The sequence below is a fragment of the Calypte anna genome, chromosome 2 (genome assembly GCF_003957555.1).
Source record: "Calypte anna isolate BGI_N300 chromosome 2, bCalAnn1_v1.p, whole genome shotgun sequence".
Taxonomy (NCBI): Eukaryota; Metazoa; Chordata; class Aves; order Apodiformes; family Trochilidae; genus Calypte; species Calypte anna.
Genome location: NC_044245.1, coordinates 80,633,960 through 80,903,867, shown reverse-complemented (window position 1 = coordinate 80,903,867; position 269,908 = coordinate 80,633,960). Strand labels below are relative to the sequence as shown.

General features: G+C 40.7%; 5 protein-coding genes across 6 annotated transcripts; 3 read left to right on the top strand and 2 right to left on the bottom strand.

Annotated features, from left to right (window-relative positions):
* Positions 1–88,886: 88,886 nt before the first annotated feature.
* MED10 (mediator complex subunit 10) lies at positions 88,887–92,620 on the bottom strand. Its single transcript, XM_008491332.2, has 4 exons — positions 92,458–92,620; positions 92,100–92,183; positions 90,825–90,927; positions 88,887–89,685 (listed from the first exon to the last, which is right to left on the bottom strand). Exons 1-4 carry the CDS (start codon positions 92,577–92,579, stop codon positions 89,590–89,592), a joined length of 405 nt encoding a protein of 134 aa, XP_008489554.1. The 5' UTR covers positions 92,580–92,620; the 3' UTR covers positions 88,887–89,589.
* Positions 92,621–110,962: 18,342 nt separating this feature from the next.
* Positions 110,963–128,770, top strand: UBE2QL1 (ubiquitin conjugating enzyme E2 Q family like 1). Its single transcript, XM_030445374.1, has 2 exons — positions 110,963–112,328; positions 127,447–128,770. The coding sequence occupies exons 1-2, from the start codon at positions 111,516–111,518 to the stop codon at positions 127,576–127,578; spliced, it is 945 nt and encodes a 314-aa protein (XP_030301234.1). The 5' UTR covers positions 110,963–111,515; the 3' UTR covers positions 127,579–128,770.
* Positions 128,771–152,638: 23,868 nt separating this feature from the next.
* Positions 152,639–170,618, bottom strand: NSUN2 (NOP2/Sun RNA methyltransferase 2). Its single transcript, XM_030446209.1, has 19 exons — positions 170,527–170,618; positions 170,276–170,433; positions 169,877–169,981; positions 169,667–169,772; positions 169,122–169,193; positions 167,766–167,850; positions 166,804–166,996; positions 166,328–166,402; positions 165,095–165,225; positions 162,649–162,722; positions 159,559–159,689; positions 158,900–158,996; positions 157,656–157,831; positions 157,029–157,121; positions 156,517–156,652; positions 155,166–155,246; positions 154,813–154,951; positions 153,869–153,908; positions 152,639–153,206 (listed from the first exon to the last, which is right to left on the bottom strand). Exons 1-19 carry the CDS (start codon positions 170,605–170,607, stop codon positions 152,804–152,806), a joined length of 2,376 nt encoding a protein of 791 aa, XP_030302069.1. The 5' UTR covers positions 170,608–170,618; the 3' UTR covers positions 152,639–152,803.
* Positions 170,619–170,987: 369 nt separating this feature from the next.
* Positions 170,988–185,996, top strand: SRD5A1 (steroid 5 alpha-reductase 1). Its single transcript, XM_030445329.1, has 5 exons — positions 170,988–171,414; positions 173,545–173,711; positions 178,092–178,193; positions 180,332–180,482; positions 185,080–185,996. Exons 1-5 carry the CDS (start codon positions 170,990–170,992, stop codon positions 185,144–185,146), a joined length of 912 nt encoding a protein of 303 aa, XP_030301189.1. The 5' UTR covers positions 170,988–170,989; the 3' UTR covers positions 185,147–185,996.
* Positions 185,997–210,103: 24,107 nt separating this feature from the next.
* On the top strand, positions 210,104–267,468 carry TENT4A (terminal nucleotidyltransferase 4A). Of its 2 annotated transcripts, XM_030445961.1 has the most exons (12): positions 210,104–210,986; positions 222,607–222,730; positions 224,218–224,264; positions 225,101–225,221; positions 227,266–227,373; positions 228,072–228,200; positions 229,240–229,453; positions 236,406–236,532; positions 241,919–242,019; positions 242,262–242,437; positions 253,653–253,811; positions 265,245–267,468. In XM_030445961.1, the coding sequence occupies exons 1-12, from the start codon at positions 210,169–210,171 to the stop codon at positions 265,422–265,424; spliced, it is 2,304 nt and encodes a 767-aa protein (XP_030301821.1). In that variant the 5' UTR covers positions 210,104–210,168; the 3' UTR covers positions 265,425–267,468. The 2 variants fall into 2 exon arrangements, with proteins under 2 accessions (XP_030301821.1, XP_030301820.1); XM_030445960.1 differs by lacking the exon at positions 253,653–253,811.
* The last annotated feature ends 2,440 nt before the right edge of the window (positions 267,469–269,908 follow it).

Sequence of the window (269,908 nt, the reverse complement as noted above, 5' to 3'; positions counted from 1 at the left end):
AAGGAAAATGAAACAGTTTATTTCAGTTCAGGGACAAAACCTCCAGTACAGGTGCAACACAGGACTATGCTAAGCTCTTGCAATAATTTCGACAAGATGTATTTGGGAAACTGCTTGGGACTCCCTCTGTGCAATCCAAAATGGACTTGTTCCTCATTTTGCAGAGACAAAAGGCTTTCTATGCCTAGTCCTGGCGTTCCTTAAGAGATTCAAGAGACTGCTGCTGCATCCAGATGCAATGCTGAGGCTGCCCTCATGTTCTTCCCCTGCCAACCCTCCATCCACACCAGCATAAGTTTTACCATGTTTTGGTTTTGATTACTGCAGTCTGGTGATACCACGTGTAAGAGAAGGCCACAGAAGTCAGTGACCATGCATAGCCCACTTCCTTCAACTTCCTCCCTTAGACTTTTTCTTTTAAGACCTACTGAAGCACTACACTCCTGTGACAAGTACTTTCCAGCAGCATATGCAGTGCTTGACTTGCACTTCTCCAGTCCCCCAGTGATCAATAAGTCACAAGTCTGCTGAGATCCTGCATAACTGCTTGTGTTCTCTCTTGTGTTTCAGAGTACTTTTCTACTAAAGTGCAAACAAGTGTTAAGTCTTTGTCTGAGGGAGCTATATTTCTTCTCTACTGGATTATATGATTCACAAAGAGTTTAAGGCTGAGGACCATCATGCTAATACCTACAGGACAAAAAGAGGGCCTTTTTATTTTGGTACAAAAAGTGTTCAGTAGTCACATGCTGAGGACAAAGAAAATGTGAAGAAAAAGAACTGATGGAGAGGCACTCTGTGAGTGCACTGTATGAGGCATATATGTAAGCATGAATAAAAGCCAGCAGTGAAGTGTTTGTGTTCTTAGGGTTTGTTTTTCCTGCAGTTCACTCGTGGTGAACAGACTTCTTGCTCAGTGGTCCCAGCCTGTCCATGGGAGGCAGGCAATAGGTACATGTGGGTGCTGGTGTGGGTAACCTGCTGGGTTGTGTCCTTACACTCAGTTCTGGGCTTCCTATGGCTTAGGGAGCATATAGCCATCTGGACAGGGTATAATGGGCTTCATTTTCAGGTGTATGAAGAGAGTTAATGGATATAGCACAGACCCTGTAGAGTTTTACAAAATCCGTGTCATATGCACTTAAATCAAAAGGAAGACTGAAAATAACAAGTGAGATGCAAATTGAAGAAGAAAAATAGGGCAACCAGTTCTGTGAAGTACCTTCTATGACAGGTGCTGTTTTTCAGGGTGATCTTGGGTTGGCAAGGAGCCCTGGACAGGGTTCATGAGGTCTTAAGACGAGGAAGGTGATGCCAGCTGGCACCAAAGGTTATCAGTGGGGTAGCTTGGATACTGAGAGCCGGGAGATGAGGACAGGACCCTCCTGAGCAGCAGGGAAGGAGGAGGTGGATAAGGACAGGGGCTTGCAGGGGAAATAGATCCTGACTCTCTTGTATGATGTGATTTGCAGATCCTTTGCCCCTTCCAGAGGAGACATGGTGCTGCTCCTTTTGTGAGGGGCTGGAGAGTGCCCAGCAGGGAGAGCAAGGATGGAAAAGCAGAAAAAAAGATGGGCAATTAAAGGGGTCCTTGGCAACAGGCTGCTGGTCTCTGTGATTACCATGCTGTGCCTGGTGATTTCAGTCCATTCTATAAACTCCAATTATAACCATTTTTTTTGTGTCTGTGATCTAGAAAACTAAGTTGGATTGGCTGGTGAGTAGGTCAACAGGCTGGTACTGGAGATACCAAGGGTTTGGGTAGCAGCTACAAGAGAGGCCTGGGAAAGTAAGTAGGCAGATGTGTGTGATCCTCTGGTGAGGTTTCAGCCCAAGGCAGTGCTGAGTAGGTGTATTACTGGGTCATTTCTGTATTTGTGGTCATGTGAGCACTGGTGTCCCAAGCCAATAAGCTTGTTTACCAGTCCAAATTGCAAAACATGGGAAAAAATACTACTATAATCTTCTTGTCTCTTCACTATATTTAGGGAAGCTAGCAATTAAAAAGGTGAAATCAGCAATGAAGGGTATGAATTCCGTGACGAACAAGGGACTTTCAATGTACTTCTACCAGGAGCCCATTGACTGTTGTATGAATTTCACAGCTACCTGAAGGGGTTGCTTCTTGCAAACCAACCCCATCCCCCAAAAAAAAGAAAGAAAAAAAAGACAACAAACACTTCTAACAGGTGGTTAAAGTCCTTTATACAATGCACATGCCTGAAAGATAGGACTTCAAACATGGAGTTGTATTCTTAGTTGTGTATTAGAAGTATGTTGTCCAAAAAACTGGAAAGATTAAAGTCACCACAGGAGGTCACTGTTGTGCAGTGTATACGTGATGAGCACACTGGACTTAAAAAGGTGCTGCTAGCAGCTTACAAAGGGCTAGGGTATATTTACACTGCCAGTACATTGGCAAGTGTCTATCAGATATGTAACTTCCAGGGGTGGAATTTTGTTATGACCACAGTTGAAGCAGTGAATGGTTTGGATAATATTTACCTTGCACACATTGTGTTGAGGTTGCAAGCTGAAGCATGATTAAATCAAGAGTTTGCTGCACAAACAAAACACAAAACAGCCAGTGCTGCAAGAGACACAGACAGATAGCGTGCCTGTCACATTTTAAAAATAAATTAGCATTGGAATGATGTCCTGGGCATAGAATTAAATGGACCTTTCACTGACTCGGTTGACCTCAGAGTAATGGTAGCGGAGAAAGATTAAGCAGGATGCTTTAAAAAATGAAATTACACAATGGTGGCACTAACTGGGGAAGAAACTTATGGGAGTCCTTGCAATTCTTAAAATCCTGACAGACAAAGACTGGTATTCCACTGTATAAAAGTTTTGAACGATATCTTCTGCTGAAGATATCTGAACAAGCAGTATCCTTTGAACACCTGGTGTGGCATCTGGGAGATAGGTGATAGCTCAACACCCATCACTCAGAAAACTGAGTTACTTTGCAGTCCTTTTGAAAGAAAGGAACAGAGGAAATTGTATTGGAGTGAAATTTAGCACTACTAAGGCTTGGATATAGTCCAAGGCCTAAGTCTTCTTTCTCACTCACTAGAAGTATCAAGGCTAGGACAGTTATGCAAAGAATCTATAATTGGTCGGGCCATGGATATGATAAGTGAAAAGGATGCAACTACTGATACCTTTAATATTAGCCTAAGCCCTCAGGGAAAATCCCAAGAAGATTTTTATGGAAATGTATGCTGGTGCTCACAAGTTTGTTTCTAGTACCAGTGTTTGGAAACTGTCTGGAAGAAAACAGACATGTGAGCAATCCTGACTATTTAGCTTTAGCTAGAGTAAGCTAAATGCCTTGAGGCCCAGTTGCAAGGTTACAGAAAGATGAGCTATGGGAGAAAGATAAGGGAGCTGGCAGCAGAAAAGAAGAATAACGGGATAATTATGTAGCCAGCAGAAGTTCTGTGAGAACAGGATTTGTGGCCAAGATATAGCCACCTGCAAGATATCATTATATAAACAAGGGCTCTATATAAAGCGAGTGTGAATTGTTAATGGACGACTTCATTTAACCATACTGGTGACTACGTGTTGTCCTTAAGCCTCCGCGGCTTTTCTACGTACCAGCAGTGCCATTGCTTGTGTTGCCATGCACACATTAATTATAAATTAATATGAACTACAAGCCAATGGCATCTGTAGTGGGAACCCTGCTATTTTAGGGACCCTATTATTTGATTGGTTCCAGTATTGTAAGCACTGTTTCATCAAATCATAGGTGTAGCAAGCGAAAATAGTCTGTTTAGTGGATCTGTTTATTACTGCACCATAAAGAAGGAAAGAAGAACCCATTTACCAATACACCACACTCTCCTTTTTTGTTTGGCTACTAGATTATGGCTGCCAGTTCAAGGGAGCAAATGCATGGATACCAAAGGTAACCTAACCAATACTCAGATTTAAAATGGGGAAACCATGAACAGTACTACCTTGAACATTTTGTAATACAAGATCCTTGTACAAAAAATATGACCTCAGGTACCTGCTATTTAAGCTAAGTGTATACTCTATGGCTGTACTTTGTTTTGCTTTGTGATGTTCTGTTTAATGAAAGAATGACTTTATAGAAACAAAAAACTAATTCACATTGATGCTGGTGGAATATTGACCTACAACATGGACAGCACCCTTAGTACTAATATGGGACATGGTACATTCCCAAACTAAAGAATTTTAATCACCAAATATAAAAAAAGCAATTGCTTATCAAAAGCAGATGACTATTTCTACCAGGTACAATAGTGACCAGATTGCCAAGATCTCAACAGGAATTGAACAAGCTGCTAGACATCATTGGTATGAGATTTTTATGGGTTATGCACCATATGCTACTGATACAGCATCTTATGTTGCATCTTATGGTCATTATGTTGTTGTTCTGTACTTTGTTTTCTATTAGTATGTTTATATATCTAGATTTATTGCTAATATGACCATGTTGAAAGTACACTACCTAATAACAAACTGTACTGCTAGACTTCTGTGGAAGTGCTCAAATCTTTCCCCACATTCTCAGTGAGGCCAGAAGAGTAACAGTACCTTCTCTACAGAGGCATGGGATTTACCAGACTTCAGGCCTACACCAGGTGGTGGACTGTGCATGTTTGCTTGATTTCAGCACAGATTTTGGCCCAACACAAAGCTCATGCTAAAGCCTGATGTATGGTGGGACCAGTGCCACTGGGCTAAGGTGATGTACACTGGATGAGAGAATGAATTTGTGCTGGTAGTGTCTTTATGAGGTAATGAATTTAGTAATTAATGAAGGTATGAATTAGGGAATTACCAGTTTAGACCAGCCCATTGAAAGGGTGTTGAGCCCTTGTTTGATTTTTACCTAATGAAGTAATGAAATAAAGATTGGTACACAAAGTACCTTGTCCTTTAAATTGGAGAGATCCAAATGAATTGTGCTGTGTGTGCCCTGCAGGACCTGCTTACATGACATTGCTGGCACTACAGTCACTGCTGGTTTAACAAAGGATAGATTTCCATTCAGTTGGTTCTGTCCCTTTAGTATTGCTGACTAGGACAGAAGTTTTTATAGTGAGCTGACATGTGTAATAGTACTATGAAAATTGTCATTGTATGTTGACAGTAAAAGAGAACATATTTCTACTTTTTTCAGCTCTGATGACAAGCTATGGTTTGGTTTCTTCTCTGTATTCTCCCACAACATTAAACATAATAATTTATTAGTGCAGGGAGAAAAGAGGACAGGAATGAAAGACCCTGGCATTTCTTATAACTTCATTTCCTATTTTGCTGCTGGGTGGTTTATGGAGGTATCAGCTTTCACTGAGCAAAAAAAATTCCTTCCCCTGAGAGGCTGGAGTCGTGCCATCATACTGCTTCTTGCTTGACAAGTGTGTATTAACTAAAATGGTTTGTTTCATCTGCTATTTCTGGTCCCTTTGTATTAACACCAAGCAATGATTAAGAAAGGTCTTTTCTATTTTCTTCCAGCTTTAGAAGTCACGATCACAGACATAATGTGTGATAATAAGATATATAATTTCTACACAATGTTTTTTTCCTATCAAAAGAATAAGAGAACTAGTCATATGCTAACCTGCATACTTAATGGAAGCACTACAGAAAAACATCGTCAAACTCTTCATTTCCCATACATTCATATCTCTCTCTCTCTCTTTTTTTCTTTTTTTTTTTTCTTTTTTTTTCTCTTGGTATTTTAAGTCATTCATAATTCATGGTTCTCTTTTTTTGTAAATTGTATTTTTTATACAGTCAGGTGAATGAAACCATGCCACTTCTCTGTGCGGCATGGTTTTCCCAAGATTAATTATATATCTGACCAAATTATTTGGACCAAGATTTTTTTTCTTAGAATTAAGTCTATGGTGTCATTGGGGTTTATGCCAGAGCCAGTCACTGTGCACCAGTTTTTCTTCTGAGTCAGGAATAAGGATTGCTGGTCACAAAAGTCCATAACAGTTTTAAAAGAGGTTGGGAAATAATTTAACCCCACATCATAAGCACCTCTCACACTGCAAAAAAGGTAGTCTCAACACATTTTCTAGATCATCCTGGGCAAGCTGGAAACACTAAGAAGGCAGAAGGAGTGTGTCTGATCTTTATTCAAAGAAAAGGCTTTAATGGGAATAAACACTTCACCTTCCCAGAGGTAAGGCCTGCCCCAGCTCACTGAAAGAAAAATGAAGTATAGCACAGGACAGCAGCCTGGTCAGGACAAGAAGAGAAAAAGAGCAACAAGCTGTGCCAAGCAGTGCAAAAGAAATGGGAAACCCAGAAAAAAGTCACCTGTTCAGTTCCTCACCCCAGGTAGTATTTTCACCATAATGAAAACCAAAAGACATAGTCAAAGAGGAGGTAAAGTGGGAAAGAAGGGTTGATTCTCACAGTGATGGCAACCATTTTCCATGAGAAATTGCCATCATAAGAGTGTCAGTGTTTGCAGGTGCGAGGCCCTGGCCACAGCAGCATGAGAGCAGTAGAATTTAACCTATTTTTAGCTGTTACGATTTTACTTCAACTCCACTAGCATTAAGCATTTCTACTTCAGTTTTTCCTTTTAAAGGAAGGTCCTCAATCACTCCTTTGTTTCAGCTGCTGCAAATTTTAACTGGTACAACAGGTAAACATCTGAAAGACGTCTACTGTTCTTCTGGTTAAGTGAAATTCAGACAGAAAAGCTCCAACTCTAATGGCTTTCATTTTCGGTTTGTACAAGAGGAGGAACTCAACTTCCTGTTCAGCTTTAGAATTTTTTTTCTTCCCAGTAGCCAAAGACAAATTTCTGTATATTAAAATTTTTCTGGGTTTTTTTCTGTGTCAATTAGTCAAATAAAAATCATAGTATCTTCTCTTAGTTCTTCTCAAGAGTTTTTCAGATCTTTGACTAACACGCTACCAAAATCTCTAGGAACTGTGTTTGGGTTGAATTTCAAAACACATACAGTTTTTATGTGCCAGTTCTAAAAACTTGGGGGAAATTAACATAAATCCAAAATTGCTTGAGATTATCTCATGGAAAGGTAGAAATCTGGGAAACTACAAGACTTGTTTGAAGCTGCTGCTGCCGGCTTTTATTTTGGGTGAAACTGAGTCTGCCCACACTGGAAGATTTGATCCACAGAATTCTCTCCAATAAACTCATTTATAAAAGCTTTAGTGATGACTGCTCTAAGAGTTCTGAAATATTTGTAATGAATCATTCATTGCTGCATATTGGCCTCCTCTTCTCCCACTGAGTCATAATTTTCAGTAGGAGTAAGCATAGGCAAAATGAAATCTTATTGAGTCTCCTTTGCTTTTCCCTGATGATTGCTTTACTGAACATCAGAGTTAATTAAAAGGCTGCTAACAGGAATTGAATTTGGCGATAAGAAAAGGGCACCTATCATTAACTTCAGTGGTAATTGGAATAATGAGAACATACAGGAAAGGCCCTGAGTACCAGATACAATATATAGATAAATCACAGGTGTCAAGCTTCAAGATTACCAATGAGAAAACCATCTGCTCAGTTGCTAACTGAACTTAAAAGCATTTGAAATTCAGTAGTCATCTCCAGGATAAGCTCGCAGGTTCTATAAATGCTGAAAATGAAGTTCTGCATCTGTTAAAATATCCCAACTCACAAGAGGGAAGGTTTTAGAAATTTTTCAGAACTTTTCCACACAGTTCTGCATCCTTGATTAAGAACAGACTCTGATCTATCAGCACAGTTTAGAGGAATGAACAGGAGGTAAGGAAATGGCTGTGCTGAGATATTGAGTAAACATGTAGAATTTGTTGCTCTTATGAAGATCATGCGATTTCTGCCTTGACTTGGAAGAGTAAGGATGATATAGATGACAACATCTGACAGATTGGACATTAGATTTTATGATATTTTCATTCATTTTTAGCACTGTACAAGTGTTTTGCAAAAAACAAGAATTCTACAAACGTAGATATTATGCAGAGTAGAGAGACTACATGGAGTCTCCCTGTGGCTCTGGTCTGCCTGGGTCAGCCTTATCAAACATGCATTGAAACACGTTGCCTAAAAGCAGTGTGGATTTTCCATGCCTGTAAATACACAAAACATAACTGGACAAGGTCCTGAGCAACCTGGAATATGTTCATGCAGCCTGGAGAGTCTGGCAATGGAGGAATATACAGCTACAGAGGTGCCTCCTGACGTGTTACTTTATGGTCCTCTCAGTCAATGTAAACAACCTGGTGGAACAGGAGAGCAACAGGCAAGAGACTGTACAAGTGTGAGCAAAGCTCCTGAGCTCTTTCTAGATCCTTTTAAAACTATATAACATGATACTTCTAAGTGGGAAGTAGTTTGTCAAGGCAGGTAGGTGGGCAAGGGCAAGATAAGATGTCTGCCTGCTCCTGCTGGATAAATTGATAAATTTGATAAATTGATAATTTTGATAAATTTAATCACCATGGCTTTGAGCATCACATTGAGAATGACTTTTTCCACTTATATAAACAATGTAGCAAGACATTTGGAGGGGATCCCTGAAATTCAGCTTGTCCCAAGCCCTGTACTTTAAGAAGAACAATTTCAAAGTTAATTTTCATCTAACTTCAATGTGTTTTATATGAGGGAGATCCTCGAGTCACAAGGCAGAAAAACATGAGTTGGTAGTCGTCTTTTTATCTGGCAAGAAAATTTAGAATTAAATCAAGCATTTTGCTACTATCCTAGCACACTGAAATGGAAAAATAAAACCAAATACTGAGTAACAGACTAGAAATCACTTGCTGTAACTAAAGAGATAATAGATCATATATAAGTTATTGGTTTTGATAGGTGTCATTTTCATTTTGATCAGTGGAACGTGGATATATTATGAATTATAAATTTTAATGGAAATATGGGCTTATTAAGGAACTGGAATAATTCCACGAGTCTAAACATCAGAGACATTATTGAATTAAGAATTGTGGGGAAATCACAGAAAACTGGCAAGGAGGCTTGTAAACACTCTCAAGTGTCTGTCAGCCGAGGTGCAGGAAAACACATATACTACACTAAACCCCCTGTGCTTAGATATCATAGGCCTGTGACGGATACCCTGTGGAACATGCTCAAGATTCCTACCCTGCTGTGGGGAAGATCAAAGCACAGTGATAAACTACGCCTGCGTGAATCCTTGAAAGCAGCAGGTTAGGCAGTCCTCTAGCAAGGACCAAGCTCCACAGAGCCTGTGTTCCTCCTCCTTGTGTGCCCTTGCCCCAGTGCTGCTTCAGGGATCCTGCGGTTGGCAAGGTAACAGAAATGAATTTACTCTTTGAATTTTATCTGTGGTTCTCTGGCTGTTCCTGTGTCCTGCCTTTGCCAGCTCACACAAGAGTATTTACAATTAACAACCCAGGTCTGCGGGGAAAAATCAAGCTAAATATGAAATGCAGAAAAAGTGGAGAAACCGTTGGCATTTTGTGATAAAAATCAAATATATTATTTGAATAGGCTTGTGTCTTAATTAATATAAAAAATATTTTTTCTGCTTCTGCATTTGAGAACAAACCAGACTCCAATTCTGGGCAAGTTAAATCCTCTGTGAGTCCTGTTTCTATTTCACAGCTGTTGAATAATTTATAGCATGACATCTTCTTTGTTTACATCTGAAAACAGTAGTAATTTAATAGCAAGTACAACTCTTTTTACTCAAAATATCCTGTCTTGCTAAGGAATCTTATCTGTCTGTGTACTCAAACAGTAAAAAATCTCTAGAGGGTGTATTTGGATGTAGAAGTCAGGGAAAGAGTCCTTCAGATGGACTACGGGGAGCCAAGAGACTAACTACAATTCACAGTCCTGTGTTGAATTTCCATTAGCAAGAGAAACTGATGATAGAATCACTTCTGTCAAGTACTCTTACTCATCAATAAAGACAGTTCAAAACATCTACTCTCCCTGAATATACTGGAAATTGACTGCTAAGAGTTTCCTTGTTTATTATGGAAAATCTTTTGCATCAGTGCTGCTGACAGGACTCTTCCCTCACAGTTCTAGGAGTTTTTTGGTTGTTGACTCATCTTTGTCTTCGGTGTACATGTGATAACAAATGCTTATGGCTGTTTGCTACTGTAGGAGGCACTGGGACTTTTTTTGGGAATATGCCTCTGCTGACCATGCTGAGGGAAGATGGTGAGATTTCTCTGCAAGCTGCTGGGTCAAAAGAAATTTTAATTGAGTAGGTTTTCAAGAACCCAAGGAATGGAAAGAATAATTTTAAGTACTATAATACTTCAAGGAAACTTACTTCTGTCATTCATTTTTTGCATTTTTGCTAATACGACTCCTCTTTTTATTGCTATTTTCTTGATGAATACCCTCTTCCTCCATAACAGATGAAACTGGAGACTTTTAAATATAAAATTCAATGAAATTTCCTGAAAGCCAATTTTTATTGGCCTAGAATAATATTGCTACGGGACATGTTTTTTATTTTTTTCTGTGACTCAGAAGCTCATGTGAGTTACCCATGATTTCAAAGGCAGTCCCAAGAGCTCAGTCAAGGAAATATTTTGGCACCATTTAGCACTGCTCTGTCCTTTGAGCCTAGATGAGACAAAAACAGTAAAAATGAACACAGCAAATGAGTGCCCTTGGAATGAATAAAATGGCATGCATTTATGTCTTTTCTTTAATATCTTGAATTTTAATGATACTACTGAGAATGAGATTCCCTTTACATTTGTAATTATAAAGGAGAGCAGATGGTAACAGCTTAGCTTTAAGTGTTCATTAAAATAGCTTCTTAGACAGGCAAGCTTCTGCTTGAATAAAGTACATCAGGAAGATATAAGATATGAGTGACTGCCCTGTTCTAGTGATTTATTCTTAAAGAAAGCTATCTTGGAGCAAACTCATCAGAGATAATATCATGTCAGTGTTATCTCTTCCTCTTGAGTTCATGAAACAAGCCCTAGGTTACATGTTCTAAATGTATGCTTCTGAAAGTGAAGACAAGTCTAGAGTCAGTAGGAGGATTTGTATACGAGATCTTCCATAGTCCTTGCTCTCTCTATACATTTGTTGGTGGCCACGTGCAGGATCACTTCTGTGTGGGCTGTGCAGAACTGAAGGAATGCCAACACACCTTTGGGATACATCTTGTTAATATGGGTGACTCAACACAAGAGACTTGCTTCAGAGATAGAGCCTAAGCCTCCCATCTTTGTAAAAAACAATCTGAGGGTGGTGACTGTCAGTCTGCTTTACTCAGCTATTGGAGGAACTCAGCTTGGTTACAGAAGACCCAGTTTGAGATGCTTTTATTTGCTTTATTTGGGATAGAGCTCCTTAAGTCTTCATAGCAACCAATTTTGTAGTCAAATACGAAGTTTTTTACAGAAGCAAAGATGTATATCCTTCAAAGTGATCATCAGAATAGCCATACATACAAACTCTTTCCTCAGTTCATTCTATGAGCCACTACATTTTTAACTGAGCTATGAAAAAATGGAAGGCAGTCAAAGATCGGAATACATCCTCCTAATTATATTGGGAAGAAAGAAACATTTAAAAAAAAAAAAAAAAAAAAAAAGAAAAGAAAAGAAAAGAAAAGAAAAGAAAAGAAAAGAAAAGAAAAGAAAAATAGAATTCTGCCAAAAGAATAAATTAGTGTGAACAGGACACAAGTAATTTTGCACCAAACCTTCAACGTAAGCCCCAACAAAATTTAGTCTCCATGAGACTATGTGGTGGGTACATCCTTTAGGACTGTGTGTTGAGAAAAACCTTTGTTAACCAGGAGAGGAGTGGGTATAAGATACATAGCACAAGAGAATCCTGCTTTTAACTATAGAGGAAATACAGGACTTGAATTCACCAAATAGGTGTGCTTCTAGAATAAGATTGCTACTGCTAACATTAAAAAAAAAGAGGTACCTTATATGATGGTGAGTAGGTGCTTTTTTTCCATTAGAAGATGTGCTATAGGCAAGTATCATATTCTTTTCTCATTTGTATGAAAATCATGCCACCTCTTTATGATCTTTGTGTTATTATTAGCAGGGAGTGTCATCACTTCATGGTCTTTGATAGGCCAATATGAGCTAATGCCTACATCAATGCTTTGCAATAAAATTAGGCTGGCCTGTACAGAATTTCATTACATTTTCTGATTAACTTTCATTACACTAATTTTCTAACACCAACATAAGGTGTTGCACAGTTTGATAGGTCTTCCTTCCTTTAATGATAATTGTACCAGAGAAAGTTCTGAGGACTTACACAGCCACACTTCTCAAGGGATTGTAATGATTGTTTTGCTTTCTCTGATCTCAGAAAATCCTTGACAAAAACAGTAAAGGTGTAGTTAGAGTTAGATAACTAACTACTTTTTTTCTCTTCTACATCACTAATTTCAGTTTAATACCATTCTAGAAAACTTATACTTTTGAAACTCGTAGCTGCAATATGTAGAGTCATTGGAAAACTTTTTTTCCCATATGTTAATTACTTCCAATAAGTCACAAAAGGCTTGCTTACTGAGATAATTTAACACCTGCCAATAGCTCAGACAAGAACACGAGTAGATTTTATTTTTTAAACTTCTGAGTTCTAAATTTCCCCTCTGTGTTCTTGACAATATATTTCAGTACAACTTTTTAGCAGAATATGTTGACTGTAGTGTACACATTTAAATACATGGGCTTCTGATTCTTCTGCAGTGAAGACTTCCTCATTCTCTAGCTCTCAACCTGCCTGGTACCTGAATTCTCCAGGGCACACTTACAACCCCTTAATGTGTAATTTTTGGATGGCAAATTCATTCACCAAAGCAGCAGTCTATAGAACTTACAGGCAGCAAGTTAAGCTCAGATTCAGATATCCATGTAGCTGAACTCATGGATCTGTAGTTTATGTGTAAAATATGGTGAATATTGAGAGGTCTTTCCCTCTTTGACATACTTTTTTGTGTCTGTGCCCAACAGCTCTATGGAGAGGGGGTTTAAGTGGACATCTCTACTGGGAAGCTTTCTTTCAAGGGGCCAGAAATCTGTCAGAAACATCTCAATTTCAAAGCATTTATTTAAAAATTTTGTGATTGCTTCCACTAGGTAACTGCAGAATTTTAGTCAGCTAGGCATAAACTTTGGATTATCCATCTGTACCCATGATTCTGATATCTGTTTTGTTTTCCATTGTCCTTTATTTGTATTTATACCCCGGACTGAGTCTATAGCATAATGGTTCAGGACAGAGTTAAAAAAGGAGAAATCTGAGTTTCCATTCAGTAGTAAACCACACTGGGGCTGGAGGAGTACCTAGGTCTCTGCCCTCACTGGCCAGGAGGGAGAATTCCCTAGCATTCCCTACTTTTCCCTGTTTTCTTTTCTGGTTCCTTTAGCAAACACACCCAGATGCAATGAGCATGCAATAAAATACATTGACTGTGGGCATTCAGTTGTATTTTTAAGTGTGAATGATGCAGGCAGTAATCTGTTCTGCAGTTGATTTCATGTCCACTGGGGACTGCACAGGTGCAAAAACTATTAGCAGAAGCAAAACCTGAGGTATAAGACAGTCTGATCAGAAGGAGATACCGCTAAATGATGTGATGTTTTTTTGTGAAACATTTGCCAGTTACTACTCAAGGGGTTTCAGGCAATGAGAAAAGGTCTGAGATGTTTTCAAAATGCACAGCACGCTAATGTATTCAGATGTGTTTTAACTCACTACAGGATGACAGTTACCATGGTGTTCTGGATGTGAATAACTTGCCAGAGAGAGAAATTTCTGGCTAGACACCAGGTGGTCACAGCCCTCTTGATGGTTTCTGTTTCGTTTATTTGAGTGCAGTATGCGCAGACAACTTTGGGTGAGTGGTCTTTGAATTTGCCTGATTGTAGTATATGTATTCAAAAAAAGCACTTAAACATGGACATAGCTGTGTGCAGAGTGCCAATTTGTAACTTTGTGTGCTAGTGCTGCTCTTGCATGGGCACATGCAAGAATCACAGAGGCGAAAGAAAGCAATGTAATGAATGTTATTTTCTGCTCTTTGGCATGAATATTCACTTGTGTGTCAGTCTCCAAATTGCAGACCTGGAAGACTCAAGAAAATAACTTTTGTAAGGATTCTGAATGAATGTTTGAGACAGGAAGGCATATAACAAAATAAAATTCTGGGATGAACCTGGAGCTGGAGAAACCTTTAGATTTTAGAGATGAAAGAAAAGGCTCTGTTAAGGGACCTATAGGTACAAAAACTAGAGACGCAGGAAACATTTCCACAGAAATATTTTCAAAAGTTGTAAGGACTATTTTATAACAAGGAGCTGCTGAAGGAAAAGGCTAATGTGGTCACTCAGGATCTGATGTACATAAAAGTGAAGTTTCTAGATTAACAGTCTCTTCCAATTTTGTTTTGTATAATATTTAACAAACTCCACCAGGCATTAAAGAGCAGTTCCTTTCCCCACCCATTTTTATTTATAATTTGACCTTTACAGAAGACTATGATGGAATGAAGTCCAGCAACAAGATGGAGTTTTATTAAAAAATCACCAGAACGCAGCTAAGTTTTTTTACACTTCGGAAGACTTGTTTAACCTGGTGAGATGCTAAAATTTTAAGGTCAGCCTGCAAGATCTATGAAAAGGAGATGACCAAGCATGCCACAAAGAGGGATTAGAACTGAGAAAGCAAAATAATGCACAGCTCTTTCCCAGTTTGTAACCCCCAGCTGCATGGCTATATACAAGTTTGTGTTATTAAGGCACCAAATATCATGTTTCTACCTCCAGACAGCTGTTAAAGTCAAAAAGAATCCAGTCACACTGCTATAGTGGTGGACATATATTTTGCAAAAGAACCCTTGAGTTTTGTCATAGATCAAGGAAGTGCAATTAGAAGAGGACTTTTAGTCTTATGAAGTTAGAGTTACTGACAGGACACCTTTGAATATAATGACTTTTTTCCAAGATTTTTTGCTCTAGTTATTATGAAACACAGTGGAATGCCTAATAAGAAGACAAGACACTATTTTCTTTATTAGCAGATATAGGAGAAAATAGAATATCTTAATTAGATAGAAGTTCACGGAAGGACCAATTGGGATATGGCAGGAAGGCCATGCTGGACCTGGTTATTTTTTGTTAATTGTATCTCAGCTCTTACTTCTATTTCCCTCTGTGCTTCTTGAACAATGAAAGCTGGCAGGAGGAGATTTACAGACACACGGACTGGAGAGGCTTAGTATTTTGGGAAACAGATCATGCTGGGTATGTACCAAGCCTGGTGTGTTTCTATGGATGAAGATTCTGGAGCAGAAATGGCAGCCACATCTCTTTTTCTTAGCCTTAGTATTAGATCATGAGCCATCTCTACACCCAGACCAGTATGGTTTAGATTCTGTTTAACCTAAAAGACATTACTCAAACTTTCTGTCTTGTGGCTCCACAAGATCACATTTTTGCTCCTCAGTTTTTATATAAACATTCTTTGGGGGAGAGACTCTCTCAGATAAAAGATGTCATGGTGATTTTTTTCCCATTTATTCCCCATTTCAGTCCTTCAGTCCATCAGCTCTTAAGTTATACTCATGCTCTGTCACCCCTTCAGATTTTTAATGCTTTCTCTTGCTCATCTCTTGACTTATCTCTAATTTTTCTCCTTTGTCATAATGATGAACTGTTTCATATTGGAAGCTTTATTGTATTTCTCTCTGCTATTGGTCCATTGCTGTCCAAATGAAAAGAGATAGAAGATGTTTTGTGACTCTTGAAAAGAGATTTGATTTCCTTCCCATCCTTCGTTTAAGTGCTTCCATTTTAAATATATAGAATTTTTAGTGCGTTGTGGTGACTGATATGTGCAACCTGCATTTATCAGTGTAGTATTCAGTTACTACCCTAGTTCTTATTTTCTAGATCCTGAAATATCAGTGATTTCTGCAGTTCCTCATGACACCTTTTTTTTTTCACTTCTTTTCTGTTGTATAAGGCTTCTGACATACATTAGAATGAGGAGACTTCCCTGATCTTTGTGTGTCTTCAAATCAGGCTACCACTAAATTAATAAGACACTCTTCCTTAAGGATGTGAGTACTATATTTGTTCTCATGCTGATTAAAAGTAGGTATAAGAATTAAGAAGTTACCTGGAAGGGCAAAATATGACACAAGAAGTCAGTGGAAGTCCGTGTCCTACCCAGTTTCTTCACATAAGCAACGTGCTGGGAGGTCTGAAGCTAAAGAGGAGAGGAAGAGATGAGAAATGGAGTGTGGATAGAGGAACTATCAAATTAAAAATGAGGCAACAAATTAAAATAAGATTATAGACAGACAATAAACACAGTTGTAAAAAATTACTATAAACTTTAACATTAATCAATATTATTTGTCCTACCTCTTCGCCAGTGTTTCTCTTGAGGACATGAAGAAGATAGTATTAGTGACTAAAAGATTCAAGCTTTTCATCTGAAAAAATCTCATGCTACAGCATAAAGAGGTTGATGTTTTATGATAATAGGATCAATAAAGACTATGTGCAGTTATAAGGGAGGAAATGCTATGGAATAAATAACTTCTAAGGTAGGAACAAATGACAATTTTGTACCAGTTTTGTAAGTTATATCACTGCGTTCCATGAGAATGGCCACATAAAATTTTAATAGCTGAAGATTAAAAAGAGCAAAAGCTTTCCTTTTCATTGTCTGATATATTAATTTACGTTATAATTTAACTGTGGATTCAAAATTCTACAGTCATAGTCAGCAAGGACTCAGTGCTTATATGCAGCAGTGATCCATCAGATTATACAGCATCATAGTAGCTGTAGATGTTTTCCGAATTCTGTCATTACAAATCAAATGGTGAACACCCAGCCAAATATTCTACAAAATCCTACAGCCATGACACTAATGAAAGCACTATTTCTGCTGGTGTCTTCTCCTTCAGTGGTTCAGTGCTTTTTTCCATTTTTTGAACTTTTTTCAGAGTTATAACAATATATACCCATATCATTTTGATCCAATATTAATATGTCAAGGTTAGGAATACTCTGGTGATCCCATCCCCATAAACAATAGAATAATTTTAGTTCCTGACTGAGTTATCTGTGCTCAAATTACATGGAATAAAGCACTCTCTGAATTCTGTTTCTGTTCTCTGCACTAAACACTTTGTCTTCTGTCTACAAGGCCTTTTTTCCCATTCTTAGCTTCTTTATAAGTAGTACCACAAACTAATCTACAATACTGTACCTCCTGTTTTGTACCCTCTTCTATCAGACATGGATAATTTTCCCACCATTAAGTCCACACAGGAAAATCTGCACAAGACAGAGGGGTATAAGACACCAACAACAGACCCCAAAGACATACAGAAAATAAATCTTAGAGACTAGGGAGTTAAAAACAGACAAGATTATATTGAAGACCCCTGTAGTTATGTCAGCCACCAGACTTTATTATAAACAGGTAGGATTCGCTCACACTTGTGACTCATTAGGCACAATTTCTGATCTAACGATGAAATTATTGCAGAAAGTCAAAGTTTTACGTAAGCAGATATCAGGAAACATAGTTCACTTCATTTGACTGTATCTGCATAAAAGAACAGTATAGATACGTGGAGTGAAAGATGCTGAGAAACCAATCTCCAAACTAGGTATATAATCTTTATATATTGATCAAGCCTTGGCCTGGTCTCACGGGTTGGATGGTCATGTGCAGTTGGAGCACATTAGGTGTGCTGCTGAAACACACCTTTTAGTTTAGCTTCATCTCAAAGGAGTCTGGTCCTCATAACGTGACTCCACAATATGTCCCACAGCAGGGAAATGGGAATGATCAGGAGACTTGCTTGAGAAGTACCCCCCTGCCCTAAGCTAAAACACTCTGCAACACAACATTTATTGATAATATCAAAGCAGTACCCTGCCTCCTTCTTCTTGACTTATCCCAGTGGAAGCAGAGGACTGTGATTTCTGGAAACACTGTATTAGGAAAAGACAGAAAGAGCTACATCTTTGTTTTACTCGAGCCCTTAGTTAATACATTCAGTAAAATTAGTTAACTGAATGATTTTCATTAAGCCCACATTAGCACTTATTATTTTATTACTATGGTTACATTATAATTATAACTTAGCCTGCACATCATTGCCAGCCAGAAAGAACAACCCCTTCTATTAAAAAGTAATAAAAATATAAAATATCTTCTTTTTCTTTAATAAAGAAGGTCACTGTGACCTTTCCATCTATACAAGCAGTCTGTTTATTAACCTACCTGCACTAAAACTCAGTTCCAAATATTCTCCACTCACATTTTTGTAAATCTAAGATACTTTATCTCGGAAAACAGCTCCCACTGTTCCACTGTGGGTTGATGCACATTTAACATTCCAGTGATTCTGGACCCAGGAGTCTTCGTAGCTCATTACTTCCTACACTCAAGATGAACCCATAAAATGGGAGTTACACCTCAGTAATTAGGGGTCTGTTTACAGCTTAGACTCAAGGGTTACTCATCTCTACTGAAAGAGGAACTGAAATTCTGTTACCACAGTTCAAATAAAGACAAAATTCTACCAACATGTTCTTTTTATGATGGAAACAATCTATTCTTATAATTCTCTTTTGTCAACAAAATTGTGAATATATATGCTTATATATACATGCACACTCTTACATGTTACTCTAGCCCTATATATATTTAGAGGGTGGAATACAGGAGAATATGACGCTTAAAAAGCTAATTGGAATTTTGTAGAAACCTCTGAAAAAAAAAAAGCTATATGTCTTTATTAGTTTTGGCAATTCTTCTCGAAAAAGAAGATCACTTACTGTGTACTGAACCCACTTCACTTTGTTACCACTGATAAGTGACAGAAGGGTTGCATACAATGTGGATCAAAACAAAACTAAATGGAAGAGGTGGGTCTAACTCCTGGAATGCTCTTGACATATGTAGATTTTTATGAACCATAGGTTTTCATGGTCATTCTTCATAATATTTCTTCATCACTTTGAACAAGAGCAAAGGGCTTTAGAAACTGGGAACCCAAATACATTTTCACTGGGAAAGGTGAGGGAAGACAGACATCTTAGAGGTTACAAATATGAGTGACTAATAGGCAAAAAATTTCAGTATCAGTGGGTTGTGGCCAGATTGCAAAACAGATTGCCAGTCAAGTGTAGTATGTAATCTATAACTTAATTCTGCTTTACTATCAGAGAAGTAGAAGTAGTGGTAAATGCCACGCAAAATTTTGAAAAGTGCTTCTCTGTGCTATAAACCAGGAATTGTGTCCTTCATGGAAGGAAAATTAAGTGAAAGTGGAAAGAAAGAAAATAGATCTATGATGAATGATTAAACAAGCAAACAAACATTAACACTTTATGCATAGAAAAGTTGTGCTTCTATAATTAATGATCTTTTTTTTTCAGGCAGAGAGGAAGGAATTGGATAAATATAGTTAGATGTTTTTTTTAAATATCCACTCAAAGTGTCTCATCATACTCTCATAAAAAAATTAAATTGCTCATTAAAAGAGAGAAAAGACAGGATGAGGCTAAATGGCTAGTTCTGACAACAGCTCTCCTGTGTTAACTGAAATATACCCTGAGGTGTATGCTCAATATATTCATAAATTATCGAGAGAAGTTGTTGAATAGTGAGAAATCACATTTATTCAAAGTAGACAAAACTAAAACTACGCAGAAAGATTTCACAGAATCACAGAATCATCTGGATTGGAAAGGACCTCTGAGATCATCAAGTCCAACCCTTGATCCACTGCCACTGTAGTTACCAGACCATGGCACTGAGTGCCATCCAAGCTCTTCTTAAAAACCTTCAGGGATGGAGAATCCACCACCTCCCTGGGCAGCCCAGTCCAATGTCTGATCACCCTCTCTGTAAAGAATTTTTTCCTAATATCCAACCTAAACCTCCCCAGGCAGAGCTTAAGTCCATGCCTTCTTGTCTTACTGATAGCTGCCTGGGAGAAGATACCAACCCCCTCCCAGCTACACCCTCCTTTCAGGGAGTTGTAGAGAGTGATGAGGTCTCCTCTGAGCCTCCTCTTCTCCAGGCTGAACACCCCCAGCTCCCTCAGCCTCTCCTCATAGGATCTGTGCTCAAGTCCTTTCACCAGCCTGGTTGCCCTCCTTTGGACCCACTCCAGGACCTCGATATCCTTCCTGAACTGAGGGGCCCAGAACTGGACACAGGACTCAAGCTGTGGCCTCACCAGCACTGAGTACAGGGGCAGAATCACTTCCTTGGACCTGCTGGCCACACTGTTCCTGATACAGGCCAGGATGCCATTGGCCTTCTTGGCCACCTGGGCACACTGCTGGCTCATGTTCAGCTTCCTGTCAATCCAGACTCCCAGGTCCCTTTCTGTCTGGCTGCTCTCAACCACTCTGTCCCCAGCCTGGAGCTCTCCATGGGGTTGTTGTGGCCAAAGTGCAGGACTCGGCACTTGGCCGTGTTGAACCTCATCCCATTGGAATCAGGCCAACTCTCCAGTCTGTCCAGGTCCCTCTGCAGAGCCCTCCTGCCTTCCAGCTGATTCACACTTCCCCCCCAGCTTAGTGTCATCTGCGAATTTGCTGATGATGGACTCAATCCCCTCATCTAAATCATCAATGAAGATATTGAACAGAACTGGGCCCAACACTGATCCCTGGGGGACACCACTAGTGACCGGCTGCCAACTGGATGCAGCCCCGTTCAGCACCACTCTCTGGGGGCCTCCAGCCAGTTCCTAACACAGCACAGGGTGCTCCTGTCCAAGCTGTGGGCTGACAGCTTTTTCAGGAGGATGCTGTGGGAGACGGTGTCAAAGGCCTTGCTGAAGTCCAGGTAGACCACATCCACAGCCTTCCCCTCATCCACCAGACGGGTCCCCTGATCATAAAAGGAGATCAGGTTCGTCAGACAGGACCTACCCTTCCTAAACCTGTGCTGGCTGGGTCTGATCCCTTATCCATCCTGCAGGTGCTGTGTGATTGCACTGAGGATGATCTGTTCCATGACCCTGCCAGGCACTGAGGTCAGGCTGATGGGCCTGTAGTTCCCTGGTCCTCCTTTTGTCCCTTTTCGTGGATTGGCGTGACATTCACCAACTTCCAATCATCTGGGATGTCCCCAGTGATCCAGGACTGTTGGTAGATGATGGCAAGAGGCTTGGTGAGCTCTTCCCCAGCTCCCTCACCACCCTGGGGTGCATCCCCTTTGGTCCCATAGACTTGTGAGGATCCAAGTGGTTCAGCAGGTCACAAACTGTTCCCTCCAGGATTACACAGCAGCTACTCAGCTACCTATTTCTTTCTACAAGCCCCAGAAGCAGCTGTCCTCCCCTGTCTTACTGTTGAGAACTGAGGTAAAGAATGTGTTAAATACCTCAGCCTTTTCCTCATCTTTAGTAACTATGTTTCCCTCCATGTCCAACAAAGAATGGAGGTTTTCCCTGCCCCTCCTTTTGCCCTTGATCTATATGTAGAAAAACATCTTGTTATCCTTAAGAGAAGTGGCAAGATTGAGTTCAAATCATGCTTTTGTCTCTCTAATTTCCTTTTTTGTGACCTAACTATATTCCTAAACTCTTCCTAAGTAGCCAGCCTTTTTTTCCATAGTCTGTCAGCTCTCTTTTTAACCCAAATTTCCTTCAATATCTTCCTGTTCAGTCAGACTGGTGCTCTTCCCCTCCAGCTTGCCTTTCAGCACACAGGCACAGCTGCTCTTGTGCATTCAGGACTTGCTCCTTGAAGTACGTCCATCCCTCCTGGACCCCTTTGTTTTCAAGGGCTGTTTCCCAGAGTACACTCTGAATCAGTCTTCTGAAAAGGCCAAAATCTACCCTCTGGAAGTCCAGGGTAGAGGTTTTATTGTTGGCCCTCTTTCCATCCCTGAGTATTGAAAGCTCTAGTATTTCATGGTCACTGTGCCCCAGACAGCCTCCAACCACCACATCTCCCACCAGCTCCTCTCTGTTTGTGAACAGAAGGTCTAGCAGGGCCCCATCTCTGGTGGGCTCATTTACCAGCTGGAGAAGGAAATTTTCCTCTATATGCTCTAAGAATCTCCTAAACTGCCTCTTCTCTGCTGTGTGGAGTTCCCAGCAGACACCTGGCAAGTTACAGTCACCCAGGAGAACAAGGGCTGGTGATTTTGAGACACCAGCCAGCTGCTTGTAGAACAATTCATCACTCTCATCATCTCATCATCCTGGCTGGGTGGTCTGTAACAGACTCCCACCAGGATATCAGCCTTGTTGGCCTTCCCCCTGATTTTGACCCACAGGCACACAACCTTATTGTTACTGACCTCAAGTTCTACAGAGTCAAGAGGGTCTCTAACATATAGAGCCACCCCTCCACCTCTCCTACCTTATCTGTCCCTTCTGAAGAGCTTGTAGCCATCCGCAGCAGCACTCCAGTCATGGGAGTCATCCCACCACGTGGCTGTGATAGTGACTACATCACAGCTTTCCTGCTACACCAGGGCTTCCAGCTCCCCTTGTTTGTTTCCCATGCTGCCTGCATTGGTGCACATGCACTTCAGCTGGGCTGCTGATTTTACTCTTAACTCAGGCTTTCCACCCTTGGGCTCATCATTGAAGAACCTGGTTTCAATCCCCTCCCCCTTCAAACCTAGTTTAAAGATCTTAGAAATTTAAATGACTGTGAAATAAAACAGCAGAGGAAGTTCAATGTTTATAATCACAAAGGTGCAGGAAAAGCAGCAGGAAAGAACCCTGTCTGCCTGCAGATAATCATGAGCTATTGCTATTGCTGAAAGGGATCTTGGAGCTACCAATAATTGTTCTTGGTGAATGCTAATACTGAAGAAAGACCCAAAAAAAAAAAATAGAAAAAAAAAAGAAAATATAATAATAATAAAGAAAAAATAAATTAGGAATTACAGAACAAAACAAAAAGCATTATTCTACTGCGAAACCACAGTCCATACCAGAATGCTTTATAAGGTTTTGACTGCAGTCTTAAAAAGATGAGTCATAACTTCTAGGTAGAGAGGAATAAACAGGAGTGCTGATAATATATTGGCTTCTACTGCGCAGAAATTATGTGGAATTTTTCAGCCTGAAAAAAAAATACGGAACAGAAAGGGATGATGCAGAAATAAGACATCTTAAGTGGCCTTGGAAAAGTGAAAAATTATTCTGTTTTTCTGTGATCTGTTCTCAGGCTTGGTAAGAAAGCAATCACTACCTGGCTGGGTAGCACCACACAGCCCTAAGACTCAACTTGGATGATAGCAAAATTGAGGATGAGGATGTCCCAGAATGAACTTCACTTTCAGCCCATGATAGCTCAAGATTTGTTACACACATGCTCTGGAGGCTTTTGCAAGAGCTCAGGTGGGTGAGGGAGAGTTCTAAATGCTCCCACAACTCATAATGTGTCCCCCTTCTGAAATGCAGAATGCTAAGTCATTCTGGTGGGCAGGCACTTTTCTGAATAGGAGATCCTATCATCTTTTTGTCATATGCATTTACTGGCTAGTGTCCTACAGGAAAAAAAACCCTCTTTTTCTGCTAGATAACCAAATCTCAAAAAACACCCAGCATACTGTCCTGCCTTCTATATCCTGTGTTGGGAATTTTCTGAGCTGGATGTGGTTTGATACTTAAAAGCCAAGGCAGTTTACAAGCATAAACACAAGCCATGCCAGCTGGCCTCAGTGCCTGGAAATGTTACCAGGCACATTTAATTCACTGGTAGAAACACTTGTTAGGGTTCAATGTAATATTCCTTTCCCATACTACCTTTTGACCAGTCTCAAGAACTCTTGTCGCAGTTTCTTCTGTAAATCTCTGTCCTCTTTTTGAAGTCCTAACTGTGGGTGACTGTGCAGACTGTAGTTTCTGCTTGCTCTCTGCTTCTGCAGTTGCTGTCTAGGCACAATTTTCCATGTCTTTGTTCTCGGAGTAGTAAGGCCCTAACCCCAGACCTCCACCCGATCACCCTGCAGCAAGACCCAGGGGCTCTGTTTAAGATGAGCCCTGGATGTTCAGTCCCTGCCTAAACTAAATCATTGGCATGTTGGTCTCTAGTGCAGCCATAGACCCCACTGATCCAGACCCTGTCCTGCAGAATAACCTCCTGGCTTGACCTGGGACCTGCCTCATCACCATGAACTTGCCTGAGGATCTGGACCCTTGACTGAACTCAGCCACGGTCAGGCTTGCCTTGAGGTGGGACTGGGCTCTGGCTGGTGACACACTGAGCCTGTCAGCTGTGCCGTTGCTCTTGAATCTTGTCTCTGTCTGTTAGGGACATCAAGTGCTGCTTTTTGACATGCCCTCCTCCACCTCCTTTTCCAAAAAAAATAATTGTTTCTTGCAATTGGAATTATTGTGACCAAAACCAGGACACTGCTGCTATATGGGTTTGTTTTAACGATGCAAACATTTTTATACCATTTATGAAGTAACTCAATTATTATTATTATATGTATATAATTGCATAGCATTTTTATTCTGTCTCTGCATGAAAATTTGTTTAGCAGAACCACTGTACCATTTTAATCTTCAGTCCAGAGTGTTAGCATTCCCATGGGCTCTAGGGTTATGTGTATTGACCCGACGTGAATTAAACAGTGCCAAGCATATAATCTAATAGTGCTACAGGATTCTCCAGGCTGATTAACATTTAATAAGCTCCTGCAGCAGAGTTTAGCTTCTCCAACTGGCACACTCATCAATGATGGACATGGTAGGCAGTATGGACAGTGCCATGCCACTCTGTCATCTCAATTCTGGCAATGTTTCAGCCCTATCCCGGCTGATCTTAACACAGCATCCTCTCTTCCATGTTTATATTTCACCTAGAGCCAGGTCAAACAAAGCCCCAGTACTGTAGTAGAAAAACGGATCTTTTTTTTCCTTCCTGGCCAGTCAGATCAAAGAGGAGAGCTCCTTATTTCTCATAGTCAAAGGACAATAGAGGGCTATGTGTCATACCAAGGAGATGGCAACCATTGTGAAGAAGTCCCATTGGAATGGAGGTTTGGATAAAGATTTGGTTTCCAGCTATTTTATCTCTTGCCACCTAAAGAGAGCTAGCTCAGCAGAGGGGAGAGATAATGGTTGGGGAACCATGAAAAAATTATAAATATTTAAGATAGGCATATGCAGGATGAAGATTGCATCCTGTGAAGATTGCAGCTGAGGTGTACCTCAGCATGGATCCCCAAGTCTTCTAAACTACAACAGATACATGGACTGGATGATAATACAGAGCCTTTGGTCTCTGCCAAACCAATCTGGAATCCAGTGTCTCCTTTTTAGGGCTCCTTTTCTCAGCCAGGCCTTTTCTTGGCCCAATGTGCTGGAAGGAGAAAAAGAGGCTGAGGATGCCACAGAGGGATGTGACCTCTCAGTCACCTCTCACACAGAGTGCATGTAAGGAAGGGAGTTACACTTGTCACTTGAATGCCAATAAGTGCACGCAAGGCCACAAAACTTCTTTATTCTTGACAAGGCAGATGGAGTACCCTCATTTCAGCCAGGAAAATCAGTTGTGTGCACGTGTCTGCAACTCTGAAAAAGTTTCAGCTCAACAGATTGTTCTATGAGTTGGCAACTACCATCCTTGCAGACTCCATGCCAACCAATGGACCAAACAGGAGATATATATGTGGTGCAACTCAACATTTGGGTATTTAAAAAACAAACATTGCCTTGAAAACTTCATGCAGTGTAATGTGTCTGAATAGTCTTAGTCCACATATTACTCCCTGACTCCCCGATGCCTGGGCATGCCTGGTGTGATGACAGTAAGTATATAGAAACAAGTAAAATATCAAAGAATACTCTTAATTGGTACCTCAAATTACAATTCTAGTGTAGTCAGGTTGAATCTGTAATTAAATAAAACCTTAACTCTTTCCTATATACTGTGTTGTGAGAGTGTTCCCGGCAAAGAACAGAATTAGCTCAGTAGGGCTGACAAGGGCCTTGTCTCTGGGATACCCTTATATTCTTTGTCCATGGCAGAATTAGTCAGCTTGGTTTCCATGGTTTCTAGCAGGGAAGAAGCAAGTAAGCAGGGACAGGGTTTTGCTAGGATCAGATGCTTGATATGCACTCTACACAAAGCCGTGCAATATCCCATGGTGAATGAGGGGAGAAATCTTTCATCACATCATCTGATAGTCTCCTATAGCAACTGCAGCAGTAAAAGCAATAGCTGCAGAGGCATACAGCTGCATAGCAACCAGCTATTTCATACAAAAGGGTCCCACACCCCTCCTAGTGAATGCATGTCACTAGTAAGGAACAATTTGATTAGGTGTGTGCATCTCCTAAGTAATAAGCAGCTTGGCAGGCACAGCATCCAAATTATTATACTTCCCTGCTGTCACGACCCACAAGGTGGGTACAATACTGTCACATCTCACAAAGTGATCACAGCTCCCCAGAGGTGGGGTCCAAACCAAACCACACGTCCCACAGAGGGGGTACAGTGTTACATCCCACAGAGTGGGCGTGGGTAGAATTCCCTAGAGTGGGGGTCAACCCAGGGAGAGTCAGACTGGACCCCCTCACTTTCTAAACTCCTTCAGAGAGAAGTGTAAGTGTGGCTGGGCCAAAGCCTTCTCCTTTCATTAGTTTCTTTTAACAACCCATTCAGCAAGATTAAGTTTGGGAATCCTCTATGTGGTACTCTAGGATTAGGATTATTACCCAGGAGGTTTGTACAAAACACAATTTTACTTAAAAGGGAGTAAGATTATAAAGCATAACAGATTACAACTACCAGAACTAGAAATTATGGTACTTTCAGAGCAACGGATTACAAATAGCAGAATTTAGCAAAATTTAAAGATATTGTCAGAACAACAGGTTACAAGTAACAAAGTTTAACAAAGCAATGGGGCTGTAAAACTCAAAGTTAGAAAAAACTATGTTACCCTTATGTGCTCAGATAAGGTTAGAAACAGAGAGAGAGAAAGAGAGACAGAGATGAAGAAGAAAGAAAAAAAGAAAAAAAAAGGAAAAGGGGAAATAGGAAAGATACCAGCACCCTTGGATCCAGCAATGATCTTGGTAAGAAGACGTGGTCCTTGGATGGCAGGTGTGGACCTAGAGTTTCACCTGTGCCTCTTTTATGCCACCTGACCCCACCTTTTCAGGGGGGCTTTGGCATATCTTGCAAGGCCAGGTGTTCACTTGGGCCTCTCCAGATGGGGTGACACAGCAATAACCCTTATTTCTGCTCATGTACCCTCTCCAGTGGCTTTACCTGGGGCACACACGAGATGTCCCTCTGCCTCTGCAGGGTGCAGCCTGCCTGCCCCTGTCCCTTATGGAATAAGGACAGTGTCCTGCCTGTCAGGGTGGCATCAGACAGAGCTCCCCTTGCAGGGACAGTGTTCAGCTGATCGAGATGGCCACTGAAGGAGGAGCTGCTCTTGCAAGAAAGTGTGTCTTATAATTGAGGGAGGATTGTACTCATTTGATGGGGACATGCTTGTGCATTGCTGCTGTCTGACCAGACTTGGAAATGGATCAGCAAAGGTTGCCATGATCACCACAGGCTGTTCTTCCTTGGTCACCAACACCAGAGTTCCTCTTGCAGGAGAAGTATATCTCATCCTGGTGGAGAGTTTGGATACAATAGCATGCTCCAAAAGAAGCTCAGAATCCAGGGGAATTATTTTTTGATCTTAGTCATTGTTGAAAGAGGTTTCTTCTTCCTTCCCTTTAAGGCCATTTCTCCTTTTTCCTTTACCAGTAGACAGGAGGTGTCACCAAACCTGTCAGGCATGAACCCTGTACTTACACCTCCCTTGCATGTCAGGGGCCTATTGCACTCTGCTTGAATCGGACTGGACCAACTATTACGGATGGCTGGAGACACAGGACTGCCATATTCAGAACAGGAGGAGGAGCTGGGAGTTGTGAACACCAGATGAACGTTTTGTCAAAGCTGATCTTTGTCAGGAGACCTGTGGGCCCTGCTGTATTAGCTGCAGACGTGTTCCTTTTACTTGAAAGGCAGCAGTCCATCTGACATGGATGCTGGCCATGCAAACCTACTCTCCAGCTACTGATGCTTTATTTTGCTTTTGTGGCAGGCTGTCAGCTGAAGAGATGGCAGATGGTCCACACTTCAAACTTCTGTGTTTGCTGCCCAGTATCATGAAGTATCTGATTCCAGAACTGATCCCAGTTTTTCTCTACTTCCCTCCCTTATCAGCAAGAGGGAAAATTATAATTCTCATACCTGCCTATGTTCTCAAGGCAGATGCCACTAGTGATGGTGGTGGAGCAAGAGAGAGAGCTGTGACTCCTTTTGCATCAAAAGCAGATCACCCAGGAACAGCCTCAAAAGTGGCAGCCTTATATGAGCTGCACCAGGATTCTTGCCATGGACAATGGTGACTGAGGAGGGCAGAGGTTTTTGTAGACCCTTAGAACCCAAAGACAGAAAACAATATCACAAACAAATATTTGGCAAGATTAGCAGAGTAGGGTCATCAAGTTATGCCAGGTCTGCAATTTAAGTGTCTAGTCTGCCTGAAGCCTGTTATAGACTTTTTAAATTTACCCCAGCACTGCTTCACAGTCTGTAGTCTTCATGTTGTTGAAACCTGTCCCTTCAGGCAGTGAAGGAGATGCACACAGGCAAACTTTTTGCTTCTCTTGTGCTTTATATTCACAGGTAACTGCCAGAAGTGGAGGGAATGAGTGAATCTCCATGATATTAGAATGCAACATTTTAATTCCCCAGAACGGGGATTTATGCTACCCTGGGGATCAGAATCCTTAAGCATGAAAATGAAAATTGTTAATACTGTTTTCCCAGCTATCTTGTTAAATAACCTTCTGTTTCAGTTATACATGGGCTGAAATGATCAGCTTTTCTCTCCTTTCTGGAGCAGAAACATTTGTAGGGCTCCTTGGAGGTAAAGCAAAGTACAAGGGGAAAATCAAACATCTGCTGCAGAATTCTGCAACAAGAGAGTACTGAGAATGATGAAAGAACAAACTGAAGAGGCAAATCATACATATAAATGAGACGGAAAAATCTTGGACATCTGGAGGTAGTGATGTCTGAACACAAAGAGGAAAAAGTTAGCTGAAAGGGATCAGCAAATTGACCTAGGACATAAGTGTAGGAGGGCCAAAGTCTGGTGCTAAGCAGAACAGCAGGTGCAGTGTATATTATGCCATGACAAGGTTAATTCATCAAAAAATCTTTGCTAATTGGATTTGGCACACAGATTTTATAATATAACTGAGTGTTGTACCTTGTGGGATATGCCATTCTTAATGCAATAGTAAGAAGTCTTAAAGCTGAATACTGAGCTATGGTCAATTAAACACAAATAAGTGAGAGTGAAAAATGCAGCTTTTATTAATGTCAATTCAATGAAAATGAAACTATAAGCATATCTTATAGCAAGCACATGAATGAAAATTAGCTGACAGTTTTAATAATGCAGCCAGAACACTTGTCTGTGACAAAGATAATTTATCTTAGTCTTCTTGAAGATTATATCTAATTAGTGTGTCCCAAGAGTGATAGCATCTCAAGACTGCTGAAGATGTAAAAACATAATTTTACAATAATCACAAAACACCTTAATCCTTTCCTTCTATATTGGCTATTTGCACCATCGTTTAAGTCTCTCTCTTCCACAGGAGGAGTAGCCTGAATCTGTCAGGTCTCTGAAAGCTCCACACTTTTTTTGTGGGTTTGAAGATCAGGGACAGCCTCAGCTGCCATGACCAGGAGATGGTGTAGTTCAGGATCCTGAGAGCAGGGAACAAGATAAATTGTGGTATCACAACCCTGGGATTCAAGATAAAGAACATTTCATCCTGACACGCAGGAATTCAAGGAAAACTAGAAAGTAGCTTGCATGGACCTTCTGACTAAAACAAGGAGACGGTAATAAGAGTTCCTGACTAAAATCAGATAGAAGAAGGTAGGGTGCAAGAGGTGGAAGCAGGAACAGGTCATCCAGGAGGAATACAGACACTGCCTGATCCTGCAAGGGTGGGATTAGGAAAGCCCATCTCTAGTTGAAATTGGCAAGGGACATGAAGGGCAACAAGAAGGGTTTCTCTGATGTAGCATCAACAAACACATGACTGGGGAAAATAGCACCCAGTGCTGCGTGGGGCAAGTCAGAGGACACAGAAAGGAACAAAGTACTCACTGCCTTTTGCCTCAGATTTTACTGATAAGGCTAGCCTATCAGGCCCCCAAGAGCAGTGGGAAAGTCTAGAGCAAGAAAGACTTAAACAAAATTTTGATTATCAGGTTAGGGAATGCTTAAACCAACTGGACAGCCACAAGTCCATGTGGTTTAATGGTGCTGAGTTAGGTGGTTGGTGTCTTTGTAAGGTAAGGATATTCTTTGCTTATGGTTAAGACCACCAGAGAATGCTAAGATTTATTTGCAAGAAAAACTAAAGAAAAAAAATCAGGTGCTATGGTTCTCAGTCCAAAATCCAAAACATCAGGTAGAAACTCAGTCTTTTGAAGAAAATCAATTTATTGATTTGCTTGGGTCTTTTGTGAGACAAAGACAAGGAGAGCAGGAGAAGAGATAAAGTTAAAGCAAACGTCCAAGGAAGAAGTTAGCTTTTTGATTTGGAGCCATGTTGGGGAAAGTCTATTTTTCAAATAGACTTCAAATAAAAAAATATTAATTTTCTTAAGCCATCCCTAAATCTCTGCCATTTGGCTAAGCCCTCTTCTTTAGCTCTACTAAGATGCAAAGTGCATTGACAATGACAAGCTCAAAGGACAGCATCCTGTCAGCTGGGCAGTATTCTGAATTAATGTTTAGTTTCGAAGACTTTTGACTGAACATCCTGCTCAGTGTAAGTCTGAGTTACCTGAGTTACCTAAGTCTGAATAATCCTGGTATGAGCCCCATTACACTCAACTGCCACAAGCTGCAATGAAATATGTTGCAAATACCATTGACATGCAAAAAAAAAGACAGCAAATTATGGGTGCTGTTCAGCCTTGCTAAAGAACCTAATGAAATTAATAACTCTGCCTGTCTTGAAGACCAAATTCACAGACATCTATTAAGAATTCTTTAAATACCTTATTAAAGGTCCAAGTTATATAAAGGACAGCAGAAGCACTGATAGAAAAAAAAGCATCAGCCTTTTCAGCAGGCATATAAGAAGATTCAATTTAATTGAAGACTTTAATTTCTCTTCCATGCTGGTGGTGATGGCTTGATCAAAATAAATAAATGCAATTGGTGTTGCATAGGGTGATGGCATTTTACATTTCCACATAGCTGTTCAGATAGATGCTCATTTGTTCATTTGTTGCCACTTTCTTTAGCCATTCATTTGTACATCTGGTCATCAATCTTTAAAAAGATTTAACACAACATAGAATATTTCCCACATTTCAATTTTCATCCTCTCTGTAAAAATAAAAGCTTATTGTTAATGAAAAATAAAAAAAAACCCACAACTAAACCTATAAACCTCCCAACCAACCAAAACAAACCAAACAAACAAACAAAAACCCCAACATCCTCAGACTCAAATTACTTGACAGTGATTCCAGCAATTCCTCAAGGCTGTTTCATGTTGAGGAATAATATTTTATATCTCACAGTAATGAACATGTACATATATATGATGTCTGAAACATGTAGTGTTAATTTATTACTATATTCATTTATTACATTAATTTATTACTATGTCAAACAGGAGCCTTTGACTCTTTGGTTCACTTCTAGAAAGGAATGAAAATAGGACTTTTAAAGAACATAAACACTTGAGAATATAACATTTTGTTTAAGACTAACAAAAATGTATTTTTTTAAGCAATTTTAAAAATACATCTGTGCATTCTCTCAGCATCAGTAGAGAAGGTTAGAGGCAGGAAAAGAAGAAATGAAGAACTCACTGCAATTCCTTGTGTTTGCCATACCATATACAAGGTCAAGTCATGTGAGACTTGCTATAAATGAAAAAGACAGTAAATAAGCACATGAGATGAAAGACCTGACTACAAAAAAAAAGAGGTGGAAATGGATAATAGGGCCTACATATAATGATACATATTTCGTGATGCAAAAGGGAACACAAAAATATGACATTTAAAACCATCAGGTGAGCAAAAAAATTGATGTCTCTTATGAGTGGCATATTGAGAAAATTTGTCCCTTATCCCAGGGATACTCAGGATATTATAATGCCAATATCAATGCTTCTGTACAACTAGAATTGTTTCTTTCTCTGTAAAATCCACCTTTGAGCAATCAATACATTCTAGAACTTGTAAATTATATAAAAATGTTCCCCTTTTAAGAAGTAGGCAAGAAAGATCTATAAAAACACATTGAAAAACAGTTATTTTTAAAATTTAACTTGCTCTGTGCATTTAGGAAGAAATATAGTGATGACAGGCTTTAGCTTCCACTGTCATAAACCTAAGTCAATAGGATTTCCATTTGAACTGGGACTCATTTATGTAATAACACCTCTGCAGGCTTATTTAAGCCATCTGTAATGTGTGTTTAGCCCTATGGATTTCAGCCAGTCTCTATTGATAGGGTTATTTGAAAGAAATAAATAATGGTGTTGCTCAGAATGCAGAATGAATTTGCAGTGCTGATCAGATTACTGAAATATTTAATTCACATAGGAGTTTTGCAGAATCAGAGGTATAATCTTAACACCACAAGTCCTGTAAGAGCAAGATGGGTAAAAGCAGTCAATACTTACTTTGGTTAAAAATGATAGTTTTTCTTTTGAGATGGTTGACATAATAATAGAAATACATTTCTTTACTAAATTTCATTTTACCTCTCTCTTTTATTTGCCCATACTTTATGTTCTAATGGTTCAAAAGATAGAGTGCATCTTTATATCTCTTCAGCATAACCAAAGTGTAGTCAGAATCATATATATAACATCACAAGAAAAGCCAAGAAAATAATAATTTAACTATAACACAAAACAGCCTCTAAGCAAGGCTGAGATAGAGAAAAAGAATTGAATATACAAATCTTTCTGGAATGGGTTAGAAGTTAAATGCTTTAATCTTTTGTCTTAAGATTGGTTTTTTAGAGGGCTAGAACTTTAAAAAAATTATAGTAACTATGTCATTAGAATAATAGAAATGCATGAGAGTCTTAGATAAGTAACTACAGAAAGATTGTCACTACAGAATCAATGTACTTCTATATGTAGACACTGATTCATTTTAATAATTTAATTATTAATACTGATGTTTAATATTATTTATTAGTAACATTTCATATACCAATTCATACACAAATGCATACATTAGTCCTGCTATACCATTGCTTAGAGTTGATATATATGAAACAGCTAAACAAAGGAACAATGTCAAATACCAAGAACTTCACTCTGAGAACTGTTGTAGGGCAACTTCTTGCTCCCCTGAATCTCTGGGGTTTGTCTGATTCTCCATTTTGGTATTAGTTGAAAATAAGCTCGTATTCTTCTTTGACATGTCATGTAAATGTTTCAGATTTAACCCTCAAATGCACATCAATCAAGTCTCTTGTGGCATTACTGACAGCTGTAGCCACAGGCTTAAGAGCTGAGGGTGTAGGACTGCATTGCCTCTCACCTGCTCCCCCTGAGGCACTGGTCCTTCCCTCTGCTAAAGGTTGTGCCTGGTCTTTGCTAGGATGAACTGTGATGTCTTGGTTCCTGGATGTTCTGGTGCAATAGAATTTTCTGTTCTGAATCTTCAAGGCCTTGCTAATTGTGCCAATTGAAATATATATGAGTCTATCTATTACGTGGTTGTTAGATATTAGCATTCCTTAACCCCAACAATGACCGAGTCCCATCCTACATCAGGGTGACTGGTTTTTTTCCTTTCTTGGTTGTTTTTATAAACATCCTACAAGTACATTTTGTAAACATAATCTTCAAAGATGTGTCACCTCCAGATAGCATATTGATCCCATCAAATCTAAATTTTTGTTTGCTTTCATATTCAGGACTTCAGTGAATACAAACAGACGATGTAATAAACTCTCTTTTGAAAAAATGAAAAAGAAGAGCTGCAAGTGCTGAATTATAATTATAGAGCCTCTAACTTAAAAGAAGATAATTATCAAAGAAACCAAATTTCCGAATTGCAAGGCTTTTAATACAAGCTTCTTAGTGAGCCAAAAGGTTCAGGAAATTGTCTGTAAAACAGACTGCAGACCATATTATTAGATGTTACTACACAGGCAATCTTAATAAAATCCAGCCTACCTCAAGATCTATCTGGCAACAGCACTAGAGGTGAGGGAAGGAGTCTGGAAAATGCAGAACTTCTGCCACCCAGACTCTGGCCGATAGCACACTTCCTCTGATGTATTATTTCTGCTCTGATGAGATTTGGCTATGTCTGTAAGGACATATACGGTGAAGGTGAACTTGTGCAGAAGTAGTGGAAGCAGTGTCATTTGATCTATGAAAGAAGAAAAGATTTGGATTTGCATTAGCTGGTCAACCTGGCAAATCTTGAGAGGTTTTTATTTATTATAATAGACTTCATTTTCTTGTAAACAAGATGTTCAGTATCTTTTTTTACTCAAATGCAGGGTGGTCACCAAGAGCAGTACACATTCGAGCCAACACCAGTCACACCCTGCTTTGGGCCCAGGTGCCCCAGTGCTGGCCACAGGGGTCTGCAGGGGAGGAGTGGCAGGGACTGCCCTGTTGTCCTGGTTTGAGCCAGGGTAGAACTAATTTTTTGTCTTGTAATTTTGCTTTCAGCTAAGACTCCTGTAAATAGCTGTACTTGCTGAAATTAACAGCAAGTTTCTCAGTCAGTATCTGCTTCTAGGACTGATAACACTCGATGTTTATAGTTATGGCAAGAGAATGGTCTGCAGAGCCAAGGACACTGCTCAGTTCTGGGGAACATCTTATGCTTTGGAAAGAGAAAGGGAGTAAAGGGGTCACACCTGCAACCCTCCTTTAGGGAGGAACAGACAAGACAGGTGACCAAAATTGACCACAGTATTCCATCCCCTATATGCCATATTTAGTATAAATTTGAGGAACCACGAGAGTCAAGTTCCTTTGCCCTTCTTCACCTGTCCCTATTTGCTTTGGCATCCTGGGATGATTCCATCCGTTCCTCTGCTTGTGGTCCTGATCCGTGCCAGCCCATATCTGTGTGTTCCTGCCTCCAGCTCCCGGCTGCTGCCAACTCCAGGAGTCCAGCCTGGACTTTCCCAGGGCTGCCCTGCAGCCTCGGTGGTGACGTGAGAGTTACTGGGGGGAAGGAGGGATGAACATGGTATCATTTTTCTGTATATTTGTATGTATTTAATAATTTTTTCTTTTTTATCATTACTGTTTCATTAAAGATTTGTAGTTTAGTTTCCAACCCATAAGTGTCTGTCTTTTATTCTCTCTCCTTTCTTTATCAGGGAAGGGGATTAATAGAGAGCATCTGTCATTTGGTTAATTGCCAGCCCAGTGTTAAACCCTGACACCTGTACCAGACACAGCCGGTTCCAGATGGCTTCAGCAGCTTCACCACAGGGCACCACACAGCCCCTCAGCAGTGCTGGTGGTACCCCTGGCACAAACTGCTTAAGCAACAGTAAAATCATGGTGCAGCAGCTCCAAGAGATAGGAGGAAGGCAACAAATGTGTGTGAATCAGCCCTGCAGACACACAGGGGGAAACAGAAATAGGGGCTCCAGACACCCCAGCAAAAAGTCCTCTGCAGCCCCTGGAGAGACTCTGGTGGAGCAGGTATCTCCTGCAGCCCCAGGGAAGAAAGACACTGGAGCACATGCTGCAGCCCATGGTAAGGACCCACACTGGAGCAGGGGGAAGTGTGAGGAGAAAGGACTATCAGAGAGTAATGGTTATGAACTGATCCATGAACCCCCATTCACCCGCCCCTTGCACCACTCAGGGGGAGAGGAGCTGGGATTGAAGGAGCGATGTTGAGCCTGGGAAAGAAGGGAGGAAAGGTGTTGCTTTCACATTTGCCCTTTTGTTTCATGCTACCAAACTGGTAATTAAATATGTATTTTAGTTGGCCAGAAATTAAGATATTTTTTCCCAAATCAAGTCTAGTCTGCCCACCAACATTTTTGTTGAATGATCTCCTTGTCTTTATCTCCACTTATGAACTCATTCTGTTCTTCCCATTTTATCCCCTTGTCCCATTGTGGGGGGAGTGAGTAGCTGAGTGGGATCTTGGCTGCTAGCCCTGGATAGCCCACCACACTATCCTTTACACTCCTTTATATGAACCATCAAGAAAAAAAGGCATTTCTTCAAGAAAAAAAAAATTAAAAATATCAAAAAAGTAATTAATATAAGGAATATTACCAAGTAAAAGAGCAGCCAAAAATTATTAGTAATTTTTAAAGCTGTAAAATGTTAATACATCTGAAAGGGACCTCCTATAGCTTTAAATTAATCTGATAAGATCTTCTCTGTCTCATAGAAATTTATGCTAATGCTGTTTTATTGTTGGATTAAACAAGAACTATCTTTAAGAGCTAGTTTCATGCTAGTCAGTTTCATGAAATTCAATCACAAATGTTCTTCATAGCTCTGAGCTAAAAAAAAAAAAAAAACCCAGAAAATATTTAGAAAATGATTGAAAGAGTAGCTCTTCATGCATCTCTTAACAATTTATTTTTCACCAAGCTTAGAAAGGCTTCTTTTGTGCCACATCCAAAATTTTATATTTTTTCCATGGAAAGAATAAACCAAATTTATTGCATGTAGGCCATAAGGCCTTGATGCCTTATGGAAATCAAGGAACGTTTTGCACACATACAAAGAGAGCAACAGTTCAAAGATCACATGCTTGCTTCAGCTTTACAGATAATCCAATAAATTGAATAAGATACTATTTCTTCTTTTTATTCAGATACACAAGAATATGGGGCTAGGGTCTGTATTTAAAAGTGTTTCATTTTTAGAATTGTGAAAAATTAGGCTTTCTTCACCAATGTGACAGGAAAAAATTGTCTTCTTTTTTCTGATGTTGTCTCAAGAACAAGACATATGTAATTGTTTGTGCAGAAGTTTTTTGCTTTCTCCAGCAATAATTCCCATTCAAATGCATCCCAGCTCCCCTGACTGGAAGCACAGAAATCCAGAAGAATTTGCTGGGAGATGAACTCTGTCCTAACTGCACGATTTTCGTATTTAATAAGATGGTCTCTGCTGCGTGCTGTAAATATAAAGTAGCTTATTGACTACTACTGTGAAACAATGCTCTTGGGTGTAAGGGCACAGGGAAAGGCTGTATGATTTTATTGAAGGAAAGAGAAAATAAAAAGGGACTTTTCAGTTTTACTAGTTTTTTAGGTTCATGTTAGTCCCAAGGAACACATGCTAAGAAAAGGAGAAATTCCTGAGTATCCTTTCTATCAAAACCATTATGTTTCTTTCATCTATAATACTGAAAACATTCTTTCTATATCACAAAGGGAGATTAAAGGATATTTTAATAAAAGGATGACCCTTCCAATAAAAATGTCTGTTTCCCCCAGTGTGGCACATAACACCTGCTGTACCGCTATAAAACAAATGATTAATTCTGAATCACTTTGTATGGGAGAGTTACCCTGGGAACACAACCATGTACCAACTGTGTCACAGCTGTCAGTCAACAATTAGCTGAACTCATCCTCAAGCAGAAACATCAGTTTATCCTGCAGGTCAGAGATTTTAGGTCAAAAGAACATAGCTCTGTATTTAATTCTGGAATTCCAAGTCACTCCACAAAAAGTTGCAGAAGGATTTATGGGAAGAATTATGAGGAAATCTTATTCTGTGGCATACATGTTTAATAAAATGAAACTTACAAACATTAAATATTGTGCTTCTTCAATGGAAAGCATGTTCTACTTCTAATATGAATTAAACTTACCTTCCTGTGAAATGTTACCCATGGTGAATAATGTAAAAAAGTACAGGCTCATTCTTAAAACATGATAAGATAAAGACAAGTGGCTTACTTAGCTCCTGAGTATTCTGTATTTTGGAAGTTAAACTTTAATTAATTCAAATTCTTATTACATACTCTGAGGATTTTTAATTATTGAAACTGGTATCGCTAAGACAGCTCAAATGGTGCCTTTCAAATGACATTTGCTGCACTGACCTCACACTTTCAAAAGCCCTGTGGTTGTGCTAAATTTACTCATAAAAAGAGACAGAATGGTGAGGCCTCAGTTCACTAGTATGGACTTCAGTTTTTCTGAAGGTCTACAGGTCTGTGATAAGTCTTTGAGATTACCCCTTCCCTTATGAACCTGTAGCCATGACTACAGAATAAGGGTGCAGGGAGTGCAGTTGCACTCACTTATTCCCAAGCCAGCCATTACTTCTCACTCTTCTACACAACAGGACAGCAGCGAGAGCAGCAACCACTTGAATTTTCCAACAGTAAGGGAAAAAGAAAAGAAAAAAGAAAAGAAAAAGGGAAAGGGAAAGGGAAAGGGAAAGGGAAAGGGAAAGGGAAAGGGAAAGGGGAAGGGGAAGGGGAAGGGGAAGGGGAAGGGGAAGGGAAGGGGAAGGGGAAGGGGAAGGGGAAGGGGAAGGGGAAGGGGAAGGGAAAGGGGAAGGGGAAGGGGAAGGGAAAGGAAGGAAAGAAAGGAAAGGAAAGGAAAGGAAAGGAAAGGAAAGGAAAGGAAAGGAAAGGAAAGGAAAGGAAAGGAAAGGAAAGGAAAGGAAAGGAGAGGAGAAGGAGAAGGAGAAGGAGAAGGAGAAGGAGAAGGAGAAGGAGAAGGAGAAGGAGAAGGAGAAGGAGAAGGAGAAGGAGAAGGAGAAGGAGAAGGAGAAGGAGAAGGAGAAGGAGAAGGAGAAGGAGAAGGAGAAGGAGAAGGAGAAGGAGAAGGAGAAGGAGAAGGAGAGAAGGAGAAGGAGAAGGAAAAGAAACGAGAAGAAAAGAGAAAAAGACAGTATCATGACAGCTTTAATTGTAATATCACCCATCAAATTATAAGTAAGGAACTGAAGCAAGTTCAGTCTAGAATCCTGGCCTAATCTTATCCTTTGAAATAGTTTTCTCCATTTTCATAAAACTGTAAGAAGTGTTATTCTAGAAGGGACATCTGGAGGTCTTATACAGTGTCCTGACCCAAACAGACCCCAGTGGCTACCTCGTTCTCAACCACTTATGCAACACATCTCCCCAACAACTATGTTGTTTTGGGGTTTTTTTGCAAAAGACAAAATGGATCAATACAAGTGATGCAGCATGAAGTGGAGATGGGTACAAAATCCAAGAAGGATAGTTTTAATTATTCAACAACCTTGATGACAGAAGAGTGGAACATGTGAAAACCATCTGATCAGCTGACCTTAGGGCAATCTTCTAGTAGATGCATGACAGATATCCATGGGTAGCAGAACTTGTTTCCTATCTAGTTCCAGATTTCCATGATTTTGTATGAAATTGTATATTATCTCAAATGAGACTAGTCACCTGCCATATTTTATACCATCCTAGATTTCTGGAGGGGTAGGAAATATAAAAAATACTTTTCCATGTGGAAAAAGAATCATTTGTTGTTTCTTTAAAATGAGGATATTAAGGAAAAAGGTGATAATGTGTTCAATAGTGAGCTGCAGAGCAGAATTCAGTTATCTTTATCAGATCTAATTGTTAATACTATCCTCTTGTCTTTCTGTATAACTCTGGATTTGTATGTTTGGGTTCTTAAGAAACATTCATGTGTAAGATGGCATCCACCAGTCTTATGACTGGTACAAATATTTCTAAGTATTTATTATTATTTTAGATGAAGGAAGGAAATCATTAGTTACTAAAGAGTTAACTTGCTACTAAAAGCTACAACAAAGCTAAGTACTAGTCAAGGCTACAAAGGGTGGGTTAGAAAAGGATTGTGACTCCCAATAGCAAATGTTAGAGTGAATCCTTCTGCTTATTGAAGTCTTTTTCTCTTCTTCCTGTGAATGAAGACTCCAGTTAAGATAAGGATTGTGTGTTATTTTAACCTGAAAGAGTTAATATTGCTTTAAAAATCCTGGACATTTTGAAATATCTGACAGAGATTAAAGAAGTAACACATAGAGGTAAATTTTTATCTTTGATGACCTGTCATGAAGTGTATTGAGTACCAGCTGCTGTGAATTTAATTTCAAAGTCATTTTTGACAGCGTGTTCCAATTATATCCTTATTGAAAGGGTAGATTTTTGGTAGATTGACAAGTTTGCTTTTTATTTTTACCTTCTAATGAGCAAAACAATCTGTTACAGTATATTGATCCAGCTTATTTATTTCTGGATATTTAAAATATGGTCTACTGTCTGTCCCTTCAAACAGTTTTACCACCTGCAATACAGAAATAAATATACCTGCATTTGCAAAAACAGGGGAGAAGAAAGGCTGCTTCTAAGGAAGTTTCCTTCCACTTTTTCTGTGGAAGGAAACTGTTTTACAAAAGAACTATGGGCTTATAAGGGAAGGATTGTTGTGTTAGAATACATATTTACCAGACTCTTTACCTAGGCACACTAAGGGTCATCAATACCATCAGGAAATACCATCAGAAAAAACAATAGACAATACAGTCTACTTAAATGTATCTACTTAATAATGAGATACCATCAACATCTGTTGGCCTGGTTCTGAGCAGGGCTCAAGGAACTGTGTCAAAATATTACTTGTCAAGAATCATCCTGCAACAATGATATGAAGCGTGTGGGAGGAAAAAAGAAATCCACTGCATCCATTCAGTTTCAAGAAGGGTGCCACCAACAGAAGTTCTCAGAATGAAGCAAAAGGGAGAAAGATGACAGACACAACTAGTAGCAGGGGAAATTTTGATTTGACATGAGGAAAGAAATTTTTACTAAAAGCAGGTTTAAGCACTGCCTAGAGAGGTGATAGAAACACTGTCCTTGGAAGTTTCTAAAACCATCAGGGACAAGGCATTGGCCAATCTGGTCTGTGTAGTTAGCTATGCTTGGAGCAGGTGACTTTACCTGATGAGCTTCTAACTTTAATCCTTTTCTGATTTTTTTTTTTAAATATGCTATTCATGAAACAAACTATCCTCTCAGGCAGCATGGAGAGCCTTTGAAACATAACATTGGAAACACAAAACTGATTCTTTCCACTTAAAGGAAAGAAATTGAGAAAGTTGAGGAAGGAGCTAGAATAGCTGAACAGTGGTGTAAAAGAGACAAGTAAAAGAGAGGAGCACCATGATCCTACAGAAATGAGGGAAAGAGGAAGAATGATCAATACTGGTAGATTAAATGTAAAAGCATCCTAAGACTGTCCACATGGTGTACGGGTATTAATTTTTAAAAGGCATCAAAAGTAAAAATAAATCCATTTTGAATGGTTCAGGAGATGGAAAGCAGAGAAAATCAGAAGAAACAAGAAGTGGAGACAGAATAGGAATAGCACAACTTTAGGAAAACCAGTTATAAATTTGTTGTTTCTGTAACATGTCCATCTTAGCACAGGAAGTATCAGGAAACTGTACTACAAATACAACACAGGGTTATAAAATTGTTCCAAAATTTAAGATAGGAAAGCTGCAACTGAACCAGCAGAAAAATTCCTGGAATTAAAAGAAGGCTATAGTCCTGAGATAACAAAATAAAGAAGTGCCAGACTGTGATTAATACTTATAATGATGGAGTACAGCTGATCTGGATAATTCAACAGTGGGGGTTGAGTCTCAACTGTGTTGATGTTAGTTACATTATATTTTCATTTAGCTTGCTTTTTGTGTTAATTTAATAGTGGCACGGGATATTAATCCTATTACAGCTAAAGCAGTATCCTAATCAGCTGAATTACATTATGGCCATAACATGAATTTACACCCACGTGAGCATTTGAATTTCCATTGTGTGACACTCTCAAAAGCAGATTTTAAAAATGCACCTGTGGCTTTTCATATCATGCATTATTATGTGCACATGGAGCATCATTAATACTCCAAGACTGCATTACTTAACATTCTTGTCAGGAAATATTTCTACAGCAATTGTGTCCTTGCTTGGTTATAGTGTAGTCTGTATGTTAAAAAAGGACACTCTACAGACAGATAGGAGCAGCTTCACAATTCTTGGTACCCATGGGGAACTTCAGCCACCCTGTTATCTGTTGGAGGGACAATTCTGCAAAACACAAAAAACCCAGAGAGTTCCTAGAGTGTGTAGATGACAACTTCCTTTTCCAAGTAATCAGGAAACCAACTAGGAATGGTGCTGTGTTGGACCTTGTTCTCAACAACAAGGAAGGGCTGGTGAGGGATGCTAAGCTCAAGGGCAGCCTTGCTTGTAGTGACCATGAAATGGTAGAGCTCAGGATCCTTAGGTCAGCTAGGAGGGCTCACAGTAAGTTTATTGTCCTTCACTTTAGGAGGGCAGATTTCAGTCTCTTCATGAGAGTGTCATGAGATAAAATCTTGGAGGGAAGAGGGACATGTTAAAGCTGTCGGATATTTAAGGATCACCTCCAGGCCAAAGAGTGATGCATCCCAACTAAGACAAAGCCAGGTAAAAACTCCAGGAAGCCAGCATGGATAAGCAAGCAGCTTCTTGGCAGTGTGGGCAGAGCCAGCTCTGAGGGTGGTAGTTTCAAATGGGCTGTAACCATTACCAAGGGTGAACGCTCACAGAGGTGAAGAGTGCTGGTGCAGGAGCTCCTAAAACCCCTCATACTTAATAAGAGAGCATACAGAGGGTGGAAGCTAGGGCAGGTACCCTGGGAAGATTACAGAGAGATTGTCTGAGCAGGTTAGGAGAGCCAAGTCCCAGTTAGAGTTGAATCTCACCAGACACAAATACAGGCTGGGGAAAGAATAGATGGAGAGCAGCCCTGAGGAAAAGGACTTGGGGGGAGCAGTAAATGAGAAGCACAACATAAGCCACCAGTGTGGACTCGCAGCCCAGAAGGCCAACCCCATCCTGGGCTTCATCAAAAGACACAGCAGTGAGAGAGAGAGAGGGGATTCTGCCCCTCTACTCTGCTCTTGTGAGACCACATCTGGGATACTGTGTACAGCTTTGGAGCCCCCAGCACAGGAAATATAGAGACCTGTTGGAGAGGGTCCAGAGAAGGGACACAAGGGACTGAAGGGTTAGAGCACCTCTGCTATGAGGACAGTCTGAGATAGTTTGGGCAATTCATCCTGGAGAAGAAAATGTTGTGGGGAGACCTTATAGCAGCCTTCTGGTACCTGAAGGGACCTACAGGAAAGAAATTATTTGCTATGAGGGTATAGAGACACTGGAATAGGTTAACTGGGGACATTGTAGATCCCCCATCCCTGGAAGTGTTTAAAGTCAGGTTGGATGAAGCCTTCTGAAACCTGGTCTAGTGGGAGGTGTCCCTGCCCTTGTTGGGGGGCTGGATCTTGATGATCTTTAAGGTCTCTTCCAACCCTAACCATTCAAAAAATAATAATAATTACAAAAACCAAAATTGGCAAGAGCAATTTATAGGATACAGTGGTTCATATGGATGTATTTCAACTGACATGGTAGCAGAGGAGAGGCAGGATAGATAAAATCATACCATTTTTTTAACATGCTTCACTCCTTTATGGATTTAATCAGACAAGTCCTTACCTCCTTAGCACCACATCTGGTGGTGCTCAGGGGAAAATAACCATAGGCAGGGGGAACTTGGAAAGGGCTCCCAGGGTCAAAATGTGAACAGCAGTTCTTTGTGTACAGCCCCAGTGCCTCATTACAATTTTTATCCATTTAGTCAGGTAACATTCTTTAGAAGTTTTTGTTTTAACAGGCAACTCTCATTTGGGCACAGATTATAAGAGTATTCTCTAAGCATCTGCTATCTGTCACTGTCCTTATTTCTCTTATTTATAACACCAACTCAAAAGGAAAGGAAAAAGAGCCTGAGGAGAAAAAGAAAAAAAAATAAAAATAGGATGAGGTACAGAAAATAAAAGCAAAGGTTAGGAACAGAGTCGAAAAAGTGAAGCTGGAGAAATGGAAGGGAAGTGGAACATCCTTGTCCTAAAAATCATGCATTGAGTTGGCTTTAATGCTAATTATTGAGCTTGCCATCTGTTCATAGATACCAGTGAGGGCTTCTGCCAGTTCTAGGGCAACACTAATAAACATGTTTCTTCCTTATTCCAAATTGTTGACTTAACGAATTCAAAGCACTGCATAAATTCAAATTAATGCATTTACAAAACATCCATGTGAATCACATGCTTGCTAACTGTGCCATCTTCTGAAATGCAAAGTGTTATTATTTTCCTAGGCAAAAGCTTCATTGTTCCCTATAGGTGTTCTTGAGGTTCAGATCTCTACCAGTGACACTCCACATGCACTCTGTGTCCTGTCCCAGGGTCAGTCCCCATTCATTATCTTGCTTTCAGTGGTTTCAATGCCTTGCCCATGCAGCCATTTCTCTGGTCCTCTCAATTTCTTTCCAAATTACCCCATTCTCTTTAATGTTGATTTGTTGTGACAGCTTTGGGGATGGATAGTAGCAACAGAGGGTAGGGAGAGTGACCATTCTGATTCACTGAGCTGCCACTGCATGAGAAAAGCATTTACCTAGTTCTCTTGTGCTACAGATAGGAACATGTTTCAGAGAAGTGATTTCAGTAATTAAATTGACCTTCTTATCTCTCTGAAAACAATACCCAAAGGGTTTCCCTATGAGAAACCTGGTAATGGTTTTACTACTTTCCTTCTGGCAACAGCTTACTGTGTGCCAGCAATTTCCTTCTCTACAGTGTACTACAAAACATGGGACTTCACCAGATGCACTGGAATGATGCAGTATTGTCCCATAGATGTAATGAGTGTCTTGGATCTTGGCAGTGCTTTGGACAACTAAGGAGTGCATTCAGCTGAGCTCTGAGGCAGTGTTTCTTTTGGGAGAAACTCTATCTGCATCCAGAGTCCTCATTTTACCTAATATAGAATACCTCTGTGGACCTCTCAAGTGGTAGAATTTAATTACACTGAGGTGAACTGCAATTATGAAGTTCTATAGTGGGGAGCAGGCACCAAATACTGTATAATTTAGGTAAATCTATGCACTCAGGCAGAGTCTGAACTTGTTTGCCCACCTCTTCTGCCAACACCTGCTAAAATAGTCCAAGGTATTCCCTTCCTTGATATTAGCAACATTGAATTTGTTCATGTATGTGTTCAAGTCTTATTAAAAATTTTGATTGGCTGGCTGCTCCTTTTCACCAAGGCTTCTATGACAGAAAGTGGACTTTTTGTCAAGACAAAAAGTATTTATGAAAAATATCTAGTTGAAAATTATAAGCTTTGTTGCTTTGGTTGTTTTATCTTGCAATGTGCAGTTCATTTTGTAACAGTAAAGTCCAATAAAAGTTGATGAAATAGTTTCATTCTCCAACATAAAACACTTAGAAAGTTAGGGCTTTTCTCTCTGATGGGAAATACAAAATTTTCTGCTTCTCATCTGTATTAATTTTGTCTGCTGGATAGTGCTCCTGGACTTGTTTCATAGTTAAGGGAAGGAGATATTCAATAAAGGCCCATTTCAATGGTAATAAAAATAGCATCTAATATAGAACAACATATTACAAGTTGAGACATCTGTTCACATTATACGAGTGTCTCAGTCCAATTACATTCCCTATAAATAATGGAAGAACAATTGCAATAAAAATGTGCACATTATTGTTTCTGAGCTTGAGGCAAAATTGAAGATTAGGGTTTTGTCCATTTTGAATTCTGAATTTTCTGAGATATCACAATCCAGACTCACTAAGATAATATACATAAGAAATTTTATTTAAAAGAAGGTTAAACACAATTTTGCCAATATATTTAAACCTTGATTGGCAAAACAAACAAGCAACAAAGAAAAAACAAACAATTCCCCCCCCAAAAAAAATAATTAAAAAATAAATAATAAAAAACCCCACACATAGTAAATACATTTAGGATTTAAACACTATCTTTAAGCAAGGATTTGTGCTACATCACACTGTCCCAGGCAGATATTTTTCCAATATAGTATTAATCCAGTTACAAAATTGGTGCTATCTACTGATCTACACAGAATTCAGGAACAGTCAGTGCAATTCCATTTTTTAAATGGAACTATATAACTCAACAATTAAGTCTACTGCTTTAAAAATTTGTTATCTAAATAGTCTGTCCTCACCAAGGTAAGGAAAGATTATCTTTTTCTGCAGGTGTCAGCAGTATTGTAGAATAATTGAAATTTATAAGTTGCAAGAGACCCATGAAGATCATTTGGTGAAAGCTCCATCTCAAAGCAAGGCCAGCTTAGAGCACATTTTTCAGGGCCTTGACCAGTTAAGTTTTAAATATTTTTGAAGCTTGCTATTCAAGGAAGTTTCTCAGCATTCTCATTAATTGCATTTTTCCCCTAATAATTTACCAGAATTTCACACATTGTAACTTCTGTCCATTGTCTCTCATCCTATCATTTTTACCCCTAAGAAGCACTTGTCTCAATTTTTTCTTCCCTTTTACTTCCCTTTAAGTAGTAGAAGAAAGCAACAAGTTCCTTCTCTTATCCTTCCTCTCTAAAGACAGCACAAATAGTTTGCTCCTCTGTCTCTTGCCTGTGATGTGCTGAAGTCACAGTCTTGGTGACTCACTCTGGAATTGCTCCAATATGCCAATGTCTCTCTTGTTGTGGAGTCACAAAACTAGACACAGTGATCTTGATACAATTCCAGCAATTCTGAATGGAGGGGGTGGTGGGAACCACTTCTACTTACCTGCTGGCTTCACTGTTGTTCATGTAGTTCCAACATCCTTTGGCCTTCCTCACCACACGGGAGCACTGCTGATTCAACATGTTGTCTGTGATGATCCCCGGGTCCTTCCTGACAGAAAATGATATCAATAAATGGGAACTGGTTGGTGCTGGCATTATCCCAAAGAAAAAGATATAGTAAACAAGAGGAGTATGAGATGGGGCCACTGTTAAACACACTCAAGCAAATAACATTGAGCTTATCAAAACCAGACTTCTGTTGATTTACTTCCTCTTATTGCCACAATAACTTGAATGTGTCACAAACTATTATCTCAGAGCTTCATTTTACCTCTGTAATAATTTCTGGAAATTAACCACCATTTTCCTCTTGCTTTCAATATTAATTGTTCAAGCATAAGAACCTGAAATTTCGCCCATATTATCCCTGGAAATTAGGCTTGTATTTGTTGAGAGCCTTCAGTGACTCTCTTTAGTTGAGCTATCAAATTGCTGTAATACTTTAATGTGTGAGAGCCTTTCCTTTACCTTCCCTGACAAGGTTTATAGATAGCTTGCACCTGTGCTGCAATCTAGCAGATGAAGTTCATGGACAGGAATGCTGTTATCAGTTTTTCCTAACTTCTGAGAGTATTCCATATCTCACATGCTCTTTCTTGGTTGTAGACAGGAAGCCACAAGCAGGAAAGGAAAGATAATTGGTTTGCACCTTGACTTACAGCTGAAGTAAAGTGGCTGATACACACCAGCACTTAAAGTTTCTGAGAATCAAACAAAATCAGAGTGGAGTCATTAGGTTGGACTGCAGGGTAGGACACAGATGAGAAACTGCAGCTCAGACTTTGGTTGCCCCTAAGCCTCCATAATAGACAGTACCTGGATTTCAGTACTTTTTAAGGATGGGCCTACTTGTTTTAGTGAACTGAGTCTAAAAATTTTGGTTTACAGGAAGACTACAGAGATCTCAGGCTTTCTGCAAAAGTGATAGGAACTACAGACTTGGGTGTATCAGGGCAGGTTAATTAGTATCAAGATTTTTTTTTCTATCTCCAATGTTTTATCAGCTTGGAATTATTATTTCCTTAATTCAGGATGGTAGGTACAGTGACTCTTTTGCTTTTCATGCTCTAAGGGAAAACTAAACTGATAAAACATATCCACCTAGCTGGTGCAAGACAAAATGGTATAGTAGTTTGTAATTCTGAGATTAAAACAAACAAAATAAAATGCTATCGCTACCTTCAGCTTTGGTTTCATCTACATGGGTTTGGCCTTCCAAATTAATCTTATTTTCCTCTCCCCTATAAAACTATGTTGGTGATGAGCTGTTGCACAGACAGAAAAATAAGAAGCTGGGACCAGAAATATTTTATAAATATATTGATGGCATAGAGTTGTTAACCATAATGATTATCCTCAGCTATGCTGTCTACTTGACCTTACTTTCTTACATTTTTATCTTGCTAAGTTTTTCCAGTTTTTCCTTTTCCATATGGAAAAACAAGCAATTTTACTTCACCTTTCAATTGCTTAGATCTATGCAGTAACCACTGCTTGTCTTTCACAATGTTTTGGTTTGAGGTGGGTTTTTTTTGCCTTCCTTGTTTTGGCTGGCCCTCTCTGTGTGTTATTCTCACCAAAGCACTGACATTATTATCTCAGAACTCATTAGCTTTCTCCTTGTCTGCAGGTCTAGTCTGGTTTTCTTCACATGACCTGGTCTCCGGGCTCCTGTTACAATATATTTGCCTTGTTGATGGGGGCATCACATTGGCCAGAAACTTGGGGTAGATCTGTGTGCACTTTTCCTAAAATAAAGCTACCAAAATTATCCAAATGCTTTTCTATCTCAAAAGTTAGATCTCGTGAGAATACAAACTTGAATAAAAGAATTTTGCTGACAGTGAAAATTCCACTCTTTTAGATGAGATAATGCAGAAGAGCTGTAAACAAGTTCTGTAAACAACTTCCCCCCTTCTGAATGTGCAGGCAAAGTTATGCCAGAAACCATAGCTATGGCAAACACTGCACTGTGCCTCTGGATCCCTAAGCAAACCTGACCTGCCAGACTGCTCCCATGACCTCCTGGATCTCTTCCCCCTGCCTTGAGCCCCAAGATGTTTCTCCATCTTCAGATGGCTCAGAGAAGGTGCTGGCAGCCCTTTCCCAACAGGGCTCCCTACACCTGAGTGATGGCTGCCAGGACCAAGCAGCTCCCCAGTCAGTCTGCCTGTCTGCTATCCTGCTTCAGCCTTCCCAACACAAGAGAAGGACACAGAAGTGCTGCAGAGTGTCCAGAGAAGGGCAACAAAGCTCATGAAGGGCCTGGAGCACAAGTCCTTTGAGGAAGGGCTGAGGGAGCTGGGGGTGTTCAGTCTGGAGAAGAGGAGGCTGAGAGGAGACCTCATCACTCTCTTCAGCCACCTCAAGGGAGGTTGAAGTGAGGAAGGAAACAACCTCTTCTCCTTAGTGTTGTGTGACAAAACCAGAAGAAATGGATGTAAGCTACACCAGGGGAGGTTTAGGCTGGATATTAGGAAATCTTTTTTACTAAAAGGGTTTTCAAACATTGGAATAGTCTGACCAGGGCAGCGGTGGAGTCGTCATCCCTGGTGGCATTTAAATGGCATGTGGACACGGTCAGAAAGGACATGGCTTAGGGGTGAGCTTACAGTGCTGGTCAAAGGTTGGACTGGATGAGCTTGAAGGTCTCTTCCAACCAAAGACATTCTGTGATTCTGTGAGAAGTACCCACAGAGAGAACAGGGAGCCAGAAGGAAAGGACACTGACCACCAGCCTGCTTTCCCTGACATTAAACTCTCTGGTGGGCAAGGATGGTGTTCTAATGTATGCTTCATGAAGGGCCTCGGGATGTGATTTTACACCAGAACAGACCCCTTAGGCAAGAGGGCTGGCCAGCTGCTTCCAGGCTCCAGCCTCAAGGGAACAGTGAAATTTGTCTGCTGCCCCTGAGCCATGCCAGGGGTAGTGCTGATGTTTGAGAGGTACAAACGACTATAGGCAAGTGCTTGAGTGTGTGAATGGGCTCTGCTCTGGTTTATCTGCAGATACAGAGGTAGCAACAGACTCCTGCAGGCAATAACAGTATAAAAATATATAATAGTCCCTTTAATTTATGGCTTTGCCTGTGCCAGGAAATTAAACAGCAGGGGAGCGCAGGCCTGAGCAAAAGGAAATGGCGGCAAAGCTCACAATGGATGCGTGCCTTGTGGGGAGTAACAAGCCTCTGGGGGAAAAAAGAAGGATATTATAGTTGTCTATCTCTATAGACCTCAAAAAATTTCCTTTGGAAGCTGTCTTTAATGATGTACACCACAGATGGGTTATGGGTAAGCAAATCATTGGGAAATCTGTGCTGCCTGCTCCAGGCCAGGAGCGTTCATCAAGCATGGGAGGAGGGCTGCAGTTTTTTGTCGTGTCTTCCAGGGTTTCACCACAAAGCCAAGACACAATGTACGAGGGATCTGAAACTGCTGACATCCCTGGACCATGGTAGTGGCCAGGAGAGAGACTGAACTGGTGTGCTGGAGATGTGTGCAATGGCTAATGCAATACTCACTACTTCTTGCATCAGGAGAAAAAAAAAACTAAATCAAAAATAAAACAAAACAAATTCCACAAAACCAAAACAACAACAACAACAAAAATGCCACTAAACCACAAAGGTTACAGAAGTCTTAAGAAAGAGAGACCATTCTGAGCAATTCTGACAGGTTTTTTTTTGGCTCATGAAATAAATGATATGCATGTCTGAATTATCCCTCTTGGGAAGGTATGGCAGAAATATCTAGATTTTTAGATACCTAATATCTAGATATTTAGTTTTTTAGTTTGGTTTTTGACTATGATCTTAAAAAATAAGTGAAGGCAGCTTCTAGTAGGAACAGGAGACTGTTTCTTCCCTGGGGATGAACTGAGTTTTCTCAAGGTGTGTCAACCAAAAGAAATAAGTCACATCATGGAGGCAGAAATCTATAGCCAAAGGGAAGGCTGAAAGACTTAAGAGTCAGTTTGTTATTTTCTTAATAGATTTGAGGAATACTGTGCTTGACTTTGATGCAAAGCATAGTCTGAGGTTTTCTTTCTCATTTCTTATAAAGAGGGTCTGAATTCTCATGTGCATTTAAACATTTAGGCTGCTGTTGGCAATTACTTCACTGGGATGAATGAGCTATCCCTTCTTACAGAGAAGGGATCAGAGTAACTTAGCTCTGTCATCAGAATTACCAGTGACATTTGTGGTGTTTCAGGGACTATTTTTTGTTCCTGGATCTGAGTCTCTGATTCAGTGTGTGTTGAATCATGACTCTGTAGATAATCCAAAAATTTTCAGGAATAATCTGCCCAATCAAATAATTTAAGGATATTCTCTGTGCCAATTCCCCTGTGGTTCAAAAGGCAAACACACATGCAGACTCGTTTGTTTCTAAGCACTGTCTTAGAATAAACCCAACTGGTTGTCCTTGAGCAAAATGCAAAGGCAGTTCCCACAACCACTTGAAACTGGAAATTTGGGAAAGAAAGTGGCAGCTCTGGCTCTCTCTGCCAAACTCAAACACCTTAACACAAGGACCCATGGTATAAAGCACTCCCATACCCTGTAGCAACATTATAGAAAACAACATTCTGATATATAAGCTATGACCAGGCAGATAGGTGAAATTAATATGGAGAGACAATGTTGTGGATGACAGGGAAATTATTCAAGCATTCAGCTTATCAGAATGACCAAGTATTTCATATAAAGACTAAAGATTGACCTAAATCAATTTAAGACTATTTGAAAATTTTTCAGAACCTGACTATGATCCACAGAAATGCTTGGACACAATGCCAGTGCCCATAATTCTCAGTGACACTGGTGAGAACATGATTTGCATAGCAAGAGGTTTTTACACATTTTAATTACTGATGGTAGTGTTTCCTCTTCCTTAAGCATTTTCAGTTTTGCTTCTTCTTCAGCTGGTTTTAAACACAGCTTGCCAAACATGAGTACAGCCTTGCAGCCTGTACTCTTAGGCTGCACCTGCACTGGTTTCAAAGGCACCCTCTGAACTCCTGTGACAAAGATCATGCCAGAGCATTGTCCAAAAAGCAGAGCACTCAACCCTTCTTGGGGCTCAGGACCACATCTCTCCTCCACTTCAGTGGGAATGCATTGCCTCATACTGGTGTACTGTCCATCCATGTTCTTCTGAGTTGCCCAGCAGTCCCAAGACCACCAGTTTCATGCAAACCCATGACCACAGAGATTCCTGTGAGGCATCATTACTGCCTGCAGCTACTGATGGAGGGTTCTGTCCAGCCCATTCTGATGGAGGGTTCTGTCAAGCCCGTTATCAGGAGGTGTGTCTCAGGAAGAACCATGCTGTATGAGAAGTGCCTGCATGCACTGGAAAGTGGGTGCTGAATATGCTCTTTTTTATTGACTTATAGAGTCATTCAACTATTGAGGCTGGATGGAACCATAGGAGGTCACCTCATCCATTACCACTCAAAGCAGGGTAAAGTGGAGCACGTTGCTTGGATCCTTGTCCAGCCAGGTTTCAAACATTTCCAAGGACAGAAACTCTACAGACTCTCTGGACAACCTGCTTGAGTGCATCTCACCATAGAATCATAGAATCATAGAACTGGCTGGATTGGAAGGGACCTCAGAGATCATCAAGTCCAACCCTTGATCCACTACCACTGCAGTTACCAGACCATGGCACTGAGTGCCACATCCAGTCTCTTTTTAAATATCTCCAGGGATGGAGAATCCACTACTTCCCTGGGCAGCCCATTCCAATGCTTGATCACCCTCTCAGTAAAGAAATTCTTTCTAATCTCCAACCTAAACCTCCCCTGGCAAAACTTGAATCCATGCCCTCTTGTCTTGCTGAGAGTTGCCTGGGAAAAGAGACCAACCCCCTCCCAGCTACACCCTCCTTTCAGGGAGTTGTAGAGAGTGATGAGGTCTCCTCTGAGCCTCCTCTTCTCCAGGCTGAACACCCCCAGCTCCCTCAGCCTCTCCTCATAGGATCTGTGCTCAAGTCCTTTCACCAGCCTGGTTGCCCTCCTTTGGACCCACTCCAGGACCTTGATATCCTTCCTGAACTGAGGGGCCCAGAACTGGACACAGTACTCGAGGTGTGGCCTCACCAGGGCTGAGTACAGAGGCAGAATCACTTCCTTGGACCTGCTGGCCACACTGTTCCTGATACAGGCCAGGATGCCATTGGCCTTCTTGGCCACCTGGGCACACTGCTGGCTCATGTTCAGCTTCCTGTCAATCCAGACTCCCAGGTCCCTCTCTGCCTGGCTGCTCTCAGCCACTCTGTGCCCAGCCTGGAGCTCCCAATGGGGTTGTTGTGGCCAAAGTGCAGGACTCGGCACTTGGCCGTGTTGAACCTCATCCCGTTTGAATCAGCCCAACTCTCCAGTCTGTCCAGGTCCCTCTGCAGAGCCCTCCTGCCTTCCATCTGATTCACACTTCCCCCCCAGCTTAGTGTCATCTGCAAATTTGCTGATGGTGGACTCAATCCCCTCATCTAAATCATCAATGAAGATATTGAACAGAACCGGGCCCAACACTGATCCCTGGGGGACACCACTGGTGACCGGCTGCTAACTGGATGCAGCCCCGTTCAGCACCACTCTCTGGGCCCAGCCCTCCAGCCAGTTCCTAACCCAGCACAGGGTGCTCCTGTCCAAGCTGTGGGCTGACAGCTTTTTCAGGAGGATGCTGTGGGAGACGGTGTAACAATACAATTTAGATGTGTGCACTTCAGCCACTGATTTTTTTAATATGAAATTTTGTTACAATGAGGAGTAGAATCGCAACAATTTTTTGGAGAGACATTGCTATCCTCATTGAAAACACAGTGGAATGAATGCAAGAAATGACTGGTTAACACAGGAGCATCTTGACCTGCAAAACTTTCTGTGCACATTCCATTTCTGAGTTACAGAAACAATTTTTAGAATGTACAAGAGACAAAAACAAAGTAAAGTGAAAACTGTAGAAAATCTGAAGATATCAGGAAGGAAAACCATTTATATATTATTTCACTTTTTTTCTTATTCTACCTAGATGTCATCTGTTTAAGGTAGTTAGAGCTTCCTGCAGTAATCTGAACAACCTGTGCTTGAAGGTGGACTCAAATGACTTTGTCCTTTTGGGTATGCCAAGAAATACATATACATTCTCACTGTAAACAAGGCAACTCAGCTATAAAGTCAAGTCAGATAGCTGGATAAGAAAAGCTGTACAAGAAAACTCTTGAACCTGCTGGAGGGATTTGATGCTGACACCTGATTCAACTTCTATATATCTGCATTTGGCCTGAGTGCAGTCAAGAGCTGGGAGAACGGGGCACTTGTCTATATGGGGTAATAAAAGTAAGAAGCATTTGGAGAGATCAGACATGGTTCTGACTCAGAGCATCCTTCTATAGAAAAAGTCATATTTCTCACTCTTGTTCTGGGATCAAAAATATGTATTGCACTCTTGTTCAGAGAGCTGGCTTCAGGATAGGAAAACCCCTATACATGACACCTCTTCATGGGGCTCAGCGCTGCTCGTTGTAGGTTGTTGTGGGTTTGGGGTTTTTTTTATTTGGTTTGATGGTTATTTGTTTTGGTTTTGGTTGGTTTGGTTTCTTTTTTCTGCATTCTACTTTGGCTAGAGATCCACTTGGCTAGAGAGCAGCCTTGTGGAAAGGGCTCTCAGTGTCTTGGTGGACAAGAGGCTCAACATTAGGGATCAGTGTGCTGAAGCAACAAAGAAAGCCAACAGGATGCTGGGCTGCGTCAACAAGGGCATCACCAGCAGAGACAAAGAAATCATCATTCTGCTTTACTCGGGGCTTGTCAGAACACACCTGGAGTATTGCATCCAGTTTTGGTCCCTATTCTACAAAAAGGATGCAGACAGGCTGGAGAGGGTCCAGAGAAGAGCCACGAGGATGATCAGAGGACTGGAGTACTGCCATATGAGCAGAGGCTGAGAAAACTGAGTTTGTTCAGCTTTGAGAAGAGAAGGCTTAGGAAAGACCTTATTACAATGTTCCAGTGCTTACAGAGCAGCTACAAAGAAGATGGAGACTCTCTACTTAACAAGGAGTCACATGGACAAGACAAGGGGCAATGGGCACAAGTTGCTCCTGGGAACATTCCATTTGAATACAAGAGGAAAATTTTTCACTACAAGGACAGTCAGACATTGGAATGGTCTGCCAGGGGAAGTGGTGGATTCCCCCACTTTGGAAAGTTTTAAGTTTCAGCTCAATGAGGTGCTGAGACATCTCACATAAACAATAATATTAGAAGATGATCCTTGAGGTCCCTTCCAACCCAACATTCTATGATACTTTAAAACTCATGTTCATTATTTTATTTTTTTAGGATGTCAGAAGTGGTGACCTTAGTTCTTTTTCCTGGCTACGGTATAGTGTAGATTTGTTTTGGCACTATCTAGTGCTAGCACAGTCTTCAGGTTTCATTTTTAATTTATCACTAGATGGTAGTCTGATCTGACCAGCAGATCAGTTTATGAGAACATCTGTAGTGTTAAGTTTAGTGAGATTCTTTCATACTGAAAACATCTTTGCAGTTTGTGAGATTAATTTTTTTTTTTTTTTTAATGTGCTGTGCTTCTGCGTAAATATAACTGGGTCCCTTTTGTGAAAAAGAAAGAGGCATTTTATACAGTTGCAGCCTTAGGTGAATAACTCCAGGTTTGCTATAAAAGCCTGAAATCACAGAACTGGCACAGTTGGAAAAGACCTCTAAGCTCACCACATGGAAATCACACAGATTATTAATGAAGATGCTGGCTCATCCCAGCAATAAGAACAGGGTGCAATACTGTGCCCTTTTCTGATTTTGATCTAGCACACTGAGGCACTTTATTTCATGTAGATTGATCAAAATCAGTGTCTAGCTCACAAAGATTCTTCATTTCACTGTGTTGTTTCAGAATACCTGTCCTCAGCTGCATTGTTATGCAAGATGATATATGAAAAAGAAATAAATGAATTGGGATCTTTTCTTCAAGTGGCAAAATCTATGTTATTCTCTTTGTCTGAAGAAACTCACTGTGTATTGGTTGATTACCTTTTTCCTTGTGCTTCAGTTAGCTGCTTAATTAAGGTTCTGTTTTACAATGCTGAATAATGCATATTGATTAATAGCTTTTACAAAAAAAATGCTAGAGTAAGATTGGCATCTGGTGGACTTGACAGATGCACGAGCCACTCACAATGCTTTTCTGCCAGGCAATTCAGTCCCAGCAAAGAAGACTGCATGACTAATGAGTTTTGCACCTCCTCTTCATGTGCTCATCTGCTTTTCCATTGATTTAATTTATCTGGCACTTCTGTGAGTCATGGTTTGCATGCTGAAGTGAGAGTTGTTGGTGGCAGCCATTAAAATAGCCATTAAAAAAAAAAAAAAGCCTATCATATATCAGAAATGTGGGAAATGGTGTCTAAGGAGCAGAGAACACCCATTTTCCATTTATGCCTGCATTAAATACTTGCAATTAATTAAATAGGTACAGAGTTTGATAATGTATTTATACTCAACTATTTTTACAAAAAAGCATTCTTGCATTATTTCTGGACTTCTAGAGAGCAAGACTTGTGGATCTCCAAATTAAGACTTTCATAATGGTTCACTATGATGGACTGGGTAGTTTATATGACATCTTCACTTTACTACAACCTTTGACACTCACGTGACCATTTAAGAAACAGAACAGAGAAACTATTTCTAGGTTGTCATAAGGAGCCACTTCTATGGCCTCTATGGACACACTTAACCAAGTAGCAGATGGGCATCAAAATAAAGTTATTGTGTTTGAAATGCAGTTGAGCCACAAACAGATGCTTTTAACTGAGTACAGAAAGTCTTGGGGAACCACCAGAAAACTGTCAATAGGAAGCTGTTTAGTTGGTTCTTCAGAAGTGCATCAGTACAGGTGCAGTACATTGCAGTTTTTTCTGCTTTGTTCATTGGTACCTGAGATGAACAGAAACACAGTGTTTCATGTGAATAAAATAAAGTAGCAAAGAGACACTCTGGTAGATTTGAGCTAGCTCAAAGCAAATAGGAGTAATGTAACATGCACAGGATTTATCCTGACAGAATATAGAACTAAGGCTGTCTAGAGTTTTTTAGGTGGGGGACAGCAGGACAAGACACAAATTTCTAATAGCATCCCAACAGCTTTATCACTAGAAACCAAGAAAGCTGAAGAATGCTTGTGTGCACATCACAGAAGAGGGCATAACAAAGTGAATGTGCTCAGCAAGTTGTTAGATATTTTTATAAAAGGGGATTTTTGCTGACTGTGGCAAACGTCTAGTACTTTTACAATCATTAGGAAGAACAGAAACATGAAGTTTATGTTAGGAGAAGAGCAATAAGGAGAAGAGCAAAATACTGAATCAGCGTTGGACAGCAGCCCTGCTGAAGAGGTAACAGGGAATAGCAGGTTGAATATAAACCCACGGAATGGTGTCATTGTAAATAAGGCAGATTATGTACTGTGTCACATTAAGATCATGGTGAGCCAAGTTGTTAGCTTGTTCTCCTTGATATTATTGATGAAGCCCCATCTGTGTGCAGATATGGGGATATTAAAGAGCAGAGAGAAACTGGAGAGGTTTCAGCAAAGAACAGTTAAGAGTCTGGAACCCAAAACATATGTGAGGAGCTGGACTTTGTTAGTCTTGTGAAGATGTGATGTATCATCAGCATAGAACATTATAAATGGCAGTTGAAAATTGGTGGGTCATGCTCTTCTTTGCAGAAGGTGGTGATAAAAGAAGTGATCATAGAATCATAGAATCCTAGGGGTTGGAAGGGACCTCGAAAGATCATCTAGTGATGATAGACTTGAATTGTAGCTTGGGAGGGTCAAGGTGGGAAGTAGAAAAAAGTAGATTCACCAGGAGGACAGTAGAGCACCAAAATAGATTATTCATAGAGAGGCTGGAATCTCTGATTTTGGAGACTGGAGCAGGGACCCCAAGAGTCCCTTCCAAACAATTTTTTACAATTTTAGGATGGTTTCCTATCTAAGCTGCCCAATATAATCTAATTGTGTTACAGGTTGTAAGGCCAGCCAGCCTCACCTCCATCTCTAGAAAGATGATGGAACAGCTCATTCTGGATGTCACCTCTAAGTATATGAAGGAAAAGGTTATCAGGAGTAGTCAATATGGATTCACCAAATGGAAATCATGCTTGACCAATTTGACATCCTTCTGTGATGGGATGAGTGGCTGGGTAGGTGATGGGAGAGATGTGGATGTTGTCTACCTCAACTTCAGCAAGGTTTTGTACACTATCTCCCACAATAACCTCATAAGTAAGCTTCAGAAGTGTAGGTTAGATGAGTGGACAGTGAGGTGGATTGAGAACTGGTTGAATGGCAGAACTCAAGAGGTTCGTAATCAGTGGTACAGAGTCTAGTTGGAGGCCTGCACCTAATGATGTTCCCCTGGGGTCAGCACCAGGTCCAGTCTTGAATATATTGAATATCCATTATCTGGATGAAGCAACAGTGTACCCTCAGTGAGTTTGCTGATGATAAAAATCTGGGAGGAGTGGCTGATACACCATTAGGCTGTGCTACCATCCAGCAAGATCAGGCTGGAAGATTAGGTGGGGACAAACATAATGAAGTTCAGTAAAGGCAAGAGTAGAGTCCTGCATCCAGAAAGAAATAACCCAGTGCATAATTTAAGGTGCGGGGCTGACCTGCTAGAAAGAAGCTTTAAGGAGAGGGACCTGGGAGTCCTGGTGAACAATTTAAACATAAGCTTGTGGGCCAAGAAGACCAATAGCATCCTGGGGTGCCTTAAGAGTGCTCACTCTGCTCTGGTGAGGCCATATTTGGAGCACTGTGTCCAGTTCTAGGCTTCCTATTACAAGAAAGACAAGACAAGGCACTACTGGAGAGAGTCCAAAGATGGTCAGGGGACTGGACCACTTCTGTTATGAGGAAAGGCTGAGGGAGCTGAGTCTGTTTAGGCTGGAGAAGACTGAGAGGGGATGTTATCAATGCTTATAAGTATCTAAAGGTTGGGTACCAATAGGATGGGACCAAACTCTTTTAATTCATGTCTAGTGACAGGATGAGGGGCAATAGGAATAAACTAGAACACAGAAAGCTCCATCTGAACATGAGGAAAAGCTTCTTTACTTTGAGGGTAACAACGAACTGGAACAAGCTACGCTGAGAGGTTGTGGAGCCTCCTTCTCTGGATATACTCAAAACTCACCTGGACTTGATCCTGTGCAACCTGCTCCAGGTGAATTTGCTTCAGTAGATGGGAGTTGGACTTGATAATCTTCAGAGGTCCCTTCCCACCCCTACTATTCTCCTGTTCTGTGATTCTGAAAGCAGGTAGGAAAACTGAAACCATATCAGCAGCACACAACTTAAAAGGCTGTCTTGGAACTCAAACTTGTCTTGGAACTGAAACTTGTGGAGATTGCTTACAAAGGTCGCAAAAGAGTGCATGGAAGATAATTTAAAGCTCTGAGACAAGACAATCTGATACAAACAGAGCACAAGCTGAAAAGAAGTGTTGAGAGATAAGAGGAATCTAAGATCCTTTTTGAAGGCTAAGGTGGTGAGCTGGTGTACAGTAGTACAAAAGGAAAAAATTACATTTCTAACACCATTTGCACAGAGATATCACTATGGCATGAAAATGAAAAATGGCACCCAGAAAAGAAACAAAGATCCTGCAGAAGAAAAATAGCTCACTTACTCTTCCTATAAAGACCTATAAAGCCTCAAGCTTTTCCTTGTTTGTGAAAGTCTGGCAAAGACAGATGAGGTGAAGGACTTGAGTTATTGGAGACGCTCACTTCAACAACCAGAAGCTCAACAAAGCAAATCACATTGTTTCTCTTACAAGCTGTGGTGAAGTACTTTCCAGTTGTTGAAGGTAATAAATTAAAAGTAGAGGAATGGCATAGAATTTATCTGTTTTCTAAAGGTAAATTTGGTGCTTAAAAAGTCAAGGTAGCCATTGATTCAGAAGCAATTTTGTTTGAAAGCTGTTTTAGTAGATTATGCCTACATTATGTATGCAGAAAATGTCTGCAGACCCTTATACCAACATTATGGGTGCAGAAACTAATCATTTATTGAAGGCAAGTTCTGAAATCCTATTGCTAGCAAGATTTCAGAAGTGGAGAAAAGTGAGCCAAACACTTCTGGCAGTAGCACAGCTATTTACTGATATAAATCAACCAAGACACAGTGTCTAGGTACTGAAGGAAATCTATCTGCAGCTACCCAAGGCAAGACTGGCACAATGCAGTCTCTGTGCTTCACCAGTTGAGTCAATTGTTTGCTGTATTTGTATGGTGTTTATTTGGCTGAAACTGCTGCCTTACAAGTTATATTTTTCACCTGAATTTGGCATAGTAGAAGCATAGTAAAAGAAACATAGAAATTCATACTAACTGAGCTTAGTGTATGCTCAGTTAAGTAAATACTGATCTGTTCAATATAGTTGTATGGAATGAACATTGAGACCTTAAGTAACCTTACACAAGAAATTTGCAAGTTTGTTGTCTCTCTGCAGGTTGATTTCCTCTCAGCAGCAATTCAAGAGAACTAATCCACTGCAGAATTAGCTCTTTCCAGAAATGCAAATCTTCTTCAGCAGAACAGCATTATTGAGCAGAATAAGCAGTTTTATTCATCAGGCAATTGGGGGTGACTTCTTGGAAGAGATACAGAATTTTTAAAAGTGTGAAAGTTATAGCAACTTGCAACCACAGTACAGAAAGAGATGCAAAAAACCAGGAACATGAACTATATGGGAAGAAGCCAATTTTATACTTTTTGATTTTTATTGCTATGACTTTCTGTAGAACCTTCTCAGCTACTGTCTCTGTTCCACTTCTTTTATTACAAATTTGAAGTAATTCTTTGCATTTACATTTTCTCCATATTTCTGAATCATGACATTCTCTTGAAATACAAGGTTAGTGATACAGGATTTTGTAGTCCAACATCCTGAAAATCTTATGTCATAACTTCCTGAAAATTCAGTTACCACTGTTTAAAAATAAAAAATTAAAAAATTGTATTGCCTTGCAATGTAGAAAGATGTAAATTGTAAAGACAAGGATTTTTCTGAAGAAGCAGCAATAGAGATTCTTCACCAACTACATATATATCACAAAACAACACTAAACTGTTTTCAACACAGCCATGTATAGATTTGTTCCATTCTCATCCTTCAAGATTAGAGAACAAATGCAATTAGAAGCTGAAATATTTTCAGTGTGGGACAGGGGAATGAGGAAATAAGGAAAGAGGAAAAGAAAGAGAAATTACTACTATAGCATGATAAGACATTTTTCTACTTGGTAGCCAACAATTACTTGAATTTTACAGGCCAGAGAATGATCCCCTGATTCTCTAGTTTGCTAATCAGAACATTAATATAACATTTGGGTTCCTCATAGCCTTGAATACTTCCACATATTCAGTATTCACAAAGAATGCACAAGTATTGACAGTCTACTTTCAGAAAATAAGGCATGGGCAAACTCCCCAAAGTAGTTTTGCAAGTCTAATAAAAGTATTTCCAATGTGGAGCCCAGGTGCATATTTTGAGCTGTCTGGGCTTCCTACAGGGAACATGAGGACAGCTAAGGTGCATCCAAACACAACTCTGAGGAGCCAGCTCAGACAGGTAGCCTGTTGTGAATATTTGCTCCAAACTAACATGAATCAATCTCTCTGCTAGTTAGAAATCGAGCCTGGAGTGGTTAGCTCAGATGTAAATACGTAAATTCTAAACATCTTCTTTTAGTCAAATTAATCCTACCTGGAATAAACAAAGTCTGCCTAGAGTAAACTGGCAGAGAATATTCAGTACACATATGACTTTTCAGACTCAGTCTACGCAGAGACTTCCCTGCAGACTTCCAAGGGAGTTCTCCATCTACATAAGATCCTCGGGGTGGATCTCTGTTGAAAATGTTTCTAAATCCTTCCTTTCAAAAGCGCAGAGTTCACTCTTAAAATAAAAAATAAAAGCCAGGGAAAAGCACTCCATCACTCTTCTGTAGAACAGTGGGTAGAAATTTTCGCTAGTACATCAGTCAGGCTCATTCCTCCTTCTGCCTGAAAGAGCAAGAATCACAACTGTATCTTCTTGTCTTCTCTGAAAGTTTCCTAATCGTCAGGCCACAGGCTGTTTTAGACAGGGCAGCTGAAAGATGGGGACGAGGAGGGAAGGTTTGGATTAGAAGTGCCACTTCCCAATTTGTCTTTTAGAAACACAGTGGGATTGCAGACTGCTTGGGAGGCAGCTGGTAGATAGAATGCCAGCACATGCTCTCACTTGTTGTGGTTTCTGCACCACAGACACAGGGGCACAGTGACCCATGGCTGTATCCCAGCTGCTGCTGCACAGAGACACCCAAGAAAAGAGTTAGAAATGGAGTTAAACAAGAAGGCAGAACAGACTGTGCTGGTCAGGGACCAGGCAGGGCTTATCACAGAACCCAATGCACTGTAAACATTGTGTGCTATCTGAGGTCTCTTCCAAAAACATAATTACAATGCCAGTCACTGCATCTGTAGGCTGCCAGTGTACAGACAGTAATAGAAGTGGATGTGGCTGCTGACCACGGGAGCATGACTGCACTAGCCCTGTTTCCACAATAAAAAATTGCATCTGGTCTAGTGGGGGAATTGCATCTGGTCTGGCTGTTGGGGGTTTTGTACACGTTGTTTTCACTATCAAGCATTAATTATGTTTAGGGAGCATACATCTGGTCTTGTGGTTTTAAAGATAATGAAACACTCCTAGAAGATCTGCAGCATTTTTTGTTGTTGTTGTTGTTCATGAGGTACTAAAAAATGGGAAGACAAGCCTTCTGTAACAAGGCAGGAAATTTAAAGAACAAATCTACTTACTGTTTCTCCCATGTTTATCCAGAGTCAAAAGATGTTCTTACAAGACAGCACTGGGATCCAAATTAAAGTTCCTGTCTTACTCATTTAGCAAACAACACAAATGTGGGAAAAGCCTCTAAAAGCAGGTGTAACACATAAAATGAATACAATAGTCTACAAATATTTCATTGTGAAGAATTTCTTACAGTTAGTTTATAGCAGTTAAATTGGAAGCAAGTAACCAATAAAAATAGCCCTTGAAATTCACAAACTGATTTTAATGGAAAGGTCCAGCTAAGTTGCTAATGCAACAAGTTTTGAAGCATGCTATGAAGCATCCTTAGTATTTTTTGTTTACTAGCCTTTCAGGTGATTTATGACTCTGACAAGTTTTCAGAGCCTTCTTACTGCAGAAGAGAACAAACCATCAGGTTTAAACCCCGTATTTTCTTGAATAATCTTGCTTCTCCTCCACAATCCTAATGCTGAAGATGGCAAAATATTCATCTATTCTAGGACTTGCAGTGTCTTTGGAAACTGTAGACTGACTTTCCTGTCATTTCCTGACTGCAGAATCAAGACCGGCCACAAGGAGCAGTGTGGCATAAAAGCATGAGTTTGTAACATGAAACATCAAAGGGAAAGACAATTAAGAAAGAATCTTTACTGAATTAAATATAATTGAGTCACCTAACCTGACTTCTGGCACATGGAAAATGGCTCCTTCTCCACTTACAGATCTACAATTGCAGAACAGGTTTGACAACCTGGTAGCAGATGAGAAGCTGAATATCATAGCTGGGTAAGCATCAGAGTTGTCCAAGAATATACCACATATTATCAACAGAAGGAAATGGCAAGGGACAGTGGTGTAGGTATCCATTTGTGGAGGACAGAAGTCCCCATCTGCCTCCTTGGCTTGCTATCTAGAACAATTTCTTGCTTGCCATGGGCTCAGATCCAAGATGTTGCAGAGAAACCACCAAGGCTCTCCAGCTGTCTCCCTGCTGCTCATCCACATGGGCACCAGTGACACTGCCAGGGCAGACCAGAGGGGTCAACACTGACTACAAGGATCTGGGAGTGAGGCTCAGGACCTACAGACTGACCAGCCTCACAGTTTCCTCTACAAAAATCATGGACCAAGGACTCTTGGAGCATATTTCTGGGTCCACGCAGGAGATGGTGGTGGTTAGGAAAAGTCATCAGGAGTTTACCAAGGGTCAGTTATGCCTGAAAAATCAGATTGTTCTCTATAATAAAATGACTGGATTTGTGTACAAAGGGAGAGCAGGGGCCAGCTTTGAGCTTGCCTTTAGCATTTGTCAGTCCTTTTCAAAATATTTTCTTCTCTTAAATAATAAAAATTACATGTGATAAATTTCTGTAATATTTCTACTGGTTAGCACCTGGTTCTCAGCAGTTTGTGAACACAATGACTTGAAGTCAAAAAAGAATTTACTCAGATAGTTAGATGTGTCAACCTACATGCTGCATATATAGAAAAGATATTCTCATATTTACTTCCATAAAAAACACAGATTTTTCATTGTATTGGCAGATTTTAATCCTGCAGAGAAGCAATGGTACACACTCAGATCTCTTGGTGGAGGTCTGCAGTCTAGCAAGAGAAATTTCTCTGCAGTACAAAAGCAGGTTCTGAGTGGATGTTGGCACCTGGAGTAACACCACAAATGAGGAGAGGCAAAACGCAATGTCAAGAACAGGTCAAGAAACTGAAGATATCAGAGCTGTAGCTGCAGAAGAAACTTCCCGAAACTCTGTTCACCCTAAAAATAACTGAACACATCTTTAAACACACCAACATCATCACACCTGCAGGCTTGATGCATGACTGGTGACTGGAGTCTGTCCTTACTCTTTGGCTGACTGGTAGTTCCCTTTCCTTTTGTCGTTCCTGGACTATCCACATCTGGATGCCTCAAGGCAGTGCATGGAGATGTGCTGGCATCTTGAGCACCTGCTTGGACAGGTGCCATCAATACTTACAGTTCTTCTTCTTGACCTTCTCCACCATTGCATTTAGGGTCTTCACTTTCCAAGTAAACTTATTTGAAGATTTCCACTACAGATCTCTATAGGTGAAAATGCACATTCATCCCTGAAGGGCACCCTACTCTGCCCACATACACACACACGAGCTGAACAGACCATTCCTGTTTCAGTAGAGTAGAGTCCCCCAGAAACAGCCACTGACTTCAGGGCTTCTTTTTTTGTTGGTTTTTTTTTTTTTGGCAGCAAATGTGGGCATAGAGCACAAATGCTTGTTTTCTGCATCACAAGACCTACACTCATCAGAATATGGAAACCATTCCCCCTTCTGGGGCAAAAGCTCCCCAGCTGTCTAACTCCTGAAAGCAGCAGGAAACACAAACACTGAACAGCTTTCTCCCCTAGATTCAAACCTGTCAGCTTTCCAAGCTGCTTTCCCTCTCCTGGTCTCACTATGCAGCACTTATGAGGTAACTTGCACCTAGCAGAGCTCTGCAGAGCTACAGTGCTTTTCTCTTCTCCTTTAGGCAGCCTTTTATCAACAAAACTGTGCCACAGACACTTATACTCACCACGAGTATGCCTCTTCTTGTCCTCATTCCTTCACAAACTTCTCCTTATCCACTTATAAATTTTTCAGAGGAGGCTCACCTTGGTTGGCATAGGCACTTTTCCTCTCACTTGGAGTACTTTCAACACTCCTTGCCTTAGTGAGGAGCCCCACCTCTCGCTTCCAGAGCTATGCAAGATCTACAACTACTCCTCAGTCTTTGCTCTAGGCCCCTTTGAAAGAGGCTTTAAACATGATGGGCTGTCAGAGGGCACAAGAAAACATACTCCTCTCTCCTCTGGCTATTTCCCTTGTCAGGGGCCCCAGGGATGTTAATAGTCTTGAATCAATCTTATCAGCCTCACCTGGGATCTCTGTCAATGCAGCCTCCATTCATTTGTCTGGAGCTCCACGTAAGCTCTGACCTTGGCCAGAAGTTCTTGCTTAAGTTGTAGGTGTGTCTGCTTCTACTCTGCTCTCTGGACTTATTTTCTGACTAAACTGCAGACCTATGTTTCAAGTAGTTGGTCTCCACTTCTGTCTCTGGGCCTCTTGTATGGACAACAGATCTAACTTGCAGCTTTCCCTCTGACCCTCATCTCCTGCTGCTTCAGGCTCAGCTTTCTTGTTGTGCCCTCGACCTGATTTGTCACCTTACCATTCCTGGGAATGCCAAGAGAGCCTTTTGCCAACACTATACCCTACCTACAGTGTCTGGATGCTGCAGATCTGCATCTTGATCAAAGAGGGCACTGTCCCTGCCTGTGTTGTGGTTACCCTCAGCTGCTGGGTCATTTCTGTTGTGGAGAAGCCTTGTTCAAGCAACTCCCTTGGACCTCTAGCCCCTCTGTAGCACATGGCACTCCTCCTGCCATCAAGAGGCCTTTGCCTGAAGCTGTCATAACTGTGCTGGGAGGTGATGCAAAGGGTTAAAACCTGCTAACACAGGAATGATGAAATGGCCAGACAGGATGTTGCCAGGCAGAATGTGGCCAGGCAGGGTATCATTAGGCAGGATACCTCTGATTTCTGGCAAGGGCAAAGAGGAGGTGCTGCTGATAAGCTTAGAGAAGAGACAGACTTGAGTGGTTCTGGTTCACTGCATCAGCATTTCTCAGCTAAGCGCAAAAATTCAAGGCCAGGGGTTAAAAGTACACTGTGAAGAAGACTTTGAGCCTTCCTCCCAATGACCCTCACCCATGACCACCTGGAGACAGTGCGCATGCAGAGCTGGGTGGAATCTTATGTTAATAACTTCTGGGAGATGATATGAATAACCCCACTTCTTGTATGGAAATGTAATGCATGTCTATGATCTGCAAGGACAAAAGGGTAACCAAATAATCAAGTGGTGTGCATGTTTGGAGGAGTGATCTCCCATGTACCCCATGCTGCAAAAGAATACCTTGCTTAATAGTCTCAGTCTCTGTGGCTATTGAGTTATTCCGACTTTCTTGGTTTCAGAGGCCAGGTAATGCCTTTGCATTGTTTTTGCCTAATCACCTTTTTTCTTGGCAGTCTAACTGCAGGCCTTTAATAAGATATTTTCTCTACTAGTAACGTGCCATAAGCCTTGTGCTGAATTTGCAAGGGCTCAGGACTGAGGTTTGTCAGGTCCTTTCTGTCTTAGTTTCTTTTGATCTGTCTGCAGCTTTATTTTATTTGGTTTGGATGTGGCAACATTTTTTCTAATTGCTCTGTTATCTGTATCTGATTTGTTTTGTTTGTCTTGTGATACAAGAACAGTTTGTTACAGATAGCAGTAACAAGCAGTTGTTCCAGGTAGACCGAGGCTTATACAATGATATTTAATAGAGAAGCACAGATAGGCAATGATAGATATGTGATGAGAAGAGATGGGTCACATAGTTGGCCCTGGAAACTCCATGCTATAAACAATTCAGTAACTATTAATTAAACTGCAGACCTGGAGCTGGACAAAACTGGGTTTAGGGATAGGAAGAAGAGCAAAGAAATGGTATATAACATACAGAAATACAAAACCAAATATTTGGTGCAATGTAACATGGAGCTGCAGACCAAGAAAGAAAGACAAAGGTGTAAGGCATACTAAGGAACATACAGCATATATATATACAGTATTATGTATATTACACATACATATTTGTGTGTATAAAAAAAGAAAAAGATAGGAGAAAGGATAGAAGAAAGAAAGAAAGGAAGAAGATACAAGTCTGCCTCACAGATACGGCTATACAGATCCGCCCTACAGAAGATACCACCCTGCCCCATAGATTCCACCCTGTAGAGGCATCTCCTATGACATCATCACTCAGTGCCTGATGACATCACCACCCCTTCCCAGGTTTAGGCTGACACCTGAGGCCATGAAAAGAAATGTTAGCATAAACTTCGTATTTCATCTGTTAAAGGAGTTGTGTGCTTGTTTCCCACTTGCTGTAATATTCCCTCCCCTGCCAACACCATTGTTATTCTTTTTCTGTAATAATTAGATCTAGGTTAATGGTGAGTCCTAAATTAGACTATTAATATTTCACTTTTACTAGTGGTAATCTTGTGGCCTTCATAAACAACGTGTGCTTCGTCTTTGCACATAGACAAGATCCTGAGCCATAACGCCATGCAAGGCGGCCTAAAATCCTCCTGCTGGCACTCCAACATCTCTCCTTGAAAGGCCCAACACAGGATACTCATATGTCCCTTCTCATTAGTTTAGAGAAGGAAAATTCTGAGCAGTTCTGCTCCTGGCATTCAAGATAACCTTATGGCTTGAAGAAGAAATTGTGCTTCTTACTATCAACAGCATTAGGTAGGCATCAAAAAACAAGAGGACTTCCACAAGGGGCGAGGTATTCTCCTAAATTAGGAGATAACGCTTTAGAACAAAGAGAGCAGCCTCTGGCACATATGTGGCTCTACAGGGCACTGGATAAGATCCTATTTAAGAGGGCTATCACAGTATGATGCTTTCTAGAAATTCGATGCCTTCTGGGCATGTACTCAGGGAAGAAATTCCCAACCTGAGGTCTGCTAAAGCTTGCATCTCTTGAGGGAAATGGATAAACCCAGAGGATTAAGTCCTCTCAAGACCTTTCTAGAGCTAACAGTGAGGAATATCTATCCCTCAGCACTCTCTCTCTGAAGACCAACTCCAGGCACACAGCAGATAAAACTGAGGCATACCAACCCTAAACAGCAGGTATTTTTTCCCCCTGTGCTCACTAAGAGCATGAAAGCCATAAATCCTTCATTTGAATCTTGTTTCCCCTGGTCAAGAAATGGTAGGAAGGTGCAGACTAAGAGCAGCCATAACCAGCTAGCCATATTCCAGATGTCAGTCTTGGAGTTTACCCAGGACAGATAATAAAACTCTTAACCATCTTATTAAACAGAGGACATTGTCTGTGTAAGCAGAGATTAGAATCTCCATGGACAGCTTTTGAACTGATCTACCCAGTAGAATCATTGATATTTTTCTGTTTTGCTTATTACATGTTTGTTTTGTGGTTTTTTTTGTTTTTATTTTTTGGATTTTTACTTACATATTTGCTTGTCCATAGCCAATATCACTCACTTGGATTGGTTTACTGTTTCTGTACACATTGATTTAAAATGCTTATGAGTACAATCCACACTTAGATTATGTGCTCCCAGCAAATTACTCTTTACAACAAAACTAGTGACTGTTGCAAAGGTGAGTTAGGCATTCATAAAATTATAAATATTTAGCAGTGGAATAAGTCAAGTGTGTTGCACTCATTGATTTCTATAGCTACAGCCTGTGGTGTTCCCTTTGCATGTTTACTTACACAGTGAAAGTATAATGAAAAGCTAACCATTGAAGTCAGAGTTGCTAATTAAAATTCTATGTGTTCAAGTAAGAATTACTTATTTTATTAGAGGCATGAAATTAAATAATTTTGATCTGTATTATGAATTACAAAGTTAGTAGTACTGCATTTGTGTTAAGCACGGCTATATATATCACCTTGGCTTCTCATTTCATAAGTAGAATGTGATCTAGGAATAACCAGATAACCTTCTGAAAGGGTCAAAGTGCAGGAAGAAATGAGTGGTATTGATACTTTATAAGGACAAGATTTATAGGTGCCTAAGTTCGAATTTTTAGATTCTTAAAAGTCTGATGCTTAGACCCTAAAAATTTTGGCTAAAAGAGCTAAAATTTATATGCTAACATTTCACATTCTGTAAACACCTGTAGAGGACCATCTCACCTAGGACAGAGACAGGAGCTGAGAAAGAAGGAGAACACAGTGCACAGAGAAAGCACTGCTGTCATCTCTTATAGAAGAACCCTGAGACTGACATCAGAGAAAACACTGTCGTGCTCTGCCTGTGGAAATGTGGATCTAAAGCTCTGTTTGAACATTCTCACTGTGAAACTATAAGGCAGCTTCTCAACTGGCAGCTTATGACCTAATTTGGACTGCAAGCCACCAGCAAGTATCTTGATGAAAGCAGAAGCCTTTCTCTGCACCAAGCCCTTCACAGGACATGACAAATGCATGTGAATGAGGGAAAGGCCAGAGATAATTTTAGACTTCCAGCAGGAGTTGAGGTATTAGAACTGGAGTACCAATGCTCATTCTTGCTGTCTCAAACCAACCCCTTGAACATCATATTCACCTTCCTTCAGTATGCCAGGTCTTATGCTCCCTGAAAAAAAATCAGTGGAACAGTCTTGATTTAAGGTATTCTGGGGTGAAAAGCCCTCAGAATCATAACCTGTGCAACACTGAATGGAATAATTATTGGTTGTTGGATCAGAGATTTACAACAGCTACATCTTCATTTTTAGAGCACTTGCCTAGAAGCTGCTGAATACCTAACATGACAGTGATATATTCACAAAAGAAGGACTGGAAACATCTCAGATTAAGATAATGAAAATAAATACAAGAACTTATAAGAAGGGAAAGTGATACTAATTTTAAACAAAACTTACTCTCCACCTATCCAGTCATTCTTTCCTCAGTTTTACTCATATAAACATCAAGGCATAAGCGTTTTAGTAGTTTGGGATGGGTCACTTGTACAATGGCTCGAGGATGAGCAGTGCCAGCCATTGAGTCCTCACCATGCTTTCTGAATCTCTTTGCTGGTAACAATTAACTGCTTGGTGTCAGTTACTTTGTGCTCTTCAGGAGTCTCCAGTTATTGAAGCATAATCTTTTGCCTCAGGAGATTGCCTACAGTGGCCTCCAAAAAATGTTTGGTGAGATGGCTGCTCATTTTCATTCCTTGTTTTAGGTGTTTTGTGGCTGCAATTTGTCTTCCTGTTGGAATGCAAGGGTGAGGAAAGGCACAACTCATGTGCTGTAACTGTGTTGCCATCCTCCTGCTGTCACAGTTCAGGTCTTCTACTGCTGGGTCGATTGTACTGTTGTCTTGGTGCAAGCAGCACCTTTCTTTGTTGCTACTGATTTTGTTGCCTTCTGCCAACCTGTGCTCTAATATTTCTTATGGTGTTTTCATGGAAAACCGTTTCTGTTTGTGCCATCATCTCCATCTGTTTATTTCTGTCACAAATCCCTGCATGCCTTTTATTACAGGAGGGTGCTGTAATTGCAACATTGGACAAATTCTGTGTCTTTCTCAGTTGATGAAAGCTCAGTTCCCTGGTTCATCAGCATCTGCTTCAGTGCAAATTGGAGCACTGCTATCAGAGGGGACTTCAAACTTTGCCCTGCTCTCAGAGTAGGTGGTATCCTGATACTATAATGTTGGTTTGGCAGAGTGTTAAGATTTTTTCCAGATATAGGAAGATAGAGTAGGTTCCAGGCACCCCAGTGGTAGTTTTGTATTCCATAAGCAAAACTGGCCAGAGATGATTCAAAGGTAAGAATCTTGAATGCAGGTCAGATGTCTTTCTTCAGCCTGGGAGAAGCTGTGCCAGACTTTGAGGGCAAGGCTTAGAGCATGTGCCTCTCCCCAAATTTTTTTAAGAGCTGGAGAGGCACTCAAGGCCCTGGACTTTCTGCACTCCCATCTGCAGGGAATAGAGTACATGTAAAGAACAAGGGGGTCTGACTTTATGAAGCCATGCTAGGTTCAGTCTCCAAAAAGAGTATATTCCTATTGCACCTTTTGGAGGTACTAATTGAAACAAGAACTGAAGTCTAGACATGCAGATATACTCCTCCCAGCTATGGAACCAGACCAGAGATGTTAAGTGTAGATACCTTCCTTCTGAAAGAGTTGCCAACAGGAAGAAAAATCAAGTGTCAAATAAAGGCTTATTAATTTGCCACTACCTCCCCTTTTTTCTCAGATACTTAAGCCTTTTTGAAATAGAAGAAAATAACAAAACCCACAGAATAAACCAAATTATTAGAGCAACTTGCAGACAAGATTCCTGTTTTCCAAGTTTCATTTCAAAACCTCATGTTGTGGCAAGACAGCCTTTGGTCTCAGGTCTTCTGCTTTTTGAAGTTTTCTTTTTCTCTTGAAGGGCAATAGTTTGCAGATATGAGATTCAGAATTCTTATATTCAATCTCTCCTAAAATATTTTCATTTTAAAGCTTAATAGATTTACACAGTGCTATAGAATCATAGAATCTGCTGAGTTGGAAGGGACCCACCAGGATCATCAAGTCCAACTCCTGTTCTTGTGTGGGGCACCCCCAGAATCACACCATGTGCCTGAGAGCATCATCCAAATGCTTCTTGAACTCAGGCAGGTTGGTGCTGTGACCACTTCCCTGGGGAGCCTGTTCCACTGCTTAGCTGCACTCTGGGTGAAAAACCTTTTCCTGATATCTAACCTAAACCTGCCCTGATTCAGCTTCCTGCCATTTCCCTGAGTCCTGTCTTTGGTAACAGGAGTGAAGAAATCAGTAACAGTCCCATCTCTTCCCCCTATAGTATGGTGTGGGGGGGAATAACAGTAGTTCCTCTTAGTATCCATGCTGTATGTATCTTCGTAGCAGCTAAACAAATTAGAAAAGAATAAGCAAACAACTTATTGCTGCTTATTTATCTCTCTCAGCCCTCTTTTTGTTTTTCTGTTGTTTGCTACTTATTTGTACTATGATGTGTGGATCAGAAAATGTGAAGGTTGAAATGCTACCTCACATGCTATCTGGGAATGCAAACCACTTCACCTCCAGCCCTTGAAAGTTGTGTTTCTGCTGAAGCTGTAGTTATTCAGCCTGATCCAGTCTGATCTGGGATGAGGAGGGACTAAGGTGGTAACTATGGTAACCACCCCAGGTATCAGCTGACAGCTCTCCCCAGAAGCAGGGCTGCCAAGTCTTCCACTTCTCAGTTTCAGTCCACAGTCCCTGGCCGTGATCTCGTTTCCTTCATCACAGAATGAGTGACTGGTGTTTCCTACACTGGACCGGGCTTCCCTCCAAAACCTGCCGGATGAACCAACTGAGCCTAAATATGCCTGCATCAGAGAGGCAGGCACCATCAGAGGGGAAAGATGTGTGCCTCTAAAGCCACAACACTCACGTTTACCTTAATCAGTGGGTATTACATGACCCTAAATAGGGACAATTAAGGGAGCTGAGGAAACCAGTAGCCTCTGGGAGGCAGATTCCCCTCCGTGCCAGAGCCCAGGTGGTTTCTCCTGTCCCAGTGTAATGGCTGTGGCTGATTCTCTTCAGTTTGCCTGTCTGGCCAGAAGTGAGCCTGACCACGTGCTCCAGACACCCAGGCATACATGCGGGGTGCACATCACTGACACAGCCCAAACGATGCCATTACTGACACCCACATGAACAGAGCAGCTCTTGCACTAGCATACACACAGGTAGCTGGGCCCTATTCCTCCTCTCCAGCTTATTGTGCTTAAACTTCATCATCACAAACCCCCACACACCTTCACTCTCTCAGTGCACAAATGCCTCAGATCCTTGCACAAGCTCTAAGCCTGCCTGATACCTGTGGGGGCCCCTTACCCAGTCATCAGCTCAGGCCATAAGTCACCCAGAATGTGGGTGTTAGCCCAGCCTGAAGTGAATTACACAGATGTACACACAGGGCTGAAATTAACTGGGCAATGCCTGCTTACCATGCTGTCCCCATGTTAGCACAGTGGGCACTTATGGCCTCAGCCCCTTCTCCAGCTGCTGACACTGAGACCTCTCCACACAGGCTAGGGAGTGAGATTACAGAGGAAAGAATTGTTTAGAATAGGATTTAGCAAGAAGGTAAGAAAGGCTGCAGTCAGACAATTGCATCGACCAGCAGCTTGCTTATACATGACTGCCCTCTTTTATCCCCATTTCTCCCCAGTTTCCCATTCTTACGATTCCCCCCACCCATCTTGATTCCTCTCTTTTTCCACACTTGTCTCCTCAGAAATAAACAACCCACTGTTTATTTTTACCCATTGATCTCAGTTTTACTACACCTGTAACCCCATTTGGTATTTCTGATACTGTTACCTACATCTCAGCATCTTACCTACAACACCTCAGTCTCAGATATTATTGATGTAACATGGACATTCTTTTCCTTTCAGGACTGCACTCCCCAAAAGGTCCCAAATATTCCTCTCCAGTTACCTGTGAAGCTTGTCCTTCTCTCACGGAGTTCCCCATAGAAAACTGTGAAATCCAGCTGTTTTCATAGTGTTATATTGTAAAGTTTGTCAGCTGCTCACTCTACTATTTGTTATGTTTAGCGATTTCTTCTGTTATGTTTAGTATTTTCTCATGATGTGTTTAGTTATCCAAGCATCAGCACAAAGTGTAGTCATGTCCCTAGGCAACTCAGTGGGGGATGTAACCCATAATATGTCCAAGTGCCAAAACCACAGAAAAGTACAAATAATGTGTTCCTTGCATGGAATTGCAGAAAACCCAGGGACTTCTGGAGGTCATCCAGGTAAGTCCTGATAATTTCCAAGGAAGGAAATTCTCTTTGGCAATCTTGTTTCATTGCTTAACTACTCTCACCTTGGAATAATTGCTTCCTTACATATCACTGGCATTTCTCTCATTGCATCTTGTTGCTGGAAAAGCTTCCTCTTGTCATTTCACTGTGCATATCTGTAGAGTCTGGTGCAATAGCCTCTATAACCTAGTTTTAGTTACTCTAAGACAGCAGTTAGATTCCTTCCTAGCCTTTTCTTCACCAGGGTAAGGTAGATCCATCCCTCTGGCCATCCCCAGCCACATGACCATCTTGGTGGCCCTCCACCAGACTCATTCCAAGTGACTTCACATCTTCCTGGAATACAGCATGAAAGGGAAGTTTGCTCACCTATCATATAAACTCCCTCTTCTTGTGGCCAAGAAAGCCAATAGCATCCTGGGGTGCATTGGAAGGGATGTGGCTGGTAGGTCAAGAAAGGTTCTCCTCCCCCTCTACTCTGCCCTGGTGAGGCCACATCTGGAATATTGTGTCCAGTTCTGGGCCCCTCAGTTCCAGATGGACCGGGAACTGCTCGAAAGAGCCCAGCACAGAGCCTCCAAGATGATTAAGGGAGTGAAATATCTCCCATATGAGGAAAAGCTGAGGGAGCTGGGGCTCTTCAGCTTGGAGGAGACTGAGGGGTGACCCCATCAATGTTTATAAATATGTAAGGGGTGTCAGGAAGACAGACTCAAGCTCTTCTCAGGGGTGACCAACAATAGGGCAAGGGGCAATGGTTGTAAACTGGAGCACAGGGGGTTCTATGTAAATATAAGGAAGAATGTTTTCACTGTGAGGCTGACAGAGCACTGAACAGGCTGCCCAGGGAGGTTGTGGAGTCTCCTTCCCTGGAAACATTCAAAGCCCACCTGGACATGTTCCTGTGTGACCTCCTGTAGGTGACCCTGCTCTGGCAGAGGGGTTGGACTCCATGATCTTTCAAGGTTGCTCCAAACCCCTAACCTGCTATGATTCTAAGATTGTCTGAGTTGCTAAGCAACTATAGAAACATTATTAATTTCAAGATAAAGTACATTTTGTCATTTAAAGAATTAATTACAGTCTACTCCATATTATTTAGAGGAAACCAAGATTTACTTTGTAGTGATTTAGTAATTCTCACTCTTTACAGTAGCCTGCCACTAACATTTTCTATAATGGTTAAGACACATAAAAACCTTAATCCAAATTCATATACCTTTCTTGCCTCAAGTTTTTCCCCTGTCATTGAGATGTTTTCATGTCACAAAACCTGAAGCTGCTCTCTGCCACTCCAATCCTTTTTTTTTTTGTATCTGCATCTCTGTCAGCATATGACAGAAAGACAGATTATACTAATCAATGTCCTGCTGAAGGCACAGCATCTTGTTTGATGCTTATGAGATTTACGAGCTAAAATAAGTCCTGGTCAGCATAGATGCTACACTATTTCAAAAAATGCCATTGAAAATCATCCCAGAGTACTATTTTTCAAATTATGACAAATTATTTACAATCCCCATTTTGTGGTAGTGGAACAGATGATAAAGTGTGTTCAGACATTTTGAAGGTTGTTCTGTCACCTCAGGATAAACAAAAGAATTTAGTGACATGAAGAAAGAGGTCATAGAAAAAGCCATGCAGGACAAGAGGAGAAATTATTTAAAAGAAGATTAATATCTTAATACACTTTCAGTTGTAAGTTTCTATTTACGTCCTTTTGTGATTTGCATCCTATAATAAATCTGTACTGTATACTTACCAGTAATACATAAACCATTATGTAACTTCTCATCAGTTTATTCTGCTTTTGATTGTACCATCAACACAATGGGCCAAATGGTAATTGTCAACTAGTAAAAACTGGAGAAGTTTTACAGATCTCGACAGATCGATTTACAATGGTCAAGCACCTGCTTAGTTTTTCTTTGTACATCAATCTCCTCACTTGATACCTCCAAACAGCTCTTGGGGAGAGGAAGGTGATTTAACACTTGCAGTCTACTTGTGGGGATTTGTTTATTTTTTTTCTTAAGCAAAATCTTATTATTATTATTTGAGGAGGAACAATAGCCCTAGAACTTACTCAAAGAGCAGCTCTCAAGCACACAGTTGCACATGAATATTTATCTGGCCGCATCTGAAAGCTCTGAGCATCTTGGCTATGCTTTTCTCCTTCAGCAAGATCTCCTCCTTTGTTGGGAGAGTGCTGCCATGGCAACGAAGGGCAGCAGAAGGCAAGGGGGCTGACAGGCATGTATATAAAGCAGGTTGGATTTTCAGGCTAATTAAAAGGTTTTGTCTTCTGGGTCACCTTGTAAACGAGATACAATGCTTAGAAAGCTGCGACCAAAGCTGCTCAGCAGAAAGTGGAGCAAATGCACAAAGGTTCTTCTGCTGTTTACCCTTTCTCGAACACAACCTGTAATTTGCATGGTAAGCAACAGAAATGGATTGACAAGATTGGTTGCGGGTCGTCTTGCTAAATGGAAAAATGTTGTTTCTATGAACAAGACTGTAAACCTTTTCTGGGTCTGGTGAGTGCCTTGTATCCATGGACTTCTCAGAATTCTTTTGGCATACCTGCTAAAATACATTAAAATCAATTTTAACACAGCCTGAATTAAGTGGATTTGAGCAGCTCTGCAAGATAATGCTGCTTCAAAATATCTTCTCATCTTGATCAGTTCAGTTCTCAGTTTAAGATTGGCATCTTTTTTGACACATGTTGTACATATAAGGCATTTCTGTTTACCTGAGGAACATGTATGGAGGCAGCTGAAGCCCCGTCCCTACATTTCTTCCACCTGTGGCCTATGTTTATGCTTTTATTCCCTTTATAAATCTGCAACATGAGCCATGCTCGCTGGCAGGAATATTGTGAAAATTCACATTTGCTCTGCTCTTTGGAGGTGCTTCACCTTCACTCCTGTAATTGGTGCTTTTGGGCTGGTAGTGGTAGTTTTATTGGGCTGGCAGTTTATATAGGCAGCAGGATTCAGTTTTGAAGTGCTATTTCACATAAATGAGCACCAAAAAGACTTTGACTCTTCCACGCTGTACAGTGTGGATAGATGGTAGACTCAGACCACACTGGAGCCTTTTCATGATGTGGGTAGGAGTGCTGTGGGAACACATACCTGCAAACAAGACCCTAAGAGCACTACAGGTCCCCTCTCTAAACTTGCAGCCTGACAAACCTGCAGACAGCACCCTGCACTTACACGTGAGTACCTGCAAGCAGAATATTTTGCAGCTGATAGTGTTTACCCAGGATGTTGACAAGGACATCAGGACAGACTTCTGTCCCTCACAGGCTATTCCCAGCATGCCATTAACAAGACTTGCTCTGTTGTGGTTTTGGCTTTGTTCCTGTCCTCCTTTAGCAATGTGGATCAGCTGCCTGCAGAGAGAAAACACTGGATACAGTGAATCACTGCTTTGGTAACTCAGCTCAGGTACATGACTGATACAGCTTGTTCATAAATTTAGGGGTTATGAGGTTTAGTTTCCAGGTTACATCAGAACCACTGTGTCTAACATCTACCCTTGGACTGTCTAATTTATAGTGAAATGTTTTAACCCATCTCAAGTTCTGTAACTTAGTCTAAGAATGCCTGAGTGAAATTTTATGCTCTCCAATGCTAAGAATTTAACTCAAATGTAATCAGGCTGGTAAAATGATCTAGTGTCTTCTACCATTATGTATTTCTTTCTAATTTTTTTTTTTTTTTAATGTTTGTGGTCACTCTGGTTTTGTATTTTTTTACCCTACTTGCAACAAAACTAAATGCTGGTGTTGTAAGAGCCACAACATATAAAAAACTATACACAACTCAGGCAATATACAAAAAAATCCAGTCAGTTTGCATATTCTCTCCGCAGTTATGGGGCAGCATCTTCCTTTAAGACACACTGGTCCTTTGAAATTAGCAAGCAATTTGCTGATCTTGTATCTAAAGGAGAAGCAGGCAGTAAATCAATGCCTCCACTCAGATCCCTGGGCTCTACAGTTATTGCAAAAACCTGCAAAATTAAGCAAGATTTTTATCCTACCACATAAAGTCAATTCAGACCAATGGGAGAATACTGTCAGTTCTTTAGGCAAATCTCAGTCTTTCACGCTGCACCTTCTGGTGCTGCCTCAGAACTGTAGCAAAGATAACTATAAAAATTAATCAGAGCAACCTTTTTCCTTGTCCTTCAAATTAATATCACCTCTACCAAAATACTGCTGCTTGTGCAATACTTTTTTCTTTTGCTATGCCCAGAAGATAAATAGTAATTTGAAGCAATTTGTAATTATCGATGAGTCTTGAGGATGCCTTTTTTGAAGAGAATATATATCTGATTAACCATGTATTTGATTGTTAGGACTGCCTTTAGCCAAACCCTTCTTGTTCTGCTGATAACTGGACAAAATTCTATGGGAAGTGTTGTACAGTCTTCTAGCTCTTCAGTTTTCACTTGCAAAAAAATGGACTAGAAAGATTGTTATCATTCACTGCAATTTTTAATATCTCTCTTGTGCTGCAGCTTTAATCTGTATGAATTTACTGAAGCACTGAGTAAAGAAAGCAGCTGTTATAGCTACTGGAGTTACAACATGACCAGAGCTTTCTGTTGAATGTGCAGAATTATAGTTCAATAAAAAGCTCCCAGGTTCTTATGTGAGAAAATTTCAGTACTGTATGGTATGCACAGGACAGTATGGTGGTTAATTCATCAGTCTGAATACTGCACAGCTCTGGTTCTGTGCAGTTGGATGACTGCATACCTGTATATTTAAATAGCATTTTATATGTATTTACATTTAATTGTTAACATGCATCTGAAGTTATTCAAAAGATTGTTTGTAAAACTGCAGGGTGTGCCTGTTTGAACTTTTACATATTCATTTAAAAGTGTCTGTGTTCACTTTAACAGCACCAGAGTGAAGTATAGATAAGAAAAGGAAATGCCACAGCTGTGAGGCAGACATTCCTTTTTCTGTTCCTTTCAAAATGAATTTGATCTAGTTCCCAGGTGGTTTACAAGGGTGAGTTAACATAATACAATATTAAAACCTACTCTATCAAGCTGTTTTCAAAGTAAGCTTAATTTTATACCAGTGGTAAGAGGACTTACACAAAACAATGTGATTTTATGCAGGAGGATCCCTGGGCAGAGGAAGATGTTGTCATCATTCAGTCCAGTATTTACTCTTAAAAAGCAGAGGTACCTGTGCTATTTAAGATGCTTCTTGTTGTCCATTAACACCATGTATTGTAAAACGTCCTATTGATGTTTAGAGAAGATAATTTCATCTTCTAAAAAAATATTGGACTGTTTTATATATGAAATCTAAACTGGCATATACTTTATGCAAATGTTTGTTTAAAAGCTGTGTGCACTGTCCTTTCCAGAAATGGCATGGTTCGGGAGAAATGAAATGTGTGCAGAAATATTTGTAGGACAAGAATCTCACTTGCCCAACAACATTTTTAATCCTGAAATAATAAAGAATAACTTTTCAGTCATCCAGGAACAGCAAAAGCATGGTTATATATCAGGGGTAGTACATATTAGAGAAAAGCTAACAGATTTTGGTACAGGGAAGGTTTTACATACATAAAAGAAAAGCTCTTGGACTTCTCTAAATCTGCATGTGAGTTTCTGCACATCAGTGACACACAGGTGAACCCATTCCCTTATGGCCTTCAACAAGATCCCTTCTTAAAGTATCTCAGGTTCTAGAAAGACAAATGAAAACTGGAAACAGCTCAGAGAAGAGTGGCAAGTCTGATCTGAAGTACAAACCAGCTTCTGAATGAGGAGCAGCTACACATAGTAGCCTTCAGCATGGAAAAAAAAAAAAAAAAAGATGATTGGGAAGGAAATATTACAGTAATCTAGATAATCACAGATGACATGAATAAGAGAGAAAGGAGATGCCTGCTCTCTATGTCTTCTGCTACAAGAACTAAAAATTAAATTAGTGGATGGCAGATTCAAAACAAATGGAAGCAGACATTTCTTCACATAATGCAAATAGGAGCTATGAAACTCCTTGTCATGAGATTTTATTTATAGATGTCAGCTTAAAGTGGTACAAAGTGCTGCCCAACAAATTTATGGAGAAAAAAATATCCATTGAGACTTATAAAGCTCAAAGGTAATATACATCCAGATGAGGATGTCCCTGCATGCTAAATCAGTGAAGGAGAGGGGAGCACACACAGAGTCACCTGTGTAAACTGGTACATGGTTCTGAGATCTCTGCCTGAGAATCCTCTCTTCACGTCTACCATGTTTCTTCAGGATGGTTGTATTCCTTGGCTAATGGTAAAGGTAACAAACCCAGCAATATTTCAGTGAGAAGCTCTGTAGCAGAAAGAAGGTAGATTTAGACTACACACTTGGAAGAAGAATTTTAGTGTGAGGGTGGTGAGACACAGGTTGCCCAGGGAAGCTGTGGCTGCCCTCTCCCTGGAAGTGTTCAAGTGTTCAAGTGTTCAAGTGGGGCTTTGAGGAACCTGGTCTGGTGGGAGGTGTCCCTGCCCATGCAGGAAGGTTGGAACTAGATTTTTAAGGTCCCTTCCAACCCAAACCATTCTATGATTCCATAATTCTATGATTCTAAAACATTTCCCTACAAAAATGGCACCTACCAGTGATTCCAGTGACAACTATAAATGTCTTTTTATTTACTGATGAGGACTGAAAATTCCCATGACAGTCCAGAAGTGGCTTGGTATATATCACTACATCTATATAATAACAGGGATTTTGAATCCTTAGCAACATTCCAAATAAAAGTTTATGAACATCAACAATTAAAATGCTATTTTTGCAGCAGAATTGGTACCAGTATGACCCAGATTCCCATAATGCACTAAAACAATAATTTCAAATTGCCTTTTCCCAGTTTATGATAACAGTAGCTTCATCTTCCTTTGAGGATTATTTGGAGAACTTCGTTTAATATAATGACCAAATTGCAAATACCAAGTAAATTAGACTCAAGTCAGATCTTTGGAAAAGGGAATATTATGTGCTATTTCTTAGCATATAAAGGGGGTTCTCTTTCATGAGAAGAGAAAGAATTGGTTTGCATGGTTTCATACTATGTAGAAAGATATTTCTTTTTTACTGTCTGCATTACATCTTGTTGAGACTAAATACAATGTAGTTCTCAGTAAGAAATATGTCACAATATAGAAAACACAGATTTATGACTTCAATTAAGAGTATTAAAAGAGCTGTTACAGAAGTATCTTGCAATGTTTGCTCCTCCATTATTTTAATTAGGAAAATATACAGAAAGATCTTAAGCATATGGAAGTAATTGAAGTGCATGCAGCAAATGCAGTGTTCTCAGAGCAGGGCAGATTCTCATGTCACCTTGACTCTGTGCTCTGCAGAGCTGGAAGAACATCTGGCAACTGCCCAGAAAGGCTACAGCTATTAATCATAGTAAAGTATGAAATGACTTTGTGTTGAAACATAAGAATCCAGAAATATTCTTGGCAGCAATATTTCTCTTTTATTAACTTGCTGTTGAGCTCAGTATTTGGAACACTTATTACACTTTTTTCCAAGTCTTTGTTTATATAATTCATCTTTTAAAACAGTGATTTAGAGAGCTTTCAGTAAAACTGTGAGTTCAGTTATCAGTTTCTAACTGATCTAGTTAAAATCTTAAAGATCAGTCAGGACAAAAAGAAATAGACTGGATGGTTTATCTTCTCTGTTTCTATGATCACAGGAGAGTAAGAAATGAGATTACAGAACCTGGGATAACCTTATTGGAGTCATACAATAAGCACTTTCAGTCACTTAGGAACGGTGTTCAGTAAAGAAAGCCATTTATAAAAACATCACAAAATACCTGGGAAACCATCAAACTATTACCACTACTTACCAGTACTTTATCAATCAACTGAATTGGAAAGATGAATAAATGAAAAACAAACTGCTCTACCTAGAATGTTTTGGGGATCAAGCATCAAGAGACTCTCTCCTGAATGGTATGCAAGTAACAGATTGCTTCAGGTGCACTGGTGCTTCATCTTATTCTGAAAACTGGCTAACAACCAAAGTGCCTGGATCTGCAGGAAAAAAATTAGCAAGATTTATGGGATAGAGATACAAACAACTGATCAGCTTCTGTAATTACCTGTAATTACATTCTTTTCAAAATTATTATTATTTTCAAAAGTTTACTAAAATTTAGGGATACATTTGATATTCTGTATACTTACAGGCTTTCATACCTTTCTTTTAGGTAAATGTGTGTTGCCCCTCTAATTGTTTTATACACTTTGTAGCCTGTCTAATGCTACAGAGTCAGAATCACAAAATGGCCTATGTTGGAGGGACCTTAGAGATCAACTACTCCAATCAATGCATTATTCTGGCTATCTTTTCTTCCCTAAGTCATGCATAAATTACAAGTTACCTCTCTTCCACATTGTGCTCAATATAGACTCTTTGAGACAGCTGCAATAATAGCAATATTTTGCATGGCTAGCCTAGAAATAGTAAGGGAAGCAGCATAAAATAATGCATTAAGACAGCATCAAAAATGTAGAACTGGAGCTAAGCAGAGCAGAGCATGAAACTTTATGGTTTAGTGAGGGGTTTTTTTCCGTTTGTGGGGGTTTTTTTGCCATTATTATTATTCCTGATGTATCATAAAATCATAGAATGCCAGTTTGGATGGGATCTCAAGGATCATCTACTCATCCAACCTTTCTAGGTAAAAATATAGTTTGAATGAGGTGGCCTGGCACCATGTCAAGGTGAGTCCAATGTGGGATAATACACCACTTCCCCTGGGAGATTATTGCTTAAAATGCTCAAAAAATTTTCTTCTGGAGTCTAGGAGCTGTACATATCCCCCAAGCCAAAAAAAAAAAAAAATGCTGTCTTATACAGACCCCCACAAAGCAGACACTGCTGAGCTCCCATTATGATGTCACCTATAAGGAATGCTGTTCCCTAATCTCCACTAACTATCCCAGTCACCTCGTTTACCATGACCACCTAGCTACCCCAGGGGAAGTGTTTGGTCCATGAGCTGTCTGTAAATCAACTCTCAGTGAGCTAGGGAAGGCTGGGACCTCCCTCCCATCAGCAAGCATGGATGTCAGTGTTACAGGGGTAACCATCCTCACTGTAGCCAGTGCTGAAGTACTTACTTCATTAACTAACAACACCAACTTATACACTTATATCACACACATTCCACACACTTTTAGGGCGCTGTGGATTTTTCCCTCATGGTTTCCCACTGCTCCAGACTGATCTCTAAATCCTACAGGAAGCTGTGGCCAGCATGCAGAGGCAGACTGCAGACCTTCAGCCTTCTTAACAGCTCCCACACCTGGAGTGATACCAGCTCCCCAAAACCTTTCAGTAGGGATCTAGTGATTTATCAGCCAGATGCAGCTAATTGTCACTGCCTACTCAGGGACTTACCCAGCAAGACATTCGCTGATCAGCAGTTATAATACCCTTGCTCTCACTGACAGCTTCTCACTGTGTCACTCCCCTGTACGAAACACCATGACCACAACCCTGTCCCAGCACCTTTATGGTTTATTCGTCACTTTTGAGCTGGTTTGGGGAGGGAGAGCTGCACCATTGCTCAGCTGTGGGTAAGGCTGCTGCTGGAGCCCTGGTAGAAGCTCAGTTGGCTGCTGACAGCTCCAGTCAGCAGCAGTTTCAGCTGCTGAAACTCCAAGGGAAAAACAAACACTTATCATCCACCAAAGGTTAGGGCTGACCGAGGCCATCAAAGAGGAACTGACCAGGGATGCAGCCTGTCACACCTGGGTCACATTGAGGTGAGGCCACAACAGTGTGACACAGACAGCATTCCCACAGCTTGCAGGAGCTCAGCTGCATTTTGCACCATTTCCCTCACTCATCCTCCCTTGTAGAAGAGGATCTTGTAGAAATATGTCTCATAACCCATAGAGAAGCCAGGAGCACATACACTTCTACAGATAAAAGCGGTATAAAAAGATTCACTGTCCAAAAGGACAATTTTTTTCTGAAAAGGTCGACTCATTGTTCTCAAAATATGGAATGAAAATAATATTTTATTGTTTTGGGAAAATATTCTTCATTAATGCCCACTAAGCATGACTGGGTAACAATTCTTACAGAGAGGAAATGCACAGCCTGAGGAAAATATTACTTTAATATAAAATATATATATTTATCACCCTATCATGTTGTTTAATGCTTGAATTCAGAAGAGAAGAATCTTTGTTAATTGGAATAACAGTAGAATAAAATTTTAAAAGAAAAATTCCCTTGTGTTTTTATGGAATAGACCCTAGAGGCTACTGTGATTTTGGTTTGGATGTGTGAGAGTTGTTATTTGTTAGAATCCTTTGTTAGAGAATGTGCTCCTGTTTATTCTGCAAAAAAAACAACTTACTCAACTACTTTAATAATGTTGCAGTCACAGCATTAAGAACGGTGAGAAGAGAGAATGCACAGGGCCTTGCTGGGATGTTACATAGCTGGCACCATCAAATCCATTACATGGTGCCAATATCAGCAAAACACGGACAAAACTGAAAGATGCTTCACAAAGAAATCAAATGCATAGATTTAGTCTGAGTCCTTAGTACAGCAATTATGGAAAGATCACGGGGTTGTAACAGCAACAAAATAAGCAGCCTTTTCTACAAGGTACAGGAGACTGCCTGATGCAAAAGCACATTGGTATTCCTGTGGAGTGATACGAAGGCTGTAGCTGAGACAGAAAGGATGCTTACTGAACAATTCGGCTAATTTCAAGGGCTTCCTACACTAAGCCCACCAAAGCGTAGAAAATTTGACGATTCGATGAACAATTTCTCTTTCACCATCCTCTGCCAAAAAAAAAAAAGAAAAAAAAAAAAAAATCTCATCTCTTCCTACCCTGCTGGTGCTCTTCAGAGGTGGAAAGTAGCAGGCTGTGGAGAAATGATTCAGCTGCACAGCAGGCAGAGGGCAGCTGTGACGTATTGAAACAACACACAGAACGTGGGGGTTTTCTTTCTGCTAAGGGAAGGAAATTTTCAGCACACACACAAACGTACTTTATATTCAGAAAGTTAAATGTTGAATTCTGTTCAGTGTTTTGTACATTCAAGGAACAAAGCCTCTTTCCAGCAAATCTGTAAGACTATTCCTTTCCTTCTCAATGCCTTCTTTTCCTACCAGCAGTAGGAGTAAATGCCTACATTGTAAGCTCTACTAATCCATTTTTAGTTTCTACTGAATGCAGAGCATGGAACATAGATATGGAAAGAACACATTATAAAAAAAGCCATACCGTGTAAAGCACACTAGCTCTGAGCTGCTCAACACAGAGCTGGTCAGCAGATAGACTGATGGAGATATATGTGATGCTAAGCTCCACACAACATCTAGGATATAAACCATGTGATGGGATTCTCACAGTACCAGCAGAACATTGTGTGATACTGTTATAAATCAATACACCAGGCTCAAAATTCAAAGTAACCATATGTGCAAAAACTAATTTGAAAATGAGGACTTCATTTTAGAACAGCGTGTTTAAAACTAGTAATACAGTGTTTAAACCAAAAATTGTAAGATAAGTTTTTGAATGGCACCACTGCACAAGATTTTAATCTAAGGAGGCAGCAGAATGTAAAACTGATTTTTTAAAAATAGAATAAAAAAATATAAGGTCTCTCCTGGTTGAAAAAACCTTAATCTTATGTAACAACATTAGTGTCTCTAAAGTTAACAGCTGAAATGTCATAGCTCATGTGAGGAACTGGAAACTGGGACTGAAATGCCCACTAAATGCAGCAGACTTAGGAATGAATAGAGAAGATGCACTACCCAGAGGGAATTACTGCCAGAGTTCAGTTCCTCCAGAGGCCTCATCTTTGTTTCAAAGTAAACTTGACTTTGCATATACTTTAAATTGTTTCTGAGCCCAAACATCTTAAAAACCGCTCAGGCTCACAACTCCATGCCTTTAAAAACAAATGAAAGCCTCTCTTCAGTACTACTCAATTTGCAATACAAAGAAGCAAAGATTCTTGCAGTGCTTAAATACCTCTTGTCACCTGCAACATACTGCAACAAAAAAACATTCATTGTTGAGACTGAGTAGTCATAGAAAACAAAAAAGAAAGAAAATCGTTGGAAGGGTCTTCTGCAGGTAACCTACTTCAGCTGCCTGCCCCAAGAAGAGCTTATTTTTAAGTTATATCTGATTGCTCAAGGCTTTGTATGGGCAAGATGGAGAAATCTCTGCAGCAACCTTGAGCACCTGTTCTAGTGCCAACCCAGCCTGGAGTGAAGAACTTAATACTATCAAATTTCCTTCATTACAACTCAGATCGACTGCCTCTTGTCCTTGCTCTCTTTTCAAGAAACACTTTACACTAATCCATACAGATTTTTTTTTTCTGAACAGCAAAATCCTACTATCAGAAAAGGGATGGAATGAGCCACAAGAAGTCACCCTGTTTCTCCCTCTGCTTTAAGACAGGATCAACTGTCTCAAACATCTCATGAATGTTCGGAGGGAAGCTCAACAAGAAAGCTCTACCACTGCTTTGCTAGCCTTACAGTGATTGTTTTCTAATGCCTAATCCAAATTTCTCTTTCAGCAATTTTAGCCTCTACCCTTTATCCTTTTTGTACTTTTATTATTTGACTCATAGAGTTGAAGAATCATATTGATTGGAAAAAGCCTCTGGAGTTCACCTATCCCAGCTCCTCCTCCAAGCAGAGCCAGCTGCTACATTAGATCAGGCTGTCCATGGTGGTCTTCAAAACCTCCAAACCACTGTTGGAGGTTCTACCATGTTTGGTCAACCTGTTCCAGTGCTTCACCAGTCTACCTATACCCAAACAAAATGCCAGCTTGCTTCACAGAGGAATCCTATGTGGTTTTTTTCATTTGATTTTTAGCCTGCTTTCATTTTTTATCCTATTTTGGCATTACAAAAATTAAAGCTATCAAGGATACTCTAAAGCATTAGGAGAGCCACCCTGTAAAGTTTACAGATCCAAAAACTCTAATGGCAAGAACAATCTTGGTTTTTTGGGTTTTTTTTACTAAGAGAATTTGCACAGAGTAATATATTTTAGAATGAGTTATAAGACTTCTGGACACACCAGTTTTTAAGCATGCTACTCCCCCAAGCCTCTCAGTTCAAGAAGGACAAGGAACTGCTTGAAAGAGTCCAGTGTAGAGCCACAAAGGCCATGGGAGTGAAACATCTCCCTTATGAGGAAAGGCTGAGGGAGCTGGGGCTCCTCAGCTTGGAGGAGAGTGAGGGGCAACTTCATTAATATTTATAAATATGTAAAGGGTGTGTGTCAGAAGGATGGAGCCAGCTTCTTCTCAGTGATGTCCAATGGTAGGACTAAGGGGAACAAGTGCAAGCTGGACCACAGAAGGTTCCACGTAAATGTAAGTGTTTTCACTGTGAGGGTGACAGAGCACTGAACAGGCTGCCCAGTGAGGTTATGGGATCTCCTTCTCTGGAGACATTCAAAACCTGCCTGAACACATTCCTGTGTGACCTGCTTTAGGTGACCCTGTCCTGGCAGGGGAAGGTTGGACTCTATGGTATTTCAATCATCCCTTCCAACCCCTAACATTCTGTGACACACAAATTAGTATCAGCCAGAATACTCCAGTATCCAGACCAGTCTCTACTGGCCTCTTATCCCATAAACTTCCTCAATTACACTTTGAACAGTTTCACTTGCCTTCTGCTGGCAGTTTTGCTCTCAAGCTCTGCTTCCCCTATTACACACACCAGAAAAACACACCAGTCTTACCTTCTTTGCTGATGCCCTGTATCCACACCTCTTGCTAGTCACAAGCTTTACTTCAGTAGCTCCTGAGGACCACGGCAGCACAGAATACAAACAAAGGATGCTTTTACTTTATTGCTCTTTTCTGTCAAGTCAGCCCAGTAATATTGTGACAGGAAAAGTGATTAGTGGTGGAGCTAATACAAGGAAGACCAAATGAGCAGACTAGAGCAGGTCAGAATAGCATAAGGCAGCAACTGGATTGTCTGCCAGGTAACAAGTTTTAAATACAGAGGAACACTTAGCTTTCTGGTTTTCCTTGCTATGCCAAAACATAGTCTGGCATAGAGTTGCTTAGCAGTATGGATGGGTGTGGAAATGAAGGCACCAAAAACTTGAATGCACCTAAATCCTCATTAAGGTCTTTTATGGATGAGGATTTAGGTCTGCTATAGAGCACATTAATATAGCTCCATGAGCTCCTGCCTAAACCCACTAATTTTAGCACATAAAAGTTAACAAAACAATAAATTCATCTGCTGGTGAAAAAGAAATAAAGTCAAGTTACAATTGGAAGGACAAATGTAAGCACAAATGTTCAAGTTTTGCAAACTCCCAAGATGAAAAGAGCTTCCCTGTAAAACTCATCTTCTACACATGGACTAAGCCTCTGGGCAGTGAGCCCAACACACTGTTCTGTGCTGGGACTGCCCTCCTTATCACCAGATTACACAGATGAGTTTGCAGCTAATCAGGAATGCTTCAGGTGACAATCACTGATCCCCAAAATCCCCTCCTTTAGGTGCTTAAAGGGACATTTTACCCACATAAGGAAAGCTTTCCCCACAGAACCAAAATACCAAGTTGGCTGTTAAAAATTTATATCTGAAGATAAAGTTTTTATATACATTCTATTTCTATTACTATGATGCTGAGGAACATGCTACTTTTCACAGCTATACCACAGGAAGGCAATTTAATTTTTTTTTCAAATTTTTATTCAACAACCTGCTTACAGAAAACAATCAGATTTAAACAGAAGCTTACATTAAACAAAATACTAATATTCTGAGAAGCTAAATGCCAAATAGGGTCACTTTCTCCATCCTCAGCCATCTGCACTGCAGCTCATAGAGAAAAACAAAAGTATCCAAATGTTTTCTTGGTTGCAGTTGACAGTGACACAAGAGGTGCAGCCCTTGATAGGCTCCTGTTCAGTCTAATTTGGCAAGATGAAAGCAGGCAATTGTTTATAATGTATTTAAAAAAATAAAAGGGGGGGGGGGGGAGCTTGACACATTAAATAATGATCAAGTATAACAAATACATTTATCTTAAAAACAGATGAACCTACAATCCTGAAGTATACTTTTCACATGATAAAACCCATGATTTTCTGCTCTGGTAATGCACTTTGTGGAAAATGCTACGTATTGATGACTTGCAGACAATTTTATCTCCAAAGCCTTTCAGGAAAGAAGAATAGATCACCATAAAAGTTTTCACTGCAACCTTTTACTCAAAGTTTTCACAAAGATTCAGAAGTTTCCGACCACAATCATCAACAACCATCAAGGTTCCTTTACAGTTCATCACTGCCAGTTTTAGTACAGTTTTTATGAAGGCTTGGATTCCCCCTCTCTCTTCATAATTCATGGTTACAAAATTCACATTTTTAAAGATATCAAAGGCCAACTTAAGGAGGAGGATCTTCTCCTCGAATAGCTTTGTACTTCGCCATGTCTTCTGGGAACACCTTTGTCAGTTCTTGAATTAATAGACTTTTAAATTTCTGGAAAGAAGAAATACAAATACATCATTTGCCCAATTTTTCTAGATTTCAGACAGTATTACCTATTGGGCAGTAGCATTTGTTTACAAGACATTACAGTGACCTAAGAGAACAGGAGCCAAAAAACACCATCAAAACCACATGCACAAACACAGAAAGTTAAACATACAAAATTCACTAAAAATGCTCCAGTGAAATCCACTAGGAAAGCACCAGGCAAACTAAAATGCTTTTTATTTCCCATAAATTAACTAGTATTTTCACCTAAGAAATACCAAGTAGTTGGACCTCTCTGGTAAATTTTGCTGCTCTGGTATCCCTCTGACCTTGCTAAACAAAGCTGATAAGGGACACATCCTCTTGATTTGATAGGGAATCCCCTCCACCTCAAAAAAATGGAACTCGTGCCTGCCTAAGAATACACAGTTCTTCCAACTTTTACAAGCACAGAGCATAGCAAACAAAAGAGAAACTTAGGACACATGAAGATATGTCTACATTCTGCAGCACAAACTGCCATCCTCCACATTAATTTTAAGTTGGCTAAACAATAGTCTTAACAAGCAGCCCTTTCTTAAATCTGACTGAACTTCCTTTTCTGGCTGTATTTTTCAGCAGTAATTACTGCTGTTAAACAGATGGAAGTACAAGTTCAGAAAACTAAACACTAGCATACATTATAAGTCATTTTATAAAAATCAACTCATTGTACTTACTGAGTACATTTGAGATTTTTATAATCTTAAGATCCACTTAAGACTGGAAAAATACCCATTCTCTTGTGCTTATTTCTGAATTCACACACATCATATTTACACCTCTATAACTGTGGGAGGTACTCACTCGGATTCCAAATGAAAACACAAAAAAAAGGTCCATAATGCTACATACAACCTGAATCAAAACAACATTTCAGAAACACCTCCATCTCCAAGTGAGGGATGAATTATAAGTTTCCGTTCAAGAACGGGCTGAATTAGCATCAACTGAGCTACAGAGATGCAGAGCAATTCCTAACACAGATCACTTAATAAGAGAATTTAATAACTGCAAAAGTGAACTCCCCCTACATATTTAGAGAAAAGTAAAAACTTATCAAATACATTGTTACATGAGTACTTTCGTTATTTCTGGTTTACCTTCATTGTGTCAATTTTTCCTTTTACTTGCTCATTTTTAGCCAAAGCTCGCTCCAGACACTCCTTGGTGTAAAGCTGAGGATTGCGGCCTTGATCTATGTACCTGAAAACAGGAAAGATACTACATCAATGATTAAATTCCTACTAGGTTCTTCTCCAAGGTACAGAATGGTTTGCCTTGCTGTCTTATTTTACTACCACTATCCAAAACGTGTATTTAAAAAACGTGGTTTAACTTGGCTATTTTCAGAAGTCATCTCAAGGAAGACCAGACTTCCAAGCAGCTGTCTTGGTATCCTGTTTTAAATCTTTGTTTCCAGAAAGCCTGGGGCTTTGATAAAAAAAGGATTAAAAGCAAACATAAAACTACCTGCTCCTCACAGGCAGCAAGCACAAATGAATGAAGAAAGATGGTCCTTTTCCAAGCAATTGAAAGGGTATTAACCATAAAATAGCTTGGTTAGTACATAGGGAACAATAAGCACATGGGAATACAGCACCTTGCAATTCAAGGATAAGGAGGAACTGTGCATACCATAATAAGGGTTAAAAATTAACACTTATATCTGCAAACCTATGAGCCTCTTTTTGCTTTGCGATATAAGTGCCTGACAAAGGGAAATTCCACCACTGAATAAAGAAAACAGAACATTTAATATCGTAATAATACTCACAGATAAAGTGAGAGCCCACCTGAAAAAGATCTGTATAGCCAGTGATACACTAGAATATAACAAACCAGGGACATTTGGCTTAAAAGAAACACCAGTAAATTAACTTGCCAGTAAAAAAAAATATCATCAAAGCAGTATAGCTCTCTCTCTACAACTGTGATTTTGTTTTTTTAACATTTTAATCCTAAATGCCAAAAAAAGGACTAACAAACCTGAAACAACACAAATATTTAAGTACTGGACTGTTTGGTTTTTTTCCCCCCTCCAACTTTAAGTTCTGATTCCAACCTAGTGTAAAAGTATATTTCCAAAGCAAAAGTCTCCTTACTAAATCACTAGATTCAGCACAATTAATATTACTGCCTATATATGTAGAGTCAATATAAATGGGAAAAAAAAAAAATCTTCTCTTACCCTTCTGCCTCCTCACAGGCTAGAGGTACTTCTTACTGTCTTCTGCCTGCTCACATTAGCAGAGGCACTCAGAAAATGGAGTTTAAGAAACAAGCAGTCCTCAGGAAAAACATCACTGCTGCAGAGACACAGTACCTCACATCATACCTACTACAGCACCTTCCCTGCCAGATACAAAGTTACTTACTCAAAAACCTCCAAGGGCACACTGATATCGTGCAGCTGCTGCCGGCATTTGTCGATATCCTGCAAGCCCGTCACCATGAAATTCCTGGAAGATGAAAACAGGTCGGGTTTAACTCGAAAGGGCTGTAACTGCGCGGCTGCCAGGCCGACGACTCGAATCCCAGCGACGGAGACCCCAGCAAACCTCCCCGTCGCTCCTCCCACGCTCGGCTACGGATGAAGAGCGACAGAACCGCCGGCGAGGTTCTGTGGTACCTGAGGTACCGGGATGGGGTTGGGGGATGGGGAGGTGGCGGCCAAGGCCTCGCGCGGCCAGGCCCGGTAAGGGTAAGGAGTGGGCGGGAAGGCGAGATCCTTACAACTTCTGGTTGAGACCAGCCTGGCTGCTGGGCTGAAAATCGCTGACGATAATGCCGAGCTGCCGGATGTTCTCCACGAACTTTTCCAGGTGTTCCTCCAGAGAGTCGAACTTCTCCGCCATCACCGCCACCTCCCCACCTCTTCCGGACTCCTGCGCATGCGCAGGACACAACACGCACACAGCCTACGGTCACGCCCCCTCTGGCACAAGCCACGCCCCTTGCTCCTAAGCCACGCTCATTCAATCTAAGCCACGCCCCCTCTCTCCTCCCACCCCCCCCGCCGCCGCGGCACCGTTGGGAAGGGGGAGGGCGCAGCTCAAATCCATCTCTGAAACAGTTTCTGGGCCTTCTAAAAAGTCCTTCCCCAGCTTTCCTGTATCCCCTTTCAGGTACTAGAAGGCCGCTATAAGGGCTTCCCGGAGCCTTCTCCTCTCCAGGCTGATGAAGGGACTCGAGCACAGATCCTATGAGGAGAGGCTGAGGGAGCTGTAGCTGCTCAGCCTGGAGAAGAGGCAGCTCAGGGGAGACCTCATCGCTCTCTACAACTCCCTGAAAGGAGGGGGTAGCCAGGTGGGGGTTGGTCTCTTTTGCCAGACGACTTTCAACAAGACAAGAGGGCATGGTCTTAAGTTGTGCCAGGGGAGGTTTAGGTTAGATATTAGAAAGAATTTCTTTACAGAGAGAGTGATCAGACATTGGAATGGGCTGCCCAGGGAAATAGTGGATTCTCCGTCCCTGGAGTTATTTAAAAAGAGACTGGATGTGGCACTCAGTGCCATGGTCTAGCAACCGCAACGGTGGTTCAAGGGTTGGACTCGATGATCTCTGAGGTCCCTTCCAACCCAGCCAATTCTATGATTCTATGAACAACTCCAGCTCTCTCATCCTGTCCTCACAGGAGAGGAGTTCCAGCCCCTTGATACATCCCTTCTCTAGACTCTTGAGACCTCTCTGTCCTTCTTGTGTTGGGAGCCCTGGAGCTGGACACGGATTGTTTTAAGTGTCTTTCTGCTTGACTTCTTAAAGAATTACTCTTTCCTGCCGGTCTGCTCCTATTAAACTGCTATAAGTGACTCTTAACTGCTTTTTTTGTGAATTACCCTTTTCTCTGTCCTCAACAAATATCAATACATGGCTTGGATTTGTAGATCATCGGTTGGATTCTCTCTGCTTTTGAGTGGTTCCACTTCCTGCCTTCAGAGATGTAAAGTTTTTTCCTCGTTTTCAGACCCATTCAAAACTTGTGTCTCCACCCTTACCCTGGGCCTGAGGGTTCAGCTCCAGCCCTGGTCCATTCACAGTACAGAGCCTGCTCTTCAAAGAGTTTTAAAAAGTGGCTTCAGGCTTTTTCTCATGCTGCCCCTTATTGCTAGGTGAGGCTGTCTGTGAACATCCTACCACTTCACTACATCCCATCAAATTCCTCATTAAATTATTTGCCTACCTGTGCACAGCTGCAAGCTGGGACAGGCTCTGGGGTAGGGATAGTATCTGTGAAGTCCTTAGCACAAGAGGACCTAACTCATGGGTCAAGGTCAGACCTTCAACTGGGACGCAGGTAACTGCTTAGATCTAAAAAGTAGATATTTTCTTCCTGTCTCACTTCCCACGTCTGAGCAGTAGATATGCTGAGCCCATGGCTGATCCCACTCACAAAGGGAGCCCTCAGACTACCCTTCATTCTGGTAATGAAATTCACACCCAGAGTTCAGGATACCTGGATTTCAGGTCTCTCTCTTTTTATCAACAAGTATCAGAGCCTACAAAAAGCCCTGACCCTAGAGGCTAGGATATATTTGGCAGTGGAGTCCAGGCAGTCCCTGTGATTGTTCTACTTTGTGCAAAAAGTATTTTCTGAGACAGGATTTGGCATAGCACACTAAAAGAAATGGAGGAACCAGTGACTGATTATCTGATAGAGGCTCATTATCATCCCCACCTGTCTTATATCTGCTAATTATGAGTGTTTTCTACACTGCATAGGAAATAGAGGTGGTAACTGACAGAAGTAAACTTGATAATAAAAACCACAATGAAACTATCTGTGGAATGGCAAAATATCAGTCTATATTCAATAATCATTTTCCCTGAGGGAAGGTTATCTAACATGTTTCAATTCCCATGACACATACATGCATATGTGTTTTATAAATAACTTATTCCAGTATGATATTCAGTCAATAGATGCTATGTATTTTATGCAATTGTATCATAATGTGTGACCATTTCTGTTCCACAATGCAAGCCACCAAATTATTTTTTTTTCCTTATGTTGTTGGGATTTTTTCCACTTAGGTTATCAATGACAACAACAAAAAATGTAAAAAACCCTTTAATGGTCAATTTCTGGTCTGAGTTACCGTGCTAGTTCAGTAGCAGAAAGTTGGATCTTTGCTAAACATAGAGCACTGTTTGAGAGTTCATAAGATTAAGTACACTAACCCAAAATTTTTTTTAAAGTGACTATAAAAGAGCACCAATTATTAAAGAAAATACAGTACTGCACAAATGTGAAATTGTAAAAACAATCCTAGGCTGCAAAAAGCAATCAGTCAATTCTAGACCTTGACAAGTATTGTCATCCTATGATAAAATAAATCCATTGTCTATTGATCAGCAGTTGCTGACCATCCTGTTTCTATAGTTGGCAGAATGTTCTCTGGACAGAAGTCCCAGGATTAAAAGATTTTAATACAAGTACTTTGCACTGATCACATGGGAACCTTTGGTCTGAGGAACAGGATAGCTTTCTCTAATATTTGGGAAAGAAGAATGTGGACTATGGTGTGCTTACCAGATTAGATCTGAATATGAGGAACACGGGGCTGGAAATTTGAAAGAACAATCTAACTACATGTGATTGTGTCAGACATTGCTCTGCAGTCACAAGAAGATGGGATTCAAACAAAAGAGTTGTTTTATGTCAGTCTTTCCTTATGGGAAAACACATTCATCAAAAGTACAGAGCAGAATAACTTGCTTTAAATTCAGTAACAAAAATGGGCATTGAGGTACTGTTAAAACTGCCTCTCGTGCCTCTTTGTGGGAAAGCCTTTGGCTGCTGGAACTGAGCAACCACGATGTCTAGCTTGCTTGTGATGACTAAAATCTGAGAGATGTTCATTACCACACCTAACTCAGGTAAATTATCTGACAGAAAAAAATAACAGAAGTTGAGCTTCAAATGTAGAGATATCCATCTCATCTTAAATCTCATGTATTTTTACTAGGCTGGTTAAATTAATGAATTTTGTTAGATAAATGTGCACAGTGTTTTGAAGATCAAAAATTGCCATAAATATATTATAGTTGTTAATTTTTCTCATGATCACCAATTTGGGCAGTATTTTCCTGTTTGGGGAAAAAAAAAGTAAAACAAAGAAACTTGTCCCATGAAAGGGAAGGGGAGGGGGAGGGAGGTCTGAGAGATGACTCTATTGATCAGTAGGTACATAGAGACAGACAGTCTCAGAAAGAAAATACCATGGTTCATCATGTAAGTACCCATATTGCATTCCTACCCTGATTTCCAAGCAAAGGTCAGGGAATGATTGCCTTGTAAACTGGACATCTGCACTGGGGAGTTAAGTAGGGTTTGTAAAAAAGGATAGAATGAAAAGCTGTGTGTACTAATTTGGGATATGACCCATATGGGAAGAGTAGCACAGATTACATAAAAGAAAATCCTGTTTTGTAAACCTCTAATGAATTTTTCAAGAGGTCAGCAAGCATGTGGATAACAGTGATCTGTTTGATACAATCTACTTGAATATCCCAGTGGCTTTTGGTGAAATCCTTAACCAAAGTCTGTTAAGGAACTAAAGCAATAGAATAAGGGGAGAAATCCTCAACTGAATAAAGGACTCACTGTCAGATAGGAAATGCAGGATGGGGACAAACATTTAGTTCTTTCTGTAGATAAATGTTATTTATGGAGTTCTACAGGGAACTGGGCTGAAAATTGAGCTATTCAATATGTTCATAGATGACCTAGAAAAGAGAGAGAGATCAGATGGTGCAATGAGAAAATTAGCTTATGAGAAAACTTATTTGTTGACTAAAGATGGATACAGGTTGCAGAAAACTGTAAAAGGACCTAAAAATGCTTGGTGGATGGCAACAAAATGTCAGAAGAAATTCAGACAGATAACGTAAAGAAATCCACATAGCAAGCAAAAAAATCCTAGTTTCCTTTGAAGTTTATGGCCTCTTGACATTACCATACAGGAGTGGGACTCAAATATTGCAACAGAAAGTTCCATTAAAACATCATCTCAGTGTTCAGTGCTGCTCAGAAGTCACATAGAGAGTTAGGAATTTTTAGGAGAGGAATTTGACAACAAAGAAGAAAATATCATTTTGCTACTGGGTAGATTCACCCCCACCCTAGATACTGTGGCTTTGTCATGCAAGGTTTATCAGCCTCGTAGAATTATGTGTCAATGGACACCATGGAGAGGAAAAGCTTAGCTGGGTTGAAGGGGAGGTGGGACAAATGCTTGGTAGAGAGTTGGGGAGAGGTAGGTAAACCACACCTGCTCAGGAAATTCCGTGAACCTGAAGGTAGTCCAAGCTCAGCAGCATTGTCAGGAGTGGTCTCATAGATCTTTTTCTCATCCTCACTCTTTAGCATATGCTTCTGATTACTGCTGAGCACAGGATACTGGCCCAGCTGGAGCCTTTATCTGAATCTGTGTGGTTACTGTGTTGTGAAGTTCTCTGGGCCTGAATTGTCAAAGAATGGCCTGTGCTGTGTAGGATGAAGACAGATTGCATGGTGGTTTCTTACCAAGCAGAGCATAAAAAGGTCAATTTGAGACTGTGTATGTGGCCTTCAGGTCTGGAAAAAGCTCAGTTGACTGCTTTCTTATTTGATGGTATCTATACTCCAGATGAATTACTTTCCCTGTATAATATGGCACAATGAAGTGTTTAAGATTAGTTACTGAAAGTGCTGGTATAGTCACTTTTTCTTCGCAGAAATATAAAAAGCAACAAATAATTCATCTCTTTGCCCATTTCTAGAACACTGATTCTCCTCTCAGCTCCCGCTTTCTACTGCTGGCCAGCAGAGGAGAAGGACTGAATAAAAAAAAAATGAAACACATTGTGTTCCAACAATGTATGTTCTCTTTCTCCAATCTTTATCATTTCCTGCCTTTGGCTTCCTTACTATTTTCTTCTGCGTGATTTTATCTAATGCACCAATCACTTCTTCCTTGTTCTGCAGACTCAGAAGTGAACACTGACATTTCAAATCATTAACTGGGAGCAGAACCTGCCTAAGAATTCCATTTTATGAGCCAGCTACACTTCTTTGTTTTAATTACAGCAGGTGATTAGCAAAAGAGAAACAGAGAAGATAGATGTGAGCAGCACAGAGAATAACATTTACCTGCTCTTGATATATCAGGCTGATGGTTCAGGATATTCAGAACCATGCTGTATTTTCACATCTTATTACATAAAAATAATGTGATACAATAAAATGAACATTTTTTAAAAATCCCATTATTCAGCTGAATAAGAAATATAATTATAGTTTCCATACAGATTTGGTATTTAGCAACTTGCTCGTTAATGACTTGAAATAATACACATCGTGCCATAAATTAGCAGGATGATGAGTTTATGCATCACAGCTGGATGTGAGTCTTCCAGAGATCATCTGAACTTATTTATTTAAGAAGCAGCAGGATTAGGCTTTTGTTCATAGTAGAGTTTGTGCTCTTCCAAGTGCTGTGGATCTTGAGATGTTCTGGGACCTGATCCAAAGATTACTGAACCCCATGAGAGTCTTTCTATTGATAGTAAAGGATATTGGATGACAGAGTCCTTTCTCACAACTCTGGCTCCAAGGAGGTCAGCAAGACACAGTAAAGGACTTTTATGTCTGTTTTGGGACAGGAATATTATTTACATAGCATAATGACAATTCATAAAATAATGTCAAATAATGACAAGACACAGCAAAGGACTTTTATGTATGTTCTGGGACAGGAATATTATTTACATAGCATAATGACAATTCATCCAGATCTGCAATAGTGAAAACTTTCATTTCATAGTACCCTTAATATCCCTTAAAGAATTAATTCTTCATTTTATTTTTTTAAAATGTACTCAGAAATCAATAGAATTATCTGGGGTTTTTCCCAGAAGTATTAGTGACAATCATTAGACTCAATTTATATTGCATCCATATTGCTTCCATATATCATTTAAACCACAGTTAAGATCTATTCTTTTGAGATGAAGAATTGCTTTCACTATTTATCGAGTAGTTTCATATTAAATTTTTTTCACAGGTGTGAGAAATGCATATATATATATGTATATTGTTCCCAACATCCAAGTTGTGCTGAGCCCTGGCTACAGCCAGTACAGAGCTGGGGGCAGCGTTGCCTTGGGGCTGAGAGTGATCCTGGGGGTTGCAAAATGTCGTGTAAGGGAGGCTGTGATCAGTGAGTGCTACAGGCTTCTGCCTGATCAACATCAAGGGTCTTATGTTCACTAGAACAGCCGGCAAGCTACCTCCAGTTCAAACTGGGACTTCCAGGTCTTGCAAGCTACCATTCAGGTTCACACTCATCTCAATGTGCAAGCATGTGGGCAGCTGTAGGCTGTGGGGGGACAGTGAGGCAAGAGGTTTAAATATATAACTCCAAAGGAGCTATATGTCTATCCTGTCATATGGATATTTTACACAAAAATATATACAGCTGGCTTCAATATGCCTCATCATGTAGGTAGGTATTCTTCCCTACAGGCACTATAAGGTGGACAGGCATTAAGCTGAAGACTCTGTCTGCTGTTCTTTGGGGGGCAGTTCAAGTAACTCTTCAATTTTAAACTCATTCTTCACACTCTTGTGTGTTCATATCCCACTCTCTACAATCTTACCGCGTTGCTGGGAAAGATACTTTACTGTTCCTGTCCAGCATCCAGTCTTTAAATAGGTTTTACTTACAAAAGTCACCTGAGGAAGACTCTAATTTATAGCTATTGATTCTTTCCCTATATCTCTCTACCTGATGGACAAATGCTTTATTGTCCAGTTAGTTTCTTTCTGATATATCTATTCTGTGCTTTAATCAAATAATTGAATCGTCTCTCAGACTTCTATATGATAAATTAAACATACTGAACTCTTTACATCATTTTCTTTAATGACTTTCATCTTTTTCAGTGTTTCTACTTTTTTAATATCATCAGAAAAGGAAAGCTGACCTGCACATCAAAATGTGGTATTGGTCTCTGCAGATGTATTGGTCCCTCCTCTTCCATCCTGCTGATGCACTGCAGGACTGCAAAATTCCTCTTTGCTACAGGATTCCACAGGCAACTTGTGCTGATACAGTACATTACAACCCCTAATTTCCTTTAAAGCTTGTCATTACAGTGAGTATAGTCTCCAGTCTTTAGATCCCTTCCGACCCAAACTGTTCGATGATTCTATGATTCAGTTAAGTGAACTTGCACAACTTGCTCCTAGTAAAATGACTTTCCAAACTGTTTTTTAATTAAAATGCATTTATTTTACAAACACAACTATACAGTTGAATCTCCCTCCACACTATTTAACATTTCACTGGCCTTTCTGTATGATCTTTCTTTTATTTGCAATTTTATATTTACCTCCAAATCATCAATATGACTTTTAAATTATGCCAGTAGCAGTCCCCCAGGGAACTCTGCTGACTATATTGCCAAATAAAAACCTACTAGGGAACAGCCTGAGGGGCAGATCACCTGGTCTACCACGTTGTTCCCAAATGTTATTTAGAGTGATTTAGCCTGAAATGAATTTCAGATGAAGTCTGGTATAAAGGATTGCTCCAGGGTATTACTTTTACAAACTGGATGGATAAGATTGTGTCAGATTTGCCTTGCTCTAGCCTACTAGTCCAACACTGACCCAAGAGACCTTGTGTCCCTGCATGTCTCCACAAGCCCTGGCTCAGGCTATACCACATACACCTTTATCATCTTATTATAAAAACCATTTTCATGGTCATTCAGTGTCCACCACTTTCCAAGAGGGCATCTGCAGTCATAGCATGGGCTCTCAGATTGCCTTCTGTACTGTGAAGGCAGGAAAAGCCCTCTTGTGATGACCATATAGCTTGGCTCTCCTCTGTGCCTATGGCTTCCTTTCTGCTCCCCAGCACAAGTCTTTAGACAAAACCTTAGAGCACTGCTATGTCCACACCCCTGGGGAATTCCTGGTGGCCCTCCTGCCCAGCATTATTTTTCTGGGATATGGTTTCAGTTAAATTAAAACACCTCTGAAAAAAAAAAAAGTGTCCTAGAGAAGGAGGTGTTGGCAGAGAAAATCAGTATCAGCAACAGTTCACCATGGTGTGTCAGCACTGGGGACCAATGTATCTTCCTTGATTCTCTTCCTTCCAAGGACACTTCTGAATGGCAGCTGCAAGCTCTGCCTGATCTCACCTTGGTTTGCCAGAAGATGGAGAAACAGAAAACATAGAGTGACAGAGAAGACTGATCATGCACAGGTAGGGATCAACCTTCTCTGGTGCCAGAAAAAGGCTGAGGGAAGAGGAAGAGACCATCTGTTCTCAGAACAGGAGGAAATAAAATAAGATTAACTTATTAAGAAATTGTTTAGTCTCCTGCCTGCTCAAGACCCTGGTGCTGCTGTGCTGACATCAACCCTTCCACTCTCTGTCTTCCCTTTGCAACCAGAACCACAGACTTTCTCACAGCCTCCTTGGATGGATACCACAGGCATAGAGATGAGGCCTTGGCCAAACCTCATAAGAAACTTTTAAAATTAACCATGTGTAGCAAGACGAACCTCTCTTAGGGAACGGCGCTTCAAGGTCCAACCAGGTGTTCCAGCAGAGACTCACAAGCAATGCTCTAAGCCTATGGCTCTCAGGGCTGACTAGCCTGGATAGGTGCTGTTGCTCCAAGAGCTACTGATCTCTCTGCCAGCTTACTCAGGACTGAGCTGAGCCTGTGATTCAGGCCTCACCTTTTATTGGTCCCCGGTCCTGCTCATGCGCAGTGGGGGCCCAACCTAATTAGGCACAGGTGGGCTTAACACAAGCTCATGCCCACTCCCTGGCAATTAGTGGCACCTGGTTGCCTCATTTCACTACAACCATGCCTTACCTAGAAGCCTGGATAGATCCTCTTCTGGTTACCACATATTTTTCTACTCTTGCATTTCATATAGAAATGCCATCTCTGGCTTAAGGTTCAAGAATATGTATGATTCTTGTGGCAGGGTTTGCAAGGGTGGATGCAGTAGATGAAGACAGTTTAAAGCACTATCCAGCTCTGTGGCTATGACTGTATGCCATGAAGAAGTAAACACCTTGCATTTGGCAGCCCTCCTCCCCACTAGAAAATGTCTGTCCTTAATTGTCAGTGTGTGAGAAGACACCAGGCTGGAAAGCTGGTAGAATGGTTTATCTTAGTCCTGCACTATACACAAGCTCCCAGACCCTGCTGTGTGGGTGGATGTTCTCAGAGGCTGACATGGGAAGTGGAGGCAAAATGTCTGGGCTGAGGGAAAGTAGGTTAAAACCCAGAAATTATATTGGCAGTTTTCAGTAAACTGTCTGCCTCATGAAAGGTAGTAGTTTTATGAGTGTTCATGGAGCATTGTGCATCTTGTACGTGATTTGTGTCACAGAGGTATGGAGACAGATTCTAGGAGTAGATGCTAGGTTGCTGAGCATCAATCAGTTCAGCATCAGAAGGGTTCATGTGGCTTCTCTGGGTGTGGCAATCCTAGCCATGGTATAGCCAGGCTTGGTATTCCCAAGTGGCAGAATCATGCCTTTCAATAACAGAGAAAAAAAATCTGAAATCACCAACCAGCATTTTTGCATAAGGTTCAATGAGAATATAAAGCATATATTGGGGACAAGCTGAGTGTCACCACCACACAAATGGCTGGGCAAGAGAATGTGCCACAGAGATTGCAGATGTTCAGAGGTAAGTCTACAAATGCATCTGAAAATGGCTGGAACAAGTAAGCAACACTTGGTACATCATAGATACACTCAGATGTCATGAAGGCTGATGTCAGTGGATGAGAAAGAGCTAGGCCTGAGTAGCTCAGACTGAGGCATCATACAGCATGCAAACTGTGAAGGCAGTAGTGTTGCATGTGATTTTGCTGTGTTAGCCAACTATGACTCAGTGGTTGTGTTTAGAGCAAGCACTAAATACAACCACTGTTGTATTTGTGGTTTAAGTCTACAATAGACCTGATTTAATCTGCTTTGAAGGCATATTTTAAACCAAAGACTTTCTGTTTCTATTTCCCCTACCTGAGGCTGGAAACAAGGATGTCCAAGGTCATCCACTCTGTCTCAGGCAGCCAGATCAAGTATTATTGTTTAGAAACTGAAGCTATTACTGATTGCAACATATTAGCTTCCACAGGAACAACCAAGTATGAAACAGGTAAATGAGATTTGCTCTCTGCACAGCAGCCCAGTGACTGTGGTACTTCCTGCTGCTTCCAGGACTTCCAGCATAGGTTTGTTCCTCCTGTCCTCTTGTGGGGGATATTGCAGGAGAATAAATGTGTTGCTGCTAAATTTAACAGGGAAAAGCCTTCATCCTTTGGCTTGCTAATGACAAACCCAGCAATCTACAACTGTGTATACAGCATCTGATAATCCACAACCTCTGTGTACATCTTCATAAGTGCAGAGAGGGTAGAAAAGGACCACTGGCCTGCACTGATCCCACAGGAAGAGAAAAAGCTTTTCTCCTACAGCACTTGTGGCTGCAGCTACAGAGTCACAGAAGAAAAATCATCAGGACACCAAACCAATTGTTCTTTGCACGTTATGCAACAGTACTCACTAGATTTCTGCCATCCGTACTTCCAGAAAACAAAGGGGCTACCACCACAAGATGTATTTCTGGAACCTAAGTGGTGAAGCACATGAGTGTTATCTAAACATAAAAAGGGCTAGTGTTGCATGTCCAATGCTATCAATTTAGTTGCTGTTCTTGCCATGCCCGTGGATAACTCTGCTGATTGTGAATGCTGTCATTAGTTGGTCCTGTTAACATAATATAGGCCTTGTCTTTGTCAAATTCCAAAATGGTCTGGAGCAACATTTCTGTAACTTTCTGTAGATATGGCCTCGTTCAGGGACTACCTGGCTTCCTAGGACTCCTTTGAGTTAACAATGTACTCATCTCTCCAGCCAAGGACCAGTGAACAACCAGCTGATGGCAGCAACAGCTTTTCCAAGATCAGGGTGTGAGGACTTGATCACAGTGCCTAAGGACAGTGTATGACAGTGTATTTAAATACATGCTCCTCACTTTTAATGAACTGAGCCATTGACACTAATCTTGCAACTAATCTATCTATTTTTAAAAGAATTTAACTTCACTAATCCTTTTTCACTCCCCTTGACTTTTTTCCATAGTAGTTTGGGATTTATAATAGCCATGTCAAAATGGGAAGGTAAAGCATGTCTCCTATGACAGTGCTGATGCTGAGATCTGAGGGAAAAGGAGGAATAGTTCATTACCTGTAAATGCATTGCAATTGACCTTTCTTATGTGTGCTATAAAGAGGAAAATGAGAGAATATGGTGAGATTTAAGGGAACACAAAGGTAAAGGATTGACCTGAGTCAAAGCAAAAGCGTTAAGCAGACATCAAAGTTGTGAGAGTGCTGTTCTGGGATCCAAATGTGATTTTATCATCATCTTACATCAAGGTTCTAATACTTCCCCATCTTTACTAAAAGTACCTCACTGAGTGCCACCATCAGTCACATCTGCCCTTTTTTTTTTAAAGCTGCATCACTCTGGCAACACATCTTTTTTATTCCTTCTACAAACATGCTCTTCTTTATTTATCTCTTCTTCCTTTGTTTACTCTTTCAGCTTTATGTAAAAAATCCTTATCATTGGGCCCTCAGCTTTGTACTATTGAACTTCATCCTGTTCAGGTGAGCAAGAGGTCTGCGATGCAGCTTTAAAGCTTCAGGAGCCAAAAATTATTTGATGACACCATAAAATATTTGAGACTAAATTACTGAAATTCCAGTATTTTACCCTTAAAGCTGGACTCAATGGGTCTGACTGTCTCCTTGTGTTACCTCAGTGTGGTGCTCACTGATTTCCATCTGTTACTTAGATGACCCAGAGTCTCAGTGCCTTTTTCTAGCTGGGAGTTAACCTGGCACTGGTGATAAACCACATTTATCTGTCCCTTTGGTGCACTGGAGACCCAGGGCACTGGAGCACCCAGAGTGCTGCTATCAGGCTCAGCCTCTGTGCACTGACAGGTCTGGGCAGCAACCTTGGGCAGCTTCATGTGAAGCAGACTGCAGCTGATGCAGGACACCCTCAAGCTCTTCTTGGCTCTTTAGAGCCATCCATCACTAGCTGGAGACTCTGCAAAAACTAGGGATACCTAGAGCTCAGGTGGATATTGTTTTCCTCACTTAGAAGAGAGAAAGCTGTGAGGCCTCAATGGCAGCCCTGGTTCTCTGGTTATATACAGGAACTCAGAGAAGTTCATCATCTCAGATCTCTAGAAATTCTAGCCAGAAAATCCAGAAAGTTGCTTGTCAGCAATGACATGCACGAATTTTTGCATCCAGAGTAGAGTGACCATTATGTAGATGCCATTCCTCTAGCCATTCCATGAGATACAGCTTCCTTACTGAGAAGCTACAGAATGACTGGGAAGGTGATACTGTAAGATAAAAATGTGTCCAGAAGATGTCAAGGCTGAAAAGGAACAAGGTAAAAGATGCATAGTACCTTTATTTTGTGATAAATTTATTAGCAATTTCTGTGTTTTAGAGTAAGACTTTTCTTGGGATTGCTGACCATGTAATTTGTGCATGAGTGCAAGAATTTAAGAATATTTGTGTGTGTATATAAAATGGTCACCCCTGGCACGAAGTTCCCTGATTTGGAATTCCTGGCTGCGAATCTCTTTTGTAGTCAATAAGCAGCAGCACACAAAGGTGAACACCTTGAACATAAAAACCCTTTTCTGAACATTTCCAATGCTCGGCAGACTTAAAAAGCAGATAGGCAATCATATTCTCCAGGCATATTGTTTACCTTGCTCAGTTTCAAACACTGCTGTGGTAATGGAATGGCTATTCATTTATCCTATGTATTCATTTATCTTATGTATTCATTTACCCAGGTAGCCTTTGCATTTACCTGGGCTTATCATGTCCGTGCAGGGGAGGTTACCTCTAGTATTTTGTTTAACTCAGTGAAAAAGATAAGGAATGTAAGAGGGACTTCCAACACTGAGGAAGGTAACTTGGAGCATGTGTCAGCAGTGACATAGGGACTGCACCTGCACCTCTATGGGCTTTTACATTTCACGAGTCTTTCTTCATTCTTGATGCTTATTGCTGGAAACGCCTTTCCTCTGAATATCCCTTTAAAAATAAAAAATATTGTCACCTTGTAGGATGAAAGGAGACAGGCAAATAATTAATAATCAAAGGTACCCAGTGAGACACTAGTAAGCCTTGGGATTACTCAGTCAAGCAAAGGAGGGTAAAATGAGTAATTAGCTTGTTTGATGGGAAAGTGTGTGCTTGCAGTCTTACAAATAATTTGCTATATAAGCCCCCTTTTGATTCTATAAAGGAAGCTGTGTCCCGTGTTATAAAGGAAATCAGTGGTGCCTACCAGGCTGATCTAGGTAAGTAACTCTTAAGAATGCCAGGTCTAGAGACTGTCCTAATTCTGCTTATATAATCAGGATACATAAAAGCTAAAATTTTAATGCCAGCTGTAACCCCCTACCTCTATTCTGCAAAGGAAGGAAAAAAAAAAAACCCCAACAAAAACAAACAGAGGACAAATCATGCATGCAAAGGACTAAAATCTATCCCAACTACAATGAAAGCCCTGAGTCATGGAATTATTATAACTATTATGCAAATTGACAGTGATTTAATCTGTTTTCTCACAAATGTGGGGATACTGACATGTCAGATGCCCAGGGTGTCATAATATAACCTCAATCTTTTATCTTCAGGCATTTTCCTATTCCATTGTGTTGTACAATTATGTCCACAGCTTCTCAGACTCTGTCCTACAAGACTGAAAGGTACTGCTTCCAGTGCTTTGGAGAGTATTTGAGCCCTTCATTCATCAGATAGCTGAAAGCCTTTAGATTTCAAGTCCAAATGTATTCAGGATTACTCACTGTACAGTCATTTGATCATGTGATGAAGTCAATATCCCTCTCTGACATTTACTTCTCAAATATATTTATTAAGTGTACCACACCCTAGCTGAGTCTTTGCTGGTCTACAGTAAACAAGACAAGAGCTTCTAATTCTCCAAAGAAGATGTACATTTTGTTCCCCTAATCACTCTAGAAATGTTTCTTTGCACTTGCTCACTCTAAATAGCATTTTCTAACATATTCAGGCCTTAAAATTCTGATGCTTTTAAGTAGAAGCAAACAATACACATCTGAGCTTTTTGCTGAGCCCCAGGTAACTCCTTTTTTGCAGACTCAATAAAAATGAGAAAATCCGTGGTTAATCTTGCTAGAAAAAAACCCACCCTCCTGGTATCCCCCAAAACCACCAAGTTGGTACTGCAGTAGGAGTTCAGAGTTCTGAGTCTTCATCTAGTCACAGATATGTCTCTACTGCACAAAGAGTCTAAATGCCCTTCATCACCTGCAGTTCAATCCCCATGAAGCTGAGGGCTACTGCTAGACCCAAGTTTTGAACAGTGTCCTGTTTCACTAATCAGTGAAACAGTGCACAGTGTGCAAGGGCTGAGCCTGAAAGCAGATCCTCATCTAAATATGTAGCAGAAATAGCTGCCAGAGGTCAGTCTGGTTTTTGTACCTAGATGCCTTTTTACCTCTCTGATTCCGAAGTCATTGCATCACCATAGGATGACTTCATGAACCACAGGTCTATCAAAGAGTCCTGCTCCCAGGCAAGGATAGGAGAGCCCTGTCTGGGAGGATGCAGACTACTTCAGTTTGGCTCCTGCACCTGCCCAACTGGAGAGAATGTGTTATAATGAATGGAGACTATAGATATGTTTCTACTATGTATGGTACTATGGAGGATGAATTGAGGAGGATTCTGTAAAGAGAGAACAAATATGTTCAGAATTTTTTGTCAGTCAATGAATATGTGGACAAGGACAGCCTTACATGATGCAGGAGGGTTGTCCCCTGCAAGCTTCTTTTACTCTCTGTTTTGCTTCAAGGCCCCAGCCTTGCAACCACCCAGAGTCCGAATGGACTGACCAACTAAATCCCTTGCTGAGGAGGACTGGGTATGAAAAAGCGAAGTTCAGCTTTTCTACCCAGCAGAGAGTATGGACACAGATTGCACCAGATTTCGCTACTTCCAGCATGATCAGAGAGGTCCCCTGTCACAGCAGAACACTGCTTGTCCACGTACCACATATTATAACTTTCACCTCAGTGAAACAGCTTTCTCATCACTTTAATCTCTCACCATTTTACAAAGCAATGGCACAAGGTCACACAGGGGCTGCTTGGCTCTTGTCTGCCTTTGCAGAGGCCTTGCTCTTTTTTATGGCTTCACCCCTGGATAGATGTCTCAGCAGTTATATGAGACGGACAAATATCTTCCATCATGTTAAATTTATGATAGCAGCTCCTGCTGCCAACTGTCACGAAAACACCATGCAGAGACCTTTCAGTTTAAAACATTAATGTGGCCAATGCTAGGGCTCAGGTTGCTAATTGGCATTCTGGTTCCGTTCAGTCTCTGTGCCCAACCATCCTTGTCTTGGGCTAGATGTTCAACAAGGAACAACCACTGAACATCCTGTTCTGCACAACTGACCTCCAGGACTGGAGCAGCAGGTGAAGTTTTCTGTGACTTCTGGTGGAAGCTTTTGCACCAGAACAGGATCAGCTTCCCAGCCTCTCATCATGTTTTTCTGTGCCCTGCTCCACCTGCTGACAAAAAGAATAGAAATTTCCTTCTGAGCCTTAGTTTCTCCCCCAGCAGGTTCTGCTAGAGTCATTTGCCCATCCAATCATGGATTACATGTTACCACAAAATGTCTACATCCAATTTGTCTGCACTCCAGATATTTCCTAGTTCCACAGATAGGCCATCAATAGTGCATGTGTGTGAACCATGTCTGGTACTTCAGAAGGCTACCAGGGGAAGACTTGGTTACTCTTTCCATTATCCAGTAAACTGGAGGTTCCTCAGGCAGGGCTATTGAAAGAGGGAAGGTAGGAAAGAAATGTGAGAATGGACAGAATAATCTGATGCTTCAGCCCACCCACCTCATGTTCCCCAGGACTTTTGACCTCCTGGGAAACAATGTCAACATTTCACCCACAGATCTTCTCAGGGTAGGAAATTTAGCAAACACCTCCTGCAATAGACCCCATGCATCCGCACACAGGGAAGGATTTAAAGCAATCCCCAAGGGTTGTCACACTGACAGGCTTTTGGACCAGGACAGGCGAGAGCAAACAAGGGCAGTGTTGTGGTATTTCCTGGGCCACTATTTGCAGTTAGTTGGCAGCTCTTCATTTTTCTGTTCAGAGCAGGCTAATAAGAGGCTCCAGGTATCACAGGTGGGTATTTCCTGACCATTTTCTACAGGGTCTCTGGAAGAAAAAGGAGAGGGCCTCCAACTCCCCCACCCCCTGCTCCACCAAAGAAGCTGAGGATCAGTGCCACCATCTCGCTAGCTCCAGCGTATTGTGGTGCAGCCAACAGCAGCGTGACCCTGCTCAGGCCATGGAGTCTTGCTGTGCCTCCTCCTCCTTGTGTAGGGCATGTGGCCCATGATTCCATTTACATGTGTAGTGATCTCAAATACAGGTTATGTATAGTAACTTTTCTTGATACGTTACTAGGTAAGATATTTTTTTAATAGATACTTACGTGCTTTGTGTGCATTGCACAAACTGAGAAAATAGATGAAATTATGAGCAACCTTGTGGTAAGGTTTCTCAGTGGTTTTACAAAGATGATTTTGAGCCTTCAGTTATGTGATGTTCAAATACCAAATATAATTCTACTACTAAGATCTTGATTTTTAAAACAGCAAGCTTTTTAATCCATGGTAAATCAGACTGATCTATCATTTGGGTACATTTGTGAAGTCTGGCAAAGAGATTATGTTTTACACCATCCAGTTTGACATAATGGTGAATATGGACCTGTTGGTAACACTAAGTGGTTTAAATAACAGGAAAAAGAAAGGGGAGAGCAGACACCAACATTTTTGGAAGCAAGTCAGTTAACCAGTTTTTGATGAAAACATAATGGGCCCTGCAGATAGCTTTCAAGAAACCTGCAGGTTTTCTCTGGAGACCTTTCAGAGCACGGCGGTCCTTCAACAGCACAGGCCACTTTTCAAAACCACAGAAGACAGTGTTTTAGGCCACTCTTGGCAAACGTGGGATGTTTGCTTGGGAAAAGTTTTATGGAATATAATGCCTCCATGTGCACATGCTACCTGCTGCTTTACATCCTTTGCTCAACACATGTGATCACCCTTTGGGCCTTGCCTTCACTACTCCCCAGTTCAAAGCATTTATTGCATTAATTTTATTTTCCAGTCTCTGAAGGCAAAAAGGCCTGCAGAGACAAGAGACTGGGGGGACTGAGGGCTTTTCCCTCCTGTGCTACACAGAGTGGCAGGAGGATAGACCTATCTAGTGTGGAGGGGAACAGGTGTTAAAGGGATGAGATATGTATATAAGGGATATGTATATATGCTGTGCTGATGAAACAAAGATTGTTGTATCATTCCCAGCACCAAAACCACACACATATATATTTATATCTGGTTTAAAACCATGTTCACGTATCAGATTTTATAAGTATATGCTTTATGGATGTAATTATCTGTGTTTAGGTAGGTAGATGTATGCACAGTAATTACATACACAGAGATGCATCGAAATGCAATCCCATCCCTCCACATGACCATATAGTTTTTTATGGATCTGCACTATGTATGTGGTATACACACGTGCACACACCCGCACCAAACCCCAGGTGTGACGGCATACATCACTCTGTCCCAGTGAGCTACCACACTCACACACATGTCTACGGGTGCGATATTTCCACTCACACTCGTGACTCTTTCCCGGGCCGCCGGCCACGATCGCTCCAACCCGCTGCCCTAGCCTCCGACCTCTGAATCCCGCGCACCCCGCGCTGCCGCAGCGCGGGGCGGAGCGGGACGGCGCGGCCGGGCGGAGGCGCTGCGGTCCGGGCTCCCACCGCTCCGTCTCCGCCCCGCCGAGGCCCGCAGCGGCGGTGCCGGCGCGTAGGTAGCGCGGGGTGCGCGGCAGGCCGCGGCGGGGGCTGCCGCAGGGCTACCCCGAGCGGCCCCTCTGCCCCCGCCGGAGCCCGTCGGCGGGCGGCGCCGAACAAAGGGGCGGAGGGCGCTCCGCTGCTGCGGGAGAGCGCGGAGGCAGGGGGGACTGCTGCTGCTGCTGCTGCTGCTGCCGCCGCCGGTCTCTCCCCCCTCACACCCCGGGGGGAGGCGCCCGGCGCGGCTCGGGGACCGGCCCGCCGGGGAGCCGCCGGGGATTGGCTCGGCCGGGTGCGAGCCGAAGGTGCTGGGGGAAGCCATCTGCAACGCAGACTATTTCGCCCGCTGGCTAAGGGGAGGGGGGCTCTCCCTTGCGGGTGGTTCGGGTAGGGTTTTTTCCTTCCGTCTTTTTTTTTTTTTTTAATTCCCTTTTCACGGGATCATGGGCATGGCAGCGGGGCCGTGATGTCCCCGGGAGCAGCCCCACTGCTGCAATGCTGCCCGCAGCAGCCCTAGCGAGGGGAGGCGTTTGAGCGGCGGCCGCGGCCGCACATCCTCCCCGCGGCAGTGCCGCCGCTGCCTTTCTCTCCCCTCCGCCCGCGCCCCGGGCTCCCAGACCGGCGGGAGAGGGGCCTCGCCGCCCGCCCAGCGCCGCCCACCCAGCCCCCGAGCTCCAAATCCGCCGAGCGGGGCTTTAAATTAATAATAATAAACCCCCACCAACCCATAAAGGCGTGAGGGGAGAGCAGAGCCGCGCACAACATGGCCACTCTGCTGCGGAAAATCGGGCTGATCCGACTGCACAACCGGGACACGGAGGACCCCAAGCACCACCACCACCACCGCAACAGCCAGCAGGGCTCCTCGCTTAGGGGCAGGGGCAACCAGAAGAACAGCAGCAACAAGCCTCAGCCGCAGGCCCCCGCCGGGGGCGGCGGCTGCAGCAGCAGCAGCAGCGAGAGCAGCCCCGGGGCCCACAAGAACAAGAAGGCTCCGGAGCTCGCCAAGCAGCCCCCGCCGCCGCGCTCCAGCAGCGGAAAGGAGAAGCCGCGGGAAGCGGCCAGGGAGCCCGGCGCCGGTAAGGAGGCGGCGCAGCGGCCCGGCCCCGGCTCCGGCTCAGGGTCGGGGCCGGCGCCGCTGGTGCCTCTGCCGTCGGGGTCGGGGCCGCTGGCGCCGGCGGGCCGGCAGCAGCACTGCACGCAGGTGCGGACCCGGCGGCTGATGAAGGAGCTGCAGGACATCGCGCGGCTCAGCGACCGCTTCATCTCGGTGGAGCTGGTGGACGAGAGCCTCTTCGACTGGAACGTGAAGCTGCACCAGGTGGACAAGGACTCGGTGCTGTGGCAGGACATGAAGGAGACCAACACGGAGTACATCCTGCTCAACCTCACCTTCCCCGACAACTTCCCCTTCTCTCCGCCCTTCATGAGGGTGCTCAGCCCCCGCCTGGAGAACGGCTACGTCCTGGACGGCGGAGCCATCTGCATGGAGTTGCTCACCCCCCGCGGCTGGTCCAGCGCCTACACCGTGGAGGCTGTCATGAGGCAGTTTGCGGCCAGCCTGGTCAAGGGGCAGGTAGGGAGGCTGTGGGCTTTCTGTCTAGGTGTGTGGGGCGGGGGGGGGGGGGGTGTGCCTGTACCCGTGTTTGGATGGGAGCCCCAAAGGGCAGTGGGTCAAGCTGTACCCGTGGCTGACCTTGGCCAGGCCTGGGTGACAGGTCTTCCCCGAGGACCTGGTGTCACTGTTAGGAAGGAGGCAGGGACACGGTGTTTTGCTCAGGAGTCCCTTCTCAGGCAGGTGTAGCGGAGGTATGGGGCAGCTCGGAGTGGCATACGTATCCATGGTGTCCTCCCGCGTGTCTTTTTTCCCTGTGTTTGGCTCTGCTGCGTGTGGCACCAAGATGTCATGCCCGTTGCCCGCCAGGGCCACATCCCTCTCCCCAAAGCAAAAGGGGCTCTCCAGGTTCCGGTGGGGCTTGGTGTGGGATTCGAGTCCTTCTCGTCCTGCCCTTCACCAGCCAGTCGGCCATGCTGGCCGCTCTCCTGCCTGAAGCGCTGCCGCTGGCGTCGGGAGCGATGCTGGAGCTGCTGCCTCCAGGTCTTTGTCTGGTGATGTCCTGCACAGCGTCCCTCGGGGGGGAGGAGGGGGAGGAGGAGGAGACGACCCCCCATGTTTGGGGCTTGGCGCCCAGGGCAGAGGCGCGGAGCGGGTCACACCTGAGCTGCCGGCAAAGTTGCGCCAGTTTAAAACCTCCCCGCCTGAAAGGTTCGAGTCATTTCAGGTATGCGCCGCAGTTGCAGCAGCTAGACGGCTCCTGCCAGCTCTCCTCTCCGGAGGAGGTGCCTGGTTCCTCTGGCAGAGGATCTCGTCCGAGCTGGATCAGTTTCATAAAGTCGTTATTATTAATAAAGGGGTAAATGGTGAAACTGTGTAGCCAGTCCTTCTTTTTGGCTGGTGTAGTGGGCAATACACGCATGGTTGTGACAGGTAGATTTTCATCTTACATTAATGCCCTTGAACCCAGGGGGCAGGCACAGCTCTGCACAGGTCAGTAAATGATGCAAAGTAACTTACTAAATTCATACCCTGAGGAGAAGGGGTGAAAGAGTAAACAATAGCATATTTCACATTTGTCTGAAAATAAAGTTACTCCTGTTTGCCTCTATGAAACTGCTCACATGAGCAGACATAAAGGCTCGGTTTCTCTTACAATTGTAGATTACTTTTGATTCTTTAACAGACTCTTTTGTAAGTGATTTTTCTTCCTTCTCTGTTTGATTTGGTCCTACTGTGGTTTGGGGTTTTTTTAATCAGATATTATTTTTCTTTGCCTTCCATTTGAAGAGGTCAAGTTTCCCAGGTCACCTTGGGATATAAAAGGTGTTGACGAGAAAAAAAAAAGTCTTAATTTACATTGAGCCTGGGGTACATTTGAGTTCTGTAGTTCTTAGCAGGTGTCACTAATTGTCATTCTTTTTATAGAGATCATAGCTATTGTTTTAAACAGGGATTTAAAAGAACAATGCTAAATTACCTCATTCTTTAAAACAAATAATCATCTTTCTACAGTATTGAATGTTGAATGTAGAAAGGGTTATACTGGTTTATAAAATATTTGTGAAGAGAAGCACTGAGTTGTTTTACTAGTGAAAAATATTAAGCTATATAATCCGACAATTTTCATTCCTAAACCACCTAAGAGATTCCCAGAAAGAAGTAGCAGTTTTTGATAACAGAGGACGTTTATGTGTGCATCATTAATAAACACAGTTAAAAAGCTAGTTTCAGTGACATTCTTCCAGAAGTTTAGAGTTAATAAGAAAAAAAAAAAAAAAAAGGAATGTGTGTGAGATAACAAAAAAAAAAGGGGGGGGGGAGAAATAAATACATTGCTGCCAGTAATTTAGTAGTTAAATAGGTGTAACGTGCACGTTTCAGCTTTTTGGATCGTTCGTTGCTAGTGGGAAGGTTAATAGGTAGGTAATGCTGACAATAAACCTAATTTCTGGGCTACAGAGGAGCAGTCTGTGATGATGGGCTGCCAGCCTGCTGCTGGGCTTGGTGTCACCGGGGCCACGCTTCTGTCATCGCCTGCCCCTGGTTATGTAACCCCAGCTCCATTGCGTAATGGGGCTGACAGCAGGGCAGGCTCTCCCACACCCCCCTGGCATTTTCCATGCTACAGGTGATCTGCTTTTGACAGTGTTGGGTTTTGTTGTGTTTTTTTTTTAAGAATAAAAATAGAAACATAAAAATGTTGCTAGTTGCTAGCACTGCTTTCCCCAAGGGAGCTTTGGGGATGGTTTGGGGTAACTCTTGCCGTGCTGATGTTGGTCTCGGTGAGGAGCCATCCTGAGCACACAGCGGTGGCTGACTCCATCCTAATTGTGTGGTTCCTGTAAGCAGCCCTCACCCAGCAACAGCATGAAATATTCAACGTTCTTGCCATTAATCAAAAAGGCTTGGAGGGGCGAGGTCCATTCTCCAGCGCCTCAAAACGACCCGGCACCAGCAAATGGCGGCAGCCACGAGGCCAAGCAGGAGATGGGGCTCTGCTGGTGCCCATGGGGAGATGGGACCTTCTAGAGAAATGTCACCAGTTCGCAGCATCATGATTTAGCATGAAATCCTGGTGAATACTCGAGCGGGTGACGCATCCGGCAGCGTGCCTCGGCGGCGCGGGCGCTGGCATGAGTAGGCAGGGCTGAGCGTCCCACCAGCACGAGTTCCCCCGTTTGGCAGTTCGCGTGATGAGAATGAGGTGGCTGATTTCATTCAACATTTGTCATCGCTCCCGTTTTCCCGAGCCAACTGAAGTGCTGCGTTGCTCTGCCTCTTCTTCAGAGAGAAACGCAGCGTTTCTGGGTCTGTTACTTTGTCAGGGCTAATAGTAGCCCATGAACATATATGACCTTTTTTTTTTTTTTGTATGAAGTGGTCAAATAATATACTGACAAACACCGAAAATACAACTTTGGGGCAGTCAGGGTTCTTGTCAAAATCAGATTTTTTTTAAAGGGATTTCACAGACCTTTTAGCAGAATAAAAGTAAATATCGGCAGATGTCATTCTGATATCTCACAGGTGAACATTTGACTCAAGAATTACATCTGTAAGGAGATGTAAGTGTGAAATACATAAATTAAGAAAGGAGCACGTTCCCATTACTTTTCTGCATTGCCCTTGTATGCAGAGAAACATGGGTCCAGGTTCCCAAATGTGAGTATGTCCCCAGGGGCTGGATTTTAAAGCCAGGCGGCTGTTTCTCCGGATTTCACCAGAGAACCACATAGCTCCCATGACCATACTTGGGATGTGTTTCAATTTAATCTGATCAAGGGGTATCTGGCGGTCAAGCATTTCCTCAGATTGTAATATTTTAATTACACTCCCTGGGAGGGCCAGCTCTGAGGCTAAGACTGGATCCAGCTGCACCTAGGCTCCTCTCTGAGAAGGGATTTAGAAAGCAAGGGGGTCCAGGCTGAATCTCTCTGGGTTGCCCAGTCCTGGTCATGACAGATGCGTACCTTTGCTTCCTGTAATTAATCTAGTATTGCAATTTTAGATACTTCTTGTCTGAAAAAAAAAAAAAAAAAAAGTTTTAAATCAAAGAGAGACAATTTCTGTTTGATTGAAACAAGTCAACAGTCCCAAACGTTTTTTCTTCTTTTTTTTTATGTTTTAAAGGAAAAAAAAAAAAAAGTTAACTAACAAACAAGTTGGGGTTTGGTTGGTTGGTTGCTTCAGCTATTCAGCTGAGAAAATCAATTATTCACACAGCTCCAGTCAGTATCTTGAGGGGAGTTCTCAGTACATCAAAGGCCTCGGATTGTTTATCTGTCTGAGATCCAGAATCTTATTTTAAAAAACTTGGTGTTGTCCTTAACTCAACTGTAGCCTTGGTTTTAAGAGGGTGACTTTGTACTTGCTTCCTGCAGAGTCATCTGCTCGCTGGCTCCTGTCACCAGAGGCAAAAGCTGAACCAGCATCATGGTGGCCGTGAGCTGCCGCGGAGCTGGGGTGTCAGCCGGGGAGGTGGGGTGATGCTAACAAAATAATGTAAATTCCAGTTTTTTGTCGTCCTGGAGGCAACTGCTCCACATGCCTGTCTGCAGAGCCTCCCGTGCCTGTCCCGTCTGTCCAGGCTGTGGGAGTGGCCTGTTGAGTATTACTCCTTCTTAGCAACACCCTTTAAAACAGTTTTATTTATTATCATTTGAGAGGTGGATTTAAAAATTACTGTGTTGCACTCCAGTTCCTGGGAACAGTGCTGTTTTCACAATAGTATTAACAGCTGAAGAAAGGAAGGAGGGACCACGTAGGTCTCAGGAGAGGAGGGGGTTCATCATAGCTCTCCTGGAGTAACAGATACAGCTGAGGGCAGAGCCTGTGTTCCAGGGAGGAGGTGTCTCTCTCATGAGGAAACATGATGGATGATGCCATCCCAAATGGAAAGGGGAGGGCTGCCTGAAAGTTGAAGAGGGTTTTGTGTTCTCTAGTAGACATATTGTTTCTCACTGGAGAGTAATGGTTTGATGCTGGCTTGGTGGAAATTTAAGAGAACACAGAGCTATGAGTGCCAAATTCCAAATAATGCATTGGGAATTTTTTTTTTTTTTTTTTTAATTGAGAATGCCTAACAAAACTGCACATGATGTCTTATGGACTTTGGGTTTAAGCTTGTGGCAGTGTTGTCCATTAGCAGCTTTGTCCTCCCTTTTATGAGTCCCTTGCAGACTGTTGGAGGCTGGGGACAGGACTGCCAGCCAGTGGCAGCTCTCAGGTAACTGGCAGCTCTGCGGATTATGTGTTCTTCATTTTGAGGAAAATACTCCCCTACTCTTCTAGTGAATAGAAGGAGCATAAAAATTTTGTCAGGACAAAAATAGGAATGGGGAGCTTTCTGGTTACAAGTATTCTTGCTACGATGGGCTTCTGTATAATGATTGAAATCAAAACCAAAATATATTTTGTAATTAAGATTTAATGTTCTATAGGAAAATTTTCTGAATTCAAACAAAAGTTGTTACTACAGAGTACTTTCATCCTTTGTATTTTAATATTAAAAATACCTCAGCTGAATCCCATTAGTCTACTTCAAGACGTATGTGCCTTGTATAGCCATTGGATTGATTTATCTTTCCATTTTCAGAAATGCAAGTATCCCAGCTGACTACTAGATTGGAAAAGGAGAAATGGGCTTGTTTTATGAAAAACAGATACAGAAGGTAGCAGTTAATCATAGTCCAAATTACTCCCTCTTCATCCTCTCAAACAAAAGTGTAAGTGAGCAGATAGCAGATGGGACTTGCATGGTATCCAGGAGGTCAGCAGACTCTGGGTCTTTCAAATATGTATAGAAGAAATTAATTGCAAGTCCATGGGTTTTCATACTCCAGATGCTGAGTTTGAGGACTATAGCCCATGAATAAATCAGCTAATCTCAAAGGCTGCAGAAATGTAGAGAGAACAGGGTGGTGTCTGAGTTATTCGGAGCCATTGTATCGTATTATGGCCTTAAAAAATAAAACTGACTTGCTTCTTGCTTTTGATTAGCTGTCTGACCAAATGATGCCAGTTATCATCAAGGGAAGAAATGTTCCTTTAGGTCCATGGTTGAAAAGCACATCAACTCATACACTAAGATTAGAGGAAGCAAAGAATGTAATATGGGGCTCATTCCCCTGAAAAGGTATAAATTCTGGGCCATTAGAGGTGAGGAAGACTATTGTTTAGCTACAGAGTAAAATCAGATATATTTTCCTTCTAAGATTTCCCTTTTATTGCAATTGAGAAAGCTAGGATTTTCAAGATGAAGGTTTGAGTGGGAGCATAATATTTGGTATGTTGAGATGCTGGGACTGATGAATGGGCTGGGAAAAACGTTGTTCATCTGTACTCTGATATATTGCTCTTCTGACTATCCACTATTGTTATGCAAATAAATTCTACTGAGAGGAATGAAGACACAGGGATTCAAACTCATTGAAGTAGGAGGCTGTTTTAATTCTTTTAAAAAGCAATGGGAACATAATCTCCATTTTACCCCTTCAAAGCATAAAAAGGAAAATTTTAAAATACTTTTGGCTGTTATCCTTAATGTTAACATAATCATCAAATAAGTTAAATCACAAAATTGAAACAAAATGCTTACTTTAAAACACACTTTCATGGCAGTTAGAACTAATTCTTCCTTGCAATACTTGACTGATCTCCTAAATGAGATTTCAAAAGAATTGCCTCTTTGGATCATAAGAAAATAAAATTTCATCGTAAGAGCAAGATTCTTCTTCCCTGGATTGTAAATTTAGTCCTTATTTTCTTCAGAGAAAGCGTTCAGATAGAGAGAACTGCGTAGCATTTGGGTGTTTTGTTAGATGCTTTGTTGAATAATTTTATTTTTTCAAAAACAGAACTCCTGGTCCCGAGGGGTGATGTCGTGTTCTCCTGGAGGAGTAACCTGACTAACCCACTTTGTTTTGTGAGGAAGATTTGCTCTTCCCTTTGCAGGCTAGCCTTGAAAATATGCAGATTTCCTTGGATCTACACAATGCCCAGAGATTTCCATGCATGACTGGAGACTTCCAGATCAAAGATTTGTAACTCCACAGTAATTCTGGTCCTCATGTTGTGACAATCTCATTGCCAGGTGCGATCCAAGGTATGTCCTGAGTGGGCATCTGCTCTCACAGAGTGGGACATTGGATAAGGGGCATAATATTAGCTGCGTTATTTTACCCATTGGCTCCTTTGGGCTGATGAGAGTCAGTGAAGATCTCTTCTTTTCCTTAATGTTTCCATTCCTTCACGTGCAGTGTCCAGATTACAAATTAATCATCTCCTGTAACTGTCAAAAAAGATAATGCTAATATCAGACACAAAGGGAGGTTGAAGGATGGAAGGATTGCCAGGTGCAATTATTCTGTGATTAAACAGGGAGAACTTTAGGGGGGCTGTGGTGATTATGCTGTCTGAATGGCTCAAAATATATGTTAAATTTAATGTGTGCAGGATGCAGTTGTCGTGCTAGTAAATGGAATACCAGGTTTCTATTGGATGTCATAGTAGTTTTTGTAAGCATATGAGGGCTGGTCTGACACCTGGTTCAGTTCTGTTCCTCAGAGTAATTTCTGGAGGGTGCTGAGCACTCCATAATAGCAGTCATTAACTTCAGATGGAAAGAGTGGCAGTTGAATAGATCCTGAAAACTGCAGACCAAGGATCAAGGGAAGGTGATGGTAGTGTTACCTAACCTGACTGGCAGTGAAACAAACCAGCATTGCAGTGGGAATTGGGAAAGCATAAGCTAGGGAGAAATGTAGCTGTGCTTTGATGAACATTAATTTGCAGTCTGTGTTGGTGTACACAGAGCCGATGGGTGGACACTAAACTTAGGATGGTCAGGTGATTCATTTTCTGAAACAGGATTGAGCAGACAGTCTGATTTGCACCATTCCAGTTAAAAGTCAAGCTGGGAAGTGGTACATCAAGTGTGACTGTCCTCAGACACGTATGGCGTGCCCTGTGCCTGCCTTGTGCACGTGCAGAGTCTGTCCTGCTCCATGATTTTGTGCATGTTGTTAAAAACTGATGATCCTCATTGATTTAATCCTCTTCTGCACACGCTCTCCAGAACCAGAGTTCCAGTTCTGTCACTGGAACTTTGGCAGTGACACCTTAATAGGGTTACAGATCAGTCACAGTTCCAAATCGGCATTCACAGATGAGTGAAGATAAACCTGAAGAAGGAAGTGTAAGCCTGCACGACAAAACATCCTGGGGCTCAGATGCTTCTTATAGCCAGGCATCATGAGCTGTGGAGTGATTGAATACTTCTTCTATTCCTAATTTTCTGTTTAAAATGTTCAGAAACCTCCAGCTACAATAAGAAGTGTAGGTAGGGCTTATTTCCACAATACATACCCACAAAAAAACTCAAACCATCATGAAGCTGAGGAAATTGATGTTACTAAATTTTCACATTTTCTGTAAATAGAAATTTGACAATATTATTTCTTTCTAAAATATACCTAGTATTGAAATGTTCTGCAAATGTTTGGAGGGGGATATTTCGTAGTTTGAACACCAAGGCTGAGGAGAGGTAGTCTGAGTTTGGCTTCCAGGTTTTGCCACTGACCTAGGATGCAGTGACAGGCAAGACATATAACTTCACTCTATTCCTCTTTCCCACGTGTGAAGTACAGATAATGCTATTTCCAGACATTATTTGAGGATGCATACTTAGAACAGTGAGAAGGGGGGGCTCTTTGAGTAGATACCCATGTGCATCAGTAAGAAACATCTAATAGTCAAGAGACTGACACATTTGTATCAATAGTAAGAGAAGCACATAGGCTTGTGACTTAATCTTACAGAATGCAGTCTTAACAGTGTCAACAGTGTCGTGTTTCTAGAGGTATTTTGCTGTTTAATCCTAATTTGTTTTTTTCTTTTGGCATGATGAAACTTTGGGAAATGGAGAGATAGGTATTGTTGTCTGGACTGTATCTCCTTTGTCTTTAAAACATGTCATAAAGGATCTTTTGTTTCTCTCTGTTCGGGTTTACTCCCACGGCTGCATGTAACTTGGGTAACTTCAGATCCCTGTGATGGAGGCTCTGAGGTGTGATGCCAAGAGGTGCTGTCACACTCCCAGCCTTTTCATCTGGCCTTGCCTTCAGTAACCCTGCTGATACCTGGCTCCCCAGAGAGGTAGTCCAGGGAGCTTGGCAGAAGGCTGGCAGAGAAAATGACCCTTTCTCATCTAGACTTTAAGGTTCCCATTTGTTGGCAGGTATCAGGGACCATCTCTTTAATTGAAGCCCACCATGTTGTAAGATGGCACCTTCAGTTCTGGACTGAAGGCACCTTCTAAGAATGTGATTAGGCTGTCAAAATTTTCTTGTTCTTTTGCCAGATAAAAAGCAGTTTCTCTCTTTAGGGGAAAAAAAAAAAAAGGAGTTTCTTTCTTTAGGGAAAGGTGAGGAACAGCAGCGCAGTGCTCTGTTGCTGTCGAATAGCGATCGAGGCTGTGGATGTTTGTATCGATTAAGAGCTACATGCACCAGGCTGTGTTAGTAATTACTCAGCTGGAACTCAGATTACTTTTTCCTGGACAAAGAGCAGCCACACTTAGAGAAGGAGCAATTTATAGGATGCTTTGAAGCCAGAACTTACTGAGTTTTCACTTCTTCGTATGGATTATTCTTAAAAAGGAGACCAAAAAAAGGCGTGGAAATACTGCTTCAGAAATTACACATTTGCAGGAAAACATCCCATTTACTTGTGCTGCAACATTAGCAGTATTTGTCTGCATAATTTTCTATACTACTTTGTTTTAGCTATAGCTAATAATTATATACAGTGCCATATAAATTGTGTGCAGTTTTTGAGACATGATTAACTGTGCCTCATCAGTACATGAAGGAAAAAAATCACAAACGATGTAATTGGGAGGAGAGATTATGTATATTGCACTCTAGCAGTGATGTTGTGACACATTGCAATCATTGCACCGAGAGCATGACAGTAGCTTACTTTAGCATTGATCTGCTTTTGAATGCTTCTCTAAAGCCAGTGGAAATATTTTTCTCTGAAAACTCATTTAAATATTCTAGAATAAGACCGGTTCAGGCGTGAGTGCTGTGTTCATCTGTTACTTATCAGAAGAGATTTGAGTATGTTTACATAGTCTGCAGCTTTGAACAGTTGAGGCCCAAAGCCATTACTCACTGGCACATTAGTGAAAGATGTTATGTATTGGACACTCATAGTGTGCTCCACCTCTGAGAAAATCCACGCTTTTTGCACCATCCGTGGAGAAGCATATGCCCTTGGAAAATGGGCATAACTTTGTGGGTCTCCTTCCTGCCCTTGAGGGGACCACCACAGGCACAGTGACTTCCTACAGTCTTTTGTGCTCCTCTCTACACCTTTTCTTGTTTTCCATCTCTTGACATTTACCTGTGAGTGGGTCACCAGAGCCTGCTATAGAGATCTCTTAAGAGATACAGGGAGAAAATGAAATTTTACCCATGCACCCTTACGCTAGCTTCAGTGATGGGCCACATTTAGCCCCATGTGCAGAAGGCAGCTGTGATTTGCCCTTGTAAGAACAGCCTCGAGTTATGTGCATATCCAGGATTAATGAAAGGAAAGCTAAGCTGATGAGTTTGTGTTTATATCAGTGCTATCAGCATGAAGGCTTGTCTGGTCCTGAGTCTGCTGGCTGTGTACTGTTTGCAATGAATACGACTTTTTGTTAACCAGTCCAGAAAAAAAAAAAGTCTTGCTGTGCCTGCAGGGTTTGCTGTGGCATCTCAGAGATGTGTAGTGTAGCACAGGGGCTTACGCTGTTTCCAGAACAACCTCAGTCATATAAGGGCTGATGGCTGTGTACAATAAATCTCTGAAAATCTGGTGCTTAGCAACACAAAGACTTGCATCAGCAGAGGACTGGATTGAAGGATTCCAGGACATGGCTACCCCATGACACAGCTGGCTTTTGTTGTCAGTTCAGCTCTGGGTATCTTAAGTTGGACTCAGAGACCTCCATGAGTCTCTTCCATGAGTCTTCACTTTAGTGACTGTGTGATCCTGTGAGAGGCCACCCCCCATATGGTAGTCCTGTCCTTCCAAGTCATGCTAAAAGTGATACAACACACCTATTGCTGTGTGCTATGCCAAAACTGTTGGGTTTTGGTCTAGGAGCTACTTTATTTGGTTTGATGAGAGAGAGAAATCCCTTTGTTGCTGCCAAAGAAACCTCCTTGAGGCCACCCTGATTCTGTAAATCCCAGAAGAAATGTCAGGACTGATTTTCATGACACACAGGCCAGATATGGCCAGATACATGGTTGTAGTGGGATTACAGGGCTAAAGAGCTTCAAGACTCCTATTTTGTATCTGTACAGAACATAGCTCTTGACTTTGGACCACTTTGTTACATGATGGTGTTGAGGCAGAAAAGATGTGGTATATTGCTGATAATCATACTGAAGGACATGGCAGAGCTACTAGATGTTAAGTTGAATATTGCTGAGGATGCACTTCAGTGTCACGTAGCATTCTGGCAGGGAGGGCGTGCTGATGTGTTCGTGACTGTGGAAGAACATGAAGACTACTGCACCATCCCTGAGAAGTAGAAAACCTCACAGATTTGCCCACCATGATCTGTAAATGTGGGTGCCAAATCACACGTGAGACTGACCTCACAGTCAGACAAAGGTGTTTTGCTGAATACGGTGGGAAGGAGCACTCAGTCCTGTGGTATGATCAGGCTCCTGATAGTGCTACCCACAGCAGCCTGTGCTCCAGGAGGTCTTTCTTCTTGCAGCTATTAGGGTTACAGGCTGGATCTTTGTTGGTTCAAACTTCCTAGTTAGGGCAGGGAGTAGCTGAGTGGCATGCAATTGCTCACTCTGCAAACCAGGTGCAATGGGAGCAGAGGCAGGCGAGGAGGCTGAGGGCACCACGCGTCCCCGGCGTTTCAGCACGACTGTCTGTGTAAAGCAGTTGGATGCCGTGGCATTGCTTTCACCTTTCATATGCTTCTAGCTTGTTAAAATTATATCTTGGTAAGTACATGGAGTCGCAACAGATGGCAAAATCTGAAACATCGTCTCCAGCTCTTTATTTTTTAATTAGGTTTGCAGTTACTCCTTTATGAAAAAAACTCTGTGAGTGTCTGAAAGTATCGCAAGTTTTTAAATAAGCTCCTTGTGCGACTTCTCAGAGCTAAAGTCATCATTAGTAACTTTGTGAAAGGTTTTCTCTGTTGTTTTTAAACCTTTATGGGGTGTCTCAACCTTGTTCAGATACTGTCTTGAAATCTTGAGTTGGTGCTGAACACATTAAAACACTGGCTGTGCAGATGATCTATATTCCTTACCATGGCAGTAGTGATGTGCATAATTTAGAGACTGGTCAAAATGCAGTTGTGTGTAATTAAGCTATGGCCATCACTGCATTTGCACACTGAACTTAACATATGCAGCAGCTCATAGTCTTCTGACCAGAGTTAAAATGAATGCATATTTAAGTAGCAGTCTGAAAATAAACTGTAGTCAGAGCTGGTAATAGTGCTGTTAAAATGTTTGACACTTTTATAATTGTGTCCAAAATACCATTTTTTAGTTAAACCTGGAAAGAGTTTTGTGGGAAAGGCAAAAAAACCTAAAAATCGGTAAGACTGTAGATCAGACCACCTGACTGAGAAGCATCTGAACTGTGTTGGTTGAAATTCCACCCTTCTTTTTACTTCAAGTTTACTTGAGAGAATGGGAAACTTCCAGTCCACAAGGTTATATTTTATCCAAATTATAATCACCTGGTAGGATATGGGTTACTAAGAGACAGTGCTAACCATGCCACCCATAGTTTCTGTATAAATGTTTAAACATGTGGACTGCAGTGGTGTAGAATTAGCTGGTCTTTAATAATGCAGTTTACATAAAACCAGTGTATGGTACCAAAATGCATTTTAGAAGTGGATTTCATGCTCCTTTACCTTAGTAACAAAGAAATATGAGAATAAACTTGAGGGACGATGCTTATTTCATCTGATACGGCTCCAGTAGCATTTTAGATGGTGTGATGATATTCACTGTGTTGCTGCAATGCTAGAGTTCTTACTTCCCTTGTTTGAAAGCAGTAAGCAGCTGACACTGAGCCTAAGCAATAGCTGTTCTTAATGCAAAGATCCTGTTTCTGGGTACAGATTAGCATTAGTATTTTGATAAATCCGGATAAGACATGGATCATACTGTGTTAGTTGCTATGCACACAATTCAGAACACATCATAGCCTTAAATGATTCAAAATCGTATCTATAAGATAACAGATGGCAAAAGGAACTAATGCAGAAATTAAATAGCAAAGTTTATATTTACTTTCAAAAGTATTTTAAGTGGTGACATTTTGAGGACAGCATCCCCTGTGCTGATATCATCTTCTGTTGCACTTTGCTTCATCTTTTCCTATGTTTCTCTTAAGCATGCTTCCAGCAAAAGCTCAGAGTAGGAAGAAAGTACAAAATATGTTTTGTAACAACAAAACTACTCCTGAGGATATGTAAGATAATTAGTCACTGAAAAATAAAAAATATATTACCCAATTTTATTTAATTATTCCTTTTTTCACAACTAAAAGGGAACATTTTCTAAGAAAAATTATAAGTGGGGTTAAATTAGGTACCATTAGGGTCATCCTTATTTGGGAAATATTAATTGCCCAGTTAGTATGGGGATTGGGAAGGTGTCTTGCTGTTTAGTCTATAAAGAGGTATTTAAAGAGGAAATAATACATTGCTAGTCTGTAAGTGGTGACTGGGGAGAAAGGCAAGGAAAAGCACTGAAAGGTAAAATAGCTATTTTGTGGAAACCAAGTGGGTATAAACTGGCTGTGAATAAATGGAGGTGGGAATTAGAGGCTCTTCCTAATCTTTAGTTAAGGTAAGCTCTGAAAGAGAAGTCAAACTGCACAGAAAAATTACATTCAAATGTAGGAAAAAGCTTTTTTATCTCATGTAACCATAGTTCTGTTATAATAGGACCAGTGCTGAACACAAAGCATATCTCTGCAATATTGTGACAGCTTTCTGGAACAAAAGTATTTGTCCACATGCCAGAGCAATCTTACTCATTTTAGTCTGTAAAAATAACTCTGATACTTTGAGGACAGAGTTTGTTTTCCATTTCACTCTCTCCCCTTTTTCTTTCCTTTTTTCTCCTGCATATAGCTGATTATTTTCTCAGTGTTATTAGCTGCATGTGATTACAAATGACAGTTTTCAGTTTAAATTCCAGATTGTCAGTAAAATCAGGGAAGTATAAGATGCAACTTGATGCATCATTTTGAGCAAAACAATGGAAAATATAAGAACATACTAACATGGTTCCTAATAATTCTAACTGTACTATGGTGTCTGCTTATAAAATTCTAAGTATTCCAAAAAAAGGCTTCCAGTGCAGTTTATAAAAAAGAGATTAAAGTTCTTAGACTTGTGACTTTAATGGAATTCTGTAACAAATCAAACAGGTGTAAATACTTCATGTTATTATTGCTGCAGTGTGGAATAAATCTGCAGCTATATTTCTTTCTTGTGTCTCTGTTAGTTGGTAATTGACATGGACCAATGTGCAAAATAAGGTAAGCTATTGCTTACTCACTATATGTCTCTGCTGTCAAACAAGGATTTGCAATTATGTTCCGCCTTGAATTTAGAGGTTATATTTGATTGCAAAGTAGCAAAGATTCAGCATGTTTAAATGCGTGTATTTTCATTCATTGTCAAAATTGTTGTGAAGGGGTAATAAACAAATCTGATTTTTTTTTAATGTAGATTGAAATCAAGTTGGTTTTAAGGTGCTCCTGCCTTTAAGAATTGTTAGAGCAATCATTTTTCACAGATCAGATTAGAGGAAGAAGTTTAGAGTGTGTTTCGTGGGATGGATGTAATTTTTAGTGACACTGCGTTGGCAGTGGAGTGTGAAATATGTGTAGTCCCGAGATGTAGCACACAGAAACACACTGCTTTTAGGATGATTCCTCAGGGTTGTAAACTCCATGATACTCACACCTCAGACCACGTTACAAGAGTGGCATCAGAATTGGTTTGAAACCTTTTCACGCCTGCTCAGCTCCAAGCTGCAGCCTTCCTCCTTCTCCACCCAGAGCTGCTGACCCTGGAGGACCAGATAAGGTTGGGCGATGTTGAGGATCTCCTTTTTCTCCTGTGTCTGGAAAGGGCCCCAGGGGACACTTACAAAACTGCCTTACAAACCTGTCCCCCCGAGCCTGTGGGAAGCAGGGCCCAGCTGACATGAGGGTCTGCACACCAAGTGTCTTAGGGTGGGGGTCCCCACATTCCCACGTTGCAGGGGTCCCTTATGCAGCAGAGGGGGAGGTGAGCCGTGCAGCACAGCTTGCTGCATGCAAGGCAGTGTGCCAGCAAAGGGGCTCCCTGGGAAGAAATAGGTCAGCAGATGTAAATTGGTTTTTTTTTTCTTTTTCTTATTTTCATTGCTGCATATCGTTTTTAATGATCTCTAATAATTATGTAGTCGTCTGCCTCAGTTTGGGAACTCTGAATGCCTCTTGGCCTGGAGCGTTCAAAAGTTAAGCTGTGGTTTCCAGCTGCTTGTTCACATGTTTAATGAAGGTTTTCTTTTTTTTTTTTTTTTGTTTGGTGCAGGGCCGTATCTGCAGAAAAGCTGGCAAATCAAAAAAGTCATTCAGTCGAAAGGAAGCTGAAGCAACGTTTAAGAGTTTGGTGAAGACCCATGAAAAGTATGGGTGGGTGACCCCACCCGTCTCTGATGGCTGATGTTAGCAACCTGCACTTATCAAAAATGCTGAACAAAAGTACTGTGACATCTCCTCAGTGCTGTACACCACCCATCCTTTTCTACTTCAGCTTCGGTTACATACCATGAATGTCAAGGAGACATCTAAGTTATTTATGAACGGATGTGTTTACAGAGGGAGAGAAAAAAAAATGCTGTGTAGGATTATATTTCGAGACTGGAGAACGGTCATCATTGAAGTCACTTGAGCGGATGCTGAGATTGCGTCATTTGCCCCCATACAGCCCACATTGTCTTCAGCTTCTTTCCATGACAGCAGCACCAAACAGCAGCACTGGAAAGTCTATCCAGTGCTGCTCAGTTCATTTAAATGTAAATGAAACAGTTAATATTTAATAGGGAAGCAGTGCATTGCAGGTACATGTTTGCTGTGCTGTTTATCTTTGTCTCCTAGCAGGTCAGCATAACTTGAAGATTTGTCTTTATGTGGAACTGTGGTCTGCTGTGACTAAATTTAGACCTCATTTGTGCTCTATATATGACCTTGAATTCATAAATGAAACCAGAATTAAAATGCTGAGAGGTCCTAGTGTTGAAAAATTATTAAGTGGAATCACCCAACTGGTTACAATGTGCTATCTATGCTGATATTGTGATGTGCTGTTCAGAAATAAACCAGTGCAGTCAGCTGAAGGTTAGGTGGTTTTTTTAAACACATCCACGCCAGGGATTGGAGTGGTTGGTGGTAGCAGAACTATTATAACCCTGCCAGTACCTTCTGCAGTAGCATGTGGCCTGTCAGTTCTTCAAAATGGCAAAATTCCAAACAAATGGAAACAGACAAAACAACCTTAAAAATTATCCGCTTAATTTTAAAAATTATATGCCAGTACGGAGTAAAAATTTTCAAGGCAAATGGTTTGTAAGATGATCTGCATGACTGGAATTTTCTTTTTTATTTTCACTCAATAGACATTGTATGTACTTAGAGCCCAGTATCTGAGAAAACCCACTGATGTATATAAATGTCCTATTATTTAATCATTAAGATTTATGTTTTCCAGTAAACAAATTGAAAAAAAGCAACTTTCTAAGGGACTCCATAAAAGCTGAAGGTAATGTCTAGAATGGTATAAGAAAAGCATTAGAAATGTGGTTCTGAATGGAAAATCGTATTGGACACATGCTGAATAAAATCACCAGTATCGTTTCTGTTGCCTCAGGAATTCAATCATTTTGGCCTACTTTTGTATTCAAAGTGCTGAGTTTTCTACTGTGAAATTCTGGGCACCTCATCTGCTGTGATATTTTAATTGAAAGCAGGACAGTATCGGTCATAAGGTTATTTGAGGGGAGGGGGAGCGTATGTCTTTGAAAACCCTTTCCATTCTGTTCCTAGCATGAGATCAAATCGAAATGATTGACCAGTTTCTGTTTGTGTTAGAGCAACAGCAGACACCGAGCAGAGGTTTGGGGTTTGGAGTGTGATTTAAAACTCCACACAGTGGAGGAGAATGAAAGAGTCATGAAGGGCAAAGGAGTTTGAATGCAAGCAAAGAAGCAGCACTACAGGTATTTGTGAAAAAATACGGCTCAGTTTATCTGTTTGTCAGCTAGATAGGACAACAACAAGCAGAGCTTTCACCAGCATAGTTACACAGGTCACAGGCACTCAGTGTTGTGGATGTGGCTGGCTTCTTGCACTTCTGCTCATCTTCACCAGCTGCCTCTTGTCTTTCTCCTCTGACCATTTGTGGTACCCACCTGGTGTGCCTTATCTCAGTTACAAATGGAAATGCTTTGTACCACAGCACTGCACAGATCTTGCTTTGATTTTTGTCACCCTGCTTTATACTTGAAGACAATGCTATAATTGATGTGTTTATACTTTCCCCTTCAATTCAGTGCATCCAGAAGCAGACTGTGTCTTCTGAATAAGAAACAGCTTTTCAAGTAATTTATTTACTCAGTCTTGTAAACATTTTCTTGCTATCCTTTATGAAAGAGGAAACTAGTATGTTTAGTTAGGCACCAAATAATCTGAAATCCCTAGTGGGACTCTCTGAGGACATGCAGAGGGATCTAGCATGGGAAAGCATAAGGTTTGTTATTTCCCCTTAGAAAAGTTCTTCCCTCATCAGTATGGTAAAATTATGTTAAAAGCAGTGTGAGGGTGTGGTAAGTCTTGAGGAGGGGGCGATACTTCTTTCTCTACAGTTTTTTTAACCTGCCTCTTTTTTCCGTGGGTTATTTTAAATCTTCCTGAGAAGCATATCTTTAATATTTAATTAAAGGGTTAGCTACAAGGAAGGTAGTGGGTGGATTGCTACCACTTCCCTCAAACCTACTTATGTGTCTTCTTAAGTGTGCTTTAAATAGTTATAGCAAACATGATCGCTAAAAATCACAGTTACCTTCGACTGTAGGAGGTTCTCTGTATCACTCAAGAGTCTTAGAGCAGTAGGAGAGGCAAATCAAAAAATCTGGAGTGCTTTTAAGCTGTAGCAGAAGGGGAGTGAAATGCGTGTGATAAGCTGCAGCAACAAATTGTGCAAGGAAGAAAGAAGGAAAAGTACACTGCATGAACTAGGGCAGGATGAAGATCCTGCTGTGCCAAAAATAAGACTGCTCCCATTGAAGAGACAGCTTATAGCAGGAGCAGCCTGTGCTGGGGGAGATGCAGGAAAAAGGGGACAGCAGGGAGCACAGAAGCATTGTGCTTCTGGCTGGGGAGGAAGGGAGCTGGCTGGGAATGTAGTTAATTAAGAGATTTAGAAAGAGTTTAGAGAGAGGTCTGATATATTTTAGGCAAAATTAGTTCCTGGGTTTTCTCTAGCCTTATGCTAGGCAGGTTCTACTTTCTCTGCAACCAACAAGCCTGTAAGAAGTGGATCAGAAAACTGGAAAAGGAAAAGCGTGTGAGAAGAAGGAAAAGCGCAAGACCTGGGAGAGAGAGAGAAATATGAGTTGGGGAGGACATAACTGGGCAGCTAAAACACAGATTAAAAAACAAAAAAAGTCTGATGACAGAAGGGTATAAAAAAAGAGATCAGAGGAGAGCAGGATAGCATGGTACCAGGAAAAGCAACAAGAGGGACTGAAGATTGAAAGCAGTTCAGATAGGACCAACCCTACTGCAGGAGCTGATTGCAGAGCTGCTCCAGGTGCCTCTGTGTTGAAGGAGTGTCAGTGAAAAAGATCCTGTAAGGTTCTTTCTGTTTGTATCCTAGAAAGTGGTATGTGCTTCCTCCTTTTCCTGTCCCTTTGGTAGCTGAGAAGGATGTTATGATTTGGATCTATGGTTTGGAACTCAAGCACCTGACTTCTGTGACTGAGAAAGAAAGCTGAGTATCATTCCCACATCCTAAACTCAAAGAGGCCAAAATCAAGATACATTGGCCAGTCATCTGTTTTGTCAGAGTTCCTCTATGTCAAACAAGTTGGATGATTAATTTTTTCAAATAGGAAACATCAATATTCCCCTTTTATCCAGTCAAAAATCTTTTTAGGAGTTCCTGTAAAATTAGCAGTCAGCACAGGTCCTCCATCTCTCATTAGACCCATTTTAACAGGAATATTATTTTCCATCTGCTGTACCCAGTAGAGATGATTAATTTGAAACTAGCTCCTGGGGAGGTGTGAAGTTGTATTAGGAGATCACTTCCTGGCTTTTTTAGAATATGTCCTTTTGGAGGACCTTATTTGAATCCAGAAAAGCTACTTGACTGAATACAGGCACTGAACTAAGAAAGCTTATGGAAAAGGAAGATATCTGTCTCTGAATACCTAAACACTGAAAGATCTCCACAAAGAAAAGAGATGATGGGAATGTATTTCTGTGTCATTAGAAACTGGTCCTAAAAATTCAGCAATCAAAAACTCAGCAGTCAAAGACCTCTTACACTTGCCTTGTTTTGTCTTCTGAAGGGAGCGTGTCACCTTCAGTCCAGCCTACTTCAGTCCAGAGTCCAAGGAAAGATAATAGGTATGGTCCTTGCTTGGTGCTTGTTTGGTGCTATGACGCTGTAGTATCTAAAAAAAGACTCACTTCATTTTCCTTGTCCAAAGCAATACATGAGAACCTAAAATGGAGCTTCTTGCATAAATAGAAGGGTTGGGACAAAGCCTCTCTAGTTTACCATACATGTTATATGACTGTAATACCTATATGTATTTTTAGAAAACTCATTTAGAAAGATATTCTGAGACAGAGCTGCAGTGATGGCTGGAATAGCCAATGCTCTGATGTGTATGTACTTTCCATTCCACAGGAACTTGCAAAAGAGAGAAATTTATTCTTGACAGGCTGACTTTACAGAGAAAATGCTAGCATTTGGGATTAAATCTCAGGGTTTGCTTCACTACATTTTACTCTTCTTTTTTTTTTTTTATTTTAAATCCTTTTCTCTTTTTTTTTTCTCTTTTTTTCTCTTTTTCTTTTCTTTTTTTTTTCTCTTTTTTTCTCTTTTTCTTTTCTTTTTTTTTTTCTTTTTTTTCTTTTTTCTTCTTTTCTTTCTTCTTTCTTTTTTCTTCTTTTTTCTTTTCCTCTTTTATTCTCTTTTTTTTCTTCTTTTCTTCTTTTTCCTTTTTTTTCCCCAAGATTTTCAGGCAGAGACATTGAGCCTTAGTGTTTTCATTTTACTCCAACATTACAGCCAGAGTGGTTATTTATGTGACTGCCAAAGAGGTGGTCAGTTTTGAGCACACTTCTTATTGGTGAGGTTTTTAGAGGTAACTATCTCTCAGCTGAACACCTGAGTGTGGAGCTTGGTTGATGTGTTTAGGGTTTACTCCTTTAGTGTTACAGGGGCAAATGCCATGCATGTTTAGGCATCTCAAAGCTTAGCAAAAATTACAATGGGGAAGCGTTTGCATCAAGTAATTGTGAAAGATTTGCCTCTTCCATGTAGTGGGTAACTTTCAGTGAAGAAGGTTCCTCACAAACTGTGTGATGAACTCTACAAACAGAATTAAGCAGGCCAACCTGCTGGTACAATATAATTTTCCAGTTACGTGTCCCTTCCCTGACAAATACCAGCCCATATTAAATAGTGTCCTACAGACATCACATTATAGAATATGACGGTAGAGATACTGAAGAAAAACTCCTCCTGGGTATGTTTTTCCTCCAGCCTTCCCAGTGCATTCCTGGGGCAGGGTGGGGGGGTAAGATGATTCAGTCCTGATCTGAGTGAATGAGATGGAGAGGGCTTTTGCATGTGCACCAAGAGTGTGCACTGCCCAGCAAAGTGCCAGCTGTGGAAAGCTGGGGGCAAGAAGCCTCTGAGTTTACCTAGGCAATACATATCCTGTTTTGTATTCATATACCAGTCTTACAAATACTTTACAAATGTGTGTATTACTTGGTCTGAGTCAAAGTGCTCGGTGCATCTCTGACACGAGTTCAGATTTGCAGAGCAGATGGGTTACTAAATATGAACTGGAGGCTTTAATGGGAGTTGGTGACACATTTAAAGTTTTGCTTTGCTCGCTCTGAAGAATAAAGTGGCTGTCAAACTAGGTCTGAGGACAAATAGGTTGAAAGTGAGTCATGAGCTATTGTCAGTACAGCTGTGCTGGAGAGGTGGTTTCCTTTATACATCAAAGGGTTGAGGTGAGGCACTGCAGCAAAAGCAGCCAGTAGGACATTGAAAGAAGTTAAAAAGACAGAGCTTGCTTCTCTGGTGTCCCCTGCCCCATATTATTGACTACTGAATTACATCCTTTTAAATGAACATTGCTCTGCTTTGTAAATTCTACTCCCCTCTCTATTAATTCAAAGGCTTACTGATATGCTTAAGAAACCTTAAAACAAACCATGTAAACTAATGCCTGCATTTTAATTTAGAAGCAAGCAAGTGTCATGCTGACACCTGTCAAATTTCACCAACAGTTTCCTCACATGAGTAAGTCTTGGACAAATCAATGATAATGGTCATTAACACAAAAATAGAAACTGTGTAGTTGGGATGCTTGACTTAGTCTTTTCCCTGATTGCTTTGTCTTTCAGTTTGATTGACTTCAGATCAGTACTTCAAGCTAACAGCAGTCAGACTGTCATATTGTTGTTTATTTATAGTGGTTCCTTTTGTTCATGCTGCTAAATAAGGTGGCAATAAATATTAATGGCAGCCATGTTTCACCAAATGGGAATTCGGACATAAGTTCTCTCTGAAAACTTTGTATTTTATACAAATTGTCCACCACAATTAGTATTCACCACCACACTTAGTATTCATTATCTTTTGCTGTCAAATATTTTTCTATTTTCTTACAGAGTGACCTCACATTTAAAATTATTTGCAGCTTACTAACAGAAATACTTGAAGTATGTTAGAATTCCTCCTGCAAAATCAGTGACATTTAACTGAACCAAACATAACTGTCTATGGGATTTAGAGGGGTTCTTCACTTGCGATTTGCATTGACGAGTTTCATAGAATTTTTCCAAAGACTCCCCTTCTGAAGCTCCTCAACAAAACCAAGACTTCAAAATCAGCACAAAATCCATGCTGACATGGATTAGCATGCAGTTTGGGAATAAATGCAGACCATTTGTAACAGAAATTTAAACCATTTCTTCATTTATGACAGTGTTGTTTAATTCTGAGAATGTGTGATGACAACACAAACATAGGATGTGATTGTTTTTATTATTTAATTATTACATAATTTTATAATGTATTAATAGATTTTATGGTGATCCCACCAAAATGAGAAGATATCCTGGAAGGCAGGGGTCATATTCAGAGGGATCTGGACAAGCAGAAGGGATAGTCCAACAGGAACTTCCTGAAGTTTGGCAGTGAGAGTTGCTCAGCCCTGTGCTTTGATTGGAGCCCCCCCAGCTCCTCAATGCAGGCTGGGGGCTGCCTGGGGAGCCTGCAGTTCTGCAGAAAAGGACTTGGAGGCCTGGCTGGATGGTAGACTTCCAAGGGACCAACTATCTGCCCTTATCTTAATGAAGTCTAGCCATATATTGGGCTTCACTGACAAAAGCATAGCCAGCTCATCAAGGAAAGCAATTCTTTCCCTCTATTCATTACTTTTGAGTTGACATCTGGGGTACTGTGTTCAGTTTTGGCTCCCCAGAACGTGGCACTTTTTCACAAATTGGAGGAAATTCAGTGGAGGGACACTGAGACAGTTAGGGGTCTGGAACTTGTGATGTGTGGGAAAAGGCTGAGTAGAGCAGAATCTGCTCAGCCTGAAAAGAGAAGGCTGAGAGGGGGTTGATTGCAGTCTTCCACTATGGGACAGGATGGCAGAGAAGATGGAGCCATACTCTTCTCTGAGATGAAAAGCCAACATTCATCTCTTCATCTCTTCTCTGAGATGAAGACAGCAGACACAAGTTGCTTGCAAGCAAGGTCCCAGCTGGATGGTGGGAAGAACCTTATCATCCCACAAGCAGCCAAGCACTGGAGTAAGGTGCCCAGAAATAATAGCATCTTCATCACAGGAAGATTTTAGGACTCAACTTGATAATGGCTTTAGTAACCTGATTCAGCTGTGAAGTTAGTCCTGCTTGAAGCAGGAGTTTAGACTAGAAATCTCCATGGGTCGCTTCCTAACTAAATACTACTATTGTGTTATTTATATTATAAATTTTGCTGTTCAGAGGTACAGATAGAACAAATTTCATAGCCAAAAATATGCCAGTAAAGCTCTACCTGACTGATAAAGCTGCCAGCCTCCAGGAAGGGCCAGCTGATCATGACTACTTACTTAGTGAACAGTACCCCTTCCCTAGCATCCTGTGCTCTAACTTAACTTGGTAGGTGTATAAAATAGTGCAAACATCTGATGAAGGTGTCACTAATTAGCATATCCACACTAAGATTTTTGCATGTATATACAGTCCACTGGTTTATTTTTCCACGTAAAGAAGTGTTTTGAGAGAGAACTTTTAATTTTGTTTTCCCTGAAGAACTTCAAGTGTAAACAGATTTTGCATATTGTCTGTTTCCCTGCAATGCAAGATTGAAAAATCCTTCCCTCTGTAGAGAGAATAGGAAGGAAACCACATAAAGCAAGCCTTGTGCTTACAGATGGGATCTGTGAGAAAATTATCTAAATTTTGGAAAGCAAATTACTATAACTGAAGTTATTTCACGTTGCGAGGCTTTCATGATTGCTAAAGGTCAACTCTTCTTGAATTCCTATGGCCAAAGACCCTGCTCTCAATCTTGCCCTGCTTTTACCTGAATCCATTAAACAGTCTGCAAATTAATGTCTGAGGCAAAAAAAAAGGATTTTGGTGGCATTTCTGACTGCGGCTTTCACCTGGAATCACAGCACAGTTCATCTGCTTGCATTTGATGTGTCCATTCTGGGGCACAACAGATCCCAGCTGGGTCAAGGCACAGATTTCCCCTCTCTGCCTTGGTAGAATCAGAGACAGACCAGTGTTAAGGACCTGGATTTGCCTTTCCATCCCTGCTCCCTGGTGTTTCTGGCATTACTCTTACTGGATAGGAAAGCCAATTCTGTTTGTGCTTATTTTGATCCCATTTCTGAGATAAACTTGTATTGCTAAGTACTTCCCCCCCACACACAAGTGCAGTCAGAGCACTTGGAAAAACAAAGGGATAGAACAAAAGACTAATGTATTCAAAGTGAGTAGCCTTAGAGCACAGCTGTTAACACTGCAACAGTGAATAGTGATGTGATTCAGCCCGTTTAAATGGAGTAATACTGGAAGTGCAGTTGGGTTGAATATTAAGCATTGCAAGAGCAATTTTGCTGCTTGCAGTGGGCACAAGTGGTCCCCAGACTTTACAGGGCCTCTTGCAAACAAGGTGTATCCGTGTTGAGTTGCCTGTCACCTCTCCTACATCACCCAGCAGAAAAAAATTTGACTCTTGGCCTGACCGTCTGGATTGTTACACTACAGGCTCTCAGTTATTCTTGATGTATTTTTAATTTTTCATAGGTATTTGTATTTCATATTTACATATATATTTGTGTATACATATACTTAATATATAGAGAGGGGGCGTGGACACAATTCAAGACCAAAACAGACTGTTGTGGTATTCTTTCCACCACAGCACCCATAACTGCAGAAGTAGAATAACTACATATTCTGCAGCACTAGGAGCATAAATGACAACTTTTTCACCAGGCCATTTCTGCTCTTCTTTCTGCACTGGCTATAATAAATTTAAAGGTTCATGTCCATTGGAAATGATCTGAAGAGAGAATGTATTTCTCTACATAAATTTCACTGACAGGTGACACGATCCACTTGCTCATTGAAGCTGTCTATCTACCCTACAAGTCATGCACCAGGTCTCATAAAGAGACAGCTGGACACTGTCCATAATACCTATGGCAAAGTTTTTATGGAAAAAAAGCATAAATGTAGCTAGGCAAACTAGGGTATGAGTGGTTACTATCCACCATGGTGAAGGTGGCAGAGGAGGAGTCAGAAACGGTTTCCACCAGTACACATGGTGACCATAAATTATTGTAGGTAACTATGTCTCTGGAAGAACTTACAGGTTTTTTGTAAGGAAAAGAAGCAGAAGTTACTGCATCCTCCTGAATGAGAAGTTTCAGTTTATGCTCTTGATTTATCTTGAGATGTTTTTGTGGCAGAGAACATAATTTCCTGTCAATAAAGAAAGCCAGACTGTGTAGGATGAGAAGTTAGGGGATGCCTAGAAATTTGAAGGACTAACAAAAAGACTATTCTTTAAACCTCTTCTTCCTACATTACTTCACATGTCTGGAAGAGCTATTTCTATCAAAAGATAACTTTTCACCTTCCCAGTGTTTTCCTAAGAGATCTCTAGTACCTATGAATGGATCATACCCAGGGGACCTTGTCACTGACACCATCATGGGCCAGCGTGGACTTCTTTTAAATGATAAGTGCGAACACTAGTAGGAGGAAAAGCACTCAAAAAGGTTGGTGTATTCCCTCCCATCCCAGCTAGCAGGTACTTGTAACATGCATGACTCACACCTACTTTTCTCAGCTATCCCTGATTTGAGGTGATTTCAGGTAAGTTTTGGGCAAAGTACCAGCTGGAAAGAAAGTGTGAAACAGCCTCAGGAGGAGACAAGCAATAGGAGACTGCTTTCTATTTCACAGCTCCTTGACCAGAGAGATCTCTTTGTCTATGGGCTCCACTGAAAAGACTGATTTTTTCCTCCCAGTATGTTTTTTTTTCCCCCAGTGACTTCTCCAACTGAATCATCTGCTGCTCCCTAATGGATGAACTTACCTGATGCCTTGTGGTAAGGGTAGAAATAGGGAGGGGAGAGTGGGCGGAGAGAGGGTAAGGGAAAAAGAAGGTAAAGTTAATATTGAGCAACCAGCAAAGATTCTACCAATCTAGCCTAAAGGAACAAATTCAGAGGATCAGCTGACAAGAAAATTAACTCAGCTGAGAGAGACAACTACCTTTATGTAACTCCTTCTTTACTCTCACTGTTTGACCCTTTCTATCAGTAAGGCAAAAATCCATATAAGGGATTCACACAATTAAAAGTCAGCTCATAGGAAATACCTTACTTTCCCTTCATACATCAGTGTCTTCCTTGCTGAGCTAACACTTTGGAATGAAAATGAGAAATTAGAAGAAAGTTTTATCTTGTTCATTTTCAGAAACAGAAGTATTTAAAGACCCATCCATTTTATCAGCACTAGTCAGAAGCATGCTTTCTACTCAGATAAAAGTCACCTTCTTCTTAGTGCAAAGGGATGCAACAATTTCAGAAGTGGAGAGTGGCCACCTGGAAATCAGTAAGAGTTAATTGTGGCCCTCAGGGGAACCCATGTATCAGCTGGAGGATATGATGACTTCTCCAAATTGCTCTGAATGCCACAGCACTGAGTGTTGGACTGAAGTTTTCCAGAAGGTACTTGTTATCGTAGAGTCATAGAATTGTTTGGGTTGGAAAAGACCTGTAAGTTCATCCAGTCCAGCCTTTAGCCCATCTCTACTCATCTAGCTGCACCACCCCACTGCTAAAACATGTCCCTAAGAGGTATGCATACCCTCATGAGGCAGCTGAAAATGATGGTAATCATAGAATTGTTTGTGTTGGAAGTGATCTTTAAAGGTCATCTACTTCAACCCCTCTGCAGTGAGCAGGGACATCTTCAACTAGATCAGGTAGCTCAGCCCTGTCCAGCCTGACCTTGAATGTTTCCAGGGATGGGACTTCTACCACCTCTCAGGGAAACCTGTTCCAGTGTTTCACCACTATCAGAGTAAAAGGGTCTTCCTTATAATAATCTAAATATGATCTTTTTTAGTTTAAAACCATTACCCCTTGCTTTATTGCTACAGGACCTACTTTCTTGACCCCATCTTTCTTACAGGCCCTCTTGAATTACTGACAGGCTGCTATGCAGTGCCTCTGGAGCCTCCTCTTCTCCTGGCTGACCAGCACACTCTCAGCCTGTCTTCGTAGGAGTGGTGTTCCATCCCTCTGATCATCTTTATGGCCCTCCTCTGGACTTGCTCCAACAGCTCCATGTTCTTCTTGTGTTGGGGACTTTAGAACTGGACACACTACTCCAGGGAGGGCCACGTGAGAGTGGAGCAGAGGGGCAGAATTAGCTCCCTCAACAATCCACCAAATGTTCCCAGTTTGCAGTGAGCTCTGATTTTGTCTATTGCTGCACCCAAATCCCACTGGAAACTTCAACAAAGCTGATCAAAAAAGAATCTTGGTTTTCATATTGTTATGTGTGGGCAGCTTTGGCTAGTCAGTAACTTTATATCCAGGACGTTTGCATACCCTCAACATGCTGTATAAACATACAGGCTTTTCCTAATGAATGCCCAACAATATTAATATATTATATCTCATAATCTTTCAGTATTACTTGAAAATGTAATAGTGTTTGTGATGTGCAATAAAAAAACCTGTTTTATCTTGTGCTAGACAAGATCTGAAACATCATCTGCTTTGTAGATGTAATATAGAAGAAATGTTGAGACCAGTACAAATGAATTGTCTGGCTGGATGAGACAGTCATGTAATTCTGTATCCTGCTGGCTCAGAGGGCAGGGTCAGACTCTTGTCTTGGGGATCAGAATTATTAAGGCTGGAAGGGAGATGATTTTGCTCCAAGAAAGGCCAATAAAAAGGTTCAATCAGGTTGCTTAGAGCACTGTTTGCCTGAGTTCTGGCTATCTCACAAGGTGAAAATCCCACCACCTCTCTGGCCAGCCTGTTCCAGTGCTTAGACACCCTCTGGGAGATTCTCCTTTTCTCCCTGTCCAAGTAGTACCATGGCCTGCTGGCTGTTGTCTTCTTTCATGGGTACCTCATGGGAGAAGTTAAAAAAAGAGAGAAAAAGAGAGAAAAGAATTGTTACATTTTCTCAGCTTGTGTCTCAACGTGACACCTCCATGTTTTCTGTACCTGGAATCACCCATCAAGCAGAGATCTTCCCTGAGTTGTGCACAGCAGTGCCCATATCTCACCACCACATTTTTGTTCTCTCTTTAAGAGAGTGTTTAAAGAGTTTTATCTGTTTTCTTCAGTGCATTCTGGTTTCTTCCTTTGCATTCACTATGGAGGGCTGTTCATCACTATATCCTCCATTTAGCTTATGTTAGATTCTTCTTCATTTGACTTGCCTTGTAATATTGTATGGTTTTAACTAAAAAAAAAATAGCCATGTCGCAGATTTTGTTCATTAACTGTTCACACCCTCTTTCCAAATTTCTAAGTATCTAATGTTATGCTGATCAACAGTTGAAGCTTAAGATTTTTAAACATTTTGATGTTTCTATTTTTTTTTTCTTTTGCCATCCAGAAAATTGATTTCTCAGTTCTACTCTTTTCTGTGTCATGGCCAGATCTGTAGCCATAAGAAGATTCTGCATTTTTATAGCTTCTAAGAAAGGACTTCCTCAAAGGTTTTTAAATGTTGAATTACATTATGTTGTCTTTTATGTGTTCTTTTTAAGTTTTGTTTTGTTTTGTTGGTTTGTTTTCTTAATTTCAAAGGATCACTTAAACCAATTTGCCAGTTACAGGCACAAGGTTTACTGGCTTGTGATCATCTATATCACCCAGAAAAAAAGCTTCTTTTTTTTTTTTCTTTTTTTTTTTTTTTTAATGTGAAAATAATAGGATAAAATAGACACTCAGCATTTTTGTATATCTTTAACCCACTAGCACAAAATCATGTCTCAGTGAAAAGTTAATTTTTTTAATATGTAAAGCACATTATTTCATACATTATGAATTACATATTTATCTAGATAGAATGTATAATGCAATATATGACAACTGTTTACATTATATTACATAATACATAAAACAATATTAAACAGTGCGGGGCATTGTTACAGAATTTAATAGTATACAATCTATGAATTGATAATTATCTTCATATGCATATATAATATGCAATGTGTTATATAAATATATAACAATATATATGGAATACACAGTGTATGTAATGTAACTTATAATACATATACTTAATGAATTGTAAGTAAAAATTTAAAACAATTTAAAGTATAAATGAAACATAAGCATTAACATACATTTAAATCAAGAAAATTATTTTTAGTATGTCTATTTAATACACATAGAATATAGAGTGTGCATTATTTATGCTGTGTTATATACCATAACCTGATGTCATTTGCAGCTCTTCAGCATCAGGCTGTCCTTTCCAAGCTCCTGAACACTCACCAACTGGGCCTATTGGAACGAGCTGCTCTCTAATGTGCCATTTGGGTTCAGTACCTAGTATTTATTTCACCAGTTTGTTCTGGTACTTCCCATCCTCACAAGACAACCATTACTCCTAAGCCCAGAATTGGCCTCTCTTCACCATCATCTGCAGATGAAGTTGCCATTAAGAAACCACTGGGCTAGCATTGCCCCTAATTGCTCCCATTAAGCACTCAAGAAATCATCTCTTGTCTGGATGCATTTCCCTCAGGAGCTGGAACCAGTAAGTGCATCCAAGCTTAAATGTGTTCTTCTCTCCTGGAAAGCCACTGCTATAGTGCTGTGCATGCACGCAGTGCCCCAGGTGCATCTTTTTGCCTTTTAACACTGGAAAATTTGATCTTCAAAACCCTTCCAATATTCCTCTCATCTGCCACCAGCTGCAATTTCTTCGTTTACTTATTGTCCCAAATATTGCAAGATTCCTGTTTCTCCCAGCAATCTTTCTTGGTTTCCCAAGTTTCTCACAGTGCTTCTCCCTTGCCCTTCCACTTCCCACCCAATTCATCACTCCTTCCCACAGCTTTCCCTCCTTGCAGCCTCCTGAGGGAACTCACGGCTCATTTCACTTCCCTGCTAGGCAGCAAGGAACAGTTTGTGTGTAGACACATTCACATGAGAACAGGCAGGCACAGCATTTAAGAGTATGTTCATAGTCAGGCCATATGAGCCTTTCTCTTAAGCCAGCAGAGCACTGCAGGGGCCCTGGTTGCTGGAAATTATCCATATTCTGTGTTTCCAATGGTTCTGCTCACCCACCTCTGGGGAAGCATCACTCATGCACTCCACTCTGCTCTGCTTCTTCAGTGTCCTGGGCTCCTACAGATCCATCCTACACCCTTCAAGGATGCAAGGAGACAGTGTTTTTGAACAGGATGTTGAACAAGGTCACCCTCCCTCTGCAGAAGGTTTATGTAATGAGAGCACGTGGAGCTGTTATCACAGGCTGAGTATGCTTTCAGCTTCTTTTGACAGGGCATTTCTGGGCCATCACTTACACGTGCCATACGTGGGAGCAACTTCTTGCTGCTAGCAGGCATCTTCCACACGTAAGTGGGCAAGCAGCTCTAGAGATAGAGACAATCTTTCTGTCACCTTCAAGCTAAGTCAGGAGCCTGGGGGCAAGGAGAGTGGATTTCCAGTAATCATGTTGCATTTGTTGGACTCCTGTCCTCAGAAATTGCTTGGAAGCAACAGTTGAAAGCTTTGCTTGGTGCTACCAGCCATAAATTCAAGCGGTGTCCTTACCAGCTGCTTAAGACTTTTGACTTCTTTTTATGATCAGCATCTACTGTTTGTTTTTGCACAGTAAGGCCTCTACATTGGCAGTTTTAGCAGCTAGCCTGACAGAAGATCTCATTTGTATAAATCTCTGTACATTCTCTCAGCAAACCAACAGTAATTTGTTAGTAATCACTTCTTTCCTTCTGAGACCTCTCTAGTCTCCCATGTACTGTCCAACTTCTTTTCTGGTTGTTTGGTTGGGGATTTTTTTGGTATGAAACACATACCCATGTACTTTTAGAAAACACAGTATTTCAGTACAGCTGTGTAAAGGGCTAGCTAATTTTTTAGCTACATTTTGCTGAATGCCTTCCCTGCAGGAGTGGATAAGCACTGGAGCAGTTGCCCAGAGAGGACCGTCCGCCCTGGGGCATTCCCCAGACCCACCTGAACCCTGAGCAACCAGCTCCAGCCTTGCCTCTCATGGTGCAGAGAGCTGCACTCAGCAACCTCCCTAAGTCCTTTCTAACCCAAATTGTCCCACTGTTTCCACCTACGTTCTCAGCATAGTGGGCAGAACTGATTTGAAACACAGCCTCATTTGCCTCAGACCACAGCCTGGAAATTAATCTAAAGAGACGGAAAATTACGTCAGCTTTTTGTAGACGGTTGGCATGCTCCAAAGAACATTTCAGGGAAAATACCCTGTTTCACGATGTTTACCTTTCCAGATCAAGTCTGATTTAATGTGCTTTTATATAAACTTCAGGGAAGAATTGGGTTGTGTTCGGCTCTACTTTCAATGTAGTTCACAGAGGTCAAGAACATTACCCTGCTATCGCCGTGCTTTACCAAGATAGATTGGAGTACAAAATGTTAATGTTCTGCCCTGTGCTCAGGCTCCTCAGAAAAATAAATATTTTTCACCATTAGTGTTACATTATCCCCTCTATTTTTCCCCAGAGGGAACAGCACAGTCTCTGCAATAGCATGATGAGAGATTTCTTATTATTTTAACCCTGCAAATCTTTTTGTGTGGCATTAATTCTTAATAGAGCATGTCACACAACCTGTTGCAGATTGTCAAAAGAAACATTAAAGAGTTTGGTTTTATTTGAGCTATTTGAGAGAGGTATTATGGGAGATTTTCTAAACACTAGATGTGAATTCAAATTCTATTTGGATGTGAAAAACAGAATAACTGGATTTCCATAGGAAGCAAAACAATTGTCAGTTGATGTAACTGTTTTTGTTATTTGTCACACTTTTTCTAGATTTTACTTTAGCTCACCCTTTTTTCTAGTGCAAGGCATACCAGTGTTGCTTTAAAAGGTTTTGCTCAAAAAAAAAAAAATCAAAAAAAAGAAAATCCAGATTAACATAGTTATTTTTGAAAATAGCCAAATACTGAAGTCCCACCCACAGAGAAGCAAGATTCAGTTGCCTTAACATCACCTCTGACTCTTTAAGATGTTCTAGAATATCTGAAGCACCACCAAGGGGTGGGCTGACATCACATGGACCTGGAGGCCCATCAGCACATGAATATATTACTTTTTCTCCACAGACCATTTGTTTTGGAGATGGCCTCATCAGCCACCTAGAACAACACAGACACTTCCGTCACACTTTCCACTGGTATTTCCTAGAGAGGAACTTCCCAGACTCCTTGAAGCACCCTGAAGTCCTGCCAGAATCCGTGCTTCACAGGCTGATGAGGTTTCCTCTCAAACACGAGATACCTGAGAAACTGAATCTCCTGCACCCCCTGATTTTACCAGATGCCAACTGGCAATGTCTCACATCCCCTCTGGTCTAATCTCAGGCCTGGGCAGAGTGCTGGGGTGGTGCTTGCTTGGGTGGATGGCCATCTCCTGGCCAAAGTCAAAGGGAACATAGGCTTTCCTAGGCTGTCCAGTAACCAGATCATCCTGCCCTCATTTTAGCTTTGGGTTTTTTTTGGAGGAGATGAAAATGTCCTCAAAATTGCTCGGATCTGCCCTTTCTATCCGAAATTCACAGTCATCATGTACAACTCATCCTTTGCCCCGAGAGACAATGTAACATTTACAGCTGAACATATGACTTACTAAAAACAGGAACAATTCAGATCTGTACATGCCTCACATTACTCATGTACCGCAGCTTCCTTCAGCAAGGAACGCAGCAGTTTGAAACACAGGACAAAATTCACCAGCCTTCTACCTTCTCTAGTGGGGTTGAAGTGATGTGGTATGGTGATACAGAAAGCCAAGGTGAAGGCTCGTTTCAATCAAACCAATCTAACCTTAACAGTTTCATCAACAGCTCCAACTCAGTCCTCTTTTACCCTCTGATTTCATAGAATCATAGAATGGGCTGGGTTGGAAGGGACCTCAGAGATCATCAAGTCCAACCCTTGATCCACTACCGCTGCGGTTACCAGACCATGGCACTGAGTGCCACATCCAGTCTCTTTTTAAATATCTCCAGGGACGGAGAATCCACTACTTCACTGGGCTCATTCCAATGCCTGATCACCCTCTCTGTAAAGAAATTCTTTCTAACTTACACTTCCCCTGGCACAACTTAAGACCATGCCCTCTTGTCTTGTTGAAAGTCATCTGGCAAAAGAGACCAACCCCTACCTGGCTACCCCCTCCTTTCAGGGAGTTGTAGAGAGCGATGAGGTCTCCCCTGAGCCTTCTCTTCTCCAGGCTGAACACCCCCAGCTCCCTCAGCCTCTCCTCATAGGGTCTGTGCTCGAGTCCCTTCACCAGCCTGGTTGCCCTCCTTTGGACCTGCTCCAGGACCTCGATATCCTTCCTGAACTGAGGGGCCCAGAACTGGACACAGGACTCAAGCTGTGGCCTCACCAGCGCTGAGTACAGGAGCAGAATCACTTCCTTGGACCTGCTGGCCACGCTGTTCCTGATACAGGCCAGGATGCCATTGGCCTTCTTGGCTACCTGGGCACACTGCTGGCTCATGTTCAGCTTCCTGTCAATCCAGACTCCCAGATCCCTTTCTGCCTGGCTGCTCTCAGCCACTCTGTGCCCAGCCTGGAGCCCCCAATGGGGTTGTTGTGGCCAAAGTGCAGGACCCAGCACTTGGCTGTGTTGAACCTCATCCCGTTGGAATCAGCCCAACGCTCCAGTCTGTCCAGGTCCCTCTGCAGAGCCCTCCTGCCTTCCAGCTGATCTACACTCTCCCCCAGCTTAGTGTCATCTGCAAATTTGCTGATGGTGGACTCAATCCCTTCATCTAAATCATCAATGAAGATATTAAACAGAACTGGGCCCAATAGAACTATTTGTGCAATAGTTGAATTAATGATAAAGTTATTCATGCTGAATCTTGGCAGGTTCCACTGAATTAACTTGAATGACAGTAGATGAAAAGAACTAGCACTACTAAACTACTGTGCCCAGTCAGGAGGGGATCCAGTGACAGTGTTGTTAAACCATTGCACTCTGGTTTAACCTGAGTCAAACATGCACATGCTTCCCTCATTGCTAAATGCAGCATGGGGATGTATGAATAGGCACAGAGGGTGTCTGAAGATGCATTGAGCAGAAGAGCCTCAGGCAGCTGTGGGTGTCTGTGCGTTCCTGAGGGCATTCACCCAGGATTAAACCTAGAATCAGAAAAAGACTAAGGTTTGGATCATTTCTGAAGGCTAGCTGGTCCAACCCCCTGCTCAAAGCATGCCTCACTTCCCAGCTAGTTCAGCCTGCTCAGGGCCTCACCCCAGCAAGTTTTGAAGAACTCCAAGGATGAAGATCCACCACCCCTCAGGGCAACCTCCCCCAGCACTCAGCTCCTCTTGAAGGGAATATTTTTTTCCTTATGTCCAACTGGAGTCTCCCTTGCTGCATCTTGTAGTCTTTGCCTCAAGAAGTGGCTTTGTCTTTTCTATAGCCACCTGTTATTTACTGGAAGACAACAATTAGATCTCACTTACTGTTTCTTCTCCAGGCTGAACAAACCCCTTTCTCCCAGCTTCTCCTCACAGAAGGCTGGTCTCCAGCCTCCTAACCACACTAGTGATCACTCCCTGGTGTGCATCACTTCAAGTAGAAAAAGGACCCAAAAGAGTGAAAACTTTTTCTTTTTGCTGAAGTGAATGTAAAAGAATACATGCATATAAGGAAGGAATGTCTGCAAAATGAGATTCAATTTAGGAAGAAAATTACAGGATAACATGAAATAACTCTCTGCAGTTTGTTCCTACCTTGTTGAATGGCCTGAAGAAAGCACTGATAATACTTTCAAAAGGAAAGGAAACAGCAAGTGATGTCAAGCTGGATTGCCTATTACTTATTTTGAATCTGCCCCGTCTAAATAGTACTTAATGTACCTAAAAAGATGAACTAGCTCTTTAGAAAGATGAGGCTGTTCATGCACATAGTATCAATGGAAAGATCTCAGGGACCAGAGAAAGAAAAAGACAAGAGAATAATGAAATAAGTTAGATGTAATGAAATAAATTAGACATCCTCAAATTAGACAAGCCTGATAAGCACCTAAGGATATCTAGAGAAGTGGCTCTCACTGTCTCAGAAGCCTTAGCAATTATCTGAGAAACCGAGTTATGGGAGATTAGAAAAGAGCAGATGTCTTTGAAAAGCTGAGAGAGGAGCTGGGAAATAATAGAACAATCAGCTTAGCTCCAAGACTGCCACCCTTCAGAAGATCTAAATTATTTTTACCATGACAATAAAAAAGGATAAGTCCAGATAACCTAAACTGATTTTGTAGCAACTGATTTAATCCTCACACACCCCTCCTGTGAAAATCTGTTACTAAGGTACAAAAGATCACAGATTTCTAAGGTGCAGACCACTTCAGACTAGGTAAGTGCATTTATCCCTCTAGAATTTAAAAAGACCCCTCAAGATTCAAAGCAAAGAAATTATAGGATATAGAAGCAGGCAGAAAAAATAAGTTTATTATAAACCCATAGGGTCTGTGCCTAAGGAAACGACAGATTTAAAGCCAGATTTAAAGACTGACTGAGACTGCAAAGCTAAACATGGTATTAAAATGTCCAAAGAAGAAATCAAAGCTGCACAAGAGAAGTAGCATTCTTAAACCATTTTGGAAAGTGAGGTTTGCTTTCTTTTTGTCCTTGTAAACAACCGTTCAGGAATAAGGTGTCAACCCATCATTCTGTGAACTCGTGCTTAAGATCCTGTGGACACTAAGTAACAGCAACACAGAAGGCAGAAGACAGAAGGAGCTTTCTTCAAAAAAGATGGATACTGGATTAAGGTCCACTAACACCCATGTAATCCATGCGAGAAAGTGAAAAGAAGTTAAAAGCTCCTCTTTATGAGTTAGTTTTTTCATCACTGCGAGGGACTTACACCACCAACTGATGCACATACTCTGCCACCCTGTTTATCTAAAGGCCTCTTAGCAACAGACAAAGAAAACTCAGAAAACACATTATCTTCCATTCATCCTTCTGTCGTAGTTACTCTCTCAGTTAATTATTTTTTTCCAGGAGGGGAAAGAAGTTGGTTGGATTCAACCCTCCTTGGGATCAGAAACTCCATTATCCAAAATCCTAACCTGCAGGTTTAAGAGGTTTTTCAACCTAAGGTTTGGTGCCCTGCCTCAGAAATCCAGCCAGCACCTCAGACAAGGGGGTGCAAAGCACTTTGCATTGCTCTTTCACTAGAACTTTTGATATTATCCCCAAGAACAGATCCATTATACATCAGTCCAAACAGCAAAGACTCAAAGCACTCAAACACTCTGCCTGTGTGTAAGCAGTGGATGATGCTGGGAGCTTGTTCCTTTTTTCACTACAATGTAGTCATGCCCTTTGACTCCATTCTGTACTGCAGGCAGAGCTCACAAATCTTTTCTGCCTCCATTGCCTGCCTTTCTAGGACAATTTATTGTTCCACCAAGTGGAGATCACAACGCATTCCCTTGAGTTCCACAGCCCCTTTCTGCACTGAGGCACATATTTTGAGTCAGAAATGAAGGTATATATCTTTGCATTATACATGATGCACACATTATATATATTTTTAAAAATAATAATTCAAAATAATTTGTTATCATCATGAGTGCATCACTACAGATAAAGCCCTTAAGCAATGATTATTGAGAAATCCTTGCATTTAATTTTTTCTTTTTGTATTCAAGAGAACTTTGCACAAAGCTAGTTTTATCTTTTTCCTGTTGAGTAAAGCAGCACATTTTGCACAGCTGCACAGATTTTTTTTCTGACATCAAGAGAAAAGCAATTTCAAAAATTAGTATATGAAAACAAAGTTACGAGGCACAGAAACCCATCGAGAACATTCCAGAATAACTGCAGTAGCCTCAACTTCTTGAAATTTAAAACCAGCCATGAAGCAGCCACAGGTCTGAAGGTAGCAACTTTCTCCCTCTCTTCGTTGCTTGTGAGGCTGTATCTGCAGGACTGTGCCCATCAGATCTGACTATAAACTGGAGATACCCATCCATGAAGGCCTAGCAAGACATTTAGAGGGCTATAATGCATGATGAGTGAAGAGAGGAGGTTTGTGCAGCCAAGAGAAAAGGCTGATAAGGGAGTTTCAGCTGCTTTCTTCAACACATCAAGAGGTAGTTGCAAAGTAGATGAAGGCAAAATTCTCAGAGAAGCACAGTAATAGGACAAAAGACAACAGAATTCCCTGCTGCAACTTACGCCTAACGATGGACTCAAGGAAAAACTTATTTCCCACAAGAATGGTGGCAGTTTAGAAGAGCTGAAGAAACAGAAGAAGCTTAAATTCATAACACAAGCAGCCACACCGTAAGTAAACCAAACATTAGCAAAAAAAAAATACTCGTTAAAGATTAACACAGGGCAACAAATTAAATAGCAATGAAGTACAACTGTGCATTTGATACAAGGATCAGCAGCAGGTATGGAAAATCCCCTCAGAGTGCCAGCAGCACGGATACCCTGCAAGCAAACACAGCCCTGCCCCTGGGTCCCTCCAAAAGGAGTCCATGTGGGTGCCTGGCACCCCTCTGCGGGCTGCCTCACCTTGCCCAGCACCTGCTGCAGAGCGGGGTGGCAAAACCACAGGGTGCTACCAGTGCATCAGCTGAATTTATCAGGACATTTGTTGGGAGTCACAGAACTGTTGTTGTCTCCATGCTGCTTTGCTGGGCGTTGTTCACAAGATTTGTCTCAGAGAGAGAGCAGAGCAAGATGTGGTGCCCAGCTCAGCTCTGGCAGCACAGGCACGCGGCCCCTTGTTTTCTGGGCTGGACTTCTCCCACTGGAATAAAGAACCGTCCTGATTTCCCTTTGCTGCAGCCTCAGATAGGGGATGTCACAGGAGCTAAATTGCTTTCTGTTACTGCTAAGGTTAAATTTGAAGTTCATAGGCAGGAAATTTTCAAGGGGTGTGTATACTCTGAGAAGTCCCATTGACTACTGAATAGGATTTGGACCCCAGTGGCAGTAGATTATAGTATATTAATTTTGCAGCAAACTGAAGTATGAAAATTTTAACAAATTTCCAAAGCAGTGACTAACATTGGGTAAACACTGAAGAAAAAACTACAAAGTACTATCTCATGTATTGTTTTCCTTTCCTTTCTTTTCTTCCTCGTTTTTTCAGGCTATGAATTAATTTCTGGAGGTTCCAGAAGCTTCTCCAGAGGGCATATCCAAGCAGAACATAATTGGGCAATTTAGATGCAGGAACTTTTTTTTGTTGTTTCCCCTCACTCGCATGTAACACCCCCTGCCATCACTGCAAACATCTACAGTCCCATATTTCTCCAAATACAGCAATTTTACCTGGAGAAAACTCACATTTAATTGGCACTTAATTTGTGAACCTCAAACCTAGTGATTTTTAAGACTTTTACACTTTTTGAGCAGAACACAAGCACCCAGCCTGGGACGTTAAGGCAGCTTTTTCAGCCACCATGTGGAGATTTTGGCATCTTCCTTTGTGGCAATCAAAGGAAGTGTAACTGGGACAGAACAAGTATGTAAGCAAACTTACAGTATTTAAAAAAAATTTTAAAAGCTGCAGTCTCTTGGGTTTTTTGAGATTTGGAATAAAACTGCTGACCAGTATAAGAAAATCCAAGTCCCAGTTTCTTGCCTAAAATCTCCCATTTGCACTGGACAGGAAAGAAAACAAAACACAAAAACCAAAACAAACTCCAAAAAGCCAAAAGCAAAGCAAAATTTTACAGATAAAGCAGGAAAAATGGGACTTCTCAAAGGATTTAAAATTATGCAGATGTGCATTACATTCTAATAGAAGTCCACATTATACCCAATTTCAGCTAGTTTAAGATCCAACTTTTCTTTAAGATCCTACTTTTCTTTAGCATCCAGATAAAAGCTTTCTACTCTCCTTGTAGTCTGCCAGTACTAAGCTCAGTGAAAAAAAACAAACCCATGACTGTTCATATTCCATACAGTTAGCTTTTGCTGATTTAATTGTCTGGATTCTCTGTACCAACAAGTATTCTTATCAGCTTAACTTGTCATAAAATAGTATGCTTTGCAGTCACTGACTGAAATGAAGCTTAAACTGCTGTTCAGAGACATCAAGCAGATACAGTAACAGCAGGCGTAATTCAAAACAAATGAAAGTTTTTTCACACAAGTTTTAACACTTGGCCTTTTGATAATTTATGGAGATCATTACAGCATAAAAAAGACTGTATGGATTAAGTCAGTCATCCTAAGGACTGAGTACTGCAGTTATGAGGACTTAAAAATCACACTGGTCCAACGCACTTCTTCAGTTTCAAATGCCCAGTGTCAGAAAAATACAAAGATATGAGAATGAATACTAAAGTTTCAAAATGAAGTTTCAAGCTGCTATATTTTTTTTCCTTATATGCTTTAATAATTAAAAATTATAATTTGCATAGACCTCTGTTCCCAAGAAAATTCTGCTATGTCACTTGTCAGCCTCAAAAGCTGCCAAAAAAGAACCTGTCCAATTGCAGGTTACAATTTTAAGTACAAACTCAAACCTTAGCAAAATACAAGGGCAAGAACTGAATTTTTATTAACCTATTTTATGGACTCTCAAGAGGAAAATGAGTCCTGTCAATGGTTCTTCACTGCGTGAGACTAATATCTTACCAGAGGACATGGCACTATTTCACTTTTACATCTCTCCCTCAAGAATACTCCCTTTGAGGAAGTAGTTCAAGGGCAGGCATCAGAAAGTCTGCTGTAGCAAGGTACAGCAAATGGATCCAAGACACAACCCCACATGGTAAAATATAGTTTGACAAGCAACACAACTCTTTGTCCTACTGGATGACAGTAAATTCTACCATTGGTCACTTTCCTTTCAGGTCAACTTAGTATGATTATAAAGACTACTATTGAAACTAAGCCATAAAGGATGACATTTATAGGTTTCTGAGGTAGCCAACTTAAATAAGTCAGACTAAGTAAATTACCTTTTGGACCTAAACAACCTTTTTCAAACATCTACTATACACCAATATATATATGCCACCACACTTCTGTTTTAAACTATTATTTCAGCTATAAAGAATTATCTTGCAAAAATTAAGAGATGACTCCCGTGTGAAGAAATGGCAGAGAAAGAGAAGACTGCGGCACATTTGAGGGACAGTCACAGACCCTTGAACAAGCACGTTTCAAGATGCAAGTTTCAGGCACGCTCAGCATACCTAAAGATCTAGTTAATGACATTCACAAACTGTGTCTGTCAAAGAGCTGACCACTCTCAAGAATCCCAGGCACCAGTGTCTGGCAAAATGCAGTTTTCATTTTTTTTCTCAGGATGCTGTGCACATTTTTATTTTGAATAGATGACAATTAGGTTGCTAGCTAGATATCCTATACATACATGTGTACATACACTGACTCCCTTATTCATTAAAGGACCTGTGTAAGTAGTATTCAGATTGGGTGGTAGGTGGGGTAAGACATTTTAAGAGAAAAAAATGTTTTTTCTAGAACTTAATGAAACCCCATGTTTTTTCTTCTGAAGGAATTCTCGACCAGTTACACAGACAGTTCATCTCTATGCACCATTATTCTGTTTTAAATGCAGGCTTTAGATTTTACTGGTGCATGGTCCATTGCCAGCAACAGACACAAAAACCCACCAGTAATATGGAGATTAAAATGGTAAGACTACAGCACACTTGAAGAGAAATTTCTTTATAGTTTTCATTTAAAAAATAAAACAGGTGAAACTTTAAAAGAAGAACATCCCATTCCAACTGAAATTTTAAAATATACTTCCCGTGCTAAAAGCAAAAGTCTAGATGTGAGCCTCATGGAAGCTGCCAAGTAATGAAGAGAGAAACTTAATCTTTCACATTACTTGTATCCGTGTCTTTGCTTTCCTGGCTTACATGGCTGTTGACAGTTTTACTAGATTGATCTAAATCCTCCATTTTATTTTCTACTTCCATAGCATTGCTTTCCACAGGACTGTGGGAAGATTCTTCGCCTATTTCTGCTTCCATTTTTGTGACTAAGTTATGTTCCTCTACATCCATTCCTTCCTCTGTTTGTGCCAGCCTATGTTGAACTTCTTCCTCAGTTTTACTTTCTGATTCCTCCTCCTCTTTCCTCTTTGCTTTAAACACTTCAACTCCCATCATCCTCAGGTAGTGAAGTCTCTCATTCTTGGGCACAAAGGCTCGGAGTGATGTCTTCCCTTGCCAGCCACACAGCACTATAGGACACTGAAGTTCATCAGGTTTTCTAAAAAGAAACAGTTGTATTTGGTCAACTATGAGAAAGTTAATGTGCAAAACTTAATTTTATAGCCATAAGCTGATAAATAAATGCACTTTAGCAGTCAATGTATTTTGTAACTATTAATGGAAGATGCGAGTACATTGGTCTTAATTACAGTATCTAAACAGGTACCTGCTTGTCTACAAACAAGCAAGCAAGCAGAAAAAGTTAAATGCACCAGGCATATTTCAGCACCAGGCAAAATAGTTTTCTGGCTCTGGCTTCAAAACTAATATAAGCAACAGCAAGATGAAAGTTTACATTTAAAAAGTTCAAGAGCTTCTGATGCTGCTTTGTCAACAAAAATGAGTAATGAAAAAGTTTTTCTAATTTTTTTCTATTCCAAAAGACTTCACAGGGAAGCAAACAAACAAATCAGTCACATGCAGGGGATACTGTGGACCTCTGGCAGTATTTCCAGCTCTCCTTTATAAAGCTAAACCCTACAAATGTTTTAAGAATACACAGGCAAGACAGCTTCTTTCCCTGTTATATTCTTTGTATCCTGTCTGGATTGACTGTTGACCTCACTGCATCCCCATGCCTCCACTGCTGTTTTTGCTGAGTGAAAATAAGTATCTGCAACTTTCAAAACTGCATAAATGGAAAGCAACACATCTACTTACTCAGGGTCTGGATTGTACTTCAGAACTATACTTCCCATTGCTACAGGGAAGGGGGTAAGGAGAACAAAAACAAAACAGATGTGTTATTTGGTACACTGTTAACTTGATTGCAATTTGAGTATGTTCAAGAAAACAAGTTTTTAGACAGCCACACAGCCTGACCTGGTTACCAGCTATCTACATCAGTAAACTGTATATAAACCAGTTTCTATTCCTCTTCTTTTTTCAGACTGAACTACTTAGTTCTTAAAGCAATTGCCAAACCTGTCCTCTCCCAACCCATAAACAAATTAAAATATAAAAGCACACTGTGGATTAATTTACTCAGTAAGTCTAGCAAGAAACTTTTCCTTAAGTAAAAGGAACATAAGAGTACACCAGCCCATACTTTAAAAAATTGTTCTTCCCATTTCATCTTATCAAACACTGAAGTACAAGGACCAGTAATGACTCGGGGATAAAAAAACAAACAAAAGACTGAAAACAAGTCTTCTTCAAGTATCTAGCATATAGGAAATAAAAATTTAATATGACTAGACATTGTTCCCCATAATAAAATCTAATCCAAATAACTCTATTTGATACATAAAATAATTACAAACAATTGCAGATGACAAACAGTTTCAGCTTGAGCACTACCAAGCATAAAGATCAGTTGTGTAAATAAAAATCTGTGTTCATCAGATATTTTAAGCGCTGCCTCACGAAAGTCACAAGTTTGGCAACTCTTCTGTTCTTTGAGGTTCATAGACCTAAAGGGCTGTGATCAAAAAAGACTACAGCTTCTAGTCATACACTGAATTTCAGTAATGCTTACTTAAATAAAAAGTAAATTTAAGGTAAATTTAGTAAAATATTTTAGCAAATAGTCTATATGACAGAATTTTCATAGTCTTACATGAACATAATAATAATTTTGTCATAGCACAAACTAGAAGGCTTACCCATATCTCTGACTTTCTTCTGTGTTTCACTGCTAAATTTACTTAAGAATGGGTTCTCCTGGGTTAGCAGAATTTTAACATCTTCTATGCAGACATCAATAATCCTTGCATGAATAAACGGGTACAGAGTGTAAATTCCCTGTTTAAAAAGTAAGTATTTCAAAATGAAATCTCTACTTTCCAAAGGAAAAAAAAAGTAAAAAACAGTATGTGCTTTAGCTAGCATCAGCAAAAAATTTTCAAATTTTAAACCATAATCAAAACACAAATCTGACAAAGTTAATGCCAGCTGTGCTACAGAATCTAGAAGAAAACAAAGTATCTCCTTGGAAAACACAAAGCCTTATAATTACCTCTTGTGCTAATCTGAACGCACATCCAAACTGTTCACCATCACTGTTGCGAGACCAGACTTTTATCCCTGTGTTAATAACCTGCAAACAGCAAAGCCAGTAAGCATCATTAAGAGGTATAAATTCTAAATTACCACTCTGAGCTTTGTTTTTCCAGAACTGTTTGACTAAAAGGAGGAAGAAAGGGTAATTCTGCCACAATATTTGCTCATTTGCACTGGACACTGAATTAAACTAATGAGAAAATTTATTCAAGGGAAAAAAGGGATTCCTAATACCAAAATGTAGTTGTCTCTCAACATATTAACACCTTTTACTCCTTCCTGTGGTGAAAACTAAACATTATGGAAAGTGTCTGCATTAAAATGAGGGCACTTAACTACTGAAATCTCATTTTAATTTTAGCTTGAGTAAGAATTTTCTGGGTGATTCTAGGATATTCTATCAGGGACAGAAGTTTTAAAATGCACAAGTGCTTAATATTAGGACACTATATCCTTTTTGGTACCAAAGTCTCCCTGCCAATGCAATGCACCAGTTTCCTACAGTTTTGTCAATTATGTAGGCATTTCCTGCATGTGAGATAAAAAGATAATTATTTAACCTTCTCAAAGGTCTGTTGTGAAGATGTAATGAATACCCTTGCAGATTTTCACGATTTGACTGAACAAGGCTTGAACTGCATCTTTTAGCTCTGTTTCAGAAATGAAGCTGGACTAGATCACCTCACTCTAACTTAAATTAATTAATGACATTTAAACCAAATCTTTAGCATTTGCAAAGCATTTTTCATGTAGAGTCATATAAAGAAAAGAAACCAATTTTCTTCTCTAATTCACAAAAACTATTTACCCCATTATCATCTAGCTTAACTTTTTGAAATGTTTACTCACTCCAATTACTTTGAAACAACGTCCCCATGTAACACCCACATCTAACAATTCAGATGCAGTTATCCCTTATTTTTGGTAGGCTTTTGAAGCTCTTAATACTTATAATTAAGGGGCTCATAAATACAACTGTGTAATTGTAAACTTGTGAAGGTACCTGGAGACCACACAGCAATGCTGGTACATACACAGGAGTCATATATTCCCTTCCTCTACTTTTGTAAAGTTCCCTTCCATTTGCCAAAAAACCACAATGATTTTAATCTTGAGAACAGTTATTCACTTCTCAGAAACAACTCATCCCTTTAAGGGAGGGATAGAGAGGAAAACATTGACTAAAAACAAAGGTCTATCAAAGGGCTAGTCCTCCATATAAATCATAAGCTCAGCAATACAGTTCAAGGAGACATCCACTGATGACTATGAACTCCACTGTGAAAACCTGAAGAGATGAACCATACCTTCATCTTCTCACTGTTGTTCAGAAGCACATTCCTTAGTTCCTCAGAAACCATGTACAGCTGTCTCTTCTTTCCTTCTTGAGTTCGAGTAAGTAAATTCATCTTGGGAAATGATGGGTCCAATGCATAAAACTTCCTATGGAAATAAAACTTATTTTGATTAACTCAGCAGTGAGATTACATACTCAAAATTCGTAGGTTAGTCCATTCTCTCAAACTACCTCTTCAAACACTTAACACTTCAGCTCAAGAACACAAAGATTAGATTTTTTTAAGTCTAATGACATCAGAAAAGCTGTCATAGTAAGATACACTCGAAAATTTCCAGTGTAAACTACAGTTGGCTTGTTCATTTAAGAAGAGTTCAAGTGTTGAGGGGCCCTACTGCACAGTTAAGGAAAAGGTTTTATGTATAACCAACTAGACCCATCTGTTGTAATGAACAGAACTATTAATATTCATGAACTGCTAGGAAACTTACTGCCAAAACAGAAACATTTTTTTTTTCTTACTGGATAGGAAGGAACAATGGATCATCTTCAGGGAGAAACACAAAAGGGTCTTCTTTAAAACCAAACAACTTCATTTTTTTAGATGGTGGTGGTCTAAAAAGAAAATACCGTTGTATTGTCAATTTTAGTAGAAGTACTTAGTTTAAAATCAGTATAGTCAGTTCATTTAGCTGACACTTGCCTTATGGTAACAACAGTATGCTAAACAGAATATTGACATTTTCCTGTGCTTCTCTAAGACAACACTACCCACAACTTAACTACTTAAAATGAGGAAGTGAAAGCAGTGCTTGAAAGCAGAAATCACAAAATCAAGTAAACAGAGATTTCCAAGGGAGTTCTTTACTGTGAAGACAGTAAAGATTTTGCTAAGGTTAAATTCTGAAAGCAATTTTTTCCTTAGCAGAAAAGGAAGGACTTACAGACTTTGCAAATGCTAATAGGAAAAATGGTTATTTTCTTCACTTGCTGAAATACCAGAGATAAAGTATGGAAATTTAGGACAACTGAGCAAATCCATTAACTCTTTTTGATTTTTTTCTAAATGAGTCCAATAACAAAAGAACTGTAGAATACTTGGCAATTACAAAGCTGTCACAGGACAAATACTTAGACATGGTCTCTTACCCACATACTCCTTCCTTTTTGCTTTGCTCAGTGTCTGAATTCTGCAGTTCTTGCACTTTCTTAGACTCTTCATTTTCAGCAAGTGCTGGTTCTACAGCAATACATTCAGAACCATTATCTGAATTAGGTGCTGTCACATCAGTATCTCCTGTTCTTTGTGGTAACTTCTGATGAACCTATTTTAAATCATAGTATTTTCAACAAAGCAAAAGTAGTATCTAACTTGTAACAAAAAGCTACCTATGATCTCTCCTTGTGTGTGCTTAATTCTTACCCATTTGTATGTTTAAGTGCTTAAACAGATCCACCTGGGGAGTTAATCTGATTACCAAATCAAGATACCCTTCTAAGTTGCATATACCTCTACTAATGATCTGAACAATTTCTTACTAACTGCTCAAGAAAGCTATTTTTGTACAAAAATATAAAAAATATTATTTGCAAAATCATGTTCAAGCACTCCCAGATAAGACTATATTAAATCAGTATCTGCTGCCTTCTTCCTAGGCCTCAAAGTGCTGCTGCAAATTTACTGTAAGAGCTACATTAAACTTAGAACAGCATAGCCAATTTGGATGAGGCTTGCTTCTGAGTAAATGCTTTCTCCTTATTGACACATACATTTTATTCATATGGTGTTCTAATGAAGCAAATAAGCTAAAAGGGATTCACACAAGAAGTTTCTCTCAAAGATGTGAACAATCTAGGAGATCAAATGAATGTCAAGTTAAAATCCGCTTGACAGGATTTTAAAGACATCTGACAACAAATGGATTCAAGTCAGTCAGCTGAAGCTGCTGTTGCTCCTAACAGTTTTACATCCTCTGCTGCTGATCTGCTAGACTAATCTCCTATGAATCACTGAGAAACCAACCATAGAGTTAAGACAAACTGAAATCAGAATAAGCCTACAACACAGCTGAAAAAAACCTTCAGCAGTGGGACCACACACAGCTGAAGGAAGTGACAGCTTTAGCTACCCAATCTAATCTGCTTCTTTAGTTCTTTCAAAGCCTTAATCTTAGGGTCAAGTTTTATCTTGCTATTTTACTAAGATTTCAGAATCTGCCCCCTCTTTTTATTTTTTTTTTTTTTTTTAATGCTCTTAAGGGATTTTGTAGTTTATTTTTAATTGACATGCTGAACTGTAACTGAAGGACAGATACAAAACAGTGACAGTGCTTTCAAAAAATTTCATAAATGTTACTAAAATCTAATGTTTTAGCTCTTTTGAAAAACGTTACCTTAGGCTGACGTTTATTCCATGGCATTGGAGATTTTTTTATTAACACAGCCACAAAGAAACCTCCTGTGTTCTGGTGATGTGGTAATATCCTAAGACTAGGAAGGAAAATAATTAAAAATGTTACAATGTATTAATCATCAGCATTTGAACTATCACAAGGAATTAGAAGTGTCACATTTTTACTTACTTTCAGGGTAAACTATTCTAGTAGGATTGTGCAGATTTAACTTAGAAATAGGATCTAAATTAGAGCATTAGGGCAAAATAACTTGTATCAGTGCAACGCATTCATCCATTCACATCTGAGATATAAAAACTAATTTCTAAACACTGTTTTTGGACTAGGCATGGAGAGTCAAGTTTTACATGCTTTTCCAGTAATTTTGGCTATATACCTCCACTAAATGTGAAGAATTTGACCTCTTTATTTGAGTACTTATTCCCCTTATGCTATTTCCAATAACTTCTTCTAATTCACTGGAATTTAAATATTGTGTACTGCCATTACACATGCAACAAACAAATTATACTCGGATCTATAGAAGCATAGGTCTACACTGCAACACATTCCTAATCTGACTTTCTGATTTCTAATTTGACCACCACCATACAAGATAACCATCAAAACCTCATAAAATCCACTCTGGGACAACTTACCAACGCTCTAGATTCATTGCCTTCAGCTTCTCTTCATCTTTTACTGGAAACATAGTGGGACGTATTTGTGTTTGTCTATTGGAAGGCACATCTTTCCACTCTTCAAACCACTGCCCATCTTTCAGCATTACCTTCAAAGCAGTAAATACAAATGAATTTGAAATTTGAAAAATACAGGTCATCATTTTACAAGTTCTAATTTAAATACTGTAAAAACAAGATTCAGATGCCAAAAAAGAAAAGGAATTTTCCAGTATAGTAAATCAAGTTCTTTAAACTGCGCTGTTCCTTTGAATATTGTTCATGTGCTTTTAACAGCAGGAGATTCTTGCCAGCTGTATCTATTTGTTCCACTTTGCATGCTTCAAAAAGTACACAGTTAAGTGAAGAGTGGTGTATAATCAACTGCAGTGATCTCTGGTAACCTGCTAGAACATACATAACACCCAAATCCAAAGGAAGGACAGTGGTGAATATATAAGATCAGTAAACCATTGGATTCAGGATACACTACTTTGTTCTCTCCGTGGGACTGGCTGTGAAACATTCTGCTATAGGCAGCTTCCAAGCAGTACACAAAGTATTCCAAGTAATACAAAACATTACACTATAATAGATACTAGAAATAAGGAAACCCAAAGTCATCAAATAAGAAAGATGTAAGAGTGCAACATGACAGCCTGGTAAGCATAAAGCCCCATGACACAGGCATACACAGGCCATGCACAGAGATGATTTCAAGGTAAGTTACTGAAGAATCAGGTCCCTGTCCATCTTATGGTGTTTGTGTCTTTATTCAAGAATCTGAACACATCTATAAATCCATTTTAAGATACTGTGTGGATATAACATCACCTCACTCAGAGGCTCAAAAGCTTCTGAAGGACTCTTAAGATACAAGGAGAAGGTTAGACCCACGACTCTTTTAACAAGCTATTTTGAGTGCTCTTTAAGCAAGCATACCAAAGCATAAAAAAGAACAGAGAAAATTTGCCTTCAGAGCTCCAAGTTCTTGGTTCTGTACTGGATGCTGGGGCTGTCTGGAATACAAGAATGTGTTGGGTAAATGCATAAAAGTAATGAGTGCAATGAAGGCCCTTTTTTGTTGTTACGGCAACAAAATAGAGAAGTCACAACGATGGTGACTTCAGGACTGTCAAGTATGATGAAATGTTTCCATACATCTCAGTGTGATTAACTTAATGATTTAATTTAAGTGTACTGGACACTGGAAATGTAAGATTTATCTAGATGAAAATTTCACTAAGAATGTTAGAACACAGATTGCAGTGTCATGGAAGTTTGGCACTTCTCAGCCCCTGGTCAGATCCCACCTAAAACACTGTGTTTTTGCATGTTCCTGAAATAGTAATGATTGTACTTCCAGAACTAATGTTTCAAATCCAAATACACTACATGTCATATTGCTATATGGAGACAAGATACACCATGACTCTGAATTGCTCTTCTTTGGAAGTCAGTTCAGCTTGAGAGAAAAAAAACAATGGATCTGATAAGTAACTGGAAATGCAAGTGAGTCTAAAACTATTTTGGATGTACTAGAATAAATGCCTAACAGTCCTGCTCTGTTCAGTTTTAGTTTAACAACCTAACCACACAATGTAACTGTAATGACAAAGCATCAAAGAACACTTCTCTATTACACAATTCACTAGTCTCTTGTTAGGGTAGAATTAAGACTAAAAGTGTAGCAGAAATAGGTTACCAGATCTGGAGTTATAAAGGTCTCTTCCTTCAAGAATCTGAAATAATCCATTGGAGTTCACTCATCTGTCTTAAGGAGAGAGTACTGAATGCTATTTCCAAACACCGAAATGTCCCTTGAACAATACCTTGATTTTACTTTGCCATTTCCAGATATTTACAGTCAACTGATGCTCAGGAATATTCAATGTAATCACTGAGTCATAGAGCTCAAACTGAGCAGGTGTATCACATGAAACAGAAGACTTCACCAGGTAAAAAGAGCACCAAAGAAAGAAACTACATTCAGTGACAAGCAAGATAGCCTGAAAAAATACAGTAGTAAAAAGTAAGAGATGAAAAAAGTTTCAATAAGAGTCTATTAAAAAATTCAACAGATTTTATTAGCCTGCTTTTTACAATACCCACTTAGGTATATTAATATTTCAGCTGCAAACACAGACATAAATGCTAGAGTGAATATTGTAGCAAATACATCCTAATGATGCATTTTGTGGCTTCGTACAGTACCAAAAAAAAGTAAATTTAAGATTACAGAGCCCCGCAGGTAGGTATTTTCCATTTTCCTTCAAGTACAAGCATACAATTCAAACTTTAGGAACTGTAAAAAAAATTGGACAGTGTCTAAGCTCCCTTTCCAGTGACAGAACTTAAAAACATCTTTATCTATGAATCTTGATCAATAGCCTACACACAGGCACAAACCTGCAGACTGACATTGCAGGTGACTAGTGAAATGGTGAGAGCAGAAAGAACAATCAATGGTTTTGCAGATGCATACACATGCTCATTACTCTAATGTAATTAGAGCTTCTTTCCCTACTACTATCAGGATGGCCTTCTGCTCTTCTTGGTCATACCCTTAATAGGAAACTGAAGAAGCTTTGGTATTTTCTGCCACTCCCTATTTCCAGAATTGAAATCACATAAGACCTGGGATACAATACAGGGTTCTATAATATTCTAGGGTTACTCACATCACTGCAGGTTTCAGAGCTTATATCCAGAACGGGGTTTGTTCCCAAATGATTCAGATGGACCAGTTAAAGAACTGGAGAATCTAACACTCACAGATTGTAAAGATGTAGGAGGAAGTAGCTGAAATTATGTTGCCATCTACAGGCCACATGCTGCACACAATATTAAGGCTGCATAGCAGACAGCAAAGAAAACTGAAGGAAAAAAGAGCAGATAAGAAGGCAAGAACTTCATTTAAGCCCTGTCTCCTACAACGTTATATTGTCTAGATCTTTGAACAGCAAATCACTAACATTACCTCTAGCGTTTTGAAATATTAAACTTCAAAACTTCCCTAATTTAACACTCTACAATATACCAAGATCTACACAAAAATCAGTTAATTACCTTCCAATTTGTAATTCCTGGCATCCTCTTCAAACCTGGCAACTCAGAAGAGACATCAGCAAGTTCTAAGGCACCTGAAACCCAAGAATATAAACACTGAGAGCTTTGCTCTTGATTAAGTTTTATAAAAACAGGTTTCCTTTAAGTTTTAAGACCATTGCATTTTATACCTTTCAAGAAACAGTTACACAAATTAACAAGAAAGATGATAACTGTTCATAGCAACTACATGAGTTTGCAACTTATAGACTAACCAAAATATAATGGTTAGATACTTCTTGTAGCAGTTGCATAGAGTAATACTCTACAACAGGTATCACTGTTCAGGTATCAGTGTTCCAGGAAATGTGGTCACATAAGCTTTTACTGTCAATTACTTAATATTTAGATAAACTAAACTGATTTAAGTATTTTTCAAAGCAGTATTCTTTTGGGATGAGCAAGTCTTTAAAAATGCTAGTTTTATCATGATTTTATGGATATACAATCTTGTGTGAGAGGAAAAAGAATTTATCTTTTAATGGAAAGAAAAACTCCAAACTGTTTAGACAGGAAAGTAAGTACTATCTACCTAACCCTATGTGCTTAAAACATGTCAGATTACTACAAAAAAACCATCAAGAGTATAATTTAATCTACTGAATAAAAACTTTAAGGTGCTCTAACTCCAGAAAGTACTATATAAAACCTTACTATTTAAATAGGTGATCTCTCTAGAGAAGAATAAGCTGCTTTATTTTTTTGTGATTCTAAATACTTGCCTAACAATTAGGTAGACTTTTCCTCATGTACACAAATTTATCAACCTGGTCTACATCATCTACCCTCTACTCTTACAGTGACAGTTCAAGCAAGTCTTTTAAATAAATTAAAAAGTGATTAATGGATTCATAGATAAATTCCAAAAAGGACATTCAAATGTGATCTAACTTGATGTTTGCATCCATCTTTTGAATATTCCTGCCTACCTACAACATTAATCAACTGAAGCCTCAAGACTACATCAGACTGATCAGCCATCAAATGCTCCATCAGAAGAACTACAGTTCCTAGCAGAAGTGACTTTTCCTTCCTCCTTCAACCAAGTGCAAAGCAATCTCTGATCTGCCCCACTGGTAGCAGTGCAGCACAGTGCTAGGAACCAAGTTATCACTGAAGAACCAAGAAACCTTCTGAACTGATCTAACCAAATCCTCAAGGTCTAATGGCCCTTTCAGGCCACTCCACTGCCCCACCCTTCTTTAGCTACACCTATGTTCAAAGTCACAAGAATAACGTTTGGTGTCTGGGACACATCATAGCCTCCAGGTGAGCCTCAAAACACCCCCAGTGGGCAGAGACAAGATCCAAATGCCACAGCACAATACTGCAGTCAAGATCCTTACTTCCAGGTGTTAAATCTGCTCCAAATAGTGCAATTGCTAAAATTAACTCAGGCCCACTACCTCCTTCAATAAGCTGAATATATTACAGTTTACTGGATACACAGCTATATTGCTTTTTTACCCAGTCCAGCAAAAAAAGACAACAACCTTCTATATAAAAATGCCTTTTGAGTGAAAATTAAATAGTCAGTTCCTAATTATCTCATAAACTGCTGTTTTGGAGACATGTAAAATATCATGTATAGTTTGAGACCAGAATAGTGCCTGGCACAAAGAAAACATTACACAAAAGAGGCTATTCTAGTTCCACAGGAGTTGCTTCTGCACTGTACAAAACTCAGCTTAACTAACTCTGTGGAACTCTTCAGGAAAATCCAACTAGATGTTTCCAAATTTCAGGTTACTGACTCTGAAAAAAACTGTGTTGATCCGCTCAATACCAGAAATTTGGGCTACTAAGCCCTATTGTCACAAACTGATGCACTGGAGATTCCCAGCTCATTTCAATTTTTCCACTCCTTGTTAATCCAATGATGTAAACTTCACAGCAACTTACACCAGTCAAAAGTGTAAAAAAAAACTCATTAGTTTTAAAGACTTTAAAGTCTTTAAACTTAAATTAAAGAATTTAAAGTTCAAGCATGCTCAAAGTGACTCCCACCTACTGATACACAATAACATTCCTCTAATTGATTAAGTACACTCTGGGCTTTTTATTTCTACAACACACAGCAGTAATGTCACACACAGTGTTTTCCAAAGGAAATATGAATCTCAGACATGGACTCCAGCCAGTGGAATTGGTTAGCAAAAGCCAAATAACACAGACTGAATTCCAATGATCTGTTGAAGTCTTTTCAATATCACTAACATGACTTCAACTTTTAAATTTGCACTCGATTTAGGCCCATTTAAGACAACTGCTCATAAAAACACTAATTAAATCCTACCGGTACCAAAAAAATGCAGCAGTTTTGCATCTAGGAGCATGCTACATATCACATATTTTGAGGGCTGAGAAAAAAACAATTTCCCCATTCCATCCAAGCTCACATTCTCACCTTGACTCTTTTCCAGCAGAGATGCAATCACAGCTTCATTTTCGATGGGATTCAACGAGCATGTGGAATACACCATTCTCCCACCTTCTGCCAGCTGTTCAACACCACGGGTTGCAATTCTTAACTGCAATCTAAGAGAACACTCTTGATCTAGCCTGGCAGCATTCAGGAATCACAAAGATTTGCCATAACATTTCTTACAGGTGAAGCTATATTGCAGACACATAACAGTCCCTGGACTAAGTCAGCTCATACTGAGTTCCACAGCTGTCACCAGTACACAAATTCAGTTTTCAATTAAGTCAGCTTAGTGCAGACACACTCATCATTAGAGCTATTAAAACAGCAACAAGGTCAAACATTAACACTGCTGTATGATACCTTTTACATAATATTCTGCATTTTGTTCTTTCTAGTGCCCCATCAAGTTAATAATCAAGCACTCAACACAAGAAAGATAACACCCCAAAACCTTATTCTTCTCAGAAACCTAGAGTTAAAATGAGGAGCAACTCAACTATTACAGACATCATGGACAATATGGCTTAGCTAACACTGGCCTTCTGAGAAAAGTGTCACAGAGCTGGATCACCAGCTTATACCCCACCTGCAAACTTAGAACTAAAATAAAATCTGTAACCATAAATGAGTTACCAAGCAGTAACAAGTCACCATAGTTAAGCTGAGCCACAGTAACTGACTGTGTTCCCAGCTAGTCACAAATGCACAGAAATGTTCTGAACTTTTTCATCTGTGTTTAAATTACTGCTTTTTAGCATGCACCTGCACTAGCTAGATACTCATTCACCACCACTTAACATGATGTAACTGAAAATGTTTATGTATGATCTCTAATTTAAAGATTTAAAAACTATTACATTTTACAAGTTTCTGGATTTTTCAACACTATTTTACCTGCCTAAAGAATCCCAGTTAAAGCATTTTTCGCTGTTTTATTAGCTACTAAGTCTAAATCAATCCAATGAATACTAATATGTCAGTATTCACAAGAATACAAGCAATTTGTATTGTTCCACCGGAAGTTGACTTCACATCTGAAACACTACACTTTCTCTCAACAGCATATAAGCTCTTGATTCGAGTGAAAAGCAACTCAACTGAAGTCTCTACTTTTTCATATATTAATATGTGAATGCATGCAAATGTTAAATGATATGGGAAAAGTGGGAGAGAAAAATGAAAGAACTGCAGATGAGTAATCGTATTTTTTACCCATGAAGCTGCAAACTGTTCTGTGTTGTCCACTTCTTCCACACATCAATATTTTTCCTCATGGTTCCATCTCCACTGTGACAGAGATTGAACAAATATGTATTATTTGTGGGTAAAACTAATTTCATATCAAAGTAATATATAGCATCAAAAAATTAAGTCCCTCTCCCATGTTAACTACTTCTCCTGTCCTGTACTGTTTGTACTGCAGTGTTTTTTGTGCTTCAGTATTCTGACCGTGAGTTAAAAAATTGTAGCCCTTCAATTGAACAAATTTAAGTACTATTTGGAATGAAAAAAGTTCACCTTGATTTGGTATCTTCTCAATTCGGCCAGTTTCAGACAATGACCTGTTTTACAAATGACTATAAACTGTAACAAGAAGCTACTCTAAAAGCATAACTCAGTAACACAAATATTCTAGCACTGCACTTAATGAAACAGAATCTGTGCATTGAAGACTGCATGCAAGATACCTGCAGGGGACATCACATAAAATCCTGTCATAGAAGAGGACCTCTTTTCTTCCATTAACATCTATCTGCAGATTAGGAATGCTGGAAGCATCATGATTTACCACCATGATGCAAGGACTGTTTAATCTCTTCGCCTGATGAACCAGCAAATAGCAGCGCTTGTTGTCAACATCATTAGCAATCACAAACCCCTCTGCAAGTATAAAATAGTGGTAAGATGCTTTGCTGTTCAATGGCTGAGGAAATTTTTTTAAAAGTTTATAGCTTTATCTTCAAAGTTGTGTAAACAGTTGTGTAATCTCTCACTAGAGATTGTTACTTAAAAGACTCCTTCATGAATAGAGGACCCTTTAGTGAACATAAAACATCAAAGTATGTTAACGTTTAACTGATGCAACAAATACGACCTCAGAGTTGTAAAACCCTCATACCAGAGAAATCCTTCATTTCCACCAAAGACAAATTCTATACATCAGCACGTTTTCAGCAGAACACTGAGAGAATCCACACCCTCCAACTTCACAGCTTTTATGAGAAATATCTTCAGTGAGCATCTAACTGAAAGTAAAGATTCTGCAGTATAAAAATATAAATAAATACCATGACCATTTTAAGGCTAAAGCAGCTTAATCTGGTATTTGCAGGATACCACTAACACAACAAGGGCTCATGGGCCCTTACTAAGTAACCCTTATTTATAGAAAAAATTCAAGTCTGACTAAATACACTGTAGCATGAACTGTGAAGATACATATATATATACACATATACAAAATCCATCTCTCTCCTTCAAGCCAAGGAAATTTATGATCTTTCAAGGAAATGTAGGATACTTTCTATCTAACTCAAGCCACTTTAGGAATTCAACATGCAGTTATCTATCTGGGATATTAAAAGTAAACTTATACAGGAAAAAGCAGAAATTCAAAATCAAAAGTTTTTGGCAGTTTTTCCAGACTTACTGGGAAAAGGAACATTCATGTCTGCATGCAACATTTCAATGAGTTGTGCAGTCTTGGATCCAGGTGCAGCACACATATCTAGAATCTACAAACACCAGAAAGTTAAACAGAGTCTTACCTTGTACTTTTTAAACGCTTGAGAAGTTTACTATGCGTTATTTAAATTAAATATTTTTGCATACAACTGCAGAATTATGATTGTTCTGAACACCAATTTGCAAAAACACAGAGTACAGTTCTGTTCTTTGTATGCCCTGCAGAATGCAGCTTTATTGATGAGGGTCTAAAATACAACAAAGACTTTGATTTGTAAGGAACAAATACATCAGTTGAAAAAATTTGAAAGCTAAAGATAAATATTAGATACAAGGATATGGTCCTTCTATCAGCTCACGAGCAATTCCAAATCAATTGCAACTTTACATATACACACAAACCTACATTTCAGAGCAAATTGTACTTTAATTATCAGTAAATTAATGACAGGCTAACATGGTTTATTATATAATTTTATAAAAATGAACTGCTATCTCTCCTCGCACATTTGCATTTTAATGGGAAAAAAACCAAAAAACCCAACCCAGGGCATCATAAATTGGCTGCTTCTTTATTCTGGAAGTAGCTGGGAAGTATTTGAACAGTAATTGGGCAGCAGAATAGAACAGCACAGACACCAACACCTCATTTCCAGCTTAATTATACCTCCTGGTTCATCACAAACTTGGTGTGTGATGGAGTCATTTATAGAGTCATTTTTACAGTGGATCATTTGGCAGCTAACAGTGTTTTCTTAAGTAAGAAAGCTGAAGAGTCTTTCCTTTAAGATACAGATTTGCATAGACATTCACTTGAGTTACAGTTAGCAATCTGTACTCTAACCACTACCAATTATTTGGCCTAACAACTTTATAAAACAGAAGCTTGCAACTTCTTCAAAAGACAGAGAAGCGAAAACCACCTGGCAGAGAACATGATCATTTGGATCTGGAAACTACATCTGTTCACAGTGTGATGTGGATAGCAGGAAGCTAAAAACAATCATCTTGCTTTAAAAGGGAGTTGAAATATGAATGTGTAACTTCAATGTAGCTAAATAAATTTAAATTTTCAAAGTTCTGTAACTACTTAAATCTAAGTGTTTTTTCACAGGGTATTAAATAAAGCTGAAAATGCAGATGTTCCATTGCTATTTGTGAACTGAACACTAACGGATTGGTGTGGTTTACATGCAGAAAACATAAAAAATACCGACACAAACCAGAACTGTATATCCGCATTGAAACTGCTGCTGTAACTTGCACTTTAATCAAACTATCTTGCTAGAAAAAACTCTAGTACACAGTATGTTCTAGTTACCTTGTGATGAGGGTTGACATTAAGCAGTAGAGGTGGGATCATACTAACAGCCTCCTGACGACTTATATTTCCCTTGAAAGAAAAAAAACAAAACCATAACAAACTCCTTTTTATTCCATTCCAAAATAATACATTTCTTTTGCAATTAAATTTCTTAAATGTCGATGTAGTAAAATGCTAAAGCAATTGAGACAACAGTATTATAAATTTAGTATTAAATTTTCTTAGCATTTAACAAGCAAAATCACAGAATTTTGCCCAACTGGAATTTCTGATAACTATATATTTACTCCAATTTTATTCATTCTACAGATATAGTTTCTGATCAAAAGATGAGAAACTGGCTGCAACCAAGAAACAAAAGGTAAGTCTTGGTATGGGTACCTACACGCACTCTTTACCAAACATCTATTTTGTAACAGTAATACAGCTGAGAGGAAAGGCAGCAGTCTCAATTTCTCATAATGCATTTAAATAAAGGATTGCTCAGGATATGAAACTAAGAAAAGCATTACAATAATTACAAAGATCTATCCAAAACTTACACATTCTGTCTCGCTAACCAGAAACTGATGAAACTTTTCTAGTTGTGGTGACTTGCGTAAGATTTTTCTGCTTAAGTTGGTGTGCCAGGCTAACTCTTCTGGATACCTGGGGGGGGAAAAAGAGAAAGAAAAAGGCTAAAGACATAAAGAAACCAGTTTGTTAAGCTGGAAAACGGGAACACGTGGGGTTTACATTTCCAGCTCACCCACCAGCTCAGCGACTGCGGCATTTCCACTTTTTGGCCATCCACCTCCAGGTCTTGCAGTTCCTTAAAGTACTTTTCCTTCAAGCAGTGGAGAATCTCTTTGGCGTGACTGCACGGGAGAGAGAGAGACACCCGCAGAAGATGACCGCATCCACACGCACCTTCTCCAGCCTACAGACCGCCTCTGCGCTAAAAACCTCGGGCACCTGCCAGCCCCGGGCACCCGGGGAGCAGTGGGGAGCGCCGGTCCCTCATCCCACCCCCCCGATCCCCTTGCCCGGCCCCCCTCCAACCCACTCTGTCTCCGACCCTCACCATCCCAGCCCCGACCTCCCCTACCATCCCTTCAGACCCCCTCCCCCACCTCTACCTGCCCCCCACCTGCACACCCCCCAGCCCCTACCTCCGGTACCCGGTGATGCGCAGCGTGGCAGGCAGCGGCTCCCTCAGCGCCGCCATGAAGGCGTCCCACTCGCCGGCGGGCACGATGCCCAGCTCACGGTAGTACCGCTCGAACAGCTCGTTCTCCTTCACGATCTCGGGGTAGCCACCAGACCAGCCCTGAAACATGCCGCTACCATCAGTCCACCAGCCCTACCTCTCCCCACCCGCTCCGGCCCGCCCTGGCCTGGCCTGGCCCGGCCCAACTCTCACCGTTTGGTCCCCATCGCCGCCGCCGCCGCCGCCGCTCCGCTGCTGCTGCTGCCGCCTGCGGTCGCGCGCCCGGCGGCCCATGGCGGACAGGCGCCGGCACAGCCCTACCGCTCGACCCGCCGTGTGTGCGGCCGCTCCCGTCCGTCCGTCCCGCCGGTACCGCAGGGCCCCGGCAGCTGCGGGCGGGACGGGGTGGACGCCGCGTGCTGGCCCCCACCGTGCGCACGCGCCGGCCCCGCCCCTACCCCTCCGCCCTTTTCCCGGGCGTCACGTCGCGCCACCGTCACTGCCACCCCCCCCTCCGCCTCCACCTCAGCCTCAGCCGTCGCCGCCCCGGCGGAACTTCCGTTGCCTGCGGGCGACTTCCCCCGCCAAGGGGCCGGAGGAGGGAGGGGCGGGGAAAGGGACGCGGCCCCTGCACCGATTGGCCAGTGGCGGCGGTGGGCGTGCCGCCGGCCGAGCGATGAATGGAGGCGGTGGGGCGCGCGGGCGGATGGCTGGGTCTGAGACTGAGGCTGGGTCTGAGACAGGCGCAGGCAGGATGGGGCTCGGTGGTGGCGGCGGCGGCGGCGGCAGTGGTGGCGTCGTGTGCGGGTTCTGGCGGCGGGTGTCGGGCCCGGAGGAGCGGCGGCTGCTGGAGCTCCTCTCCTACGGGCTGGTGGGGCTGGGTGCCGCCTCCGCCCTGCTGCTGCGCTTCATCCCAATGCCCTACGGCCGCTACTCCTCCCGCCGCTTTGGCTGGCTGCTGCCCGCCCGCCCCGCATGGATGCTGCAGGAGCTGCCCTCTCTTCTCGTCCCGCTGGGGCTGGCTGCCTGTGGCGGGGCCACTGCAGCCGCCTGGCCCAACCGGGTACTGCTGGGCTGCTTCGTCCTGCACTACGCGCACAGGTGCGGCCCGGGGGTGGGGGACGGTGTCGGCGAGCACCGGTGGGGCTGGGGTGCTTGGCACGGCGGGGGGGGAGGGGGGATTCCTTCGGGTGCTCCCGCTCGGGTTTACCCCAAAAGCGGGAGGATGCTGATGGTGGGAGAGAGCGGTTCTGTGGCAGGTCAGGGTCAATCCGGAACAGAAACTCCTGTCTGCGGGGACTGAGGTTCTGCTGCTAAGTAATGCCTATTCTATTAAGCAAGCGATTATTGTCTTAAATAATAATCACTAAAATATTTTCTGCTTCTCTGCATTGAGACATTCCGTATTTGTCAAGATCTGAGCTAGTAATCGCAGCAATGCGGCGCTTGCTGCTTTGTGTCGCTCTGGTCGAGCGCTAGGGCACCTTTGGAAAATTGCCTAAAAATACAGAGGGAGGTGATCTCCGTGTGCCGCATCTTCTGTTCTGCAACCCTTGTTGATGACACCCGCTTAAGCAATGACTTGACCTGGTAGTCTTAAAGACAGCGTGTTACAACAAGAAAAGTTCAGTTCTGGATGCTGATATAACAATTTTAATATTATGAAACAGAGTCTGTTTTTTCAATTGGGTAGTTCAAGCTATTTTCTAATTAATTATGTCTTTCAACAGCTTTATTTTCAGCAGCTGGACTCGATGTTCATGGTCCCAACTCAGGGTGTTCAGTGATTCATTAAAACACTGGAGAAGCTTAGGATGATTGTCCCATGTAGTCAGTGGCATCTGGGTAGTTTGTAAAGATATTCAGGAGAAGGGAGCTTAGTTGCAGCTCTGAGATTTTGGTGTTCTCTTCAAGTAACTGACAATATTTATGGGTAGCTCTGGACAAGTAATTTTGCCACTGTGCTAATTCACCAGAAGTAGATTTGTCAGACTAATTTTAAGCTGACCATGTAGCTGATCTGCAGTTACTTTCCAGTGCTTATTGTAAGAGGCTGTTGCTTTTGTCCAGAGGTATTCCACATCCTCACAGGTGAGGGGGATGTGACAGTTGCCCTGGTGGCTTGACTGGCTTGCAAACCCCTGAGTGTCCCTTTTGCTGTTCTTAAGAGTGAAGACATTGGCTCTGGCATGGAATCTAACTCATCCTCAATGGCTGGGAGAAGCTAGAAATGCAAGGCATGGAGTTGTACGGAAAGCTGAGCTGTGCTGCAGTTTCTTTTTGCCAGTTGCTTATTGCTGGTGCCTGTCTGAAGGGCTGTTCTGTAGGTGAACACGGACTGGAAAAGGTCTCCATTGTCTAATTTCATTTGTTGTAATGTAGCGGGCTTTAAATAATCGTGTTAATTAATTTGTTACGCTTTTCTGAGTGCTATTATGCTTTTGCTTCCTCTGGAAAGACTCCTTTTAGGCAGTAGTTCTGGGTGGCTGGAAAACCTGAAAAATTCTCAGGCTTCAATAATCCTCCTCCTAAATCCTTTTAGATTGTAATTAAATTGATAAGTGATTAGGAGTTGGCTAGTTACACAGAGAACAAAAACCTTCACCTGCTTTTCTTGTTTGGAGCTCGTTTGTTTACTCTTGTAATCCAGGGGGATAGCAATCAAAATTCCTTTCCTAAATAGATGGCACTTGTGGATTTGTCACCTCTTCAGGAGGCATCACAGGGTGTAGATCAAGACTGTCAAGGCAAAGCAATCTGTGCTTTTAAGTGAATTTTTTTTTTTTTTTTTAGGGCAAGGAGGAAGCTGATCTCAGTTGGGTTCATGTGTAGGGGACTGACTCATATCTCTGGAAGTTCTGGTGGATATGGTGCAGGGATTGTGTGACCTGGCTCGTTTCTGAAAGATTGATGATATCTCTGAGGATTTAGGAACAAAGGAGGATGAGAATATGCTGTGCTCAACATCACTTGCCTTCACTGCACTTTGCAAAGTAATTGGTTTGGATACAAATTCCAAAATTTGTGTCATAGGAGGAGAAGGGAGTGATCTCCTAATTCCAATAGGCAACAAAACTAATGTTTAGGTGTTAAATATAACTTCTGAATCAGGATCAAAGGCTCTGCTGAGAAGTTGAAGAGTGGGATAATGTAGTCTATGAGTTACAGTTTGAGACAACAGAAGTATCTTTTCTCTGGACAACAGGTTTTTTATTTCCTTGCTCACTGTAGGTCACTCATATTTCCTCTTCTGATCCGGCAAGGAAAACCCACACCATTTTTCACTTTCGTGCTAGCACTTCTGTTCTGTGTTTACAATGGATACTTGCAAGGCCGAAGCTTAAGCAACTATGCAGAATACCCTTCAGGCTGGTTAAAAAATCCATGTTTCACTACAGGTGAGTTAAAACATGTTGTGAGGACATTGTCTTCACAGCTTTTTACTTTTCACTATAATTTTATAATATCCTCTTCCTGTTTTACAACTGTTCTCATAATGAATTGTCTCTTTTGCTGTAGCTGGAAGCCTTTTAACACTGTGTATTTCAGAACTGTGGCCTGACACTTCTTTTCACAGTAGCAGTGCTAGATAAGCTGGCTGTCATCACCTATTCTTTAGCACCAAAGTAGATATGGGTCATGTATTTTTTTCAGTATGGGAACCCAAGGCCTTAAATGGAACCATCAGCATACAGGTTGAGAACAAACAAGGCAGATTTTACCTATGACATGTAGATTAAATTGATATCCCTTGTTTCTTGATGCTGTAGGTACTGAAGGCTTATATACAGTCAAAACAAAGTTAATTAATGAAGTAAAAATCTGGTATGAGCAGCTGCTAAATACTGAGATACCACTTCTAATGCCAAAAGTCATTGATGTTATGACACTGAAATATTCATACACACATGCAGCAACCTATCCACCCCTGTAACAGGAGTGGCTTTTGGCAAAGAACAAAGCTAGCCCACAAGGAAGGGGTGGAGGGGCTGATCATTCATAAACTCCTATCAGGAAGTGAGGTTACATTTATATTTGAAGCCATGCATATGATATATCTTATGCATATGCATAAGATGTTTAGTGGCCAAGAATTGTCTTTATCCTATTTTTTCTTACCTAAGCATCTACTTTTGCCTGCTGTCAAAAACATAGTATAATTTTACAAGGAAATTTTTACAGACAGAATAAGTAGTTTTTTATCCTTATTATATTTTTATTGCAGATGAGAGTAGGGCACTGCTAGATGCTGTCATGACTAAAAGATTTAAATTTAAATTAAAAAATTTAAATTTTGGATTAATTTAAATCACAACAGATTACCTTGCAAAGATTAGGAGGCGGTAGTGCTTGTGGTCTAAAAATGGAGAAATTGATACGCAAAGGAATGACTTTAGTGGATGCTAGGCACTTCAACATACTTGAAATTCTCTTGGTACCTCTGAAATTTCTGTTTCCTCAAACTTGGATACAACAAGAAAGCTGATGAAAAGGTCTGTTGATCAAAACTGTTGGAGACTGATGCAATGCAGACTTTTTTCTAGTGTTCTACTTTAGTACCTTAATCAAAACAGTATCTCAGTACTGTAAAACATCTCAGTGCTGTAAAAAATCCGAGTAAGGAACTGTCAATAAATTCTTCATTACTCCATGCAAAGCACAACAAAGTGGTGTGATTAATCAGGTACTGCATGTTACAACTTACATGATTTGTTATTTCTTACACCTTAGCTCCTTGCAAAAGCCACACTGCTTGGCTTCTACTTGGGAAACAGATATTACAGGCAGGCAGTTTCTCCCACACAGATGTGCTGTCCCTAGAGCTGCTCCCCCCATTGCTTTCTCCCCCATTTCTGCCATGGCTGTGAACCTCCTCTCCCTCCCCCTCATGTAACATGTATTTCAGGCGGGGCAGAAATGTTTTCCCTGGTCGTCCCCCCTCTGCCTCCCATGAGACCCCTCCCTGGGTACCTGGGTCTCCCTGTCACACAAAGCAGAAGCTCCCCTGATGTTCAGGGTTTTTGCAGAGCTCAGTGTGTGGGGAGGACCAGTGGCATCTGTTCATAAAGCTGGCCTGTGTAGAGTTGGCTGTGGGGAGTTACCCTAGACTTAATGGCTAACTTTCTGTGCATCAAAACTTCCCTTCACAGCAGCTCTGCAAAGCAGGGCAGTGCCTGTAATTCAGAAGGTGCAGGTGTTGGAACATCAACACCCAGTCTTGTGTGAGGCTTTTTATCTGGCAGTACGGCAACCGAGCACACGGTGCCACCTCTGCTTTCCACACAGAAGAGACATGAAGAGAGCATGGGCACTGTCCATGTGTAGATACTGTCTTGTGACTGAGGGATGGTAGTATCTCTTCCAATATCTATAGGCATCGGGATGCTCCAGAAGATCTTGTGCCTGCTTGGCAAGCTTAACTGCACAGTCTGAGCTGAGGCATTGGTTTTCTTGAAGTGCCTACAAGGTGCTTTCAGTGTGGCTGTAGAAAAGGGCCTCCTGCTGCTTTTCTATAGCATCTTGCACTGAGTATTGAAACCAGAGCAGGGAGGTGAGCCAGACAGTAGTTAACTTTCTGCCACTGTGAAATACCCTGCAGAACAGGAGTATGTCTTTTTGCATGAGGTTCTATATGGGTGAGGGTGAAAAGAGCACTGGTGCAACAATGCACGTGTGCTCTTCTATTGTTTGGTAATGTAGACCTAGTTACTGTCCTTCTTATGCAAGTGCTCTTGTAGTATGAACCTAGACCTTAATCCTCATGTTTGTCCTGATCTTGAGTTTAATAGTCTCATGATGTCACCTATGCTTACCTACACAGGTAACAGTCTCCAAAATTATGGTGGCATTTCAGAGAAATCAAAGGGTCTCAAATTTCCTCTCCTGAAGAAGAAATTTGGTATTCTTTCTAGAACTTATACTAACTTTTAGTATAGATTTTTCCTCATGCAAATTCTAAAGTAAATTAGTAGAAATACTGTTTACATTTAAGTAGAAGTAATTTCTGCATTTTAAGAAATGTATTTTCAAATTATCATATAGGTAGAAATAATTACTTTCTTAGTTGTATGAATAACATGCCTTATTTTCCAAAGTAGTCTCAATCTTCTCTGACAATTAGCAAATTGGTACATAACTACTAAGCTAAGCTAAGAGAAACAAAGTATTTTTATTGCTGGATTCAATGTTCACTGGGTAGAGATCTCCTTTGAAGGAAAAGAGTTAAAACTATCAGTTTTCCTAAATAGAATTCAACAGCATTTGAGTTTTTTACCCTGTGTTTTTGAATGTTGTCATTATGCTAATTGGTCTGTGAATTCCTCATGACATTGATTTAATCGATGTTATGATGATACAATTACATTGTCTCTATAGTTGAAAGGCTTATGGTAGAATTTTACTTCAAAAGACACTTTCATATACCATATGCACACCTTGCTAATGGAAACTTACTGTGCTGTATGATCAAAAAGTTAAGAACCATGTTTGTTCACGGGGCTGAACCTGATACTAGTTTTTTAATGTCAGCAGAATATAACAGGCTAATCAAACAACATTCTTTATATGTATAGGTAAATATGGAGGGATCTTTAACACAGAGACCTCATTTTTTTCTGCAATGCAATTATTTCCTCATAATCCATTTGGAAGCAGAGTGATAGGTCCTTTAGGTAAAAGCAGCCTATCTAACAACTTGTTTGAGAGGCAAGGTCTACTTATAGGTAGCTTCACTTTGAAATGTAGCTGAAGTCTTGGTACAAGATGGTCTGGCAGCTTCCTACCCTTGCAACAGACGTGTTTACACATCTGGATATCCACTTTGTGTCTTTGCTGAGATGGCCATACTACTGCATTTCTCTGTATTGAACAAGAACCTTCTGAAAGACTCAAGTTATGGATTTAAAAAGACAAAACTTCATCTGATTTGTGAAGCGACTTTGCTCTAGAAGCACATTACTGGCATTTTCTCGGTAATTTAAATAAAAATCAGTCACTTTGGAGGTGGATTTTAAACTGTCCAACAGATTACTCTCAAAACCCAAATCTTGTCTGGTCCTAGGAATAAGGAATGCTGCCTTCAAAGGAAGGTAATACAGGTTTCATGTAGCAGAAGACTCAGATTGTAAGGGTGAAAATAGTGAATTTCAATCCTAAATTCCTTATGATTTATCCCATGCAATTATGTCAACAAGACAAATAAGAATGCAACAATAATCTCAGTTTCTATGAAAAACTGGTTTAAATGGCTAAAGCGTTTTGCTGAATAACACAAGTAAATGGTGCATACCTTCCTTCAAAATTTACTTTTTTTACAGCACAGAAGTCTATTGTGGAAACTCTGGTATATTGCCAGTAAAATTAAAAAAAAAAAAAAGGAGGGAGGGCGGGAGAGAGATGATGACCAAGATGCATTCTTCTGGCAGAAATGAGAGGCTGTTTCAGTGTTTAAAATTTTAATGTTTTGGGTTTTTTATGTGCAAGTTAAGGAAACATGCACACTACATCTGTACACATTTTTGTAAGTCTAGCAACATAGGAGTTGTACTCTAAAGCTTATTCTTATGTAGAGATCTGTTGATTACTGTGAGCTCTGCTGACTGAAGAGCAGCACGTGGGACTGGGATTGTGCAGGATGTCACCAGAATTGCTTATACTGCTTACATTGCTACTGCTTTGAGATAAAATGCCCAATATGTGTTATATGGCTGTAGGCTGTGTTCTAAAAAAGCACTTTGGCTCACATTATTAAAGGTTGTGTTCTGAATATCTCTCTTTAGGTTTTATAGGATGGTTGGTTGGCATGGCAATCAATATTCATTCTGATCATATTCTCAGAAATTTGAGAAAACCAGGTGAAACTGGTTACAAGATACCAAGAGGTGAGTAAAAATGTTACAGAAGTCTGTATAGCAAAATAAGCCCCACCTCTTGTATGTGGAGAGGTGGAGAGAGATGGGACTTTGAGCCAACAGGAGGCTGAGGGGGATCTTATCAGTGTTAATAAATACATGATGGGGGGGAAATGAAGAAGAGGGAGTCTGGGTCTTAGTGGTGTCTAGTGACAGGTCCAGAGGCACTGAGAACAAAATAAAAAGACATGAAATTACATCTGAACATGGTTTTTTTCTGTAAAGGTGGTCAGACACTGGAAGAGGTTGCCCAGAGAGGTGCCGGAGTTTCCAAGTGTAGAGTTACTCAAAACTTGACTAGACATGGTCCTGGGCAACTTGCTCTAGTGGACCCTACTTGGCCTTTGGAAGTTGGACGAGGTGATCTCAGAAGGTCCCTTCTGACCTAAAATGATTCTGTGTGAAGATGACTTTCTAAAGCTTGGTGTATGTTGGGGAACATAGTAATTTATTATATTAGAGGAATCTGGAAATAGCAGTTGCCTACCTCAATAAGTAGTGTGGGAAATATCTTAATTTTTGTTTCTCATAAGCCAAGTGTTCCAAGGGATCTGTTTCATGATATTACGTGGCTTATGTGAGTGTTAATTTTTTGGCCAACTTTGGCTGTATTTTTAAAAAGTGGTAAAAATGCAACATAACATTCCATAGGTTTTATGAGAACCAGCAAGCAGGTAGAGAAAAGAGATCTAAAATGTCATCCCAGTGTGGGGGCAGAAGGGGAAGAAAAAGTACTCTGCAGCTGTGTGTGTGGCTGGCTTATCTTGTGTTGTCCCATGTATGAAGAAGGAGGGATCTTGGGTAATCAGAGGGAACAACTATTGCTCTAAGGGAAGTACAGAAGTCCAGAGGAAGTCAGGCATTATAAATTCTGTCCTTCATGAGAAACTGGAGAATATGAAAGGACTTCTTAGGAAGACTATTGAGGTGTTAAGCTTTGTTGACACTTTTGGAAACATTAGACTCTCCCAGGCATATTACACTCTGTGAGAGCATAAAAATAATGGTTGCCTCTGAATTCTGCTCTTTCTCTAAGTGTTTCATTTACTTGTTACTCACTTTTAGTTTTGAGTGAGATTTTTAAACGAAGCTGGTGTGTGTATATATATATATGTGGCAGAAAACTTTTCTCACCAAGACAGTAATTTGTAAAAAAACATGTAAGTCCAAGTGCCCATGTGAAAAATTAATATGAACATACTGGGCTATATTCAGTGTACAAAAAACATTGGGAAGGAAATAAGTTATTTGTTGCACAATCAGGAGGAGCTGGGGTTTTTTGTTGTTTTTTTGCTGTTGGTGTTTGGGTTTTTTGATATTGCTTATCCAATTTAAGTATTATAATTCTGCTTCTCTTGTCACAAAAGTGAAGTAATTAAGGCAAGGTCAAAATATGTCCTTTATTACACTTGGCAAATACTTGTTTTAGTCCCACTGCTAAAACATATACTGAGATGTTATCAGTTTGTACACAAACTTTGGAATTAGGGTTAAAGGTCCTATTTTATAAAATTCCCAGCAGGTGAGTACTGATTGTTTATGTGTAATTGGCTGCAAAACAAATTTAAAATAGACTGCTAATTACTTCTTTCACTGAGTGCCAGGGCTGAAGCAGCAGACCTGATGGAGGGGTGAGAACAAAAGTGCAATGCAGAGAATAAATTTGGAACTTTAATTCATACTAATAGTATTCTCTATAATTGACTTAATTACTGAAATCCTTAAATTAAACATTGCATGCTAATTAATCTTATGAGTATTTTCTGGGTCTCTTAAAAGAAAGCATTTTTTCTCTTTTACATATTTTTAAAAGTTTATTTTATGATTGAGACAGTTTGATATCATTGTTACATAATTATTTACAGAGGTCTGAACTCAAATCTGATAAATCTGCTTTTTTGTGATTTAAAGACAAAAAATTGAAGGTCTTCCTTAGAATGAGGTCTGAAGCGATTCTCCATAGTACAACTTGGACTGAAAAGCACTGCCTCCTCTGCCTTTAAAAATTGTATACAGACTTTGATGCTAGAGCTCTTATTTGACTTACTGTAAGAGACAGCATTGATGACTTAAGGGGCTTTTAAAATAACTCTGTGTCCAACTTTCAGGAGGAATGTTTGAGTATGTCAGTGGAGCCAACTTTTTTGGAGAGATCCTGGAATGGTTTGGGTTTGCCCTTGCCTGCTGCACCATTGAAAGCCTTGCATTTGCAGTGTGCACGCTTTTCATCTTGAGTTCAAGGGCTAAACAACACCACCAGTAAGTATTTGTCTTATAATTTCTTTAGTCTCTATGCCACACTTCATTTCCATTTCACAAATTATGTCTCATCCCATAGGGATGTTGCAGAGCAAGTCTTATGGAAGACTCTGCTGCAACCATGGAGAATATGATAGAGAATACTCTGAGCAGAATCAAGCACTGCAGAATTTCAGTGGGATAGTACTCTGCATGAACACACACAATGTACAATGAGGTGGTCAAATTAATGTTTAAATTAATGTAGTTAATCCTGGATCTGTAAAGATTATAGATGAGTTTGGAAAAAATTGTGTTCATTGATCATATACTATACTTCCCTTGCAGCTCAAACTTGTGTCTGTTATAGTAAAATTTCCAAAATCACTCAAGCCTTCTGTGACAGGCACACTTTGTAGTCAGGTCTATATCATACTGTCTGTAATCAAGTGTACAGACAATATTTAATATCACCTACCAGAACTGCTTTCATGAAGTCTTTGCTCTGTAATGAAACACTCTGACTTCTAATGTACTGTAGTCATAATGGGACTTTTCTGCTAACAGAAGGATCATAGTTTGAGAATATTTGTTTTTTCAATAGATTCTCTTTAAGGAACACCGTTCTAAAAGAATTTTAACATACTAATCTTATTTTGGTTATTTTCAGCTTCCTGCTTTGGTTCTCACACTGAAACTTAGTGGCATAAGAGGAAATAAACATGAGTTTATGGAAGAAAAAGGCTGAAAAAAATGCCATTGCTAACAGTCCATTAGGGCAGCCTATGTCTAGTGGAGTCTTGAAAATCTCCAGAAATGCAGGTTTACTTGCCTCTTAGTTGTAGGGTGTTCCAGATCTGTATTACCCTCCAAGTGAACAAGTTTTTTTTCTACTATCTAACCTGAACTTTCCAAGCCTGTTGCCCATGACTATTTTTTTGTTTTACCACCTGCTATTACTGAGCAGAGTTGCAGAATGCCTTGGGTCAGGAGGAGTTTCTGCAGGTTGTCGAATCATCTGGTGTGACCTGCTCCAACCAGGGCTAACTGCAGGGCTCTACCTGGTTGCCTAAGGCCTCATCCAGTTGAGTTCTGCTTGTCTACAAGGGTGGAGGTTTCAGCACATCTGTGACAAAGCACTGGAACAGGATTTTTCTCATTCTTGTGTGGGAAAAGGTTTTTTTTTTTAATCTTGATGTTGGAATTTTCCATGTGTTAACTCCTATCCCTTGCCATTTGTCTACTTGCTGTGCAGGAATGGCCTCTGCCTTCTCTCTCATACTGCTGTAGGTAGTGGAATGCTGGAATCAGATCTGTCTCTTAACTTCTTTTCCAGGATGAACAAGCCTGGTTCCCTCAAAGAAAGACCAGGGAGAGCCTTCATCCCCTGCTAGATTTAGGAGGAAACATGGCAGTGAGGGGTGAGGGAAAGGTGGAGGTGCTTAATGCCATAGTACTGAGATGGTACTGAGGGCATTCAGACCCTCAAGCTAGGAGATGGGTAGCTGGATGACTGTCCCACAATGCTGGAGGAGGTGGTCAGTGATCTGCTGCACCAGATAAATATACACCAGACTAGGGGACCAGATGGGCTACACCCAAGGTGCTGAGAGAGCTGGTGGGGGTGCTTACCAAGCCACTTCCTCTCATTTATGAGCAGTCCTGGCTGACCAGGGAGGTACCAACAGGTTGGAAGTCAGCCAGTGTAAACACCTGTATATAAGAAGGGATGGAAGGGTAAGCTGGGAAATTACAGGCTTTCAGTTTGACTTCAGTGCTGGGGAAGCTGATGGATCAGATCATCCTGAGTACATTATACACCACTTGCAGGAAAACCAGGTGATAAGGCCCAATCAGCATGGGTTTATGAAAGGCAGATCCTATTTGACAAAACTGATCTCCTTTTGTGACAAGGTGACCTACTGTCTGTCTTGGCTTTAGTATGGCATTTGTCACTGTTTCCCTGGAGAAACAGCCAGAAACTCTCTCCTGGAGAAGCTGGCAGCTCAAGGCTTGGGTGGGCATGTGCTTTACTGGGTTAAAAACTGGCTGGATAGTTGGACTCGGGGAGTTGTGGTCAATGGTGTTAAATCTACTGGTGGCTGGTCACGAGTGGCATCCTTCAGAGCTCAGTACTGGGCCACTCCCATTGAAAGTCTTCATCAATGACCTGGATTTATCAATTTCCTCTTAGTAAGTTTGCAGATGACACTAAGCTGGGTGGACGTGTTGATCTGCTGGAGGGTAGGGAGGCTCCACAGAGGCATTTAGACAGGCTTGATCGATGGGCCAAAGCGAATTACTTGAGTTACAATGGGGGCAAATGTCAGGTATAGTGCTTTGCTGGAACAACAGCCCCCACCAGCACTACAGGCTTGGAGAGGAGTGTCTGGAGAGCTGCCCAGCAGAGAGGAACCTGGGGGTGTTGATTATCAGTCAAACTGAATGTGAGCCAGCAGTGTGCCCAGATAGCCAAGAGGGCCAATGACATTTTGGCTTGTATAAGGTATAGTGTGACCAGGAGGAGCAGGGAGGTGATCTTAGCCCTGCACTCTGCACTGGTGAGGCCACACCTTGAGTACTGTGCAGTTTTGGGCCCCTTACTACAGAGAGGACATTGAGCTACTTAAGTATGTCCAAAGAAAGGCAACAAAGCTGATGAAGGGTTTGGAGCACAAGTATTACAAGGAGCAGCTGAAGGAGATGGGGTTGCTCTACTCTGGAAAAGAGGAGGCTGAGAGGAAACCTTACTGCTCTCTACAACTACCTGAAAGAAGGTTGTAAAGAGGGGAGGGATCAGTCTGTGAAATGAAGCTACAAGTGACAGGACAAGTAGTAGGCTTAAGTTGTGCCAGGGGAGGTTTAGATTGGATTTGAGGAAAAATTTCTTCACTGAAAGGGTTGAAACAGGCTGCACGTTGGAACAGGCTGCCCAGAGCAGTGGTGGCATCACCATTCCTAGAAGTATTTAAGTCATAGACATAGTGCTTAGGGTTATGGCTTCATTAAGGTCTTAGTGTTAGGTAAATGGTTGGATCTGATGATCTTGAAGGTGCCTTCCAAACAAGGTGATTCTGTGAATGTGTCCTCTTATGAATTATATATATATAGCTGTTCCAGCTATGTGGTTCTCTTAATGACCATCTCTTGGATACTTCTCCAGTTTGTGGACATTTCTGGTGTACAGGAAGATGAAAACTGGAGGAATTAATGCAAACACAATCTCTTGATGGCTGAAAAGTGGAGAATAAATGCTTTCATAGATGAGACTTGTGGCTCTATGCTTGTTTAGCCTTCATCATTGCAGTGTTTCGTTACTGGAGTCATGTCCAACTTGTCCACCAAGATATCCATATCCTTTTGTGCAGATCTGCTATCTGGCCAGTCAGTGTCTGGTCTGTACTTTTGCACTGAGCCATTGCATTCCAGTTGCAAGGGTTTGCATTTCATTCATAATTTTGCTCCATTGTCTTAAATAACTCTTTCAGTACCTGTAGGCAACAATAACTGGTGCCCCTTAGTCTCTTCCTCACCAGACTAAGCAAAGCCAGGTTCCTTAGCCTCTCCTTGTATATTATGTTCTTCAGGTTCAAACTCCATGGTACGTTTCCACCTGTTTTAATCCTTAACAGTGCTTTTTCAGAGATTCTTGATTTATGGAGTGTTATGTGAATATTGTTAAAGGAAGTAATTTACACTATAGGAAAAATCCACAAAAATGGAAGGGGTACTGAAAACAAAAAAACCCCAAGAAAATAGAAAATCCATGTAAATGATGAGATATTTTGGTGTAGTATGTTTAGTTTGAAAACCTTAAAAAAATACTGGAAAGGATAAATAATGTAATGCTTGTATTCCACAGCTGCAGATTACCATGAGCTGCATGTTTTGTTCTCTGCTTATTCTAGCTTTGACCTTGCAATTGGCCATTAATAATATGAATACCTGCATCTCTAAGAAGCTTGGATAAAGTGAATTTTTTTGTTTTTATGTTTAAGAAGCATGGGAATAAATATTTGAAAATGGGAGTAAATGTCTGTGTTGTATAAGGTGGCCAGACAAATAATAACGTTTTAGTAGTACTATGCATTTATTTTAAAAATTGTCTGTATTTAAAAATAGTGATGATCTTTGAGAGGAATAAGCAGTCAGGCTAGTGTAATGTTTGCCTCATTCAGTTTGATTATCCAAATCCTGACTAACTGAACGTGTTTCTATCTGCAAAGGATTGTTGTTCCCATATGTGAAGTATCCCTTGCTTCCACATGAAGTCATTATGCAATTTGACATGTTATCCCCTCTAATGTTTTTGGTTCCTTCCCCCCTCTACTTGTAAAATGCAAATACTCAGAATACATATGTTTTTAAACAATGGTCTTTTCCTTCCCTGACTGCTCTTACCACCTCTGTCTATTTGATTTCCCACTGCAGGCAGTAGTAACTTTGTTTTGTGATGAAATGTTTTAAGGATTAATGTGGTATATGATGGTTTTCTATCCAGACAACATTACAAAGCCATTTTTCTGTTTTTTAGCCAGAAAACGTATGGATAAAATTGAGCACATTGTACAATCACTTCAGACTCAATACTCATTAGATTTCTGTGTCTGTTTTTCAGATGGTACCTTGAGAAATTTAAAGACTACCCCAAGAACAGAAAAATTGTGATCCCATTTATTTACTGAACTGTGCTTCTAACACTGCATTTGAAGTGGTGGCCCTGTTGTAATAGCTAACACCTCACATGTGTTGGCATCTTAACAACCTACTCTGATCAGCACTGTGGCAAAGCCTTTGCATCAGTGCTGCTTTTAGTTACTGCTTTTGCTTTTAATGAAAACTCGGAATATAATGAATATGGTGAAGAGGAACAAAAATGCTTTTCCAACAGTGGAGCACCATCATGAATACATTATGCAATACATCTGGATTCTTATCATGGGAAGTACTCTATGGGACTTTTGGTACTTCCTCTTCTGCCTCTGCAGGTTTCTGCTGCTTCCACTTGATCTGGCCACACTGTCCTGAGGGTTGTGCCATGACCCCAGTTGCCCTCATTGCAGCTGGATGCTGTGTTCTGCTGTTATTGTTTGCCTGCATAATACAAATGGGTTGATCTTTTCCTTGCTTTCCTAATCCTTTCTTCCCCCACCTGGATTTCCAGGAGAACTGATTATGATGCAGACCAAGGATATTAGACAAATATAGTCACTGTCAGGTGTTATTCCTCTTCCTCTTTGCACTCTTACACTTATGAACACTCTAAATAATACTTTATACCATTTACAGTGACTGCTTTACTGCTACCTTTCCCAAATAATAGATTAAGATTTTCATCTACCTCTGAAATCTGATAACTGTCTCAATATTCATCATGTGTTTTCTCACTCAACATTATTTTTGGAAGGAATAACTATTTGGGATACTTAAGCCAGTTCTAGCACTGTTAACAATTGTGTAATGTTTTCTATCTTATCTTATAAAAAAAATCCTTTAGATTTTTACAAAATTCTTACTATGCTGTTCAAAAAAAAAGAGCAACCCTCAAGTGCCTTCCTTCTCTTGGTAATGGTCTAGATGATTTTATATTTAAAAATGCTGGGGTTTTTTAGTGCTGCTCGTTTTATTAATGCCTGTTCTCATGCCCCTACATTTTTCTCCCAGAGGGCTCTGAAAAGGTTTTCGAAAATGTGGTGGGATTCCAGACATACTTTTGAGTTTCAGGCATATCTCTCCTTTGCATGCTTGTAATATTAAGGAAATTTTTAGGATTGCTGAAAAAAATCTAAAATTCTGCAGAAAACTTAAAAAATCAAACCAAACCCCTCCTCCCCCCCCAAAAAAAATTAAAAATTCCAAACCAGCAGTGAAATAATAATTTTTAAAAAACAACCTCTCCCATTACCATCTCCCATCTCCAAAAAAACCCACCAAACAAAGCAGCCTTACCACAAAACTCCAAAACTCTGCTGTTAATAAACTTTGGAAATCAAACTTTTGGCAAGTGTCTTCTGATCTGTTTACACTGTGTACGTTGGGTTATGTTGTTCAAAAAAAATAGGTAGTATCATTTGGACAGATGCTGAATTTTCCAGTGTGGTATTTCAGTAAACTTTGTCTAAACCTCAACATTCTTTCTTTGCTGATGAATACACTAGTATAGTACTCAATATATCTGATCAATTTTACCTTTAAAATTTTAGGTATTAGTTTTAAAAAAGCTTATTCAAAAAATGAGCAGTGAAAACCAACTTTGTGACCGAAGCTTCTGTTTATCAGTTGTTTCTTCTCCTTTCTGACATGTTTATAAAGTACTTGCTTCACTGAAGTCTTGGATTTCACTAGGGATTTATTCAGTAGTGTAAATAAGTGTAAAAAAAAATGTATACATATCATTATTGATTAAAATAGCAAGGGAAGGAGGGGGGGAGAAAGTGTTAGTCCTGCAGTGATAATATACTCCCACAGCTAAGCCTATGGACTGCTGTGTAGCAAGACGAATCTCTCTTAGGGAACGGCGCTTCAAGGTCCAACCAGGTGTTCCAGCAGAGACTCACGAGTAATGCTCTAAGCCTATGGCTCTCAGAGCTGACCAGCCTGGATCGGTGCTGTTGCTCCAAGAGCAACTGACCTCTCTGCTGGCTTGCTCAGGACTGAGCTGAGCCTGTGTCTTAGGCCTCACCTTTTATTGGCCCCCTGGTCCTGCTCATGCGCAGTGGGGGCCCACCCTATTTAGGCACAGGTGGGCTTGACACAAGCTCATGCTCACTCCCTGGCAATTAGTGGCACCTGATTGCCTTGTTACACTACATTTCCCCCTCTTTTTTTTTTTTTTTTGTGAAGAACTACTGTGACAGTTGTAATAAATACATAATAAACACAAATACAACAAAAAAGACAATTCCTCTCTCTCTCTTTTTTTAAGTTTTTGGTTTTTTGTTGTTTTTTGTTTTTTGGGTTTTTTTTGGTTGGTTGGTTGGGTGGGTTTTTTTTGTTAGAAGAACACAAACAACAAGTAAGAAAAATTATACCATGTCCAAACGTGCAAATTTGGCAAGGTTATTCAGTTTGACATGCTGGATGATGCACCGCTGTCCATTAGGGGTCTGGTGGCGGCAGGGCGTGTCCATTTACTGGGTACCCAAAGAGGTCCGGAGTCTGTGGAGACACAGCTATAACCTCTTCCGGTAAACAGTAGCGGCTTGGGCCCTACCCACTGACCTGTACATGGATCCTTGTAGTTGATCTGGATTTCCAGCATGCGGTTGATTTTCTGGGACGAGTAGTGGAGTAACACAGGGGGTTGCTGGAAATCGCGGCTTAGACTAAGAAAATTTAGTGTAAAAAGCACTTTGCTAAGCCGCATCTGTGGGTCCATGTCTTTGCTGTCCTTTTGTTTTTGTAGATGTGTCTTCAGGGTGTGATTAGCTCTTTCCACTATTGCCTGGCCTGTAGACAAATGAGAGATTCCTGTAATGTGTTTTACTCCCCAAGTAGCAAGAAACTGCTTGACTTTTCTGCCTATATAAGCAGGTGCATTGTCGGTTTTTGAGGGACCCCCATAACAGCAAAGCAATTGGTCAGGTGACAGACCACATGTAGAGCCTTCTCTCCTGTCTGAGCTGTCGCCCAGAGCATGCCTGAAAAGGTGTCTATCATTACATGAACGTATGAGTCGTCCAAATTCTGGAATGTGGGTGACATCCATCTGCCAGATCTCTCCCACCTGCAGCCCGCGTGGATTGACTCCCACTCCTAGGGCAGGGCCAAATTGTGCGCACTGAGTGCATGCTTTAACAATCCCTTTTGCATCTTCCCATGGAATTGCAAACATGTGCTTCAACTCCCTGGCATTTTGGTGGAATAAGGAATGACTGTTTTGAGCCTTCGAGAACCGACTTACAGGGCCCTGCATTCCTAGGCTGACCAGGGAGTCAGCCCTTGCATTTCCTTCTCCTTGGTATATTGGTCCATAAATTCCCGTCGGTATCCGGTACACCTGTGTTGTCGTGAGCGTGACGTCTATTGCTGATGGCACAACGATGCCCAGGCTTCCCCTTGTGGCTGGGACGGGGAGCTGGTGTAAAGCGCTAGCCTGGCTACTTGTGTCATGGCATGGGGGCCTTGCACGCTGTGCCTTCCGTTTTTTGTAGACCTGCACGCCAGATTGTTGTGGTTGTCTCTCTGGCATCGGTCACACCATACTGTAGCTGAGCAGGCTCTTGTTGAGTGGCCTGTGGCTCCACATCAGAAACAGACAGGGGTGGATTTTCTTGAACGATTTCTCCTTCTGTATCGATTTCCCCTTCTGTCTAGTTTTTGCGCAACTGCCGCGAGGAGCTTTTGGGTGGGTTCCAAGGCAGCGGCAAAAGCACTGGCCATGCCTTGGTTTTGTTGTGTTTGGGTGGCCCTGGAAGCCACCTCTAGCATCTCCGAGACATCAGCCGTTTTTGGTAGAGAACAGCGACTTCATTCTTGGATTCGCATTTTCAAACGCCAGCAGCTTGAACATGGATTCCTTCTGCTCTGCTCCCAGCTCAGATTGAGCCATGATAGACTGCCAGAGTCTGTCAACAAAATGTTGAAAAGGCTCATTCATTCCTTGCTTAACGGCAGTAAATGAAGGGACTGGAGTAGGCTCTGGAACCACGTAAAAGGCTCGGCGGGCTAGGTGCGCAGCAATGTGGTGGAGCACAGTCGGGAACTGCAGCTGGACTTGGACATCTGCATAGCGTCCCGAGCCCGTGAGCATCTTGGCTGTTATCCCTGATAGTGGACCCCTGGGTGCTCGAGGGCGGTTTGCCTCTACTTGGGCCAGGCATTCCCATTCTTTGGCCCAGACAATCTGCTGGGAGGGGGTAAGCAGGTACCTGGCCAGATTGCGGCAGTCGTGTGGGCAATTGGTGTCAGCAGTGAAGAGCCAATCCAGGACGGCCTGACCACTCTCTGATTTTAATCCTCCCTCTCTTAGGGTCTTCTTGGCTTGCTGTAAGGCTTTCCAACTGTTCAAATTGAGGTGGCCCATTGTTATCATGCAGAACAGGACAAGCAACAGTGCTGGCCTCCCAGTCCCCTTCGAGAATGGCATCACGGATGAAGCCAGACCATCTTCCAGGTCGGGGTTTATCAAGCACCTTTGGTGCCTTGGTTGTTCTGTCTTGATAACAATGGGGTTGGAATGTCCTCCTCATCATCATCAGGGAGGGTGGGTGGGTCTCGATATTTATGGAAAGACAAGCGTTGTTCTATGTCTGTCATCCTCTTTTCTAAGGATTTCATGGCCTGATTTGTTTGTTCCAGGAGGGCTTTTATTTTGTCCTCCAGGCCGATGGGTGCAGCTGGTGGGGTGGCTGCTTCTTTCCCATGCTCTTTTTCTGAGCTGGGAGGCGGCAGTAGGGATGGTTTCAAGCAGCAGCTGGGGCCGCCCATCTCGGGGGCATGGGCTGTTGGCATCTTCACATTCTTTTGTTTGTTTCTTTCGGTGCTCGGAACAGGTGCTTCCTTTTCTTCCTCCGGCCCAATATCCGATAGAAACTCGGCTATGGAATGGCAACTTCCCTCTCATGCCTTTGTTAGCAAGGCTGTTGTCCCTTAGTCCTAGGATCGCCTTCCGGGTTTTTCCATCCTCAAGAGGAGGGGTGGGTAGCGAAGGTGCTGTGAGGACAACACGGGATCCTGCTTCTGGTGGTGGTGCTCTAGTGTCAATGCTAGCTTTTGGCGGGAGTGCTGCAATGGCGGTGATGGCAGCTTCCGCCTCAGCTTTTATTTCTTTTAGGGCATTGATCACCACTCCCCAGGTATCACCTAATCCAGTTATGTTTTTATTCATTTCTTGAGTATGGAGGTCTCCCAATAGGTTACTGACCTCCTGCCAGAGTTCCCACACAACTGCAGAGGACAGGGAGGAGGAGAGCTCTTGCTTCACCAGCTTCTCATTAACAGGGGTGCTTTCTGACAGCCCCATCTTTTCCTTTTGCTTGGTCAATCAGTGGTAGGGGAAGAAGGGTAGTGAATCTTCTTATCCAACTCCTGGGGTTTTCTGCTAATGGTAGTTTGCGCCGGACTGGATCCCTTTTTTCTGATTCGTCTAAGCACGGGCTAGACCCGCATTCTCCACCAGATGCCCGCATTCTCCACCAGATGTAGCAAGACGAATCTCTCTTACGGAACGGCGCTTCAAGGTCCAACCAGGTGTTCCAGCAGAAACTCATGAGCAATGCTCTAAGCCTATGGCTCTCAGAGTTGACTAGCCCTGATCGGTGCTCTTGCTCCAAGAGTGACTGACCTCTCTGCTGGTTTACTCAGGACTGAGCTCTGCCTGTGTCTCAGGACTCACCTTTTATTGGCCCCCTGGTCCTGCTCATGTGCAGTGGGGGCCCACCCTAATTAGGCACAGGCGGGCTTGACACAAGCTCATGCTCACTCCCTGGCAATTAGTGGCACCTGTTTGCCTCATTTCATTACACTGCTGGTTGCCTTTCATCATGTTGACTCAGGGGACCAGTCCTGCTCTCAGTCAATATCCAGTAAGTCCAGCTTTAAGAGACCATAGGAATACCCATTGCTTTGACGCGCCTGTCATTACTTGATTCGCAAAATTTTTGTTTCTTGAATTTTTATAATTTTATAATCTCATTATACTGATGGAATCTTTCTTAAGTACAGAATCAATTTGAGACAGTTCATCCAAGAACAAGTCCTGTGAGTAATGCCCAAGGTAACGAGTGGTTTAATCTAAATAAAAGGAGGCTGAGGGGAAGACCTTGCCACTTTTTGAAAGGAGGCTGTAGTGAGATAGGTGCCCTAGTAACAAGTGATAGAACAAGAGGAAATGGGATTAAGTTGTGCCAGGAGTGGTTTAGACCGGATGTTAGGAGAAATTGCTTAATAGAAGGCATGGTCAGGCACTGGAACAGGCTGTCCAGGGAAGTGGTTGAGTCACTGTCCTTGGAGGCATTTAAAAGACAAGCAGATGCGGTGCTTAGGGACCTGGTTTAGTGGTAGATTTGGCAATGCTGGGTTTGCAGTTTGATTTGATCTTAGATATCTTTTCCAACCTAAATGATACTACAATTCTTGGATTTCAGGACCAAGGTAAGTTGGTAGAAAGCATATGATCAGTTTGGTCAAATGCTAAACTTGCTTTTTGTTTAAACAGTATCCTCATTTATTTGCCATACTTTACTCATGCTCCATTTCCTTTTCAGAAGCTTTGACAGGTTTTTTCTGTTAGAAAATATCTGATACTAAAAAGTTTTTTATCAAAATACATACTGTGAAAATGAACTATGTTCTGCCTTTTCCAGAAGGAGAAAACATATATGCTTGCTATTTGGTACAATTCCTATATCAATGTTTAACAGACACTCCTATTCCTATGTCACTAGCTTTCCCAAAAATCCCCTACTAATACAATACAGTTTGCAGAGTCTTGCTTGAATACTTTTGTGGATTTTTTTGTTATTAATCCTTGCTATACCTTGTGGAGGTTGACAGAGACTTTTATACTAGCAATTTCACTTTCCTGAATGAGGTCTTCAGTGCTGTAAAATTAAGGTTGCATTAGAGTAACTTAGATGCATATCTGAACTTGAGATGCACTCAAAAAAGCAGTTATTAAAATTCACAAGATAAATTTGTGTAGTGATACATAATTAAGAATGTAAAACAAAGTACCTACCTGAGATGCTCTGCACTTGTTTAGAGCAAAGATTAACAGAAGCAGAGGCTACTTGTTTGGTTTCCTTTTCTGCTGCTAAGTCATGGTGAACTTTTCATTTGGAACAACTTTAACACCTTCTGTTTCAACTATTTTGATTGTGGTTCAGCAGCATATTGTCTGAGAAATGAGGAGAGTGTGCAAACGACTTGTCACATAAACTTGTATGCTTTCAGCTGGCAAGAAACCCCAAGTGCCTACCACAGAGTTTTTACAGCGTATTTGGGAACAAGAACACCTTGAACGCACCTTTCTGTAAATTTAAAGAAACTAATAGTATTAGTATGTGAATGTCCCAGCCTGTTCTATGCTACTAAGTTTACCAAGAATAGTTGCACCTCCTGGGGAAGCCTTTCACAAATACGTGCCAGTTATGTGAGGAAAAGGGGCCTCTGAGTAAAATTGTATCACTTTTTCTCATGCTGGTACAATCTATCAGCTTATGTGTCTCCACTCAAAAACACTTGCAACACCTGCTGCAAGACAACTGAAAAGGTATGTTGAAAGCAAAGTTTGCATCTGAGAGAGTTACACAACTAAAACTTGCTGTTTAGCCTCTTAAAAAACGTCTTGTATAGGTCCCTTGCTTGCTTTACCATGTGTGTTTTGAAAGCAAAACCAATACATTGTTTTGTTGTGTAAAAGTGTATGGTGGAAGCAATAGGTTGTTTATTCACAGAGATGAAAGAATACCTCTGTGACAATTGGTACATTTGGTATAATGCCCTGGCATGATGCATTACCAGTCTGTTAGCAAGAGCATTGCAGTGATGTTGTTTGTCCCTGCCCCTTGTTAGTTGAAGCCTTTTTATTATTATTATCTTTAATTTTGGGTTGTGTTTGGTTTTTTTTTAATGTGTCCATCTGTGTGTCTCGATTTCTGAGAGGATATGGGTGGCTGTTTCCAAGGAGGGAGCAATAGTGCAGCCATGTGTTCCAGCTGTTCTAGGAGAGAATGCTCCATTTCTCTTGGACAACTGAAAGGGGAAAACAGGAAAAACTTTGATATAAACTTCTGCCAGAAATGAAAGAGCTGTGTGGTTGTATCCATAAAGCGAGGTTCAGCACTACCAAGGCTAATTCAAGGACATATATGTCCAACATGAGCTAGCAGAAAATACCCCAGGTAGCTGCTATTATTGTGTACTACTGGCTGCTGCACTTGAAATGCAACCTTGGGTTGAAATTCAACCTTTTGAAACCCTAACTATGTAATTGTGATAGAGGGGCTTCCAGCTATGCCTCCCTCCCCCACCCCCCCAACTGTTCTGTTTGCTGCAGTTTCCTCCAAGCTGAAGAGACCCAGTTCTCTCAGCCTTTCCTCATAAGGGTGATGTTCCACTCTCTTAGTCATCTTGGAGGCTCTGTGCTGGACTCTTTCAAGAAGCTCCCTGTACTTGAATTGAGGGTGCAGGTCCACATCTGCTCCACCATGATCCTTCAGGGACTGCTCCTCCATGGGCTGCTGGGGGATGGGCTGTCATCTCATCATGGGATGTAGGGAAAAATCTCCATTCAGGCACCTTCTCCCCCTCCTTCTTCACTGACCTTTGTATCTCTGCTCTCACATTGTTCTCATCTCTGGTATTGCTCTCTTCCTTGGTATTGTTTCCTCCTCCTCTTCTGCCCTGAGGTCTTACAGCACTCATTTCCCCCTTCTGGAATATATGAGTTGCAGCAGTGCATCTATTGTCACTGATGGCCTCAACATTAGCCACTCATGGGAGCCCTGTAAGAAGCTGCTGAAAGCTCTCCCAGCTCCAAAACATCCAGCTCCACTTCTGGCTAAGGTCGCCACATCAACCCAGAACATCTTCTGACCCCCCCATATCTCACCAGACAAAAATAATAATTAAATAAAGACAAATAACATGCTTGTGAAACTGAACTTTCTGTCTTTAGTTAGACAAGTCTAACTTGTAGGTAGATTTTTATGGATTTTGGTTTTTAACTAACTCTTAACTCACCTTTCTTTGTTTTTTTTTTAACATTCCTCATTCTAATAAAACTAGATATAAAAAGTCATGTTCAATTCAAAATTGCTGTACACATGATATGTTATTCTCTCAGTTCTAAATTTATTTCCTTTGCTCACTGAGGTCTCGGGGCCTCATTAGACACCACATGGCTACTGCTGGAGTTTCTTCTGCCAATTTCTTTTTCCTCTGTAAATTAGTCTGCAACTCCCTGCTTTTGTTGATTTGCCATCATTAAAATCTTGGTTGAAATTACCTGTTTTTTTCCTTTACTCTTTTCAATCGTTTTTCTATTAAGTTGTAGCTTCCTCTAATGTAGAAGCTTTTTATAAAAGATGTGATTCCTGTTGCTATGAATTTTTCTCATTTTTCTCATATTTATGAAAGTTTATGGTCAGCTGACCCTGTCTGGACACCAGGTGCTTCCCAAAGCTACTCTGTCACTTCTCTCCTCAGCTGTATAGGGGAGAGTAAATATGATGAAGGGCTTGTGGGTTGAGTTAAGGACAGGGAGAGATCATTCACCAATTACTGTCATAGGCTCAACAGACTCAACTTGGATAAAAAGAATTTAATTTCTACCAATCAAAAGTAAGAACAAGATTATGAAGAAGAAGAACAGATAACAGAAATCAGAACTTGCACTCTTCCCCTGCTCCAACACGGATCCCTTCCCCCAGGAGGCAGTCCTCCATGAACTCCTCCAACATGAATCCTTTCCATGGAGTTCAGTCCTTCAGAAGCAGACTGGTCCAGCACGTGTCCCTCACAGGGACACAACTTCTGCCACCAAACCTGCTCCAGCCTGGGCTTCTCTTTCCATGGGGCCACAGGTCTGCCAGGTAATTGCTCCATCATGGGCTTCCCACAGGGTCACAGCCTATTTCAGGCCTGCAGTGCTCCACAGGCTGCAGGTGGGGATCTGCTCCACTGTGGACCTCCACAGGCTGAAGAGTGACAGCCTTCCGCACCATGGTCTTCATCATAGGCTGCAGGGGAATGTCTCCTCCAGCTCCTGGAGTACCTCCTTCCTCTCCTTCATCAACCCTGGTGTCAAGCAGAGTTGTTTTGCCCACAGATTCTCACTCCTCTTTCTGGCCACTGCTTGTTTTGCACATTCTCCATCCTTTCTGAACTATGTTACCCCAGAGCTGCTACCATCATAAGTGATGGGCTCAGCCTTGGCCAGCAGCAGGTGTTTGCTGACATTGGGTCTGTTGGACATGAGGGAAGCTTCTGGCATCTTCTCACAAAAGCCACCCCTGCAAGCTCCTCCTGCTACCAAACCCTTGCCACACAAACACAATACAAAGTTTTATTTTATAAAATTGCAAACTGAAACCATTACGTGGCAATTGTACCTAAGTATCTTTTTGTCTTTGTAAGTGCTTTAACCAATTTTCTTAACCAGAATCTGTCATGAAATGTTTTGGAAAGTAGACATTTCAAACCTCAATGGATAATTGCTATAATGACTCCATTTAAAAGGTAGTCCTTTAAAAGGATTCTTGGCAAGAGCCCATAAAAGAGTAATAATTGTACTTTGTTTCCCAATGCTTCGTACTAGTTGAATATCCATTGCAACAGCTTTTAATTCCAATTCAAAGTAGACAAAGCAGGCAACTCCTTTGCAAACAGAGCCCCACCTGCCACTGTGAGTGTAACTCAGAGAATTTTTTTTAAGGTATTGCCATTTCTGATACAGAACAAAAAAAGATAAATTGCAAGTAACAACCCACGCCTTAGTTTTCATAAAGTAATAATGTCATCTCCCAGCACTTGGTGCCTCATTAGTGTTAAGTGGAAACAAAAACTGATTATCTAACTCAATTTCAGGGACAGCCCCCTCCTCTAGTTCAAGGCTAGAACTTCTCCCAGATGTGGACCACAGAAGCAGACAAGAATGCACCCCCAAACAAGCATCCAAAAGTCATCAGCAGAGGTCTTCATGAGTCATCTGTGTCTGTTGCACAACATATAGCACAAGGGGATGCTAACTTTCCTGCTTTTGATCCACTTTCTCCTCCAGTCCCCAAAACAGCAGCCCTCAGTAAGGTGCACCAGCCTTTACAAATTTGGTGGTAACCAGACGAGCACCAAGGTCATAGACCCACACTTGATATCACAGTGCCCAGCCAAGCAGGCCAGGAAAGATGGAAACCCATGAAGGGAATTTTTAAATTCAGCCTATCAGAAGCTTACAAATTTTGTTTGGGTTTGGAAGTCTTTTGGTGGTTACTTTGCTTTTGTTGTTCATTTTTTGTTCTTGTTGTTGTTTTGGTTTTTTGTTTTGTTTGTATTTCTCTGTTTGTTTGTTTGTTATTTTTTGGGGGGGTAGGAGGGATGTGAGAAATGAGATCTCTTGCCCAGAGGGAATTTCATTTTTGCTGTGTTGTACATGGGTCAGAGGTGGTAGAGGCAGAACACATAGAGAGGTATCCAGGAGAATAGGCATGAAGACCCTTGAGATAGGTAAAGAAACTGGGCAACTCTCAAAATGTTTCATGGTAAACACACAGTTGCAGCTCTTAAAAGTGCTTAGTTTTGAGGTGAGAAGGTGGCTTGCTGATCGGTGTTGAAGACTTAGGAGAAGTGTTGAAGGGAAGGGGAATACTAAGATTTCCTTGTTAGGATTGGAGGAAGAGAGGCTTTTGGCCTCTGCAGCAGATAAAAACCACAGCCTATCAGATGGTGCAAGTAACAAAAACCTAACAAGCATAAAGCACTTGCAACCTTATTTCAGCCAATAATCAGTTACTGTAGCTACTACCCTGAAAGTTAAGCTTCAGGCAGGGTGCTGCAGCTGTTAAAGCATAAACATTAGAAATATAAGGTGATCAACTGCTTGCCCACAGATGTATGCCCACAGATGTATGATGAAGCATATAAGCATAACAGACTTGTAACTTTCAGGTGTTAGGGGATGCCAAACTCAGAAGCCCAAGAGAAGCGAGACTCCTGCAGCTCTATGACCCCAGGTCCAACAAGGAGCAAGGCTGAGCGTGTATTCCTGGTAGGCACACATACAAACACCCATCTATAACACATATGTATATGTATTTGTTATGTATATTGCTGGCCACACAAAGCAGCACACACAGACACACTCAACACACCCACAAACACAAACAGAACCAATGTCCCTCCAGTAGCTGAGCTCAGGAACCCGGTCTACCAGTAGCTGACCCTGGATCCCAGTATCCCCAGTCACTGGCACCTGGCCATGCCATCCCCTGTATGGCACAGTATGGACCGACCACTAACTGTGCTTAGACATGGAGGGCACCCAGCAAGTGGCCTGGGATTCTCACTCCCTGCAGCTGATAGCACCTAGGCATGCAAAACCCTGAGGCCCCCAGCTTCCCCCCAGCTGCTGGTATATTTAGTCTCTTCTCTGCTCAGGTTTTCTCTAAACACCTTCATCTAAAAACAAAACAAAACAAAAACCACCAAAAAACCCCCAGTCCCCACAAACCAAACCAAACCAAAACAAACAAACAAAAAACCCCGCAACCAAACTAAACTATTAAGTGTTTTAGTCACATAATGTTGTTTTGCATGTGGTGAATTTATGGACTATCTTATGAACTCATCACAAGAGTTACTGAATACCAGAGACTCTTAAATCAGTCACTACTTGGTCACCTCTACTGCTCCTTTTTTTCTTCACTAATAAAATCTAATTTTTATAACATTTTTTTTGTCTTGGATTTATTTCCTTTTAGCAAAATACATTTCCTTTAGCAATCAGAAATGGTGACATAAATACAAAATCTACTTTATAACCATTTGAGTGAACAGAGTTACAGTCTGATGTTCACACAAGTTCTAGCAACTTCTCTGTCAACTTCCTGGAAGTAACTCACATGTTAAAATAACTACAATGCAGGCTGTCTCACACATGTGCAAGCTGAGCAAAGGCACCTTCCAAGCATCAATATAAAGCAGTCCAGTAAGACTGTGGACAGCTAGGAAAAGCAAGCTTCTCTGTTTCTCACATGACTTTATATTAGTATGTCATTACTATTCCCATTACTGTGACAATATTAGGCCCTATCTGGATGATACCTACACAGAAAAGATGGCTTACTGAAGCAAACTTTTACTTTGTTGTTTACTACATTGATGATTTTCAGGGTTTTTTGTTTGTTTGTTTGTTTCTTTTAAATAATATCAATAGATTTATACATAGATTACATAGATTTGCTTGTGTTTGTGCTAGTGAATTTTAGGCAAAGCACTGTTTGTTTACAGGAGGAGCAGAAAAGGGAGTGATAATACTGTGCCTGGCAGGGTCATGGAACAGATCATCCTCAGTGCAATCACTCAGCACCTGCAGGATGGGCAAGGGATCAGACCCAGCCAGCACGGGTTTAGAAAGGGCAGGTCCTGCCTGACCAACCTGATCTCCTTTTATGATCAGGTGACCTGTCTGGTGGATGAGGGGAAGGCGGTGGATGTGGTCTACCTGGATTTCAGCAAAGCCTTTGACACCGTCTCCCACAGCATTCTCCTGAAAAAGCTGTCAGCCCACAGCTTGGACAGGAGCACCCTGTGCTGGGTTAGGAACTGGCTGGAGGGCCGGGCCCAGAGAGTGGTGCTGAATGGGGCTGCATCCAGTTGGCAGCCGGTCGCTAGTGGTGTCCCCCAGGGATCAGTGTTGGGCCCAGTTCTGTTTAATATCTTTATATATGACTTAGATAAGGGGATTGAGTCCATCATCAGCAAATTTGCAGATGACACTAAGCTGGGGGGGAGTGTAGATCAACTGGAAGGCAGGAGAGCTCTGCAGAGGGACCTGGACAGACTGGAGAGTTGGGCTGATTCCAATGGGATGAGGTGTAACATGACCAAGTGCCGAGTCCTGCACTTTGGCCACAGCAACCCCATGGGGAGCTCCAGGCTGGGCACAGAGTGGCTGAGAGCAGCCAGGCAGAAAGGGACCTGGGAGTCTGGATTGACAGGAAGCTGAACATGAGCCAGCAGTGTGCCCAGGTGGCCAAGAAGGCCAATGGCATCCTGGCCTGTATCAGGAACAGTGTGGCCAGCAGGTCCAAGGAAGTGATTCTGTCTCTGTACTCAGCGCTGGTGAGGCCACACCTCGAGTACTGTGTCCAGTTCTGGGCCCCTCAGTTCAGGAAGGATATCGAGGTCCTGGAGCAGGGCAACCAGGCTGGTGAAGGGACTCGAGCACAGGCCCTATGAGGAGAGGCTGAGAGAGCTGGGGGTGTTCAGCCTGGAGAAGAGGAGGCTCAGGGGAGACCTCATCGCTGTCTACAACTCCCTGAAAGGAGGGAGTAGCCAGGGGGGGGGTTGGTCTCTTTTGCCAGATGACTTTCAACAAGACAAGAGGGCATGGTCTTAAGTTGTGCCAGGGGAAGTTTAGGTTAGATATTAGAAAGAATTTCTTTACGGAGAGGGTGATCAAGCATTGGAATGTGCCCAGTGAAGTAGTGGATTCTCTGTCCCTGGAGACATTTAAAAAGAGACTGGATGTGGCACTCAGTGCCATAGTCTGGTAACCGCAACTGTGGTAAAAGGGTTGGACTCGATGATCTCTGAGGTCCCTTCCAACCCAGCCAATTCTATGATTCTACGATCAGAAGCAGAGTTTGGCCATACATTTATTAGTGAATTATACCTTAAATATGTTCTAAAATGCATGAGTGTAGCATAAAAGGTAGGGTAAAAACACAAACTACAAAGCACAGCTCCATTGTTTCTAGAGACTGTTTTCCATAACACTGTATATTTCAGTCTAGGGAAGTATACCTTTCCAGGCATTTTGAATTACAGCCTTTGAATGGACTTTCATTTTAAGTAAATGGTTTTTGGTACAGGCTCTTCAGCAGGCACTTGGAGTGGATATCAGTGAAGTCTCCAGGTGATTTTGGTCTGAGGGAACAAGGTCTTTCACCTCTCTTAACCTCTGTATAGATTCCTTCAGAGAAACGTACTTCCTTTTTCTGCTTTTCGCTCCAACAGCAAGGCCAGCTGTTTTGCAGCCAGGCTGGGCACTCAGCCAGAGCATTACTTATTCTAGAAAAGGTTTTATCTTTCTTAAGGTATACTGTAAATATTTTGTTCTAGCAGTTCTGATCTGAAACTTTCCTGGGTGATTGATGAGATCTACCCTGAGACATCACAGACCATTTCTTCTTCCTGCAGATGTAGCTTCTGTGAGAGCAAAACCTTTTGTCTGTAATTGTTGCTGGGTTCAACGTAGCCCAAACGATAGAGCTGAAAATGAAGGAGAGACTTTGAATCAGGCCCAGCAAAGAATTACGCCATGCAGTACAAATGTCAAGAAATTATTCTCAGCAGCTGTGTGGAAAGCTGAGGCAAAACTGTCTATCCCATAAACAGCACAGTCAAGGACAAACCACTTCCACTGTATCTCCTAGTCCTATGCCAGCACTATTGCTAGTGATGGGAGATGGTTTCCAGGCCAGCACCAGGCAATAGGATCCTTGCAGCCAGCCTATGCAGTGTGTTACGTGCCATAATCTGCCATCAGCAAGTAACATTACAATCAAGGCAGGAGAGGGATTTCCCTTGCCACAAGGATGTAGGAAGTAGAAAACAGCAGGAAGAAATATGGGAGAAAAGGTGAGAGAGCTTCCACATCCTCGGGACAGCAGTTGTCTACAGATTCTGGTAGGTTTTGCTCTCCACTCCTAACAGGTAGAGCCCAAGGAGAGGCTCTGAAGTGGTCTGCACTTCACAGCCAAGAGTTTGCCAGAGATTCATGCAATGGCACTCTTGAAGCATTCCATTGGGTAATAATGTGACATAGACCTGGACTATATATTGTTCTCACGGGTAAGTTAAGGTAGAGAATGATTAAGAGAGTCCTCACTAGGGGTGTAGAATGAGTCAGTCTATACAAACAAGGAGCCAGAGGAGGATGACTGTGTTGTGTAGGAACTGGCCAAGTCACTGACACAGCATCCCACGAGAAGACTAGTGTCAGAAAGGATGACTTCTGCACAGGTTGAACTAAGCTATTAACACAGGATGGAACCAACAGAAGCGTTTTAACAAATTGCAACAAAGTTGTCAGAGAGGCACTTTTCAACCAGTTAGTGATAAATGTACATATCTGGAAAGGGCAGTAGCCTGGACTTGTGCTCAGAATGACTTTTGTGGATTTGTCTTCATGGACAGCCTGACTGAATTCCTCTTAACTCATGGTAATGAACTGCCCAGGAGTTGTTCATTCGATGCATTTTGGTTTGCAGTTTTCTCCCACCATGCAAGACTCAGAGGCAGCACCTCTCCATGCTGAGCCACATGGTTTAGCAGGGTTCTGAGAATTCTGCAGAGTCCTAAAAATGTTTACATTTACATTATGTTAGTGTCTTTCACCTACTGAGCACATGCTCAAGAGATTATTTCCATTCAACAAAAACAGGTTTTATGAACCATGTCTGTCACCACATCGTGAGGAACCACCTGGGATAAACTTCATAGATATCACGAGGTAATTCTCACTAGCTATAGCCTAGTGATCAAAAGAGGCTCTTCAGGTGCCTCTAGGCAGCCCTAGGATCACAAACATATTTATCTTGTGTCCCAATTAACTTTTTTTCCAATGAGGGGTTTTGTGCATCCTTGCCACTACACAGACATTTGAGCAAGTTTTGATTTTCTGCCAGCAGAACAAGTGCTCCATCTACTTGCTTCATGGGATCAGTCAATACCACACCGTAAACTCTGCCAGAGACTCTGCCAGAAAAAGTGTTCCATTGCAAGCTTCATCTGGCAGCAGCTATGACAAACAAACAGCTTCTGGTTAGAGTTAGAGTTGTAGTACTGGAGGCAAGGCTGTTCAGAGGCAGACTCCTGCAGGGCAGTCAGACCTCTCTCTCACTCAGCTGGGAAACACAAGAATCACCAGGGAATTGTCTGGACATTAGAACTCAGCAGAGAAGATCAATGGCTTGTGAGGCTTCCCAGGGGCCTCACAGAAGGAATCTGAAGCTGTTGGATGCTTTGAGCCAACAGTGTTTTTTAGGCATTGGAAAAAATAAATGAAACTGCCCCTTCATGAAGTTTCATGGGTGCTTGACCTTAGCACGTGTCAGGGGGAATGGCAGCCTCTCCTGGCTCCAGCCCATGACCTTCCTGCAGGGGCAACAGCTGTTCTATTAGCTCAACCTGAGCACAGCCATCACTGAGATCACCAAAAACACTGATCTGTTTCAACACTGACATTTCACTCCTCTTTCCTCATGCCTTTTGTGCTCTGACCACAGCAAATTAATGCTGTGACTTCAATGTTACATGCATGTCTGTAGAGTGCCCATCAGCCCAGAAGCTCAGGGACATAGACTTGCTCAGATTGGACACTAATACTGTGAACAGAATATTGAACTTAGTTCACATGGCTGTGGAGTAGAGACTGCTATTGGAGATGACCCTCATGTTCAGCACCCATACCCACAGACAGGACATAGAGGCACTGCCATCACAAGGGGGCTTTGGGATACTCAGGTATGTCCTGTTCATCTGCAGTCGTTGGTATCTCAAAGGCATGCCTGTTCCACTGTATATGTGTAAGGTCCCAGAATTAATAGGTACCGAGACATTGAAGAAGTCCTGGAGAAGTCCCAGATGATCCTTGTCCACAGTTTGCTCATGTACTGGAAAGAACTCATGCTGAAGCTGTTTTTCATGATGAATCAGTGCTCTGCCAGCTATCTTGCCCCTGTGGCAAACACCCACATCTGCCCATGCTACCTCCTGTGTTTTTCTTATTCCTAGTCCAGGTCTTTCTCTACATCAGATTAAATGTTCAGCCATGCTTTTTAACAGTCTTACACTTTTCCAGTCCTTCTTCCTAACTTTATTCTAAATGATTTACTAAACTGTATTATTCTTTCCTATCAGTCCCTAACTAATCTATCCTATAGCTGCTGCACATTAACATTACCTAAAAACCCTGCCAAAAAATCTTGCTCTCCTTTGATCTTCTGTACTCCTCTGCTCACTTATCTGTGGGCCAATGAGGATATGGCTTGGGTCAGCACTTTTATACTGACATCAAGCCATTTCTCTTCTGGAAATCTCTTTCCAAGGTGTCCAAGTTATTTAGTTGTGGTCCAAGAACAGCTAAAAAAATAGCTTTGAAGGTGGAGATGCAGAACACAGACACACTTAAGGAGAAGGAGGTTCATTGCAACAGAGTGCAGTTTCTATTTAAAGGGTGAATGCATATAGGTATGTGCATGTGCTGCCTATAGATAAAGACTAGTGGGCAGGATGAACCAATAAAATTGCATAGGCAACTGACCATGCAAGATGAATTACCTTCTAGAAATTTTTAGAAGATCAAATATGGCTTTGATCTGGCTTGGGAGCTAATAAAAGTGGGCTACATCTTTCACCATGATAGTTTTGACTAACACCTGACGTAACTTTAATTCTTTCCACAGTCATAAAGGATTCGTCCAAGTTTAGTATAGAAACAGCTGGTGCCCTATCTGTTGCCATGTCAGCGTGGCAGATGAGGGCTCCAGGACACATCCTCACTCAGCACATTTTACATCAGGTCTCTTTTGTCCCATACATCTTACTACTTTCTAATCCTGTTTTTTAAATAGTGTCTTGCTTTTCTCAGCAGAAATCTTAGATTCAACAGATCTGAAGGAAAACATTTTTATTGTAACATTGTCCTTACAAGGAATGCATTACTTACAGATTCTTTCCCCAGCAGAAGGTTGAGCCATATAGCCAGATCTACATTTTCCTTCCATTTTAGAGCATGAGGAACCTTGCTGTGAATTGTGATCCCTTCCCCTTGCCATGATTCACATAGCAGGTTCTCTATGCCCTCAGCTGTCCTCTACACAGTAGCCTGCAGAAAGACAACTTAAACATGATCCTGGGACCTCCTAGATTGCAAACATGACTAAGGAAGGAATCCTGATCTGGTCCAGGAATTTGCTTCCATGAACTTTAATGAGAGTGTCCTTAATGTCTTTCCTCAATCTGTCATTCAAAGGCAAGTGATTCTTCTTATAAAAGCAACTCCACATGGTTCTGCATGAACCAGGACAGGAAAACAGCACCTGATTTCATAGAATGTTCCAGATCTCTCAGAACAATACTTTCAAGAGTTTCATAGATATTTAACATTAACTTACACTCTTTCTTTTTACAAATTTCCTGCACCTAAAATTATTCTCTGTTCTTGTTATCACAACTTAATTTCCATGTCTAAATAAGTTTTTCAGGAAATCCAGTATGTAGGATTTAATTCTAGTCAATTAAGTGTTAGTGCTGACAGTATATTCTCTCTCTTCGGAAAACTGAAAAGTCCTAAGAGCAGAGATTCCTAATATCTGAGTTAAAAAAGAAGCCTTCCATAATCTGTCTCCTTTCAAACTTTCTCTAGATGAGGAAGAGAAACAAAATAGAAAACAAGAACAATGTAAAAATTTGCACAGTCTCTCCTTGAAACAGAACAATCAAATAATTATTTGGTTTATGTCATGGAAAACTGTAAAAAAATTGGTGTTAAGTATTTAATTGCTGTGTAATAAGGCAGAGAAATACACATATTAAAGCAGCATTTTGAAAGCAATTCCTACCAGAGCCCCAAGCATACCAAAGAAAATAGAACATGGGTATACCGAGGTGACACGTTTATCTTGCTCCTGTTGGAGTATTGCACATCTGTACAACGTACAAAGCAAGGAAAGTTCTCCAAGACAGAGCTCTTGCAAGAAGTGTTGACACATCCAGCACTGTGAGGCAAGAGTCACACCTGGCTGTCACACACAAGCCTGCCCCAAGGTGCCACCCTGCCTGCAAGTGTAATTGAGTGGCTTGTGAACTGCCTCCCACGCTTTCTCCACTTACCACCCAGCTATTTTATGTAGGCAGCTAGAAAAGGATTTTCATGTGTATGAACACGCCTGGCTGGAGGCTGCAGCTGTTCAGCTCTTGATTTATCATCTGTTCAGCTTCTTTGACATGAGGCTGGCAACTCTTGTGAGAGTGGGGGAAGATGGAGTGGGAAGAGGAGATGGCTGGTGGTTGACAGCTGCTCCAGCCTCTGCACTTTGTCTCTGCATATACCCTTACCCTAAATTTGGCTGATGCTGTGTTCATCAGAAGAGAACGTTGAGCCATGAAGAGTGGAAGGACTGAGCAAAGTGGAAGATTTAAGGAGGAAAAGGTGACATGATTTTAGCCTGTTTAGGGTTTTTTTGTGCCAGGCCTTCCTTAATGGGAGACAGAAGACATTTTGGTGATGATAAAACACCAGGTTTCCAGAGGAGAGATTACAAGTGTGCCCTAAATCATGCCTTATAGGAATCAGAAACTCCTGTTCTGCTTTTCCACTTGTCCCCCCATTGTGATCAGCTCTGTCTGAGAGAGGAAAATTCTGTCTCTGCTCTCAAAACTGGGAGGAAAAAAAATAAAAATCACAAAAGTGCAGCTAAGGAAATTGTCTCCTCTTTTTCTCCACTCCAACACGGGCTCCTGGTGACTACCACACTCTGGAGGTAATTTTTTAGAGATGAATTTCCTCTGCTGGACAACCTTTCTGTCTGTCATGCCCCCATCCAGCTCAAGACTGTGGGTTTTTTCAGCTCTCTTCTCTTCCTGCCTTCAGCAGATAAAAGACTGACCAGAAATACTGCTGAAACCTACACTTGGTGTCTTCTCCATCTGTCCTATGGGCTACAAAGAAGGAGATCATAGCATGAAGGAGGCAATGTGTCAGAGGCTTGCAGCTAGGTTGTGGTCTTATGAAGGTTGTTTGGGACAAAATCCTGGAGATGTGCTGGAGAGTTTGAAGTGCTGGAGAACCTGTTGGTCACCTCTCAGCCACTGTGTCATCTTGGTGGAATCACACCTGTGGCAATTCCCAACTTCAGAGAACTAAGATGCAACAGAACTAAGGTTGCATCACACAAGTATTTGCATCTCAGCTTCCTGGGGTGTAAAACGAGCCATATTGGAGGTATGAGAAACTGCCTTCCTCTACCTGCATTAATGAGTTCAGGGGACTTGTTAGAAAAAACTTAATAGCAAGCACTTGGCAACATTGCCCTGTATACATCTCACTTAGCTATTCAATTCAATTGTCTTTATTTATCAAAACATATAAACTATTCACAGATTTGGAATCGCAGCCATCAGGACATCAAAGTTATCAGCTACAAGGTTACCAAACACTTCAGCACTGTGACTGTTGCCAAATGAAAAATGCATTTGGCAGAGGCTCAAACCAAAATAGAATCTTCATCCAACAGGGAGGTGTGGTTGTGTTTCCTGTGACAAGCAGACAGATTAAACCACTTTTTAACAGATTAAAGAAATGACCTTAGGAGAAATGAGACTACATTTTTAGTCATTAGCTTTGTAGCTTCCAAGTTAAATAAAGAGCAGATAAAAGGACATTGTATCAGGTATTTCAACATGACATTAATAAACTGAATAAAGCATTTGAACTCAACCATGGTAATTGAGGCATTGTGTCCCCTGAGGTTATAATCTTCTCAATATCTGGAAAGATATCACCAATAGGAAGGATGCTCTTTTGAAAATAAAGCAAGTTTTTCTGAAGTTCAAAACTATATTTGACTTCCAAAATTTCTGAGTCTTACCTTCAGTATTTTCTTTCAGTAAAGAACACCTGACTTAAAATCAACCAGTCTTTAAAAAAAACCACAACAATCCTTGCAAAGGAAATTCTCACTTTAAGGAGACAAGATTAGAAACATGCTTTATTTAATTTTTTTTTCAACTGAGATGCTAGAAACAGAGGAGATTAAGAGCTGGTGTTAGAAGATGGTTATTTCTCTATTCCTTGTGCTACAACAGGACATTGGGTGTTATATCTTTGTGTTATACACACTTTAGACGTAAACATGTAATATCTCTTTTTCTGTAAAGGGATTCCAGTGACTCGTGACAAGCTCCAAAGCATCATGGGTTACACAAGTGAACTGGCGTGTTAACAAACCATTGCTTGAGAGATTTGTCACAGGAGACTTTCCTCTCATTGTCCTTAAAATGCAGATCCTTGAGTAGGTTGTACCCAAAACTTCCATCCTATGCCCACTATTAAACTCACATGGTATTTGCTGCCTTGACCATATAGAAGGAACTGGCAAAGCACGATTTTAGCTTCAGAAATTCTGACTACAGGAACACAGTTTAACTGAGAGGCAACCTCTTCCAGGAAGACTGTAGCTACTTCAGGAAACAGCCTGGCCCCTTCCAAGGCAGTGCTGGGGTTGGCGAGCATCCTCCTCAATCTAAAGCTTCTTCTGAGTTAATGCCTCTTACAAGGCAGCACTTGTAAGCTGCAGCTATACCTCAAAATGAAGTCAGAGATAATTTAGGCAAGTGGGAAATCAGGCCCTCATGACTTATAAAAGATGTCAGTGAGGCATTGCCTCCATAAGATTGCCCTTGTGTTTGTTTTTTTCTTAGTTTGTTTATTTGTTCGGTTTTGTTTGGTTGTTTTTTTCCAAAACACTGATCAGTACTTTTTATTAAGATTTTTAACTCTGCAGCTTGAAGACGAAATCTATATCTGTTGTGTGGAAAGTCAAAACATGAAACTAAAACATTTGAGATCTCTGTGGCTTCCTCAGTCTTCTCTGAACTTCAAAGTGGATCTACAAACTAATCATCTTAACCAGCAGCATACCACACTGGCCAGGCTGGCAGAAATACTGCCGATGCTCGCCTCTCCCTGCTGAACCTGAGCCATCATAGAGGCAAGAATGCAAAGTATTCAGGGTTAAAAGAGGAACCAGTCTAATTCTGTGGTTTATTTCTTATGGCATTTATATAACAAGAAGTGTAGAGGAACTGGTTTATTTCTCTCCATTCAAATTCAATTAAACCCAACCCAAACAAAAAATTTCTAAAGTTAGAAAGTAACTTTGGTTTCATCAGATGGAAATCCTGGTGAACACACTTTTATATGAGACAAGTTTAATGGCTCTTTCATGTGGTTTGGTTTTGGCTAGTTTATTGTATACTTTTACATGTAGTTTGTCTCTTATTCCTGCAGATCAGTTTCTTAACAAAAATAAATGAATTACTTGTTGTTCCTAAATTACTTAAAACACTAAACATTAGGCTGTCACCCTCAAAGCTGTTTATCTTGCTCTGAAGTCTAAGGATACAGAAAATGGAGCTGCATCAAATACAACTGCCTTCCGCTAACAAATGACAGCCCTGTTCTATGACTCTCTCTCAATGTCCCCTTAGTGCCAGCTCTGCTCACAAAGTAAACTCATTCAAAACGAACTGCTGAAAATGATTACTTTTCTTCCTAGTGCAGTTTTCTGCTGAATTAATAAGTTAAATCATCTCACTGATGAATATCAGGGCTTGTGTGAGGGAGCAGGGGAAGGGCGGAGCAGGATTAAGGAGAGTAGGACCTCTCCTTATCTCTTCTTTTGTGTCATTACGTCACTAAATACCATAAGATGTACCTCACAACTGCATTGGAGGGCTGTGGTAACTTGGATTCCCTGCTGGGATTTGTCATTATGCATTTAAAACCCTTCTCTTTTGCTGCTGTTCTGCAGTCAGGTGAGGGCTGTATCCAACTGACTGGTGATTCCTAGACCACTGGAGGCTCTGCAGGTATCCAAGGGAGAGGACAAGCGAGCCACACACATGCTGAAGCTGCTCAAAGAAAAGGGCAGATCTCTGGATCAGAACGAGAACAGTTATGAACACCAGACTGGAAGGATGGCTATTAAAGTAGATCTTTATACCCCAGAAGAAACGCTGTGAACCGGCATTTGATCCCACCCCAAAAGCCATACGCACCCAGTGTTCACCACACATGACACCCGTCCATCCATTGACACCTCCTGGACGGGCACTGACTCCCTGAGATTCAAGTCCAAAAAACCTCATGTGTCCAGTGGAAATGCAGTACTTTTCGTGGTTCTAGAGGGACAAATAGTAGAGCCCCTCCTTCCTTACAAACTGCATGTTTCCACCTGAACGCACTTCTAAGCCTCCCCCTTCAGCCGGGGGTCCCGCACATCCCTTCTCAGCCCCACCACTCCCAGCCATCCACCACTCTGGAAGCAGATCTGCCTGCACTCGCTTCTCACCTCAACCACTCCTCAAAATTCACCTTTTTACTTCTGTGGGCACCAGGGCTACACCTCTCTCCGCGGGGACGACCTGGCAAGAGGGAGACAAGGCAAGTACCGGTGCAACACCGCCGCCGGACCGCGGTGGCAGCTCCAGCTGATAACGATCGCCGTCTCCCTCGCACCGGAGACCGACAGCGGGGGCCACGTTCACCAGACCCACGCTCGCCGGCTCGCCAGCCCCAGCCCGCCCCAGCAGCCACCGGCGGGGCTGAGGGAGGGTCTCTTCGCGCATGCGTGATGGCCGCCGAATTTCCCCCTCTTCCTCCACCCCGCTCCCACTAAGCGCTTCCGAATACGCCCGACGTCCCGTCCCGTCCCCCCCCATCCCTTCCCCCCGGCGCGCATGCCAGGGAAACCTTCCCCGTGTCCTTCTCCCACCCTCTTCCCACCGGGCTCGGCGGGCCTGACCCCTCCCCCCGGCGGAAGCCATCGCGCATGTGCGGTTGCCAGGGCGGCCGTCTCCGGTGAAGGTTTAAAATCTGCGAGGCATGCGCAGAGCCGGTTCTGGTCCTGGCTGGGGGACGCCACATTGGAACGGCGAGGGGAGCGCTCCGGGCAGCGCCGGGCCGGGTACAGTTTGCGCTGCCGCCTCCACTCCTCCCGAACCGCGCTCTCCTCGCCTGGCCTCTCCCGGCTCTGCCCTCCGCCTCCGGCCGCCTTTCCTCCCTCCCTCATTCCTTCCCTCCCTCCCTTCTTTCCTTTCTCCCTCCTTCCCGCGACACATGCCGCTGCTCCCGGCCCGCGTCTAGCGGCGCTGCCGGGCCCGGCGGGCTGAGGCGAAGGAGTAGGCGGCGGGCGGTGAGCGGGCGGCGGCGCGGCGCTCTGGCCGGGGCGTGAGGGTCGGAGGCGGGCGGGCGTGGATGGATCCCCGCGTGGCCTGGATCCAGCCCGAGCAGAAAGGCCCCGCGAATGCGCTGTGGATGCAGATCTGGGAGACTTCGCAGGGCGTGGGGGGCCGGGGCGGCGCCAGCTTCTCGCACTACCTCTGCCTCAACTCCCCGGCGTTGGACTCTGCCGCCTCCCCGCCCCGCGGCCACAGCTGCGTGCGGCTCGGAGCACCCGGCGGCGGCGCCTGCTGCTCCTCGTCCTCGCCGCCTTCGCCTTCTCCTTCCCCTCCGGCCCTGCTGACTGGACTGGTTCCCGCTGCTACCGCCGGCCCGGCGGCGGTGAACGGCGGCGGCGAGGGAGGGAGGCGGCTGCAGAAGTCGCCTTCCGTGTCTTCCTCATCCTCCTGCTCGTCGGTGGAGTCCGGCACCGAGAGCCCCGGCTTCTCCTCCTCGGGATCGTGCGGCGGAGGCGGCGGCTCCTCCTCTTCCTCCTGCGGCCCCCGGGCGGCGGCGGTGGCTCCTCCCGGGCTGCTGGGCAGCGGCGGGGCCGGACCCGGGGAGTTTTTTAACTTCCACGAGAACAAAGTGAACGGTGTGAACGGGCACCACCAGCCCCCGCACCTGGCGCGCAGCCCGCCGCCGCCGGCCTCTCCCCAGCAGCACCAGTACCACCCGGGCCGTAGGAAACGAGAGAATAAAGCCAGCACCTATGGGATGAATTATCTGCTGTCCGGCAGCCGTGGCGTCGCCATCAACAACTCTCCCCACCAGCAGCGGCAGCCTCCTCAACCAGCTCTGCAGAGTCCCGGCACACCCTGGAAGACAAGGAAATACAGCCCGGGCGTGCAGGGGTGAGCAGCCGGGGCCCTGCTGCAGTCTGAGGGGAAAGGGGGTCCTGGGCAGCCTCGCCGGAGGGTCCTCCGGGGGCGGGGGTGGATGGCCTGGGGGCACACGAACTCCTCTGGCGGCAGAGAGGTTGATGATGGGGGATGGCGGGGTGCAAACCAGGTTCTTTCGTAAATCACTTTGGTGTCTGCTGGCTGGGTGGCAGGGACTGGGAACCCATACATTCAGGGGGTTTAGGCCCTGCTCGGTGGTAGGTTGGGAGGTGAAGATGTCAGGCTGCTATCAAACGTCACCTACGTTAAAGATGGGTCGGTGGGGAATATTGTCAGCCTCCTAGGGGTCAACTCAGATTGTAAGGGGAAAGCAGAAGGCTTCAGAGGAGCTCAAAGAGGATTCACGCTAGTTTTTAAATGCCTCTGGGTGAGGCTGTAGCAGGCTGATTGCTTCGGGGAGTGTTAGGAACATCAGTTGAGAGGGGGGGGCCCGATAAGCTTGGAATAAGCTTTGAAAGTCATTGTGGTCTTAAAACATTCAGAAAACTTCTGTCTCTAGCATAGCTTGAACCAAATAATATTTGAACTGAAATCTTGGCTTTCTGAAGAGAACACTTTTGTTAAACATCCTATTCTGTGGCTGTAACTTGCTCATATGGATAGTTAGTAGGGCTGAGTATTTATTCACTTCGGTCTGGTCATCATGCACAAGGGACTAAACTTGAACAAAGCAGTTCTGGATTGCTCCATGCTTCTGCATTTCAGTTGTCAAATTTCACTCAGTCAAGTTTGCTTCCTAATGTTAAGGCTATTTTATTGAAGGAAATGTTGCTAGCTGCATTGATTGATTGTAGCAGATTTCTGATGTAATTTCAAAAATACTTTCTTGGAACTCTTAAAATCCACAACCCTTGGGTGCCCGTGGAGTTAAGGCACTGCATACTTGTAGAGAGAAATAGGTAAAGGTACTTTCAGAGCTGGAGAAATTTAATCAGGAGATTTTACTCAGGGACAGTGTCTTTTCTCTTTTGGGTGAAGTTTTCAGATGTTGACTGCATCGAAGGAATCCAGAATATTAAAAGATGTTTCTGAAGTTCTGTTCCTGCAAACAGTTTTTAGCCTCTCCTGGGAAGGTGAAGACTTGTGTCTACTGCTTTTTAATTCCAAACTGAAAAATGAAGATTGCTTTTATGGGAGGCTAAGATTTGGATGTTTTAAGAGCTGCCATATGGAGCTTTGGGTCCTGTACTAGTAAGATAAATGTCTGAAGTTCTGATAATATCTTAAAAACAGTTTTGATATCTTCAGCAGAATGACAAGTTAATATTATAATTTATTTATGTAAGACAAGTCGGTGTCACTGAGGTAGAGATCTCCAGGCAGGTGGATGAGGGAGTTGCCTGAGGTCACCAAGCAGACCTGTGGCAGACCTGGGAATTGAACACAGGCACTGGAGGTTCTGCCCTCTGGTTGTTGGGCAGCATCACCTATGCCAATCCCATATCCTTATCTTTCATCTTCTCCCCATTTGTTTTCTGTTGGCTTTCCTTTACTAACGGTTATGCCACTTTTCAGTTCAAGTATAAATTCATGAAGAATCCATGCACAAGGAAATTGTTTATGCAAACTTTAGTTGCACTGTTTCAGTTCCATGATACCTGTTGTTGTTGTTCCACTGTTAGTACAGTGAGCCCTGATGGTAGGGGTGGGACACAAGTAACTATGTGTAACTATGTGAGCATATGTGATCCTGTAGTTCTAGAGTGTCTCATGATTAATTTGTCAAATCATGTAGTTTCATAAAAACCTGTACGAACGTCATAATTTTCCTTAAAGTAGCAGGGACCTTGTGCTGAGGGAGACCATGGAAATTGAAATCATAATTTTAAATATGAGAAGCAGCTTCTGCTTTAAACTTTTTGAGTTTGGTTATCCTAGGTGAATTTTTGATAAGCTTGTATTCTAAAATAGTTTTCTGCTTGGTATTAGAAATTTTTTGTGAAGAACTCACATGATTTAAATAGCGGAAATGTTGTGACTGGTGGAGTGACTTAAGGTAATGGCTCTTAACTGGCGAGTTTAACTGCATTTTCCTGAAGGCAGACTGTTGTATTATTTGGCTCTTCAAACAAAAAATGCAATGAAAAGGCTAGGGTGGGAACAGATCCATACAGAAGTTTCCTCTGGATTCTTTGTATTGCTGATTTGTTGCCTGGTGTTACTTGGAACTGTCAGCCCAGTCCTGAAGCATCACTTCCATAACTGTGATGGTCGATTGACAGAGCGTCATCAGTGATGTTAAACTGGTGTATGTGGCTGTCAAAAATGTGATCCTTACAATCTTCAGTTGTGTTCTGCTTTGGATGTAAATTACAGGAGGAAGGACTTGATTATTGATGCTGTTGTGAATTATATATGGCTTAATACTTTCAACTAACTTTTCAGGTTAATTGTAGATATTGAATGAATTTACTGCAGAAATACGTGGCATATCTGCTTGGTACAATATATTGCTGTGTAGAAACAACAAAACTGGCTTGAGGATTAGTGTGGATTTCAAAAGTATTGTGACACTTTGGAGTGATGCTGTGCCTGGACTAATTAGTGTTGCATGGCATCTGACAATTTACAGTATTAATTTTTCCTGCTTCCTACCTGTTGCCTTTAACCGTCTTGATAATGACATAGAAGTTTTGTTGTAGAGCATAAACACCACTTGATTTGGTTAGGCTGATGGAGAACGTAGGGCAGCATTTTCTGGTGACCATAGCAGATACTTGCAGGGAGTTCTTATTATCAGGGTAGGTTATGACAATGCTTCCCCAGAAGTGTTACTTCAGTGTTTACTAGTTTGCAGCTGGAGCAAGCTGTGCACTAATAGACTGATAGTGAAGTCCAGAGATTAATTCTATATTGTTTTATTTATTCACCATATGCTGGAGTGCTTTTAATTCTACTCTTGGTGTTTTTGTGTTATATTGCTGAACGTTGGTGACCAAGATAAATTGAATTACTGGGTTTTTGTGCATTGTTGTCTTGAAAATGCATTGTGTTTAGGACCCTCTGTAGCTCTAGTTCTGTGTAACCCTTGCTGCTTAGTTTGCTGTTGTCAGAGATGGACAATGCAAAACAACATGTAGGTATGACATGTTATCAGCCCCTGCTGCAATTTTTATTTTCTTGTGTATTGACAGAGCTGTAAAAATGCAGATTTTGGAAACTGAAGTTTTCACTGTCTGCAGAAAAGCATCCAGCACTTGTAGGGGCTTTAGGATGGTATTCTTTTTCCTGGACGTGAGTGTTGTGTGTCTCTAGTACCACCTATGTTGGTCTATGCTGTGTCTGTTACCTGCAATGTTAGGTGGATACCTTTAGTGAAGGTCTTAATGTAGGAAACAGCCAATGCTGGCAGTGTACACTCAATTCTTGTTTAATTTGGCTTTAGAATCAGAGCAGAATATACTGTAGTATGCAAGGAGGAGGGCAGTAGTCGTTGCCTGTTGGTCATAGTAGATATCTGGAGAGAGATTTTAGAGCATCAGGACCTGGTTGAACAGATTGTTTTCATGCCTAGAGGCTGGTACACAGTAGAGTTGAGGGTAGCTTTTTGATGAATTGTCAGAAGAACAGAATATCATATTTGTAGTCAAAGTAGAGTGGGTAAGGACCAAAGTTCCCTGTAAAGTGGATGCCTAGCATACAGTTAGACATTGAAGCTTTTTATAGCGGAAAAATAAAGGAAGATTTTGGTAGCAGTAAACTTCAGAGAGAGCATAGAGCTAGGGATCAGAAAGGCTGAGCTGCACTAGTAAAACATGAGGGTTTTGAATGACAGGTGCTCACATCTGGGATGTGAAAGGAAAATTGGATGTGTTTGAAGCAGTTTAATCCTGGCATCAGCTTCACCATGCTTTTCACAGTTTGGGTTTGGTGGTAGAGGTAATTGGCACTAAGAACATAAACAGCTGCACGGGGTGAGCCCATTAGAGGCCAGTGCCAATGCTGGGAGAAAAATATGTCAACATGGACCTGTGGTATATCCTGGAATAATCTCTCAAATTTCAATGATCCATCATTCTTGAATTACCTAGGTTACACTACAGGCAGTGCATTATTAAGCTTATTGTGGAGTTTATGTATGAATTTGTCTCACGGCATGTTGAACAGGTAGGAGCTTCTGGGATCAGCAGCATCCTGTGGCAAGGTGTTCCTCAGTTAAGCTATGCATTATGTAGAGACCATTTTATTTATTTTGTCCCGAGGCTGTCACTAGGGTTGTAATTGCTGTCAGCCACAGGTCTGTGCATTAATGAGGCAGTCCACCAATGCTCTCTGCAGCTGACTTGAAAGGGAAGGGAAAAGCTGAATCATTTGAGAGTTGTCTGTTTTTGAGTCTGTTCAGTCATTCCTTCTGTTGAAAGTGTTTCCTACCTCTAAATGCTTATCACCTCTGGATGATTTAAGTTCTGGTGTATGTCTGGGACTGAGGCAAACCAGATCTATGTGTGTGATAGTGTCACAGTATTCCTACATCTTAGGCTGTCTTGTATTTTATTTCATGAATACTAACATGGCACTTGCATGTTCTGTTTGTCCACTGAGTAGACCTTCTAACAGAATTTCTTATTTCAAGATCTTGTTTCTTGGTGCTAGATCTGGTGCAGAGCCACTCACTGCATCTTTGAAAATAAAGAGTCTTCTCATATGCCTGTTGTGCTTGTATTTACCCTATCTCAAATTCTGCTTCCTTGTGCAGTATTTTGATGTCCATCTGCAGTTCTTGAGCTGTCTTATTCTAGGTAATTGTGCAGCCTCAGACTTGAAGCCTTAATATTTTTCCACCTTCCAGATCACATACATGAATGTTGACTAGAACAGGGCACTTTGAGGCTTCACTGGTGACTTTACTTTAATATGGGCTCTAAGAGTTCCAGCTGCCCCTTTTATGTTTAAAACTGTTGTTTATCTAAATAAAGGTCTTCCTCATCTCCTGTTAGCTTAGTTTCTTTTTAAGTTTTCTTAAGGACATGTTGGGATCATTATCAAGTGATGTTTGGAAATCCAAGTAGCAGGATTTCTGTTATGGTTCACTCATTCTAGCTAGCAATTCCTAGTGGTTTTTTTTTGACATTGCTTCCAGATAGAAAAGTTATGTTGACATCTTGATATAGATATAGTTATTCATGTTTTGTATTGATTCTACTTGTGATTAGTTTGACTGTTACAAATGTCAAAACTAATGCTTTTGAATTAAAAAAAAGATTGCTGCTTAATGTTCTTATAAATGCAGTATCAAGTCAGTGCTGCTTTTAGTGAGGAGCAGAGTACTAGGAATAGATCTCCTGTTAAGTATTTTCTACTAAAATTTGGTTTGGGACAAGTTCTCTCTGTATAGTTTGAGATCAGGGAAGCCTAGAGGGATTAAAAAAAAATTAGCTTCTCTATTTGTCATGCATCATGATCACTTAGCTTTCTCAGTTCTGATCACTTAATTCACTTAACAGAAGCAGATTTTTGGGCTTCTGAACTAGTTTATCCTTTCTCAAGCATAAGCTTGCATCTTGTTAAGTTGTTTCCTCATAATCCTTCTCGATATACCTAATCTTTCAATCCTCTTGTCCTGCTTTGTACTTGACTTCAGGGTTTCTGAAGACTTCTTTTGATGGAATCCTGTGACAAGGTAGTAGAAGCTCTTTTTCTCTAAAATCTGATTAGAGGCGTAGGCATTTGTTAAACAGCCAATGTGGTAGCCTTTTTTTTTTTTTTTTTTGTTAAGCTTCCTAAAAAAGCTTCCTCTTCTATATGGTAAACTGCAAGAGTACTTAATTCCAGAAAAGGTCCTTCCCTTCTGCCTTCTGTTGCCTTGCAGGCATACTGACTGATTGTGCAGGGTTTGCTGCTAGGAGTGCTTTGATGGGTGCGTTTTGAATTATATTCAGCTGCATCAGATGTGTCAAGAGTTGCTTCTCCTCTTAAATGTGATGGTGGCTAATGGTGTAATGCATACCTGGTTTGCATGGGCATAATTAGTCTCATCACTAATATGTTTCTGCTGTTGGAACCTTTCTGACTTGGCTGGGATGTTAATCTCTTGCTATCTTTCGGCATTTTGGAAAAGAATAGTATTAAGACAGGAATTTCAGTGTTTAGCGGTTCTATTTATTGGTGTAGTGAGCTTTCTGATTCAGTTCCAAGGTTTAACATATGGTATGCTCCTTCACTGTTGAAACAAAATAATTACATGGTGTTTTCTTGGTGTTGTGTCCAGCAGCCTAAGTCAGGACTAATGTACTGCTGTTCAGGAGCTTACATGGCAGATCTATTTTGCCATGTATTAGCTTGAAGATACCTGTCAGTTTCAATGCAGCTTTTTCAAAGTACATCCAGCCATAAATAAGGTGATTGGTAGAGCTTTATTGGATTGACACACTTCACAAAAATAATTAGGTTTTGATTCTTTTTCTCTTCCAAAATGCAAACAAATTTGCTACTTAAGTCTGGAAATTCACACTACAGAGCAGTCCAGCATGCTTAGTTTCTTGACTGAGTAAACTGCCAAAGTGCTCCTAAGAGGTAAAATCTTACTGGCATGAAATCTGGTCTAAAATTAGGACTGGCTCAGACTTGCAGTAGTATGGAGCAAAGAGAAGGCTTAGAGTGGAAATCAGAGCAGTACAATCACAGTGGAAAAGGTACAATATACTTATAAACAATTTTTTTTTTCTGTGGATAAGAACAAAATTTTTTTCTTCCATTCCCTCCTCAATAGCTAACTTGATTCTTATTTGAGTTTAATATTTAGGGTACCTACCCGTGAAACATTTCACAGCTCTTGATAGTATACCTATAGTTAAACCTCTGTATAGTTGAGGTTTTTTTATTCTTGAAGTCCAAGTTGCTACCTTCCATATAATTACAGTGACAAAGGTAATTTCTGTCTGAATCTTATACTAATGAGACTGATTTTGTGCAGCAGTACAGTCTGTAAATGTAGCACTGTGTTTTCATAGTTTGTGTTATCTGGGAGCCTAGAACATAAGACGGCACAGAGTAGCATTATCTGAGTGTTACTGGTAGTGAGGACTGACTTAAGAAAGCAAAGGCACTGATGGGTGTTGTGAGGGCAGTGGGAAGAGAAGAACTGTTAGTTCATCTCCTTTTCTTGGTCATAGTTTTATATTTGCTACTTTTGTAGATGTCTTTATCTTGGATAATATTGGAAAAAGCCTGTATCTGAGAATGTACTGTGGATTTCAATCATATATATGTTCTCCTTTTTTTCACTAAACTGTGTTCCTGAGTTTTAAACTGCAACACCAATTTCAACTATTGGATACATCTGATTTATTTGTAGGGTAACTTTCACCTTTGTTTCCAGGGTAATGCCATCGTGCTTTGCTGTAGTTGTAGGTGAAGGTAAAGTTCAACAGATTTCTGAAACATGTACAGTGGTAGCTTGCCCTTTCACTGTTTGATTTTGAGACAGTGAAGACCTGGGGCATGTTTCAGAGCTCATGCTTTACTCAAAGGAACACATTCCAGTATTTGTAGCCTTTATTTCAACAAAGCTTTTCTTGAAATGCTGCCTATACCTCCGCATTTCTTTCCTTTCCTACTCACCTGGAGTATTATACCTGGGTGGATTAATTTTATCTATTATTTTATAAGGATTCTTGGCTGTTATGTTAGACTTTTCACTTAAAGTTTTTTACTTACTAGAATGAGTTTGTTTTTAAGAAGAATCAGTTTTTCCATGTAGATGATGCAGTTATGCTTCTGCCCATTCCTTTATGGATAGAACATATACTGATGTGCTTAGCAGTGTAGACATGAAGTTGAAAAGAAGTAGGATGCTAACTGAAGAGAACAAAGTGTTTGTTTAGCTTCTAGTTTGATACTGTTTGATAATTTAATTTCACTGCATTGATATTAGCCCTTGAAGTAATAAATCACTGTTACACATAATAATAGCTACTAGAGTAAATAATGAGTAAAATAAATTATCTCCTTTCTTAGAAACCTGCCTTTAGGGAAAAATAGTACAAAAGTCTGAGAAAATCTCCTGAGGATTACTTTAACTTGAAGACTAGAAGCACATCTACCTTTCCTAAAACAGTAAAAGGGGTAAATTTTGGTAGACAAATAATGCTAATTCTGTTGTGTAGTTCAGTCTGTAAGCAGCAGATGCTTATTGTGCTGAGCAGTAGTAGCAATAGTGAATGGTAAGTTCCTTAAGGATGTTAAATTTAGCAAGATGGATAGTGTTGCAAGTAAAAGTAGCTTCTCTTCTGCATCACTGTATCCTAACTTTTCCACCTTGCATTAAGTATAGTTACATCTCACCAATACGTTCTGTTCCCAGTGTTTCTATGAATACAGTGAAACTGCCTTGTGAGAAAGTCAATTAAAATGCCTGTCTTTGCTAGGAGACTAGTATAATAGGCATCCTAAAATGTGATAGGAGGTAGGTAGGTGCTGAGATGCTACTGGACTACATATTCTTTAAGAAGCCTGAAAGACTGAGAAAATTGGATCTTGTTGTATTTAGTGAAATGAGGCAACCAGGTGCCACTAATTGCCAGGGTGTGGGCATGAGCTTGTGTCAAGCCCAGCTGTGCCTGATTAGGGTGGGCCCCCACTGTGCATGAGCAGGATTAGGGGGTCAATAAAAGGTGAGTCCTGAAGCACAGGCTCAGCTCAGTTCTGAGCATGTTTGCAGAGAGGTCAGTCACTCTTGGAGCACTGTATTACCTTCATTGTGCCACTAGCGCTCATCGCCCTCAAGGTGAGGCTCTGAGGAGTCGCGAACCCGGGGCCTTGGCATTGTAGTACTGGGTCTTAGCCGGCTGCGCCACCAGAGACTCATCCCGAGAGTGACTGACCTCTCTGCAGGCGTGCTTAGAACTGAGCTGAGCCTGTGCTTCAGGACTCACCTTTTATTGGCCCCCTGGTCCTGCTCATGCACAGTGGGGGCCCGCCCTAATCAGGCACAGGTGGGCTTGACACAAGCTCATGCTCACTCCCTGGCAATTAGTGGCACCTGGCTGCCTCATTTCACTACAGTTGTATGTTGAAGGAAGCTGAATTTTTTTTAAGAAAAAAAAAAAGGCGAAGGTGCTACTTTTCTGCAGATACATTGTCTTGCAAATCGAAATTCTTTTTCTTACGGTTAAGATACTGTCACAGTCCTGAGAGTCCTGTTAGTTTTCAAGTGCTAATGAAGATAATAGGCTACACATGCAAAAAAAAAAAAAAAAAATCAACTGAAAGCTACTATCTTGTATTGGCTGCATCAGTATGCTGCTGTGATCTGCTTTTTCAGACACCAGGTTATTCCTTCAGCTGGTAGAGAAGTGACTCTGATTAGTCCTGAGCAAGGTACAGCAGCTTGTTTTATGTACATCAGAGCTGCTTCTTGCGACAGTGTAATGTCTTAGCAAAGAGACAATGTAAACTATAGTAACATTGTATTTTAAAAAAGCTTCTTGGTTTTAAGAATGTTTTTCATGAGGAAGCCAAAAAAGGTAAAGGTGTGAAAATGCAATGAAGATGTTCATGTGGTCATAATCTGACTGTGAAGATGGTAATGATCCAGAAGGATATAGACCAGGAAGATGATGTTCTCTGGGAACTAGAAGCTGAAGAATTAAGCAAAGAAAATAGAAGTCCTTTATAATAGGATTTGAGAACTGGTTGGCTAAGTGCGTTAAAACCTGCACTGCATTGAAAGTGGGAAGCTTGACAGAGTCTCTAGGGCTCAGAATCATGAATGGGGAGAAAATCAGATCAGATAGTAAAACTGAGTGAACCAATTGCATTGGGTTTTTTGTCAGAGAAGGTCCATCAGCAGCATGATAACTTGTACGGCCATATTTGGTGGTATATGCTGAAGAATTCCTGAGGAACTTAAACCGTAAAACCGTGTCATGTGGTTGAAACTTCAAACCAGTTTTGGTTATCTAGCTCTTGTGCTGTTGTCCCATCAAACTGAAGCATTAAATGAAGTGCTGCCTTGCCTGGGCAAGATAGCAAATATGAAGCTGACTTAAAAAGTAGATCAGGGAAGGAAAGGTAGGCTATTGTTGGTTGGTATTATTGTGAGTTTTTCATGGTACCACTAAGAATTCTGACAGTCTTTATCATCTGATCAGAAGCTCAGTGGGGGATTGAAGTGAGAGAGTTCTTGTGTGCTTGCTGTTTTTCTGAGCTTGCTGTCACACTAGAGGCTGCTTCTGGAAGACTGTGCTGTGTATGTTAGAGGCTGCAATGCACAGGGCAGCTGAGACCCTTTTCACCCTCCTCCTTCCCTAGTATAGGATGGAGACTATAAACGTTTTTCAGGACATTCTTCAGGAATGTCTGGATCTCCTGGGGTGGTTGGATGGTTTATACCATAACAAAAGAGAACTTATTGGCATGAGTAAACACAGAGAAAGGGGCTAGTGCATGCTTTGATAAGGGTAGTTGTATCCCACTGGTCTCATTTCCTTGAAGCAATTAGTGTTAATTCTTAGTCATGTGGTCAGTTTGTGATAACACAGAATTGTTGGATATTTTTTTTTCAAATAATATTTTTGTGTTCCTTTTTTTTTGAAGAGTTTGTGAAAACTGAACAGTCACAGGTTTTCTGTGCTTGTGTATTAAGTGCTTAGAGGAAACAAAAAAAAAAGCATCAACCACTTTATAATAAGGGAAGGTTACCAGTGGAATTATTCAAGACTGTTGCTCAATATATTTGTAAGTATCTGGGGGGAAGAAATGAATGAGAAGAGGATGGAAAGGATAATAGAAAGCAATAGCTGACTGCAGACAGTCACAAGGGGAGTTGATTGTTCATTAGGTTATAAAATTGTTGATATAATTAAATTTAATAAATACAGAATAATGAATCTGAAGAAAAATTCAAGCTATAATTCAGACTATACCCAGCGGATGTGCTTAATGTTGGTGGTTATTCAGAAAACACCTTGAAGCTCCTTCATAACTGTTTATTTTAAGGAGCAGCTGTATGCTGAGGTATCCTCAAATAGCTGGTTGCCAAAATATTTGCGAAGATCTGGATAGTAAAATGAAAATAGGTGTATCATGGACTGAGTAGTGTAATTATACATTGATTCTCTGTGCATTTCTGACCACCTGTCAGGAGACATGATTCAGCTGAACACAAGGTGAAGAAGGCCAGCAGTGATTAGACTTCAGGCTTGCTCTGTAAGGAAATGAAAACAGATGAAGATTGCTAGAGGTCTGTTGGATAGAGACAAGTGGATATGAATTGAGAGTCTGAGAAGTGTTATATTTGGAGGTGAATTACCAGTGGTAACTTTTTTCCTGCAGAAAAAAAGAGCATCAGATAAAATAATCAACAGGCAGCAGTTTAAAATAAAGCATTTTATTCTGATGTATACTCCCATGGCATGATAGAAACAACAAAAGCATAAGTGGATAGGATATATTTGTTCCAAATCCTAAACCCTCCAACTTCCCATATGAAAGCCTGATTGTTGTGCTGTTCACGTTTCTTGAAAGTACTGCTGGTTTTGGTTAAGTGATATTAAATAAAGTCTATGGCTGCTTTCATTGAAATTTATTGTAAGACTTAAATCATTGTAGCTAATGCTTCTTTCTCCTTTAGACTTCATGAAGAAATAATTGACTTCTATGACTTCATGTCCCCTCGTCCTGAAGAAGCAGCTATGAGAAGAGAAGTGGTAAAAAGAATAGAAACAGTCATCAAAGATCTTTGGCCTACAGCTGATGTGAGTATAGTTTAAGTATTGAATTAAGTACTTCTCTAGTAAATTTTAGAACTCTATTCACTTAGCCTTGCTATTATCTTCCTATGTTTTACAAAGGAACAAAGAGACTTCAAACTTAAGGCATTTCACTTAATATCACAGCTCTTTCAGTAGCTGGCAGTGTATTTTAAAAGGTAAAGGGAATTTAAAACCTAGATTTCAGGCTAATAAAGGCTAGTGATAATTTTTTCTTTTGAGAACAGGGATTGTGAAGAACCACCTACTTTAAGAAATGCATTTCTTAAAGTAAAAACTTATTAAATTGATTATCTTTGCATAACTTCATTTTGAATATAAAATGAGACCGACTACCTATGTATCCAGTTCTTCAAAGAGTCCCTACTCTGGGTATTTGTAAATACAAACTTGTACAAAAGAACAGCTAAAACCCACAGATTTTGTTTTTGTACTCCTCACAAATTTTAACATTAAGGGAATTACTTTAGTCTTGCTCTATTGAGAAGATTGGCCTTGACTTCCTGAGATATCTTGCAACTAAAGTTAACTGTTTTTTCAAACCTTTTGTTACGCAGAGAGTAATTTTCTTCTGAATAAAAAACATCTAGAAGAAATACAGTGTAAACTACATTTCTAGCATCACTTTTCTGGTTACCAAATAGCAGTGTTGTCATTCACAAGCAGAAAAACTTTTCAGGCCACTGTGATTTCATAGCCTTCCATGAGAGAGTGAGGGCTGTGGCCATAGTACCAAGCTAAAGATGCTTTAAAGCTCTTCTACTTCATTCTCACTTGTGATTTTTCCTTGGTAAAAACATTTTTGTAGCTTGTGAGAACAGATACAGGCACTGAAATGGCTTAGCCTTTGTCAAGCCTTTCCATAGGTCACTTTGAAGAAGTGAACCTGTAAGTTGTGCTCTGCTGTAGCAGAAGGGGGCTCATTTCAATTCTCTAGATTGGAAGCATACTCAAAGTATTTGATGTAGACTGAGTCTCTTTAGCATTCCTTAGCATTCTTTTCCACACACAACCACCTACCATAATTTCATAGTCATCCTTACAGCAAAATCTGGAGTATTCATGTTTATCTGAATCATATGTTTAGATGCACTTGCTGTTTTTAAACCCCAAAATTTGGAAAAAATGTTTCCTTAAACTCTTCTAATTTCTTGTAAGCTGTCTTCCGAGGATAGAAGGAAGCAGGAATTTTATAACATTTTCAATTTCTGTCAAACTGGAAATAAATAGGGAAAAAGACTTGTTTGAAAAGTTTCTCATCTGCTGCTAGCAGAATTCTTAGTCATGTTAAAAAAAAACATTCCTTTAAAGTTGCATATATAAGACAAAATGTGTTTATACAGGCTTAACAGAGTAGGTAATAAGGTAAATTAACTTTTTTACTGGACTATGTTCTTAATCTCAGATCTTGTGAAGGTAAAATGATGTGAGCATTCATAATGGCAAGGTATTTCACTGGGAATTTTTTTCAGGTCCAGATATTTGGCAGCTTCAGTACAGGGCTGTATCTTCCAACTAGGTAAGTAGAAGTTACTGTATATAAAGCTTGTAATATCTCATAGTAATGCTAAATTTCAAAGGGGAATTTAGGCTATAACATGGAGTCCTATCAAAATGACAATAAAAGTTTTGACTAATATCCCATGTAACAAAGAGAAAAATTTTTTGAACTTACAGATTTAAGTATTTGATGTATCATACTGCTCTAGGTACTAACTGACCCTTTGGTGAATTACTTTTTCTGCTGAGTGTCTGGGATTAGTCTTTGGCTCTTTTTAAAGATACAATGAAATAAAATGTTTAGTATTTTCTATGTTTCTGTTTTGCCAATTAGGGTGAGTTACTGAGTGTGTCTCATCATAGAGTTACTGAGCAAAGACAAGAGTCATCACAGCTGTGTTCTCTCTGGTTTTTGGACAGCAAAGTGTCTTATTTAAGTGTTTTATATTGCTTAATGGTTTGATAGATGGATGTGTTGTCATTACATCAGTTTTCCATAGGAAAATTCAGTTCAATGAATAATGACCTCTGATAAAATTTTTTTTTCCTATTAACATGCCTGTCAACATGGGTAGATGAGATGAGGGATTAATTTGGGCTGTGGAAGTCAGAGTTCAAAGAACTCATCTGGTGACTGAAAGCAAGAAACTAGGATACTTCTTGGGGTTCTAGAGCATGCTATGCCATCTATTACTTAACATAGCTAAAGGAAGCTTAATGGGAACCTAAATTAAAAGTTGCAAAATGGTCACCCTGGAGGACTTGTAGTATGCAGAATGCCAATTCTGCCTTTTTGGGGTATCGAGTATTATGCTTTACACATAATGGATCTCATGCTGCATTCTTTTTGTCTAGTGATATTGATCTAGTTGTTTTTGGGAAATGGGAACGGCCCCCTCTGCAGCTGCTGGAGCAAGCACTAAGAAAACACAATGTGGCTGAGCCATATTCCATTAAAGTACTTGATAAAGCTACGGTAAGTTAAGTGTTTGGAATAATGAACTGAAATGCTTTCAGACTCCTAAAGATGTTGGTGATAAATAGTGCTCTTAATTCAGGAAGCAAATTATATTGTTTTAAGTACAATGTTTTGGTCTGTCTGAACGAGATTTTAGTTGAATCTTTACATGCTTAGCAATAGCGCACTTTTTTTGCAAATATTTGAAAGAATTTGATAACATATGCACAAAGTATGGCCTTGCAGCAAATACAGAACACAGAACTACCTTTATCCATTCAAAGTATCTAGTAAAATAAGTTAATTATTTCTGTAATGTCTTCCCACTGACCTTTGAGAGGACTTTGCTTTAGCCAGAGCCCAGTAACTAGAAATGTCTGTCTTGAAATCGTGATCTTCCAGGTTGTCTTGTTATGGATGGTACAGTGAAGTGTTCCAAATCTGATTTATTTTTCCCTTCCTAAATATGGTACTTCAGAGCTTTACTTTACTTGTGAAACATCTTTTTCCATTGTCTTATAAGCTTAACAGTCACTGAATATAGTAAGAAATAAGTAAGAGTTTTGTTGCTGAGCAAGTGATGTTTACTCCAAGGAATCACACATAGAATGTTAGGGGTCTTAAGGGACCTCTGGAGATCATTGAGTCCAACTGCCCTGCCAGAGCTGGATCACCTAGTGTAGGTCATGCAGGATTGCATCCAGGCAGGTTTTGAATGTTTCCAGAGCAGGAGACTTCACAACCTCACTGGGCAGCCTGTTCCAGGGTTCTGTCACCCTCACAATGAAAAAGCTTTTTCTTATGTTTGTGGAGCCTCCTATACACCAGCTTGCAGCTGTGTCCCCTTGTCCTATCATTGGACATCACTGAGGGGAGCCTGGCTTTGTCCTGACACTAGCCCTTCACATTTCTAAACATTAATGAGGTTACCCCTCAGATTCTTCTTCAAGCTAAAGAGACCCAGCTCCCTCAGCCTTTCTTCATAAGGCAAATATATATATACACACACACACACACATGTATAGGTACATAAAAAATTAAAAAAAAAAATGTTATTACTCCTGAACTTGAGAAAAGAACTGGGGAGACCTAATAGTAGCTTTGTATGGAGAGAGGAGGAGGTGATCAAGAAGGTGGAGCCAGGTTCTTAGCAGTGGAGACTCTAGCAAGCTGTTGTGTCTTGTGTTCCCTAAAGCAGGGCCACTCATTTAGGTCCAGAAGATTCCTATGGCTTCAGTTGAAGTAAGAGTTCATAACAGTAGCTCGGGTAATCTTTGGTTTACCTGAGAATGAGTGGGAGTTTTGGAATCAGTAATAACTTAGTGATGTAAAGTGGCACTAGGTTAGGCTTATCAATTTTGCTACCCTTTATTCCTTCTGCTGTTGGTATAGAATGGTGTTAAACTTTTTTTTGTTTTCATAATAAAAATACAAGAAGTTAAAAGATGAGCTGAAGTATAGGTTATGATTGGAAGATGATTTTGTAGGATTCTGCCTTCCAGGTGGTGGTGTGAGACTAAACTACATATTCAGTAGTTCTGCAATAGTTTATTCCTGCCAGAAGAGGAATTTTCTGGACTCCTGCTTTGCTTTTATCCATCGTGGACCAGTTCATAAACAAACAGACTTTTTTTTTTTTCTGCTAGGCTAGTCTGGCAGTTTAACAAGTGAATGATTCAGTGCTTGGTCAGGTGAATGTAGTTCCCTCAGGCTGTGAGAGTAGGATGTCTTCTATTAACAGCAGCAGTCATGAAATTAAGTAATTTTAGTTGTCTTATTGATCACTGATATTGCAGCTGTGAAAGGAGGTATCTAACCACTGTGGGAGAGTACATGAGTAGCATAAGTTCATGTGATCATACGTGCCTATGTTTTAATGACTTCATGAAAAACATTTGCGTGTCAAGCTAGGATTGGTATCTTTTGTCAAAAAAATTTCCATGTCATAATACTGTATTCATTTGGACTGATAGTATCCATGTATCTTTAAGTGAGTAAGCTGGTGGATAGCACCAGTGTTGCATTTCTGGAGACTCATAAAACCTTGTTTTAATCCTTTCAGGTACCAATAATAAAACTCACTGACCAGGAGACAGAAGTGAAAGTTGACATCAGTTTTAATGTAGAAACTGGTGTGAAGGCAGCTCGATTTATTAAGGAATACATGAAGGTAGCAGCCATATAATGTTTTATTACTTACTGAGGGTGTGCTGGATGGTTAGATAATCTTTTATTAATATGGCTTAAGACTTTTCAAGATTTATTGCTGACGACTATTTTTATTAATCAATAGACATGGATATTTTAATTTATTTTCTACTGATATCTGTTCAGTGTTGCCTTGAGTGCTAAGTGTTAGTGTGCAGAAATCTGTACACTGAAAGGACTTACACAATCATACTTAGATCTGCAGATAGGTACTAAACTTTGCTTCTAAAACAAGTCTGTTCAGGTTTTCCTTACCTTGAATTTAAGTGGTACTTGATTGTAAATAGTATCTTGCTAAACAGTATCTAAAACCAATTCTTCTGTAGCTACATACTTAAAACCAAGTTTTTTTTTTCTCTTCATTGAAAGTACTGTTTAGATGGAAAACTGACTATGATGAGTGACACTGGCATTCAAAAAAGTATATAAAAATTAGGGGAAATAAATTTGATATGAAAGGTGTTTGGTCAAGAGTTGGGTTCTATTAATCTGTTTTGAGAATTAAAAAATGCATGGCTCAGTTCTTCCTGTGGAAACACTGTATTTGTAGTGCACTATAGAATAACATTTTTGTATTAGAAGATGAATCCTCTTAAGATTGTGCTTTCTTCATTTTGGAATGCTGACATTGTCATTGATAAGATTTACTTTGCTTTGCAGAAATATTCTTTGCTGCCTTACTTGATTTTAGTATTAAAGCAGTTCCTCCTTCAGAGGGACTTGAATGAAGTTTTTACTGGTGGAATTAGCTCTTATAGCCTAATTTTAATGGCAATTAGTTTCCTGCAGGTAAGTCTGTTCCTTATTTGTTTCTGTATTCTTGAAAATACTTCTGTTGCTGCACTTACGCCCTGTTATGGTGCTGCTCCCATAGCAATGCACAGCTTTACTATAATGGTTCTATAGGTTTCATCACTGACAGCTCCTATGGACCACCTCTCAAACCTCTTAAGAACTGTTCACTGTATGAACTGAATTAGCAGTAGGAGCCTTGTGAAACCACATAGAAGCTGAGCATTGCTTTTTATACTAAGGCCTGTGGTGTGCATTATGCTACCTTCCTGGACAGCTTATTCCAATGCTTGAAGCACATCACTGGTGTATTGCATAGCTGCCAGGATGCAGCTTCTGCATGTTGCTTCCTGGATTATCTATGTTGAATGTGCAGCGTAGTTGGTTTCAGTGTTTACTAAAATTAAGAAATCAATCAGTCAAGTTTTTTTAATTATATGTTGGCTGGGTTTTGACATGCATAAAACTGGTGGAAACTGAAATAGTTAATGACTTCTTCCAACACATTTTTGTGACTAAGATTTGTCTTAGTATGATGAGGTACAACATTAGCTTGTCTCAGCAGCTGTGATAATGGAAAAACCTACATATTGTGCTGCTGATAATGAATTAATTGAAATATTACTATAGATTGTACATTTTACTGTATATAATATAGGGAGATTGAGGTAACAGCTGTATTTTGATTTGGGTAAATCTCCCCTGCTTCTGAAAACATTAAGGTCAATGGATTTGCTATGAAAAATCGGGTATTACTCTTAAGATGTAATGTCGTATGCAGTACCTTACTGTTCTTAACTTAGGGAAAAGAACTTACGAATCCTCAAATTCCTGGAAGAGGAGGAATTGTCTTCCAGATACTGCTGAGTGCTGCCCCCTCTTGGTTATGTGACGGTAGTTTAAGTAAATGAAGAATTGATGACTCAGTTGAGAGCTGTGTAAAGAGATTATACTCAGCTGATTAAATGAGAACTTTTTGTTGCACTGTGCTATAGTCTGAAAAGCATTAATTTTTAATAACTCTTCTGTGTCACAGCTGCATCCAAGAATTGATGCCAGAAGAGCTGATGAAAACCTTGGAATGCTTTTGATAGAATTTTTTGAACTCTATGGAAGGAATTTTAACTACTTGAAAACTGGTATTAGAATAAAAAATGGAGGTGCCTATATTGCCAAAGATGAAATCATGAAAGTAATGACTAATGGATACAGACCATCCATGCTATGTATTGAAGATCCTCTCCTGCCTGGTAAGATTGTGCCCTTCTTTCAATATTCTGGAGTTCTGCCTCAACTTGTGCTCTTACAGCTTACATTATAGTCCCTAAAGTGTGTCAAATAAGCTAAGAAGCTTCACTGAGAAGAGGCTGTTGCTGGTGTTGAGGTATGGTTATGGAGATGAGCTCAGTCATAAGGATATGAAGTCTCTCAGGCTTTGTAGCCAGAGTCAATTGAATTGCATGCAACTAGTGCAATTAAATAATTCATTGGAGGTTCAGAACTGTGCTGGGTGTATAGGAAGATTCTCTGACAGTACTGAAGGGATATCAAAAGAAAAAGGTCTAGAAAATCCTGGAAGGGAGTTGGTTTGTAGGAATAGTTCTCAGTTGTTCATTATAAGAGAATTAGAATGAAAGGCATACCTTTCCCCACCACTGTCTGTGGTAACTTAGTTCAGATAAATCACACCATATAGGAAAGATATTTGTCAGATGAGTTACCTATCCTGCAGGCAGTGCAGTAGAGACTGCACAGAAACATGGGTGCATATCCATGAACATGTAGCAAGGGAGCAGCTGTATTGTGGTGCTGATGTCAAGATTGGTTTGCAAAACTGGCTTCTGTATTGCACAGGGACCTTTAGAGGATGCCAGTTACAGTTGCATGTACTTTTGAAAGTAACTAACTTAAAGATGTGTTTTTTCTTTAAGACTTGAGTTTGATTCAGTGGCTCTCAAAGTAATAAAGATTAATTTTGTCTGATCTCCTGGAAAAAATTCCAGCCTTATAGTACTTAGTTTGGATTCTATTTAGGCTGTCACACGTAGCTGAAATTCCAAAACAGCTATTAAGCAAAGTCACTTTTCATTTAATTTGGACTTCAGCATTAGTATTTCTAGAATGTAGTTGGCACTCAAGACTCCATACTCTCATGTCTTGTGGGTAGACTGCTTATGTACAGCACTTCTAAAGCAAATACCATGGATCAGGAGCTGAAGCCTGGCACTTTTCTAATGCTCAATATGCTGAATGTTCATAGTTCTCTAGAATAGGCTGCAAGCTGAGATACTAGTTTGTCTAATGACATCTGATATGTTTGTAGCTCGGATTTTGTGTCCATTGTGACTCTTGCACTGGCCAGACATAAGTGTGATTTTTCAGAACTTTCCTTGCATTATTGAGATTACCTTCAGCAGCTGCGTAATTCCTTGAAAACCCATTTGAGTAGCAGCATGACCCACATCTCTTTAGAGTTAAAAATCTTTGCTGTCCTCCAGTTCCATCCCTTCCTGTCTGCTGAGGACTGAAAGAGAAATCTCACATGCTGCACAATGGCTTAACCATTGCTTATAGCATTTGGAATTTTTTTTCTCTTTTGGACTCTTCAGAGAAGAAAAAATAAACTGCAAGTCCAGTAGGGGCTCTGAACTGTTTCTCCCAGCATAAATCTTGCAGAAGCAAAGAATTATAATTTAGAAGAAAGATACCTAGTTATATGCTATCAAAGACTTGACAGAAATTAAATTTTAGATGAGATTATATGGGCTCAGATAATGCAATTCTTACAGAAGAAAGTGTTTTGGCAGGGGAAATTAAAGCTGATGGTTACTTGAAGTTATCTGACCACAGTATCCCATAGGGATATTTGGGTATTTTCTGGCAGCTACTGCAGAGCTTCAAAACTTGCTTGGTGGAACTAGGAGCAAAATTATAATAGAACACAAAGGATGTCTTTTTGAATCAGGTCTCACAAATACAGCCTCCTTAGTTCTAGACTGAATCACATATTCCTACAGTATTTAAAGGTACTTCAAACGTCTGAAGATATTGCCTAGAATTCTGTTAATTGGTTCTGTTACTGCTTGTGTGTTTGTACAAAACACTTCTCCGAGGTTTCAGGTCCTTGCCCAGTTGACAGGATGTCAATCTCTGCTTGATTGGTTTGTTGTCAGATGAACTCATTGTCTAACTTCATGAGGGTCAGTGCCAGTAGTGTAGAGGAAATGGGAAAAAGTATTTTGGGAAAAAGTATAGAGCTTTTCCCTCAAACCTGTTTTTTTTGTTTTTTTCACTGTACGCACAAGTTTTTAATCTTATTTTTTTAATCTGATCATGGTTTTCTTCAAAGTTCTAGTTACACCCTGGAAGAAGACTTTGAAAGATAACTTCTTAATCCAGAAATAAGACATAAAATGAAAAAAAGCGCCTTTCCATTTCTCAAGATTATCCAAGTAGTTTTAAAGTCTCTTCTGTGAGCTGATGCACAGTTCAGCAATAGCATGCTGAAAGATAACTTACAGAATTAGTTTTATCGAGGTGACAGGATTAAGTGGGATTACTACTTCTAAACTGAGGGAGCTGTGTTTTCTTAAGTGTGAAGTGGTGATATCTGTCTAGCAGATAAATGATGGCATTAGAAGAATATGATACTTCAGTTCTACCTGCTTAGTTCCTAGATTTGGAAGGATCAGGCATGAACCTGTTTTGTTGCTCTTTTGATTGTCGTGTGTTTTGCTCAGGTTCTCTTAGGTGCTGTAAGGTTTCCTTTGAGATTCTTGAAGTCCGAGTATTGGGCACCAGAGAATTTTATATTCTGTGATGTTAGAAATGAGATTCCAATGAAGATGTCAGGAGTTTGTACCTGGAAGTGGAAAGTGTGTTGAAATCTGGATTTAAGATGTCAGACTCATCTAGCTGGTGATGCAGCTAGTAGTCTACACTTTTATCTTCATACACATCCTAAGATTCTTCACCTTCAGTTAGTGTCCTAGGACAGGGTAATGAGATGAAAAACTTTCCCTGAGCATCATCCAAGGAAGGGATTTTGTATGAACATTTGTAGCTACCACCATTTCAGTGTCTCAATGCAGTATATGCTTAAAATTTTATACATAAAAATTTTTGATGTATAAAAATAGTGCAAGCATTCATTTAGGACAGCTGCAAGGTTAGGCACTCAGAATTCTGTCTGTTCAGAGGAACATGTTGGAGAGGGGTAGGCATTATCATCCCAGAAGAGGTTTGTGTTGAGTTGGTCTAGCAGTATCTTGTCTTCGAAGACATGAGTCTGATTGCAGGTGACAGATCTTTAATCTGTGGCTATAAAACAAACTTGATGTTTATTCAGAAGTTTGTTAGGGAAGGTTATTATTTTATGTCTTCGTGAATCAAGTGATTATCAAAGGTCCTTCAGTCATTTCTGATGCTTAGAATAGGAATGATTTTGATCTTGGTTCAGTCAGGCAGTGAGAAGAGTAGCTACACTGCAATTTAAGATTTGGAGTTGTTCTCTTCATGAGGGAGATGTTCTTTCTTCTGAGTTGCTGTGGGCACTAACAAGCTCTAAACCTTAAATTCAAGGTATTTTCTTTTAAAAGAGACTCTAACTTTTAGGACTAGTTATGCTTCATATTGTTTACTTCTGCTTCTTGATAGGGCACATACAGGAGTTATATGTAGATTTGAGATTAACTGTTGGCATTATCTGTTCCTGGTCTAGCAGCTGCCCACAGTTATACGTTGCAGCTTTTAATGTGTTTGTCATTAGAACCTGCAAATATATGCATGTGTATATAAAATACATGCATTTATAAAAATACATAAATACATTGAAGTTAGTATCTGAAAGAACCCCAAATGCTGAATGTTACAAAAAGTTAGTTAGATAATAGCTTAACATAAATTGATCTGCTCCCCTCTGGTCACCTTTACTTTACCAGGCCGTGTTCTTAAAAATGCTACAGGTAATGGCAGGCTACCTGATGGAGTGGTAATGGTGATAGTGTATGATGGAAGTCTTAGATGTGCTCCTTTAGAGGTGAAGGCTTTGTAAAAAAGGAAGAGGTTTGAATTATACATCCAATCACACACCGTTGTTATCTAGTAGTATACATCTGAGAGTTGAAATCTGTGTGTGGTTTTTTTTTTTTTAAGATTGAGAGCTTTTGTTTATGTGCTTTAACTAATTAGTCTACAGATGGTGACAAAAGAGGGATGCTGAAGTGTGTAAGATGTGATCTGCTAATGAGAATGATCTCAGAAGAAAAGCTATTCTGGACATCAAGTGCAAATATGTGATTATCTGGCTTTCTAATGTGTGGCTTTCTGGATTGGGTAGGACAACCTCAATACAGACTTTGGTAGAATTTGCAATAGCTTATGTAGTACCTTTGGCTTCCATACCTGCTTTTCAGCTGCAGTGCAAATCAGAAGCTCTGCAGACTGTACAATTGAATAAGACGTGTTTATTCAGACACTTTTATGAACTAATTACAGGTGCAGAATGAGGCAATCCAGGAACCTAGGCATGCTATGGCATGAGCTATCCTGCCTCTGTTCTCAAATCTGCTTCAATCAAGACTCACACACAACTTCGCTGGTGGTTTAAACTAAAGTGCCTGAGTTTGCCGTAAGTGGATTAGGGAAGGATTATGATTGCTTTTGCTGGCACAACAGTGGAGGTGGCAACAACTGACAAAAGTAGTAACCAACAATTCATAACAGGAGACTCTTTATTTTTGTGTAGCTCCATGCAGGAAGTATGTCAAATGTAGCTGGTTTAGGACCAGAGTGGAATAAACTAAAGCAATTTGAGTGTGTATTCTTAATTCCTGTTACATGGATTTATAGAATGATTGAGGTTGGAAAAGACCCTTAAGATTAAATCCAAATGTAGATGGACTTTGATTTAGTGGCAGGTGTAATTTTTTGTGTTTAGCCACTTGTATGTATTCCATTTCTGTAATCTCAATTCTCTTCTGTATATATGTTTAGCATGTCTTTATGTGGAGGGTGGTATTGTTGCAGGACACAGTGATGTACCATGCCCCTGGAAACTGTTCTGAATTAATTGTTTTTATAGCAGAGTTAACATTTTTGTGCTCTGATTTCTTGACCCCTGAAATACCTTGGTATCTATTCTGCTGCCTTCTGACGAAGTATTTTGTGAAGTCTTCTGCTACTTTACAGTACATCTCTGAACTACAGTGTGTTTCTTCCTATATTCACTATCCTAGCCCATGTTGATCTCTGCTGCTTCAGGATTGAGTCCAGTTGCAAATATGCCAGTTAGAGAGAGGCTTCTGAAATTTTGAGCCTAGTAGTTGCTGGATACAGCAGCAGTGCATTCAGAACAATCACAGAGTGGTTTGGGTTGGAAGGGACCTTAAAGATGATCTTGTTCCAACCCCCCTGCCATGGGCAGGGACACCTCCCACCAGACCAGGTTGCTCAAAGCCCCATCCAGCCTGGCCTTGAACACTTCCAGGGAGGGGGCAGCCACAACTTCCCTGGGCAACCTGAGCCAGTGTCTTACCACCCTCACACTAAAGAATTTGTTCCTAATATCTAATCTAAATTGACCCTCTTTAAGCTTATAACCGTTAGCCCTTGTCATAGAATCATTATGGCTGGAAAGGGCCTTCAAGATCATCATGGCCAACTCAGCCCTACACCACCATAACCACTGAATCATCTCCTGAAGCACCACGTATATCCCTTGTTTGAATACACCCAGGGACAGTGACTCTACCACCTCCCTGGGCAACCTGTTTCAGTGCTTCATCACTCTTGGTCCTAACAAACTCCTCAGTTATTTCAATAAATAGGAAGTATTTCTAGATCAGATTTTTACCATATAAATTACTGAAGAGCTTCTGTATTCGCAGAATATTCTTATGTTCCCAGTCTGCATGCATTCATTATTGCTTTTCTGTTCAAATGGCGTTATGGTTGGAGACTCTTGAAAGACTAAAATCTGTTGTCAAGAAATAAAACCAAGGCTATTTCACACCCTCCATCCCTCCCCCAAGATGATAGATTTCAACATGTTTTTCTGTAATGGTTTGCTGGTCAAAATACTTAAGAGAGTGAAGGGTTCCTTCTAAAGTCAAATTCTAACTCACTAAATTCAGCTCTCCAAAGGATAGCTTCTGTCCTTTACCTATCAATTTTCAAAGTAGATTTTTGATTTATATCTGTTTAATGATTCAAACCTGATCTGATTTTCAGGCTTAAAACACACATTTTCAGTGTTTCATCCCTTTCCAGTGTTCTCGCAACATTTCAAGCATCACTCTGAAGGAGGGAATGTTTTACTGTAGGCGGATTTCCACCCATGTATTTTATACATGCAATTTGAAGGAAGTTTTCTTAGTGTTTAAATTGAATGATAACAGTGAACATTTTGGTGTCTGCTGCCAAATATATTGACCAAAACCCCCAAAATGTTTCTTGCTAGTAATAGCAGTATCTTTCTTAGTGTCAAAATAGGAGGCCAGTGCTTGTATATTGTCACTTACACAGAAGCTTCAGTATTTTCTTATCTTCCGCAGTTCCTCACACATGACATTCAATTTGGAAGGAGTTCTGCTATAGATGTCACTGATGCTTAAAGAAGAGCAGTCACAAAGTGCCACAAACTATATCAAAAAACAAGGCTGGTCAAATTTCTGGAATCCTCTATGATAGATTCTGACCAACTTTTTAATCCTGTTTAGATAACTAATCTGTATGAACTGGTTTACTAGTCTGTAGTATTTGATAAGATTAGGTAGGAGTTGATGTAAGTATGTCTGACTCTATGAAGATAATGTTGTATGAGTAGAATTTTAAGCTGAATGTGGCCTGCAAAATTTTACTGGTAAGTGAGATACAATGCTTTAAGTTGGTAGGCTCCCTCTTAAAAGACAGCTATAAAGCACTTTAAGCTGATCTCTGTTCTCTGTTTCTTTCAGATACCTTGGTATTTTATAAGTGGTAAACTAAATGCATAATGTTGTGTCATTCCTAAGGTTATTCATAAAGTTAGCTTCTTCTATTGAGATAGGCACACTTAGTTGTTCTTGATATGAGTAGGATGGGCTAATAGATTTTAAACAGAGCTAAGCTGTATTGTTAAGGCTTCTGAGTTTAAAGTATGAATAATTTTCTGGTTACTGATATTAAAAAAAATATGATCTGATGACTGTCACATTATTTCAGGAAACGACGTTGGCAGAAGTTCTTACGGTGCCATGCAAGTCAAACAAGTTTTTGATTATGCCTACATTGTTCTTAGCCATGCAGTATCACCACTTGCAAGATCATATCCAAATAGAGATTCTGAGAGGTAATTAGTCCACTTTTTGAATATCAATTTGTTTGTGTAATCAATTAGGAATGTTTGGGTCTAAATCAATAAAAGGAATATTGTTATTTATTGTTTAACTGTGGCTGTATCGAAATATGCCCAGAAATTTAGGCTTCCCAGTGGCATGAGAGTGTAATACCCCAGTGTGCAGCCTTGAAATGAAGGCAGTGTGACAAAACCCAGGATGAGTCCAATGTGAGGCTCTTAGTGGGTAAGGGAGCCAGAATATAACTGGTCTTTCCTCAGCATTCTGCTTGAAGTATTTAAAAGGAAGATCTTCTGTTTAATGTTTGGAATTATGTGTTTGATGCTATGGCAGAAATAAACGCGTGTGATCAAATTGCTTGTTTAGACATAAAACTAGACAATAAGGCTAGAAATTTTACTACTTTGATATGGGCTCCCAAAAGTGTTTTAAAAGGCTTGATACACAATTAAGCTGTTAAAAGAATCAGTTCAGTTTGGCTGTGATTTTGGAACGGATATAAAAAGTAGTGTACTAAACGTGCCAGTTTTAATGCAGTTCTTAATGTTTTTTATGGAAGCACTGTACAGCTAGAACTTTCTCAGCTCTCACTTTTGCAAGCTTTCTGTTTTTTGAAAGGGGGAGAAGAAAGAAAATGGTGTGTCAGTCATGTTGTGTTTTCATTAATGTATTTGCTGTAGCATCTGTTAATCTAAACCTCAGTACAAATGTAGGGCTAGATCAGAGGATGCTTTTCCCTGAAACTTTCCTAGAATACAAGTAGCTTTGAGCTCCCTAGCTAATCATGGGAAGAGATGGCTGTAACAAGTCTCATAAACCATCTAGGTACAATTCTAAACTCTAGTAAAGCTGTTAACTTCCAGTATTAATGACATTGGAATGTGAAATAATTTTCCCATAGTGAGTGTACTGTAGAGATGTGATTACCTTATCTGTGGCTTGCCAAAACATGTAGCAATTCTCCTATGAGGTATCTGTATTTATTATATATATAAGCCTGTAAGGAGTGATGTTTTCATAAAATTGTTATTTGGGAGAAGAGTCCAATACCCACCTTGCTATAACCTCCTTTCAGGTAGTTGTAGAGAGCAATAAGGTGTCCTTCCTTTTCTCCAGTTCCCGCAGCCATGCCTCATAAGACTTTTTCTCTAGACACTTCACCAGCTTAATTTCTCTTTTTTGGACATGGAGTTTTGAGTTAATGACAATCTTCCCAGTTTTATTCTGGTTCTTGATGAACTACAGGAAATGTTAGCAGATGCTTGGCAGCAAGCTGTTGCTCATTGATTCATGGTCTTTGAAACAGTGAACTGTCTGTTAACTTCCTTGTCTGTGGTCTCTGTATTAAGGTGCAATTTCACATTATACCTTCCCTAGCCTATCTGTGGGCTATCTCCTGTCAGCTGCCCTTTTTCTTCCTTCTCAGTATATATTTTCCTGACTCTTGCTCATTCCTGACACTCACCAAATCTGATCCTACAGTCAGAATGAGTCAGATGAACTCTGATCTGACTGAAAACAAATCCTTCAACACTTTTGGCATGTCATAAATTTGATCCAACTTGTGGCTGCGTGATGGGCAGGTCAGAAGCAAGAGAATCAGCAATTTACATTTGGGTTAAGATGGAGAGTGGTATTGTACGATTCGACAGTTTTAAGTTTTGCTGATCTCAATATGACAGGGGTGCATCCTGAAGTTAATCTGTATGTCCTTAGATTGGGATGTTGGTTCACACATGTGCCTGTCGCATGGGTCAGATTCATATGTGTGCTCAGACTGCATCTCTAAACATCAATGCAGTCATATTTGACAAGGTCACATGAAATTGGGAATGGGCAGCTGGTTCTGCTGTGATGTGCCCCTCCAGTATAACCAAGTCTTCTGGCACCTTTTTTTGATTCTTAGAGTTGCAGAATGGTAAAGAGTTTCTCCTTATTGTTGCCAGACATACAGTGCAAGTGTTTGAGGGAAAGGATTGTTAAGCCAATAGGCCAGAGCTCAAGTTGAGGAAGCGTTGGCAGGGTTTTACTGCTGCATGCTTGGAGTTGTCACTTAAAGGTGATATTCTTCAAAACAACAATAGTCTTGGACATATATAAAGTGATCTTTCCATCTCTGTGCTTGAAAGCTGTTTGGTCTCTTCCTGGTGTTCGGTTTTAACTGCTAACAAATCTGTATGTTAGGTTTGGGTTGCCTCTGGTTGGCCAGGATACTCATGGGAGCTCTAGGAGCTGTCAAAGGCAATGTCAGATTTGCCTTCTTGGTCTGCTGATGCAGAAACCAGAATGTGCTGTCTGAAACAGTCCTTTCTTTGCTTCATGTCTTGAATGGTGAGTGGCTGTAACTAGAATGAATGCTGTCTCTGTGAGAGGTATCAGCAATATCAGCTTTTCCCACTCAGAGTATATATTTAGCTGAAGGTTTTATTTTTTTTTTTTAATCTTCATGTTCAAGGAGATCCTTCTCAGTTGCTCTTTAGTCTGCTTTTAGGTGATATTGCCCTTCCAGTACCAGAAGGATAATTCATAAATTCAAGGCCTAGTGAACAATTATTTTGACTGTTCTTCCATAGACCTGATTTTTTTTCCTGCTCTAATACTTGTTCCTGTGGAGCTTGGCTGGAGCTTTAGGTATTTAGTTTTACTGAATTGTCTATCACTAATCTGAGCCTCTGAAGAGTGATTTTAGGATTCTTTTGCACCATAGTTGGACTATAATGACAGATGGAAAGTGTCCCTTTGAAGTGAGGGCATGTGTAAAGAGGAGGGCCTGTAAGTTCTTACCACAAAATAAACTAGGTATGTAAAAGCTTATTTCTGGTTCTGCTGTATAATATTAAGAGGAAAACATGTAAGGGGCATTTTCATAGGAGAGACATCTAATTTAATTAAAAAGTTAACTGTGCTTTTATCAAGTATTCCAAAAAAGCATCTTTGAAGAACTGTCAGTGTCTCTCATCTGTAGAAATTCTGGTAAAAGCTAGAAAAATAAACCCAAAGGCATGGAATATCCTCACACTAAAGGCTAGGCAGACTAATGTTGTGTGGTGGGGTTTTTGGTTTTTTTTCCTAAATGTTTTCAGTGTTGAAAACAGGTAAAAATCATAATTTTAAAATGTGTATTTTAAAAAAAATATTTTTGACCCCATGGAATTGCTTGAATATTTTTGCATATGGAATGCTGCTTTTTCAGAACAGTATCTATTTTGATTACACTTGCTTCCTCTTTCTTTGCTTCTGTAATAAGTATATGGCAGTGTAGCTTTAATCACCTTTCAATTTGGTATCTTGTAATGAATATTTTTAATTCTGGTGTACAAGCAAGGTAACATGATTCTGTCTTTTGAGCTGATAGCTTAGTGGATTCTTTTATTTCTACCCCTCTACCAAAAATGAGTCTGGGGCTTTCATTTCTATTCTCTGTGAAAGGAGTTATTTAAGTGACGGGTTTCATATTTTGGCAATTCTGTCACAATTGTTGGTGTATCAATACCCTTTCTATCCAGCCTGATAATACCATCCTATATAATTTATTTTCCTCCTAGTATATGAAAGCGTAACTATTAATTTGCTTCTAGGAAAGTACTCTGCTTCGGACTTGACAGACTCCTCTATAAGAGCTTGGGTTATTCAGTCTGGTTCATGTTCTGGTTCTATAAGACCACAGCTGGTAGCAGTTGTGAAATTTACAGGTTATCCTGGAGTGAAAACTCAATCTTTCTGAAGTCAGTCTCAGATGAAACTTAGCTGCAGAATTTTCTTCTATCTCCCAGTGCTGAAGAGACCCAGCATTTGTATGTTGGAGTCCCACACTGGTGCTGCTGTCTTGGGAACTGCAACTCAGGGCCACAGCTGGTTTGCTATAGTATTGCTCATCCTTGTCTTCATTCTGTTTCCTTTCACTTAACTTGCTTTTTAAGATCAAGAAACCAGAACAGCACTGAGCATTTAAAATGCTTTTATGACACGAGAATGTACATTGACCAAATATATCCTCCGTTTTATTTTTTCCTTTCTTAATGTGCTCTACTTAGCTGTTGGACTGTGGTTTCCAAATAATTCCCTTTTATAAGCCAGATCTTTAGTTTTGGAGTGGTGACAATCATGCCTTTAATTCTGCTTGTAAAGTTCAAGATTTTATTTTCCAACATTATTTTTGTATTACATACATAGAAAGGTGGATTATATTAATTTTGTCCTTGAGGCTTTTCTGCAGCTATTGGACTTTCCAATATAGATTAAACAAATGTCGAACCAAATGCAATAAAATACTGCCCTATCTTTTTCAGTACTGACATTCTCATGTGTCTTTGAAGTTGGAAGACTAAACATGAAACATGTGGTATTTGGTCCTACATAAAATCTCTAAGCCAGTAGGAGAATTATTGTTCTTTTTTAAAGAGTTCCTGTGAAATGACCTAATAAACATAGTCTCAAGATGTTTAGGCTACGTATGCCCTCCCTTCCTGTTGTATGCCTAAACAAAAAGTTGATTCTGGTACCTTTATGATGTGAGATACAAAATAAGCTTTGTTTTAACCATTGAAGATTTTCAAAAGTAAAATAACATTACCTTCTCCAAAATGGTAAATTTTCATGGCCCATTTTTGTACAGTATTCATGTACAAAAGTTCATGATAAGAGTTCATGGATCTTGAGCACAGAGTTTATATTATTTAGTGTTTCAGCTGCTGATGCCCAGAAAGGAAAGCTGAAAGGTTAGTGCACAAATTAGGATGCAGCTCCTGCCCAAGTTGTACAATTAATTCAATTAGCTGAATGCTGGCAAAGTATGTTGGAAAAATATTACTCTGTACTTCATAAAGTCACTGTTCAGCAGCTTATTCTGGTTTGGAGCCAGTCTGTTTCCACTACCTCACGATCCATGGTACTTCCTTTACAGTTCTGGGGATCTTGCACCTCTTAAGTTGCATTGTAAATCAGTAAGCTAGTGAAGGTCTCTGCCTGCAATGTGAAGGTCAGCTGGGTGGCTCAGTTGTTAGTTTTCAGTGCATCCCATAATTCTAATCAAGATTTTGTGGAAAAAATATTTTCTGTATGGAGAAATGCAAGAGCCTGTAAATTGTTTTTATCAAGTACAGTGGTATCTGCATGTACATTCTTGATAATTAAGGATGTACTCCTTTTAGAATAAAGTAAAACTCTTACCTACATGTCAGTGTTTGCATGTTAGTATATTTAAAAATTGTGGCACTTCAGTGGTTTAAATGATGCAGTAAGGAAAAGAAAGTTCAAAAGGATTCTTTGGGTTAGGGTTATATTAAACTGACTTTTAGCATAATTTGATTGCTTGTCAAAATGCTTGCAAATATGTAACCAACAATCTTTGTTTAATACTTAATTGAAAAATTTTTTTAGTACATTAGGTAGAATCATCAAAGTGACCCAAGAAGTGATTGACTACAGGGCCTGGATTAAAAAGAAGTGGGGGAGCAAAATTAATTTATCACCTGAACTTGGTAGGTATAGCAGGAATCTTTGAAACCAAATTAATTTTTTTTTGTTGAATATGATACAATTCAAAATACTCATGCCTTGAATTTCATCACTTTTACAGGAATTTGTAACTTTCTGCCCCAAGACTAGTTTTCTCTGAGCTTGTTTTTCAGTTAGCTTATTAAACTGCAGCTCTTTGTAGACTTCAAGGCCCATGTGCTTATATTCTGTACTGTTAAATGATACCTGTGTTTTCTCTTAACAGACAATAATAGGTTGAAAATAAGAGACCCGATAGCTCCGTGCAATGGGGAACAGCAACAGAACAGAGACTCTGAACCGCCTTACAACCAACGCTTGGCTTTGTCGTTGAGCAGTACACAGCAGTTATCCTCTGGTTCATCTGCCTCTTCTGTGTCCTCACTCTCCAGCAGTGACATTGTAAGCTTTTTCTTTTAATGGTTTAAACTAATAAGAAGCAGAGTTTGTCATACTCTTCAAAGCCTTAACTGGCACGACAGCAATTAATCGGATACTATCCCCAAACTGCTACAGTAAATTAATAGCTTCCCTTGCTCAGATAAATTACTGGAATAAAATACTTCTTCATTAAATTAAATAGGTTTTAATTCCATCCTAAATTTTTGTTGCTCTTTGGAATAGTAGCTACATGTAATAAAATATAAAAACCCAAGTTAACAGTAGCTAATTAAGTAGCAGAGTAGAAATATATTTTCGTAAATCTCCCCATCAAGCAGACTCTCCCTTGTCAAATTCTGGTCCTTTTTCCCCACACCCCAAATTGAGTATAAACATCATATGGTACTATGAAGGTGAATAGTATCCTTCACTGATTTCAGCCAAGCATTTAATTAATGTTTTAATGGTAATGGGGCCCTCATATGTAAAGTCTTGCTGTCAGCTTCCTGGTTTGAAAGTGCCATTTAAAAATAATTGCTGAGTTTTATTGTAACTTTCTGGAAGAGGTGGCCATAGCCTCCTTCAGGTACGTTCCTGGAAAGGTTCTATAAGGTGTTTTTGCTTTGGTATGGAGTTAAACCAACACAGAATTGGCCACTGCAGGTTATAAAGCACAAAATCACATTGAATGGCATGATGTGCTCATTAGAAATCTGCTGAAACATCCTGAGCTAGGTAGAGGTATTGACAGGACCGAGGTGTAATACACAATTTACAACATTGAATAACTAGATGATGCCAAGAGAGGTTCAAGTATTCATTTCTTTACTGCTTTCAATAGCTAGTCAAATATGGAATTAAAAGTTGGGAAATGAATTCAATAAAAACCTAAACTTCTGAGGAACAAATGCCTTTTTTCACATATTTCAGTTACTTCCTGTAATTCCTTTACACTACTGAATTCTGTGTTGAATTGTCTTTTCACTCCACCTCCAGTAAATATGGTAAATGCTTGAGCTGCACCAGCTGGCTATTGGAAAAAGAACAGCATGATGCTTGCCAGTGATACTACTACCCAAACTTCCTGGCTTGAGTATGTCCATGAAAAAGATACTGCTGTAACAAGTTTATGAGAAAAATGCAAATATTTACTTAATATTGTGCACTCCCAGTGTAATGGGTGGTGAGTGGATATGACCTCCCTGCAGTACCTTTTTACCTGATGTTGAAGAGCAAACTTTATTGCTTGATGCCAGAGAAATGAACAAAAAGTTAAAAAGAAGCTCTCAACAAGAAAGACCTGCAGTCAATTTGGGCATCCACAAAGTGAATGGAAATGCAACCCTTTTTAACAAAATAAAGAGCCTTATACCCATATGATTGTGGCAGATGCTAGTTTAAGCCCCAGTCATTTATTTACGTTATGCCCTTAGTTGACTGCCAGCCTCTTAATTTCGAATGGAATGGCAGATTTCTGACAAATAACTGAAATAATCCTACTGGCAGTTGGATATGTGAGCATGAGCAAGTTCTGGTTTATCAGTCCTTAGCTGCATTTGATTCAGGAAGAGAAGCCTACTCTTCTGCAGCCAAAGAGGCTGTCTGTTGCATGATCTGGCATAATACTGTGCACAGTTCCAGCAAAGGAACATCTAGCATGTGTGACAGCTGATTTGTGCCAAAACTTCTGGTGTGATGCACTGAACTTTGGTACCAGCTTCAGAAAAGGGGGTTATGAATATGGTGCATCTCATGGATGCAGCATTACATGGAGTGTTAGCTCTGACTTGGGGAAGGATTATTCTTCCAGAATGATTTTGTACTCATTTAAAGCTGAATCTTTTGAACTTCTCTGATACTGAGGATTGAAAACAAGTTAGTCTATAAAGAAAATGCAGGAGATGGGGCGGTCCTAGACTGACAGATTTCTGATCTCTTCCCAATAATTAAGGTTTTATTAGCAAAATAATCATCCCTGTGATATTAATGTTATCTTCAAGGTCTGTTTCTGGTGATGTCTATTGCTTGACTGCAGAATATCATCTGTGTATCAACTACAAGATCCTAGCTGTCAAATTATAGAGACTTGAGAGTGCATTTACTTTTCAGTGTACTGCTAAAATTTCAGTGGTAATAGTGATCAGCTGCATCTTGACCTTCCTATTGCCTACCACTAGAATAGAAGTCAATTTACCTATGTGAGGAAGAGGACGTAGGCTTGCGACTTTACTTGGTCATATTGCCCCTCTCTGAACTTCATAGAATCTTCTTAGGTGGAAAAGACCTTTAAGATCATCCGGTCCAACTGGTAACCTAGCACTGCCAAGTCCACCACTAAACCATTTCCCTAAGCACCACATCTACTTGTCAACACAAGGTCAAATATTGCAGCCATCCACTCTAGCTCAGAGGTAGCTGTGTTCTAAAGACATCACCTCACTGTACTCCAGCCATGAGTCGGGAGACTTTACAATTCATAGTATGTATGTATATAGATGTATATTGCAATATGGGCAATATATGCAAAATATACAAACATTATCAAAGCAGTGCAGTGTTACTCATTCGCATCCTGGAATTTTTATTCAACCCTGTAATTTAATAGTTGGCTGTTAGCAGGAAGTAGTTTAGTTGATTGTAATACATTGTGCTGTATAGTTTTTAAAAACTTGCTTTCTTGAAGTTCTGGCAGCACTACAGATTTTGTCTTGTATTCTGTAAATGTGGTTCAGCAGATGAATAGACAGGGACAAAGCTTCTGGTGTTTTGGACTAATGGACACTTCACAGTTAGCAATAGTTATAGATTTGTTCCAGTCGCAGCAGAACAGGTGTCAGAACAATAAAAAAGGACAGTTATTTTTGTAGACCAGATTGCATAAATCAGAGCTAACATTTAAAAGTCAGCCTCTCAGGTTTTTGTATGTATTTGGAGAAATGGAAGGGTGGAAATCTAAGAGTTTAAAGTCACTGCTGTGAGTTCTTTCCATTCCTGTAATTGCATTCCGTGCTTTGAAGGCCATACGGGTGGTAGTCTCTGGAAGATGAGAACATGTGTACCACTGAGGAACAAGAGAACTGACTCCATCAAGGGCAGCCTTCTCCTTCCCTGTATGTTTTAGATTTATATGCTTTTCCAAAGTAAATTTCCTCAAATTCAGAAGCCAGTTCATCTCTGTAGGTCCAGGACTAGCATGTGGGGCAACACACTTCTGGGCTGCTGTCTACACAGCCCAACCCAAGAACCGGATCTAATTAGATTAAATTACAATTTGTAAATAAAATGTACTTTTATGGATTTTCCAAGGCAGTAAAGCTATTTACAAAATCCCCTATACTTGCCCTGTCTGATGAAATTCTAGTTGTGCTGCCTTTCTAAGTGTTCTAGCAAACAGCGAAATTTTAGTCACAAAAAGCTTTTGTAAAGATGTGTAGATTTTGGATCAGAGACTGTGTAGAAGAGAAATCTGCCTTTGGGGACCACTGGTACTGAGTGAAAGAGCTGTACAGTTCATGGGTTTGTTTTACTATACTGTACATGTAAATGCAGAACTCAGTCTCTCTCACTGGCATCTCCAATGTAATTCTTTGCAAAATACTGAATACTAAAGTTTGTGCCTTACTACCTCAGTTCTGCCAAGAACAGCAGCAAACTGAAGAACACATGGAAATATGCCTATGGATACAAGGAATCTGATTGCCAGAACTAACTTCTACATATTTTTTCTGGATTGTCTTAATTATCAGTCTGATCTATAGGTCTTTTGTCAATGAAGTGTTCAGCTGTGCAGGTCTTTAAAATACCATATACTGTCCTGACAAAGGGGTAGTATGTATTCTTCACATACTCAGACTGGTAAGTTGCAAAATACTGTGCAAATGTTGAAGTGAATAATGAAAGGTGCTTTGCAATAAAGAAACTGAAGAAATGTGAGGCTTTTGTCTGCGGGAGCAAAAGTGAAGCTGTTCCACAACAGAAAATAAACTTCTGGCATTAGGAAATCTCAGCTTAGCCTTCATATTGACTTAAGTGATTCTTATGAAAATCTGAGACCAGATGGAATGAGCTGTGTTCTCCTCCAGCTTTCTGCTTGTTTTGGCAGATGTCAATCTGAGAACACAAGCACTGACCAAATTATTCTTGGAAACACCTTTTTTTCCTGGGTATTTTTTGTTCTGGACCTGCACCCTGTAACTTATGACTTGGTTTTCTTGTGCTTGAGCATTGTAGGAAGCTGCTTTTTAACAGCTCCGAAAGTCCTAGAGTAGTGCAGGAGAATATCTGCTGCCTAATAACAGTCTCTGCCAAGTAAAAAATTAGTCCTAGATATGTTTTTGCTGTCTGGTTTTGGTCTGGTATAATTCCTCATACCAAGTGTGCTCTGCAGTTTTGATTCTGTTATCGCTAAAAAAGCATTGCATTTTATGACAGTGATAATTGCATATAAGTAATAGAATGGTTCTAAGGGAAGTCTTAAAGCTTGTTTGTTGTTACCTGGTAGATGTATAATCTCATTCGCTCCAGCAGAGAATCTCAAAGCTGTCTGTTAGAAGTTTGGATCTAAGAAATCTCATACACCTTATCTCAGTGTTTCTGGTGATAATGTTCTTTGGGCTTCTAGGACAAAATTATTTTGTGAAGAGTTCTAGCTTCTCAAGACCATGCCATCATGGCAAGGTGTTTGAAGTTTCAGTGAACAAAATACCTGTGTAGTCTAGCTTGGGGGAGAACAGAATCCTTGCCTCTATTTAACTTTTTAGTATATACAATGTGTTCTTTCAGACTGTTCTTACAATCTTAGCTGTAGCCCTTGCTGCTCAACTTCATAACAACATTCTGTCAAATGTGCTTGGTTTGCCCACCCTTCTGCCCCCATCAGCTATGGGGTATGCTGAGTGATATCTGAAGTGTTTGGTAGAATGTCTTTTTAACTATCTTCAGGTATTAAATATTCAGTACTTTGATCAGCTGTATACGTTGAAGGAGGTAGGGTACAACTATAGGACTCATTGTTCATATTATTCTGCCACATATGTGCAAGATCGATGCCAATTTGGAACTGTTTACTTGCTCTGCAATAATTGTGGCTTAGTAATTAACCTCAGCACACTTAATGAAGTAGTCTATCTACCTTCCTTTCTGTTAGTCAAAGACTGCAAATTTCAGCTTAATAACAGAGACTGTTGTGCTTCCCAATTCACAGATGAGGTGATAGAGTGTATGATGTATCTTGTCCTGATAAATGTTGCTTTTTTAAAGGCAAATTCATGCAGGTTTAAGGCATGTGCTTCTCTACGCTAGAGGAACACATATTTCAGAATAGTTACTGTAATAGCTCTTGTAGTCTTGTTAAAAACTATGATTAATTTGTAGAGTTCCAGTTGAAATGGTGTCTGTTAGGAGAGGGGGGCCCATCAAAATTTTCAGTCTGAGAACAAGAGCTACACAGATTTTCTTCCTTCTTTCTATATGCCTAAATCTTCTCATGTCCTAACCAAAGTAACAATTCAAATATGTGATAGTTGATTGTCTTTTGCTAGAAGAATGCAGATTCTATCTTATTTTTCCCCTTCCTGAACAAATAGAGGCACGTGCTCTCAAAAGTAGGCTCATTAATCTTTAGGCTTTAAAGAAAGTGTAAGTGCTGACTTGCAACCAGATTGTCTCCAAATAAAGCAATGGACAGTCCTGAGTGTGCAAATACAGGCAGCCTGATGTTACCAGGGATGTTGGGCATGCAAGAGTTTAGGCCCCAGGTCCTTTAAAACTTGGGGTTTTTTCCCCCCCCCTATTTTTCTGTGCAGATTACCGACAGTTTCTGTAGACCAGAGTGGAACAATTTTTTTCCTCTTTCACCATGTAGTCCCACATTTCTTTTGTTATCCTATGTCTTGGACCATGTGCTGTTTTATAGTCTCATGCTCTCCTTCAGTTCTTCTCAGTTCCTTGAGCAGACTTTTATCTATATCCACTTGAAGTAAGAATAAATTTCTGCAAAGCTGCAGGAGGCACCATTTTGAACTCTGTTTAATAATAAGTTATTCTAGGCATTAGAGAGTACAGAGCAAATATTCCCAGCCCACAGTCAGGTCTGCTAGGCTTTAATGAGGTGAAGTTAAAGGGGTACTGTGCTTTTATTTCATCTTGAGAGATACTAATTAGATTACTTGTTTAGTTATCTTTGTGTAAAATGAACACTAATGCTTTTGGAGGATTTTTCAGTTTGCTTATGTTTGATGTATTTCTTCTTCCACCTTTCCCTTCCTGTAAGCACAAGGATCAAGATATTTTTCTTTTATAACACAATAGACCTAAAGATACAAAAATCAACATTGTCTTACCTGAGACTGTTTTGTATAGTTTATTGGCTGGCAAATGGAAATGGTGCAACTGTATTGATGAAAATTCTCTATCCTTTAACCTTCTATACAAGTAGAAATTTTATTTCAAGTCTAGTTGAAGTTATGGCTCCATCTACCAAAATGGGAAATGGCACAAGCTGATGTAGAAGAAATGAGATGAGGGGGATGTAATCCATGAGATCACCCTGGAAACATGTTGCTTTATTGAACAGAGTTAAGTACACTGGGGCTAAAGCTATTCAAGTAGGAGCATGCTTTGGAAGCTCTGCTCTTGTATATGGCCCCAAACTATGAATGCCTCAAGTTTTCTGCTGTTGGTTTATATTTGAAGGTTTGACACTTTCACTAAGCTAATCCAGTAGCTATGTTTTTGCCAGGGATGTTTCTGTTCAGTAGCTATTCCTGCTTTTCTGCACTGGTGTCCACCTAGTCCTGTAGTGAGCAGATTCAGGTGGAGAAGATAGTTAAAAAGGAGATTACTGTTCCTAGGATTCACCTCTGCCAATTGGCTCAATGTCAAATGTTAATTCAGGTATAATGGAGATGGCCAGAATGGGAAAAGAGGCAAAAGGAGTAAGCAGTTAGCTGATAAATAATTTTAATTATAAGAAGGGACATGAAAAAATCTATGGAGTGTGAAGTGTTAATTATAAACATCGATTTCCTCATTATTTTCAGTTCTTTGCTTTCAAAGATGTAACTCAGTTTTTACTGAAGTTGTTTTGTGTACTCTCACAGCTTCCAGCTCCTGAATATTGTGGCAAAGAGAACAAAGTATGTTTAATTAGATAAATTTGAGGATGAAAACAATAAGAATCCTTTGCCAAGACACCTGTATTTTGTTATTGGGAGGTGCAGAATGGGGTGTAAATCTGTCACATCAGCAGTAAACTTGCATTCTATTGTTTAAGTTTGCTTTTCTGAATACTGACTTCTAAAGTAGTTGTACTCTTTTACCACTGGGCCAAGACTTTGTAAGAGTGTGATGGTGAATTAATCATCTTAGGCCACTCCACTTAAAAAAAACCACACAACTGTCTTGGAAATTCAAAGCTCTAATAGAGTAGCTATTGTTAGTCAATTGAAACATCTCAACTGACTACATCATGAAACAGCAGAAGGCACCACTTTTTCATGCATTTAGGATCATGGGAAGGAAGCTTATAATTGACTGAAATGAGTGGAAGCTGAACTGTTGTCTTGATGGATGAATGTATCAGTATATTTACCTTTGTATCTTAAGCCTTGAGTTACTAGTGGAATTGAAATAAGCTCTTATGGGCAGGCCTAGTTAGTAAGGAGCTTCTGGTGGGTAAATACAGTCTTGCTGATCAGGTCCTGGGACTTTTTATAATGACAAATGAACTATTCAGAACAGTAGGGGATTTTTTTCCTCATGTCAGGAAGAAAAGTTGGAGTGTAAGATTGCTTTAGCTCTTACTCTTTCACATGACTGCAGTGAATTCACTGTTTGTGTCTAGGCAGAAGGCTAGGGAAATCCATTTCTCAAGCAAAATTTGCAGTTAGCTGAGAGTTCATCAGGAACACCTGAGTTTCTGGGTCTCTTCAATACTTTAGCTTTCCAACATTAAAGTAAACTGAACACTCCTCAGCAAAAAAGGCTGTGAATAATACAAATCTTCTTTCCAAGTACTCAGTCCTTACTCTGGAAGTTGAAACTGGTTTAAACAATATGTTTTAAAATGGAAATTTCTCAGGAGGATAAACCTGTATCTGGCAGGCTCTCCTTGTTGCCAAAACCATCTCATTAGAAGATGTTTTTCATGTAGAATGAGGGACTTTATAATTGACATTTATAGTATCCTTGTTGAAGGATCAGGATCATCTGAGATCGTCTTGGCTTTTAGTACAGTCATTTCAGTTTTATCCCTGGATTACTTGCTAAAATCAGTTGAGAGATCTTACCCTTTTATTTTAATTCATTATTATGATGTGACCTCAGCCCTAAGCCTAGTAAGGGACAGAACTTTTGTATTCTAGACATGAATCTAAAGTCTGAGTATCATTACCTGTATACATTTACTTATTCATCATTCTTCTGAGCTTCTATAATGCTTCAGGTTTGCACGTTACACATAAGACTCCTGTCTATGAGACCAAGTAAGACTTAATCCCTCAGTGTAGGCTGTACTTCTGGAAAATTAGTTTTGTTCACTTTGGGCTCAATTTTCTGATCACTGAGGTTAACCTTTCAGTTTGAGGAAGAAAGGATTTTGGTGCTTCTAAGAAGTCAGTGTATCAACTGCATCCAGCAATCCCAGATTGACTTAAGCGGGAGATAATTTATTCATATGATATGTGTAACAAATAGACTTGAGGTGGAAGAACATACCTGTTACAAATTAAAATAAAGCAGCACAAGCTGCTTTGTGCTGAAAATTATCTAGTGTCAGTTAAACCATCTGACTCCCTTTTCTCTTCCATCTGCTACTGCTTACATATTGGAGTTAACTTCTTGTTGCACAACACACTTTAGAAGTCTTATAAATGGGAAATGTCCCATTTGAGTTAGATATGTGAATCTTCAAGGGGTCTAGTTGTATCTAAGTGGAAGAGAAAGGGGAGATTCTTTGAGATTCTACTCTTTCATCAGATTTGTGAAGGCTGCATCACCATTGGGCTGCAACCATTGGGTAGACAGTAAGATTCCCTTTTCCCTCCATCTACCTGCTCGTGGTTACTTGTATGTTTAAAAGTTCTCTGCACAAACATGACTATCCCCACTTTATTTTCCCTCTTTTTTTAAGCTTCTTAGAAATTCCACGACCAATTTCCTTAGACCAGTGTCTAGGGAAACTTAAGCTTAGAAATCCAAGTTCTTATCCCTGTACCTGTCTACCACCTACTTAGTAAGAACATACCAGCTTCATCTCTGTATTGACATTAACCAGTGGCCTTTGTTGCATGGGGTTGGGAAAAGGAGGAAAATGCCATCTCACCTGGGCATGCACATGCATGCAACCTAGGTTTTTTTGATTGCAGCTACAGCATGTAGTTATCTACTGTGAATGTATTTATTAAATGGTAAACATCTGGTATCATAAGACGTAAACTTCTGCACAGATTCTTGGAACCAATATGGCCTGTCAGTAGTGAATTCATGATGCAAGTATCTGAAACTACTCCACAAAGGCATACTCTGGATTTTACCACTAGCTGACGTAGTAGGAGAAAGGATTCTTTCTTTCTAGAACTTATTTTTCAGTAAGCACAACTTTATGTGGAACAATAAAGTGATCTTTTGAATAGATAATTTTCCTGAGGGCTATTTCTACTGTGGTTATGCATTTCAGCTGGGATGCAAGTTTTGCTATCTAGTAATTCATTGCTTGGGCTGCTCAGTATTCATGATTATCTCTTCTTAATGACCTTCTCCTTTCCTCAGGAAAAGCTTTAAAATACTACCTTGTTTCTGTTCTTGAAAATATTTTCCTAGACAGCCTATTCTCTATCCAAAGACTCTGAAGCAAAGCCAGCTGAGAGCAAGTAATAGTACTGGTGGTCTATTTAAAGTTTACTTGGGTTAAGTGTTTTACTTCCAGGCAGTTAATCTTTAAAGAAAGAGCAAGAGAACATTTCAGAAATGACTTTAACAGTAAAAATCCTTGATAGTCTGAGCCAATGATGTTTTTTTAATTGGGAAACCCCTAAACTACTAATTGGCCAAGATCTATCTCTTGCAAAACTTAAAGCCAGATGGATGGGAATTGAAAAAAGCACCAGCGATTTGCAACAAAGAATAGGTTTTTTTCCCCATTATTTTCAAGTTCAGAATATTTTGTAATTAAAGGTAAGAGCAGTAATTAAGGTAAAGAACAGCAGTAAAATGTAGGGAAAGCTGCTTACCTGTTGCCATTTTATTATGGCTGAAAAATAAGTTTCACAAGATCTGTGTTTGAAGTTGTTTTGAAAGGTTCTAGCTTGCTTTTCAGTTTTCTCAACTTAGAAAATAGTTGGTCATTTAAAAATTGAGGCAGTCAGTTGGGTGTTTTCAGACCAGTAATTCCTTTAAACCTCTGTGTCTGTTCTTGCCTGCTTGCTTACATCTGAAGTGCTCCAGGCACACAGTGTTCTACTTTTGATGCACCTGTACTTGCTGTTGGTGAGGCTGTAAGGAGGAATAGTAATTGGTAGTATTAGTTCCATTACAGTTTGGGTTTTGTTGGTGGTTTTTTTTGGTTTTTTTTCCTATCTCTGTAATCTTACATCCGTCCTGCTTCCCCTGGAGAACTCTCTCTCAGCTTTCCAATGGAAAGCCAGGGGAATAGAGCTCTTAACCAGCAGTGAAATGGGTGATTGGTGTGCATGTACTGGTCTTGACTGGCAGACCGTCTCCTTGTTTCTTGGTAGGTGGAGCCCTAACTTTGCTGTTGCTGGGTAGAATGGGAGAAGACTGTAACAATTACAGTGAGTAACTTTGCCATACAGATAAGTATAATCCAGAGCACTGTTGAGAGGATTGGTTCTTTCATGACACCTAAAATTCTAGACCATGTATCACTAATAGTATCATTGCTCTTGTTTTTTGTTTTTTTTTTCCTTAGTTTTAGTTTCCATCTTTTAATTTGAATTTGCTAGAGATACAAGTACAGCTTTAGGTTCTGCTGAAAGGAACTGCTCTGTGATTGTCATAGCCCTGTTGGCATTGCCTCCTTGATGCAGGTTCAATTACACTTTTGCTAGCTGTGTAAAATAAACATAGTACTGGCTTGTATTTCATTTTTCTACCACTAGAAAAAAAAATTACAGTGCTCAAATGAGTTAATATTTGGGTGCATTTTCACATGCATAGCCTGTGTATACTGTACTTTCTGTAAAGTTGCTTTTCTTTTCCCCTTTTTCTCTGCCAAAAGGATTCTGATACACCACCTTGCACAGCTCCTAGTGTTTACCAGTTCAGTCTGCAAGCACCGACTCAGCTTATGTCCAGTTTACCACCCACATTGCCCATGCCAAGTGGTAAACCCCAATCTGCGCCTACGACAACCTTGATAATGGCCACCAGTCATCAGGTATGAGCCAGCTAAATGGAGCCACTTTTTCCATGAGAAATTGATCAAATCAGAAGCATAGATCATTTGCGCTGTGCTCTCTCAGTCTAGAAACCTCTGAAAATAACCTTCATGTAGCATGTGCCAAACTTCATGCGATCATCAAAGTACTTACCTGCCATGTCAGAAGCGTGGGGACAAGAATGGGTGGGAAAGGGTTCACTGTTTGATGTGCAACCAGATCTGAATATAAGAGCCCTTCCACAGCACACTGACATTTAGCAGTGAGTTGAAGGGAGGGTGTCACATGTCTAACTCCTTGTTATTTGAAACTCCTGGTGCCTAACCAGTGGGATTTTTGCAAATCTCAAGACTGTTAAACTCCCTATTCTTAAAAGCAGGAACTTCATGTAGGTGGTGTATCTGGTTTTTTGTATCTGAAGAAATAATACTGACCTGTCTGTGCTTGTTTAGTTGTCTTGACTTATTAGAACAGAGCTGACTCCACTTGTCACTTTCTGTAGTACATTTTAAAGAACAGGAAATAAATCATGGTGTGTGCCACAGTTCTTACCAATATATTGTGTGCTTAAATGTGCTGAGAAACAGGGAAACTAGTGAACTAGGGCTAAGTATTTTAGCTAATGCATCCATTATAGTACAAGGAATGGAAAAGTGCTGGTTTTCTTACAGCCTCAGTGCCTCTATCTGTAGGAAAATAAATCTTCAGCCTTCGTTATTAAAACTATTGTTCAAAACATCTGCCTTACATGGGCTTTAATGCAGGTTGTGTTGTATGTTGCCTATGATAACAAATTAATGAGCTGGTTTCTTTGAAACCTCATTTTGGTCAGGTTCTTACAGTATTTTCCTTCTTCTCTCAGTCTTGCTAGCATAGATCTTGAGAATCTAGGGCCAAGATACTTTTGATCTAATGACCTTGTCTTTTTTAAATTTGATTCAGCACTTGCTTGACATTTTGAGCTTGACACAAGATGCATTCATTGCTTCATTTTCTACTCTGAAATTGTTCAAGTAGTTTGCAGTCACAGAATAGTTGAGGTTGGAGGAGGAGGCCTCTGAAAGTCATCCAGTCAGACTCTCTTGCCCAAAACAGGGTTACTACAGCAGGTTACTGAAAGCCTTATCCAGTCAGTGTTTGAGGTAACTTCAAGGATAAAAACTCCCCAGCCACTCGGAGCAACTTCCAGTAAAACAATTTTCCCCTAGATTTAAATGGTGCTTTCTGTATTTCAGCTTGCATTCATTTCTTCTTGTCCTTTTGCTGGAGACCAATGAGAAGAGTCTGACTCCATCTTCTTTACCCTCTCATTAGTTAGAACCATCAATAAGGTCTTTACCAAGCTCTCTCTTCTTGAGATGAAACATTTCAAGCTCTGCCATCCCTTCCTTGTATGTCAAATGTTTTGGTCCCTTATTTATCTTTGTGGACCTTCATTGAACTCTTTTTTATGTATGTGTCTGTTACTGGAGGGCCCAAACCTGGCTCTGGCACTCCGTAGGTGTCTTCACAGGTCCTGATCACAGGGGAAATTACCATCTTCACATTAGAGATACTCTTTCTAATGTAGCACAAGGTGCTGTTGGACTTGCTCAGTGCAAAGGATCTTTGCTGGCTCATGTTCAACTTGCCCACTGGAAATCCCTTATTGTTTTATGCCAACCTACTTTCCAGCTGGTCAGTGCCCAGTGTGTATTGGCATGTGGGATTATTCGTTCCCAAGGGCAGAGTTTAGCCTTTCCCTTTTGCAAACTTTGAGATTCCTGTCAGTTCATTTCTCAGCCTGACAAGGTCCCTCTTTATGGCAGCTTGGCCATTTTATTTATCAGCCACTCCTTCAAATTTTGTATATCTGCAACCTCTAATGAGGGACACTCACACCCACCATCCAGGTCATTAACAAAGATGTGAACTTCTTAGTATTGGCCCTGGTTTTAGCTCTTGGGATATACCACTAGTGGCTGACCTCCAGCTTTTTGCTACTGATCAAATTACTTAGAGCCTGACCTGTAAGGGATTATTTACATTCAATCTATATATCTAGAGATGGTAAAGGCTATTTACTATGGAATTAAAAAAACCCCCCACAACATATAGTGCTTTAACCATTGACACTTTTAGATGAATAATGAAGAAATTTCATCTGGACAGTGTTTTCAGTGTTAAGTAATATCAGCATTGTGTTGGGGTGTTTTATAGCTTGAGGTCCAAATTCTTCATAGTAACTACAGTAGTGCTTGTTTAGGCACTCCACTGTAACATTTTTCACCCACTTTTTCATTTAGAACAGGCTACTTTACCTTTGCATGCTGCAGGTGTTCTACTGTTTCCTTGCAAGCAGGTTAACATGGAAGGGGCACCATCTTTCAAAGCTGATATCACATGCTCTTCCCAGCTACCTCAGCAATCCTCATTTACCAAGCCCCACTTGAATCTCAAGGAATGTGTTTTGTTTTCATCTCTGAAGTGACTACACAGATTCCTCCCTGCTGCTTCTTCCCTTTACCTGTCCTTCTTCCACTGCTCAGTCTTTTCTGAGTAAGTGTATCTGGACAGGTGTTTTCTGTGAGAAGCTGTATATTCCTATTTAGTGACTGCAATTGACATGCTAGTATACAGTCTGAAACTATTGAAATTTGTTTAAAATAAAACTTAAGAGCTATTTTAAGTTAAACTTCATATAGAATACAAACTTGCTCCAGTTTATTCTTTTCCTTAACACTGTTTTTCTGTACTCTTGAGCTTAACTTCATCAAAACTGCACACAGGAAATTACAATTTTGAGACATGCAGTTGTTAGTACAAAAGTTGGCATCTGGAGTTTTTGCCACAGTTGTGAAGAGGCAATGTGCTGCGTGAATTTTGGATGTCTGTTGGAATTTTGAAACCTGGAAAACAACTGCTTTGTAGCACTTTTTCTGGCTTTCTGTTACTTAGCTGCCCTTTCCAGTGCTTGTTAACTGTTTTTCAGTAGTTTGTACAATTCTGCTACACTTAAAGTTAGGACTTTTTCTGTGACTTTTGCTTGATTCATGTTAAATCAGAGGAATTTCTTATCTGCAGTTTAGAAATGGCATAATGGTTTTTCTGCATGGAATTTACCAAAAGCTTAATTATTATGGAAAGGAAATTCTTTATTTTGGTACAGATTATGGCCAAGTCAGAAATGGGAAATGAAATAATTGATATGTCTCCTTTCCATTTGCATTTTCTGGGAGCATGACTGAACTAAATTAAGCTAATGGCTTTCTCACTTTGAGTAACTTGGACACCATGCTAGTTTATAGTTTCTAATGGGCACATTTTACTAGCTCAGAGGACTCCTTGAACAAGTGCAAGCCTTTTTCTTAACAGCAAGTATTGTTTTGTAAAAAAGTGGCTTTTTGTTAAAAAGAAAAGGATTGAAAGGGATTAATTTATCTGCATGGTGTCTTCAGCCTTTTCCCTGACAACTTTCTCTGCCTCATTTCAGCTTGGAAGCTCTACTACCCTCAAAAGCAGGAGGTGCCAAAGTCAAGAGCACAAACTGTATTTTGAACAATTTGAGTCCGCCTAGGCAAATTTGCCATTAGAGCTTCCTGATACTTTCTTTTTTGAAACAGCTTTGGTGCAATTACTAGTTCTATTTACATACTGTATAATTAATTGGAGAATGTCCAGGTAGTTCAGGGACTAATTAAACTCCTGGTACAGATCTGTATGCTTTTTTTGATCATCATCATCGTTGTTTGTCCATGGTAATAATTCTTCTACTTCGCTGACAAGCAATTTGAAATTTCACTTGGGAGGGCAGAACAGCTTCTGAACCAGTGCTGCCCACTGGAGGAAGCAGAAAACCAGATACTGGCATGCATGTCTAGCTGAACAGAGGGGTGGAAGTTGCTTAGTGACTTCCCCTGGAGAAGAAAGGACTACTGTCTTTGTTATTTTGGGATGAAATACGTTCAGTTTGTCCTTCCTTGGGTTGCTGGTTACTGAGTGGCAATAGAAGACAGAATTAACATCATATTAGGTGAGAAAACCTCTTACTTTTAAAGCTGCATTTTTTTTTTTCCTGAAGAATGGTCCTTTTGATTTAAAGGTGTGTAAAACAACTAAGCACCAGTCCTCCTCCTGCTCTGGTTTTCAGTGTGTCTAAGAAAGCATCCACTGAAGATCCTTTAGATGAATGGTGTCTGGTCATGATTATGTTGATTGAAAATTTCATAGCACCATTCACTTGATCAGTTGTGAAGCATAGGAGGCAGCTAGGAAATGGAACTCTAATGTCAGCAATGAAATACCACAGTCTAAATAATTATTAAAAGAACTTACAGAAGTAGCTTGTTTTTCAGTCTCTCTTGTGTTGTGTATAATGCTAGGCACTTCAATTTATGAATTGCGTTTTTATATTGCTTTACAGGCACTTTACTGGCTAAAATACTCCACTTCGGATTTTTCTCTTGTCCAGAACAATTGTTAATGGTGTTGGTCTGTCTCACTGGTAGTGTTGATAGCTCTAAGTATCTCTTCTAGAGATAGATGACTCAAAAGTTAGCAGCATTGGAAGCAAGCCCAACATTGGTCAGGGCCTTGAGTCAAAAATGTGTTTCTTTTCAGTGAATGCAAGCAGTTAAATGTTACTCACTTGGGTGAAAGATTTGTAAAGATATATTTTAAGTCATGCCAAGGCAGAACTCTAGTCCACTTCAAGTTTTAATGATAATTCAGGTGTCATCAATTTAGTCATATACACAGACATGCTGATAGTGTGATCCTTCAGATTTTTTAGTGTGTGAACTTCAATTTAGAAGTGACCTAGTTTGTTTCTTCAATGGCATTAAGGTTTCTAGGTACTAGAGGTTTCTTCAGTCAACCAAATAGCATTTTTCTTATTTTATTTAGAGCTGCCTTATTTAGAGAGGAATACTTTTTCTGTGTCCATGCGCTTGCCTTAGGTAGAGGAAGGGAATACTATTGTATAATTAAGAAGTTGTTTTGATTCTAAATGTCAGACTTTCATCTTCTGTGTGTGAGAGAATGTTGTTTTTATTTAATACATGCAAAATCAGGAAAAGATTGATACTTTATTTCCTCTCCTAAAGAACGGAGAGAACAATAATCATCTGGGCAGTTTTTGTGGTGGCACCTTTCCCATGTGGAAACTGATGCAGAGCATCAGCAACTTGACTAGACCATGGATAACACAGTCTGTCTCTACTTCCAATAGAAGGGTGGGTTAAATGGTCTCCATGTAAACCTCAAACCTTGCTGTTTATATGGCTATATCAAAGTCTCCGGACACCTTAATTGTTTCTTCCCAAGTGCTTTTTAAGTTGCAGAAAAGACATGAAGTCTAAATAGTAGATTCTAGGAAGATAAATCCACCATAAATAAAAGATAGGCTTATGGAAATGTAGAACCTAATTTTTGTTTGCTTTGTACACTTTTATATTCCAATGTCACAGTAATCAGATTGTTGCTTCCAAACTGAGATAAGTTTGCATATTCACATATTCATTTCCTCTACTGACTTTCACATGTACTGTATTGATATCAGCTCATCATTTGGAAAATGGTTTTGGGTCTGGTCATTGTAAAAATATGCTTTCATTCTAAATAGAAAAGTGGGAAATCTCAGGTAAGATTTCACGTAAAGGTCTAAAATTGTCATCTTTATGCAAGGAAAGCTATTATCTCTCATGCTCCTTATTGACAGCTATGCAGATAACACTTTCATGGCTTGTGTCACAACAATATCAAAGCTGCGGTATGAATTCTGTCATCTGATATTTTTTTTTTACTCCGTCCCCTCATTTTTGAAATTTGACTGGTGACAAGATCAAAAATGGTATTTCTTTCATGTGTTAGATTCTACTTTCTTTACCATAAGGTAGTTCAAAGTATGATCAGACTGTGATGTTAGTCTCCACTGTAAGTCACTCATTCTGAAGACCAGACCTCCGATCTCTCTACTACTGATTATCTAGTCCCCCAGACTTATTAGTTGCCTAACCCTTTATTAAAGGTGAAGATAACCAAAAGCTTCTGTTTGTTACAGAATACTGGCAAAACTACCACACTAAAATATGAAGGACTGATATAATCTGCTCCCTTATGTCTTTACTTTTCAGTTCTCTAGTGTCAGAAGATAAGAAACATCTAATACTTTTCTTGCTTTTGAGTTCTTTATAGTTTTAGTGTTGCTTTTTTCTTTGCTGCTATCACAGCTGATTGCATAAATTGCTGTTTTCTTGTTCTCATGAGAGAAGAAATGGGTTTTAAAAAAATCTGTTCAGGGCTTAGGACCCTTTTCAGTAGTAGCTGAAAGTAAACAGTAGGTCCAAACAAGAGGCCCAAAATGAGGGTGAGGGTAAGCATCTTTGATGTATCGCAACTGCTTTGGGCCTTATTTGCCCAGATAGCCAGTTCTAAGTAGCTTGAGTAAGATAATATAAGTAAGCTTGGTTTTGCTTAAAAATCTAAACCACTTCTAAATTTTACCAGTTAAGTGTATGTTTGGGTAGCTCATGGAAATACCTTGTAGAATCTGCTTAGCTAATTTAAAATAATGAGGCCAGGTTTAACCTTTACCTAATACTTGACTGATTGTCCAGTTGTGACTATAAACTAGGTCATTGCCCATTGTTTCTCTGCAAAGTTGTGTATTTCTTTTATAAGAAATTAAACTTTGCTTACATACAAGATGCATTTTTTTAGTGTATTTCCAAATGTTCTTAAGCTCAGAAAGTGGGAAAATGAACACAAGTCTCTCAAAGTAGGATGAGAAATTAAAATGAACTTCGAAATATTTTGAAATGTTTTATGGATGTGTACCAAGTTATTTAAGGGGATACTTAAAATGTTAATGGTTCAGTAAAGTTTTTCTGGATACTGTTCTGTAATGTTTCACATGGAGTGATTTTAAGTGTATGAGTTTGATTAAAATTCCAATCAGCTGCAGACTAGATTCAGTCATGGCCATTAATCCTGTAGCCTAACCACAAAGCAGTAAACAGGTGTACTTTCTAAACCATCGTATGTAGTTTTTTACAGTAAATTTGCCAGTATTTGAGGATAAAAGTTTATAGTATGTAATTTTCCACCAGATTTCTGTTGTTTGGGATAAAGGCTAGGAACATCCTAACTTTTTTTTAACCTGGTATCTGATGCAGAGTTCCACACACCACACTCCTCTCCTCCTTGCACTGCCTTATCTTCAGTGCAATTTTTGAGTTTTTGCCACAGATCTAGCAGCTTCTGTGTGTACAGGATCAAATTCAACAGGCATGTGAAAAACAAAGAACTGTCAAACAACTAGTTCTGTCACCCAGTTATTGAATCAATAGTCCTAGGATGGGAGAGGAGATTATTCTGTCAAGAGAAACAGATCTAAAGAAGTTAAAACATCTAAACCAAAGTTTTATTGGTTTTATCACCGATGAAGGGCTTTCTTCATTTATCTGATCTCTTTCCAGCCATCATCTCCTTACTGACATGCCATTTCTCAGTGACTGTGGAAGTTCTAAGCATGTGAACATCCATAAGTGTGTGGAAAAGAAAAAGCTGTTTCATATAGCCTCTCAGGATTTCTGAAAGACATGAAGTAAATTCCTTTTATAGAAGATTCTGAAAGAAACTAAGTGAAAGATGTGTGTCCTCTCATAAACAATTGATGAGTTAGAAGATCATGGAATCATAGAAAGTTAGGGCTTGGAAGGGACCTTGAATGAGCATGGAGTCCAAGCCCCCTGCCCGAGCAGGGTCACCTACAGGAGGTCACACAGGAATGCATCCAGATGGGTTTTGAATGTCTCCAGGGAAGGAGACTCCACAACCTCCCTGGGCGGCCTGTGCCAGTGCTCTGTCATCCTCACAGTGAAAAAATTCTTCCTAATATTTACATGGAATCCCCTGTGCTCCAGTTTACAACCACTACCCCTTGCCCTGTTGTTGGTCACCCCTGAGAAGAGCTTGACTCCATCCTCCTGGCACTCACCCCTTACATATTTATAAATATTGATGAGGTAACCCCTCATTCTCCTCTCTTCCAAACTGAAGAGCCCCAGCTCCCTCATCCTTTCCTCTTAAGGAAGATGTTCCACTCTCTTAATTATCTTGATCACTTTGTTCTGGACTCTTTCAAGCACTTCCCTGTCCTTCTTGAACTGAGGGGCCCAGAACTGGACACAATATTCCAGATGTGGCCTCACCAGGGCAGAGTGGAGGGTGAAGATGACTTTCTCAACTTACTAACCACCCCCCTTCCAATGCACCCCAGGATGCCATTGGCCTTCTTAGCCACAAGGGCACATTGCTGGCTCATGGTCGTCCTTCTATCCACCAACACCTCCAGGTCCTTTCACCAACTCTCCAACAGCTCAGTCCCCAACCTATACTGGTATCTGGGGTTGTTCTTTCCCAGGTGCAAGGCTTTACACTTGGCCTTGTAATACATTAAATTTCTCCCTGCCCAACTCTCCAGTCTGTCTGGGTCCCTCTGAATGGCAGCACAGCCTTCTGGGGTGTCAGCCACTCCATCCAGGTTTGTATCATCAGCAAACTTGTTGATAGTGCACTCTATTCCCTCATCCAAGTCATCAGTATACTGAATAGTAGTGGTCCCAGTACTGACCCTTGAGGGACTCCACTAGAAACAGACTTCCAACTAGACTCCATCCCATTGACTACAACTCTCTGGCTTCTATCCTTCAACCAGCAGCCCATCCACCTCACAATGAAGTGATATTTCTCATCACAAGATGAGAAACAAAGATTCAAGTTTCATAGTAAATGCAGTTCACCAGGAAAACCCTTTAGGAATTTGTGCTGGGCTTCAAGCTGCGAAGGGGTGCAGAAGGACCTTTCAGGGCCATCAGGAAGGAGAGAAGTCTGTCAAATTTTGTAGAGCCTGGTAGGCCCTTAGTTGACAGCTTCTTGCAATTATGAGATCTTAACATTTTTGCAGAAAACTACTTGGATAATACTTTCTGGCTTTCCTCCTGAGAATTGAGTGTCAAACCAATTTCAGACATTTTTAGGAATAAAGAGCAGAAATAAAAACATCATGCATATTCCCCATTGTGAACAGCAAGTACAATTTTGCCTCCTACATCAGAAGAAAGTTATAATACAAATGAAGAATAGGGAAGGCTGTTAAGAGTGGTCAAACAAAGGGAGTGGCTTCTGTTTGAAAAATTAATGATTCTTTAACCTGGAGAAGAAGAAAATGAGGAAGTATATAATCTAGGTCTGGGTAGTTGTCAGCAGTATGTGGAAAAGTCAGAGGAGAATGACAAGAAATTAACTTCCAAGAACTGAAAAACCATCAACTAGTAGATTAAAATTAAACATGATGCTCATCTAAGATGTGGAATGCCATAGTGCTGGATGCTTAGAAACTCCTGGCTTCAAAAATCTGAACAAACTGGTGAGCAATATCTACTTCACAACTAGCGAGTATAAAGGCATCTCCTCTCATTTGAAGAGGTGCTTAAACTTTGTTAAGCACCTGCAAAGTGCAAAATGCTCGATAACAAGCTAGAGATCACTTTCTGGTTTACTTATTAATCATTTGGAAATGTGAATGCCTTATGAACAAACCAGGATTATAAATTCTTTTACTATACAGGCAAATAGGCTTAATTGTCATACATGTTGGGGTGCTTATCTCATTTTGGGGTGACCTACATCCTGTCCCCAATATTTTTGTGCTGAATTTTCAAACTGAGGGTGAAATTGCCAGATTTTCTACACATTCAGCTGAGACTATGTGTGCTTCTTGGTCAGTTTTGTTCTTGTTTTACAGCAGCAAAACTAAAGTTTTCCTGTCTTTTTTTTTTTTTTCCCCCCCACCTCCCCTGGCATATTTTGACCTTGCTGTAGATGCTTAATTGTCTGCATATGTAATTGTCAAGTGTGAGTCAAGTATGTATACTTAGCCAACTGGAAAACTTTGCTGCATTAGAATGACAACATATGTTTGTTTGAAGGACCACTTGGCAAAAATACAAATACATTTTAATTTTTTTTGTTTCATGTTGTTGACTTTCATAAATCAGTTACTCAGAGATGTTTTAGCAACATACGTCAATAAAGAGAGTTTGGGCAGCTCTGCCTCTTAAGGTGTGGCATCATTTTCAACTTCCATGCCCTTTTTCTGTTTGTCCTTGAGTATTTTACCATTAGTAGTCTGAGGATAGCACTTAACTATGTCTATACTGGGAATCTAGAAATTGCATGTTGATGGGTGATTAGGTTGCTGTAGGACACACTTAAAGTCTAAGGGTTTTTTACCACCTTGCAGTGTGTTACTCAATGCCAGTCTTCACCAGTTTGTTCTTCAGCATGCTCAGTGTCTCATCTAATTATAATTCAACTGTAAAATGTTACTCCTGGAATTATGCCTTCAATAACTGCTTTGGGTTTGTGCATACAATTGTAATGGTGGCTTGATGTTCTCATATTTCTTTCTAATCCAGACTTCTTTGGAAATATAGATTAGTAAAAGAGCTTCAGATACTTTATTCTAAGTAGTTGCCTCAAGCAACTTTGTGATGTTACTGTTTAGCCACTTATGGTAGACAAAATGATGTAAAAGGCAGTTAGTTGTCTGTAAGTTATTGCTGTCAGACTTCAGAAAAGATTGCTTGCATTGAAGTTATGGGTATTTGAGGTGTCTGTTTCAATTTCATCTTTTGAAACTTGTACCTACACATTAAATCCACCTACTGTATGCCCTTAAGTGGTAGGGATTCCCGTACTATCATATGGTGAGTTAGATTTACTCAGGCTACGACTAAACCCTTTTGGTAGTTTCTGTTGCAAATTATTGGACGTTCCCCTCAAAGAAAGTGTCATGCTATGTTTGTTATAATTGTTTTGCCTTTGGTCTGGCTGTGAGGTATGGTCTAGGAGCCATATAGCGCTATGATGAAACCAGTAGGATTTACAAGCTCCTTACAAGCAGCCATAGCTAGCTTGCCTGTGGCTGACTGAGACTGTGGGTGGGCTTGTGCCGTGTCTCAGCTCATGATCACACCCTTATATTTCTCCACGATGTTTCTGAAAGTCTTAAGTGTCTCACTTGGTCACGCTCTTGATAAGTTCCTCTAAAATAGACGTGACACTATTAGAATTTAATGTGGAAGGTCTCTTTTTTTAAGCATTGTGCATAGTGAATGTGTTTCATATTGAGATACAAGGGTTTTAATTAAGGATGCTTTGAAACCTACACCATTTCATTTGTAGGACATAAACTTCATAAAACACTTGTTAAGCTGTTAGTGCCATTGGACTTGCACAGCTAAAATTTTAGACAAGCATGAAAAGACCAGGTGCTTCAAGCAGTGTTCCGTGTGAATGACTTGTGTGTGAGGAAATACCACTGGTAATACATGCTTTGTTTCAGTTGTTGGTATGCCTGAACTGAGTGATTATCTTGTGTTTTTTAGCAGCACAGTGGGATGAAGTTTTCCATGAAAGGAGCTCATAACCAAGGCAACGGCTACAGCCCGGTCAGCAGTGGAGGCATGAGACAACCAATTGGTAACAGAGGACACCATCAGTACAATCGTAATATATGGAGAAGAAAAAAACACAGAGAGTGTTTGCCTATTAGTCTGAGCAGATAATGGCAGATGCCAAAATGACCTTCCCTGTTCAGACAAACTGAGTGCTACTCGACTTGAGGGATGGAGACCAGCGTTCAGCACATAGTTTTACTGGTGTTGCCAAATATCTGCAGCTGACTTCTTTGCATGTTTCTTTGTGTGGTGGTTCAGTCCATCTTCAAGAAGTAGTTGTGCTTATCTGTGAAGCCTTATTAAATGTGGAAGTTTGTTTTCTGCCTTCCCACACTGGTTCATACAGTGCCGAAGCAGCTCTGACAATAGAACTGCAAGGACATCTCAAAATGCTGTGGCTTTTTTGCTGTGGCTACATCCGTTCCTTTGTGGGTTCCGTTTTCTTTTATTTCAGAAGTGAAGGAAACTTCAGCCCCTCGGAATTATTTTTTTTTTTTGCAGCAAATCAAGTTGGGAATCCATAAAAGTAAAATTGCTGCTCTCCTGTTTTTGTTTCAAAGTTCAGAATTTTTTGCTCTGTAAATATTGGAAGTATAATTTGTGCAATAACTTGGAATTTTTAATTTAATTTCATATTGTCACATAAGTTATATTTAAGGGGAAGAGGTTTTTTAATTTACAGATCCTTTCCCAGGTTGCATTATCTAAGTTGGGTTCATAGTTTTGGCAGGTTGTCTGAGCAGTGTTACAAATATGACATTTGGTAATATTTGAGGCTTCTCGATTCACAATGAAAGTGCGATTTGGCTTACGGTTTTAAGAAGGTATTAAGCTCCAAAGCATTTTGACCCTGTGTTTTTTAGCTCATTGTCTGGCCTCTATCAGTCGTCTTGCTCTAAACAATGAGTTTTAATTTTATTCCTTTAACGAGAAAACAGATCCAGCATTTGTAGTACCAGAAGTGAAACTTTTGAGAGGCAGGGGAAAAAGGTTGGTTCAGGTCCTGATAGGAAATCAAAAAAGCTGTGAACTACATGCTTGGTGTTTTAGTAACGTAACCTGTTAATGTTTGGGTTCAAACAACATTATTAAACAGAGGTACCCGGCTTAAGGAATGTGGAGAAAGGAAATATGTTGATTCCATTAAGGAATCTGTATAGCAGTATGCATTAGTTCTGTTAAGAGCAAATATATAAAAAGTACTTCAGCTGCTCTAAGCATTACAAGAAGTATCTTTTAATGTATTGCAGGAGAGCACAGCCCAGTGTTGTACACAGTATGAGTGGCTGGCACTTAATTTACAGATGCATACAGGTATACTATGCAAGTGTGTATTGCCATGACAGACACTGTCTTAACTTTTTGAAAAATGTACATCCTGCCTAACCCTGAGTTTTTAACGCACCACAGTTGTCCTGGGAGTGGGTCACATCTCATGCCCTCTGACTTCTCGTTTCTTTTAATGAGAGTTCTTAAGCTATACAGAAAACTACAGGTGAGTCCAGTAGCAGAGAAAGCTGAAGAATCCTGTTACCAGGACATCTATATTGTGTACAGGTATAGACGGTTTTAGAACTGATATCTGAACATTAAAATGAGGTCTGAAGCATGAAGCTTTTTAATATGCTGTATGCCTTTGAAGCAGAAGTAGTTTGTTATTACTGAATTTGTCAAACAAACAGGTCCTTAAGGGGAGAGAGGGCAACATTCCAAAGTAGAGTAGCGCATATCTGTTTGCAAAAAGTTTGTCTTAATGCTCCAGACTCATCACAATTGAGGAAAAAAAAGTTTTAAAAATTGTGAGCTGATTCATAAATAATATCTAAGGGCTGTTACATGAGCCTGTACTGCTTAGTCTTCACACACTAGCAATATTGAGCATAACTACATTAAAGAGCCTTCAAGGGCTTTAGTTGGTGTCTTATACTAGCGTCCATTTTAAAGCAAAACTCATTTGAAAAGTGGTATCATGTAACATTTCAGTCATGGTGAACCAAATAAATTGGCCTGGCTATCACTGTGGTTATGTGCTACAGGTTTAAAAAAACCCATGTTTAAATTTTTTGTGTGGACAACTATGTGGAAGCTAAAATTGACATATTTTTATGTAAAGTTTTCTATTCTTTGATTTTTAATAAACTTTGGAGACCAGTCACTCTTCTGTACATTTTTATGAGAAATTTAATGAAGTAATATTTGACATTATCCATTTGTTTGACATGATTTGAACATCTGCATTAAATGGTTCATGATGAACACATCCAGAAGGAACTTGGAAGATGGATGCCCTCTACAGATGTTTGTGTTGTCTTTACAAAAGGAATAATGAACATGACTGTTGGTTTTGTAGCTATGGACTTGATCCCTTGATAATGAGAGAGTAAAGGAGCTGTAGGTATTTCCCAATAATAATATTCTTACAAGAGGAGATTATAGGGCACCTTAACTCTCCATATATTTTTTTTCCTCCCTTCCTTTTAAAAACTTTGTCCAGTTTTCAGTTTCCTCAAATATTAAGCTTTTGTTTTATTGACTTCTGTCACCCATCTGAGAGAACTCTGGAATGTCAAGGACTGAAATTTAAAATTTCAGAAATGTAGTGTTTGGAAGAAACTTGTGTAAATACATAAATTCCAAGAAAGGCAACTGAAGTATTTTAAATCAACAGTAATGTTGGGCTAGGGCTTTAAATTCAGAGAGGTCTGTGGTACTTGGTAAGTGTCAAAGAATATCCACTGGAGAAAAATAGAGGTGGTAGGATGGGAAAATAATAAGCACCCAGTAATCAGTAGGATAATAATTCTTTTTCTCCCCAGATGTTAGCTGTTGGCACACAGCTGGCAGAGTGATACATAATCTCTGCATACACAGACTGCAGTTTTCCTGGGCTCCACCTTTTCCCTGTCCAGATGATGCCTTTGCTTTATTCTTCTTACAGATTCTGCCCAGTATTTCTCTTTGTTAGCAGTCTCCTTTTAATTCATTAGGGGCCTCACTTTAATTCATTAGGAGTTCCTTTGAACCCATGTTCTCTGATGATAATCTCAGATATCTACCTGATCTGTTTTCTGGCCCTGCTGTTTTGTACACTACTCATAGATAAAATTAGTCATGGACTTCAGATGTGGGAGAGAGTGGCAATTGAATGAATGAACAGGACCCACAGAGCACATTCTAGAAAGAAGTCAGTTGCTGTCTGTTGCTGTTTCCAATAGATGTCAGTGCTGGTGTTACCCTGGACTTTTCCTGTAGCTCCATTCCCCTCATGCAGTGGGACAGGGCAAGAAGGCAGGAATGGTTTCTGGGTCAGCAAGTGTTTCTTTCCATGGGAACATCTGTGGGACAGCATCTTGACAATGGGGTAGCAACAGGCTGGCAAAGAGTTGTCTTGAAATACTGTATAACTTCAAGCATTATGATCTCTCTCTATATATATTTTGGGGGAGTGGGGGGCAAAAAAGAAATTGGGAATGCTAACAGGCAACAGATAACTCAGTGTGTGTGTGTGTGTGTGTGTGTGTGTGTGTGTGTGAGTGGGTGGATGTGTTAGCTTCTCTCCAGGTTGACAAGTCTTCTACTTGCTGGATGATGCCACTTTAGTCTGGTTATAAATTAAATAATTCCTGAATTGAATCAAAGTTATGTCCTAAATTCTTCAGTGAAGAGACCTGACAGAGCCATTGATTTGGTATCTGAGCATGTCTTGCACTTCTGCACATGAACTGCTTTAGTTGAGACTTGGAGGTTCTGGAAAATACATGTGGTGCCAATAAGAAGAATTTGGGAAAGTGGCCTTAGAAGAAATGGAAGCCTGAAAAGAAAGATCCTGGAGATCAGGAAGATGTGTGAAGGAAAAACACCAGCAGATGTACTAGGAACTTGACTGATATTTCCTTGGGCCTGACCTCACATCGGTAGCAAGCCTACCTGCTGGGAGCTGAGGTGACACCCTAGTAAGTGGAATGCTTTTGGAGAGTGAGCAGATGAGTGTGTGAAATAATCAGCTGGGATAAAAGCTCTAATCCTGTTGTTTGTAAGTAAACTTCAGTATTCAGACCCAGTACAGGTTGTTGTTTACTTCACCTGTAACAAAATGGTGTCAAAATTACAATACAGACCATTTACTAAACCTCAGGTTCACAGCCAGAAGACTGTTGAAGCTGAGCTTTCCAAAAATCTTCAAATACCTTTAGGCTTTCTTTGCATCCAGGACATGAACTTGTTATTTTAAATTTGGTTGGTTGGTTTGCTTGTTTGTGTTTTCTGTTTTGTTTTCTTTTTTTTTTCTGCTTCTTTCCAACACACTGCTTGAGTTTGAGTCCTGGAGGTGCCTTGCCTGTTTTGGATCACAGAAATCTCTCCTACTGCCAAGAAGAAATGACATTGCTAAGGGTACATATGAACAGCTTATGTCTGCAAGAGGTCTCTTGGAAAAAATGCTTTAAACTTTTTAACCAAGGATTCTTATTAGAAGATGAGCCATATATATCTGTTAGAACTGGTTAGTGTAACAGTCACATGCTACACTCTTTTCAGAAGATGGAGATGCCTCTTGTAGAACATCTTTGTGCCTGAAAAACGTGAACTTGCTG

Bases quoted from the DNA above. Each gene is read 5' to 3' on its own strand.
- MED10 (XM_008491332.2), bottom strand. From the start codon at position 92,579: ATGGCGGAGAAGTTCGACTCTCTGGAGGAACACCTGGAAAAGTTCGTG. The intron at 92,184-92,457 runs GTAAGGATCTCG...TTCATCTTCCAG, and splicing joins GCTGGTCTCAACCAGAAGTT to GAATTTCATGGTGACGGGCT. The intron at 89,686-90,824 runs GTAAACCAGAAA...TCTTCTTTCCAG, and splicing joins GAAAAATTGACACAATGAAG to AAATTTAAAAGTCTATTAAT.
- TENT4A (XM_030445961.1), top strand. From the start codon at position 210,169: ATGGATCCCCGCGTGGCCTGGATCCAGCCCGAGCAGAAAGGCCCCGCG. The intron at 228,201-229,239 runs GTAAGTCTGTTC...TCTGTGTCACAG, and splicing joins TGGCAATTAGTTTCCTGCAG to CTGCATCCAAGAATTGATGC. The intron at 236,533-241,918 runs GTAATTAGTCCA...AAATTTTTTTAG, and splicing joins CCAAATAGAGATTCTGAGAG to TACATTAGGTAGAATCATCA.
- SRD5A1 (XM_030445329.1), top strand. From the start codon at position 170,990: ATGAATGGAGGCGGTGGGGCGCGCGGGCGGATGGCTGGGTCTGAGACT. The intron at 171,415-173,544 runs GTGCGGCCCGGG...TGCTCACTGTAG, and splicing joins GTCCTGCACTACGCGCACAG to GTCACTCATATTTCCTCTTC. The intron at 180,483-185,079 runs GTAAGTATTTGT...TCTGTTTTTCAG, and splicing joins AGGGCTAAACAACACCACCA to ATGGTACCTTGAGAAATTTA.
- NSUN2 (XM_030446209.1), bottom strand. From the start codon at position 170,607: ATGGGCCGCCGGGCGCGCGACCGCAGGCGGCAGCAGCAGCAGCGGAGC. The intron at 165,226-166,327 runs GTAAAAAATACG...GTGTTCTCTTAG, and splicing joins AACAGTTTGCAGCTTCATGG to ATTGCAGTTAAGAATTGCAA. The intron at 154,952-155,165 runs GTAATTATAAGG...CTTTTTAAACAG, and splicing joins CGTTCAGATTAGCACAAGAG to GGAATTTACACTCTGTACCC.
- UBE2QL1 (XM_030445374.1), top strand. From the start codon at position 111,516: ATGGCCACTCTGCTGCGGAAAATCGGGCTGATCCGACTGCACAACCGG. The intron at 112,329-127,446 runs GTAGGGAGGCTG...TGTTTGGTGCAG, and splicing joins CCAGCCTGGTCAAGGGGCAG to GGCCGTATCTGCAGAAAAGC.